We start from the raw sequence: 243,034 nt of genomic DNA, 5'->3' as shown, positions 1-243,034 counted from the left end.
TCCGGGAAATAAAGCCATGGTTTGACGTGGGTCTGCAGACCATTACTGCTTATTCCAGCATTATTTCCATAGAGGAAGTTACAGTGAGGACAGTTTCTCCAGCCTTCCTGCTTATAAAATGAGAAGCAGGCCTCTACTGCACCTTGGATGCTAGGTGCTAACTCCCTGGGGCCCTGGGTGCCTGAGCACCAACAAAATTCCCCACAAATTTCAGGGCTAGGGCCTTGCATGGTGCATGGCACCCACGACACTGAACACCCCCAGTCACAAGGCCAAGCCTGACACTCTTGACTGCATCTTATTCTGCATGCCCTGCACAGAGAGGACTCTGCCTGGCAGCTGAAACTCGGTGGTTTCCTATGAGTGTGTGGAATCTTGAACTTGGCTTAAGGCACAAAGCCACTGTTAGAACTAGGCGGTGTGCCAGCATTAACACACCCCACCCGCACCCCAGTGTCCAAAGTAGGTGAATAGACACCAAAGACAGACATTTCCATCCACCAACACACAATTAGAAATACAGTACAATGCCACTGATCATGACAGAAACCTTACCTGGGCAGGTGTTTTGCTTGATATTTCAGCCTCATTCAGGCCTAGGATGCTGGCCAGGAGGACAGAACCAAGTGGCCAAGAGCCATTAGCATTTTGCATTGACACCAGGCTCAAAAGTGGCGATTCCTGCTCTGCAAGGGTTAGTAAAAATAAAATGAATTAAGACAGCTCCCAGCTTCCACACTGCATTTAGAACCCATCCATCTAAATTATTAGCTAGCATTTTCTCTCTGGGCTTCCTTTTTTTTTCTTTGTTCTTAGCACAGTATCCTATTTGTCATTCTCTTTCCCAGTCGACTACTTCTTGTTCAATCTTTTCAAATCTCTCAATAGACAGGCATTGATCAGACTACAGCTCAGCAGTGGGCCCCACACCCTACCTGTCAGGTGATGACTGGTGCTCTGGGCCATTAAAGCTGGGAAGCAATAGTTACTAATTAAGTTGTGCAACTCATTGCAACATGGCATGGTGACCTTTGCTTTTTAGAAAACACAAATGAACTACAATTAACATTAGCTAAAAGGCTGCGTAGCTTAATGCATAAAGACAAATTGCCATGTATATACCCTTGTGTAACTTGGTTTTGCAATTCTGTCACTTGCTACAGTGAGTTCTTCCAAAGTATTACTCCTCCCCTCAATAAAACAGCTTTGTTTTTTTGTTTTTTTTGTTCTCTCTTTTTTATAATTTTATTCATTTTATAATGTATAACAAAAACAAACACACAACAACGAAAAAACATGACAAACTGTTTTATTGGATATTAAGCAATAAAACAGCTTTGAAAAAAGGAATCAAGAGATCAAAAAGAAACTAGCTAGCTATTTAATTGTGTCAGCTGAACGGAATAGCTGACGCAAGGAAACAAAGGAAAGGGGGAAAGTGATTGCAATTTAAACTCCGCTTGCCAGTTTTGCAGAAATATCCCTGCTGGAGGGAAAATGCTGGAACTTGGGTCTGATTCAGATGTGCAGTTCCTAAGGGCTTGATGGGCTGGAGTGCTTGCAGGAACCAGTGCAGTTGCAGTGTGTACTATTCTCATTATGTTTCTCAGCTCTGTACTAAGGCAGCGCCACAGTGTGCACAACAGACTTAAAGCTGGGTGGTGCTTCCCTCATTTCTCTAGTAGGACAAGCGTATCTGTCCATCAGTTTGCATAGGGCTATCATTCCCTGCATCTCTCTCCCTATTTGTTACCTTATTACCACCTGACAGACACCTTATTACCATCATGTGATTGGGTGCTCTTACACTGGGTGAGGCTGTGCCTCATTGGCTTGGACTGATGAAGCCTATACTGTATATTAATAGCTGCTTACCCATAGGCTTCCATGCAATCAGGACTCCCAGCTGCAGAAGAGCTCCAGTTACATGGGAGACCACACATAAACAGCTGCTGGATGTATGGGGAGAAAGATTGACACTGAGATTTGCTGCCCTTGGTGGACCCTGCCAACTGAGGTAGTTGCCTCCCTTGCCTCATGGGCGAGCTGACCCTGGTGTAGGGCATTTTATTTTTTTATTTGTTTTACAAAAAGAGATAAGTGACTGTCCTCTAGAAGCTTACAATCTGAAAGACAAGTCAGACAAGGCGAGTGGAGAAATGTTTTTTTAGAAGAAGGTAATAAAATTATATTTAGGGATTAGTTTCCTATTTAGGTAGGGGGTTTGGATGGCAGCTGTGGAACAGTGCCAATCTTATTTATTAATTTATTAATTATATTTATTTCCTTTCAAGAAGTTCTGGGTATTAAACATGGTTCTCTAACTCCCCGTTTTATCCTCCCAACAACCCTGTGAGGTAGGTTAGGCTGAGAGACAGTAACTGCCCCATAGTCACCCAGTGAGCTTCAGGGCTGAGTGGGAATTTGAACCCTGGCCTTCCTGGGTTGCAGTCCAACACCCTCACTGACACACCACAGTGGCTCTAAAAAAACGAAAAAAAGGAAATGTCAGAAGTGGGATTCGAACCCACGCCTCCATATGGAGACCAGAACACCCAATCCACTCACAGGAAGGCTTGTTCACTGCCTTGAGTCTGGCGCCTTAGACCACTCGGCCATCCTGACACTGCATTAATGCAAAACCACAAGCTTATCTCATGACTGCTAAGTCACACTTGCCTGGGGAGAACAGTTCCTGTAGTGAGAGAACAGTTTTATTCCTGCCACGCAAAAGTCGTACACTGTACACTTCTCTCCCAGGCAGGCAAGCAACGGGTATTATCACAGTTCAAGAGCACATTTCAGCCAGACAAAAGCACTGCTGGAGGGAGCCGTAGAGCAAGCCTGGTGAAGGATACAACCTGAGGACAGGGAGGAATCCCAACTGCTAGATAGAGAGGCCTGCATTCATCCCCAGGGCTCCCTGGCTGAGGGTGCTGGGGGCAGCAGGCAATTATTTATGGCTCCTATTTAGGGAAAAAAAATATTATTTCAATGATGCTCAGCAGCTACAGGGGGGGGGGGTTTGAGGAAGAAGGGAAGCCAAGCTTTGAGGTTGGGTAGAACTTGTGGGAATACAAGCTACCTGGCTCTCAGTAGCTAGGTGATCTCGCGCCCCACGCAGAACCTTTCAGATTGCGCCCCCTAGCCATGAATAAATTTTTCTTTTTTCCGTCTCTCCTCCACCCCCCCTTCAATTCACCCACTATTTAAAACCATTTCTTATGAGATAATAAGCAATATTTATGTTTATGGACATATTTTTTAGCTGAGTTTGCACCCACCAATTGCCTGAGTCCCTGGAGGGCCCCTGCCTCACAACCCTCTAGCTTAGTATAGCCAGGATGGGAGAGTTCTTCTAGGTCCAGAAGACTCTAATAATAATAATAATAATAATAATAATAATAATAATAATAATAATAATAATAATAATAATTTATTTGTACCCTGCCCATCTGGTTTGGTCTCCCCAGCCAGTCTGGGCGGCTTCCATCAAATATTAAAATTCATTTAAAATATCACGGATTAAAAACTTCCCTAAACGGGGCTGCCTTCAGGTATTTTCTGAATGTCAGATAGTTATTTATCTCCTTGACCTGTGATGGGAGGGCGTTCCACAGGGCGGGTGCCACTACCGAGAAGGCCCTCTGCCTGGTTCCCTGTAGCTTTGCTTCTCGCAGTGAGGGAACTGCCAGAAGGCCCTCAGCGCTGGATCTCAGTGTCTGGGCTGAATGATGGGGGTGGAGACGCTCCTTCAGGTATTTAGGTAGGGGGTTTGGATGGCAGTTGTGGAACAGTGCCAATCTTATTTATTAATTTATTAATTACATTTATTCCCCTTCAAGAAGCTCAGGGTATTAAACATGGTTCTCTAACTCCCCATTTTATCCTCCCAACAACCCTGTGAGGTAGGTTAGGCTGAGTGACAGTAACTACCCCATGGTCACCCAGTGAGCTTCCGGGCTGAGTGGGAAGTTGAACCCTGGTCTTCCTGGGTTGCAGTTCAACACCCTCACTGACACACCACAGTGGCTCTAAAAAAAAAAGAAAAAAAAGGAAGTGTCAGAAGTGGGATTCGAACCCACGCCTCCATATGGAGACCAGAACACCCAATCCACTCACAGGAAGGCTTGTTCACTGCCTTGAGTCTGGCGCCTTAGACCACTCGGCCATCCTGACACTGCATTAATGCAAAACCACAAGCTTATCTCATGACTGCTAAGTCACACTTGCCTGGGGAGAACAGTTCCTGTAGTGAGAGATCAGTTTTATTCCTGCCACGCAAAAGTCACTTCTCTCCCAGGCAGGGAAGCAACGGGTATTATCACAGTTCAAGAGCACATTTCAGCCCGACAAAACCACTGCTGGAGGGAGCAGTAGAGCAAGCCTGGTGAAGGATGCAACCTGAGGACAGGGAGGAATCCCAACTGCTAGATAGAGAGGCCTGCATTCATCCCCAGGGCTCCCTGGCTGAGAGTGCTGGGGGCAGCAGGCAATTATTTATGGCTCCTATTTATCAGTACAAGGCCATTGTGTATTGTTATCTGAGTGCAGCAGGGGTAAGCACTTCCCCTACAAGTCAAGGTGTGTTATTTTTTTTTTATAAGATTTTTTATTATTTTCCAATAGAACAAAGAAAAAACACTACATAAACATAAACACAATAAAACCACAATACATAATAAACATTAACAATATAAAAACAATAACAATAACAACAAACAAAGAAAATCAAATACAAACCTTGACCAACATCTATCTTTGTACTTTTCTTATTTCTAACTTCTCTACTAGGGGGACTTCCCCTGTTCCCTCCACTGCCTTCAGTATCATATAAACGTTTTAGGTAGCTTTATATCTTTTTCCATTAACATTTACTAATACTCTTTAGATTGCTTAATCCAATATATATCATATCTTATACTCACTATCTTAAAATACTCTTTTACAATTAAATTGTTTATCACAAAAATTTCTTCTAAACAATTTTAACTAACCTTAACCTGCTAAAGCCGATTCTTCTGATTAATTCTGCTCAAAAGTCAAGGTGTGTTATTAACCAAGGCCAGCCAAGGTATATTGTGGCACCCAAGGGAGAAAACTGCATAAGCAGAAATTGGTACAGCATCTCTCTGGCCATAAAAAACAAACACTGCAATAATAACTAAACCTATTGCCTTTCTCTAATGCACAATATCAGCTGTCTGCGGTGTTGGCCTCCCTCTGCCAAATGATGGGGCCACCACTTTTGTCTCCAGTCCACCAGTTATAAGGTTCAGTGATCTAGCCTGATTAGCTACCATAGGCAAAACAGCCCAAAGTTCAGAAGACTGCACTTCCGTCTTGATAAGTTCTTCATCTGATCTGACATAGTCCCTTATCATATTTTCCAGCAAGCAACTACGCAGAGCATCTGTAGCATGCCTGTCCCTCAACACCGAGCATCTGTGACCAGATTTTCCATACCCTAGGACTGGGATTACTCAGCTCTGGGGAGAGCTGTCCACTCCTCCATTTTTCAAAAATAAAACAAGTGAGGGGGGAAGCAGACCCACCAGATTGCAGGAAGATGGATTCATCTTTAATGGTGGGAAAGGGATTTTTTTTAAAATTCTTTAAAATTGCATTTATATCCCACCTATTTCTCCAAGGAGCTCAAGGTGTTGTGCATGGTTCTCCATCTCAGTGGCGGAGTAAGGCTCCGCGGTACCCGGGGCGGCAAAGGAAACGCCCCGGGGGCGGGGCGTCGTGACATCACATTGTGACGTCATGACGCTCTGCCCCCAGGGCGTTTCCGGGGGTGCCGGCGCCGCTTCTGCAGCCCTCTTTTAAGCCGAAGAGCTCGCTTTTAAGCTCTCCGGCTCAAAAGGAGGCTGTGGAAGCAGCGATCCGATGACAGAGTGCGCCTGCGCGTGCAGGCGCACTCTGTCGTCGGGCCGTGCGCTGCCGCTCCCAGGGTGACGGAGGGAGCGGCAGCGCGTGGGAATGGTGGGAGGGGCTGCCTCTTGTCCCCCCCACGTGCCGCCGTTCGCTCCGTTGCCCCAGGAGCAGCAGCACCGCACACACCGTGCGCTGCTGCTCCCGGGGGGACGGAGCCAGCGGCAGCACGTGGGGCTGACAAGCGCCGGCCCCTCCTGCCACTCCCCATGCTGCCGGTCACCCCGGGAGCAGCAGCGCTGCACAGACGGGGTGCTCCCTCGGCCGTGCGCTGTTGCTCCTGGGGTGACGGAGGGAGCGGCAGCGCTTGGGAATGGCGGGAGGGGCTGCCGCTTGTCACCCCCATGCGCCGCCGCTCGCTCCGGTCGCCCCAGGAGCAACAGCGCACGGCCGAGGGAGCACCCCATCCGTGCAGCGCTGCTGCTCCCGGGGTGACCGGCGTTGCCTGGGGAGTGGCAGGAGGGGCGCCGCTTGTCGCCCCCACCCGCCGCTTGTGGCCCCTGTCGCCCGGGGGCGTACCGCCCCCACCGCACCCCCTAGCGACGCCCCTGCTCCATCTTCTCATTTAATCTCCACAACAACCCTTTGAGGTAGGTTAGGCTTAGAGGCAGCAACAGGCCCAAGGTCACCCAGTGAGCTTCATGGCTGAGTGGGGAGTTGAACCCTGGTCTCCCGGTTCCTAGTCCCATGCTCCGACCATGATGCCACACTAATTTGGCCAAAAGGATCACAAAACAGTTAATATAGGATAGAATACAGATTGCAAAGGAGAAAAAATGGTGTGTGTGTAGGGGGGGGGGGCGGCAGCGGCAGGATTGGGCTGTTTTATCCAGAGGGGCCAAAGTTGCAGGAAGAAAGGCAAAGAGGGTGAAATATACTCGGAGTCGAGTGTGAATTTCATGCTCTTTATTTAGCTTGTAGTAGCAAAAGAAGAAGAAGAAGAAGGTCTGTTTCCCCAAAATGTCTGCTATATATACATTATTTACACAATGGTTTTTGCGTGATTGGCTACTTCTGGGCTGCTCCTGTAGGCCAATCAGGTTGCTGATCCACTTCTACCTGAAGCTGGATTGGGTGGCTCCTGCAGACCAATCAGACTGCTGCATTCTGGATCCTATTGTTCTAGGATTCAGCTCAGTACATAACAGAGGGATTTTGTCCCAAATGGACTGCATTTTTGTTTAAATGAAAGAGAGAGAGAGAGCGTGTGTGTGTTTAGATAAGCCCACTCAGAAAGCAAATGCATGAAATCATTTCCCAACCTCAAAGCTTGGCTTCCCTTCTTCCTCACCCCCCCCCCCCCGGTAGCTGCTGAGCATCATTGAAATAATATATTTTTTTCAATAAATAATTGCCTGCTGCCCCCAGCACCCTCAGCCAGGGAGCCCTGGGGATGAATGCAGGCCTCTCTATCTAGCAGTTGGGATTCCTCCCTGTCCTCAGGTTGTATCCTTCAACCAGGCTTGCTCTACGGCTCCCTCCAGCAGTGGTTTTGTCTGGCTGAAATGTGCTCTTGAACTGTGATAATACCTGTTGCTTGCCTGCCTGGGACAGAAGTGTACAGTGTACGACTTTTGTGTGGCAGGAATAAAACCCAATGCACAAAGGTAAAATTAACAGTTAACGTTTTGTATACTTTCCCCTCTAGCCTCCCACACCACGAATCTGTGGCCCACAGATGGCTGCCCATGAGGGGATGAGGCCCTGGGGTTGAGATAAGAGTCCTTGCCTCTGTTCTAAGCAATGCCTTATATCTGGAGAAAGGTGCAGTTTTTATTGAGAATGGAGTTATAAGAATTCTAAAGTCTGAAATATAGAACAAATATTCATAAATGCACACATATCTAAATATATAAGCCATGTGTCTGAAGCAGTACAGTGGTACCTCGGTTTTTTGAGCGTCTCAGAAGCTGAACATTTTGGTTTTTGAACGACGAAAACTCAGATGTAATTGCTTCCGTTTTTGAATGCGCCTCAGAAGTTGAACAGCTTCCGCTGTGTGTTTTTCAATTTTTCCAACTGTAACTTGCAGCCAGCCCTTTGTGCCTTGGTTTTTGAATGTTTCAGAAGTTGAACGGTCTTCTGGAATGGATTATGTTCGAGAACCGAGGTACCACTATACAGGAGCCATTTTGACCTCAAAGTATTCCTTTGCAGTAAGGGAGGCAAATGGGGAAAGCCATCCCAAATTCTTTTCACTTACAAATCCTGTTGTAAGGGCATATTTGTGTATGAATAGGGTGACCCTGTGACCTGGATTCAGGAAATAAAATAATGCCCAGGCTGCCCAGGTAATGCAATCAGCGACCATTATCAGGTATCCTGGCAGACAGGATTTCTGCTGTAGACTACATCCTGTGATGTATGTATTATGATTTTGGGGTGGTCTTTGGCTAAGGAGGTTGCACCATATCAAAAGCTTTTAAAGGTTCCTGCACACTTTTGTTCTAGGTCTCTCCCTCCTTGAAAGGAAGGAAGTGATCTCTGTTGCAACAGAAGAATAAATGTCTGCCTTGCTTTCCACTGGATCCTGCCTCCATCCATTCTTCTCTGACCGATCGTGGACTTAGGGGACTCAAGTGTCCCATGGAGAGTTGGGCGGCAAAAGTCAAACTTCAATTTTTACATCAATGGAAACAACGAGACTGATTGTTTAATGCTCCTCTCTTAGACAATGGTCACGTTTTTGCACAAATGTATGTCGAGAGTTTCCGGAAGCGTGCTAAGTGGTGACTCACATGCCTTACAGTGTGCGTGGCTGACAGCAGGGATACCGACATCTCAGTTACACTGCTGTTTACCAGAGGAATCCCAGGGAAACCGGCTTTTCCAGTGTTCGGGTTCTCGCTTGCTTCCGTGGGAGGCAAATGGGGGCTGGGGTGTGGACTAGAAGCCCAGAGGAAGCTGAGCTTTCACTGTAGGACAAACTGGAGGAACTGCAATCTTAAGAAGAAGAAAAAAAGAATTCTTGTGGAGCTAAAGAATTTAGCCGTCTGATTTTGACGCACAGTGACTGACCTTTTCTGGCCTAAATGAGAGGCAGACCAAGGCCTAGAACCTGTGACCCAGCAGCCAAGATTCAAATTCTAGAGCAGAGGTGGGCAGAAAATAGATTTGGAACTACAGTACAGGTAGATATCTGGGTAATATGCAGTAGATTAGCCTCCATTTACGGTACTCATTCCATTCATTTCGACAGGTCTGCTCTCAGTAGGGCTAGGCAATAACTGGTTTTCAGTATCACCAGCTAAACATGGTGATATGTCAATATATCACAATATTCTTGTTTGCCTCACAATTTTTTTTTTGGATTCAGGTCAGGGCTTGTGGCGGACAACAGAGCCAGACCAGAGGCTGGTGATGCAGTCCCTTAGAAACTCCAGTCAGAGTGATGGAGTCACCTCTCTCTGATTGTTTACAAAGTCAGCTAGCCACAGAGGGGGGGGGGAGCAACAGCACTTTGGGAGAGAGTATAAAAGGAGCAGTTTGTAAGGGTGTTGGTTAGATAGCGCTTGATTTAAGAGGAGAGATAGGGAGTAGGCTAGGATCTGACTGAGGGAGAACCGGTCCTGAGTTAAGCATCCATACTGAGAGGAGACTATCCTTAACAAGAGGACAGAGCCTCACAGCTTGGATAGGGAGACCGTCTTGAGCAGGCATCCCCAAACTTTGGCCCTCCAGATGTTTTGGACTACAATTCCCATCATCCCTGACCACTGGTCCTGTTAGCTAGGGGTCATGGGAGTTGTAGGCCAAAGCATCTGGAGGGCCACAGTTTGGGGATGCCTGGTCTTGAGGGTCTGTGAAAGATATATAGACAGGAGTGTTTTGGGAGGGCTGTGACTGAAGCTGGACAGTTAGAACTTGTGGGAATACAAGCTACCTGGCTCTCAGTAGCTAGATGATCTTGCGCCTTGGACAGAACTGTTCAGATTGCGCCCCCTAGCCACAAACAAATTAGCTCTTCTTTCCGCCTCTCCTCCACCCCCCCCATTCAATTCACCCACTATTTAAAACCATTTCTTATGAGATAATAAGCAATATTTATATTTATGGACATATTTTTTAGCTGATTTTGCACCCACCAATTGCCTGAGTCCCTGGAGGGGCTCCACCTCACAACCCTCTAGCTTAGTATAGCCAGGATGGGAGAGTTCTTCTAGGTCCAGAAGACTCTAATAATAATAATAATAATAATAATAATAATAATAATAATAATAATAATTTATTTGTACCCTGCCCATCTGGTTTGGTCTCCCCGGCCAATCTGGGCAGCTTCCAACAAATATTAAAATACATTAAAATATCACAGGTTAAAAACTTCCCTAAACAGGGCTGCCTTCAGGTATTTTCTGAATGTCAGATAGTTATTTATCTCTTTGACCTCTGCTGGGAGGGTGTTCCACAGGGCTGGCGCCACTACCGAGAAGGCCCTCTGCCTGGTTCCCTGTAGCTTTGCTTCTCGCAGTGAGGGAACCGTCAGAAGGCCCTCGGCGCTGAATCTCAGTGTCTGGGCTGAACAGTGGGGGTGGAGACGCTCCTTCAGGTATACAGGACCGAGGCCGTCCCATCCCAGTAACAAGGGGTGAGGTGATTCCCCTGAGTCTGTTATACAATTTGGGATTGCTTAGAGAGTGAGGAAGTGAGGAAAAGTGCCCCTCACTCATGAACCAAGGTATTAGTCTGTGAAGGAAGCTGTATGGTGTTAAAAGTATTTAACTGCCATAACTATGTAACAGAAACTGAAGTATCGCAACACTGTGTTTAAGCCTGAGACATCTTATAGCTAGTTAAAGTAAATATGTTAACTTCTACCTGAAAGAACGCATTTCCTGACCCACTTTGTTTCACAAACTTATTTTGTTTAATAAAACTTTGCTTGTTTGTTTGATCATTTTCTGCCTGAGACTCGAATCGCAAAGTTTCCTCTCACACAAATTTGTAAAAATGTGTACAGAGAATTGATGTGCATTATATTTAATAGGGGGCAGTTAGCGGGGTGAGTCTGCCATATTATTAATTGGTGATAAGTGGTTGGATCTGCTACAGGGCTATTCAACACAGCTTGCTGCATTATATTCAGCATTAAATTATCTTTCTAATGATGTATAATTTTATGTCATTATTCAAAAATAGACTGATGTTAAAAGCTATCAAACCTTAGAAATACAACTTTCCCTAAAAGTTTCTACAATTTTGGCCACCGTTGTAGGTTTATTTGATGTCTAATTTTGTATTATTATTATTTTTATTTTTATTTTTATTATTATTATTATTATTATTATTATTATTATTATTATTATTATTATTGTTATTATTATTAAAATATGTATACCACCCTTCATCCAAAGACCACAACATAAAAATATAAAATAAGAACAAAAAAATACATAGTAAAACAAAAATTATTTAGGCCCCCCATCACATTTAATAGGACATAGAATGTAAACTCAGGGGTTGCATAACTAGAATGGATTTTATCATATTAAAAGTAGTTTTCACTTACCGGTAACTATTGCAGCAGTTGTATAAGGGATTACTATTAAGATGGGAATGTAATGGAAATCAATAAGATTTGGGAACACAGGAACAAAATAAATAATCAAACCATCTATTCTTTTTTAAAAAAAATTTTTTATTACATTATATAACAAAACTTTACAGTATATACTTCGTAAGCCAATAAAGAAGAAATATAACATATACGTTCCATTTACAGATAAAAGTAAAAACTTTTGAACATAAAGTGAAAGAGAAACATCTGTTAATTTGGTTATTGTTGTTAACGCTTATCCATTAAGATCTATCATAATTTAAATTATCTACATCAAACACAGCATATTGTATCATTTGCGAACATATTTGTAAAGCTGAAGGAGAAATGGAAAGAAAGAAAAAAGAAAAAAAGAAAAAAAAAGAAAAGGGAGAAAGAAAGAAAAAAGGAAATAAAGAGAAAAAAAGAAAAAAGAAAAAAGAAAAAAAAATAGAACTCCCCTCCCCACCCACCCACCCCTTTTTGAAAACTGAAACCAACACAACTTCCACATTGAGTCGACTTCCTGTTGAACCCATCCATATGACTAACTCTTATTTACGAGTGTAACCATTGTGTTTACCTCTCTTTACAAGCATTTTATGTCACTACAATATCAACCAGTACCAAGTTTTAATTTCATAACCCTCTTCTTTTTTCCTTCCCCCCCCCCCCCAGGTTATTGAAAAGCTGACATTTGTATCTGCCCCCTACTGTACTTCTTAACATATATTATATATCTAGCCCAATTTTCTTGGAATTTCTGCTTTGATCCCCCTCTCAAGCTATTTGTTATCTGGGCCATTTCAGCAAATTCCTGCAATTTGCTTTGCCATTCTATAATTGAAGGTAGTTCTTGTTCCTTCCACCTCTTAGCAATTAGAATTCGGGCAGCCGCCGTAGCATACAGGAAGGCCTCTCTTAGTTTGTTTGGTATTTCTTTATCAATTATACTTAATAGCATAATTTCTGGGTTTTTTTGGAAATTAATTCCTAACATTTTTTTAAGCTCTTCATGAATGAGGCCCCAGAATGTTTTTATTTTCTGGCATGTCCACCACATATGGAACAGACCTCCATTACTCTCCCCACATCTCCAGCACGCACTAATAACTCCTTTATAGATTTTTGACAGTCTTAAAGGTGTTAAGTACCATCTATGTTGGACTTTCATCATGTTTTCTTTTATATTTGACGAAGCTGTAAAGTTCATATTAACTTTCCATAGATGTTCCCATTCGTTCATCATTATCGTTCGTCCGATATCTTGAGCCCATCTCACCATAGACGATTTTACTGTCTCCTCCATAAACTCCCACTCAAGTAGAAGCTGGTAACTTTTTGAAATTGTCTTATAATTGTTGTTTATAACCTCCACCTCTAACTTTGTTGGTTCCTTAGAAAATCCTACCTTTTTATCTTGCTGGAACACTCCGTACAATTGATGGTAATCCAGCCACCACCCCCATTTGATCTTTTATATCCTCATATTTCCTTAACCTGATCTCTCCCTTGTCCTCAATTAATAAAGTATTATATGTAAGCCAATTGGTTTTCATGTTTCTTCTTTTAACTGCTTTTGCCTCGAGGGGTGATATCCATTTTGGAGTTTTAGGTTCTAATAGCCTTTTATATTTCTCCCAGGTTTTAAATAGTGCATTCCTGAGTATGTGGGTTGTGAAATTTTTATGCACAGCATACTTTCCATACTGTAAGTATGCGTGCCATCCAAACCGGAGGTCATAGCCTTCTAGGTCCAACAATTCGTTATCACGGAGTAAGAACCACTCCTTTAGCCATATCATGCATACGGCCTCGTAATATAATTTTAGATCAGGGAGACCAAATCCACCCCGATCTTTCCTATCTGTAAGAACTTTATGTTTTATCCTTGGTCTCTTACCCGCCCATACGAATTTTGATAACTCCTTCTGCCACTCCTCTACACATGTTGTTTTCCCAATTATTGGGATAGTCTGGAATAGAAAGAGCAGCTTAGGTAAAATATTTAGTTTAATTGTGGCTATCCTTCCCAAAAATGAGAGCTTTAATTTATTCCATAGTAAAAGATCTTTTTTAATCCCTTCCCAGCAGCTCTTGTAGTTGTCTTCAAAGAGGTTGATATTTTTGTCCGTTAACCATATTCCCAGATACTTGATTCTAGGGTATATTTTAAGTCGCGTTACCTCTGCAATTTTATCCTTCTCCTTTGTTGGGATATTTTTAACTAATAATTTGGTTTTATTGTAATTCAGTTTAAAGCCAGAGACTCTGCCAAATTCCTGCATGATATCTAAGACTTTTGCCAAGCTCTCTATTGGCTCTTCAGTGGTTATTATCAGGTCATCCGCGAAAGCCTTTAATTTATAGCAGTTCTCCCCCAAACGAATTCCTTTGATATTCTTGTCTTTTCTTATTTGATTATTTAGTATTTCCATAGTCAAGATAAATATTAGCGGTGACAACGGGCATCCCTGCCTTGTCCCTTTGTTAATCTCGCACTCCTGGGAGATATCCCCATTTATAATAATTTTAGCTTTTTGCTTCTTATAAATTGCTTTGATGCCATTGCAGTATTTGTTCCCCATTTCCATTTGTTGGATCGTATACGTCATAAACCTCCATGACAGATTATCGAATGCTTTTTCCGCATCCACTTAATTGGTGATAAGTGGTTGGATCTGCTACAGGGCTATTCAACACAGCTTGCTGCATTATATTCAGCATTAAATTATCTTTCTAATGATGTATAATTTTATCTCATTATTCAAAAATAGACTGATGTTAAAAGCTATCAAACTTTAGAAATACAACTTTCCCTAAAAGTTTCTACAATTTTGGCCACCGTTGTAGGTTTATTTGATGTCTAATTTTGTATTATTATTATTATTATTATTATTATTATTATTATTATTATTATTATTATTATTATTATTATTATTATTAAAATTTGTATACCACCTTCATCCAAAGACCACAACATAAAAATATAAAATAAGAACAAAAAATACATAGTAAAACAAAAATTATTAAGCCCCCCATCACATTTAATAGGACATAGAATGTAAACTCAGGGGTTGCATAACTAGAATGGATTTTATCATATTAAAAGTAGTTTTCACTTACCAGTAACTATTGCAGCAGTTGTATAAGGGATTACTATTAAGATGGGAATGTAATGGAAATCAATAAGATTTGGGAACACAGGAACAAAATAAATAATCAAACCATCTATTCTAGCACACGGGGGTGCCCACCTAAATTATATAATTTGGTGGTATTTGAATGATTTGTATTAGGAATTGTATTATAATTTGCCATTGTTATAATGAGGCTATTATTGGATTATTGTAATTGAAAACTAATAAAAAATATTAACCAAAAAAAGTAGTTTTCACATAAGCATGAATGTTTCTTTATAATGAACAATACTATTGTTTGTTTTATTTTCCTGTAACATTTGATATCAACTTGGAAACAAATTAATAAAATGTGTTAAAATGACACAACATAACATAAACTCCCTCAGGTACCCGGTTCCCAAGCCATAGAAAGGCCTTTCAAGCTGAGTACTTAGAATTGTGTTTGGAAACAAATTAAGTCTGTGTATTTCTTGAAGGGGAAATTTCATGTGCAGATTTCTCTCTCTCTCACACACACACCCTTAATGACAAACTGTGCCAGTGGAAGTTTTCTGTCCCATGTGCAACTGTAAGCAGAGGTGAACCCCAGTTCTCCTTTGCTTCTTGCAGTTCTATATACATACCCTTTTCAGATTTCTCGAAATCCACCTGCCTCTTCTCCATTTCCAGAGAGATGGATATGGGGATTGCTGTGGTTAGGATAGCTTGTCTTCCTGCTGAGTAGGCAGCTGGGCTGGCCCTACTGAGTAGCTGTGGGTGGAGTGTGGAGGACAATACCTAACAGGTCAGATCCACCTCTTTGGCAGCTTCCCTGGTACCTGGGATGCCAAGAGGCTGCTCCTTTTCTCTCTCCTGTGTACCATTCCTGTCAAAGGGGCACGTGGCCTCAGCATCCCAGCACAGCACACTTTTTTCTGCTCTCCCTTCTCTGGTTGGCATCAGGGCAGCTGCTGCTGGACCATGCAGAGTCTTTGCTGCTCTCAGCTTCTGCTTCTGCTGCTTCTGCTGCTGAGAGGTGAGTGGTGGCCGGGAGGGATGTGTTTGTACATGTCACAGGTGGGAAGAGTCCTTGGTCTTTTGCCTGAAGAAGATTGCCTGCTTGCCTGGCCCTTCAGTTCCTGCCTTTGGGAGGAAAAAGCCTGGGTTCTATGGGAGGGGAATGTGTGTGTGTGTGTGTGTGTGTGTGTGTGTGTCTAATGGGGAGGTAGAGTGATTGGGGAGCAAGGATGATTTGAGAGGACAATGGGTCACAAGAAGGGACTTAGGAGATTGGACTCCTGGGTTCTGTCTGAAGATGGGGGTTAGATGAAGATCCCCCCAGTGGGTTAGACCAGGGCAGTCTGGGAGCTGGGAAGTCTAAATTATATTATCAGTTCTAAATATGGTTGTTGTTGTTATCATTAATATTATTAATTTGATTTATTACTTGCCTTTCACTATACGGTCCCAGGGAGGGTGGAAGCAATTTAAAATTCATTACGAAAAACAGTTTAAAACAAATTATCCTTTTGGGGCTACTGTGCCTTTTTATCTACTACACAGCTGGCAAAAGTTCAACAGGTGTAGCTTTTCTTCAGGTAAGGAGGCATCATGACGCAGAAGATTTCGTCTGTATGATTTCTGTCTGCCATGTAGTTTGCAAACCAGGAGCCCAGCCAGAATACAGGGAGCAATCCTAAATCTGGGAGGTGTGTGCGTGCGTCGTGCACACTCGGGTGTACCCTAGAGTTTGGAATCAGGAGGGATCTTGATTTTCTGCCTCATAGCCATTAAATGCTCAACATTTTGGATTTTCCTTCTATCGTATGATATTCTGGTAAAAAACATTCAGCTGGACAGAAACAGTTTGTACCTCTGCAGGTCCTGGGGGAGTTTTGAGTTACCTTTCTGCTCGCATTTCTGTAATGGAATGCTGTGGAGATTGAAGTTGCTGGTTATCTCACCTTAGAAACAGATCCATTGCATTGCTGAACAAGAAATCTCATTTAGGCACTCCTCTGTAGCTTTTCTTAGCCTGGACATGCTATGCTCCAGACACAGCCACATTTTCTCCACTGGCCAGGCTTGGCTTTCCCATGTGCTCATTATAGAAATGTGCTTGGTGAGTCAACGCAAAGCCTGACTGTTTGAGCACTCTGTCTTCTGAAGCCCATAGTCTCTTTCTCTGCTCTTCTGACTGCATATTTTCTTCTTCTTTTTACAGGTGCTGAAAACGCTGCAGCTCAAAAAGGTGAGAAAAGAATAGTCAGACCTAATAATAGGATGGTAACTCGCTTGGGTTGGGAGGGGATAGAAAAGTTAAGGGTCATGTAGAAAGTGATGTACAACTTAAAACAGTCACATGGTTTATCCCTATTGACCTTTGGTTCTAGTTCTTTTGCCTTCTTCTGTTTTCCCTCTGTTGAATTATATATTCTAAGCTCCTTGGGGCAAGGACTAGCCTTTCTGTAGTCTGTAAAACATTATGTGTACAGATCTCTTTCCCTCGACACACACTTCATTTAAGGTGGTGGGGCAGGTTACATCAAGAGAAGAACAAATTATAAATAAAATATAGCATATAAACATATTTATTATTATGTTTTATTCAGTGTTTCCCCCCCTAGAAAAATAGGTACTCACTATGAAGTTGTTACAGTAAGTGTCACACTTTTTAACAACAAAAAGAGGTGCCAGTACTGTGTACCGTTGAGTACCCCCTGGGGAAAAAGCACCTGTTTTCTTCTTCTCCCCCCCTAACCTCCTTCCCTGCTTTGTGTAATGACTCTTGCCTGATGAAGAGTTCTGGAAAACTTTATCTAGTATCAACAGGGATATTCCTAACTACCCGAATCTCCTCCTCATTTTTTTTCTCTCTCTCTACTTTTTAAAAGGGAAGACTATGGTGGATACAGTCAATGGCAACTAGCATCCCAGCTCCACCAGTTAGCATAGTTGCATGTACTTCATTCTAAACAATGGGAAGGAAACATATGCATAAGAAAACAGGTTGAAACTCTGCACTGGGTTCCTCACCATCCACATACAATTGGTTTTCCTCCATGGAGACCCATCTCTCTCTCTCTCTCTCTCTCTCTCTCTCTCTCTCTCTCTCTCTCTCACACACACACACACACACACACACACCCCTCCCATAAACAGAAGGGGAATCAGGAGGGGTTGTGTGTGGATGTTGTGTAGCTTATGGGTGCATTAGGTGAATATGTCTGAGAGCACATATAATACCCAATGGGAGAAGTAGAATATGTTTTCCCCATGAGCTCCTAATCACCCGTATTTTCCTATGAAATCCCCTTATTTACATACCTGACACTGTGTGTGATCTAATATTTACCGCACACCTCCATTAAATGATTCAGTCTACACCTATTCGCCCACGTACCTTCCACATCTCTCTCTCTCTCTCTCTGTCTTTTCCCACAACAGCCATGATTTTGTTTTGTGTTTTGCATAATTTGTTTTGCGTTAATTACTTGCAGTCAGAAACCACCCTGCCCTTTAGACTTTGGACAGGTGCCAACATGTGTAAAAATTTAAGACATGAAAGACTTGTACCAAACAACCAGACAAAATTGCCTTATTAAAACACCTTCTGTAAGATGCTCGGGTTCTGTTTACAGTGAGTCCCCAGCGGAAGAGGATTCCAAACAATCAGATAAAATTGCCTTATTAAAACATCTTCTGGAGGATGCTTGGGCTCTGGTTATGGTGAGTCCCCAGCGGAAGAGAATTCCATAGCTATGGAACAGTGACTAAAAACATCCGCCTACATTACTACTGTATGTGGTTCCCAACTGGTGCAGAGAGGCAACGTTTAAAATGTTTTTGTGTGCATTGTAAATATAATGATTGGACCCATGGTCATTTATTCCATCTCCAATCCATCCATCTGTCCATCACTCATAAACATGGGATGTGGGTGGCACTGTGGTCTAAACCACTGAGCCTCTTGGGCTTGCCGATCAGAAGGTTGGTGGTTCGAATCCCCGTGATGGGATAAGCTCCCGTTGCTCTGTCCCAGCTCCTGCCAACCTAGCAGTTCGAAAGCATGCCAGTGTAAGTACAGGGTACCTCGGGTTACAGACACTTCAGGTTACAGACGCTTCAGGTTACAGATTTTGCTAACCCAGAAATAGTACCTCGGGTTAAGAACTTTGCTTCAGGATGAGAACAGAAATCAAGTGCTGGCAGCGCGGTGGCAGCGGGAGGCCTCAATAGCTAAAGTGGTACCTCAGGTTAAGAACAGTTTCAGGTTAAGAACGGACCTCCAGAATGAATCAAGTACTTAACCCGAGGTACCACTGTAGATAAATAGGTACTGCTGTGGTGGGAAGGTAAACGGCGTTTCCATGTGGTATGGTTTCCATCACAGTCTTCTGTTGAGCCAGAAGCAGTTTAGTCATGTTGGCCACATGACCCGGAAAGCTGTCTGCGGACAAACATCAGCTCCCTCAGCCTGAAGCGAGATAAGCACACACCCTATAGTCGTCTTTGACTGGACTTAACCATCCTGGTGTCCTTTACCTTTACCTTTACCTCATACTCATACTTCTACAACATTTTTCATCTATATATAAAATTCTTCCTGTTCATTAATTCCCCCATTCTTTCCCATGCACACACATTCATTTTCCTCTATGTTTGTCTAGCTTTCTCTCTCCCTCTTCCTTGCACTCTTCCTTCATCTGTTCCTCTTTCCGCTCATCCAATATCTATCTAATTACAGATATCACTACTCATATCTAATTGCAGATATTACTACTCATATCTGTCTAATTGTTGTGCTATATACACATTATGATTGATTTGGCTTTGCCAACAGTGTTTCATTACCTGAAGTGAAAAAGAATTGCACGTCTGCAAGGTTATTCTGATTAAATTTTGGAAAAAATATATACAGTGGTACCTCGGGTTAAGTACGCTTCAGGTTAAGAACTCCGCTTAAGAACAGAAATCGTGCTCTGGCGGTGCAGCGGCAGCAGGAGGTCCCATTAGCTAAAGTGGTGCTTCAGGTTAAGTACATTTCAGGTGAAGAACGGACTTCCAGAACGAATTAAGTACTTAACCCGAGGTACCACTGTATGTGAAAAATGCATTCTATCTTATCATTCTCTCATCAATGGCACTGGTGCGGTAGCTAATTTTTAGACTGATGACTTAAAGGTCTTATGCGGGGCCCCCTCTTCAGATGATAATGTGTATGACCTCAGTTACATCAAAAATTGCTAAGCCAGCCCCACTGTGATCAGAGACCTCACCTGCTTAGGGCTGGGGCTGGGCTTCTGCTCCAAAGTCCAGGGGGTTAGTCTTGACATAGTGAAGTGGGACTGCGCTGCTCACCCAGACGTCCTGCCCTGATGCCATCACTGATTGGGGATTAAGAATTCTGTGCCAATTGGCAATGCCTCCCCTTTACTTTGGTTGGTTTGCAGTTCCCAAGAAACACCTGATCTTGTTGTGTGTATGTGTGAACATGGGTTTAATGCATCCAACAACATACCTACCCTTTAAAATACCTACCCTTTAAAATTTAAAGGCACCAACAGGGAGCCCCATTGACAAAGGAACAACCAGGAGCTCACTTAAAATTTCCAATTGCTCTTTGGTAGCAGCATGCTTACCTGTCCCACACTCAAGGTAAAGTATGACAGCAGGTGTGGGACAGGTGGGTGTGGTTGCGGGGAACGACCTGACAGGCCAAAGGGGGACCTGTGCTATTCCCATGTCCTGGAGGTTCCCCAATGCTGCTTGAAAAATGGCAATAATATTTCAGTTACAGGTAGGTAGCCATGTTGGTCTGCCGTAGTGAAAACAAAACAAAATAAAATAAAAAATCCTTCCAGTAGCACCTTAGAGACCAACTAAGTTTGTTCTTGGTATTAGCTTACATGTGCATGCACACTTCTTCAGATATTTGAAATAATATTTCAAGGCAACATTGTGTGGCTTGCATGTGATATGGAGTGGCAATGAACACATTTACGCGGTGGGGTTCACACCTCTGCTCTTCCATCTGTTTTTCCTGCAGCCTGTGGCCGACCCATAGTGCACTCCCCTCGGATCGTTGGGGGGCAGAAGGCCGAGGAAGGTGAATGGCCATGGCAGGTCAGCATACGAGAAAACAGGCTACATGTGTGTGGTGGAAGCCTCATCTCACCCCAGTGGGTGGTGACAGCTGCTCATTGTTTTGAAGGGTGAGTAGAAAATGTCTTTTGTCTTTTACAAAGGGATGGGTTCACAATTTGATTCAGTACTAGATGGAAGGAGAGACAGACAGAATCGGGGTCAGGGTCAGTGGCCCAACCGCATGTTGCCAAATACCAAAATGGCACAATAATTTGTAAGCTGGGATTTCCAAATTGAAACCAGTAGGACTTACTTTCTTATGTCCCGTTGATTTGAATGGCTTTACCCTAGGCAAGACCAAAGCTGGATCCAGCCTGCAATCTTTTGTGAACCAGAAATATTGTTTCTGATAAGAAACAGTTTCTGGGATTGGTTATGAGGATCTCTTTTAATCAGTGCTCAGTAAAAAAAGAATTGAGGTGCCAGTACTCGTATCTTGAAAAAAAATGCTGGTTTCTATGGGCAGCAAAAAAGAGGTGGCTGTGCAGCACTGATGTTAATTACTGAGTAAGTAAACAGTATCAAGTGCAAATTGTTGTTATATAGTACGTCAACAAAGTACAGAGTTATCTCTACCATGCTGCCAAACCGGATCAACTTTTCCTTGATTGTTTGGTGTTTAAATGGTTCTTAGGCTTATGCTTTATATGTTGTGGTGTAATGGTTCAAGCAGCTGCTAAGACAAGCAGTCCAAATATCAATTTAGCTAAGAACTTGATGGATAAGCCAGTGATTCCCTCAGCCTTGGCCTCTTGTCTACCTCAAAGGGTTGTTTTAAGCTTTACTGGGAGAATGTATGCAAAGCGCTTTTATAAAGCATTTTATGAATGCTAAGTACTCTTCAAGTTCTTCAAAAAAAAAAAAACATGCACTCATTGAATACACCTTTGACTGGTGAATTACCATACTCATAAAGACCATATATCATAAGGACCCACCTTATTTTTGTGATTGTAAGTTGTTTCAAACTGTTTATAATATTGTGTTTTAATGTTGCGACCCACCCTGGGACCATAGGGTGCAGGGTGGGCAATATATAAACAAACAAATAAGCAATTGTTTCATTTTCAGCCGAATCTCTACACATTTATTTGCAAGTAAATCTCACTGAAATCATTGGGACTTGGTTCTGAGTCAACTTGACTGGGATCAAGCAGGCATAAATGTTTTCCAGCATATAAAGTGTTTTACTATTATACAAAGGAATTTCAGAAATAGACTGGAAAGAGAAGTGGCTGAATTGCAACTAATCACCAAACTTAAAACCATGGAGAAACCTGGTCTGAACAAAGACATTGGATTCTTATCTCATTATACATGACAAAGCTATCTTTAGCCATCTTACCCCTTGCCTTTCCCTGTAAGACCCTGTAAAAATTGCAGTCGTTATCAGCTGATCACCCATTCCCACCACCCTTCTGAGTAATACCCCTCCCCACCCCCTCACTATATTTAAGGGTCTGGTGACTTCCATTTCAGTGTATCTGAAGAAGTGTGCATGCACACAAAAGCTCATACCAAGAACAAACTTAGTTGGTCTCTAAGGTGCTACTGGAAAGAATTTTTTTATTTTATTTTGTTTTGACTATGTTTTGTTTTGACAACACGGCTACCTACCTGTAACTGTTGTAGCCATGTTGGTCTGCCGTAGTTGAAACAAAATAATCCCCCCCTTCAAGTAGCACTTTAGAGACCAATTAAGTTTGTTATTGGTATGAGCTTTATTTTTGTTTTTTTGTTTTTGCTATTATTAATCCATCCTAGCCTCACAACCACATGTGAGATGGATTAGGCTGAACAGTAGTGTCTTTCCAAAGGCTTAACAAAGTAACCTCTTAACTGAGGAATGCATCAAGCTCAGGCCTTCTCCCTGCAGATGGCACTGATTTTTTCCTTGACTCCCACCACAGGTCGCTGAATCCATTCCGGTACCGAATTCACCTGGGAGAATATGAGCTCCCCAAACCAGCACACACCATGGTCCCAGCTGCTGTTAGCCAGATCATAGTGCACCCGTATTATGCTGGAGATGGGCTCAGTGCTGACATTGCACTGGTACGGCTGGAGGAGCCGGTGAATTTCTCTCGGACCATTTTGCCCATCTGCTTGCCCAATGCTTCAGACCCCGATTCCTTCCCTGTGGGGATGTCATGCTGGGTCACTGGCTGGGGTGACCTCTACCCAGAAGGTAAGCATGAATCTGCTCATTCCGGGGTGTATTTATAGGAGGTGGTGTTGCTTCGGAGGTTGGCTGCTGGTGGTGGAGGATTATTGGATGGAACAGAGCGGGGAGTGCAGGATGTGTTAGGAACTAGTTTTGAAACAGGAAACTGGATGAACAAAATGTAATAGTCTCAATTGTAAAATCATAACCAAGAAGGTGGAACTAGGGGCCAGGACACCTACTCTTTTTGGCAGTTGGATATTGACAAATTGCTTTTTGTAAGGGGGAGGGGCGATTTCACATATAGGGAACCTCAAGGTGACAAATGTTGTCCTCCAGGGTCGGATCTACACTCATGGTTTTTAACGTTAAGGAAGGGTTAAGGAATTGTTTTGATAATGTAGATGGACACATAATGTTGTACTTTTTACGTTCATAGTGCATTATTGCCTCATCTTTTTTATTGATTACTCTTTAATTGTTTTATGCTGCTATATCAGTGACAGATCTGCTGTATGTGCAGATAACAAAGGACACGGAGGGAGGATTAAAATGTGACACCAGAGGGTGGAGCAGAGCAACCAGCAGCAGGGAAAGAAACAGCGTTTGGGAAAATGGTGTGGCCGGGTATTACAGTCATACCTCGGGTTGCGTTCGCTGCTAGTTGCGTTCGCTACAGGTTATGAACGTGCCGAACCCAGAAGTACTGGAACAGGTTACTTCCAGATTTCGGTGCGCACACATGCGCAGAAGCACAAAATGACGTCACGAGCATGCACAGAAGCACACCACACACATGCGCAGACATGGCGCTTCAGGTTGTGGACCTTTCAGGTTGCGAACGGGGCTCCAGAACGGATCCTGTTCGCAACCAGAAGTACCACTGTACTTACATTTGACCAAAAAAGAGGGAAGAAACATTTTAATTACAGTAACAAGGATGCCCTGTGACGTTGTAGAATGACAAATCTAATATCGTTCTAATAGGGGGAAATAACATTAAACAGGTCAGTGTACATACAGCCCAGATATCTCTGTCTGGCTCTCAGGACCCACCCCAGCCACATGCCCTCTGGAGTCACAGCCTTCACCTTCCCTGCATTGCACTTTCCTTTAGTGTTATTGCCTGGCTGGAATATGTTCTCAGACTTTGTTAATGCTTCTTACTTGCCTGAGTGCAGGCTAGAGAGGGATGTTTCAGTTTGAAGAAACTAGCCTGCCATACAAAGGGAAAATTCAGCTTTGCACCCTCTGCCCACTTTTGCATGTGTTCCCTCTCGCCATCTTGGAGGTGGCCTCAAAGGGAATGTGGCCCTTGGGGGGAATAAGATTCCCCACCCTGGGGTTCAGGGAGTCCTTCTGGTCGAACTCTTATATGTACAGAATCATTTAAGAACTTCTTGGGGAAGTGATGTCTCACTTGGATTGTATCCAAAGGTGATCAGCTGGACAGAGCTGTGCTCTGAATCAGGCAAGGAAGGATGTCAGCAACAGAGCTAATCTGGAAGTGCTGTTGAATATATGCCCAACATCTCACTTTTCTTGTACCAGCCCCCTTCCTCACTCGGATCCTGCAGGAGCTGGAGGTACCAATCCTAGACGTTGACAAGTGTGACCAAATGTACCACAATGACTCCAGTTCTGACACTGACACTGTGCCAAAGGGCTACAAGCTGATCTATGATGACATGATCTGCGCTGGGTACCCGGAAGGAAAGAAGGACTCCTGCCAGGTAAGATTTGTCAACCAGCCAATGGATCAAGGGCAGAAGATCCCATATTTGTGTATTCCGATGGTGGGGGTGCGTGGGTTTGTGTGTAAAAGAATGCTGTTAGTATGTGTTATGTTTGCTCTCAGATCACCCCTCATTAAGCCAGTCCTTATTTATTTAAAGAATTGAGACCTCATCCTTTAGCCAAGTAGTAGGGCAGTCCCTGCTCTCAGGATTAGAATCCAAAAGACATAACACACAAGGAAAAAGGGATGGGGAGGGTGGAAGGGAAAGAGAGATCTGGGAAGAGAGCAAGAAGACAATGTTAGGGCCAAGAGGACAGGGCTGCTCAGGTCTTCTTTCAGATAGGCAACTTGATGGCAGTTGGAATACTCTATTTCTGGCTGACGCTGCATTTCTTTTTTTTCTTTTAAATCCCATTTATTACACGTGTAACTAATCCCTTCCTCCAGGAAGTTTATGTAGGCCTTGCCCCCTTTGTCAGTTTTATCTGCACAAGACACCTGTCAGTTCAGGGGAGGGAGGCGACTTGCCCAGGGGTCAGCCAGGTAGCTGCAATGCTGAGCAGATCTTTGAACTTGAGTTGCCCTAGATAAATCCCAGCACACTAGCTCCACTGCAACACATTGGCTTTTATGCTTCAAATGACACCATTATTAATAATTTCCACCCCTCCTTTTCATTTTTTTAGGATTAGTATGCACTCACCCATCTTTGTTGTGGTAGGTTTTCATTAGTAAGCTGCAAGACAGGATGGAGCTGCTCCCCTTACAGTAATTAAGAAGCAGTAGGTTTTCTGTGCTGCCCTTGCAGGCCCAAGCACAGTAAAGTAGGGAGGGGACAAGTAGCCAACAGCCAAAAGCCAGATGTTGAGATAAATTAATGCCACAACTTTTTATTGGTTACAGAGAAATAAGTTTGGCATAAACATGAGGCAAGGATCTGTTAACTGAGAAGCTCAAGTGCTGGTCAATGTGCCATCCATTGGACAGTGAGGGGTTGCGCTCAGGTGCTGTGGAGGATGATATCCTGTCACTAATGTTGGAGTAAGATTCAACTGCAAGTCCAGTTGGTTTCTGTACATGGAATGGGCACAAGGTGTCGTCTTGTCCTTCACCTCAGGTTAAACATGTAGTTAGAACTGTAGAGTTGGAAGAGACCTCAAGGGTCATCAAGTCCCACCTCCTGCAATGCAGAAATCTCAACTAAAGCATCCATGACAGATGCCCATCCAATCTCTACTGAGAAACCTCCAATGAAGGAGGGTTCACAACCTCTCTAGCAAATCTATTCCATTGTCAAACAGCTCTTACTGTCAGAAAGTTCTTTTCCTGGTGTCTAATCAGAATCTCCTTTCTTGTAACTTGTTGCCATTGGTTCGAGTCCCACCCTCCAGAACAAGAGAAAACAAGCTTGCTCCCTCTTCCATGTGACAGCCCTTTAGATATTTGAAAATGGCTATCATATCTCCTCTCAGTCTCCTCTTCCCTGGGCTAAACATACCCAGCTCCTTCAACCGTTCCTCATAAGGCTCCTCATATGTGCAGCCCTGGCTTAACATATTTGAATGCTCGATTTTCTTTGCTTGAGTGTCCCCATTTCCTAACGACTTTCTCCTTCCAGGGTGACTCTGGGGGGCCTCTGTCCTGCAAGCTGAACGACACTTGGTTCCTGGCTGGAGTGGTGAGCTTTGGGTTGGGTTGTTCGCAGCCCAACCGCCCTGGAGTCCACACCCGGGTCACCTCCTACGTGGACTGGATTCAACGCACCATGGCAAAGAACACCCCCTCCAGTGGTGGTGCCCGTCTCTCAAGTGCCAGCCCTGCTCTCCTCTTGACTCTCCTTCTCCTGGGCCCTTTTGCCCTGCTGAGGCACTGCTGTTCCGCTACCAGCTGGAAGTGCAATTAAAAATGGAGGTTCCACATGACACTTAATATCATATTATATTCTCCCACTTAAACACTGCATTTCCTGTGCCCAAAGACAAGCCCGTAAGGATGCTCACTCACCCCCATCCAGGACCTGTTCTTAAGAGGACACACTTAATATGGCAGCCTGGTGTTGCTTTATCTAAATAATTAAAACCATCTGCCCCACTCTTCTCCCATGCAAAACCTGCTCTTTTAATGATAGATCAGAACAAATGGCAATTTGGGTTAAACTCGAATTGCTGTTTGCTCCAATTAAGTACTAAAGAGTGGCTTTACCTAGGAGGAAGCAGTGGGACAAAAGGAAGTGTTGAGAAGCCCTGAGATAGGAAACATGTAAAAGCTACACAACACCTATTTTAACATAATTATACTCAGTGCAATTTTTCTAGAAAAAGAGGTGCTGGAACTTACCATGAACACCTTCCTTGTTCTCTTATAATGGCGCCCACCTGACAGGTGCCAAAACTGAGTTCCGTCTGAAAAAAAGAGCCCTGACTAAAACTGCTAGGAGAGTTCTACATATCTAGACTGAAGAGCTGGATATAAATTTTATAATAAAATAATTGTACCCCATTTCCCCCTTGCTACTATAGTCATGAAAATAGGAAAAAAGGGAAGGGTTTGCACCCTAAAATAGGCTTTCGGGCAGCACAAATGAACACAAAGCTTTGGTGTCTGTTTGTATGGGAATACATTATGTATTATTATTATTATTATTAGTCAATGATTATGATAATAGCAAGTGATACATTTCCACACAACAGACACCCCAGCATTGTGATTAACCCGGTGCTTCTTCTCCAGCTCCTCCAATGATGTCCCTTATATCAATCCATGCAGGCATAGCCACTAAACAGGTTCGCACATTTGTAAGAGGGCTTGAAAATACACTTGCCTACATGGGACCTGCAATGAAGCCAAAAAAAAGAACGAGGAGTGACGGAGCAGGGCTGACTCTTCACTTCTTGTTACACAACAGCAGCTGTGCCTGAGTCTATAAAAGGGCTCCTGAAAGTGTCATCTTCCTTTTAGAAAAAAATGTATGTTTATTAATTGTTGAGAATACAACTGTAAAAAGCCAATGAGATGTACAAATAAAACCCAATGATGTTGATAATAGCAAGTGATACATTCCCACACAACAGACACCCCAGCATTGTGATTAACCCTATGCTTCTCCAGCTCCGCCAATGATGTCCCTTATGTCAATCCATGCCAGCATAGCTATGAATGAATCAGAAGCGGGGAGATTTGAGCCCTGTTTATCCAGAAGGACCTGAGACACTGGCGGAGGAAGAGAAGTGCAGGGGGAGCGCACCGCCCCCGGCAGCGTGATCCCGGTGGGGTGCTATCGTGGTTCTCCCCCTGCCTGTGCTGGGTGCCACACCCCCACAGGCGGTGTGCCACACCCCTGCGGGCAGCGTGCCACACCCTCGGGATGCATGCCAGCGCCGCCCCCACCTGCTCTGTGGCCCCCCCGGTGCCAGAGTATGAAGCTCCGCCACTGACCTGAGATGCAGTGGAGTTTGTGTGCAAGGCAACATTCTGGCCCAGACAGGTTCAGGATGCAACAGAACAAGGCAAGTTAGACTGTCTATGACATTAGTGTCGTCTCACATCGAATATAACTGATCTGTGCAAAAGACTCTATGAACAGAATGCAGAGATGCTGTATGCACTTTTGGAACCCAAGGAAATCTTTAATAAAAACAATTAAACACAAAACAAGGCACTTTAGGAATCTGGAGGGAATGATGATACAACCCGGCTCAATTTTTGCTCAAGCGAGAAATAAAGGTGGTAGGTTTGAGAAGGCGAAATAGAGGAACTCAGCCAGGACGTTATCTTATGAAAGGATGTCCTTACTTGCAAGATAAGCTCCTTTCTCTTCTCTATGCTGAGCCAAGCTGAACTAATCGGAAAAAAATTATTTTCATTTTCATTAGTTCGGAGGAGACTCGGGGAATTCCACAATGCTGCCCAGTGCTCTAGATTAGTTGATGATCCAAGAATGGCTTCTTAATCAGATAAACTGGTTTACAGCACCCCCTTGTGCTCAAAATGATTTTGGCACATTTCGAAAGTTGCTACTTTAGGGCTTGTCCACACTTGCGTTTGCTCAGTATCTAGAAAGCACAAGTCCAAGAGGTTTTCCACTTGTCCCATGCTTTCATTTCTCCCACCACTGAGTCAGAAAAAGTGTTGGGGCTTAACCACACTTACCTTTTGCTCCACTCCGCAGATGGGGGCCGCCTCTTCCCCCTCTGCGAGGCCCACTGAGGTGCTTTGGTGCATTCCTTTGAGATCACCAGGGTGCCTTGTGGTCAAAGGGACACGCCTGTGTGAAGGCCCCATTAACAGATCTCCCCTTGGAGAGCTGATGAGGGGGAATGGATTTTGCTCTGTTGCAATATTAAAGCTTTCTGCCTCCACCCATTGTCACCCCTTGTATGTGTAAATAAATCCACACCTTTATTGCTTTATTTAATTATTGCATCTATAGTCTTACCTTGGAAGTCAAACCGAATCCATTCTGGAAGTCCGTTCGACTTCCAAAACATTTGGAAACCAAAGCGTGGCTTCTGACTGGCTGCAGCAAGCTCCTGCAGCCAATCGGAAGCCATGGAAGCCCTGTTGGATGTTCAGCTTCCAAAAGAATGTCCGAAAACCGGAACACTCACTTCCGAGTTTCAATCGTTCAGGAGCCGATTTGTTTGGGAGCCAAGGCGTTTGACTTCCAAGGTATATCTTATTTATACCTACTGGGGCAAGGCTGGGAAACCTCTTGCCCTGCAGATGCTGCTGCACTGAAAAAGTAAAAGAAGAAGGCTATAACTGAGAAGCTGAGATGAGTGCAAAATATTGTATTTAAGAGTTTCTACACACCTCCTGGGTGTGAAAACTCCAAAAATAACGAAGGGGCCATGACCGAAAAGATTATATAAAAAGTATCTATCAGTTTTAGACAGACTGCAAGATATTCAGCTGATTTCTCAGCCGATCTCCATGCCTACTTTGAACTGCCATTTGCTGTTAAAGATCCTTTGGAGGGCAGCCTTCACCTCCCTGTTCCTCAGAGTGTAGATGAGAGGGTTGCAAAGGGGAATGATGACCGTGTAGAAAAGAGAGAGGAACTTGTCGATCTTCACAGAGTCAGGGGTCTTGGGGAGGAAGTACACAAGCGTTGCAGAGCCATAGAAGAGACAGACCACGGTTACGTGAGATGAACAGGTGGAAAAGGCCTTCTGGCGTCCTGTGGCTGATGGCATGCGAAGTATAGCCCTGGTGATGTACACATAGGAAGCCAAGATGACTACAAATGGTCCCACAACAAAGACCACATCCTCAATATAGCTCGTCAGCTCATTGGCGTAGAGATCCGCACATGCCAGGCTGAGTACTGGTGGGATGTCGCAGAAGAAGTGGTCCATCTCATTGGAGCCACAGAAAGGTAGGGAGAAGATGAGTCCGATTTGCACCAGTTGCATTGGGAGACTGAGGGCAAATGAGCCAATCACCAGCCCTACCCGCACTTTATGGCTCATGATTGTCATGTAGCGGAGAGGCAGGCAAATGGCAAGATAGCGGTCATAGGCCATGGCCGCCAGTAGGAAGCACTCGGTCCCACCCAGAAAAAGCAGGAAAAACATCTGTGAGGCACAGGCTGGAATGGAAATGGAGCGCTGCCCAGTGGCCAGGTTGGCCATCATCTTGGGAAGAGTGACAGAGGTGTAACACAACTCTAGCCCCGATAAGCTTCTCAGAAAAAAGTACATTGGAGTTTGAAGGGCAGGGTCCCATGTTGTCACGGCCATGATCAGACCGTTGCCTAGTAGGATAGTCAGATAGACGGTCAGGAAGGTGAAGAAGAGGAGGGCAGGGTACTTATGGTATCCCAGCAACACAAACTCAGTCACAGCGCTCTGGTTCCCCCAGTGTCTGGCCAGGTCAACATCCATCTACAGAAGAACAGAGGCAAGATATGTATGCTGGGAGGCTGCCGCATCCTGAAATGTGATGAAGATCTCGCTCTGTCCAGGCTGTCTGTCATGCAAACACAGACAAACACATATGCTTGCCTAGAGTATGCTACTAGCTGAATCTGACATACCCTGGTGTCCTTCAGATCCCTCTCTTTACCCTGATGTGTCAAAAGCCAATATAAAATGGCTTTAAGATTGCCTGAGCCTTGCCACTTGGATGCAAACTCTATCCTAAAATATACCAACAACTTATAGCTGCTACCACATACTGAATTAATAGAGCAGTAGGATCTTAATATTTTTGATGTGGCAGGAAGACTATGGCCATGTACTGAGACCTCACTCTGCCCAATCTGTCTTTCATTTTTGAGGTGGTAAGAATATAGGAGGTTCAACCTTTCATAAACTCCAGTTTAATGGCTGGATGAAACTTCTGGCTTCAGGATGCTTTCTAGTAGCAAGTGCTTGTATTTTAGAAAGAAGAAGAAGAAAGGCACATCTACTCACACCTGTGCACTTCTTTGCTGACTCAATTTAAATGAAATAATTATGTCAGGGATGGGATGGAAAGAAACCACTCTCACATGAGTAATTACTTCAGCTGATCTCGATTCCCCTCATTCCAATGCACTTGGTTTTCTTCCATAAGAATAAACGATTCACAGGACAGTTGCATTTATCTCTGGATCTAGCTCTAGGTGTTCTTAATTTGGGATGATTGATGATGGATTGTGGGAAGAATCCTAAAATGGGGTGACTATAATTCTAACAAGAAAGTGGGTAAGTGAATGAATGAATGAATTTATTTTTACGGTCACAGACCAACTCACTAAATCAACAATACAAAAGTAATACATTAAAATTTGCACAACAATAACATACACGTATATACACATATACAGCAGCATTTAAAATATATAGATTAGAATCGGGGCATTTAAAATATTGCCTTAAAATTGCCATTTAGGGTTCTGTTCATAGCGATAACACCGCTTGTTCTCTGAGCCTCATGGCTGCTACACAGTATTTCGCTACTTTCAGGGTAATCTCAGGGTCCCTGTCTTCTACAAGGCATTTAAGGCATAGGAATTCATTTGAAGAATTTTGTAAGACTGGGGAAATAAAAACACGGCGTATGTCATTGTAAAAGCGGCAACGTAATAAAACATGAGTAACAGATTCTACCTCCGGCAGGCCACAGGGGCAGAGTCGTTCCGCGTATGGTTTACCTGCAAATCTTCCCTGCAGTAAGGCAGATGGTAATACATTAAATCTAGCAAGGGTAAACGCCCATCTATATTTGGGTATTTGTAATTTTGTCAAATACTTTGCTGGAGAAAATCCTCTCCCATTGTCCCTTATAGCTAGATGTTTGTTCATCTCACTCATATGACGTTGGAGTTCCATATCTCAGACTCGTTGGCGAATGGTTGCTCTTGCTTTCTTGTATCCTGTAGCCAACAAGACCTGAGGCGAGAATCCCAAGTCTCTTAGCTTTCCATACAGAGTGACTTTCCATTTGGATTGGAAAGCGTCCAAAAGGGTTAAGGGTGCCAATCCAACAGGAAAGAAAATAAGTTTCAGCCAGTAATGAATCTTCAGAATCCATATCCGGACACTGACAGGGATTTGCCCTACCTCCAAGTGAACCGCTATATTGGATACACAAGAAGGGATCCCTAGCAAACAGTGGTAGAACTTAGTTTGAAATGATTACAGGGGATCAGAGTTTGAAAAGCTGCAAATCTGTGAGCCAAAGGTCAGTTGTGCTAGTATTTTTGCAGCAAACACCTGAGAGGCTGCTGGAATATATTGTCCTCCTCTCCCATAGAAAAATCTTATGGTAGCTTTAGTAGATCTTTGGACATTTGCAATGATGTTTTTAACCTGATAAATCCATGACCCCCTTTCCTGGAACGTTATACCCAGGTATTTAAAAGTTGCTACTTGTTCAATAGGGTGATAAGTGGGTGAGTGATGCTCATACCAAATGTTTCAGCTGGCAATGAAACACAACCAGCCCTTTAAAAAACAAAACAAAAAAACTATCCTATTTTTTCATTATTGAAATCAGGAATGGGGACCCTGTGGCTAGAGATGGGTAAAAACTGACAAATTTTGTTTCTCACAGTTTCATTTTTCCAATCTTAAGCTCAGTTCTTATCTACCAGTCATCTATCTATCTCATGAAAATTCACCAGCATTTTAAGGGGAATTTTCACCAAACATGTACATTTTGTATTCAATTTTGCCTGATACACACTTCTTCAAAGCTATTAGGTGTAATGGAATACAGTTTCACTAATATATGGATTATATATGGATTATTATGTACACTTTACCCCAGTATATAGATTTTTGTAGATATTACTTTGGTAGAGGACTGCCATGCAAAATTTGGAAAGTGTGAATTTTGAAGGATAACTGTTTTGGCTCATGTATTGTTTGGGAAAGTGAGAAGCATGTAGGTTTGCCCATAAATACAAACTGAATTGAATTCTGTCTCCCACCCCCGCCACCCCCACCCCTTCCTGTGGCCCTTCAGATTTTGCTGGGCTCTAGCTCACATCAGCCCCAGCCAGCATGACCAATGGTCAGAAATGTTGGGAACTAGTGTCCAGCAACATCTGGAAAGCCACAGGAAAGCCCTCATCCCTAGGTTAGATTCCACAAGACAGGACTTCTCTGATAACATACAGAGTTGGTTCATCCAATGAAAGTGATTGGCAGTAGGTTCGTAAAGATAAGAGGCAGTTCTTCTTCACTCAAAATCAACTTATCTTGATGGCAAAGTTTTAACTGATGAAATTGAGTGACAGGCTGAAGTTGCCAGAATGCCTTGAATACCCACAAAAAAAGAGTCCTCAATTCCCAAACTCCCTAGAAGAAATCACCTCACCTTACCTCCTCACAATGCAAGGATAATTCAGATCCCGAAGAGCTGAATACATTCATGAGTGATCATATATCAATGAGCAACATAAATTGTTTCAGGTACTCATTCCTCCGTGCTCTGGCTGCTTCACCTTTCCTGCAAAGCTCTCCTCCGCATTTCAACATGTAACTCAAATAAAATTCTGGTCCACCACCTACTATCCTAGGCTACATTTTCTATTTCCACATTCATTATTCTTACCAACCTGATTTGGGTTCTCTTCCCTTGAGGTGTGTTCCCTAACTAACCCTACTGAATTGGCATAGGGAAGGAAGAACATTTACCGGCTTTGCAGCTGAGGTGCCGCTGTGCTAAGCGCTGGGTTAGTTTCTCCTGTAAGAACCAGGGCAGGAAGCCTCTACCTGTGTCCTTGCCTAGCAACCACACTTTCCCATGGTATATATAGAGTTGCCATTCACATGCATGATGGAAGAGGAAGGTGGCTGTGGGGACTCCCACAGGAGCAAATGTGCTAATCATGCTAAACATTGGAAATACAGTTTGTGTTGAGAACATGTAGGGATGTAAAAATCCTAGGTGTTTGGTCTCATTGTCACCGGCTCCTTTAGCAGAATCACTATTCTGCACCAACTTAGCATGGAACATAGTGTGATCATAGGGCTGGCTCTGTTGTTATGGAGAGTGGATGTCCCACCCAGGCCTCCAATGTGATGTTACGATATTGGAAATGTGAATATCCCCAGAGGGTTCCTGGCAGAATTGTTGGAAGACAGTGTGGCGTGTGCCATGTACTGGTCCCAGGTATGCAGTTCTCCAACAACAACAAAATATTAAAAAGTGCATTTTATGGGAGTGTGTGCATATAATATAGTGCATATAATTGTCAGCATTTCACTCCTCCATTGCTTGATATGTAATTGTTACATCACATGTCTGTGTTTACTTTCCAGGCTTGGAAAGTGTGAGAATGGAAGTCAGTCTTATCTCTTCCGCTCTATTGCACTTTTGTCTTTTTTCTCTCTCTCTCTTGGAGAAGAAAGGAGAGAGTCACCATGATTGCTTTGTCCTGTATATATTGCTTAATAAATACTTAGAATGCACACACCAAAGCTCCACTTCGTTTCTGCTATACTGTGCTGAGTGAGCATGCACATAGTCTTCTGATATGTGTTACTGGTGCGTGCCAGGACTGAAGATTTATGGACGTCCCGGGCTGTGCTGCATTAGGAAGATGCCCAGAGAGGTTTGTGAACAAAAATGGACATTAGAGGAAATTGCTTGAAATATGTGTGAATTAGACAAAACCTCTTACAAAAATACATATATTAGAAATAAGCTGAAAAATCTGTATGAATTTTCACTGGAATTTCTAAACAAAGACATTGCCAACGGATGTTGAAATTGAACTTGACTGGAAAAAGAAGAAACTGAGAGAAACTGAAATCGACAGATTTATACATCCACAAATAAAACCCAATGATGTTGATAATAGCAAGTGATACATTCCCACACAACAGACACCCCAGCATTGTGATTAACCCTATGCTTCTCCAGCTCCGCCAATGATGTCCCTTATGTCAATCCATGCCAGCATAGCTATGAATGAATCAGAAGAGGGGAGATCTGAGCCCTGTTTATCCAGAAGGACCTGAGACACTGGCGGAGGAAGAGAAGTGCAGGGGGAGGGCACCACCCCCGGCAGCGTGATCTCGGTGGGGTGCCATCGTGTTCTCTCCCCCTGCCTGTGCTGGGCGCCACGCCCCCACAGGCGGCATGCCACGCCCTCAGGGTGTGCGTCATATCCCTGTGGGCAGCGTGCCACACCCCCAGGATGCACGGCACACCCCCGGGATGCGTGCCAGCCCCACCCCCACCTGCTCTGTGCCCCCCCACCCCGGTGCCAGAGTATGAAGCACTGCCACTGATCTGAAATGCAGTGGAGGAGTGTGTGCAAGGCAACATTCTGCCCCAGACAGGTTCAGGATGCAACAGAACAAGGCAAGTTAGACTGTCTATGACATTAGTGTTGTCTCACATAGAATACAACTGATCTGCGCAAAGGACTCTATGAACGGAATGCAGAGATGCTGTATGCACTTTTGGAACCCAAGGAAATCTTTAATAAAAACAATTAAACACAAAACAAGGCACTTTAGGAATCTGGAGGGAATGATGATACAACCCGGCTCAATTTTTGCTCAAGCGAGAAATAAAGGTGGTAGGTTTGAGAATGCGAAATAGAGGAACTCAGCCAGGACGTTATCTTATGAAAGGATGTCCTTACTTGCAAGATAAGCCCCTTTCTCTTCTCTATGCTGAGCCAAGCTGAACTAATCGGAACAGATTATTTTCATTTTCATTAGTTCGGAGGAGACTCGGGGAATTCCACAATGCTGCCCAGTGCTCTAGATCAGTTGACGATCCAAGAATGGCTTCTTAATCAGATACCTGTAAACTGGTTTACAGCACCCCCTTGTGCTCAAAATGATTTCAGCACATTTCGAAAAGTTGCTACCAGTACTCTAGGGCTTGTCTACACTTGCGTTTGTTCAGTATCTAGAAAGCACGAGTCCAAAAGGTTTTCCACTTGTCCCATGCTTTCATTTCTCCCACCACTGAGTCAGAAAAAGTGTTAGGGCTTAACCACACTTACCTTTGCACCACTCCGCAGATGGTGGCCGCCTCTTCCCCCTCTGCGAGGCCCACTGAGGTGCTTTGGTGCATTCCTTTGAGATCACCAGGGTGCCTTCTTGTCAAAGGGACACGCCTGTGTGAAGGCCCCATTGGAGATCTGATGAGGGGGAATGGATTTTGCTGTGTTGCAATATTAAAGCTTCCTGCCTCCACCCATTGTCACCCCTTGTATGTGTAAATAAATCCACACCTTTATTGCTTTATTTAATTATTGCATCTATAGTCTTACCTTGGAAGTCAAACAGAATCCATTCTGGAAGTCCGTTCGACTTCCAAAACATTTGGAAACCAAAGCGTGGCTTCTGACTGGCTGCAGCAAGCTCCTGCAGCCAATCGGAAGCCGTGGAAGCCCTGCTGGATGTTCAGCTTCCAAAAGAATGTCTGAAAACCGGAACACTCACTTCCGAGTTTCAATCGTTCAGGAGACGATTTGTTTGGGAGCCAAGGCATTTGACTTCCAAGGTATATCTTATTTATACCTACTGGGGCAAGGCTGGGAAACCTGTTGCCCTGCAGATGCTGCTGCACTGAAAAAGTAAAAGAAGAAGGCTATAACTGAGAAGCTGAGATGAGTGCAAAATGTTGTATTTAAGAGTTTCTACACAGCTCCTGGGTGTGAAAACTCCAAAGATAATGAAGGGGCCATGACCAAAAAGATTATATAACAAGTATCTATCAGTTTTTTTTTTTTAAGTTTCAAATCTTTATTACTCATTTAAAATATACTTACATATATGCATAAGCATATACAAATACAAATTTAAAACATCACATATATCTACATAAAAAGAAAAGATAAACATTGTTGTTGAAAGTAAAAAGAAGGAAAAAAAGAAAAGAAATTAGAAAAGAAAAAGAAAAAAGATGGAAAAATAGAGAAGAAAAGAAAAAAAGAAAAAAGGGGGGGAAAGAGAAAGAACAAAGAAGAGAAAATCATCAGAGAGAAAAGTTAAGGCAAAAGAAAATCGTCAGTAAACATACACAATTAATCTTCTAAGTGTACTTCCACTGCTTTTACAACGGTTCATAATTTTAAATTAATACTTTATTGCATCTGTCATTTTTTATACTTTTACCAATTTATACACAAATCCTCAAATCTCTGCTTTACTAAACCATATTTCGTCTTGTTATTCTAAACACAGCCAGTACCTTTCATTCACTTCTTGTTTGCTCAAATAATCATGAAAATATTTCCACTGATTTTTTACCATATCTCTTGATTTCCCTCTAATAATATCTGTCAGCTTCGCGAGTTCCAGATATTCTGATATTTTGCTTTGCCACTCTCCTTTTGATGGTATTTGGTTCCCTTTCCAATATTTCTCTATGAGAGTTCTTGCAGCTGTTGTCACATAGAGAAAAATACTTATTCTATCTTTTGGAATTTCGTTGTTTAATATTCCTAATAGATATAGCTCCGCTTTTTTACTATATGATGTTTTAATCAACTTTTTAACCTCTTCATGTATCATATTCCAGATTTTTTTAATTTCGGGACAAGTCCACCACATGTGGAACAGCGTTCCAATCTGATCTTTACATCTCCAACATTTATTATTCCCAGATTTGTTTATCTTGGCTATTCTCTCTGGTGGCAAGTACCATCTATGATGCACCTTCATGAAGTTTTCTTTTATTTGGTAAGAAGCCGTGAAGTTAATATTTTTCGTCCAGAACTGCTTCCACTTTTCATATTCAATTTTGTGGCCTATATCCTGTTCCCATTTTATCATACCTCTGCTTTTAATTTCTGAATCCGGTTGTCCTCTACTTAATAATCTATACATTTTTGATAGCATTTTCTGTTTACATACTATAACTTCATCCAATTTTATTTCTTTATTTTCAAAGCCTCTACTCTTTAAATCTTTTTCAAATACTGCTCTTAACTGGAGATATTCCAGCCAGCTTATGCCTAAAGATCTTAAATCTTCATATTTTTTTAATTTTGGGTTTTCCTTCACTTCATCAACTAATTCTTTGTATATAGGCCATTACCTTCTTGTCATATTTTTAAATGTTGATGTGGCTTCCACAGGTGAGGTCCACCATGAGGTTTTTTGCATCATTTTTATTTTAGTTCTTTCCCATATTTCCATCAGGGCTTTCCTTACCAAATGGTTATTAAATCTTTTATGCATCTTTAATTTCTCATAGAATAAGTACCCATGCCATCCGTATAACTTGTCCCAACCTTCCAATTCTAGGATTTCTTTATTCTCTAATGTTATCTAGTCCTTAAGCCAGATCCAACCTGCTGCATCATAATATGTTATTAAATCTGGAACCCCAAAGCCGCCTACTTCTTTAGGACTAATCATAATTTCTTGCTTAATCCTCGCTTTCCCCCCCTGCCATATAAAATTTGCCAGATCTTTTTGGCAGTTCTTTAAGTACTTAGTTCCAATTATCACTGGTGCTGTCGGAAAAGAACAAAATTTTTGGGAGTATCACCATTTTTGTCATAGATACCCGTCCCAGCAAGGATAAATTTAATTTCTCCCATTTTTTCAATAATTCCTTAACTTCCTTCCATAATCTAACATAATTATCCTTAAATAAATTTGTATTTTTGTTTGATATCCACAATCCTAGGTATTTTGCTTTGGGTTCAATTTTTAGTCCGGTTAATTCCTCTAATCTTTTTTTTCTCCTTCTCCCCCATATTTTTTGTTAGTAATTTGGATTTTTCTTTATTTAATTTAAAGCCTGAACTCTTCCCAAATTCGTTAATTCTTTCCAAGCTTTCCTGTAAACTAACGGGGATTCTACCATAATGATCACGTCATCCGCGTATGCCTTCACTTTATGACTGTAATTTCCAACAGTTATCCCTTTAATTTCTCTGTCCTCTCTTAATGTGCTTAAAAGAATTTCCAAAGTTATAATAAATAACAATGGAGACAAGGGACAGCCTTGCCTGACTCCTCTTTCGATATCAAAACCTTCGGTGAGATCATTGTTTATAATTAACCTTGCGCTTTGTTTGTTGTATATAGCTTTAATTCCATTCATGATTTTCTCTCCTATTTTCCACTTCTCCAAATTTCTCAACATAAATTTCCAGGAAATGCTATCGAAAGCTTTCTCTGCATCCACTAATAACATCGCAATTTTTTTTACTAGGGTTTAGTTCGGCATATTCCCATAAGTTAATTATTGCTCTAGTGTTATCCTTAATTTGTCTTTCTGGAAGAAAGCCCGCTTGGTCCTTGCCTATAACTCTTTTTAATACTCTCTTTATCCTATTTGCCAACACTCCTGTGAAGATTTTATAGTCTATATTTAATAACGATATTGGTCTGTAGTTTCTTGTTAATTTCAGATCAGCACCTTGCTTTGGGAGCAGTGTTATCAAGGCCTCCTGCCACGATTTGGGGATTCTTCCTTTTTCCAAGATCTCATCCAAAACAACCTTTAATTTGGGTATCACTATCTCTTTAAAATTTTTATAATATATTACCGGTATCCCGTCCGGGCCTGGGGATTTTCCTGTTTTCAAATTGCTTATTACCTCCTCAATCTCTTCTATTTTAATTCTTGCATTTAGCATATTATATTCCTCCTCTTTAATTTCCAGTAGTTTCTTCCCATTTAAATAATTTTGCATTTCGCTCTCATCCTCTCCTTTATTATCATATAGGCTTTTGTAGTATCTCCAAAAACTCATCTTAATTTGTTCAGAATCCGTTAGTTCCTTCTCCCCTTCCACTATTTTATTTATCACTCTATCTACTTGTCTTTCTTTGGCTAACCATGCTAGCATTCTACCCGGCTTATTTGCCTGCTCAAAATACCTTTGTTTTGTCCAAAGAATCTTCTTTTCTACCTCTTTATTTATCATATTCGATAGATGTGATTGTAAATTTTTTATACTCAGTCTTAATTCTTCACTTTTTGGATTTTTGACCAATTCCTTTTCCTTATTTCTTATTTGTTTATTCATTTCCATAAAATTATTATTATTTTTTCTCCTGATTTCTCTCATTTGTTGAATCCCATGCCCCCTCATATAAGCTTTGCTAGTGTCCCAAATCACCATACTACCCGTTGTTTGGTTTTCATTTAGTACAAAAAATTCCTTTAATGCCTCTTTAGCTTTATTTGCTCTTTCCTCATCCCTCCATAATTCTTCATTCATCCTCCACCTCCCTCTTGTACATTTCCTGAATTTCATATATACTGTCACCGGGTTATGATCGGAAATAGATTTGTTTAGTATTTCTGTTTTATCTACATTTAACATTAATTGTTTTGAGTCCCAAATGGCATCAATCCTTCCTCCAGATTTATGCACTTCAGAATAATGGGTGATATCTCTAGTGTTTGGGTTTTTGGTTCTCCAAATATCATATAAATTTAAATTTGTAACCAAATTAAAAAAGGATAAAGGAGGTTTGCCAGAATTAGACACTTTCTCCCTATCAGTCCTGTCCAAATCATTAGAGATCACACCATTTTGATCTCCCATAAATATAATATCTTCCCCTATATAATCCCAGAGCTTATCCTCCAAATTTCTATAGAATTCATCTTTTCTATTATTAGGGGCATAGAAGCCTACCAAGACAATTTTCCCCACTTCTGTTTGTATTTCCACAACTAGTATTCTCCCATCCTCATCTTCGAATAACTGTTGGATGTTCAGCTTCCAAAAGAATGTCCGAAAACCGGAACACTCACTTCCGAGTTTTAATCATTCAGGAGCCGATTTGTTTGGGAGCCAAGGAGTTTGACTTCCAAGATATATCTTATTTATACCTACTGGGGCAAGGCTGGGAAACCTGTTGCCCTGCAGATGCTGCTGCACTGAAAAAGTAAAAGAAGAAGGCTATAACTGAGAAGCTGAGATGAGTGCAAAATGTTGTATTTAAGAGTTTCTACCCAGGTGGCGCTGTGGGTTAAACCACAGAGTCTAGGGCTTGCCGATCAGAAGGTTGGCGGTTCGAATCCCTGCGACGGGGTGAGCTCCTGTTGTTCGGTCCTAGCTCCTGCCCACCTAGCAGTTCGAAAGCACGTCAAAGTGCAAGTAGATAAATAGGGACCGCTCCAGCGGGAAGGTAAACGACGTTTCCGTGCGCTGCTCTGGTTAGCCAGAAGTGGCTTTGTCATGCTGGCCACATGACCCGGAAGCTGTCTGCGGACAAACGCCGGCTCCCTCGGCCTATAGAGCGAGATGAGCGCCGCAACCCCAGAGTCGGACACGACTGGACCTGACCGTCAGGGGTCCCTTTACCTTTACCTTACACACCTCCTGGGTGTGAAAACTCCAAAGATAATGAAGGGGCCATGACCGAAAATATTATATAACAAGTATCTATCAGTTTTAGACAGACTGCAAGATATTCAGCTGATTTCTCAGCCGATCTCCATGCCTACTTTGAACTGCCATTTGCTGTTAAAGATCCTTTGGAGGGCAGCCTTCACCTCCCTGTTCCTCAGAGTGTAGATGAGAGGGTTGCAAAGGGGAATGATGACCGTGTAGAAAAGAGAGAGGAACTTGTCGATCTTCACAGAGTCAGGGGTCTTGGGGAGGAAGTACACAAGCATTGCAGAGCCATAGAAGAGACAGACCACTGTTACGTGAGAGGAACAGGTGGAAAAGGCCTTCTGGCGTCCTGTGGCTGATGGCATGCGCAGTATAGCCCTGGTGATGTACACATAGGAAGCCAAGATGACTACAAATGGTCCCACAATAAAGACCACATCCTCAATATAGGTCGTCAACTCATTGGCGTAGAGATCCGCACATGCCAGGCTGAGTACTGGTGGGATGTCGCAGAAGAAGTGGTCCATCTCATTGGAGCCACAGAAAGGTAGGGAGAAGATGAGTCCGATTTGCACCAGTTGCATTGGGAGACTGAGGGCAAATGAGCCAATCACCAGCCCTACCCGCACTTTATGGCTCATGATTGTCATGTAGCGGAGAGGCAGGCAAATGGCAAGATAGCGGTCATAGGCCATGGCCGCCAGTAGGAAGCATTCGGTCCCACCCAGAAAAATCAGGAAAAACATCTGTGAGGCACAGGCTGGAATGGAAATGGAGCGCTGCCCAGTGGCCAGGTTGGCCATCATCTTGGGAAGAGTGACAGAGGTGTAACACAACTCTAGCCCCGATAAGCTTCTCAGAAAAAAGTACATTGGAGTTTGAAGGGCAGGGTCCCATGTTGTCACGGCCATGATCAGACCGTTGCCTAGTAGGATAGTCAGATAGACAGTCAGGAAGGTGAAGAAGAGGAGGGCAGGGTACTTATGGTATCCCAGCAAGACAAACTCAGTCACAGCGCTCTGGTTCCCCCAGTGTCTGGCCAGGTCAACATCCATCTACAGAAGAACAGAGGCAAGATATGTATGCTGGGAGGCTGCCGCATCCTGAAATGAGATGAAGATCTCGCTCTGTCCAGGCTGTCTGTCATGCAAACACAGACAAACACATATGCTTGCCTAGAGTATGCTACTAGATGAATCTGACATGCCCTGGTGTCCTTCAGATCCCTCTCTTTACCCTGATGTGTCAAAAGCCAATATAAAATGGCTTTAAGATTGCCTAAGCCTTACCACTTGGATGCAAACTCTATCCTAAAATATACCAAAAACATATAGCTGCTACCACATACTGAATTAATAAAGCAGTAGGATCTTAATATTTTTGATGTGGCAGGAAGACCATGGCCAAGTACTGAGACCTCACTCTGCCCAATCTGTCTTTCATTTTTGAGGTGGTAAGAATATAGGAGGTTCAACCTTCCATAAACTCCAGTGTCCACAATTTAATGGCCAGATGAAACTTTTGGCTTCAGAATGCTTTCTAGTAGCAAGTGCTTGTATTTTAGAAAGAAGAAGAAGAATGGCACATCTACTCACACCTGTGCACTTCTTTGCTGACTCAATTTAAATGAAATAATTATGTCAGGGATGGGATGGAAAGAAACCACTCTCACATGATTAATTACTTCAGCTGATCTCAGTTCCCTCCATTCCAATGCATTTGGTTTTCTCCCATAAGAATGAATGATTCACATTGCAGTTCTCACTGGCAAAGATGACCTCCAGATTCTGTGACCTAGATCTAGCTCTAGGTGTTCTTAATTTGGGATGATTGATGATGGATTGTGGGAAGAATCCTAAGATGGGGTGACTATAATTCTTACAAGAAAGGGGGTGAGTGATGCTCATACTGAATGTTTCAGCTGGCAATGCAACACAACCAGCCCTTTAAAAAACTATCCAATTTTTTTCTTTATTGAAATCAGGAATGGGGACCTTGTGGCTAGAGGTGGGTAAAGCTGTCAAATTTTGTTTCTCACAGTTTCATTTTCCCAATCTTAAGTTCAGTTCTTATCTATCTATCTATCTATCTACCTATCATCTACCTATCTATCTTATGAAAATTCATCAGCATTTTAAGGGGAATTTTCACCAAACATGTATATTTTGTATTCAATTTTGCCTGATACACACTTCTTCAAAGCTATTAGGTGCAATGGAATACAATTTTGTATGCTGGTTTCACTAATATATGGATTATTATGTACACTTTACCCCAGTATATAGATTTTTGTACATTTTACTTTGGTAGAGGACTGCCGTGCAAAATTTAGAAAAGTGTGAATTTTGAAGGATAACCGTTTTGGCTCATGTATTGTTTGGGAAAGTGAGAAGCATGTAGGTTTGCCCATAAATACAAACTGAATTGAATTCTGTCTCCCACCCCCGCCACCCCCACCCCTTCCTGTGGCCCTTCAGATTTTGCTGGGCTCTAGCTCACATCAGCCCCAGCCAGCATGACCAATGGTCAGAAATGTTGGGAACTAGTGTCCAGAAACATCTGGAGAACCACAGGTTCCCTATCCCTAGGTTAGATCCCACAAGACAGGACTTCTCTGATAACATACAGAGTTGGTTCATCCAATGGAAGTGATTGGCAGTAGGTTCGTAAAGATAAGAGGCAGCTCTTCTTCACTCAAAATCAACTTATTTTGCTGGCAAAGTTTTAACTGATGAAATTGAGTGACAGGCTGAAGTTGCCAGAATGCCTTGAATACCCACAAAAAGAGTCCTAAATTCCCAAACTCCCTAGAAGTAATCACCTCACCTTACCTCCTCACAATGCAAGGATAATTCAGATCCCGAAGAGCTGAATACATTCATAAGTGATCATATATCAATGAGCAACATAAATTGTTTCAGGTGCTCATTCCTCTGTGCTCTGGCTGCTTCACCTTTCCTGCAAAGCTCTCCTCCGCATTTCAACATGTAACTCAAATAAAATTCAGGTCCACCACCTTCTATCCTAGGCTACATTTTCTATTTCCACATTCATTATTCTTACCAACCTGATTTGGGTTCTCTTCCCTTGAGGTGTGTTCCCTAACTAACCCTACTGAATTGGCATAGGGAAGGAAGAACATTTACCTGCTTTGCAGCTGAGGTGCCGCTGTGCTAAGCGCTGGGTTAGTTTCTCCTGTAAGAACCAGGGCAGGAAGCCTCTACCTGTGTCCTTGCCTAGCAACCACACTTTCCCATGGTATATATAGAGTTGCCATTCACATGCATGATGGAAGAGGAAGGTGGCTGTGGGGACTCCCATAGGAGCAAATGTGCTAATCATGCTAAACATTGGAAATACAGTTTGTGTTGAGAACATGTAGGGATGTAAAAATCCTAGGTGTTTGGTCTCATTGTCCACAGGCTCCTTTAGCAGAATCACTATTCTGCACCAACTTAGCATGGAACATAGTGTGATCATAGGGCTGGCTCTGTTGTTATGGAGAGTGGATGTATCACCCAGGCCTCCAATGTGATGTTACGATATTGGAAATGTGAATATCCCCAGAGGGTTCCTGGCAGAATTGTTGGAAGACAGTGTGGCGTGTGCCATGTACTGGTCCCAGGTATGGTGGAGGTAGGGATCAGGGAGAAATTCATTTGAATGTACCCAGTTCACACTTCCTGAACCAATACATGAACAGCGGCACTGCTATCCTTCAAAATCTGCACTTCTCTGAATTTTGCAATGCAGTTCTCCAACAACAACAAAATATTTAAAAGTGCATTTTAGGGGAGTGTGTGCATATAATATAGTGCATATAATTGTCAGCATTTCACTCCTCCGTTGCTTGATATGCAATTGTTACATCACATGTCTGTGTTTACTTTCCAGGCTTGGAAAGTGTGAGAATGGAAGTCAGTCTTATCTCTTCCGCTCTATTGCACTTTTGTCTTTTTTCTCTCTCTCTCTTGGAGAAGAAAGGAGAGAGTCACCATGATTGCTTCGTCCTGTATATATTGCTTAATAAATACTTAAATGCGCAACCAAAGCTCCACTTCGTTTCTGCTATACTCTGCTGAGTGAGCATGCACATAGTCTCCTGATATGTGTCACTGGCGCGTGCCAGGACTGAAGATTTATGGACGTCCCGGGCTGTGCTGCATTAGGAAGATGCCCAGAGAGGTTTGTGAACAAAAATGCACATTAGAGGAAATTGCTTGAAATATATGTGAATTAGACAAAACCACTTACAAAAATACATATATTAGAAATAAGCTGAAAAATCTGTATGAATTTTCACTGGAATTTCTAAACAAAGACATTGCCAACTGATGTTGAAATTGAACTTGACTGGAAAAAGAAGAAACTGAGAGAAACTGAAATTGACAGATTTATACATCCACAGTGTGTGTGAGCATTCACAGCAAGCCCCTATTCTTCGTCTTTGATATGGGACCCCACAACAGTTTTCTAAACATGTAGTAGGCCAGATAGTTGGGTTCACACACTTTTATTGTGAAGGGAGTTTCCCAGTGCCCTCTACCTTTCCCAAAGCCCCGTCCCCAAATGTGCTATAGCTATAAAGGGTAGTTATATCAGCATGATGTAGGGAAGAACCTCTGAACATCCTAGTGCAAATCCAAAATTAGTTTAATCAAAAATCATTTATTCAGGGGAGCAGAGCAGAAGACAAAAGGAGCCAGGCATGTAAGTAAATAAGAGTTTCCTGAAACCTTAGTTATATGTTCTGGTTTTCTTCTTATAAAGAACAGCACCCTTTTTGGACGATTAGTTTGTGGCAAGGTTCAAGACAGGCGGCTGTAATAATTGTTAATCCTTCTCCGAGGAGACACAATGAAATTAATGGAAATGACTTACTTGGGTCTACTGACCTCAATGAGTCTACTCATAGTAGGACTTAGTTGGATACACCCAGGGGGACTTACAGGATCCCCTAAAAGGCAATTTGAGTTTTGGGAGATAGGGATTATTTTAAAGGTTTAAGAAATGAACGAAAGTTGCTTACCCTGTGCCCACCCCAAAAGCTCTTTTCCTGCACAACAGTTTAGTGAGGGCAACCTTCACCTCCCTGTTCCTGAGAGTGTAGATGAGGGGATTGCAAAGGGGAATGATGACCGTGTAGAAAAGAGAGAGGAACTTGTCAACTTTCAGAGAGTCCCCTGTCTGCGGGTGCAAGTACACAAGCATCCCCGAGCCATAGAAGAGACTGACCACAATCAGGTGGGACGAGCAAGTGGAGAAGGCCTTCTGGCGTCCAGTGCCTGATGGCATGCGCAGGATGGTTCTGGTTATGCGGGCATAGGAGGCCACTATGAGGAAAAAGGGGAGCACCACCACGAGGATGTTCTCTGCATACACAGCCAACTCGTTGGCATACAGGTCGGCACATGCCAGGCGAAGTATGGGTGGGATGTCGCAGAAGAAGTGGTCGATCTCATTGGGCCCACAAAAAGGCAAGGAGAAGACAAACCCAATTTGCAACAAGTGCACCACAAGGCTGATGGCAAAGGAACTGACCACCATCCCCATCCGCACCTTATGGCTCATGATGGTCATGTAGTGGAGAGGCAGGCAGATGGCAAGATAGCGGTCGTAGGCCATGGCCACTAGCAGGAGGCATTCTGTGACACCCAGGAAGAGCATAAAGAACATTTGTGCAGCGCAGGCTATCAGCGAGATAGAGAGGTCCCCTAAGATAAGATTGGCCATCATTTTAGGAAGGGTGACTGAAGTGTAGCAGATCTCTAACCCCGAGAGACTGCGCAAGAAGAAGTACATGGGAGTATGGAGAGCAGGGTCCAGCGTCGTCACCACCACAATAAGGCCATTGCCCAGTAATATGGCCAGGTAGATGACCAGGAAGGCAGAAAAAAGGAGGACAGGGTGTCCTTGGTATCCCAGCAAGATGAATTCCTTCACTGTGCTTTGGTTCTTCCAGCGTCTGGCCTGCTCAGCATCCATCTGTAGAGGCAAGTGAGGAATTTGTGAGTCTCAGGTCCAGTTTCTGGATCTGGATCAGGAGGACAGTGGTGGGTGACAAAGGGTAAAAGTGCCCATATCCTCCCACTAGAGACAGGATAGAGATCCTCTGTCCTTTGCAGTGACCATTTATTGAGAAGAGGAGAAATAATCCAACAACCAAGGGCAAAACAATTCATTTACCCAAGAGTAAATGGTAAAGTCGACCAGAGGCAGACTTTGGTCATCTTTCATAACATGGTGCCCTTTGCAAGGCCAAAATCTGGTGCCCAATAAATGGATCTTCTCAATTATGGATCTTCTCAATTTTGTGCCCTCTGAGTTCTGTGTCCTGTGTGGGGTGGGGGGTGGGAAGAACTGCCCAAATCACCCTAAATCTGACACTGTAGGTGTGATTGAACCCAATGGAGCTTACTCCTGAGTAGACATGTACGATTGCACTGTGAGTGTGCGGCAGGGGGAATAGAAGAAATACAAAAAAGGGGGAGAGAAGAACAAAAACAGAGAGGAAGAATGAAACAGAAAAGGAACATGTATATATGTGATTGAAGAAGGATCAACAGTAGCTCATGCAATTGTTGCAGATTAGGTTCAAGGTGATCCACAGGAGGGTGGTCAGGCGCAAAAGAGGACAGGGCTTTTGCACCTGCATATTTGACACTTATTTATTAATTATTTCAAATTCTAACTCACCCTTCCTCCCCAAAGAGCGCCCAGGGTAACTCACAACAATAAAAATGTTGTGTAACAGAATTCAAAGCAGCACTATAATCTATGGTCGGCTTCATAAAATTATTGGTCACAAACCTGGATAATTTTTAATTTTTTTTTACATGTTATGCAGGTTAAAAGGGGGAATGTCTGATTTCCTTGCATTCTTTCAAACGCCTTCTGGAAACTGTATTGTAGTGTATTCTTAGAAGACGGACTGGTTTGCTTGTTTTTAATCATGTTTAGCTGCCTGGACTCCGTAGCCTAAAATCCCCTGCTTTCTCTCCATTAATAGCAAATATTTTTGTATCTGACCTTTCATTCAAAATTCTTGCACATGAAATATGTGTTGATGCAATTGTGTGAATTTTGGGCTCCTGACTTAATGGCCCAGGGTTGTTGTGAGAATAAAATAAAATACAATTTTTTAAAATGAGAAACGTCTGCAGAGGGAACTATGTACCTTAAAGCTTGCCTCCCCCAATAAATCTTGAGTTCTATGATCAGTGGAGGAGGCCCTTTGATTACTTCAAAATTTATCCCACCTTGCTTTGTTGGGGGGGGGGGCTCCTCCTCATTCTGTTGGGTGCCTTGGCAGAAAGGCAATACATAAATACAGCAAGTAAGAAAATTAATAAAATAAAATAAACGTTGCCACCAAGTCTTGCCCTGAAGGCACTACTGAGGATGTTTGCATTCTAGTCCAACAACAAACCTGTGAGGTATAACCTAGTTTGAGCAATAAGGACTGGTCCAAAGCCACCCAAGAAATTTATGGATAAAAGGGAATTTCAACCCATGTCCTTTTGCTACCAACTGAACACTGTAGTCCTTATATTACACTGGCTTCGTGAACCTGCTTTCCTCTCCTGCCTGAACAAGGAAGTAATACTGTGGTACGAGGACTTCCATTGCTCTGCAAGTTTCTGTCAGGCAGTCTGTGGTGCACCCACATTAAAAATTTATATTTATTTTCCATTGTATTTTATTCTTTTATTTCTAATACTGTGTTTATTGGATTACAAATAAAATAAATAAAACGAACAACAAAAGTACAATTAAAGATCACACAAAGCACCTAGCACAAAGCACCACAAATGCCATAAGGGGCAGAAAAAAACGATTAAATGGCCCACCAAGACCCTCAGCAATTTTCAAGTGGTGCGGGGAGAGTTTGGGAACCACAGTAATAGGACAAACAAGAACAGTGAAAAGCAGCTGATTTTTTTTGGTGACAAGAGGCTGAAAGAGAGAGCAAACAGACAGAGATAATCTAGGTAAGTCAGACACCCAAGCGAACATTTCTACAGCTGAAGGATGTCCCTCCCCTAATTTATCATTATGGAGAACTTATTATAGAATTATGGTAGTCTTAAGCTAGCAGGAGGAGTGTTTACCTTCTTTGCAGCTGTGTTTCTGCTGTCCACATCTCTTGCCAGGCCACTGTATTTCCCTTGCCAGGGTCAGAGTAGGGGACTCTTAACACCCTTTAGCTTTAGCATGGGAAGCAGTGCTCTCCCAAATGCCTATTGCTGATGTAGGGAGTGTCAGAGAGCAGTTGGCTGCTAACTAACTTTGCCACCAAAGGTCGTTGTTAGCCAACCCAAGTTCAGCATCAACTGTATCAGTGGTAGGATTCCAGTGGGAACCATATGTTTACCCATTCCACTGGGTAAACAGCAAAGAAAGAAGTACCTTTTAAATCAAGAGCATCAGAAGAGCCCCACTGGATCAGTCCTAGGTCCAGCAGGATTTGAAGGCAATAATGGTTTCTCCCTCCAGCAACTGGCTCACAGTGACTAGGTAAAGGTAAAGGACACCTGGATGGCTAAGTCAAGTCAAAGGCGACTATGGGGTTGCAGCACTCATCTCGTTTTCAGGCCCAAGGGAGTCAACGTTTGTCCACAGACAGTTTTTCTGGCTCATGTGGCCTGCATGACTAAGCCGCTTCTGGTGCAACCAGAGCAGCATATGGAAATGCCATTTACCTTCCCGCCATAGTGGTACCTATTTATTTACTTGCACTGGCATGCTTTCGATCTGCTAGGTTGGCAGGAACTGGGACAGAGCAATGGGAGCTCACCCCGTCGCGGGGAGTCAAACCGCCAACCTTCTGATCGGCAAGCCCAAGGGGCATAGTGGTTAGACCACAGTGTTGCAGTGTTATATATTCAATAGCCACTGAAAACCCTACCATCCATGAACTGATATAACTGCTTGTTAGAGCCAGTTAAGCTAATAGCCACCTCTACATCCTGTGGCAGGGAGTTCTAGCGATACATTATGCAATGTGTGAAGGAGTACTTTCTTTTGCCTGCCTTGTATCTGCTGCCAAACAATTTCATTCTTAAACCATTTCATTGCTTTCCCCTAACAATCCATCACAAGGAATTTGCCATTCTTGTCTGTCACAAAACCCTGAATTGATGTTTCACTCCACCATGCCCTCTTTCTTGGTTAGTCACCACTAGTTCAGACCCCATTGCTGAATACGTAAAGTTGAATGTTCTGCCCCAAACGTGCATTATTTTATATTTATTTTGCCATTTCATGGCGCATTTGTTCAGTTTGCAGGGACTGTTTTGGATAGGGCTGTGTGCCAGATTTGACTGCAGCCCAAACTGAATCAGGCCAGTTTGGGAGGTTCTGGACTTTAGCCTCATTAGGTTGAGACAAACATCACCCCTGTTGGCCATGCTTCCTGAAGCTGATGGAAAACAGAGTTCAGCACCATCAGAAGGCCACAAATTAGGTATCCCTAGTTTCCGGGATCATCAATATCCATAAGATTGGCAACAATCACACACACACACACACACACACACACACACACACACACACACACACACTTCCCTAAGAGCAGGGCCCACTCTGAACCACATCAGGCAGGTACAGAGCTCAGCATACCCCAGAGGGCAGCCCCTTCTCCTTCCTCCCCATGGGTGAGAGGAGACCAGCAGTACCTCCTATTCACAAAGAGACCACTGTGGAGTTGGCATGGGGCAGAGCTATGGAGAAAGAGGCAGACCCACCCTCCATAGTTGCTGGCATGGTGGCTTCTGTGGCAGCAGCAGGCAATCCATTCCCTGGAGGCCAGATCTGCTGCCCCTGTAGATCCTGCTGCTTGAGGCAGTCACCTTACCTTGCCTCCTGGGTGTGTGTGGGCCGGCCCTGTGCAACTGACATATGTGATTGTTCCTAGCCTTCTCTTTTATGTGTGGATGTTCTCTAGGTTTCCAGCAGTCTATATTTTTAGCCTTCCAAAGACCTGTTAAACCTTATGAGTGATAAAGTGACTAATAACCCGCCCCCAGGTTTTACAGTTCCGAGGGCACATTTTTCATTTTTACAATAAAAAAATACACTGAAGAATAAGGACGCAGACATTACAAATGCACATTTTTTTTATCATAGATTTCCTTATTTCAGTTTCCATATCAGGAGCAGACAGGTAATTACATATCTCTTTTCAGTTCACAGAGGTCAAGGCTTATTACTCACCTGCCTTGTTCATTTCTTAAAACCAATATTTTAAAAAACAAAACAAATGAAAGAAACCCTTAAAAAAAATTAAATAAATATTTATCCACAAATATGTATCTAACATTGTTCTGCTGAAAATTCACAATGCTACCTCATCCAAATCTCATAATCTGTAATAATTTATTCATATTAACTTGCTTACAAAAATACGAACAAAAAATGGGTTTATCAGGATAAATTCACACTAACATGCTGATGAATTTTCACAAGGATTCCTTAACTTTTTTTTGGGGGGGGCAAATTGCTGCAGAAATTTAAGATAGGAAAAAATGAGAACCTGAGAGAACTGAAATCAACAGATGTATCAACCCCAACCTATGAACTTACCCTCTTTTGGGTGGTTTGAAACCGCAGCATGGTGGAAGTGTTGGATTCTGTTTCTCTGACATTGACCAAGGGGTGACTGCGGGGGTAGCTGAGTTTTTGGCAGCAGTGCTTCAAGGATTACTTTAACAGGAGGAAATTCTAGATTTTACATATATACACATACAATCAGCCTATGAGTTTAATTGTTGTTTCTTTGTGTATATATATTTTACAGTTCTTGTATGTGACTCTTTCTCTCGCGATTTTACTTGTAAAATGCCTAATAAAGGTTTGATAAGTGAACTTACCATTTGTCTCTCGCTCTCTCAGCTTCTACCCCTCCAACCCAATCTTTTATAAGGGGAAAATAATACTCAATTCCTTTGTAGGGTTGCTGTAGACTAATGCATATGAAATCCTTTGAACAAGTAAGGAAATGCCAAATATTAGTATGTGTGAGATTTTGATGGTGGATTCAGTGGACGCCTGTGCCAACCTATTTCCTTCCTAATAGCTTCCTAATGGCTGCCTTCACTTCCCTGTTCCTCAGGGTGTAAATAAGAGGGTTGCAGAGGGGAATGATGACTGTGTAGAGCAGGGAAAGCAACTTGTCCACTTTCAGGGAGTCGGGTGTCTTGGGCCTCAGGTACACAACTGTTGCAGAGCCATAAAAGAGAATGACCACAGTAAGGTGGGAGGAGCAAGTGGAGAAGGCCTTTTGGCGTCCTGTGGCTGATGGCAAGCTCAGGATGGTTCTGGTGATGTGTATATAGGAGGCCAAAATGAGGAAAAAGGGGATTATAACAAAGAGAAAGTTATTGGCATACACAGCCAACTCGCTGGCATACAGGTCAGCACATGCCAGGCTGAGTATTGGTGGTATGTCGCAGAAGAAGTGGTCAATCTCATTGGGCCCACAAAAAGGCAGGGAGAAGATGAGCCCAATCTGCAACATCTGCGCAGGGAGGCTGATGGCAAAGGAGCAGACCAGCATCCCCACCCGCATCTTCTGGCTCATGATGGTCATGTAGCGGAGAGGCAGGCAGATGGCAAGATAGCGGTCGTAGGCCATGGCTGCTAGCAAGAAGCACTCGGTTGCACCAAGGAAGAGCAGAAAGAACATCTGTGAGGCACAGGCTAGTAGAGAGATGGAGAGGTTCCCTGAGATTAGATTGGCCATCATTTTAGGAAGGGTGACTGAGGTGTAGCACATCTCCAGTCCTGAGAGACTGCGCAGGAAGAAGTACATGGGGGTACGTAAGGCAGGGTCCAGTGTTGTAACCATCACAATAAGACCGTTGCCCAGTAATATTGCCATGTATATGGCCAGGAAGGCAATAAAGAGGACAGCAGGATATTCTTGGTATCCCAACAAGATGAACTCATTCACTGTGCTCTGGTTCTCCCAGTGCTTGGCCTGTCCAGCATCCATCTGTGGAGGAACAGAGGTACAGGGATGAATCATGGAACTACAGATACAGTGGTACCTCGGGTTAAGAACTTAATGCGTTCTGGAGGTCCGTTCTTAACCTGAAACTTCTTAACCTGAGGTACCACTTTAGCTAATGTGGCCTCCCGCTGCTGCCGAGCTGCCGCCTGTCAATTTCTGTTCTCACCCTGAAGCAAAGTTCTTAACCTGAGGAACTATTTCTGGGTTAGCGGAGTCTGTAACCTGAAGCATCTGTAACCTGAGGTACTACTGTACTGATTTGGCAGCCACAGGATAAGGTGACTGTTTAATTCCTCCAAATGTTGGTCTCAATAATAAACTAAATGTAGTGAAAACTTCCTGCCTCCACCTAATATCATGCAGATCATAATTTATACATATTTTCTAAATCAGGTTGTTAATATTTCCTTGATTTGGGACTTAAATTAAAGAGCACTTTCTGCAAATGTGCTTTTTGTCAGCATGTCATTGCTTCATTGTATAAGATGCATTTTTATTATTATTATTTGTGCACTAATTTGAGTTGTGTTTTTTAAAATAAAGCAACACACACACACACACACACACACACACACACACACACAGTATATCTAGCACTGTGAAGAAAAATTGCCGTCCAAAAAGTTCCTGAAGTGCTTCTTAAGAGCCAGCAATTGACGCAACATTATTCCTCATTGATTAACATGTGCATGTATGATTTTGAGCAAGCCCACCTGGGTGAAACATGGTGCATCCCAAGATGGAGTTCAAAATCTGACCTGACCACTAGGACATTATATGGGAAAGATACAGCTAACTCTTAACTGGGGTACTTGCAAATTTCTCCTCCGTTTTAAGGTCACAGTAGTAACACTGTGGGTACATAGGTTGCTATAATTTCATTTGCACCTTTCTCCTCTTGCCCCCATTACCAACAGATATAATATTTTTAAAAAGCCATATTGACATGCTTACATGCTTGAAAGTATCAATAATCATTTTGTACTGTTTTGCATGTGTGCACTGATAAAACCAATAACAAAGACCAACCCAATATAATATTTTGTATGGGGCTTTAGTAATGTGCAGGGGCACATGTGCATGTATCAGCAGAATGGTGCACCAAGTAGCTCACAAAAAGAAAACAGAACATAAAAAATATTTCCCTAATGTGCAGTAAAAGAGCACACAAAAATAATCTTGATACAAATTTTAAAAAAAGAACCTTGATACGTTCACATCAAATTTGTTTGTTTTTGCTATATTTTATCAATTGCTATATGTACATTGGAAAAAGAGAGTGAGAGAGTTGCACATGAACTGAAGGAACTGAAATCAAACTGTACATGCTGTTAAGAATTGGGAGAAACCTGTTATACTAGCACACAAACTTCCCTTTGTATTGAGGTTTGCCTTGCCCCTGGAATTTTGATAATCCGCAATCACGGGATGATACTAGACTGAAGAAATCTCTAGGTATCTGACTATTTGGAACATGCTGCAACAACAGGGACACATCTCCCATTAAGGCCAGCTTTAGAAATAATAAATCAGTAGGAAGCTTTGGATCTACTTCCTCAGAACTCGAGAGGGCAACAAGTATGGACCCTTGGCTGCCCAAGAATGCCAGCTGCTGACTTGGGATGGGAGTGGAATTGGTTCCATTTGACATTTCAGTGCCAAAACTTCTTACTTTGTGAAACAATATGCAAACCAAAATGGAGTCCACCTTTGAATTTCATTGTTCTCTGAATTTTGTGAGGCCATTTCCCAACCGAAATATGTTTTGGACAATGCATATTCATGTGGAAAGTGTGCATGAATGGGAAAGCACACATACTAATGAAAATAACCTGGAAATCGGCATCATATTCCCAAAAATTGCTTGCAAGAATGTGAGTATTGGGAGAAATGTACACTCAAACTGTTTTGATGGCTGTCCAGGGTTTCAGACAGAAATCTTTCCTAGCCCTGGCTGGACTTTTTGCATGTAAAACGTATTATCTGTCAATCAAATATGATCTTTCTCCTAAACAAAAATCTTACTCATTCGTACTCAAAACCCCTGATGATTCTATCCAGGTAGAGCTGAGCCATTTGTTATCCTTTTTCCTTCCTGTATACAGGTTAATTTGGGACGCGGGTGGCGCTGTGGGTTAAACCACAGAGCCTAGGGCTTGTTGATCAGAAGGTCGGCAGTTTGAATTCCCGCGATGGGGTGAGCTCCCTCTGCTTGGTCCCTGCTCCTGCCAACCTAGCAGTTCAAAAGCATGTCAAAGTGCAAGTAGATAAATAGGTACCGCTCCAGTGGGAAGGTAAACAGCATTTCCGTGCGCTGCTCTGGTTTGCCAGAAGCGGCTTGGTCATGCTGGCCACATGACCTGGAAGCTGTATGCTGGCTCCTTCGGCCAATAAAGTGAGATGATTGCCGCAAGCCCAGAGTCATCCGTGACTGGACCTAATGGTCAGGGGTCCCTTTACCTTTATACAGGTTACGGTAATTTAGTTTGCTGGGGAAATCAAGAGTTGTGTCCAGCCTTAAAAGCAGACAATCAGTTTATTGAGAAATGGCACATTTTTATGATGTATTGGAATAAATATGTCGCTCATCTACATATCTTGCTGTGAGGTTCCATAGGAGAATACTAAATCTATAAAGCCCCTTAGCAGATATAGCAATTTATTGTTTATATGCATTCAGAGTTTCTGTGCCTTTAGGATGCTAATCTGAAATTTTAAAATTCAAACCCAAATAGAATGTGATTTCTCGCCTGCCAGATGGGGTCCCCTCCAAACGAAACCAAACTAACATGGGGATAAAGCGGGGGGGGGGGAGCTGAATCAGCTCTGAGTGGAGATTTGAACATGGCTCTCTTAGGTCCTAGCCCAACACTCTAACCACTACATTACCCTGGCTTTCATACTCTGAACCTGCAGATATGTGCAGTTCCTGAAAAAAAAAATGCCCCCCTAGCCTGGACTCTGACTCCCAGCATTCCTGAACATTGGCCATGCTGGCTGAGGCTGATGGGAGTTGGAGCCCAATAACATTTGGAGGAGGAGACCAAATTACGGAAGACTGCCCTAGCAGAATGCCATAGCCTTCTACCTTCTTTTCAGCTGAGCTGCTCCTTAGCACAACTCCATATGCGATGCTCTGCCTCTATGGCCAACGTTACAGTAGGAAATGCTATCATCTATCCCAGCAAGAGCTGTTTTTCCAAGCCCTCAGTGTAATATTTACCATAATTTACCAGCATGGAGAAGACAGCTTTCTAACATCTCCAAAGGGCATTGTTAGCCAGCTCAACATTTCCCAGTCAGCACCAGTTTTGGTCCCAGTGGAGAAAATGCACTCACTGAATATTTTTTCTTAATTAAGAAAGTTCAGTGAATTACCGGTAGTTTTCAAGGGAGCGGGGTGAGTTGTCAGCTCTTTTGCATTCTCTGTTAACATTTTGAATGCCAGAGCACATGAAATCCAGTACAAGTTACATATGAATTAATTGCTCATATGACTGAATACCCCTACATACACTAACCATTTCCCCATCCTCAGAGCGAATTAGAGGTTAGAGGTTAGTGTTCTAACCTGCTTTTCCACATAGACACCTAGTTTTCTATGTGCGGGAAATGTTTTGATATCTGGATTTTTAAAAAAGCAGGTTTTCCAACTGCACAAATTCCCCAGCACACACACCACACTAAAAAGTGTGTGTGTGGGGGGGAGACCCCCAAATGAACATAAATTTTGCCTTGCTCCTTGCTTACACTCTGTATCTTTGCTATCTTACACTCTTGATTAGTGATTTAAGGGGTGAAAATCAACCAATCACCCTCCTGCCCCCCCACAAAAGAGGAACAATACTGTACCATTTAACCACAGAAGGACTGAGCTCACTGTGTAAAAGGGCTTTGGGGGTGCTAAAGTTCGTTAGTTTACTTGTGCAAATGGTACCACAATGGAAAGTGTCTGGTTCTCTCTTCAGCACATCAAAACACTTCCTGCGGAGTAGGGTTGAAAGGGAAGGCCCAAAGCTAAACAGTAGCTTCAGGGTTGGGGGGTCCAGTAGACAATTCAGCTTCAAGCAGAGACAACAGCTGCCAAAAGGACATGGGCAGTAGGGCGTGCCCATTCCCACTTTACTAAGATATTTGGCCATGCATACTAAAGAAAAACACTGTTATTGTGGGGTGGGGTGGGGGAAGATGGCAGGCACATGCGCTTGTGTGGTCAGTTAGGAGCAGCAGGGAAGCACCACAGTGCCACTCTCGGCTCTCCCACCGCCTCCCATGCCGCCAGTAACTTGTGGATGGCCATGGTACATGCTGCCCAGGAGGCACTGGTGTTGGAGAGCTAGGATTGCAGCTCTGCAAACTGGCAAGCAGTTTCTGGTATGTGGTCACGTGAATCTATAGGATGCCTAGTTCACAAATAGTGTTCAGTGTCTAAAATGATATGTAGAAAGGCTGAATTGAAGCAGCTGGCCACAGCAGGAAACTGACTACAAACCCATGAACAACAAATTGTTATACTTAAACTGATAATTATTGTGCTTTTACATGCAGGGAAAGGTCCTTGTTGGGTTTCTATCAGAGGTGTCAAAAAACCTTGGTCAGCCTTGGGTTCTGGGCATCCTGACTTTGCGGGGGTGGGGGTGGGGTGGGGTACCATTTGCTGTTCTACCTTGAGCAACAAAACCTATTGGGATGGTCCTGACTACAGCACAAGTCAGTTTCATGCTCATATACTTTCTCAAATGCATGCAGTGTTTATTCTTGATGGATTTTCTTACTTTAGGGTTGCCACATGTCTGGAATTTCCCAAACATATCCGAAATACTGCAGTTGGCAGCAGTGTCCGGTCAGAAACCAGAAAAATGTCTGGGAAAATTCGGACGTATGGCAGCCCATGTTGGCAGTGCTGTTTTTCCCATAAAAATACCTCAAAACCAGCAATTTTATAAGCGATTTCCCCCCTAAAGCTCAAAAACATTGCCAAAAAAGCTCAACAACTTATCACTGTTTGAAATATGGCAACCCTGTTCTACTTCTTATCACTTCTTTGACCATGAAGGTTTTCCACAATGAACCACAGGATCTGCAGTCTTGGGAAATTGTTCCCCAAAACTATAAACAAATGGAGAATAGAGGCGCATACATATTCGTTGATTATTTTCTTCTTATTAGCTGTTCTCTGTTGTTCAGCTCTGGCCTCACCACAATGATGTAGCATTTTGGGGTAAAAATACAACCCAGTAACCCAGCACTGGAGCATAAGATGGAGAAGATCTCCACAGCCACCATGTATTTTCCTTTAGTGCTCAGATAGGTGGGAACAAAGGATAACCACACACTGCAAAACACCAACATGCTGAAAGTGATGAACTTGGCTTCATTGAAGCTGTCAGGTAACTTCCTGGCTAGGAAAGCCACAGTGAGGCTGACAACTGCAAGGAAGCCCATATAGCCCAGGACACAGTAAAACATGGAAGCTGATCCCTCATTACATTCTGCTAAGATTGTCCCACTCAGTGAATGCAGGTCTGTATCTGGAAATGGAGGAGAAGTACTTAACCAAATCATACAAATGCCAGCTTGAATAAAAGAGCCAGAAAAGACAACTGAGTTTGTCAGCCTTTTCCCTACCCATTTCCTCAAGCTGGCTCCTGGTTTAGTTGCCATGAATGCCAGAACCACAGTGATGGTCTTTGCCAACACTGAGGAAAGGGCCACAGAAAAGATTATCCCAAAAGCCATTTGCCGGAGAAGGCAGGTCATGTGTCCAGGCTGTCCAATGAAGAGCAAGGAGCAGAGGAAGCAAAGGAGGAGGGAGATGAGGAGGATATAGGTGAGGGTTCGGTTGTTGGCTTTGACTATGGGAGTGTCCCTGTGCTTAATAAAAGTTCCAAGCACTAAAGATGTGACCAAAGACAAAGAAGCAGCCAAGATAGCTAAAACGATCCCCAATGTTTCTTCATAAGACAGGTAGCTTAGAACTTTGGGAATGCATTGATTTTGGTCAACATTAGGATGCTGATCTTCTGGACAATTTTCACAGACATCTACATCTGAAAACAGGAAGAGAAATATTTCAAGACTTTAACATCATCAAAATGAATAACTGAAGAAGTAGCTGCTATATGATGTATAACCAACACAAACTAGATGTAAATGTAGATTGTATGTCTTTGACAGTGCTGTTGCCTTTGAAACGTTGTGTTATTTTATTAGGATTATAATAGAGTTAAATGTTGATTAAGGTTTATAATGATAAGAATGGTGAGAAAGAAGATTTTATAATGTTACAAAGTTACTAAAGAAGATTAGAAATGAACGCAGAAGAGAGGACATGAGGAGGTCCCAACACTATGTTATGATTATGATTAAGATAGTTAGAATTTTTGTATTTTTGTATTTTTTGTAGTTTTGTAGTTTTTCTTTTTCGTTTGTTGTTGTTGTTGTTGTTGTTTGTTTTATTGTATTTTGTATGGTTTGTTTTATTGGGAAATTTAATAAATTCTTTATAAAAAAAGAAATGTTGTGTTATTGGTTTTTTTAAAAATAATAATACACTTTACAGAAAAAATACATTATTAAAAATGAATGTTATAATTCGAAGCATCTTTCATTAGCATTCTGATTTATTTAGCACAGACGATCTGCCTGGCTCTTTACAGAGCCCTGAGAGAAAGAAGGGTTCCTGCATTGCCATGTTTCCAGTATAAAATTCAAGATGGGGGAGAGGGAATGTAGATGGTGGAGAGGGTAGGCATCAAAAAAATGTATAGCCAGCTGATTACACACATTTGGGGTTACTTTCACATTTAGTGTCAAAGGCACCAGATCCTGAAATAGATCACTTTCAGGATCCCAGGTGTTTCATGTACCCTTATGTTCAAGGTGTTGGTCCAGGACAAGGGTCTAGGTTTTCATTTGATGCTATCATCGTTATCACATTATGCAGCTACGGTCTCCACAGCAAACTAGTGGATTCCACTTATCATTAGTTCTGCATCCATCTTGAGTGTAAATTTCAGGCATAAGAGCCTGATCCAGATCAGGAAAGCAGCAGGAAGCAAAAGGTTAAAGCCCCAACAACCCCACACCAGGGTTGCAATTTGTACTCCATCCCCAGACACACACTGGCAATTTGTGGAACAAAAAAACTTGCACTCAAAGACAAGTTGTCTAATTAATAATAGCCTTGAGACCACTCTAACAACCAGAATATTAGGTTAGGCCATTTTTGTTTTTAACCAGCGTGCATTATTTCTCCTACCCTTCTGGCCAGAAACCATCCCTTCTGGACAATGAATACAATCATAGCAGCAAAATTTCTCTCCCTCCTTCTCTTTCCTACTGTAACCAGGATAGCAGTTGTCGTTGCACACAGAAAGTGGCAGTACCTGTCCATAAACAAAATAGTAATTAGCATCAAGAAAACAAATCTGAGGAGGTGTTTGTTTCATTGGGATCTAAGAACCTCACTGCTTTAATTAGTCCAATGCCAACATTATTGAGTTAATGCATCTCATGTTCTTTTACTTCTTTTACAAACAAGTGAAGGAACTATGGTTTCACAACTGATACTCAGCAGAAATCAAGCCTCAAGAAGAAGACTGAATTGGCTTAAACTGAACTCTCTGCAATTATTCGGTAGCTTCAAAACATTTGCCGCTGTGTCTTACGTGGTCAAAGTTCCCATGCCAGACAATCTGATCATTGTTAATGATTAGTTCTTTGCCTGCAGGAGCTTGAGGTTCCAGTTGTCCAACTTTTACTCTAACAAAAGAGCTATTTGGGAAAGTCACCCAGTTTGTAACATCAAAACCAGCAACTAATTCTCTATTTTCATCAAACTGTATAGTGTCTCCAGCACTGTTGTTGAACAGAATGCTTCTCAAAAAGCGATTAATCTAGGATGAACAAGAAAACAAAGGAAGAACTTGTTGAAATCTTTACAGTGATGTTTATATAAAGTGCTGGCTTAGTTAAACCTAAATTATTTTATTTTGCTAGAACACTGGCTTGAGATGGAAGTATGAACAACAGCATATATATATATATATATATATATATATATATATATATATATGCAAATTATCTTTATTGGTTTCTTTTAATTTACATTCATAGAATTACATTATAACATCTCTGTTCTCCTATGGCTAAACATGTATTTTTAAATAATAATAAAGAAAACTAAAACTAAAACTTGTGCTTAATTGCTTGATTCATTCGTATTCCTTTTATTCTTGACTTCCCTCCCCTTCTTACTTGGGTCCTCAGTTTTCCTTATTTAAATGGCTCTCTTAACACATCTATGATGTTTCTTACAGACATTATTCTAAACTAGTCAAAATTTCAATTTCCCCTTGACAATCTTTCAAATAATGTTTGAATATGTTCCAATCTTTTTAACTTTTTTGTTTTGGTTGATCTCTTATCTGCCCAGTCAACTTGTCCATCTCCATGTACTCCATTAATTTGATCAACCAATCTTTTTTGGTCGGTAAACATTCCCCTTTCCAGTTCTGTGCAATCACAACTCTTGCTGCAGTGGTGGCGTACACGAATACTTTCTTTAAATCTTTTGGAAAGTCATTTCCCACAATCCCCAATAGGATTGCTTCTGGTTTTTTTGGTAATGAGATTTTAAACATCCTTTTTAATTCGTTATAAATTAGATCCCAAAACTCCCTCATCTTTCTACATGTCCACCAAATGTGATATGTTGTACCCACTGCTTCATTGCATTTCCAACATTTATCCAAGGTATTTTTTTTAATACATTAAGGCAAGTCTGCTTGGTTTTAGATACAATCTATAGAAAACCTTCATATAGTTTTCCTTAATTGTATAACAAGAACAACAGCAATTTGATCATTAAACTGACATTAGTTAAACACATTCATTTGGAAAACGTGTTAGCATGATTTTGGAGGATTTATTTTGTGCAGAGTTTGAGATCAGAGTTCTGTCCTTGTCTAGATAATATTATACCCTACTTCTTTTTAAAGTACAAATGTGTGTTCAATTACCTCCCATGGCTGTACCTTCTGAAACATCAGCCTCTGTCCTTTTTTAAAGCTCCTGTTTTTTGATCTGGATACATATGTGGCATGCAATGCATGTGCCACAGCATAGACAGAATTGTAGACGTTGTAGCTATGACCAATCATGTTCATTTCAAACAAAATTGCAGGGATGCTCTCCAGCTTCTCTTCCTCAGTGCAGGCTTGACTGTACTCATCAGAATGTTTCAACCTGCAGCCAAATGCTTGCTCCCAGAAATCCTGGACGAATCCATCTTCTTTAGACCAGGAAGGTCTTACAGTTTGAAGAAATTTTTGGAATCCTGGTGGCTCAATGGAGTGAACTGTGAAGGATAAAGCACCATGGAAGGGGGTTGTATCCCAAATCCTTTGAGCGGATAAAGATGCAAATTCCCATTGAGATGTAACAACCCACACTTTACCCAGAGGTGGAAAGTCAGACACTTCTGCTGTAAACAACAGCATTCTCAAAACTTGCATAGCTGGAGGCTCCCCATATACGAGACAGGCATTGACTTTCCTGTCCATGAGGACTGGGTACTGATCTAGCAGAGTTACCAATGATTCTAACATTTCGTGCATGTAAGTTCGCTTTGGAGTTCTTAATATGAAAGCATAGCAGATGCCGTTCTGGGAAAGCATGGGCACTGCTGTCTGCAAAAAGCTTTCTCCATTGTCATCATCCACAGCAACGAGTCCAATCCAGGTCCATGCAAAATGCTTAAGTAAGTGGGCAATCCCTCTGTACTGGTAGGCTTCATTTGGGACCATCTGGTTCAAGAAAGGGAAAAGTGTTTTGTCACCTTGGGCTGGAGAAAATGATCCATAAGTTAGCTGAAAGAAATAGGTTAGAATCTTTCAGTTGGGTCACAAGAACATGTTTCCTTATTCGTTTTCAACTATCTATGCTCTGCTTTGCTACTTAAGAGATGATAAAAACTGGCCTCCTTTTTAAAATGATGATTTGTTTATTTAAAGTACTCATATGCTGCCTTTCAGGGAAAAGCTCTCGCAACACAATTTATGTAAGATAAAACTGCAAAAATCCAGTTTGTATCAGGAGCAAGCCAGCCGTAAATCACATGAAAGAAGTGGAGTTAACTCTTTATTAGGAGAAAAAACAGGATCTGCACAGCAGTGTCAGGCCTCATTGGTAGGTCTTGCCCCTGTGAGACCTTCACTCATGGAGAATGATGGTCCCCGCCTTCCCAATATAGCTACTTTTGCTTTTTATGTGTCTTGAAGAATACAAAATTCAGCCATTCAGGTCAGAATCTACAACTACAGATTGATAATTTTCTACTCCTTGAAGATCAACCTTGCATTTTGAGGGTTACATTCCCTTCAACCATGAGCTAGGACCTCTACTTTGGGAAGCCATTCCAGAGCTTTGATGCCATAAGAGAAAAAGAGCTTTGCCTCAGGTCCATCTGCTGCTCATCCTGCAATGAGGAGGCCTGAAACAGGGTCTCCAGTGTTGAATGCATTGTTCAAACAGGTTCATGGAAGAAGGTGGTCCTTAAGGCTTCATGTAAATTTGTAAAATCCCGGGAGACAAAACTGATCCTTGTAACACCCATAGGTCCATGGCCACAGGGTGGAAGAGCAGTTTCCCAGCACGACCTTCTGTGACTGCTGCACCAGAAAAAAAACAACAACTGAGAGATCCAGGAGATCAGATAAGGTCTCATCCCCTCTGTCGTAATTCTGGTGTAGAGAGACCAGGGTCATTTCAGTCACAATTCCAGGGAAATGGATAAACATCTTAATAATTAGTTTTATCATTGGATGACTGGATTATGTGCCACAGATGAGGAATATCCATAGCCTTTGCATAAGGCCTACCTGTGGAGTCTTGTAGGTGGTATAGATGGTGGCCATATTGGCAGTGGTTTCAGAAACGAGCCCTCCAATGACAGCAATTAAATGGTTCTGAGTATCACACTTGAAGTTGGGAACAAACCTATGTGGCGTGGAAAGCAGACTGAGGGCGGCTTTAAAGGTTGTCTTTGCAACGTAGTAGCTGTTTAGGACATGGAAGCCCAAAGTGACATTTGGTAGGAGGTTGGGATTCTCATTGATCTCTTTTATGGCAAATGCCAAGGCCAGGATGTGCTGGTATTTCTTTGGCACTGAACTGCAATGAGAATTACTAGTGGTTTAGCCAAACAATGTTTAAAAATGTGTTTGTAGGCTTTTGCAGAACAGTAGAATTGCCAGCTTTTGATGTGCCTGCTTTAACTGTGCTTTTTATAGCTTTTTGTTCTCAGGCAGCTAGCAGCTAACAGTGCCGTGGAAATAGTTACTTATTGATTTCTATCTGTTTGAGGGTATAACTTACTACAATAGCAGGCTACACACCCACACACCCACCCCCACCCCACCTAATTTCACAACTCCTTTTTAAATGTTCTGAAATTAATGAATAAATGGAGGAGACAGAGATAGAGGAAGGAGTTGAGAGAAGTATTGTAGAGGTGTAAAAGACCCTGGAAATAATTTAACTCAGCCTACTGCCCACTGCACATAAGATATTTGATTACAGTATCAGACAGCCTTTACCGTTAGGAGGCTTTGACTAGTATTCAGCCAAAATTTTGCTTCCCTACAAATTTGAGCCTGCCCTTTGAGCTACAGGGAATAAAGTTGTTTCATCTCCTGCATGAAAGCCTTTCAGATACTTGAAGTCAGCTGTCATGCTTCCCTATAATCTTCTCTTCTTCTGGCCAGAGGTTCCAACTTCAATAAAATATGAGTGGGGTGGGGGTGGGGGTGGGGGTGGGGGTGGGAGAGAGACAGGTAATTGATCACATGATGCAGTGCAGGCACACCATTTGAATTTCTTTCAATTATTTTCCCCCCCCCCCCAGCTATTTTTGTGTTGGTTCCTATGCTTCAGGCTAAAAATAACCAGCTCTTTCAAGTGCTCCCAGCAAAACAGATGCTGGTTAGGAAAGATCAAGGAGCCCTGTGTGGCTCAGAGTGGAGAGGAGGTGATGCAAGTGAGAGGGGTCCATGGGGGGGGGTCAGCGTTCCAGGGACAGCTGGGTGGTGGGGGAAGGAATGTGTGGAGAGGCAGGTCTCTAGTGGTGGTGCAGTGCTTTGTTTTACTATAAGGCCTATGCATAAACCTTTCACCATCCTGTTTGCCCTCCTAACGACATACTCCATTTCATCAATGTTCTTCTTAAAGTGCAAGAATGGTGCATCAAAGAGTAATTAAAGACAGACTCTTCTGCATCAGCCCCTCAAAAAATGCACAGGGTCTGGAGGAGAAGTTCTTCATAAAATGTGCCAGACGGTAAAGGAAGAAAGCAGGACAAATAAAATAAAATAAAATAAAATGACAGAACAAACTAAATGTCCCCTGGAACACTACTTTTCACCCTGAAGACTAGACCAAGTGTTTCTCAAGTACCATAGTGCTTATCATGAGCGGAACATTTTTACAGAAGGAAAACGAAGGGAGAAAGTATTTCCTTACATCGGCTTGTCAATCATAATCTGCCTTGGCTGTTCCTTGAAAGAGGGAGTCTCATAAAAGAAGAAGATGTGAGCAGCAATGTCACCAATTACAAGGTCTCCTGGATGATAAAATTCATGAGGAATAGGGATTGGGTCGGTATATATGCTGCAATTAATAGAATGTGCATTGTATATACTATGGCACAGCAGAAAAAGCAGCAACACAAGTAGCAGCGCCCTCTGGAAGGCAAAACATCCCCTCCATATATGAAGCCCCATGTTTCCATCTATGAAATATTATCTGTCCTGCATCAGTTTTGTCAGGTTATAGATGGAAAGACTGGCCAGTTAAGAGTCTCAGAGTCTCTTCTGTCTGCCATAGTGCCCTTGTTTCCATTTTGTTACCTCTTGTCTGTCAATGCCTCAACACAGCATATTCTCTTCACCTGGTCACATTTTCCACTCAGGATGACTGGGTGTTCAGGCCCAGTGTAGGTTCCCTTTGAAACAATTCTCACTGATAGCTTTGCACCTACAGATGTAATAAAATTTGCTTGAGTCACAGGTATGCATTTCTGTGTTATAGACCACGGGGGTATCAACTTGAAAAAACGAAGCCTAAAATATAAAGGACCACAAAAAATACTGTCTACAACTGGATTTGGTTCTAAACAACAGTTGCTTTTTTAAATAGCATCCTTCAGGTTTGGATAATGTTGGCCTTGCAAATAATTTACTGACATCAGGTGGTCAACACGAGAACAGTAATTTTGACAATGATAGGGTACATAATCAAATCTCCAGAGTTCTGGCCTTTGCTGTAGGATTCCTTCTCCACCTTCTGAAAAGTTCTTCATTCAAATAGCATTTGGCTTGTCAGGTACAGGCTGCCTCTGGTCAATTCAAGGGACAATATTGACCAGAGGAAGGCTGTACCTGACAGTCCAAGTGCTATTTGGGCATCCCAGGTTGACTGGGGCTGATGGGAATTGCAGTCACCTGGAGGGCCACAGGTAGGAGAGCCAACTTGGGGGGCCAGTGTGTGTGACATCACGCCCTCCCCCTGGCCTTGGAACCTGACTTCTGGTGTCACTGGAAGTCAGGTTCTGAGACCTTGTGAAACCTCTGAAGTTGTGGGGGGTCCCTGCAGTGTAGGTGCTGAGCATCCACAACAACAACAACAACAACAAAATATGTGGGTGAAGCCCCTATAGTTGGCACCCCTGGCAACAGGATCCCTCACCACTGCTTTAGAGCAACACTGGGAAATATAAAAATGTCAATAGACACAAACAACTTGGTGCTGCTTAGAACATTGCTGCCTGGGCTGAGGGAAAAAGACTAAAGCACCCCAAAGCAGTGGCAAGGTAAGGTGGTTGAAGAATGAGTGGAAAAGGTGGAGTCAGTGTCATTCCCCTTCCTTAGGTGCTCCCTTTGATAGATTTTCCCCATCCCCTGTTATACTCAAATGGGCCAGCAATTCTTTAATAAACAAGTGCATGTAGGCCCAACCCCCTGGCACTGACACCTGTTCCGGTATCTGAGTTTGAAAGCCACCATTTCAATGTCACACAATGCCCCTGAAATAGTGTCACTGCAGGTATTTGTGAGCACTTGGCTGATGGTCCCCTCAAAGCTGGAACTGGCCTTCTGTGCACATCTTGTTTGACCCCCTCCATTTACTCCACACCATTCAGCTCTTCCCTGATTGCTTCTATGGCTGCCGTCTGTTACCAGCTGTGGTGCTTGCCAGTGGATGTTATTAAACAAAAGTGTGTGAGAGGCAGCAGTTGTGCCCAAAGAACCAAAGAGTTGCTGGACTACCACTCTCTTCATTCCTGAACATGTTGGCTGGGGCTAATGCAAGTCATAGTCCAAGCAACATCTGGGCAGCCACAGTTTAGCTACTTCTGCTGTAAGTTTCGGGGGGGGGGGATGTAGATCTCTACCTTGCCCTCTAACCCCCCCCCCCCAAGAATAGAAATCAACAAAGGAAACAGAAGGAGGAGGAACGGGTAATGGCTTAAATGATAGTGGCAATCTGTCCATCTCAGTGACTGGTTTTTAATCACTACCCTCTATGCGCCCCATGAGCTGATGCGCTGATATGTTAACAGATTTGGAGGTGTTACCAGAGGCATGTGTGTGTGTGTGTGTGTGTGTGTGAGAGAGAGAGAGAGAGAGAGAGAGAGAGAGCATACAATACATGCAAACATAGCAATCCTGTGTTGTGTTGTGTTGTGTTGTGTTGTGTTGTGGGATAAGGTGGAGGGATCTTAAGTCAAGGACCCTGGAAAATCAGGGTTAAAATCACCACTCAAGTGAAATAACAAAGTCATGGACCAATAAACGACAAGAATAAATTTGTGATAAAGTACATGTAAAATGGAGGACTTAATATAATGCAGGCATCCCCAGCCTTTGGCCCTCCAGATGTTTTTGACTACAATTCCCATCATCCCTGACCACTGGTCCTGTTAGCTAGGGATCAGGCAGTTGTAGGCCAAAACATCTGGAGGGCCACAGGTTGGGGATGCCTGATATAATCCAATACAACTATATATGCCAACCAATGCATGATTTGTTTGTTTTTAAAAGTTCACTGACTGAGAAAGAAAACAAGCAGGCAATATTCTACATCAAAGTGTCACACAGCCTAAGGAGTTTAACTTGACCCGGTGGAGATGTGATTAAGAGTTACAAGCGTCAGAAATATATCCCATGAGCATGCACAGAGTGCACCTGCCTCCCCTATGTTTGTATTTAACAAGGTGATTCCACAACAGTAACTTCCGCCTGAAATGTAAACTTTTTTTAATCTCCAGTGAACCACATGATACATGGAAACACTGCAATTCTTTTACCAAAACGCCAAGGGAGAAAACCTATTAATTACTATTAAGGATACTACATTGCGTTCCCTTCGCTTCTATAAAAAATGGGGTATTCAGTGTGTCTGCAGTGCACCTAGATTGTGGAAATCTTTGCCTATTAATGTTAAGCAGGCACCATCAGGAGTTTGTTTCAAAAGCCTGTTTAAGACAATTCTGTTTATATAGCTCAACCAACAGTTATTGTGTATCACTGTCTACTAAGCATTCTGATGCTGCTTTATGGCTGTGATACTTACCGCCGAGATACTTTGTTTATTGTGCAGTGTATAAGCATATATAAATAAACAAATCAGCAGATTTTTGAATATTCCATTTTCAAATGGATTGTGCCCCTATAAGGTGGGAGTTCCTGAGATTATATACATGTCATATAACTTACCCTCTTCTGACTAGTTTGCCAGGGTGTCTGGATGAAAGACTGACAATGCATTGTTTATCAGATAAGGTCCAACAGATCACCAAACAGGTGACTTAACCTTTCCTAACTGGCATGCCCATATGAGGCTTGTTGTTGTTCAGTTGTTCAGTTGTGTCCGACTCTTCGTGACCCCATGGACCAGAGCATGCCAGGCACCCCTATCCTCCACTGCCTCCCGCAGTTTGGTCAGACTCATGTTGGTAGCTTTGAGAACACTGTCCAACCATCTCATCTTCTGTCGTCCCCTTCTCCTTGTGCCATCCATCTTTCCCAACATCAGGGTCTTTCCCAGGGAGTCTTCTCTTCTCATGAGGTGGCCAAAGTACTGGAGCCTCAACTTCAGGATCTGCCCTTCCAGTGAGCACTCAGGGCTGATTTCTTTAAGGATGGATAAGTTTGATCTTTTTGCAGTCCATGGGACTCTCAAGAGTCTCCTCCAGCACCATAATTCAAAAGCATCAATTCTTCGGCGATCAGTCTTCTTTATGGTCCAGCTCTCACTTCCATACATTACTACTGGGAAAACCATAGCTTTAACTATATGGATCTTTGTCGGCAGGGTGATGTCTCTGCTTTTTAAGATGCTGTCTAGGTTTGTCATTGCTTTCCTCCCAAGCAGCAGGCGTCTTTTAATTTCGTGATATCTTAGTTAAATTGGAGAAACTGCATATTTTATGTACTGCTATTTGCTTTATGTATTTTGACCTGAATGGGTCTTATGACCATAATAAAGGTATTGATTGATGGACTGGCTAATTGAAAGAAATGATTCGCTGCCTCATTACCATTTTGCTTGCATTAACTTGGAGTAGGCCTCAGCCATGATGGTGCAAAGAAGCCATTTTAGGGAGCAGCAGCAAGTACTTCTGAAAAAATGGAAAAGCACATGGTCAGAGACCACTGAGATAATAGAAAATGTCCCCATGTCATGAGGAAGTGGCTTTATCAGCACACATACTCTACCTATCTTGTAATCTTCCTAACGGCTCTAACTTGTGGTCATATGAGCTGTACTGTGGCTTTATAGCACCATGAAGCTACATTTGGAAGGCAAAGAGGGAAGATCCTCGTTTGTCACAATACTGTCCCTTCAGTTTGCGTCAGGATTTCCAGATAGGGGAAAGCCTCAAAGATATCCACTGCTTCAGTCAACTTACATTACCTGACACAGTTCTTGTACAACTGTGGACATACTGTGGGGCATCAGGATGGAGAATCCACAGCATGTTACATTTCTGCTAGTTGCTTTCATTGTGTCCTCTGCTCAAGCGACTGCAGAGGTAAGTCCTATGTCCTTCCCTGCTTTGTGTGGCTATCGATGAACAAAGAATGACTAAGTAGAGGAGGTGCATGGAACCTTTGCCCCTCCCCATATGTTGCTGAACTACAACTCCCATAATTCCTGGCTACAGGTCATGTTTGCTTGGACTGATGAGAGTTATAGTTCAGCAGCATCTGGAGGCCCAAAGTTTCCCCACTCCTGAATTACAGAAAGCTAGGCCAAGGGAACACTCAAGGGTTGCCCCAAGTTTGGAAGGAATCTACTGTGGTAAATCTTGGCAGTGCTAAGGAGATGGCTATGGGCACTTAGGCCTTGTGAGAAGGTCCATGGGTTCAGCAAAAGTTCCCGATATATTCCCATTGGATTAATATGTGATCAAATGCTTGCTCTTCGAGAGTCTTATTCTGTTTTACTCACAACTGATTCTTAAAGATGGTGAAACTGAGAGACAAACAGAATTTAGAAAGAGAATGGAGAATGCAATTGTGAGCTGTCTCAAGTTATATGTCCCACGCCTCTTTTTTTTTTTTGCATTATATGACTACTGACCAAACTAAGACAATAACCTTTTTTGTTGTGGTTTGAAGCTGTCTGGGTGGTGTGGTTAGGAATGAGCAGGCTGTCTGACAGGACTTTTTCTGAAGTCAAATACTCACCACCTTTGCTGCTGCCATGCCCCCCACTTTTTTCAGAGAAGGGAGATATAGGAGTTGATAGTGGAGGGTGGATGAGAAGACGAGAAGTCTAACCTCAGCTGTACCTGGTGCTTCACACATCATTTCCTAATGGAATGCACATCACAGTGCTGGATTACAAGCCCCTGATTCTTGGCAGGAAATTACATGCAGGGCACATAATTTGGAAAAACAGAGCAGCAGCAAGGTATCTCCTTGACTGCGCATTATTTATTTGTTTAAAGCATTTGTATCGCTCCTTTAACCTGAAGCTCTATCTGGATGAAGTACACAACTTCAGTAAATTAATCAAATCACATCAATAAAACCCATACAAATATATCGCCATATTATATCACAGGTGAACATCAACAGCAATCATAAAAAACCTTGCTCCAAGCTGGTGTTTAACTGAAGACAATGTAGACATCAGGTAGATTTCAAGTAGCAAGGAGTTCCAAAGCTGAGGCAACACCACAGAGACCCATCAATGTGTCTCCAAATACAGTCTACAGTTCCTAAACAAGATATGCATGCAAGACCTCTCCTTGGCTGTGTGTGATGTGTTATGTGCATTATTACCTTCCAGGGATCATGGGGCTTTTACTAATGCTCCATCCTGTTAAGTAATGATGTACAGAGCATGTAAATTACAAACAAGGAGAGGCTCAGTCTCCTGCTCTCCTCTGAATATTACCCATTTTGGGTTGGACCAGTCTCCTGCTCCTAATTCAAATGAGGCCAGCCTGTTTGAACATTTTAAGCTCATCTATTCTCTGCTTGAGGTGAGGCCATGTGGTGGAGGTGCTTCACCATTCAGCCAACAATGCATAGGATGCAGCCTCTTGTCTGCATAATGGATTGGGAGCCTTGTGTTGTGAACAGCAAACTGTCATACATGTTTTCTGAGAGGCCATAATGACTCACACGATGCAATTATCAATTTGCTCCAGGCTGGCTCCAGTGAAATGTCAACAAATAGATCCAACCCGATATTGAACATGGCACATTACTCCCTTGATGACAAGTACGAAGGCTGCCTGGCGAGCATGCAGAGCATCCTGAAGTCTCTCCTTCTAAGTGAGCTGAATATGTCTAGGATTTATAAGGAAGCATGGGAGGAAGCACTGTTTAATTGGCAGGAGAACCAGTCCTGGTTATACCCTAGGAATATGGAAGAGCTCTCTGAAGTGGCTATCTGGGCATACACTCTAGAATACCCTTCACTCTACAGGAAGTTCAATGCTGCCACCCGCACAGCAGGAAAAGGGCCTGAGGAATATGAGGCTTACCCTTTCAAGTCCCTGCATTTCCTCTTAACCCAGGCAACCCTGTCATTCAAACTAAAGGACCACAGGTGTGTTAAGGTCTACAGGGGCACTGATGTGATGTTTTCAATCAATGACCTCTTCAGGTTTGGGCAGTTCACTTCCACATCAGAGAACTCGAAGGTGGCTGAAGCGTTTGACACTGTAACCTTCTTCAAATTGTTCACCTGCGAGGGGATTGATATAAGTGAGATGTCATTTATGGATGAAGAGGAGGTGTTGGTCCCTCCCTATGAAATTTTCAAGGTCACCGCAGTTGAAGTCACCTTAGATGGCAAGACCGTAGATGCCAAGTCAGTGGGGACTTGCAGCTACCACAACTGTGCTTTTGAGGGAGAAGGTAACCAAATGGAAGTTACAGGGTTTTTCATTTTGTGGGACACCAGTTCTAATTCCCCATCCCTTCCTGTCTGGGTTGGGTTTGGCATAGTTGGGTGGGTGGGCAGAAATAAATCTCATGAAGAAATTGGATGTGTGAATTTTTCTTCATCCAATACCATCCTAAATGGATGAGGGGGAAACATGTTTTCTTTCATGTATAGGGTATATAATCAGTTCTAAAATCCTGCTCCCACTATGAACTAGACCAGAGGTTCCCACTTTTTTGGCCCACCACCCCCTTTTCAGAAATTGTTTTACTAGTGGCCTCTTGAAATCTACCTTCTTTAAGCGTTTAAAAGCCCATGGGGTGGGGCTCGTGCCACAGACCACCTACCATTGGCCCCAATAGGCAGGCAAGCTGTGATCTACTTCCTGGGCCTGGATAAGGTCAAAAGGGTTCACCCAAACCCCTCACCTCCAACTTGAAGAAGAAGAAGAAGAAGAATTGGCAGGTTCAGGGGAGGTGTTGTCACCATCCCACAACAGTGCCTGACCTGGTGGTAGGCATCACTAGACAACAGATGAAACATGTATGAACAGTTTTTTTTTTTAAAAAAAATTCTTATCTTCTTTCTTTATCCTACCACAGCTCCATTATTTTTATTCACCAACCTGAGGCTACTACCACCCCCACTGGATTGTTCTAGCACCCCTCAAGGGGTGGTATCACCCACTTTGGGAAACACTGAAATAGACAAATTGGAGAGAGGGAAATACAGAATATTGCCCCTTCTATGGTTCTCAGACTATAAGATGGGAATTGGGAGAATGGTTGTTTAAAGGAAAAAAAAAATACTTTTCTCTCTTATTCTATAGGTTGGGATAATAACCACGCCTGTCCTGGACATCAAGGTATGTGACAGCCTGAGATGGAATTAAAACTCGGAGGTGGTGGTGGAGGGGATGACTAAAATGGATCTCTGTGGAGTGGCTTTTGGAATCCCTAGATTCCTTTCTTAGCACAGGAAAGGTTACCCTGCAAAAGTAGGTAGTTAGAGGTGGGGGCCATGGGGCCACATTCCTCCTGGGGAACATTCTAGAGGCTGCATGCCAGTGATTGGAGGGTTCAAGAACATAAGTGGGCCGTGCTGCAATGGATGAGACTCTTACTTTTGTTCACCTGGCTGCATTCCAGTCATGCAAAAAACCTGAGGTTTCTACACCTATAACCACACTTCCCCATCCTCCATCAGGCAAGGAAGAGGTACCAGCAGCACAGTTCAAGTATACATTCCACAGACTGAAACCACATCAGGATGTGCCCTACTAACTTCTGAATGCATCTTCTGTCTTTTCCTCCACAGTGCTGTATTTGTGAGACCTCATCATCCCAGTGATGTCAGGTTGTGGCCTGCCAAGAATAACGCTTTGCAAGAATCTCTGTGGCCTTTCCACATTGTCTATGTCTATATTTGTAGATGTCGGGTCAAGAATCTGAAGGAATGCTGGCCCCATAGCAATTTTATTTCCCCTTTTACAGGTAGCAAAATTAGGGTGGGGAGAGATTTCAGCACTTTTTGAGAATGGCAAAAAGAGGGCAAAAGGAGTGAGGGATGTAGGCCTTACTTGTGGCCAGTGCTTTCCCCCCCCTAGAAAAATAGGTGCCAGTACTCACCATGAAGATGGGACGTGGGTGGCGCTGTGAGTTAAACTACAGATCCTAGGGCTTGCCGATCAGAAGGTCGGCGGTTGGAATCCCCATGACGGGGTGAGCTCCTGTTGCTCGGTCCCTGCTCCTGCCAACCCAGCAGTTTGAAAGCACATCAAAGTGCAAGTAGATAAATAGGTACCGCTCTGGCGGGAAGGTAAATGGTGTTTCCGTGTGCTGCTCTGGTTTGCCATGACCTGGAAGCTGTATGCCGGCTCCCTCGGCCAGTAAAGTGAGATGAGCTCCGCCACCCCAGAGTCGTCCGCGACTGGACTTAATGGTCAGGGGTCCCTTTACCTTTACCTTTACTCACCATGAAGTTGCTGCAGTAAGTGTTATACTTTTTAACAAAAAAAGAAAGAGAAAGAAAGAAAGAAAGAAAGAAAGAAAGAAAGAAAGAAAGAAAGAAAGAAAGAAAGAAAGAGAGAGAGAGAGAGGTGGCAGTACTGCACACACTAGAGTACCCCCTGAAAAAATGCACTGTTTGTTGCAATGCCCTTCTGTATGGCTGGCAGCCATAATTTTTCCCTCTTGCCCCCCCCCCCCAGATTATATTGGAATGGAAATACATGACAATGACTTATGTTTTCCCCTTGGGCCATGTGGCAAGTGGGGGAAATCTTTGGCTGGGGGCTGGTTTCAAGGCAACTTTTCTTTTCCCCCCAACCCCAGTTTCAACCCAGATATTTTTTGGCTGAGCCTTAATCTAAAGACATGTGCATAAATATTGAAGCAGAATCCTATATATACATATCCTATATATATAGTATATCTGTTTACAGAGGTAAATCCCATTAAGATAAATGGGGCTAAGTGGGTATGGAATTGTACACTGATTTTTTCTTCTTTTTTCTTTTGCTTTACATAATAATCTCCTGCACAGCTTGACTTTGGGGCTTCAATTTGTAAAACCACTTAATCTGATGTGTATAAAATAATTTTCTTAATCATCTGTCAGGTTTTTGATATATCCACATAATAAAAAGCACTTTTAAAGACAACTTAAACTGGTGTGATTTTTGGTCTCTGCAATCTGAAAATGTCTGTTGCTGCTATGCATCTTAAAGGGGTGAAAAGTGTGAGGAGGGTTTTCCTTTGGAGGGGGTGGGGGGCATAATTCACAACCCCTACTGTTATCTCACTGGGAGTTTAAGGAGGTAGATGTTTGCCTATTATACAATTGTGAAAAAAATACCCGGGCAATAAATAAATTAAAGCATTCAAAACTTCACAGTCAGAGGTATTTAACTCCATTTGGTGGTGGCAGTAGAAAACAAGCCTTTTGCCAGTACTGAGGGAACAGACAGGTATAGGCTACAGGGGACGAAGGGAGAATTTTCCTCAATGGGATGTAGTAACTTGAGCTGTCTCTCTGTTTGGAATTTTGCTCACTAAGAAGACCTACCTGGGTATACACAGCCTGTCCCCTCCCTGCTTTTTAATATATATATAATAAATATATTAATAATAATTATTATATAATAATTATATATATATATATATATATATATATATATATAACCACAAACAGTATCGAGAGGCTTCAAAAGAAAGAATATTAGATTGCATGTGGGTGAAACAGGGCTTCTTTTGGAATTGTCCCATGGTTATAGTTGGTCTTTCCAGAGGAAATGCAATGTAAGACCTTTATTTATTTTTTTAAAAAAAGTTTATTGTTATGCTCAATGCTATTATCTGAGTGCTGAGAAATTCCAGGGGCATGATGCTTACATTTGGTTCCTTTAGGAAAGGAGTCACTGGAAGCTTATTTGAATATTGTAATTCTTACGTTAATTTACAAATATAACAGCTTAGCAACTCCAATAGCCAAATTCTAATACTACCTCCCACATCAGACAGCCTCCCAAGTTTTGTCAGCTTAAAGGTAAAGGGACCCCTGACCATTAAGCCCAGTTGCGGACGACTCTGGGGTTTATGTGCAATAAATGTAGAATGTTTATCAAGGCAAGCACATCTCTTTTGTCTCTGGGCCTAACTGCCCTCACACAGAAGTAAAAAAAGAAGAAGAAGAAAAGATAATTCTTATGTACTGAGCTCCATGGGTGAAGAAGGGTGGAACACAAATATATTCATATAATAAATAGATACATGGAGAGACTGAGTCAAGATATGATTAATAAACTACTGTATATGGTGAAAGAGGATTGCGGGTGTATTATAGATGGGAGGGAAGTTTGGAGGCTGTGAGAAGGAAGCAATATATTTATTTATTTAGAAAAGTATTTATAATATCACCAGTTCATAAATATATCATGGTAGTGGGCAACAATATACCGGTATACAATAAAATGGAAAACATCATAAAATGGTAAAAAAGACCATTAAAATGAGTAGCTGATATGGAAAAATATGAGAGACATTACACACACTTTGTAAACCAAGAAAATCTTTTAATAAATAAAAAATAAAAAAATGAGTAGCTGATTTTTTAAATATAAAAAACCCACACATTAACAGTTACATAAACCTGTCTATATTAAAAGGTCTTGGAGAGATGCCTGAGAATAAAAAGTGAGGATGTTTGCTGAATCTCCACAGCACAGGACTGGTGACACTAGTGGAGATCTGTTCGGCCTCTGTAACATGGGAACAGCGACTGGCACTGAAAAGTAGGCTAGGTTGCAAGAAAGAGCGAGCGAGCGAGAGTGCATATGATTCCATACGAAATGTAGAATATTTGACAATTACGACCATAACTAGCTTTATGCAGTCTGCTGTGCTGTTGTAATAAGCAGAAGTGGCGGTGGGAAATCTTATTGCATAGTTCTAGAACTTACTCCCAGGTAAGTGTGTATAGGATGGCAGCTTTAGTATAATGGTGATGCCAAATCTGTAGCAACCTTCATAGCAGCAATAGCTCATAGCAGGTGGGCAGCACTAGTGGCCTCTTTGTGGCTGCGGTGCTATGCTCCTTAGTCCAAAAAGGGATGTAGAAGTGGTGAGGTTGGGAGAGCTTCAGGTTGGAGGTGGAAGCCCCACAGGAGCATGCGCGCCTGCAGAGCCACTGCCACCAATTTGGAGCTGCTGGACTGACCTTGCTGCCACCTCACCTCACCCAACCCCTATCCTGACAAGTATAGCACTACCACACAGAGGGTGCTATCCTGACAAGTATAGCACTACCACTCAGAGGATGCTACCGCTGCTATTTCACAGTGCACTCCTCTAAATTCCAAGCGAGGTCAATCTTGGCCCATGTACGCATTCGATTTGACATTTGCTAACCCTCTAGCTGGAGTGAGAGCTGCACTGAAGACTTCCCAATTCATGCTATAGCACAGAGCTTTCCAAACTGTGTGTCGTGACATATTTGTGTGTTGGCTGCAGTGAGTAGGTGTGTTGTATGAATGCTCCCCACACTACTTCTGGGGCTGGAAAGGGGTTAGTTTAACCTCCGGTTTGCTTGTAAAACTGAATTGCTGTGTTGCAAAATGATGCATGTCTAAAACGTGTGTCACCCACATGACACAAGTGGAAGCTGAGGGGTTTTATGTGTGTATGTGGATTAGACTTAAAGCACTTGCTGTTTCAATTGATTTGTAATGCCAAACAGGCCCAAACATTCATTCACACTATGAAGGCCTTTATTTAGTTTTGCTTTCTACAATTGCACCAGGTTAATGTGTAGCAGTATTTTTTTGTCTGCAGTTCTGAATACAGAGTATACCATGAGAAGTCACCCACACTAGAAAAAGTTTGAAACTCCCCCCTCCTCTGCCTTGAATGCTTCTGTGTTTCCCTTCTGACACCAGCTGTGTCATTTGCTTGTTGGTATTATTAAACGGAGATGGCTGAGAGGCAGCAGCTGTGTCTAAGGGACTGGAGAGTTGTCGTACCTGATAATCAGCTATTTGGCAAAGTTCATTCCAAACTTAGTTTGTGCACCTGACAACAGCTTTTAATTGAGCCTGTCGCCACTGCTGCCTCTGACAATTAAGCCTAATTGCAGGATCTTGGCTTGGTTTCTGCTTTGGGGAGGAGCCCCTTTGGGAACCGACACTAAATGGCAAGAATGGCATTCAGGTAAACACAAGTTACAGTAGACGCCACTCACAAAGTTAGACCAGAGTTTTGGGCTGCTTCTCAATACAGATTAGAAAGTTTTAATCAAAGCGTTTGAGCTTGGGTGTTTCACTCATTTTCCTTTATTTCACTTACATGGTGAGGGCAATGGATGAACTTAGTGCTCTCTGACTCCATGTGTTAAAAGCAATCTGAATTCTGTGGCTTGAATAAAGAAGGCAAATTCACACATCACTGCATCTGCCCTATCTAACCCCCTCTCCCCACAAATAACCATTTTGTTTGTCCCTTTTTCTACCTGACCATTATGAGCGTATGTGTGAAAGAGAAACAGTTTGATCATGGCAGTAAATATGATATGGACACACATGGAGTTCACTGTAACTTGTTTTCCACATGGCAGCATTGACCATTGTAATCACGTTCAAGCATTTGTTAACTCCAACACATGAGAGGGGGCAATGGGGACCAAACACATTAGATCTGCCCCTCGCCATTGGTGTTTCTGTCACTTTTCAACACATGGAAGGCAACAATCTGAAGCTGAGAGACTTCAGAATCTGCAGGGTGGGATTCTCTAGGAGAGAAGGAACTGCTGGAAACAGTCAAATTGGTTCTCTTTGTTAGATTAATTGCCTGAGCCAAGTCTGTTAAGCATCTCCTTGCATTACTGAAAAGACCTGGCCAAGCACAGGTGTGTTGTCATAGCAACTATGAGCTCGAGATGCTTCCCAAAGATGGGGGCAGGCCTCTGCCTAATCCCTGGCTGGAGGTGATGTCATCCTGAGTGGAAGGAGAACAGCAGGCCAGGGTCCAGCCTGGTCTTATCTGGGACTGGGAAGACATGGAAGCTTGACTTGCTCTTTATGCAAAGAGTCCGAGGCTTTGTGTTTCCCCCCTGCGTCAAAACCGAATGAGGGAGGGAGAGCTGTTTGGGTCTTAATGCTGCAAGCTCATCAAATGTATCCTTAATCTGGAAAGCAGGCAGCATTATTATTATTAAAATTTGTATACAGCCCTTCATCCAGAAATCACAACACAAAAATACAAAATGAGAACACAATGACCTATAATAAAACAAAAGCAAGAATAAAAAAACCAATAATCCCACTCTCACAAACATATTTTAAAGGCCATAGAATGTCAGTCAGCCAAATGCCTGGCTGAAGAGAAATGTCAGTCATCTGCCTGCCTCAGCCTTAACTTTCATATTCTTTTTTTAAAAAACATAATCAACTATTCAAAACAATGTTTGGCTGTTCAGAACTCTTGTTTGGAATGTTACACACCACTTCCAGACAGGAACTTTTTCTGGAATCAGTGCTGCTCACACAGGCAAGTTTTCCCCAACACCCAGACAGCACGGCCAATATCAGAGTGCTAGCCTGCATTTTAATCCTGATTGCCCCTACTCTCTCTCTCTCTCTCTCTCTCTCTCTCTCTCTCTCTCTCTCTCTCTCTCTCACACACACACACACACACACACACACACACACCCAGGAAGTAAAATAGGAGGCATTTGCTCTAAAATGCTGGTGAATTTTATTCCACAAGCTGATGTGGAACTTTTGGGGACTGAGTTTAAGATTAGAAAAATGGGAAACCTAGGAGACATAGAGATGTACTTCGCACTCTTTTCAAATGCTGCAAATGCAGCTCAGTCCTGCTAGACCCCTTCCTTTCTTTGCCCATCCAAACCTTCCTCTGCTCAGGGTGGGCTTTGTGGATTTTAGTTTTTGTGATGAGCTGCTGGTTTGCCAGGAGAGGGAGCAATTTCCCAGATGACATTGGAACATTGCCGCAGTCATTACTCCATTACACAGTCCTGGAAAGCAGACTGTGACCGAACTATATGCGTGCATTTGGCAGGCATTCCCAGACTGGGGTGGGGATGACAGGACTGGCTGCAGTGCTGATGCTAATGGCGTCACAGGGGGAAAAAAAGGAAGCACTGTAGCATCAAAGAGTGTGCAACATCCCTGGAGTCCAGTTGCAGGGAGAGCTTTGGAGCCTCAGGTGACTAGATTCTCTGCCTCGCTGTGAGTATAACCATTCCCCTGCATGGAGTCCCTTTGAATTCTGAGTCCTTCCCATTGATGTTGTACTAAACAATCTTCATGGCAGTCTAGAGTCTAGACCGTCTCATCCTCTGCATATGTAGCTCCACTGCCCCATTCTCTTCATCATGCAAAGCTTGTTCTCTTGAGAAACGCAACCCCCGACCTAGACTTGGTCTCCAAAACTATTGCATTCTGAGTTTCTCTGGAAGGGCCTCAGAAATGTGCCTTACCCTCCATTGCAGCAAGAACCTTCATCCTGTTACTGCTTTCTTGTGCCAGTGTGGAAACCTGCCTTATAAACTGAGTGAGGCCACTGATCCATCTAGCTCTGTATTGTCTACACTGGCTGTCAGCAGCTCTCCAGAGTTTCAGGCTAGGCGTCTTCTCCAGCCCTACATACAGAAGCTGGGGATTAAATCTGGGTCCTTCTGTGTATAAAGCAGATGCTCTGCCACTGAGGCAAAGCCCTTCTCCAGCCATTATTATAGGACTGATGGAAAGAAGCAGAAGTCCTTACCTCCTCCTATTGCCTGGGCATCCCTTAGAAATTCCTGAATGTTTAGTAAGAATCCCTTGAGCCATGGAGACTGGTGCTCAGTCAGACCATTTTAACTCTTCCTGTGATCGAGCTGCTCTCTCCCTCTCCCTCCTCTCTGGAAAGACTGGTGATTAAATGTGCAAAAGTATATGGCTCTAACTTATCCATTCAAAACAATACATTGAGGGCTTGACTTGAGGAGGGAGAGGGGGCCTGCTAGTCTCACCCCCCCCCCACATTGCTGCACATGATAGACCTTCCGCCCCTGTTTTCCAGAGACAGTCCCGGATTTACAGAAGCCTTCTCGGTTTCCGATTTGATCCCACTTTTCTTTAGGATGTTCTTATTTTCATTGGAAAAATGTTGGAAGCTATGGAGTTATTCGACCCCTGAGCCAAAAAGGTAAATAACAATACAACCTTTAGAAGACATCTGAAGACAGCCCTGTATAGTTTTATTATGTTTTGATATATGTTGGAATCCACCCAGAGTGGCTGGGGCAGCCTAGTCATATGGGCAGGGTATAAATATGTAATAAAATTGTTATTGTTGAATCGGATGTCCCTATTTTCATTGGAGAAATGTTGTAGGGTATGACATGACCATCCATGCTTGACTGATGACTCTTCCAATTCTACGATTCTATGATTTTATGATATCACAGGGAGGCTTGCTGTTTAATGGAAGCTGCCTTGCACACTCTCTATGAATTGTATGTGTTTTGTGTACATATTGAACATATTTTTGCTAGGCCTGCCCTAGGAAATTAATTAATTTGGGTGTTGTTCCTGTTCCTGTGTGGGAGAAACACTCTGCCATGTTTATAAGCAGAGAGAGGCCCCCATTTATGTCAATCAGCAAAGTAAGGTCAATCCATCTTGCAAAGCATGCTGCTTTATTTGGCTCTTCACAGGTGCGGTCTCTTCCCCAAACAGATGGATGAAGATGCATGGAGTGAAAGGCCTCCACCACCAAAAATGCCCAACAGAAGACTAGCATGTCCTCAAAAAGGTAGGTTGGGGCAGTGTTTCCGATGTGTGTGTGCATACATAAGTGTGTGGTTATTGGCTTATGTAATGCGGTATGACAGCTGAAAAAACTTCACATCTGGCAACCAATGCACGGCTTGGGCTTCAGATAGTACATGGGTAGACAAGTCTAAAAAACTCAGGACACAATTTTTTTTACAGCCCTCTAGTGTCTATAGTAGCTCATTTACCAGAAGTAATGTATTTATTGTTAACTCTGGAAGTGTATATTCGATTATGACCAAACTAAGTCTACTGATGTATATTGTGACTTAGGAGGCTTAGTTTTTCTTTTTAACCAGATGGTATCTACTATTGTCTTACTGATATTTTTAATTATGCTTTAGAGATTTCTATACACTGATTTTATAATTTTTTTGTGTAAGCTGGCTTGATGTATTTTATGAAAGTGTGGATTATAAATATTCAAATAAATAGCCTGCTCAGGACCAGGTTCCTTGAGAGACCTCATTATCTCATATTTTTCCAGTAGGTCACTGCAGTCTGTGGGAGAGCTTCTTCTTTAAGTTCCAAAGATCTCAGACTCCCACTTCACAGTAACTGGGAGAAGGGCTTTTGGTGTGGCTACTCCTATTATGTGTAATGGCATTCCTGTGCAGATGTGACATGCAGTGCCGGCAGTGGCAGAGGAAGCCTCTCTGCTGCCTGGGGCGGCAGAATGGAGGCACCCCCCTGGGGGCGGGGTGTCACGACGCATGTCGGCTGCACTACGCATGCCCAGAATTTCCGGGCATGCATAGTGCATCCGGGCCAGCGCTGCTGCTCCCGCCGCGAGCAGTCAAGCGAGCGGCGGCTCGTGGGGCTGCCCCGTCCGTCCATAAAGAATCACGGACGGAGTGCCAGGCGGCGGGTGTGTGTGTGGCTGGGGAGTGTCACCCCCCTCCCCTGGAACCCGGGGCGACCTGTGCCCCACCCTTCCTACGCCACTGAGTGCCAGATTTACGTATAAGCTAAACAAGCTATAGCTTAGGGCCCCACTCTCTTGGGGGCCCCCAAAAAAATTAAAGGGGAAAAAACCTGGATGTACATTTCCAAAATATAAGATAAAAAACAAATAAAATAAAACCTACATACAGCAAGATTTCAGTTCAACAAATACTTTGATAAAATCCATATTTTTTATGTGCAAATGGCTTTAGATACCTATCAGGTCCATAAATTATCATATAGCATATATTCAACACAAAAAACAGTGACAATTTGTTGTTGACAAAAGACAGCAGGAGATATAACGGGCCCCATTACCTTCAGTAGCTTAGGGCCTCATCAGACCTAAATCCGGCCCTGGTGACATGCACCCCCTAGCTGCACTTTTCAGAAACAATTAGAAACATTTGTCTTCTGACCAGTGCTTTTTCTTCTTCTTCTTCCTAAAATACAGGTAATGTTTAGGGGTACTCTCATTTTGACTCAAGAAAACCACCGTTTTATAGTTCAAATCGGGGGAAATAAATACAGTAAATGGAAAAAAGTACAAAGATTCACAAAATGTTTAGGGGTATGCGTACCCCTGGTTCCCCCCCCCCCCAGAAAAAACACTGGTTCTGACAACCTTTCCAGCAAGGATTTGTAGGTTTTTGCCATGGATGTCTGTCTGCTTTGTAATGTACTTAAATGTATACATCTTTCTAAGCTGTTTCCTGTTTCCGTGCCTCAGTGCCCTTGCAAAGAATCTCAGTAGCTGTGGTGACCAAAGGCTTCGTGGCGGATGTTGTGTCTGAACTTCATTACAAGAATGAGGAGAAGATCCCTGTGGAGGTTGAATTTGTCTTTGCCTTGGATGCTGATGCTGCTGTCTACGCCTTTGAGGGCCGAATGGGTGAGACAAAAATTGAGGCCCAGATCACGGAGAAGGAACAGGTGAGAGGGCTCAAGGTAGTGTGGGAGGTTGCGGGGGAGGGGGGGATGGAGGTTCTGGGATGCTGAAGGCCATGCATGGCATGTCTCCAACCCCTTTGAATTAAGAGTTTTAAACCATTGTTTAAAAATGTATTTACTGCACTTATAGGTCATTCAATAACAAAACATTCTCTAGGCCACTTGCTGCCACTTGCAAGAAGCAACAATTTATGCACTCACAGTCAACAAACAACTTCAGCACAGTGGAATTAACCATCAATCAATATATAAATTATTGAATAAATTTTTGATTGAATTTAAATCCTACCTCCCCCCCCCCCAAAAGCAGCTCAGGGTGGCAAACATACTCACAATTTAAAAACAAAATTCAGAAATGCTTACAATATTCTAAAAGCAACCACTGTTAAAAACCACATAAATATCACCTAATGCATAGCATGCAGCTCCCTCTCCCTTTTATTCAAAATGCATCTCTGGGTTATTTTTGGGGCCTGCCTGGTGTTTTTACATGAGTAGAAAGTGTGCTTTTATTCAAATGCATCTCTGGGTTTTTTGTGGGGCATAGGAATTCGTTCACCCCCCCAAAAAAATATAGTCCGTCCCCCCACAAGGTCTGAGGGACAGTGGACCAGCCCATGGCTGAAAAAGGTTGCTGACCCCTGCTCTCTTTGTCTTGTGCCTGGGATATGGTAGAAAACATCAACTTCAGTATTACTTGTGCTCTGTCTCTTTCTAGGCTCTATGTGGGCTGATGTGCTCCAAAGTGATCAATGCTGTTATGAATATAAGTGTGAACCTTCCAAATGTGAGAGTATTTTGCTGAGAGCTTGGCTAGCATGCCCAGACGTTGGGAGTTGGCAGTGGGGTAATTATTCTATTTGCAATCATGTGGTACTGAATCCCTCTTCTGCTAAGGGCCCAGCATTCAAGGCTTCCCAAAGGTTCCCACAACATGTATCATATGGTTCCAGGATGGTGTCGTAAACAATGCTGGACACTTTCATACATTATTTCCTGAGTTCCACAGATTGTGACCTTTCTTTGTTTTCGTGGACTTGCAAAACATTTTGGAGATAGAGGAAGAATAAACGAAATGATTGCAAGGTGTACAATGTTTTTCTTTATTTCCCCAACAGCAAATGAATCACTTCTCTTGAGGCTAGTCTCCCTGCAGAATGCTGATGGTTCCTGGTCCCTTGATGCCAACCTGCTCAGCATACTACCGTGTTTCTCCTAAAATAAGACACCGTCTTATATATTTTTTTCACCCAACAAAACACAGTATGGCTTATTTTCAGGGGATGTCTTATTTTAACCATGTCACATCGGTACGCTGCATAGCCACGCCTCTCCAGGCTGTTTTAATGGGAGGTACCACGTCACTATGGCTTATTTTCGGGGTATGGCTTATTTTTGGGGAACGGCTTATATTTCGCAAATGCATAGAAATCCTGCTATGGCTTATTTTATGGCTATGTCTTATTTTAGGAGAAACAGGGTAGGTCTGAGTGAAGCAGAGATTCTGGGGGAAATGCCTACTCAGGTAGGACATTTGGAAAGCTCAAATGCTCTTCTGTGTCTTCACCTGGATGGGCCCTTGAAGATGGAAATCATTCTTGGATCCATCCAAGGTGGGGGTCCCCATGGGGGCGGGCATTGGAGGTGTCCCTGACAGGATGAATGAGAATCACTTGCTGTTTCCCTCCCCCCTTCCCTGCACATAATCTCAGGTGGTCCAAACTGCATGGACAACCGTTCTTGTCGTTCTCTGGCTACATGTCCACTTTGCAGAACATAGTGATGCCTGGCAGCTATTAGAGGCAAAAGCCATGGGATGGCTCCATGAGAGCACAGGTGAGAGAGAGTGTTTGTGTGTGAGAGAGGCAAACGGCTTACAAGAATAAGGACAATAGTGATGGATATACAAAGGCAAAGGAGGACAAGGAAGAGTGGAGGAAGGAAATCAGTCTGTGCATTTTAATTTGTCATTTAGCTTGCAACATAAATTGTTTATTTATTTATTTTGTTCTTAGTGTGATTTTTACTGCCATTTTTACTGTGTTTGCTGTGTAGGCAGCTTAGACCTGTCAGGGAACTGCTTGCTGGTGCTACACTGAAATATCCATCTCGTATCCCTTTTTGTTGCAGGGCCTAAACTTGCTCAGTGTGTGAAGGCTGGCAATGCCTTCTTGGGATGTGACGTCAGAGCTGAGGTCTTTGGGCTCTGAACCGCCCCCTCTTGCCAGCAAAAGCCTTATATATTTCAATGGAGTTTCTGCACTTGCTTTTTCTTCCCTTCAAGAACATTTCATTGTTCCGTCTACATGCCTATTGTACTTTCATGAGCCTTCTGTCTTTTGGACTTACTTCAGATGTGTCTCTTTTCCTCAATAGGGTAGCAGCTCTTCAAAGATGCTTTAAAATGTTGCAGCAAAATCAGTGGTGTTCCCTATGCACTCCATTCATAAACATGTACTGAGAGAGTGGAAAGAGAACTGCAATAGGCAACTGGGTTGTGTGTGGGAAATGTTTTGGGAGAACATGTTCACAATTTGAGTTAGGGGTTGGGTGAGTTTCAATAAAGAAAAAAGGTGTGCAGGTATTTTATGCAAAGCCCAACAGTTGCTTGCCTCAATGTTGTTTGGTCATATGAAGTGTAGGCAAAAGACTTATCAATTGATATGTCATGGTGAACTACAAATCCCATGATGCTGAGTGGAAAAAAGACAATAGTGACACTACGCCGAACACTGTTTTTGCCTTACTAATTAGCCAAAGGTGAGGAGGACATCTTGCAGATGAGCTGAAGCCAAAAGTGTGTGTGAGGGAGAAGAATCAAGATACAGGGACCCCTTGAGAATTTGAGCAGCAACTTTTGCCTAGGCAAGCACTCACGCATAAATTCTCATAACATCCCTGCCCTCACTATTTCTAGGTAACACAGATAAAACCAGGTAATAGAATCATAGCATGGTAGAGTTGGAAGGGACTGTGAGGATCATCTAGTTCAACCACCTGCAATGCAGGAATATGTAGTTTTCCATATGGGGAATGAACTTGCAACCTTGGTCTAACCAACTGAGCTATCCAGTTGTATAAGCATTCTCATATTATTATTATTATTATTATTATTATTTTCTTCTTATTAGTATCTCCCTGTTATTCAGCTCTGGCCTCAGTACAATGATGTAGCATTTAGGGAAAAATATGAAACCAAGCAATCCAGCACTGGAGGACAGGATGGAGAAGATTTCCACAGCCACCATGTATTTTCCTTTAGTGCTCAAGTAGGTTGGAAGAAAGGTTATCCAAACACTGCAAAACACCAACATGCTGAAAGTGATAAATTTGGCCTCATTGAAGCTGTCTGGCAACCTCCGGGCTAGGAAAGCCACAACCAAACTGACAATGGCCAGGATGCCTATGTAGCCCAAGACACAGTAGAACATGATTGCTGAACCATCATTACATTCTAGTATTATCTTTCCATGCACTGTGTGCATGTCTCTATCGGGGAATGGAGGGGATGTAAATAACCAAAGAGCACAAATGCCTGCTTGAATAAAGGAGCAGGAAAGGACAATAGAATTTGCAAGTCCTTTCCCCACCCATTTCCTCATCTTGGTCCCTGGTTTGGTTGCCATGAATGCCAGAATCACAGTGATGGTTTTTGCCAACACAGATGAAAGAGCCACAGAAAAGATGATGCCAAAGGTAATTTGTCGAAAAAGGCAGATGATCTTCCCAGGTTGTCCAATGAAGAGTAAGGAGCAGAGGAAACAAAGGAGGAGAGAGATGAGGAGGATGCAGGTAAGGGTCTCATTGTTGGCTTTGACTATGGGAGTGTCTTTGTGCTTCATAAAAGTTCCAAGTACTAAACTTGTGATCAAGGAGAAAGAAATAGCTGTGATAGCTAAAATGGTCCCTAACGTTTCTTTATAAGAAAGGTGGACTAGAATCTTGGGAATGCATTCAATTTGGCTGCTGTTGGGGTACTGGTCTTCTGGACAACTGACACAGGCATCCATGTCTGAAAAAAGGAGTATATGTCTGAAAAAGGAGTATATTTAAGTATTTTAAAATGTTAACCAACACCTTCCAAACTTTTAAATGTTCTTGCATTTCTTTGACCAACACTAGGAGAAAGGATTCCCATAATTTCAAAGAGAAAGTGAGAGTGCTTGGTGATCATGCAGATCTGGTAATGGCTAAATGTTTTTGTGTGATGCAGACCTCTTCTCTAGTCATGAACATAGAAGAGGACCCTTGGAAATGCTGTTCTTTGTTAGTCTTAATTCTCATGTGTAATTTACAAGATTGTTATTGATGTTATTGGGATAGTGTATGTGGAGCACTTTAAAAATCCCCAAAGTACTTTTCACATGCCTTATTATTATTATTATTATTATTATTATTACTATAGTATTTTATTTTGGAGAGCCCTTTAATCCCAGAGCATGGTGTGAAGGCACATTGCACAGCTAGACTTCTGAAATTGTAATAGTTTGGTTCTGGTCAGTTCCTGGATGGTGGACCATCCATGAACTTTCTGAAGCACACTGACTTGATTCTGCTTGTGGAATGAGTGCAAATAATGGAATACATTGATTCATTTACAATGGATATGAACATTTAATCATGTATTGACTTAAGTGACATTTATCTCAGTAGAACACATGTGCAATAAGATCATGTCTCACAGATGAAGAAAATTTGCTGTCTCACCTTACTGGTGAGTTGCTGGGATGCACTGCATATACTTGGGATGACCAAGCAGAGTAATGGGGAAGTGAGAAGAGGATTGCACCAAATTTGTCTAGCAGGAGTAGAAATTTTATGCCAGTCCCTCAGTGTTGGGCTTCAAATCCCCATTAGCAGTAACAATATCAGAGCATCTTCCTTCCTTCCTGTATAAACAGCCCAAAAGGATGTGTTTTTTTGGCTGCTGCTGTAAGTGGCCATCAGCTGCATTGGCAACCTGTGCATTATTTTGTCTCTACCACTTGAATCATTCCAGAGCACTGAGTGGGGGAAATTGAAGCCACCACAACATATGGTGCAGAATGTTTGGAGAAAATTTTGCAAAGTGATCTGCTTTTTGTGGGTGGGAGAGAGAAACAGATGGAGAACGGTCAACTTTACATTCAAATGCAAATCTGCTTCTTAATAAAGAGAGTCTAGAAATCCTAACAGTCTAGTTCAGAATAAAAGCCTTTCTATTGACATTATTAAATAACGGATTCAAAAATTCCTGCTAATGTACCTAAAAATAATATAGTGATCTACTGCTAAATCACCATTTACCTACTTCCCATTATTGGGGAAGCCACAGAAGTGAAGGCTTTAGGTGAAAGTCTTCTATGAGGGTTACTAAATGTGAATAAACAAATCAAAATTAGTTTGGAATACTGGAGATAATAAAAATTTGCTATTCCCTTTCTGTCTCAATGATGGCATCAAGCCATACACACAGTTCTGAATATTATACATGAAAAAGGAAAACCCATGCAAGTTGGTTGTTCCCACTGTCTATGCAAATTGCACCAATCATCACACGCTTAGCTTTGCTAAATCTTACTTATAACTTTGTACTAGTTTTGATCTTTCACATCCAGGTGGACATTGTAGCCTGGGGTGTGGTATGTTTGTCCAGTTTGGGCTGGTACACCAACTGTGCTCATTCCTAAAGAAGGTTTATCTGGCTATGGCAATAGATGTGTTCATTACATTGAGGGTGCATTACTGCAATGCACTTCACCTGGGGTTTCCTTTGAAGATTTTGAAATTTCACTTGTTCCAAAATGTAGCAGCTCATGTCTTATTCAGAAGTAAATATTAGGAACATATTTCTCTTCTCTTGAAGCTTCTAATTCAATTCCAGACCCATTTCAAAAACTTACTGATAATCTTTAAAGTGTTACATTTCTTAGGGACACACACACACACACACACACACACACACACACAAAACACACACACACACACACACACGAAACCTCCCATTTCAATTGATGAGTCCATTAAGATCTGCTTGGAGGGTTGCGACTCTAGGTTATGTTGTTTTATGTTCTGTTCCCTGTGTATTTTATAAAATTTATTGATTACTCCTCCTACCCTTCTGGTGTGAGATCTTTCCTTCCGGACACCGAGCACAATCATAGCAGCAAAATCTCTCTCCCTCTTTCTTCTTCCTGCTATAGCCAGGATAGCAGTTATCATTGCATATAGAAACTGGCAGCACCTGTACAGAAACATGAAGGATTATTAGCAAGACCAGTCATCCATTCTACACAATGGGGTGTGTGAGTCAGAGCTGCTTTGGCAAACAGAAATAACATGACCTGATATTGGTCTCCAAGTACATTGTCTCCATGCACCAAAATTGTCGGTAATTACAGCAGCCAGAATTAAAAAGATCAGTGAAAGGCGGAAAACTGCACTTTCTTTTTCTCTCTCATTCAATTTGCTCTGCATCAAGCCATGGACCTACAAAAGGTAGTTAGTCTCAAGTGCTGGATGATTGAGGGGAGATTACAGTTTGCTTGTAAGCCATAGGTAGCCAAAATGCTGCTATAACTCCAATCAGTGGTCAGGAATGATGGAACTTGTGCATTGTAGAGGGCTTCATAAGGAGGTAAATGCAAAACTAATTCCTTACATTTAATTAATTGATTAGTTTGATTAATAAGAACAATGATTCAGTTCATCAGAAAGGCATTGCTGCCCTCATGAAATATCAATCAAGATGATGAAGTCTCTTTGAGATGAGGCCTTGCTCATGAAATAAAGAGATTCTGTGCGATTTTAAAAGAATTAAAGCTCGACTGCAATAATACGTTTTCAAAAGATACGTCTCACCTGATTAAAGCTTTGATGCCAGACAATTTGGTCATCATGAATTGTCAACTCTTTGCCTGGAGGAGCCTGAGGTTCTAGCCTTCCAACTTTTACTCTCATCACCGAGCCATTGGGAAACATCATCCAATTGGTAACATCAAAACTGGCCGCCATTTCTCCATTTCCATCAAAGTGCACAATTTCTCCAGCACTATTATTGAATATGATCCTACTTAGAAAGTGATGGACCTAATTTGGAAGAGTATATTGACAAAGGGATAAATAATGATTCTATGATTCTAGGCCCACCAAATATTCCAATGTTTAGCATTCTTAAAAATCTGTCTGGGTCTTCTTCTGTGTATGAGTTCACTTTCTATTGCTTACTGTTGTTCCTCTCTAAAGGTAAAGGTAAAGGTACCCGACTATTAGGTCCAGTTGCAGACGACTCTGGGGTTCCGGCGCTCATCTCGGTCTATAGGCCATGGGAGCTGGCATTTCTTCACAGACAGCTTCTGGGTCATGTGACCAGCATGACTAAGCCACTTCTGGCGAACCAGAGCAGCGCACAGAAATGCCATTTACCTTCCCGCCGGAGCAGTACCTATTTATCTACATGCACTTGACGTGCTTTTGAACTGCTAGGTGGGCACTCTATTAGGCTACAAATGCTTGGCCCATTATGGGAAAAAAGTCATTAGTGACACTACTTATCAAAATGATTACCCTCATCCCCAAACAGGCCCCTACTGCTGGAATTGTTTCATGCAGAGATAGAAGTACCTTTATTTCTGGATCATAAACTAATCTATTCTGTAGCCATTGTGTTTAATTGTCATTACCTTCCAGGGTTGTATATTCTGAACGGCTAATTTCCTTCCTTCTTCCATTGTTCTGTATTTGAAGCTGTGCATGTACATGGTGTGCAAAGCATGTGCAACAGCATAGACAGCATTATAGACATTGTAGCTGTGGCCAGTCATGTCCATTTCAAACAGAACTCCAGGAATATTCTCCATCTTCTCCTTTCCAGTGCAGATACTCTCCTTAGACTTTAATGAGCAGCTGAATGCCTGTTCCCAGAAGTCCTGGATAAAACCATCTCCTTTGGCCCAAGAAGGTCTTACTCCCTTAATGAACTTTTGAAATCCCAATGGCTGATTTGAATGAACACTGAAGGATATGGAACCATGAAAGGCTTGTATATCCCAGATCTTTTGTACGGACAGTGATTCAAAATCCCAGTGGGATGTAACAATCCACACTTTGCCCAGAGGTGGCAGTGACAGGAAAGGTGCTAGAAATAGCAACATTCTCATAACCTGAAAGGATGGAGGTTCTCCATATACAAAGAATACACTGACTTTTCTCTCTATGAGAATCTCATAGTTTTTCTGCTGCTGTATAAGCAATTCTACCAATTTATCCACATAATTACATTTTGGTATTCTTACTATGAAGGCATAACATATGCTGTTCTGGGAGAGCATTGGCACCATTGTCTGTAAAAACTGGTCCCCTTTGTCATCTGCCACAGCCAAGAGCCCAACCCACGTCCATCTAAAATGCTGAAGTAACCGCACGGCTCCCATGTATTGGTAGGCTTCGTTGGGAACCATCTGGTACAAAAATGGAAATAGCATTTTGCCATGTTGTACTGCCAGAAATGACCCATAAGTGAGCTGGAATAAAACATATAAGATTTTTTCACATAATAAAAAGTATGTCTTTGTATCCTAGAGTTGGAAATGGTCCTGTAGGCAATCAAGTGCAAAATCTAGTATGATGCAGGCAATTAAGCATTTGCCCACCCATCATCCCTCTGCTTGAAGAATTCCAGGAAGTACCCTTTGGTAATTAGTTCTACATCTGAACTAGACCGACATATGCAGACACTCTTTGAAGGTATCTGAATGTTTTATTTGAAGCTTGTGAATCCTTACAGCAACAGGAAAAGGAAGGGTGAGGACAAGGTGCTTTGTGCTTTCTTATGGTTTTCAAATGGTCTCCTTTTTCTTGTCCTTTCCTGCATAATGAAAGAGATGTGTGCAGGCACTGCTATGTTATTCTGTTTGTTACTTTGCAAAGAGAGGGGAGGCTTTTGATTTATGCTCAAAAAGGAATTTAACAAGGCTTTACTATGGCTCCCCCCTCAACTGAGGTTGAATGGACTTTATTTAAAATTATTCATGGACTGGACTAGGAGTGCTGTTGCAGGAATGGAGTGGGGGAAATAAACAGATGTGATAAAAAGGCTGAATTTGAGAAAAAAAACATTTTGCTTTTAATTGTGTGCCGAGGAAGAACTCCAGAGTAGAATTTTAATGGCGGAGTTTGGATATGCACTCTGTGAGTTATTAATGGCTACAGCTCATACGCTGGTCTGTTAACAGCGGAAAGAATGGAATGTGACCTTGTACCATCCAGATAAACACCGCAAATAACTGAACAATGGAATATAGTAATTAACTCTCCCAGCACACCAGGTCCAGAACAATGATGTATATGAAGGACTACACATGTGAAATGGATTCTTTATTTATAAGATGTAACAGAGGTGCTGTTTGTAATGTGACTAACGTGGCCAGCTGGAAGAATAGTTTAACAGCAAGTGAAGGGTGTCAACTGGACTCTAAATAAGAAATGATGCAGCTATGTAAGGAAATGATGATGATGATACGTTTGGAACAGGAATGGGAAACTGGATTTTAAGAAATTGTATTAAATTAAATTAAATTGGTTTGATTTGTAATGATTTGGAAAATTAATAAAAATAATTTTAAAAGAAAAAAGAAAACAAGAACGGTGAATACAGATAATATGTGCTTGCCTGATTTCCTTTCCTGACTGCGAATGAACATGTGGATTTCCATTTCCATGTGTGCTTGGAGTGGAATACTCCAGCATCCCTGATCAATATGGTGCAACACTTTTGTGGTATCTCTAGACCAAGAGCTTACCTGTGGAGTCTTGTGCATTGCTGAAATAATGGCCATATTGGCAGAGATTTCAGAGATAGATCCACCAATGAAAGCTATCAGCTTGTTCTGGTCATCACAACAGAAGTTTGGGACAAACCGTTGTTGTTTGGAAAGCAGGCTGAGGGTGGCTTTATAGGTCATTCTTGCACTGAAGTAGCTATTGAGGATATAGAACCCCAGAGAGATGTTTGATAAGATGCTGGGATTCTCATTGATTTCTTTGACAGCAAATGCTAAAGCCAGAATGTGCTGGTAATTCTTAGGCAGCGAACTGTAAAAAGAGGTACAACCTGTTTAATAAAACAACAGCCAATCAGCCACAGAACTACCTTTGTACACTTCATCATCATCATCCAACTGCAAACTTCTGCTATTGAGATGTAACTCAATACTACAGAAGTTCAAAAAGCCAAGGAGATTATAGAATGAAGTTAGCAGAAAGTAAGCTACTGTATATTCTGGCATATAAGACTACTTTTTAATCCAGGAAAATCTTCTCAAAAGATGGGGGTTGTCTTATACGCCGGGTGGAGAATCTGCAGTTGAGTATATCTCAAACTCTATATTGTAACTGGAAAAGTTGGGGGTTGTCTTATACGCCCAGTTGTCTTATATGCCAGAAAATATGGTATATGAAACATTTATTCTTCTGATAAATATTTAAATGATTAGAATGTTTTGGGGTCATTCAAGGGCTTAATATACTGTTCCTTTACTTTCTTTACAACAATAATGTTTTGTCAACAAAACATTATAGTGTAATGAAGGAGGATTTTATTCACGTTTGCTTGAACGTGAATAGAACCCCTCTCACAATCACGTACCATGTCACATTAATTAACAGAGGGATTGGGAAGGCATGATGTATGCAAGGAGATTGGGAGTGGGACCTGAATCTGTGCCTCTCCCTTGTTCACCCATTGAACCCTGAACATGCCTGAAAACCTCTATAACAACCATTTCCATCAATGAAGAAATATATTATACAATCAAGTCAGTTAGGCGCAAGCAACAAATAATGGATCCTTTAATTCCTGAAAGGCAGGGACACATTAATGTAACTTAAATGCATGTACCATTTTCAAAGAGGAGACTTTCAAACCTCCATAAACTAACCTGCATTTGAAAACCATACTTCAGTTATGTCAGGGTAGTGCAAAGTGCCTGAGAGACAACTAAGAAATTACTTTTCAGAAAACATAAACTCCCATGATTTTCTCTGTGCAGTTTTTAAAATATTAAGAACAAGTGGGGACAAGACTATTCTTGAAAACCTATTTATCATACACATCCTCTCATTTAGGAGTCAGATTTGATTGATGGCCCCAATCCATGGTGCTTTAATATCCAAACACAAAGCCTAGATTGTCCCAGTGTAAGGTAGTCTCGATGAGTTGCATCATGAAGGAGAAGAAATAATGTCTTAATGATATGCACTCAGATATTGAGATCTGAACTATTGTTGAATGAGATAGAAATTGAGGTTTGTGTGGGAAGGGAGGGGAGGGAGAGAGAAGGAAGGATGGAAATCTTACATGGATTCCTCAATCAAGGCCTGTGCTGGCTGTTCCAAGAAGGTGAGGTTGTTATAAAGGAAGTAGACTTGAGAAACAATCCCACCAATGACAAAATCTCCTGACTGGTAAAATTCATGAGGGATAGGATGAGGATCATTATATATGGAGCAATTAATAGAATGAGTCTTGCATACAGTATGACACAGCATCACAAGCAGCAATGTTACCACCAATATGATTTTGTTGAGAAAACGTCCCCTCCAAATGTACGTTTCCATCTACAGCACATATGAGGATATTACCAGTTTTGCTACAGCCTTCTTAGAATCGTAGTTGATTCTGCTGCTACACTTGGTTACCACGTGGTCTTCTAGGGAATTTGGGTGCCAGTCTTATATTTAAAAGTAGTTCCTTGTCAATCTGTGACCTTCAACAGCATATTCTTGTTATCTCCTCCCTGTATTCTTGAAGGGAGATGTTAAGAAGTATGCCCTTGCCCTTTCTTAAAAAATAGCCATGTGCTCCTTTTCATCTACAGGTATCTATTATCTTGGCCTAAAATGTAAGAAAATAAGTGTAACCCTGAGGATTTTCAATCAGCTTGTCCAAAAGAATATAAGGTACATGAGGGTAAGGCAGGAATGAATGCGTAAATCAATAACTAATCAACACGGGCCTGTTTTTTATAGTAAGAAATTGAGAAGTGGAAGATGAATAGAGCAATAAAAATGAGAACTGGGATACATATACAGTAGGGTTTTTGGGGAGGGGAGAAGGGGCTTAAAACCATTACATAAAAAGGTGATGGACGCAAGGGCAACATATAAAGAGCAAATTATCATAGAAAAAAATTGGCACAATCTTACCTGTGCCTAGATCATGTTCTTAACAACATGTGTGGTTTATAGCTGTCCTCAGATGCTGATTGTTCATCTTGCTAATGGACTTTGGATGTCAATTGTACGAGAAGATGAAAAACACTAATTATGATTATATCTTCCCCAGTGTGTTGTTGGTCTCTGCAGCTGCATCATGCGGAACTGCTAGGAGTTTTCCCCAAATTAGAGAACAATTAAATTTCTTCTTAGAAAGATAATAACTTGGTGGAGATTTGCTGGGTGACCGCAAGTTACCTTTGCCTGGAACTGTATTTAAATATGCTATCAGGTGTTTTTTTAGTATGCGCTTCTCCTGTTGTACAAATTTTTAAGTAATTTTCCATAATATACATGTTTCTGCAATTCTGTGTTCCTTAATATAATGCATTTTTAAAATCTTTTCACAATGCATTTCTGTGTTCCCTTTAGTCTAGTCCAGTACACTTTAGTCTATGCATTATTGCACAAATTACTTGGCTGCATTGAAAATTTCAGAAATGCAAAATGCAAATTTTGAAGAAACTTGAGTTTTGGCCATATATTGTTTCTGTAAATGTGAATTAGGTAGGCTGATCTTTAAATGCAAACTAAATTGAATTTCTTCATCATCCCTGGGTAAGACTTACACCAATTGTTCTACCCAGGCTCTACCCTGGCCCTCCACACTACTGTGCCCCTGGAAGGTTGCTCGTATGTGAATATGGCCCATGGAATGAAAATATCTGTTCCCCATGGAATTGTGGCAGGTTGGCAGCTGTGGCATGGAGTGGCCATGGTGGAGTGGGCGGATCCTCTCTCTAGCTTCAGCCTGACAGGAGGGGTTGTTTCCTGCCTCTCCCATCATGCTAGGTGCCAGGAAATGCTCACAAGGTTGCAGGAGCTAATCAGTTAGCAAAGGGATACAATTTCAGAGAGGGCTTGGGTGAAGATTTCTTTCCTCTGGACTAATCCCAGGCTATAAAAGCCAGCCATGGGGAGAGGGAGGCACTTCATGCACATTATACAGTGACCCCCGACAGTGATCAACCCCTACTATCCATTAGCTGAGTGATTGATTTTAGGATACACACTCAATGCCTATGCCAAAACCGGCTTACGTCTGTAATCAATATAAGTCATGGCCTGATTTGATCCCATTACTGGACACTTGAGTCTTCTTGCATGCATGCCCCCTTCCCATGGCTCCAGTGGAGCTGGGCCCACAAATGTTCTTCAGTCCTGCTATACTGACTTATCCAGGTACTCTACTCTCTGTAGTCATGCAAGGAGGAAACAGAGTGAACAAAAAGAGGAGGAAAATGGGCAAGGAAATAGCAGAGAAAGGACTATTGGGAGTAAAATTAATCTATAACAATATAATAATAATAATAATAATAATAATAATAATAATAATAATAAATACTGCTTTGTGTATATATGAGGACAATGAAATTATGCAGATACTTCGGAGAAAAGGTGCTTTTTCAGGAGGGATTTTCAATCAAAGAAGAAATAAAGTGAGACATCAACTTTGGGATAAACGAAGAATTCAAGTTGAGTAACTGTTTAACTGGTTCTACAACAACTAATAACCTTGCTGTCTAATCAGTGTGTATGTGTGGCAATTCCTTCTAGTTCCAACCTGGTTTCCAACAGAGATGCAGATATGTAGCTAACCTAACATATAGATTGGCCTTATGCCACTGCTCAGCTCATAATTGACACAGGTTTTGTGGTATGTTGAGAGAGAACATCCTTTCTGAACCATAGGGCCAACTGAGGGCATGTAGGAGTGGTTGGATGCAGAGATACTAAAGAATGATGTCAAAAACAACATAATGGCCACTTCTAGTGCTTTATTAAGAAGGTGTAGACTTGGATCAAAGCAGCCTGCCAATTCACCTAGGCTTGCAGACATGGGACGGACACCACAGTAAGGAGATTGCTTGTCCTTGCCCAAGCAAATATGCACATATTCTTTATACACAAAGCAGCATACCAGGCCCATTCTCTTTCCCCTGTCGTGCAACACCCATGATTCTAGGAAGGAAAAAGACACCATTTCAGTATAATAGCAGAATCTTTTTCCGCTTACATACCAACATGGAAGAAGGAGGGGGATCTGGTGGCCTTTTCCATTCTTAAAGGAGCCACAGTTGTCGCATGGTCCCCTGTCTGGTAACTTCCTGGCTAGGAAAGCCACAATCAAACTGGGAATGGAATGGGGCCCCATATATCCCAACACACCGTACAATATGGTAGGTGAACCCTCATTACATTCTAATATAATTTCCTCATTCAATGAGTGCATGTCCATATCTGGAAATGGAGTTGTATTTAAGTTCTGGAAAGTTGTGTAAGGCATTAAAAATCAAAGGGATCAAAGTTTTGGTTTGGCAGCATTCAAAATGTCTCTCGGTGCATCTGCCTTTCTGGCTCTAAGGCCTACCCACTCTGTGCACCGGTTCAATGTCAGGGAGAACAATGGGGGCAGGTCTATCTTCAAACTGCCAAAACAACTTAAAATAAAAGCAATAATCTCCCCTCTTTTTGCGAAATACAGCATAGTTTACCCCCCCCCCCTTATCTCTATCTGATTGATCTGTGATATGTTCAATTGTTGTTTTGAGTGCTTGCAGCTCCATTTGGATATTTGAGTTGGTGTTAATCGCTTTGTTAAAAAACAATTAAACATTGGTGGAATTAAAACTATATATATAGAAACAAGTGGAAACATAAAACACTTGTAATAAAAACAGCACGGCACCAGCCCTTTCATTACAAGCATTCAGTTTCCAAAAGCCTGTTGGAACAAGTAAATCTTCACTTCCCAGTGGCAGGACAACAAGGTGGGAGCCAGTCTAACTTCTGTAGGAGCAGGTTCCAAAGGGCCTCCCCTGGATATCTCAGAAACTGGGAAGCTTCATATGAGGGAATATGGCCTTAAAATAAACACATGAACATACAGTCTTTCATTTTCTCCCCCTTATTAGCTGGTCCCTGTTGTTCAGTTCTGGCCTCAGCACAATGATATAGCATTTTGGGGAAAAGATGCAAACCAGTAATCCAGCACTAGAGGACAGGATGGAGAAGATCTCCACAGCCACCATGTATTTTCCTTTGGTGCTCAGGTAAGTTGGAACAAAGGATAACCAAACAGTGCAAAATACCAACATGCTGAAAGTGATGAATTTGGCTTCATTGAAACTGTCAGGTAACTTCCTAGCCAGGAAAGCAACAATGAAGCTGACAATGGCCAGGAAACCCATATAGCCCAAGACACAGTAAAACATGGTAGGTGAACCCTCATTACATTCCAGGATGATTTCCCCATTCAATGACTGCATGTCCACATCTGGGAATGGAGGAGAAACAAATAGCCAAACTGTGCAAATACCAGCTTGAATAGAGGAGCAGGAAAGGACAATTGAATTTGCTAGTCCTTTCCCAATCCATTTTCTCATCCTGGATCCTGGTTTGGTTGCCATGAATGCCAGAACCACAGTGATGGTTTTTGCTAAAACGCTGGAAAGGGCCACAGAGAACACAATGCCAAAAATTGTCTGTCGGAGAAGGCAGGTCATCGTTCCAGGCTGTCCAATGAAAAGCAAAGAACAAAGGAAGCAAAGGAGGAGGGAGACGAGGAGGGTGTAAGTGAGGGTCTGATTGTTGGCTTTGACAATGGGAGTCTCGTTGTGCTTCCTAAAAGTTCCCAGTATTAAAATTGTGATCAAAGAGAAAGAAATAATCAAGATAGCTAAGATGATCCCTAAAGATTCTTTGTAAGTGAGATAGTTTGGGACCCTTGGAATGCACTCAGTTTGGTCCTTGTTGGGATACTGATCTTCAGGGCAATTGACACAGGTGTCCATGTCTGAAAAAAGGAAGCAATGATTTAAGTATGTCAAGATTTTGACCAACATTTATCAAAAAGAATTAACTTTTGCACATAGTGAAAATACCTTTTCATCCCATTTTGTAAATATTTGACAGACTCTAAGAGTCGCAAATTTCAATGTATGCATCATTTTGTTTAATCATGGTTCCACAAATGGTAATGTGGATTGCGGTGAAGTGGCACTGTACATAGCTAAGAGTCCCCTCATCCCATGCACCAGGAATTTGCTGTTTACTATATCATTTTACTATATAATTTTGAATTATGGTGCTGGAGGAGACTCTTGAGAGTCCCATGGAATGGAAAAAAAATCAAACTTATCCATCCTTAAAGAAATCAGCCCTGAGTGCTCACTGGAAGGGCAGATCCTGAAGTTGAGGCTCCAGTACTTTGGCCAGCTCATGAGAAGAGAAGACTCCCTGGAAAAGACCCTGATGTTGGAAAAGATGGAGGGCACAAGGAGAAGAGGACAACAGAGGATGAGATGGTTGGACAGTGTTCTCGAAGCGACTGGCATAAGTTTGGCCAAATTGCGGTAGGCAGTGGAAGATAGGGGTGCCTGGCGTGCTCTGGTCCATGGGGTCACGAAGAGTCAGACACGACTGAACGACTGAACAACAAATATCATTTTAAGCCATATCTTCAGAAGGCAGCCTTTCACAAATGCCATTCTTTGTAGTTTAAACTGCCTTCATACAGTATATGTTCAAGAGATACAAATAATCCAAAGAAATATCCAACAATCTCCGATGTTACTTTCTAGAAATTTGGCCATATCTTTGTTCTTTATGCCACCTACCCTTCTGGTCAGAGATCATCCCTTCTGAGCATGGAGTGCAATCATAGCAGCAGAATAACTCTCCTTCCCTCTTTTTTCGGCTGTTGCCAGGATAGCAATGATCATTGCACACAGAAACAGGCAGCACCTACATGGAAATATGCAGGTTAGATAGTCTCATCTTAAGAATAGTTGACTGTTAATAGGATGCAGGAGGAATCCACTGAAAATAAATTCGCCAGTAAATTTCCTTATGCTACCCATTCAACCCCCATGGGGTCACAGACTTTAAATATAAGCCTGGCTCTAAGAGATTAGATCTTCTTTTCTTCCAAACAACAACAGCTAAAACATTTCACAAAATAAAAAAGATGTTCTGTGGCATTTTATCAGAATTAAAGCTGGAAAGCAATAAGATATTTCAAAAAGAATAAAAATTTGCTTATATGATCAAACAACAATACAAGAAATGTATTATTGGGGAGGCAGGGTTTCCTAGTTCCTTGTTTTAAATATGAATTTAAAGATGAATCTGTGAGGTAAAAGATCTACTGCATGCTTCATCAGGCCTATGGTTCAATATTAATATAGTAGACAAGTTTAACTTTGTAAAGCTGCAGTTTGAAAAACTATGGAAAAGGAATTATGATTTTTTTAAAAAAAGTTTTTAAAATGATAATCACTATCATTCAGCAGCTGAAAATCATTGAGAAAGATGGGTTGCTAAAACTAAACTTACATAGTCAAACATGTGCAGCTATGTCTCACCTGGTTAAAGCTCTGATGCCAGACAATTTGGTCATCATGAATGGTTAACATGTTGCCTGGAGGAGCCTGAGGATCCAGTTTTCCAACTTTGTTTCTAGTCAATGAACCATTGGGGAAAACCACCCAGTTTGTAATATCAAAACCAGCAACTAATTCTCCATTGTCATTAAAGTGCACAGTATCTCCAACACTGTTGTTGAAGAAGATACTCCTTAGAAAGTGATGAACCTAGATTGAAAGGAAATATGAACAGAGAGTAATCTAAATCTTGAAATTATTTTCTGTTTCAGGGTGTATAGACACCATATGTGGTATCTATAATTTTACATTTCATTTCCATCCATTTGGCTTCATGGGCATTTGCAGAAATAAAGAAGAAAATGTTAAAATGTATTGAGTTGTAATTACCAGCCATGGTTGCATATTCTGAAATCCTTGTTCTTCTCCTTCAGACATTCTTCTGTGTTTAGAGCTGAATTTGTATATTGCATGTAAAGCATGTGCCACAGCATAGACAGCATTGTAGATATTGTAGCTGTGGCCAGTCATCTTCATTTCAAACAAAACCCCTGAAATGCTGTCCAGCTTTTCCTCCCCAGTGCAGGTTTCGTTCTCTTTTTCCTCCTGCCCCTTAGACATTTTTAATGAACAGCTGAATGCCTGTTCCCAGAAGTCCTGGATGAAACCATCTTCTCTGGCCCAGGCAGGTCTTATCATCTGAATGAACTTTTGGAATCCTAAAGGCTGTTTTGAATGAACTGTGAATGATATGGAACCATGGAAGGTTTGAATATCCCAGATCTTCTGAATAGAGAGAGATGCAAAATCCCAGTGGGATGTAATAATCCATACTTTTCCCAGAGGTGGCCATGCCAAGAAGGGTGCTAGAAACAGCAATATCCTCAGAACCTGGAAGGATGGAGGTTCTCCATATACAAAGATTACATTGGCTTCTTTCTCAATTACGGTTACATAAGTTTTCCATTGCTCTAAAATCAAGTTTATCAACTCTTCCACATAGCTCCATTTTGGCAGTCTTACTATGAAGGCATAACATATGTCATTTTGGGAAAGCATCGGCACCATGGTCTGTAAAAACTGGTCCCCTTTGTCATCATCCACAGCACCAACACCAACCCATGTCCATCCAAAATGTCGAAGTAATAGCACAACTCCAATGTGTTGGTGGGATTCATTTGGGACCATCTGATACAAAAATGGGAATAGCATTTTGGAACCTTGTAGTGGCAAGAATGACCCGTACGTAAGCTGAAATTAAACATATAAGCATTTTTCAGAGAATTTAGAGGAGAATGCAAAATCTTAGAAACACTGGATAGGTGGTGTGTTTGTGTGTGTGTCCTGTAGCCATGAATTACAATTACAATTATTATTAAATTTTTATTTATTAAATTTGTATACAGCCCTTCATCTGTAGATCCTAGGGCAGTTCACAACAGAAAAATACAAGATAAAAATCACAAAATACATAACAAAAACAAAAACAAACAAAGTACAACATGCATCATGATAAAGAAAATCCCATCTTATTTTATTAATTATTGTTAGGTATTTAATTCATTTAAAACAAGAAGTCATTACATAAAATAACACACTTAGAAGAAGAAATAACCAATAATCTGAAGAAAATGAAATGACTGTTGTTTCTATTAAGCATTTATCCTGACTTACTTGAACAACGCTACACAGTAGTTAGACTATGTCCATTATAGAATCATAGAATCATAGAGTTGGAAGAGACCACAAGGGCCATCCAGTCCAACCCCCTGCCAAGCAGGAAACACCATCAAAGCATTCCTGACAGATGGCTGTCAAGCCTCGGCTTAAAGACCTCCAAAGAAGGAGACTCCACCACACTCCTTGGCAGCAAATTCCATTATTTATTGACCATTTGTTCTGATTTGTTAGCAGGGAAGTTATAATAGAATGAGCATTCATTCCAATCTCATCCTGATTTGCTTAGGGGATGGTTTACATGTCATCCATGTAAATGATTTATATGTTCATCCCACACTTTTCAATGACTTTCCCATCACTTTACTAACTGCAAAAAGATCTGTTGTGGCAGTGCAATGGACTCCAATTCAATTGGGCAAATTTTGTCACAGAATGACTGCTGTGGCAGTGTGGCATAGCATAAGATGGAGCTATGGCATAACGGCTGCTACATTTAAAAAAAAGCATTAAAAGTGACAGAACTACAAAATGGTGCAGACACACAACGTTGGGTGATGTTGGAAGAACCAGCAGCACAATGACTCTTCTTAGTACATTCCCCCCTCCCCCATACACAGTCCCACACTTCATCCTCTTAGGAGACAGGTTTCAAGCTTTGGTTCATGGGATCTTGAAAGGACATGAGTCCTTCACCTCCAAATTTCTTTTCTTTTTTGCAGACCATTTGCAATTCCCACAGACCAAGAAGATTTCTATAAAGGTAAAGGCAAAGGCCCCTGACAGTTAAGTCCAGTTAAAGGCGACTATGGGGTTGTGGCGCTCATCTTGCTTTCAGGCCGAAGGAGCCGGCGTTTGTTCACAGACAGAATGACTAAACCACTTTTGGCGCAACAGAACACCGAGATGGAAACCAGAGCGCATGGAAATGCCGTTTACATTCCCGCCACAGTGGTACCTATTTATCTACTTGCACAGCTCTGCTTTTGAACTGCTAGGTGGGCAGGGCTGGGTCCAAGCAACGGGAGCTCACCCCGTCGCAGGGATTCAAACCACCGACCTTCTGATCGGCAAGCCCTAGGTTCTGTGGTTTAGACCACAGCAGCACCCACATCCCTATAGATTTCTTTACCCTTCCTCTTTCAGCCAGCCAATGGGAAGCCACATGTGGACACAATGAAGCAAAAAACTGTAGTAGGGTGCTATAAAAGCACTTGAGATATTAGGCAGGGAGTACAAAGTAGGTGGGAAGAAAAGTAAGCCGAACTCTCATGAAACAAGCCAAGGGTTGTTAGACTGTCTGTGCGTTGACTTGTGGTTTATTTAACAAACTATTACTTAACTTTGGCTTAGTGTGATATATGAACTAGGTCACTGCTTGAATCATCAGAGTACATTACACATCAAAAAAATCTATGTGTTTACTGCCATTTTGATCAGGGAGAAAAAGTTTGGCTATTATAAAATCTTTGTGTAACGCCACAACTCATTTGTTGAAGGTTGGGATATATGTTTTCAGGAAAATATAGGGAAGTATAAATTAGGTAAAAGTTGAAAAATCATGATAGCTGGATTATTTTATTCCCACAATGTATTATTTTGCATGACAATTACATTTTTTTTTGGGGGGGGGAGGATAGTCTTAAACTATACAGGGCCATGGACAGATTCCTGTGACACCCATTGTAAATCACATTCCAGGTTGATGAGGAGCCACTGATGCACACCCACTATAATTTTCCAATGACTTCTGAATCCACATGATGGCATTGGCATCGAGTCTTTATATAACCAGTTTGCTAGCCAAGATATCATGAGGAATGTCATCAAATTCTTTGCTGAAATCTAAACTGTGTGCTACCATTGCAAAATCTCCATACCCACATGCACATAACTTACCTGTGGAGTCTTGGAAATTGCTGAAATGATGGCAATGTTGGCAGAGATTTCAGAGATGCACCCTCCAATGAGAGCTATCAGATTGTTCTGCTTGTGACCCCTGAAGTTGGGGACAAACCTATGCTGGGTGGAATGCAGGCTCAGGGTAGCCTTATACGTCATCTTTGCAGTGTAGTAGCTATTGAGGATGCGGAATCCCAGAGAGATATTTGATAGGAGACTGGGATTCTCATTGATCTCCTTGGCAGCAAATGCTAAGGCCAGAATGTGCTGGTAGTTTTTAGGCACTGAACTGTAAAAAGAGTTACTGCTGTTTAATGAAGAAGAAGAAGAAGACGAAGAAGAAGAAGAAGAAGACCACCAAAAAGGAGCAGCAATAATGGATTTGTACTCATCATTATCATTCACCTGCCCACTTTTAAGATCAATATTTGGTTAAAACCATAGAATATAATAGAATGGAATAGAAGTTACTGAATTAGTCTTCACACTATATCACATCAAAGCAAATTAAGATGAATTTAGAACAACACATATTCATAAGATAAAATGTTATAGCAAGTGTTTTAAAAGAAAGCTAAAAGTTGATACCCTCCAAATTAAGAATCCCCACAGTGTTTGATTGGAACAGAGTACAAATATATTTTTCTAAGTCTGAAAACAATTACAAAAAGAGTGGCTAGCCTACAGATCAAGTCACACATTTGGGCACCTGTACTATAATGCATTTATTACTATAATTGGTTAAAGTTAAAGAAACTCATATGATTGCAACACACACACACACACACACACACATCCATATGCTATGTTATTAGTGCACATTTGCACATAAAATTATGGACAAGGGGAACCAGATAGTGTTTGCAAATGTGTGACTCATACACATAACCTTCTTATGACATAATATTTGGTTGTGGGACCCTTTCCAGTATGTTGTACGTTTCAGCACCATTCCCAATGTTGTCTGTGTGTAATATGGAAATAGAGTGGGCAAACTGCAGGGGTGAAAACTTGAGGGGAAAAAAATCTAAATCACCCCCCCCCCCCCAAAATCAATAAAAAAATTAAACTAAATATTTTTTAAAACCAAGCTCAAATATTCCTGAATGTCACTTTTCTCATGCCAGAAACTAAAAACAACTTAAGCACAGTGCTGCATATTGATGGGGTCCCCCCCCCAGTTTTAATGGACTGAGCATTTTACAGAACAAGAGAGAGTGCGAGAAAAGAAATAATGACTTACATGGGTTCATTAATTGCAACCTGTGTAGGCTGTTCCACGAAAGAGAGATTATTATAGAGGAAAAAGGCTTGAGAAACAATCTCCCCAATGAGAAGGTCTCCTGGCTGGTAAAATTCATGAAGTATAGGGAGAGGATCATCATATATGCTGCAATTAATTGAATTTGTCTTGCATACAGTATGACACAGCAGTACAAGCAGCAACACGACCACCAGCACGATCCTGTTGAGAAAACCTTTCCTACACATGTAGAAGTTCCCCATGTTTTCAACTACTGTACAGCATCATAAAATAGCTATTACCAGTTTTACTCCAGCCTTCCTTGAATGGTGGACAGTTCTGTTGCTACACTGATTCATAGCTTGGCCTTGCAGGAAATCTGCGTGCCAGTATCCTGGTCTTGTAGTTAATAATGGGTCCTTGTCCACCAGTGTCCATGAATAGTATCACCTCACTTTAAGGAGGAGTGAGAGTAGTAAGATTTTTTCTGTTCAAAATCCTTGTACAAACCATATTTATTTGAGTCCAATGGAATCATTTTGTCCAATGGAATATAAGCTATATTACAGTAAAGGAATGTGTGCGGTACGTGTGACTTAGGTAATTACTGCTTCCTTAATGAGGTTTATTTTTCACATTCAAAAACTTAACAGTGGAAGATTAAGCGAGCAAGGACAAAGGATGATAATCAGCAATACTCACGGTATATTATTTGGGCTAAAAACATGGGGAAATCAGCTGGTGGAATCATAGCCTGGCATATTATGGCAAAATGATTATGCAAAAGGATACAGAGCCCTGACTTTGCTTATGCCCAGCTCTGAACAATATGAGGATTTTATAACTCCCCTGCACTCCAATTGATGGTGATTGTTTGTCGTGTTAGTGGGCTCTTAATGCCCTTTGTGTAAGAGGCTGCAAACCAGTAATTTGGTAATGATAGGGATGATGATCACTTCCTTAGAGTGCCATTGCCCTTAAAAGTTGCATCATGTATTAGGAAGCTGCTAGGAATATTTTACACCTTTGAAACATACACCTTCTCTGAGCGATAAACAGAATAAAGTGGCTCAAAGCATGGGATATGACTTGGCTGCTTCTGTTCAGAAGTGAAGTTAAATTTAGCCACTCCCAACTAACACTGAGATCCAGCGCTGAGGGCCGTCTGGCAGTTCCCTCACTGCGAGAAGCAAAGCTACAGGGAACCAGGCAGAGGGCCTTCTCGGTAGTGGCGCCCGCCCTGTGGAACGCCCTCCTATCACAGGTCAAGGAAGTAAACAACTACCTGACATTCAGAAAATACCTGAAGGCAGCCCTTTTTAGGGAAGTTTTTAATGTGTGATATTTTTGTATTTGATTTCTGTTGGAAGCCGCCCAGAGTGGCTGGGGAAATCCAGCCAGATGGGCAGGGTACAAATTATTATTATTATTATTATTATTATTATTATTATTATTAACAGTGAGCATAACTTGAAGGCTCAGGTTCAAACACAGGGATATTTGGAGAGTTTGGAGCTCAGCCTTGTTTTGAAGCACATCTCCTTTTCCTTGGGGAGTGCTCTTCAGCCCCATGGAGACTTCAATATGGAGTTCCTCAGGATTCAATTTATCCCCCATGCTTTTTAACAATTGCATAAAGCCCCTGAGTGTAGTCATCTAGAGTTTGGGAGTACGTTGTCAGCAATATGCTGATGACACACAGCTCTAATTCTTTACATCTGTAGGTGGGGCAGTGGATGTGCTATACCATTGTCTTGCCTCTGTAACTGACTGGATGAGAGCCAATAAACTGCAGATCAGTTCAGATAAGACAGAGGCACTGTTAGTGGATGGTTCCCTAGACTGGGTGGATAGAAGATTGCCTGCTCTTGATGGAGTTACATTCCCTATGAAGGAGTGGGTATGCAGCTTGAAGGATCCATTGCTGTTGCTTAAGGCTCAGGTGGCCTTGGTGGCACAGAGTGCCTTCCAACAGCATTGGCTGGTGGCCCAGCTGCACTTCTATCCGGACAGGGATAGCTTAACCTCTGTCATCTATGTTCTGGTAACCTCTAGAACAGATTACTGCAGCACGCTATATGTTTGGCTGCCTCTGAAGATGGCTCAGAAACTCCAGCTGCAGCAAAATTCAGTGGCCAGGTTGCTCACTGGTGCAAGACAGTTTGAGTTTATTACACCAATCCTGGCCTGACTGTACTGGCTGCTAATTAGTTTCTGAGCCCGATTCAAAGTGCTGTTTTTGACCTAAAGACCCTTAAATAGTTCAGAACTGCAATACCTCAAGGACCACGTTGTGGGGCACCTGGGCACCGAATTCAGGGGGTGTGTGTGTGCCAAATGTATACCTACTGTATACTGGTCCCTCTCGATCGGCGGCAGTGAAAAGCAATGGAGCAAAAGTCCCTGCCTCCCTCCTCCATCACTCTGTTACTCTGTAGCATCAAATATTCCCAACAAGTCAGGAAACAAAAACAGTTTTTTTTCTGCTGTGTCATTGTTACAGGTGAGCGATCCCACCCCAAAGCCCGATAAAAGTTAATTTGGGGGCGCTGGGCGGATCTTTGCACCCTGGTGGTGCATATGCTAAAGATGGCCCTGGTAATCTAAGGCCCTTCTTCACGTGTCTCCTCCAAGAGAGGTCCAGAGGGTGGCAACATGAGAATGGGCCTTTTCTGTGGTGGCTGCTCACTTGTGGAATACTCTCTCTTGGAAGACTCGCCTGGCACCTTCATAACCTATCTTTAGGTTAAATGGCATAAGGCCTTTTATACTGTGTGTGGTTGTGGGGAGGGGGTTGTTGTTGTTTGTTCACTCTTATCTCCAGACTAAATTTCATAGTCAAGATTTATGACTTGGCTATCATGAATTGCCCTTTTTGCTTTGGGGGCAAAAAGAAAGAAGACCCTGGACAATATATCAGTGAACTGTAAAGGAGACACAGAGATCTAAATAGAGACCATTATTGTGGTGTGCAGTGGCGGAGGAAGTCTCCGCGCTGCCCAGGGCGGTGCACAGAGGCACCCCCTGGGGGCCGGGCGGCAGGGAGTGGCGGGAGGGGCCGCCGAGTGTCACCCCCCTGCCCTGGAACCTGGGGCACCCCACCCCCATCAACCCTCCCTTGCTACGCCACTGGTGGTATGACAAGCCTTTTTCTTGTATTTATTTTTTATTCAGGTTTATTCAGGTTTGTCATGGTCAATGACTAGTACAATAAAGTTATTTGGATTGGATTGGAATCACTATGTGATTAATTCCATTGGCAACCTGCAGAAAGAATACATTCAGTCCATCACGTTCCTCCCCACCCCCATATTTTACTTTCCATTATTTTTTATGTTCTTTGTGGTCAATAGACTGTTAAAATCACATATTATTTTATTCATTTACATAAATTGTTAACATGCCTCTTATAAAGGATAGCTATTTATTTATTGAAGAATAGCTTTATAAAGAATAGCTATTTAAAACTGAGCTGATGAAAAGTTCTTTAATAATCATTTTTTATGGTTTTATGGCGGCTGGATGCATGGTTGGTTTAAGAAGAGGAAGCCTGTGTAACAGAATGCAGGTCTGGCCTCTGTCACTGCCCTCATGATTTGAGATAGCTTTCATTCCCAATTTATTCCCATCATGAACTGAGCTACTAAAGATGAGGAAAAACATTACAAGAAGAATCAGCTGTGGGTCCTGTTTCAATCTCTCTGGAACTGCATATGTAGATAATTTGTGCACAGAATCTAGATGGGGTCACTATAGGTAACCTGAGCTCAATGATTTGAGCAGGGATGTCTGCATAGGCAAGTATTCCTGCTCTAATATTTCCAAATTAAAAAGTTCTACATGCAGAATGAAAAGCAGTGGCAAGAGAAAGGGGACAGACACAGTGGACCTGAGCCATTTTGAGATGCACTGATTGATTGATGCAAGCCTACCTTGGATCCCCATGGTGAGACATTTCTCACCTTCAGGATAGGTAAGCAGACAATGACAGCAGAATCAAGAAAGGCAACCTCTTAGGGTGGGCTGTGCCTGGTTCAAGCCTACCAACAAGAAGAGAGATTTTTGCCTAAGAAAGTACACATACTTAAATTCTCACAAGACCTGCAGCATCAGCATTTCCATATATGCACAATGAAGAGGTGGACATATTTTTTCATTTTGCTTTTCTTATTAGCTGCTCCCTGTTGTTCAGCTCTGGCCTCAGCATAATGATGTAGCATTTGGGGGTAAAAATACAACCCAGTAAACCAGCACTGGAGCATAAGATGGAGAAGGTCTCCACAGCTACCATGTATTTTCCTTTGGTACTTAGGTAAGTCGGAACAAATGATAACCAAACACTGCAAAAGACCAACATGCTGAAGGTGATGAACTTTGCTTCATTGAAACTATCTGGCAACCTCCTGGCTAGGAAAGCCACGAAGAAGCTGACAATGGCCAATGAGCTCAAGTAGCCCAAGACACAGTAAAACATGGTAACTGAACCCTCATTACATTCCCATACAATTTTGCCATTTATTGAGTGCATGTCCTTATCTGGGAACGGAGGGGAAGTACTTAACCAAAGAGTACAAATGCCTGTTTGAATGGAGGAGCAAGAAAGGACAATATAATTTGCCAGTCCTTTCCCCACCCATCTTCTCAACCTGGATCCTGGTTTCGTTGCCATGAATGCTAGAACCACTGTTATGGTTTTGGCCAAAATGCTGGAAAGGGCCACAGAGAAGATGATGCCAAAGGTTGATTGTCGGAGAAGGCAGATGACCTTTCCAGGTTGTCCAATGAAGAGGAAGGAGCAGAGGAAGCAAAGGAGTAGGGAGATGAGGAGGGTGTAGGTGAGGGTCCGGTTGTTGGCTTTGACTATGGGTGTGTCCTTGTGTTTCACAAAAATTCCAAATACTAAAGTAGTGATTAAAGAGAAAGAAATGGCAAAGATCACTAAAATGAACCCCAAAGTTTCTTTGTAAGAGAGGTAGCTTGGCACCCTGGGGAGGCACTGAGTTTTGTCCTTGTTTGCATACTTATCATCAGGACAATTCACACAAGCATCCATATCTGAAAAAGAGGAAGAACTATTTCAGTATTTCCATATATTGACAAACATCCATCAAATGGAATCCGTAGTAGCAGCCAATGAAAGAGTCCCCTTTCTGCATTCTTGACGTTTTTTAACTTGAGTTGGTGGACTGCAGTGATGGAGTGATTTTCTGTAGACTAGGAAATCTCTCATTAAATAATAGTTTATGGTTTCTAAGTAGTAATTTTATTATATGAAATGTGGTGGATATTATTATATTGCAAGCTGTTTCCGTTTGATTTTTGAAGAACTTCAGTTTGAATGTACATAAAGCAGCTCCAAGCATACTTGCATGACATGGATTATTTAGATAAATTACAGTCTTGGTTCAGGCCTGTCTTAAAACAGTTATTTTTGTTAAATAAAATAAATAAAAATAACACTGCCATCTTGCTGAAGCTGCAGAAGTCCATATCTCAATAGTTATTGGAATGTGGACCACTTGCAAGTCCCATTAGCCTTAAACACTCAAACAGAAAACTCTGGACTCTTATTGCTACATTCGCCTAGACTGAGATACAGCTCTTGCCTAATGCAAAATTCTCTTTGCAAAATGGAAATCATTACACTAGTTTTAAACTTCAATGCATACAAACATTACATTTCATGTATATTAACCTTATGTCTTCAACATTATGCCCCCTACCCTTCTTGTCAGATATCATCCGTTCTGGACACGGAGCACAATCATAGCAGCAAAATTTCTCTCCTTCCTTCTTTTTCCTGCTGTAGCCTGGATAACAGTTGTCACTGCACACAGAAAGAGGCTGCACCTGCATGAAATCATAAAAGAGAGACTAGCCATGAGAAAATAAGAGCATGTTTTGACAAGAAAGATGCTAGGAAGCTGCACCAAGGCAAAAATCTGCCAGGAAGAGGAGCATAGGAAGAATCAGATCTTGGGCTCAGATGGTGTAAGGCCCCAATCCCTGCTCAGCCACATATACAAGTAACTTTCTCAGCCAAGGGTCAGTGACCTGAAGCATGAGTGAGCCAATTCATATGTAAGTCCCTCCAAAGGAGCATTTTGGGAGGTGTAGTGGGGGGTGAGACCACATAGGCAGAACTTAGGCTGGATCTTAAATTCATTCATCTGGGTCATATGACCTGGCAATCAGCACAGAACACTATTTTAAAGTCTTCTTTCCCCTTTGCTGGGCTTAGAGCAGACCCTCCAAGTGTCCCTATTTTCCAGGGACATCCCTGATTTAGAGAAGCCATCCTGGTTTCTGATTTGATCCCAGAATATCCTGCTTTTCATTAGAATGTCCCTATTTTCATTGGAGAAATGTTGGAAGGTATGGCGTTATCTGACCCCACAAGCCGCCTGAAGGCAATCCTGTATAGGGAAGTTTTCTTAATGTTTAATGTTTTATTATTATTTTATATATGTTGAAAGCTGCTCAGAGTGGCTGGGGCAACCCAGTAAGATGTGTGGGGTATAAACAGTAAAATTATCATTATGGAATGGGAGGACGTCCCTATTTTCATCGGATAAATGTTGGAGGGTTATGCACAGAGCAGCAGCAGCAGCCCTGCTTTTATCACCATTGCGGTGATACAAGTAGGATGTTACCAGAACATGAACAAGTGTCGCAAGGCTATCTCTATCCAAACAGGGTAATAGTTAGTGCTGTGCCACTGTGTGCACCTATGCCTGAAGTGAAAAGGAGGGATCAAAGAACACACCCAAACTATGTGCTCTTCTAGGAGGCATGCAACCCTGTCCAAGAAAGTGTGAACCCCTCCTAAATGGGTAGACAAACTACATATACATTGTATTCCATCTTCCCAGGTTGAAGTTCCATTTTATTAGTCCTCATTAATTTGATGGGTCTTCCATGAATAGCACAGAATACATAACAAAACTAAGCTCAGGGGAACCCGCATAGGATTACTGCCATGGAACAACGCCCCTTTTGGCACCCACCCTTTGGAATCTCTTTTGCCTATTTAAGATCTCCCCCCCCCCAACATGCCTTGCAAGTGGAAATAGTTACCCCAGCCTATATATTTCTTTGTATTGAATTTGAACTTGGTTTTACATACAAAAGTGTTACTAATTGTTTGTACACATGAAAGTCTTTTTTCTTTAGACAATTTTTTAACAATCTTTTTAATATATGAAACTGTATAAACATTTTAATTGCTGATGTTCAGGTTATTCATTTTATTGCTTTGATTTAACCATTTTATTGCTTTGATTTAACAAATAATTAAGGCAAGGATCCACAATGATATCTTACCTGATTAAATATTTGATGCCAGACAATTTGGCCATCATTAATGGTTAACTGTTTGCCTGGAGGAGCCTGAGGTTCCAGCTTTCCAATTTTGACTCTAACTACCGAGCCATTGGGGAACATTACCCAGTTTGTAATATCAAATCCTGTAACCAATTCTCCATTTTTATTGAAGCTTACAGTATCCCCAGCACTGTTATTGAATGAAATACCTTTAAGAAACTGATGGAACTAGATAGGGAGAAAATGCAAACAGGCAGAAGACTCTGAATGAGATTCATGAAACCGTGTCTTAACAAACCACTAGATTATTTTTTTGAACAGTATATGTCGTAACTTCATATATCAGGATAAAATTTCCTTGTATTTCTCTACATGGCACATTGTGGGTCACTGATTATGTAGAGCAGCAGCAACAGTAATAATTATATTAAGACAACATTTTGTAATGTGGCTAGAACTGCTTATCCAAGTTGATTTCCAACCCCCCCCCCCGAATGTAGTTGAATTAGTTTAGGTAGCTGTAGAGTTCTACTTCTGCATCATAAGCTAGTCTCTTATTTTCTTTTTAAAAATACATTGCATTATAATTACCTGCCATGGTTGCACTTTCTGAAATGACAGTTTCTGTCCTTCCAAACTTCTGTGCTTGGATCTGAATTTATTTATGGCATGCAAAGTATGTGCCACAACATAAACAGCATTGTAGACATTGTAGCTATGGCCAGTCATTTTCATTTCAAACAAAACCCCTGAAATGCCGTCCAGCTTTTCCTCCCCAGTGCACGTTTTGTTCTCCTTTAATGAGCAGCCGAATGCCTGTTCCCAGAAGTCCTGAATAAAGCCATCTCCTTTGGCCCAGGCAGGTCTTACCATCTGAATGAACCTTTGGAATCCTAATGGCTGATTTGAATGAACTGTCAATGATATGGAGCCATGGAATGTCTGTATATCCCAAATCTTTTGAAAAGAAATAGATGCAAAATCCCAGTGGGATGTAACAATCCACACTTTACCCAGAGATGGAAAAGACAAGAAAGGTGCCAGAAACAGCAATATTCTCAACATCTGAAAGGATGGAGGTTCTCCATATACAAAAAACACATTGGCTTTTCTCTGAATGACTATTTCATAGTTTTTCCACTGTTGTATAAGCAAATCTACTAGCTCATCCACATAATTCCATTTTGGTATTCTTACTATAAAGGCGTAACAGATGCTATTATGGGAAAGGATTGGCACCATAGTCTGTAAAAACCTGTCTCCTTTGTCATCATCCACAGCAAAGAGTCCAATCCATGTCCATCTGAAATGCTGAAGTAACTGCACAACACCTATGTTTTGTTGGGCTTCATTTGGGACCATCTGGTACAAAAAAGGGAATAGCAGTTTTTCATCCTGGACTGGCAAGAATGAGCCATAAGTGAGCTAAAATAAAACATTCCAAGTTATAAGAGTGCTTTATCATTGATTCATAGAATTGCAGTAGTAAAATAATAATAGTCGTAAAATAATAAAATAAAATAAAATAAAATAAAATAACATAACATAACATAACATAACATAACATAACATAACATAACATAACATAACATAACATAATAAAATGGTATGTCAATGTTGTGAAATCTTCATATTCCTATGCACATCGCCTACCTGTGGAATCTTCAGGCTTCCTGAAACAATGGCTATATTGGCAGAGATTTCAGAGATACATCCTCCAATGACAGCTTTCAGATTATTCTGTTTATGACACTTGAAGTTGGGGGCAAAACTATGTTGTGAAGAAAGTAGGCTCAGGGTGGCCTTATAAGTCATTCTTGCAGTGTAGTAGCTATTGAGGATGTGGAATCCCAGAGAGACATTTGATAGTAAGTAAAATTTATTACGGCCATTGGCCCATATCAAGAACAAATCAGACAAGCGAACAAAACATAGAATTTAAAACAACTTGACGTAAGACAATTTAAAAAAACACGAGGCAGCAAGACTGCAATTTAAACAATATCAAATCTAGCAACCCATCAAGAACAACATTTTACCTCAATTTAGTTAATACATATACAGCATAGGGATTCAGCTAAAACTTAATTTAAGAGTTGATTAATAACTTAATTTCTTCTTAATGATACTTAGTATTAGTTAAAGTATCGAAACTATGCAGTGACCCATCTCTCTTTTTCTGGGATAGGACATTTATCAAAAATCTAGCGACTGTAAGAGATCTACTCGGTTCCTCATCATTCAATAAATGAATTAATTTAGCCTCCTGGGTTCTATCAGCCTGTCCTATCAGAAGTGGGGACAGAAATCTAGACCGGGCTGCCGAATAAGCTGGGCAGGAAAAAAGTATATGCTGTAATGTTTCTACGGAGCCACTATTACAGTTGCATAGCAATGAGATCTGGCCATTTGAGAGTCTGTTGTCCATGACATTAGAAGGAAAGGCATTAAATCTGGCCTTGATAAAGGCATACCTATGCGCCGCCACAGAAATAGAAGATAAGTAAGATGGTAATTTCGTTATTGGTGCTAACCCCAGGCTTGTTGGTGAACAGGTGCCACCTCCTGTCAGAATGTTAAGCTGGAGATCAACCTCCTTTAGCCTTATATTAACAGCTCTCTTGGCAGGGCCTAAACCCATTCCCAGTAGTTCAGATGGTGATAATCCAAGGGACACCAGTTTAGAGTGTAGAATTTTTGCCCAAGGGCTGGGAAAATTATCTCTCCAGAGACACTGCAGTAGATAATGGTTAGGGAGTCTATACCATAATGACAACCAATAACTAAACATGCGTTTCCATAGGGTGCTTTCAAGTGATGTTATATTCAATTCCAGACGTATCGCCGAGTTGCTTACACATCGGGGTAGTTTTAATAACCGTCTCAGGAACTGGTTTTGGATTATCTCCAAAGGGTTAAGATTTACAAAAGGCCCCCATAATGGGATCGCATAAGCCAATGTGGCGATCACCTTAGCGTTAAAGACTTTTAGTGCGGATGGGATGTGAAAGGCTCCATCTGAAAAGAAGAAGCGCAAAAGCGCAAATGAAAAAGCTTTCGCTCTGTTTACTGTATAGGTGAGGTGTGCCTTCCAGACCATGTTATATTGCAGATATACTCCCAAATACTGGAATTTAAAAACTTGCTCAATAGGTGTTCCATTTATTTTCCAGTTATAAGATCTCCGGCTTTTGGAGAAAATTAAAACTTTAGATTTGGCGTGATTTATCGTAAGAAGATTGGATTTGCAATATGAATCAAAAATATTTAATGCTCTCCTTAGGCCAACTCTAGAAAAGGATAGGACCACCGCATCGTCCGCATAAAGTAAAAGGGGACAACGATATTGGGCTAGACGTGGGGCATGAATAGTTTCCTGTGATTCTATCAATGGCGTCCTCATGTCACTGATAAAAAGATTAAAAAGAGATGGGGCAAGTATACATCCTTGGCGCACTCCTTTATTGATAGGAACTGAATTTGAAAGGTCGCCAGCAGGGGTAAGTCTCACCCTGGCAGCCGATCCGCTATGTAATTGGAAGAGACATTTGATAAAATTGTGGGAGTCTCATTGATCTCTTTGACAGCAAATGCTAAGGCCAGGATGTGCTGGTAGTTTTTAGGCACTGAGCTGCAGAAAGAGTTACAGTCGTTTCATCAGGCAAAAAACAAACACATTTGTGGCCTTCTTCTTTATCACTCATCTATGTTCCTTCAAGACCATAACAGAGTGAAATTGTTACAGGGTCTATTGGGAGGGGCACATATTAAGCATCTTGCTTCAATTGTTATTGCAGACACAAGTGCAACTAAACTTCACTCAGAGTATACCCATTGAAATTATTGGTCCTAAGTTAGTCATGTCTATTGATTTAAATGGCTCCTTTCTGAGGATGACTAACATTGCATACAACACTTGGTTAGCATGAGAGACGGAGACTTAATATATTGAGGATTGTTTGTTGCTCCAAAGGAAATGTCTTAATCTGAAAAAAGTTCTCAGTGGGCTCTCTTCAGTCTGTCCTAAATCTCTTCACAAACATTCTACTCTACATTTGGATATATAGCTCCCTTCTCAGGAGGCTGCACTTCTGCCTTTTCCTGGTTAGGATTCAGGAGTGTAGGAGTCAAGCAGAAAACCACTCAGACCCCAAGGGCATCATCCAACAAGTAGTTTTTCTATGCAAACTCTACTGCAATACACAGAACCCCCTATGAAAAGTGGGATTTACTACTGGTTTCTATGAAACAAAATAAGGAAGATGAAAATAAAGATTAATCAAATGTTGCTGGGATGCCATCTTTTTCTCACCTCTCCCCAGAATAAATAATTATGTAAGCCCCATGTTGCATAGTTGTGTGTTGTCAGTTACTTTAGCCTGAAAATATGAAAGAGGGAGAGAGAGAGAAATAATGCCTCACATAGGTTCATTAATCAAGACCTGTCCAGGTTGTTCACTGAAAGAGAGATTATTATAGAGATAAAGGACTTGAGAAACAATTCCACCGACGAGAAGGTCTCCTGGTTGATAGAAATTATGTGGTATAGGTTGGGGATCATCAAATATGCTGCAGTTAATATGTGTCTTGCACACAGTATGACACAGCAGCACCAACAGTATCACCAACAGCAGCATGGTCCGGCTGACAAATTTCATCCTCCATATATAAATCCCCATGTTTCACCTCAGCATTAGATGTGGCTATTATCTGTTTTGCTGACGGTAAATTATATCATTATACTTATTTACAGCCTGACAACTCGGGGAAGCTGTGTACCTGTGCCCTGATATTATATTTCATATTGCTCCTTGTCCATCAGCGCCCCTGAACAACATATTCTTTTTTATATTCTCAATTTATCCTCTAGAGTTAAGTGAGAACTAGAAATTTCCCCTTCATTTTAGAATACTCATATATGCCTTTTCAGGAACAAATATGAATAAATTTACTTAACTCTGGGTTAAGTAAATTGATGTAATTTTGTACTGGAAAAAATTAAAAGCAGTGATGATGAAAAACAATACAGCAATGACCTCTATGGAGAGTGGTACAAAATATTTCTCCAAATGAATGAAATATAAATTATGGTAAGGAAACATGCAGGGTGTTAATTAAAACTTTGTTAATGAGATCCAATTGTTACAGGGGGGAAAATGGGTAGTTGAAGACTAATTGCTGAAGGAGAAATGATGAGGAACAGAGATATTCATAATATTTGTGTTGAAAATCAGCGAAGAATCATCTGGTGGAAGAATATCCTTTGGAGGGGATGACCGTTCAAAAGAGTGATAGAACCCTGCATAAGCTAAGATCCAGTTCTGAACAACCTGAGTGTTCTGCAGCTTCTTAAAGATGCTGATTGTTGATCTTGCTAACAGGATCTGAATGCCCATTGTGTCTAAATATGGAAATCTGTGATTCTTATAATGATAGGGACAATTATCATTTCCCCAGTGTGCTGTTTGCCTTTGAAACTGCATAGTGTGGCAAAACTGCTAGCTTCTCCACTCCCCCATACCCCACCAGGATCTTAAAACTATTAACATCTTAAATCTATTATTTATTTTTTGAGGGATAATTAGAAGTCCAGTATCCTCCTATGTCCAGTATGCTTCTACTGAGACTTAAAGATCAGCCGCAAAACTCATACTTGACATAACTGGAAGGCCTGGGTTTAAATGCAGAGTCAAATGTCTGGAGGTTTTTGAGGTTCATCTTCATGCTGATGAGTAGACCTCCTTGAATCACTTCCAATTATTGTTTGCCCTGTTTATATTTAACATTATTCTTACACGTTATTTAAGCAGTAAAAACCATATGCATGGCATAAGAAATAAGCTTATATAGCTTAGTATAGTGACTGACAGCAGGGCTACTAAATTTTCAGGTCAAGGCCCTTCTGCTTAATTCTTCTGAAAGGATCTGGAAGGGCCTCAATGGGCAGGCAAAGGGCCCTGTAAGTGGCGGGGGCTGCAACCTACAATCCCTTTTCTGCAGTCTTTGGGAAGACTGATAAGGGAGTGCAGGGAAAGGAGGAGACAGGAGGAAAAAGCCAGAGGAGATTGAAATGAGTTTAAAATGCAATGATATATTGTTTGTTAATGAGGAGTTTAGCCCATCTGCCCTTTGGAGTGTGCCCCAAGCAACTCGAATCTAAATCTCCATTTTGTCCAGTATGGAACTGTGAGAACTCTGGACTCTAGTGGAGGAAAGTTGTATTCTTTACTAGCTCACCTCATTTTACATGGATCCATCAGAGTGATTCTTGCTCCATATACTGTATATAAAAAGTGAGAACTCAAGAACTTGTTTAGCAACCCTGTACCATGTGCTGAAGCATTGCCTGCTCCTACCAGTAGATACATTTGCATTCATTAGTTTACATTAAGACTAAGAAATAAAAGTATATGGGGGAACAGTGGGGCCAGCTTGTGAGGGTGAGGGGGGGGCAACATCGTGTGCACGACATCAAGACATCGGCAGGAGGAGGGGAAGAAGGAACTGGCCACTGGAGCTGCGCTACGCACTTTGCCTCTATGCTTTTTGGACATGGGGTGCTGGCCACAATCCCAAAAATATAGGGGGCACAAAACTGCTCAGCCTCCAGGAGCTGGCGCCCCTGCTGAGATACTTTATATTATACTGTGATTTATAGAGGTACTGCAGTGCAGAGGTTTTTAATGGTAAGACTGTTGAGCTAGGACTTGAGAGACCTGGATTCTTATTTTGTTGAATGATGCATTATTATTATTATTATATATACTGCAGTAGTGCAGAACCTGTGACAACAACAACAACAACAACAACAACAACAACAACAACAACAACAACGATGTACCTGTTGATTTATATCCTGCCCTTTCCCAAACTGGGATTCAAGGAGATTTACACAAATTAAAACAACACAGATAAGATACAGAAAGCTAAAAACATATAAAAGATGACCATTTAAAAAGTGCTTAAAATTTAATATGATAAAACTAAGGAAAAATAAATGTATTAAATGTACTAAAATATATAAAATAAATTAAAATAAATCTATTATTTTACAGATAACAGCAAAGCACTATTAAAAGCTCTTTCCATACAAAAACAATCCTCTATTTACTTATACGAGATCCTCCCTTAACTGAATAGGGAAATAAGCCACAGAAGGGTTGGCTTACTATTGCAACAAAATTACTCAAAAGGGAGGAGTCCCCTAACTTTCTGTCCACTTGACTTGTATCTACTGATACAAATCAGTTTCACATATGAGTTATACTAAATGGGGTCAACCTCAGAGACGTGTAGGTATCCATTTTCATTTTGAAAGTAACTCATCCAGCAAATAGACTTCAATTACTAATTCAGTACATGTGTAGGAAATGACTTTACTGTAACTGTGACTTTGTTTGTTTGTTTGTAATTGATGTTTGTGAAACCAAAGGTTTATGTCTTTAGGGTAAATTTGAAATGTTAATGGTTTTATGACAAGATACATGGTTGGTTTGAGATCAGAAAGTTTGTGGAACAGAATGCACATCTGGCCTCTGTCACTGTCCTCAGGATTTGAGATGGATTTGAGATACCTTTCAGGAGCTGCACCGTGATCACAGGAGGCTACTCGTGACCATGCAAAATGCGCACCCCGTTTGATGCAGGGAGTGGTCATTTCCAATTGATTCCTAACATGAATTGAGCTATACAGTCATACCTTGGCTCCTGAACGCCTTAGGAGTCAGTCGAACGTTCCGGCTCCCAAGAGACTGAAAACCGGAAGTGAGTGTTCCAGTTTTCGAATGTTCTTTTGGAAGCCAAACATCCGACGGGGCTTCCGTGGCTTCCAATTGGCTGCAGGAACTTCCTGCAGCCAACCAGAAACCGTGCTTTAGTTTTTGAACGTTTCAGAAGTCCAATGGACTTCCGGAATGGATTCTGTTTGACTTCCAAGGTACCACTGTATAAGGATGAGTAAAAAACATTAATAAATGAATAAGCTATGGGTCTCATTGAAATCTCTCTAGAACCAGCCAAAATAGGAGCAGGAACACATTGACTGTTTTGCCTCCTTCAAGGCTACATAGGGGAAAAAATGACTAATTACATTTGCCAAAGCATGCACAGAGAAAAGATGGACACACACATATTTTATTTAGTTTTCCTTATTAGTTGTTCCCTGCTGTTTAGCTCAGGCCTCAGCACAATGATGTAGCATTTAGGGAAAAAGATGCAACCCAGTAGTCCAGCACTAGAGGACAGGATGGAGAAGACCTCCACAGCTACCATGTATTTTCCTTTGGTGCTCATGTAACTTGGTACAAAGGACAGCCAAACACTGCAAAACACTAGCATGCTGAAAGTGATGAACTTGGCTTCATTGAAACTGTCCGGTAACTTCCTGGCTAGAAAAGCCACAATGAAACTGAGAGTGGCTAAGGAACCCATGTAGCCCAAGACACAGTAAAACATGGTAGTTGAATTCTCGTTACATTGAAGTATGATTTCCCCATCCAATGAGTGCATGTCTGTATCCGGAAATGGCGGGAAAGCACTTAACCACAAAATGCAAACACCAGCTTGGATCAAGGTACAGGAAACTACAATGTAACTTGCTGGTTTTTTGCCAACCCATTTTCTCATCCTGGCACCTGGTTTGGTTGCCATAAATACCAGAACCACAGTGACGGTCTTTGCCAATACAGAGGAAAGGGCCAAAGAGAAGATGGTGCCGAAACCTGTCTGCCGCAGAAGGCAGGTTGCTTTTCCAGGTAGTCCAATGAAGAGCAAGGATGAAAGGAAGCAAAGGAGGAGGGAGATGAGGAGGATGTAGGTGAGGGTCCGGTTGTTTGCTTTCACTATGGGGGTGTCCTTGTGCTTCAAAAAAATTCCAAGGACTAAAGTTGTGACAAAAAAGAAAGAAATAGCCATGATAACCAAGGTGGTTCCTAAACACTCTTTGTAAGAAAGGTAGCTTATAGCTCTTGGAATGCACTGGGTTTGGTCCCTGTTGGGATACTGGTCTTCTGGACATTTGACACAGGCATCCATGTCTTAAGAAAAAGAAGAAGAGAAGTTTAAACATTTCCAAATGTAGAACAACTCTCTAAAGAATCAGTTCTAAAAGCTCGTGAAACTGCATCCTTTGGAACTCTTGTAGGTTTTTTTTTTAATCTGTCTCTCAAAAGTTACCTAGCCTGCCTTTTAAATGGATTAAAAAAATTAGTTGTGGATATTCTTCGAAAAATATTCATAAGTTTGGAATTTGAACCACCACTATATCCTTAATAAGGATGCACATTCTCAGAATAAGCAAACAAACAGTATCAAACAATATGGTAATTGTGTGATATCGCTGTACATTATGCCTCCTACCCTTTTGGCAAGAGACCATCCCTTTTGGACACAGAGCACAATCATAGCAGCAAAATTTTTCTCCCTCTTTCTTTTTTCTGCTGTAGCCAGGATAACAGTTGTCATTGCACACAGAAACTGGCAGCACCTGCACAGAAACATAAAGCACAAACAGAAATAATTTTAGGCTTTATAGGTCAAAATCAGCACTTTGAGTTGGGCCTAGGAAGTAACTTCCAGCCAGTGCAGTCAAGCCAGGATTGACATTATATGCTCTCGTCCTGGTGAGCAACCCGGTCACTGAAATCTGAACTAGCTTAAATTTCTGAATCATGGGAATTACAATTGCAACATGATTTGAAGACTGAAGTGGAGATGCTCGATGGTGACGTATTATCTCTTCTGAAGAGTTTAGTAAAGATACTTTGGGACAATGTTTCGGCTTTTGGATATCAAGGAAAAGATGACATTCTGGACTATGATTTGGAAAAAGACTGGGGGGAAGTCTGGTGGCGGATTGTGGAGGGAGAAGAGAAAATGGCAAGAAAGGGGGTAGGGTGAAAGAATATATATGATCAATTAGGAAGGCTTACCACGGTACCCCGATGTCAGAGAGTAAAAATCGATTTGAAAGAGAAGAAATACTTGGACTGTTTTTATGATATTGTGTTGGTTTATTACTTTGAAGTTAGAATATTTAGAAGTTAAGAGCAGCAGTTTTACGGAAATAAGAGTTAGATAAGGTTATAAGAAGTTTAGATTTGTAATGTGATGTTGTATTGTTATATTAAGAAGTTAAAAGACATAAGATGATGAGATGAAGAGTATGAATATTGGTGAAAGAATTGTTAAAATAATTAGAAAAGTTACTAAAGTAAATTAGTATTGAACGCAGAAGAGAGAACGGGGGAAGTCCCCTAAGTTAGATTTGAAACAAGATTATAATTAATAATTGGAGTGTTGGTGTTCCTGTGTGTGAGGTATGTATTTGTTTCCTTTTTATTTTGTTGTTGTAGTTTCTAATATTTGTCTCCCCCCCTCTTTTTCTTAGGTTGATTGTTAGCATTTGTTGTTGTTGTATTTGTTGTTTTTTTGATGTGGAAAACCAATAAATTTTTGTAAATAAATAAATAAATAAATAAATTTCTGAATCTTCAGAGGCAGCCCCATGTATAACATGTTGCAGTAATCTAATCTAGAGGTTACCAGAGAATACATGGCAGAAGATAACATAGTCTCATAATACTGAAGGTGTTGGTATTGGTTTGTGTTTCAAAAGGAAAACCATAAATGGTGGTGGTGTGTGATCCTAGGTTTGAGCTGATTTCCCTCTCTGAAGAGAGGATTTACCAATGAAATAAAAGAAAGAAAGCTAAATCTTCACAGAGTGGCTCTCTCCATTGAACATGATTCATCAGTTTAACCAGTATGATTACAAAGAGTTATTCTCCAATAATGAGGATGACAATTGAAAATACATCACTTCCCTTATTTCCAGAACCTAGAAATAACTAGCAAGATGGCAAAAGCCATTGCAGAGAAGACATAATTTAGGAAGAGATTCTGTGACTTAGATTCTGTGACATCAGAAATATAAGAATATGCAGGTTAAGTTCAATTAGGTATCAGTATTTCTTCTTGATATCTTTAGAAAGGGAATGTGTATGTGTGTGTTTCTGTTTGTGTGTGTTTTAAAAGCAAAGAAGATTGTAAAAAAACCAAACTGCAGCTTCATCATTTTTTTAAAAAAAGAGAGAGAAGGAACTCTGATTTTCTTGTTAAAAAGTGCAAATCTTTCAATAGCTGGATAGACGGCAGGAGTGTGAACTGGCTAAAATAAACACTTCCTCTTATATAAAATATATTAAAGCAGCTACAGGTACATCTCACCTGGTTAAAGCTTTGATGCCACACAATTTGGTCATTATTAATGGTCAACTCTTTGCCTGGAAGAGCCTGAGGATCCAATATTCCAACTTTCACTCTAATCACAGAGCCATTGGGGAACATCATCCAGTTTGTAACATCAAAACCAGAAACTAATTCTCCGTTGTCATCAAAATGTATTGTTTCTCCACCACTATTATTAAATATAATGTTGCTTAGAAAGTGATGGACCTAGATTGAAAGGGAATATCAAAAAAGGATACCTAGGACTTAAAACTATTTCAGTGACCTTCACAAAGGTGTGCTATTGGAAAGCAAATGCAGTGGTTCTATATTACTAGTTGTAATTTTTCTTCATTTATCCCAGTATCAAAATTCCCTATTTTAAAATGACACTGACATTCATTATCCAAATGGATTCATGTAAAACAACAGCAACAACAGTGACAAGTAACCCAATCAATCTTGATGGGATTGCTCTATGAAGACATACAGTTCCTTTCGCCACTTGATCATATATTGAGTTTTAATTACCTGCCATGGTTGCACATTCTGAAATAAGAATCTCTTATCTCGCAACAACCTTCTATGCTTCAATTTCAACCTGTATATGTCATGCAAAGCATGTGCCACAGCATAGACAGCATTGTAGACACTGTAACTATGGCCAGTCATCTTCATTTCAAACAAAATACCAGGAATGCTCTCCAGCTTCTCCTTCCCAGTGCATGTTTCTGTTTCATCTTCCTCCTGCTTCTTTAATGAACAGCTGAATGCCTGTTCCCAGAAGTCCTGGATAAATCCATCTCCTTTCACCCCAAAAGGCGTTATCTCCTCAATAAACCTTTGGAAACCTGATGGCTGATTTGAGTGAGCAGTGAAGGATATGGAACCATGGAAGGTTTGCATATCCCAAGTCCTTTGAAAGGACACCGAGGTGAAATCCCAGTGGGATGTAACAACCCACACTTTTCCAAGAGGAGGCCATGACATACAGGATATTAGAAATAAAAATATCCTCACAATCTGAAAAGATGGAGGTTCTCCATATACAATGAATACATTTGCTTTTGTCTGAATAGCAACTTCATAGGTTTTCAAGTGTTGTAAAAGGATGTCAACCATATTCTCCACATAGCTCCATTTTGGTAGTCTTATTATGAAAGCATAACATATGTCATTGTGGGAAAGCATTGGCACCATTGCTTGTAGAAACCTGTGCCCTTTGTCATCATCCACAGCAGCAACTCCGACCCATTTCCACCCAAAATGCTGAAGTAACCGCACAACTCCCGTTTGCTGGTGGGATTCAGTTGGGACCATTTGATATAAAAATGGGAATAACATTTTGGAACTTTGTAGTGGCAAAAATGATCCATAAGTGATCTGAAATAGAATGTGTAAAAATCTGTTGGTTGAATTTTCTATCTTAGAGTCATCTTAAAGTGTGACAATCATGCTGAACCTGAAAAAAAGAGAGAAAAGAGGCTTTGAACTATTTTTAATGGAATTCGCCAAGTTTACATTTCTGACATGGAGTGCCAAAGGTCCAGATTTTTCCAGACACTTCAACGATTTCTGTATGTCAGCCCTATTCTATATTGTCTAGAATATTATGACACTGTTGTATGAGGTTAATAGTAAGGCCTTAGTACATGCTTATCTCTGACACCACATTTGTTTGTAGTCACAGGGACAAAAGCATCCACCAGTTCAGCGAATAGGAAGGAAGTGTGTTGGTGGACCAGTCCCACAAGTCAGTTGAGATCACAGCAGCCATGAAGGGCATGGTGTAGGTGTGGCTGACTAGGCACCAGCTCAAACACAGTTACAGAGGAATGACAAGACATCAATATCAACATGATGCATGAGAGTGGCTAAGTGGTGGACCTTGGGACCTCAAATTTCAGCAGTGCCCTGTGTGATGCCAAAATTCGGCATCCCCGCCTCTCACCTTCCATTCTATATTATAGTTGTGGTGCCTCCTGAAGCGCCCCCTAAATTTCCCTCTGATCACCATCCATGATCTTGAGAGCTGCAGAAGTGTTTCTGGGTATTTCTACCACAATATGCTGCTGTAGAAGAAGTAGGCAGAGTTGGGGCTCTTACAGCTCTGGCTGGTGTGTGACATGGGCACATTGTGGAATGCCACCTACCTCATGCTTGAGTGTATGGTGGAGCAAAAGATGTCCATGAATTCTCTATTTATGGAGAAATTATGGTGTAGGTCCCACTAGAAGGCAGAAGTGGGATGTCATTTCCTAGCTAGCGATGGTTCTCATCCCCTTCCTGGAGGCCACTGAGTCACTGAGCAGAAACAAGGATCTCCTCAGCCAGGTGAACTTCATGGTCAGGCATCTGAAGAACTTTGTCAAATAATATCCTAAAATCAAGATGCTATGTCACAATGGTGAAACCTCCATACTTTCATGCACACAGCTTACTTGTGGTGTCTTGTGAATTTCTGAAATGGCAGCCATATTGGCAGAGATCTCAGAGAAACATCCTCCAATGATGGCTATCAGATTGTTCTGGTCGTGACACCTGAAGTTGGGGGCAAACTTCTGTTGTGTGGAAAGCAGGCTCAGAGTGGCCTTGTAAGTCATTCTTGCAGTCAAGTAGCTATTGAGGATGTGGAAACCCAAAGAGATATTTGGCAAGATGTTGGGATTCTCATTGATCTCTGTGACAGCAAATGTTAAGGCCAGGATGTGCTGGTAGTTCTTAGGCACTGAACTGTAATAAGAGTGACAGCTGTTTAATAAAATGAACATGACAATAATAAAAAGGCATTTGTACTCTTCATCATCAAACATCTTATTGCTTTCTTGAAGAACTAAATGGTCTAAATATTTTGAGATTATTCTAGAGCCTAATAGATGGTTCCCTTAACATATTTTTATGAATTATTTTTATTTAACAAAATTTATACACCACTTTATTGTGTGTTTGGGGGGAAACCCCAGCCTTACAAAGAAAAGACCCATTGTAATTCAGGGACATGGCTAAATTGGGCATATTAATTTCTAGAAGTCTACTCTGAGTTTAACTGCGGATACAACTGATGATGTCTGCGTATTTGGGGTATGCATCAAATTTCAATGAGACGTAATCTAGGCCAAATCATCCTTGTTAGGAGAGTTTTAGGAGATATCCAATATGAATCAGGCCCCCTGTAAATCTAATATAGGTCCACCCAAACGTTTGTGTTCAATTTGAAGGTCAAGGGAGAGACAACAAAAGAAGAAAAACAAATATTTATTTCCATGCACCCCTTATAATGAAAACTCAATTTTAGGGGGGTGGGAGAACAAGAGAATTGAGGTGTAATGTTATAACTTACAACTCTAGTATCAAGCCAGGGAATAATTTCATCAGGGCTCTTCTTTTTACATCCAAGCACAATGCTTTGGGAAGGATTTAGACGAAACCTAGCAGAAGCTGATTCTATGTTTTCATTGCCTTTTTTTTTTTTGACCGTGTGATGGTTGCAGCACAGAGAACAGGGCTGTGAAGACTGGTTGAGTGTGAGGAGTTTCATCATTAGACAAGGCACTAGTCTTATCATGTGTTTGTGTGTCACAGCCAAACAACAACAGCCGCAGAAAACAGTCAGTAAAAGGGGAAAATCCCTTTTTTTAAAAAAAGAAATATGCCAGGTCCTTAAAGGCTCTAGATCCAGGTAGGTAGCTGTGTTGGTCTGACACAGTAGAAATATATATAAAAAATAAAAAATTGTCTAGTAGCCCCTTAGAGACCAACTAAATTTGTTCTTGGTATGAGCTTTCGTGTGCATGTACACTTCTTCAGATACCCTTAAAGGCTGTTATTCTACTATACACTTTTTGCACATGCTCTGCAGTGTAAATTTTAATATATTTTCTCGATCCATAATCCATCCACTGAAACTCGAATGAAACACTTGCAGTAGCTGTCAATTACTTTGGTGAAGTAAAAACAAAAAAACCCTAGTAAAACAATTTTTTATTTGTAGTACCTGTAGAATCCCTACAGTTATTCTTCTAGAGGTTGTTCAGGTTTCCACCCTTACAAGAAGCTACTGTCCCTGCAAATTTAATTCAGTTCTCTTCAATGAAAATATGTTGCAGTCTCTACAATGCAACTCAGTCCAGGGTTAGTGGAAACAAGAGAAAACTCTTGGATATGTCGATCTGACACCTTGACAGCACATTGCCTCTACTTGATATCTGCTCGATGACAACAGCCTTTGATTCACTTTGGAGCAGCTGAAATATTTTGCTAAAAGATACTAAAATATCAATTTAATTAGTCTATTAGTGAGTGTGTGTGTGTGTTTCTTTTTATTCATAGAATGAGAAAAAGAACAAAATCAATGCCTTACGTGGGTTCATTAATTAACATCTGTGTAGGCTGCTCTGTGAAATCAAGGTTATCATAGTTGAAGAAGACCTGGGAAACAATCTCTCCAATAATGAAGTCACCTGGCTGGTAAAATTCATGAGGAATATGGAGGGGATCATCATATATACTGCAGTTAATGGAACGTGTCTTGCACACAGTGTGGCACAGCAGTAGAAGCAGCAGCAGCACCACCACCACCAGCATGACCCTGTTGAAGAAAACTCACATCCACATGTAGATTTCCATGTTTCCTTCTACAGCACTATATATAGAGTAGATAATCATACATGAGGAACAGATCCAGTGCTCAACAACACAAAAGTTTTTTCTCTTCTTTCAGTTTATCTTGCTGATGACATCTGTATATCCATTTTGTAAGAGGATAGAAGCTAGTAATTTTGACAATGATAGGCGTGATTATAATTTCCCCTGTGTGCTGATGCGCCTTGAAGTTGCATCATGAATTACAAAAGTACTAGGGCATCCCTTCCTCCTAGACTCTAGCACTATTATTCAACAACAACATATCAGTTTATTGTGAGGACCATGCCTTTACACAAATATCTACACAACAATGTTTAAATTCATTGCATACTGTCTCTGCAAAACCCTCCTCCCCCAAAACAGAAAGAAAAGTACAACATGAACGAGTTAAGAAGACGATGAAGGGGTCTTTTCTTTGTCATCCAGAAATCTTTCCCTGGCTTTCATGGCCTTCATCACAAAGACTGCTACCACGTGGGAAATCTGTGGGTTAGCATCAGCTAACAAAAATTTTACTCAATCTTCAGGGTTCTTTATTGAATTGGGTATGATCTGCAAAATCGCACCTCTAAAGACCGAGTAAATAGGACAATGAAAAAGATAATGTACGAGATCCTCATTAGTTCTCATGGGGCAAGGGCACAAGCGGTGCTCTACTGGGATTCTTGTAAATCTGCCAGTCAGGTATGTAGTAGGTAATGCTTGAAACCGGACCATAGTAAAAGCTCTCGAAGGGTGGGATCACCTCGTTGATGTCTAAAGAGGTGTCTCTATCAAGGATCCATTCTCAGACTTTATCAGGGCTCCACAATGTAAGAATATTAAACTTGGGTAGAGTATATCTGGATAGGATATCTAAGAGGTTTTGACGCCAAGTAGGGTTATATTGAAGAAATGCATAGGCTTGTTTAACCAATAATGTGTTCGAGGCATTTGCGAGATTGATGAAGAAATGCAAAAATCTTAAGTGGGCCCTGGCAGACACAGAAGGTAATCCTACTTCCACTCTTAGGAAAACTGCTGGAGTTCCTTAAGGGAGGCCTAGGATTATTTTAAGATAAAGAATTAGTAAGATTTTGAGCCGTTCTAGCAGCTTCTGATTCCACCCCCGAGTTCTACCCCATATAACATCTGAGGAATCACTTTTCCAACAAAAGCTTTTAGTGCCGGGATCACCAGTTGTCCTCCCCTTGTATAAAAAAACTGAGCAAAGCACCAATGGTCCTACATGTTAGAAGGGTTACAGCCTTGAAGAAGGCAAGCCAGCTAGATGTAGCCTGGAAAGTGACACCAAGATATTTAAAAGAAGGACACTGTTCAGTTGTATGTTTGTCTAAGGACCATCTGAAAGTGTGACGAGCTCTAGTAGAAAACCACAATTTTTGTTTTGCCGTAGTTTATCTTTAATGAATTGTGGGAGCAGTAAGCTGTAAGCCCCTCCAGCATGCTGTGTAGACCCCTTCGGGTGAGTGCCATGATAGCCATGTCATCGGCATATAGCAATATATTCAGATGTTTGCTTTCAAAGGTGGGAGCAGATGACTTGCACTTCGCCATATGCTGGACAATGTCATTAATATAAAAATTAAATAGGAACGGCGCTAACAGGCAACTCTGTTTAACCCCTTTCCCCAATGGCAATGGATCAGTATGATTGCCTGACAGCCCAGTTCTGATTTTAACTGTGGTATCAGTATGTAACTCTCTAAGTATTTTAAAAAGTTGTCTATCAATATCTGTTTCGTGTAATTTTTGCCATAATTTATCTCTTCAAATTGAGTCAAAGGCAGATGTAAGATCTACAAAAGCCACAAAGAGCTTACTCTTATGTGCCTTTGCATACCTGTCTATCATTGCCTGTAATACCATACAATGACCTATTGTGCTGCGGCCCTTTCTAAACCCTGCCTGTTCCGGATTAAACAGGTTAGAGTGGTCAGCCCAGTCAACCAATTTGTTTAGCAGGTAGCGAGTACAGTGGTACCTTGGGTTAAGTACTTAATTCGTTCTGGAGGTCCGTTCTTAACCTGAAATGTACTTAACCTGAAGCACCACTTTAGCTAATGGGACCTCCTGCTGCCGCTGCACCGCCAGAGCACAATTTCTGTTCTGAAGCGGAGTTCTTAACCTGAAGCGTACTTAACCTGAGGTACCACTGAGGTACCACTGTATAGAGTTTATACACAATGTCCAGGAGACTTATAAGGCAATAGTTTGACGGGTCTTGGATGTCTCCCTTCTTATAAATAGGGGCTACCAGACTCAGTTTCCAATTTGCCGGGATTTTACATGTATCATTTATTACAGTAAAAAGTTGGGCCAGAATGGCGGCCCACCATTGGGCATTTAATTTAAACACCTCCGGAGGAATCATATCCTCACCAGGAGCTTTACCATTTTTAAGTGTTTTAATTAGCTGTAAACATTCTAATTCAGTAACAGGATCCCAACCGATTAATAGATCATTTTTAAAAGGAGGAATCGGGCTCGGATTAACAATATTTGGAGCTGCATAGAGCTGGGAAAAATGTTGATACCACAAATTGGATGAGATGCTATTAGTTACAATTTTCCCTTTGAGTGAGACTCCCTGGGTGATTATTTCCCAGAATTTTTTGTCATCCCGCAATTTAATCCCCTTGTCAAGTACTGCCCATTGCTCCTTCCTATAGAGGGATTTCTTAAGTTGTAGGGTATTTTTATAGTGAGAACGCCATCTGTGAAGGTTTACCACAGAGGACAAATTCCCTTCCTGTTTTACCTTATTTTGTAGTTTCCTAAGCAGGGATCTTAGGTTCCTGCAATCTTTGTCAAACCAGGCCCTTGATTTGTTATGTTGTTTGGGAGGATTGAGGTTTGTGAGTAGCGGGAAGAGTGACTCTGAGACCCGCTGGAAAGTTGAAAAAGGGTCAGAATTAAGTAAAATACACTGGTCTCTCAGGACCAGTAAATCTGACGAATGCAAGCGTTGTTTGATTTTAAATTCCGAATTGCTGTTCCATTTACGCCTACAGGGGGCCGGAATTAGAGGTAGGTCTGCCCGGTGATGGTGTTGCAGTTCCCCAAAGTCGAGGGGAGTTAATGAGATTGCTATAGGAAGATGGTCACTCTAAATTCTATTAAAAGTGCCAAAGCCCTGTGACCTCTCCAAAAGCTTTGGGGAGACCAGGATATGGTCAATAACGCTCACACCTCTAGGTCCAAGAAAGGAAAAGAAACCCCCTGACCTATCCATATAGGTACTGTGCAGACTATACAAATTACTGGTATGTTTGAAGACAGTCTCCAATAGTGTGATGCCTGCTTTGTTCAGGACCTTATCGTTGGAGATCCAGGGAATAAACCAACCAGCCTCTGACAGGAACTGGGAGTTGGAGCAGTACATTATTAATATCATTTCCTAGCCTGGCATTCAAATCACCTGCCAGCAGGATATCCAGGCCAGATAGTTCTATTTCAGACTTCTCCAAATATAGCTCTAAACCTTCTCAGGTTTGTGACGTCAGAGAGGGGGTACCCACGGGGGGAATATAGACATTAAAGCATACAAAAATCTCCTCCTACATTGCTAGAAATGAATAAGATTTGTAGATTGTTACTCTTCACCCACTGCTGCTGCCGAACCTTACACTTTAGCTCTGTGGAAACAAGGGTGGCTAAGCCACCACTAGGTCGGCCACAGGTATTTGGTTTTATCGCAGGGGTAACAAAGACTTCGTATCCCTGCAAAGAAGGGAGGTGAAATTTGAGGCTTGGTGATCATATCCTTTAACAGATCACTTCCAATTCTTGCTGGCCTGACAGCAAAATATCCCAACCTTTTCCTCACACAATTCCCCTGTCTGGAATTTGGCTATATCTCCCCCTGGCTGTAGTTTGCCTTGTGTTCATCAGCTGTGATGCTTAGCTAAAGTATTGCAAGTTGAATAATAGCCATAAAGGCTGTCACATGAAAGATGGCGCAAGCTTGTTTTCTTCAGGGCAGGATCTGGACAAATGGCTTCAAGTTAGAAGAAAGGAGTTTCTGACAAAACAACCAGAGGAACTTTTTGACAATTCTATGATTCACCTAAATATAGGAAGTAGGTATCAGTGTTTTGGAGTGGAGGTTAATTATTGTGCTGAACCTAGCACATTCCTGTTTCAATAAAGGAGTAGGAAAGACCAATGGACTCTCTTTTCTTCACTCATTTCCTCATCCTGAGCCTTCAGTTTATAATCCTGTCAACCATCTCACAGTTCACTCATCATTACTCAAACATCATAGTCCTAACTCTGAGCAGGAGCTGGACTTCTTAAATGCTACCTTTGAATACAGCATACCTGTAGGTAAAATTCTCTATTCAGTCCCCAATTCCAAAGGAAAAAGCTCACATTTGAAGCCAAGGCAGGATACTTGGCTGTAGCAAAAACTCTTCAAAGATAGAATAGGCTTGGTTGGCCTGTATTCCTTCTTCTGCAACTGTTGTTGGTGTGAAGGATATGTAAAGTATAATGATGTTTCTGTCAGGATCATGAAAAAACCAAACAAAAAACAAGCCAACAAAATATGTGGGTGGAGAGAGACATCAGAACAACTGTCCTGGCAGTGACTTCCTATTTACTAGCAACAGTAGAGCTTTCTTATTTTACAAAAGCTGATAGATGCAACCCTGCATTCATCTTTGGTATGGGAGAGTAGACAATACAGAAGAATGAAGGCATGAAACCTGTTTAAGGTGGGTTGTGCCTGGTTCAAGTCTACTCAGAAGATTTTTAGCAGATATGTTTCCTTGGATCCATTCCAGTCTCACTCGAGGCCTGGTCATGGCACAGAAACGTCCTTGCTCACCCTGGTTGATAACACTTACCAGGAGAGAGATGCAGGTAGTTCCATCCTGCTTGTTCTCCTTGACCTCCTAATGCATTTTGATGCTGTTGAAATTTCAATTGGTCCAAATCACAGCAGCAAGATTGCTGGCTGGGAATTCCTTCAGATGTCATATGACCTCTGTTTTAAAACAGCTAAACTGGTTGCCAGTTTGTTTCTTCACCCAATTCAAGGTGCTCACACCAGCGTTTAAAGTCAAAACTACCCAGGACCCATTCCCTACACATCCTCTCTGGTACTGAGATTGGTATATGATTCCCTCTTGTTATTTCCTCCACCCTTGTAAGTTTGGTGGCTGGCAGCCTGGCTGAGGGCATTCTGTTTTTTGTTTTTTGTTTTAAAAAATTAGGGTAGCTCTCTACTACCACAGAGAACCTGCTAGACAGATACAACAAGAGCAGAAACTGGTGAGGCCATTCTCTGTAGCAGCCCCTAAGTTGTGGAACTCCCTTTTCTCAGAGGGGTTTCTAGAACCTTCATTATACAGCTTTTGGTGAATGCTGGAGATGCACTCATTCACGCTGGCATTTGATACTTCAGATGTCTATTTTTAGGACCCACCTTATCTTTATAATTCTGCTGTTAAACTGTTTTTCATATTGCATACAACAACAACAACAACAACAACAACAACAACAACAATAATAATTTATTATTTATACCCCGCCCATCTGGCCGGGTCTCCCCAGCCACTCTGGGCGGCCTCCAACAAATACCAAAATACAATACAAAGTCACAAATTAAAAACTTCCCTAAACAGGGCTGCCTTCAGGTATTTTCTAAATGACAGGTAGTTGTTTATTTCTCTGACCCCTGATGGGAGGGCATTCCACAGGGCGGGCGCCACTACCAAGAAGGCCCTCTGTCTGGTTCCCTGTAGCTTTGCTTCTCACAGTGAGGGAACCGCCAGAAGGCCCTCGGTGCTGGATCTCAGTGTCCGGGCTGAATGATGGGGGTGGAGATGCTCCTTCAGGTATACAGGACCGAGGCCGTTTAGGGCTTTAAAGGTCAACACCAACACTTTGAATTGTGCTCTGAAACATACTGGGAGCCAATGCAGATCTCTCAGGACCGGTGTTATGTGGTCCCGGTGGCCACTCCCAGTCTAGCTGCCGCATTCTGGATTAACTGCAGTTTCCGGGTCACCTTCAAAGGTAGCCCCACATAGAGCGCATTGCAGTACTCCAAGCGGGAGATAACCAGAGCATGCACCACTCTGGCAAGACAGTCTGCGGGCAGGTAGGGTCTCAGCCTGCGTACCAGATGGAGCTGGTAGACAGCCGCCCTGGACACAGAATTAACCTGCACTTACATGGACAGGTGTGAGTCCAAAATGACTCCCAGGCTGCGCACCTGGTCCTTCAGGGGCTCAGTTACCCCATTCAGGACCAGGGAGTCCCCCACACCCGCCCGCCTCCTGTCCCCCAGAAACAGTACTTCTGTCTTGTCAGGATTCAACCTCAATCTGTTAGCCGCCATCCATCCTCCAACAGCCTCCAGGCAATCACACAGGACCTTCACCGCCTTCACTGGTTCTGATTTAAAAGAGAGGTAGAGCTGGGTGTCATCTGCATATTGAGATGTGTATACACATATTGATTGTGTATTAATATTACTGTAACCAACCCTGAGACCTTACGGTGAAAGCTGGGTAATGTAATAGTAGTAGTAGTATTATATCTCCACCCCCATTGTTCAGCCTGGACACTGAGGTCCTCCTCCAAGGGACTTCTGCTGGTTCCTTCACTCTGAGAAGCAAAGTTACAGGGAACCAGGGAGAGGGACTGCTCGGTAGTGGCGCCCTCCCTGTGGAATGCCCTCCCTTAAGATATCAAGGAGAACTATACAACTTTTAGCAGACATCCGAAGGCAGCCCTGTATTGGGAAGTTTTTAATGTTTGATGTTTCACTATGTTTTTTATAAATATGCTCGAAGCTTCACAGAGTGGCTGGGAAATAGATAAAAATTATTATTAGTAATAGTAGTAATAGAAGAAGAAATAGGAATAATGAAGCACCTATGCTTGAATTCACATGAGATCCTTAGCAACAGCATTTCCAATGACACATTTAAGTAGTATTACAATAAAGCAGGGGCCCGGGGGCCAAATGCAGCCCAATTGCCTTCTAAATCCGGCCCGCGGATGGTCCGGAAATCAGCATGTTTTTACATGAGTAGAATGTATCCTTTTATTTAAAATGCATCTCTGGTTTATTTGTGGGGCATAGGAATTCATTCATTTCTTTCCAAAATATAGTCCAACCCCCAACAAGGTCTGAGGGACAGTGGACCGGCCCCCTGCTGAAAATGTTTGCTGACCCCTGCAATAAAGAGATGGATATATGCTTTCATGTTTTTTCTTGTAACCTGCTCCCTACTGTTCAGATCAGGAGCAGAACTCAGAGAAATTAATAATGGTGTACTTCCAATAAAATGCATCTAAGAGAAAAATAAAAAGAGGAAGACAGAACTCTTTCATATTTTTCTTTGCATTATATGTTCTCTACTATTTAGGTCAGGCCTCAGCACAATGATGTAGCATTTAGGGAAAAAGATGCAACCCAGTAACCCAGCACTGGAGCATAAGATGGAGAAGATCTCCACAGCCACCATGTATTTTCCTTTGGTGCTCAGATAGGTAGGAACAAAGGATAACCACACACTACAAAACAGCAACATGCTGAAAGTGATGAACTTGGCTTCATTGAAACTGTCAGGTAACTTCCTGGCTAGAAAAGCCACAATGAAACTGATAATGGCTAGAGAGCCCATATAGCCCAAAACACAGTAAAACATGGTAGCTGAATTCTCATTACAAACTAATATGATTTCCCCATAGAATGAGTGTGGGTCTGTATCTGGGAATGGAGGAGCGGTACTTAACCAAAGAGTACAAACACCAGCTTGAATGAAAGTGGAGAGAAGGATAATAGAATTTGCTGTTCTTTTGCCAACCCATTTTCTCATTTTGGCACCTGGTTTGGTTGCCATAAATGCTAAAACCACAGTGATGGTCTTTGCCAATACAGAAGAGAGGGCCAAAGAGAAGATGATACCAAAAGCCGTTTGTCGGAGAGGGCAGGTTGCCTTTCCAGGCTGTCCGATGAAGAGCAGGGAACAGAGAAAACAAAGGAGGAGGGAAACAAGAAGGATGTAGGTGAGGTTCCGGTTGTTAGCTTTTACTATTGGACTCTCCTTGTGCTTTATAAAAAGTGCAAGAACTAAAGCTGCGACAAAAGAGAGAGAAATAGCCATAATAAATAAGATGATCCCCAAATTTTCGTTGTAAGTAAGGTAGCTTATAATCCTTGGAATGCACTGAGTTTGGTTTTCATTGGCATACTGGTCTTCTGGACAATTGATGCAGGAATCCATGTCTTCAAAAATAAAAATTAAAGAAGAGGAAGAGTGATTTTAATATTCCCAAATGCAGAACAACATCTGTCTAAGGAAGCCTTAAAACCTGATGAGAGGTTTTGTTCTTTTGCAGTTCTTTTAAAATGTTAAAAAGTTGTACTGTGTTGTTTTGGAAATATTTATTTAAAATTTAAACCACCATTATATCCATGCAGTTTACATTCTCCTAAGAAATAAATACTAGATATCTTTTGTTATGAAAATGGCTGGATATTTCTATATATGTTAATTTTTATTTTTGGGTGGTCTAGTGTTTTCTAAATTAGTTAATTTTATAAGTTAATTTGTTTTTAAGGGGAGGTTGGTAGGGCTGCTATGGGACTAAGTCCTAGTCAACAGAATGGCTTGGGCAGGTTCCAGTAGGGGAGTTCTATTGGGACATCTAATCTGAGTGATCACAAGCAGGAGGAGTTGTCTGAGGGCCAGATCATGCCATTACTAAGGAGGTAGGTTTAGTCATTGTCTGAAGGTTATCCCTGCTTTTGGGTCTGATCCTGACTAGAAGGATACATGTATTAAAAAAGGTGTCTCATATGAAACTTAAAGTGGCACTGTGCAATGCTAGGCCAATGATTCCCAAGACCACTGCCATCCAGGGCTGGGCAATGGGCCATTGCCAGAGTGGTACATACTCTAGTTATCTCCCTCTTGGATTATGGCAATGTGCTGTGTAGGGTTACCTTTGAAGGTGACTTGGAAACTACAACCAATCCAGAATGCAGCAGCTAGACTGGTGACTGGGAGTGGCTGCTAGGACCATATACCGGTAACATCAGCCCTAAAGGATCTACATTGGATACCAGTACATTTCCAAGCAAAAGTCAACGTCTAAATGGCCTTGGCCCTATATACCCGAAGGAGTGTTTCCACCCCCATTGTTCAGACTGGCTACTGAGGTCCAGTTTCAAGGGCTTTCTGGTAAGAAGTGAAGTTACAGGGAACCAGGCAGTGGGCCTTCTTGGTAGTGGCACCTGACATGTGGAATGCCTTCACATCAGACCTTAAGGACATAAACAAGTATTTGACTTTTAGAAGACACCTGCAGCCATGTATATTGAGGTTTGAAATGATATTTCATTGTATTTTTAATATTTTGAATGGAGCCACTAAGAGTGGCTGGGGCAACCCAGTCAGATGGGTTGCATTATAAGTAATAACCTTATTGTTATTGTTATTCTGTTTCCCACCTTTCTTATTAGAGATCATCCCTTCTGGACATGGCACACAATCATAGCAGCAAAATTTCGCTCCCTCCTTCTTTTTCCTGTTGTTGCCAGGATAGCAGTTGTCATTACACACAGAAACTGGTAGTACCTGCACAGAAACATGATGGATGATGAGAAATAATGGTGAGGGAGGGAGTTGTTTGTTTTCTAAGAATGGTAGGTTTGCAATTAGTGAAGAAAGCTTTAGATCATCCAGTCTTATATTACTGTCCATCCATTGAAGCTATTGGTATAGGACTGAGCTTTAGGGGGAAACCATAAGTGATGGTGGTATGTGATTACATGCCTGAGCTATTCTTCCCCTATATGTACCAATGATTTACTAATGAAATGAAATGAAATGAAATGACATTTATAAAGCCTAAACCTCTTCAGAGCTGCTTTCCCCACACCCAGTTAAACATGATTAACTAGAATAATGCTCCTGAGGAAGACCCTTTCAACTATATTGCTGCTCTTATGCCCAGAATTTAGACATAACTAGCAAGCAATAAAGGCCCCTTGTAATTGAAAATGAGTTTCGGAAGTATGAAGAGATTTCAGTGATATTTTTCAATAAGACGTAATAAAGACAATTTAATCTGCTTCATATGACATAATGTGGCAGCAATTCCAACAGCAATTTTCAGGGGTGTGTTTGTCAGGGTTTCCTGTGTTCTTTGAAAACTGATTCTCTGAAAATGCAGGTAAAGATCAAAGAGATATCATTACTCTGTCTATATGTCTTTAGAAAGAAAGGGAGGATCTTTAGAATATCAAGGAGATTATAATACCTAAAGAGTAGCCAGAAGAATTAACTGGTCTGATGAACATTTTGTCTCTTATATACTCAATAGTTTGTCATTATGTCTCACCTGATTAAAGCTTTGGTGCCATACAATTTGGTCATCATGAATGGTTAACTCTTTGCCTTGAGGAGCCTGAGGGTCTAGTGTTCCAACTTTTACTCTAACTACTGACGCATTAGGAAACATCATCCAATTTGTAACGTCAAACCCGGTTACTAATTCTCCATTGCTATCAAAATGTATTGTTTCTCCAACACTGTTATTGAACATGGTGAGCTTTAGAAAGTGATGGATCTATATTCAAAGAAAATCCAAAGACAGGAAAGACTAGGTCTTGAAATAATTTCAGTGAGCTTCACAAAGGCCTATCATACTACTTTTGCAGGGTGGTGGGGGGCGTATATGTTGTGATTCTATATTTCTAGTAGCCTTCATTTGTCACAATTTCAATCTTCACTATTTCATAATAAGCTAGCATTAACTAGCCAAATGGATTCATAAATAAGAACAGCATAAAACAGAGAGAACACCAAAATATTTTAAGTGAATGGCTTTTTAAAATTTTGGTTCATTAATTAGCTTGCATTAAAGAGAGAGAGAGAGAATGAGAGTTGTAATAACCAGAGAGAGAGAGAGAGAGAGAGAGAGAGAGAGAGAGAGAGAGAGAGAGATGTAATAACCTGCCATGGTTGCACCTTCTGAAACACCAATCTCCAATCTTCTAACAAACTTCTATGCTTCAATCTCAATCTGTATAGGTCATGCAAAGCATGTGCCACAGCATAGACAGCATTGTAGACACTGTAACTATGGCCAGTCATCTTCATTTCAAACAAAATACCAGGAATGTTCTCCAGCTTCTCCTCCCCAGTACATGTTTCCTTATAGGTTTCCTCCTGGTTATTTAATGAACAGCTGAATGCCTGTTCCCAGAAGTCCTGGATAAATCCATCTCCTTTCACCCCAAAAGGCGTTATCTCCTCAATAAACTTTTGGAAACCTGGTGGTGGATTTGAGTGAGCAGTGAAGGATATGGAACCATGGAAGGTTTGCATATCCCAATTCTTCTGAATGGACACTGATGTGAAATCCCAGTGTGATGTAACAATCCACACTTTACCAAGAGGAGGCCATTCCATATAGGTTGCTATAAAAAGAAATATTCTCACAATCTGAAAGGATGGAGTTTCTCCATATACAAAAAATATATTGACTTTTTCCTCAAAGAAAACTTCATAATTTTTAAACTGCTTTAAAATCAAGTCAATCATCTCATCCACATAATCCCATTTTGGCATTCTTACTATGAAGGCATAACAGATTCCATTTTGAGCAAGCATTGGCATCATTGTTTGTAAAAACCTGTCCCCTTTGTCATCATCCACAGCACCAACTCCAACCCATTTCCACCCAAAATGCTGAAGTAATCTCACAACTCCCATTTGCTGGTAGGATTCAGTTGGGACCATTTGGTACAGAAAAGGGAATAGCATTTTGGAACTTTTTAATGGCAAGAATGATCCATAAGGGAGCTGAAAGAAAATGTATAAGAATTTTTGGAATTAATCTTGTCCTTTAGAATTAGAGTTCTACTGGATTGCATTTATCCAATTGTCATTCATGTATGTCAGCAAACATGGTCATTTGGGTTTACAAATGCAAGCAAAAGGAATTTCTGAAGTTTTGTATTTTAGGATCACAAGCCAGGCACAATCTCAGGGAGGGTTCAACCTGATTCAGATAATTGAACTATTACTATCTAGAATAGGACTAGTAATTGAGTAAAGTTTTCAAAGGAGCTGTGAGTCCACCTGCAGCTTTCATAATCAAGACTCAATTTAAACAATCTGCTTACCAAAATATCACTAGGAGCATGGCCAAAACTATTTTCATAAGAGCAAGATAATATGCCATATGTGCACGCTTCATACCCTCATACACACAGCTTACCTGTGGAGTTTTGTGGGTTGCTGAAATGAAAGCTATATTGACAGAGATCTCAGAGAAACATCCTCCAATGATAGCTATCAATTGGTTCTGCTTGTCACAACTGAAGTTGGGAACAAACTTCTTTTGTGTGGAAAGCAGGCTCAGTGTGGCCTTATAAGTCATTCTTGCAGTCAAGTAGCTATTGAGGATGTGGATACCTAGAGAGACATTTGGCAAGATGTTGGGATTCTCATTTATCTCTTTCACAGCAAATGCCAAGGCCAGGATGTGCTGGTAGCTCTTGGGCACTGAACTGTAATAAAGGTGACAGCTGTTTAAAAAAAAAATCACCACCAGAACAACCAAAAATGCATTTGTACTCTTCAGCATATTTTATCTAAACGTTTTCAAGATTGTGGCAAACTTTAGAACCATAGAAAATAATAGACTTAAAAAGAATTGAGATCTAAAATAAGTTTTGTAGAGAGAATGGGAGAGAAAAGAGAATTTGTCTTACACAGGTTCGTCAATCAAGATCTGTGTAGGCTGTTCCTTGAAAATGAGGCTATTATAGTTTAAGAAGACTTGGGAAACCATCTCCCCAATGATGAGGTCACCTGGTTGGTAAAATTCATGTGGAATAGGGAGGGGATCATCATATATGCTGCAGTTAATGGAATACTTCTTGCATACAGCATGAGACAGAAGTACAAGCAGCAACACCACCATAAGCATGATCCTGTTGAAAAAGTTTCACCTCCAAATGAACATTCTTGTGTTTACATCTAAAATAGTATACATGGTTATTTTCCTTTTACCTACAGACTGACTTGAATGTATCTAATGGTGTCTGTAAACCATCTCCTCATTTTATACTCTATAATGATTCTCTTTAATCAATGTTTCCAAACAGCATACTCTATTTATCTCCTCACTTTCCCCTCTGTGAGAATTAAAATCTTCATATGTTCCTGTTCAACTAGAAATATCAAAAGCTTTTCATTGGAATACAAATAAAGGAAGTGTAATACTGAAAATTCTCCATGAGTTTGTCCAAAAGAATGTGAATTGCATTACAGGGAGGTGGTGTTATGGTTCAGAATAGCTAACCAAAGAGGTCAAGATTTCCCCAGTCAATTTTTGGCAAGGGGAAAGAATGAGGACAGGAATATTAACACTATACTTTTTGAAATTTAAAATTGTGACAGAATCAGTTGATGTATGCTCTAACATGTATAGGGAAATAATCAAAAGAAAATGACAGAGTCCTGCCTATGCCTATATCCAGTGCTCAAGAATACAAGGTATTTATATGTTATTTTCCAGATTCTGATTGTTGAAGAGGCTGGATGCTGGTAATTTTGACAATGATTGGTGTGATTAAAATCTCCCCTGTGTATTGATGTTCCTTAAAGTTGTGCCATGAATAACAAAAGTACTACATGTATTTTTCTACCTAAACTCTACAGACATTATTTTCTTTTCTGAGGGGTAACAAATGGCCAGGGTACTTAGTTGTACACTCCTTTCATCCTGGACTAGAGTTAAATTCACACAAATAGACACTCACTTAAGGGCCAGGAAATCTAAGGCTCAATGTTGTCATGATGGGACTATCTTTTTTTATCTGAACTTTTCAAATTCTTGCTTGTCCTGTTTATTGTTTTCGTTACTACATTTTAAAAATTATTAGCAGTATTAATTTATGCAATACTATATATGTTTGTTCATTTCTTTATTACATTTATATACCATCTTTATCTTCCAAGGATCTTGACATGGTGTACATAGTTTTCCTCCCCCCCTTATTTCATCCTCACAACAACCCTGTGAGGTAGGTTAGGCTAAGGTCCCCCAGTGAGCTTCATGGCTGTGTAGTGATTCAAACCCTGCTAGTTCCTAGTACAACACACTAACCATTACACCACACTGTGTGCCCATTGCATTACTTCAGGAAGAAAGGAAGAAAAATCTTTAGCCCTAAATTTTGATTGTGTGTATGTTTCAACAAAGTCAAGAAAATCTTTAATAATAAAAAAAGTTTCAATTCCTAGGGGTTTCCCGTAAACCATTCTATGCATTGACAAAATGCACACACATACTGTATGGTTGCACGGGCCCAATTCAAAGTGCTAGTTTTGACCTATATAGCCTTAGGACCACAATACCTCAATGACTACCTCTTCCCATGTAAACCTACCTGGATTCTGTGATCGTCATCTGAAGCCCTTGAAGGGCGGTATATGAATTTAATAAATAAATAATAAACCTTGACTATGGGCACCATCAATCAGGCTAGGCCACCTACCACCAGTGCCACACTCAACCACATCTTTTCCTCTAGCGGAACAAGCATTGGAACAAGTTCTATACACCTAAAACAGTTTGTGTGTAGAGATTACCCATGAAAGAAGGATTTCTTTGTAGAGAACTTCTAGCTGTCTAAAACTTTATATGCATAAAGCTTCTTCCAAGGTCATGATATCATAGAATTGTAGAGGTGGAAGGAATCTTGAGGGTCATCTAGTCCAACCTCCAACTTCCTGCAAAGCAGGTTCATTGACTATGCAGACCATGGGGGAGTATGGTAAAGGCAGGTGGGTACATCAGTGATTGGTAGTGGCAGATTGTTTGTCCCCATGATCCCACATATACAAAGGGATGGGGAAGGATTTAGGTTGCTCTTTGGTTTAGAGCAAACATGCTGGACTCGGACATCTGGGACATCTGTGTGCACCAGAATGTAGATATGCAGAATCTATGAACTAATCTGCAGACAGCTCTGACAAAAAAACTTGCAACATGTGGTCCCATTTTGAGAAATTCTACAAAGAAGAAGAAGGGGGTGGTGGTTTCTCCTACGTACTTGCCACCTTGTAAACACAGTACTTTATTATTACTTTGGTAAAAGTATGGTATTTTAAAATTGATTTCCTTGTTAAAAACAAACAAGCACATGCCTAAATGGAATTAAACAGGGGATGGTTACGTGAATGTGAAATGGACACTGGACAGACATAAGTAGGTTTGTCAATCAAAATCCCTGTGTTCCTTCAATGTGCGCAGGCGTTCATATGAACTTCATAATTCCTTTCACTACAGAGCTGCAGCTCAATGATCACTGTGTGGGATTAGAAGAATATTGTCTGAACCATGAGTGATGTACTGTAGTGATTGTCTGAACCGCGAGTGATGTACAAGAACTGTAACATCTACTCAGAGCAGAGGATAAGGTTTTGGCTCCATCTTAATTGAAATATGGCAAACCTAACAGAGGACACAATCTTGCTGCTCTTCTCTGACTGAGAGGAGGGGTCTCCTGTAGAACCATTTTCTTTCCAGTCAGCTGGAACCACTGGTGGCTGAGTACAGTGAGGGGCCTTCAAAAATCATCCAGATCCCCTGAAGAAGTGAGTCTTACTGCATTGCAATTAAGCCAACATCTGTAAGGCTTCACTTGGAGATAGGCCTCTGCAGATTTAATGGCTCACAAAGCTACCATATCAGAGCCTTAGGTAATCTTAGCGCCTTAAGCAGCTGACAGGACACTTTTGGGGCACTTCGTGAGCCTCATAGCAAAAGGCAGTTAGTTTTGCTGTCCTTTTTGGCTGGTTGCCCCCTCCTCCCCTTTCTGTTGCCGCCTCAGTCTCTGTCCTCTCATCAAATCAAAATCTCATCAAATGCCCCTTATGTCCCTAACAGCAGTGCCTAATAACCAAAAGCTACTCTGGTCATAAGCATTCCATGCAAGATATGTGTGTGTGTGTGTGTGTGTGTGTGTGTGTGTGAATTCTATGCCATTAGTATGTGGGCATAGGGCGGTATACAAATAAATAAAAAATAAATTTAATGTTTGCTGCCATGGCAACACACACACAATGGAGAGATGGAAATATATCATTTCATTTTCTTTTCCTTATTAGTTCCTCCCTACTGTTCAACTGAGGCCTTAGCAGAATAATGTAGCATTTTGGGGAAAAGATGCAACCCAATAATCCAGCACTGGATGATAAGATGGAGAAGATTTCCACAGCCACCATGTATTTTCCTTTGGTGCTCAGATAGGTCGGAACAAAGGACAGCCAAACACTGCAAAACACCAACATGCTGAAAGTGATGAACTTGGCTTCATTGAAACTGTCAGGCAACCTCCTGGCTAAAAAAGCCACAATGAAGCTGGTTATGGCTAGAAAACCCATGTAACCCAAGACACAATAAAACATGGTAACTGAACTTTCATTACATTCCAGTATGATTTTTCCATGCAATGCGCGCATATCTGTACTTGGGAATGGAGGGGAAGTACTTAACCAAAGAGTACAAACAGCAGCTTGAATAAAGGTGCAGGAAAGGACGATGAAATTTGCCAACCCTTTCCCTACCCATTTCCTAACTCTGGCACCTGGTTTAGTTGCCATAAATGCTAGAATTACAGTAACGGTCTTTGCCAACACTGAGGAAAGGGCCAAAGAGAAGATGACACCAAATGTAGTTTGTCGAAGAAGACAAGTTACTGTTCCAGGTTGTCCAATGAAGAGCAAAGAACAGAGGAAGCAAAGGAGGAGGGCGATGAGGAGGATGTAGGTGAGGGTTCGGTTGTTGGCTTTGACTATGGGAGTGTCCCTGTGCTTCATAAAAATCCCAAGTACTGAAGTTGTGACGAAGGAGAAAGAAATAGCCAAGATAGTTAAGATGATTCCTAAATCTTCTTTGTAAGAGAGGTAGCTTAGAACTCTTGGAATGCATTGAGTTTGGTCCTTGTTAGGATACTGATCCTCTGGACAACTGACACAGGAATCCATGTCTTTAAAAAATGTGAAAAGGAAAAGTAAGAGTATTATTTCGAAATGTATAAGAAAGTCACTTCTAAACATTAGTGAGTATACATCCTTTTGTGATCTTGCATTCATGCAATTCTTTCATCAGGCAGCCAAGATTGCCCAGCCTGCCTTTGGAATTGCTAAACAAATGTGTAGTTCTTTTGAAAGGTACCGGTATTTGTTATTTGAATTAACACTATATCCATTTAGTGGGTGCACACCTTCCGACCAAAACATAATAGATAATGTTTTACTTTATGGAAATTGATTGATATATCAGGAAATTATGTCTCTTACCCTTTTGGTGTGAGATCATCCCTTCTGGACATGGCACACAATCATAGCAGCAAAATTTCTCTCCCTCCTTCTTTTTCCTGCTGTAACCAGGATAGCAGTTGTCGTTGCATACAGAAACTGGCAATATCTGTGCAGAAATATTAAGGATGATTATAAATGAGAGCAGTTTGATTTGTTTGTTTGTTTGTTTTTTAAAAAGAATGGCAGTTCTGCAAATAGTGTGTCACTTCTGTGTAACAGATTACACAGTCTGATAGTACTGCTGTTATAGGCTTCAGCTTCAAAGGGAAAAAAATGTAAGTGGTGTTGGGTGTGCTCCCATATTTGAACCAAGTTTCTTCTTGACTAAGATAAATCCCCCTGCCCAAATAATAATAAATTTAAAGTCTAAACCTTTGCAGACCTGTTCTGTCCACATTGAGTTAGAATTAAACTTGATTAACCAGTTTAAAGGCTTGATTACAAAGGTTAGTGCTTCAACCATGAAGATAGCTGTTCTCGTGTCCAGAACTTAGGAAAAATCAGCAAATTGATAAAAGTCGCTTGTAGTAAGAACTAGTTTTTGTTTTTTTAAGAATGGCAGGCCTGTAAATAGTGTGCCAACTCCAGCGGGGCGAGGGATCTTCACTCCCCCCAATATTTCTTTGAAGGGGACCCAACAGAGATCCTGATTTTCTTTTCTCTATAAGACATTTAGAGATGGATCACGAGGTCAGAGTAAACTGAGATTTCCAGAACTATGAAAAGAAAGGAATGATCTATGTTGTTGTTGTTGTTGAAAAAGAATGCTTTCCATCATAGGTAGGTAGGTTTATTTCGGCCATGTGGGCCATGTCACATCGCAAAACACATTCATCATAATACACACGGAGTAAAACAATTTAACAAATTTAAACAATACAGTACGAAACCAATTTTAAAACAACCCATTTATACCCTTTTATCTAAGTCACACTGAGATCTGAGTAGTCCAACTGAACTAGTTTTTTTTAATTAAAATAAAAAATCTGTTAAAATTAATTTATCACCTATTTTATCTCCCCAATAATAGGTCTTAATTATTTTCTGCATTGTCATAAATGGGAAGAGAACCATTCCTCTTCTTTGTAAATAGCACATTAGTCAAAAACCTAGCAACCATATGGGTTCTATTCGGTTCCTCGTCATTTAATAAGTAAATTAATTTAGCATCCTGAGTTCCATCTTGGGTTTTCTTCAAAAGTGGAACCAAAAATTTGGACCGAGCTGCCGAATGAATTGGACAGCAAAAAAAATATATGCTGTAAGGATTCTATGGAACCACTATTACAGTCGCAAAGGAGGGAGATTTGACCATTGGAAAGTCTATTGCTCAAAACATTTGATGGGAAAACATTAAATCTGGCTTTTATGAAGGCACACCTATACCTCACAACGGAGAGATTGGTTAAGTAATGTGGTAGTTTATTTGGTGGTAATAGGCCTAAGTTAGATGGTGAGCAAGTTCTGTGACTTGTAAGAGAGGTAAGCTGAAAATCAGTCTCCTCTAACTTTTGAGAAAAAGCTCTTTTGGCTGAGACTAAGTCCAGTTCCAGGAGATTCGGATGGGGATAACCCAATGTCCACAAGTTTATTATGTATAGCTTTCAACCAAGGACTAGAGAAGCCATCTCTCCAAAGACATTGGCTCAGGTGGAGATTAGGAAGTCTATGCCACAATGACAGCCAGTAACTTAAGATACGTTTCCATAAAATGGTTCCTAGTGATGGTACATTTAATTCTAGTCATATAGCCGAATTGCTTACGCATCTGGGTAATTTTAACAACCTCCTCAAAAACTGATTTTGGATTGTCTCCAGAAGGGTTAGGTTAACAAAGGGTCCCCATAGAGGGATCGCGTATGCCAATGTTGCAATCACCTTAGCATTGAAAACCTTTAGCGCAGATGGAACGTGGAATGCACCATCTAAAAAGAAAAAGCGCAGAAGCGCAAAGGCAAAGGACTTGGCTCTGTTTGATGTATAAGTAAGATGTGGTTTCCAACCCATATTATACTGAAAATAAACACCCAAATACTGAAATTTAGAAACCTGCTCAATGGTTATCCCATCTATTTTCCAATTATATGTTCTTCGGCTATTTGAGAAAATTAAAACTTTAGATTTAACATGGTTTATTGTAAGGGAATTAGACTTACAATATAGACCAAAAATCTTTAGAGCTCTCCTTAGGCCAATTCTTGAAAAGGATAAAATCACCGCATCATTGGCATACAGTAAAAGGGGGCAACGATATTGAGCAAGATGAGGGGCATGAATATTTTCTTGAGATTCTATCAGGGGAATTCTCATATCACTGATAAAAAGGTTAAAAAGAAAAGGAGCAAGTATGCATCCCTGGCGCACTCCTCTATTAATGGGAACAGAGTTTGATAGGTCGCTAGCAGGATTAAGTCTAACCCTGGCAGCTGACCCGTTATGCAGTTGAGTTATTAGCCACAAGTTTCCATCATAGAATCATAGAGTTGGAAGAGACCACAAGGGCCATCCAGTCCAACCCCCTGCCAAACAGGAAACACCATCAAAGCATTCCTGACAGATGGCTGTCAACCCTCTGCTTAAAGACCTCCAAAGGAGACTCCACCACACTCCTTGGCAGCAAATTCCACTGTCAAACAGCTCTCACTGTCAGGAAGTTCTTCCTAATGTTTAGGTGGAATCTTCTTTCTTGTAGTTTGAATCCATTGTTCCATGTCCGCTTCTCTGGAGCAGCAGAAAACAACCTTTCTCCCTCCTCTATATGACATCCTTTTATATACAGAACATGGCTATCTTATCACCCCTTAACCTTTTATATACAGAACATGGCTATCTTATCACCCCTTAACCTTCTCTTCTCCAGGCTAAACATACCCAGCTCTTTAAGCCGTTCCTCATAAGGCATCGTTTCCAGGCCTTTGACCATTTTGGTTGCCCTCCTCTGGTCACCTTCCAGCTTGTCAGTATCCTTCTTGAACTGTGGTGCCCAGAACTGGACACAGTATTCCAGGTGAGGTCTGACCAGAGCGGAATACAGTGGTACTATTACTTCCCTTGATCTAGATGCTTTACTCCTATTAATGTGGCCCAGAATTGCATTGGCTTTTTTAGTTGCTGCATCACACTGTTAACTCATGTCAAGTTTATGGTCTACCAAGACTCCTAGATCCTTTTCACATGTACTGCTCTCAAGCCAGGTGTCACCCATCCTGTATTTGTGCCTTTCATATTTTTTTTGCCCAAGTGTAGTACTTTACATTTGGCCCAGTTCTCTAATCTGTTAAGATCATTTTGAAGTGTGATCCTGTCCTCTGGGGTATTAGCCACCCCTCCCAATTTGGTGTCATCTGCAAACTTGATCAGGATGCCCTCAAGCCCATCTTCCAAGTCATTGATAAAGATGTTGAATAAGTCTGGGCCCAAGACAGAACCCTGTGGCACCCCACTAGTCACTTCTCTCCAGAATGAAGAGGAGCCATTAATGAGCACCCTTTGGGTTTGGTCAGTCAGCCAGTTACAAATCCACTGAATGGTAGCATTGTTTAGCCCGCATTTTACCAGCTTCTTTACAAGACTATCATGGGGCACCTTGTCAAAGGCCTTGCTGAAATCAAGATAGGCTACATCCACAGCGTTCCCTTCATCTACCAGGCTTGTAATTTTGTCAAAAAATGAGACCAGATTGGTCTGACATGACTTATTTTTCATAAACCCATGCTGACTTTTAGTGATCACAGCGTTCCTTTCAAGGTACTCAGTACCTGAAAAGAACAGTGATGAACTGGCCTAATGAACATTTTCTTGCATTATAATCTTAATTATTACCCACTTTGTCTCACCTGATTAAAACTTTGGTGCCAGACAATTTGTTTATCATGAATCAATAACTCTTTTCCTGGAGGAGCCTGAGGATCCAATCTTCCAACATTGACTCTGACGACTGAGCCATTGAGGAACATCATCCAGTTTGTAATATCAAAACTTGCAACTAATTCTCCATTGTCATCAAAGCGTATTGCTTCTCCAACACTATTATTGAATATGATATGCCTTAGAAAGTCATGGACCTACATTGAAAATACAGAAAGAGATAATTAGGTATTGAAGCAATTCCAATGAGTTTCAGAAAGCTCTATCATTGTGTATTTTTGGTTTTATTTCTGGACAATATATGTGATTGCTCTTTATTTCTTGCTTGTAATATCATTAACTTGTCACAATATCAAAAATCACTATTTTATAATGAGGCTGGCATTTATTATCCAAACAGATTAATAGCACCTAAAGTTTATTTACTTCTGGGTCATACATTAAATTGTACTTACCTGCCATGGTTGCACATTTTGAAATACCAGTCTCTGATTTTCTGACAACCTTCTATGCTTCAATCTCAACCTATATATGCCATGCAAAGCATGTGCCACAGCATAGACAGCATTGTAGACACTGTAACTATGGCCAGTCATCTTCATTTCAAACAAAATACCAGGAATGCTCTCCAGCTTCTCCTCCCCAGTGCATGTTTCCTTATAGGCTTCCTCCTGCTTCTTTAATGAACAGCTGAATGCCTGTTCCCAGAAGTCTTGGATAAATCCATCTCCTTTCACCTTAAAAGGCATTATCCCCTCAATAAACTTTTGGAAGACTGGTGGCTGATTTGAGTGAGCAGTGAAGGATATGGAACCATGGAAGGTTTGCATATCCCAAGTCTTTTGAAAGGACACTGAGGTGAAATCCCAGTGGGATGTAACAATCCACACTTTACCAAGAGGAGGCCATTCCAAACTGGATGCTACAAAAAGAAATATCCTCACAACCTGAAAAGACGGAGGTTCACCATATATAAAGAATACATTGGATTTTGTCTCAGTTGCAACTTCATATGTATCCCAGCGCTCTAAAAACAAATCTATCATCTCATCCACATAGTTCCATTTTGGTAGCCTTATTATGAAGGCATAACAGATGCCATTTTGAGAAAGCATAGGCACCATTGTCTGCAAAAACCTGTCCCCTTTGTCATCATCCACAGCAGCAACTCCGACCCATTTCCACCCAAAATGCTGAAGTAACCGCACAACTCCTCTTTGCTGGTGGGATTCAGTTGGGACCATTTGATACAAGAATGGATATAGCATGTTGGAACCTTGCAGTGGCAGAAATGAGCCATAAGTGGCCTGAAAACAAAAACTAGAAATGATGCATGAATGCTATATCTTGAAATCACAGCATTGCACTGGGTTAGGTAGTTCATCTAGTCGAGATCCCTGTGTGATGCTGGAAATCCAGAATTTGAGTGATTCCAACAGATGTCTACCTAGCTTCTATTTACATAAGACCTTGAGTGACCAAAAGTGGACATATCGCATTGTAGTTCTATTGCTGAACTGTACTGAATAGGTCACCTAAAAATCAACCAAAGTCTAGGACTGTCCTGAGGGTTAGAACAAGTTTTTGTGATCTTCTGTGTGGCAGCCATTCTGGTATTTTAAAAATGCTATTGTGCCCTCTTTACTTTCCATTTTTTCAGGATGAAAATATTCCTTCAAACTTTCTACGTAGAATCTATAACCCTGACATTCTGCTCAACTATTAATTCATTCTTATGAATTTCCCATATGGGTTAACTCCTCTTTGCATTCAATTATACTGTAGTTATAGTGCTGTATAGTACTGTACTGTACTGTGGTGGTAGGGTCTATAACCTGTACCATTAGAGGAAAGGATGATAAGCAAGTCCTGCTTCTTGTTAACTTCATCACTATCACCAAGAACTCTCTAATGCAGAATTTCACCTGTGTAGTTTTAACATTTGAATGCTTGCTCCTCTTGTGTAGATGGCTTCTAAAACCTACAGCAGTTATTTTTAAACTCGGCTCTTAAAGCCTAAAACTCAACAGGTTGTAAAACAATGAATTTTGGGGTTGTTTTGCACAAAAATGACTCTTCATAGTCCTTTGCTTGAAAGAACAATGCATGGTTGCTTGCTGGTTAGATATTTTTCTTCTCAGGTTATCTTGTTTGCCACTAGTCCCAATGTATACCTTTGTTTATTTCATTCCATCCCTTTCTTTCCATCAGTCAGTGTAATCCAACTTATTTTTCACAACACCAACAATTTTTGTCTCTGTGTCTTCTTAATTATTAGGCAGGTGTGCTCTCTCTCTCTCTCTCTCTCTCTCTCTCTCTCTCTCTCTCTCTCACACACACACACACACACGTTTGGGCCTATTTCCGTAGCCATAACTGTCATGTAGTGTGTGTGTCTACGTGTGTGTGTGTATGTATAGTCTGTCAATCCTTACCCTACCAGCAACCTACCCAACCTAACCAGCATTGTATATTTTCTGATTCTTTCCTCCCTTTGAGTCAAAGTGCTTATAGTAAAATAAATAAATATCTGGTTTTTTTGGTGTTTTAAGCAGTGTTTTGTCCTATTGTTCTTATTGGTTTATAGTTTTGGTTCACAACTTTTCCCATCCTTCCTGAATACATTCTCATTCGAAAACCAAGGCGCGGCTTCCGATTGGCTACAGGAGCTTCCTGCACTCAATCAGAAGCCATGGAAGGCACGCCAGACATTTGGCTTCCGAAAATTGTTTGAAAACCGGAGCACTCACTTCCGGTTTTCGATCATTCAGGAGCAGAAACGTACAGGTTCCATGGTGTTCGGCAACCAAGGTATGACTGTACACAGGGCAGCAGCACAGAAAGATGGGAACAGATAATAAAATAATAAAATAAGGCATTTGCATAGAAGTGACCAAAAGCCAAGGTGACAGGTGCTGCTGGTGCCAACAGAAGCACCAGTAGCCAAACTGGTGAGCTCATAATCAGGCTAGCTTTTCCTGCTCTAACTACCAGTAAGCCATTACAAAGGATTCAGTAGGCACTTCCACAAGCAGGAGACAGTAAAGAGCAGCCCCTTTGTTGGGAGAGAGGAAGAGAGAGCCCAAACCATTGCTGGACATCATTAACCTCCCAGCATTTTAAGCTTACCTGTGGAGTCTTTTGGATTGCTGAAATGGCAGCCATATTGACAGAGATCTCAGAGAAACATCCTCCAATGATAGCAATCAGATTGTTCTGGTCGTTACACCTGAAGTTGGGGGAAAACCTCTGTTGTGTGGAAAGCAGGCTGAGAGTAGCCTTATAGGTCATTCTTGCACTCAAGTAGCTGTTGAGGATGTGGAAACCCAGAGATATATTTGGCAAGATTGTGGGATTTTCGTTGATCTCTTTGACAGCAAATGCTAAAGCCAGGATGTGCTGGTAGTTCTTAGGCACTGAACTGTAATAAGGATGACAACTGTTTAATAAAGTAACCACAATAACAAAAATGCATATGTACTCTTCATTCATTCATTCATTCATTCATGTGCTTCTAAGATTGAGGCAAATTTTACGACCCTAGATTACAATAGACTAAAGAAGAATTGACACCTGAAAGAGATATTTCTTGCATGGAAAACTAAGTAGTCTAACTGTTTTGAGATGATTCTAGAGCTTAACAAACCACCACAACAAAAATGCTCTTTATCAGCTTACATTCAAATGCTTGCAAGACTGAGGTGAACCTTCGGACCATAGGAGACAATACATTGAGAAAAATCTGAAATAAGTATATTCCTGCTGTGAAGTAGTAATAGTCACTTCCCCAGGAGGATTGGGTGGTGGCTTTGTTGCCCTGGTACAGTTGTGCTGTGGACCATGGGTGCTGGAGGTGGGGTTTTCATCATTTGCACAGCCAGAGGGGGAATGTTGGAGCTTCTCTTCCTGTGGCACAATTTTGATGTGTTGAGGCCCATGATGTGGGATGATTGCTTAAGGGGCAGAGAAGTCACCCTCCCATCCTATTGCTTTTTAGTCCTTCCCAAAGGTGGGTGGGCTGGGACATGCAAGGACCTTGCTATGGACAAGTTGGTTGCAATATTCTGGGCCAGGGAGGAATTTTCCCTGCAGACTAATTGGCCTGTCTGAAAGTTTTTGCCTGCCACATAGCAATTGTCACAACTCTTGTGGTTAAGGCATTGGGTCTTGATCTTTAATATCTGTGTATCCTGCTAAAGGGGTCTGTCCAGAAGCCCACATGGGAGCCAATGGGCCATAGAACCAATCCAAGAGACAGCCCTGGTAGCGGGCAAACTTAGTTGATATATTTTCTCCACAGACCCATAGGGAGGAAGCAAACTCACTTCTGAACAACTCCAGCATCAAATATAAGAACATCTAGCACAAAAAACACCCTCCCTGCACATATTCTCTGAAATTTAGCAGTGTTCTTACATAGAGGCATTTCTATGATATTTTCTATTTCATATAAACTGACATTAAAGTAATAGGGAAGATTGTGATTTGTAATAAATAAATAAATAAATAAATAAATAACCAAAACACCAAAGGCTGGCCTTGCAGCTATCCTTCTTAAATCAATGTCCTTTGAAGAGCTAACATATCTTCAGTTTCTGTTGATTCTGCTCATCTTAAACAATAATAGATATATATATATATATATTTTAAAGGAGCAAATGTTAAAGGTTCTCAGCACAATAATTCCGACACCTATTTTTCTGGTTGTTTTATCCTCCCCAAAGAAACAAATTAGTTGGCTTCTGACTTCTGCTGCTTGGATGAGAATGACAGAGTGTCATAGTCACCAGGGCTTTTCAGTCATGGCAACAGAAATGCCATCTCAGCCAGGAATAGTGGAAATAAGAGAAAATATTTCAATATATACACAAGGCACCTTAATAAAACATTGTCTAAATCTTGCATCATTCAGTCCAAGCAATTTGTGAGTATTCCATCTTTCAGTTCTAGAACTGCAGCACGCTTTGATCCACATCAGCGCTGCTGAAGATAGCAGAAGCTGAAATGTTTTGCTATGAAACATTCATATCTCTATTTTTTTTTAAAGTAACTCTATTTGTTATTATTTAATTTGATACACTCAGTCCAAGTCCAACATCTTCTGTTAAAGAAGAAATTTAGATTAACATGAAGTTAGTTCAAAAAACTGACAATTGAGCATCTATATTGTCTGACATCTAAGATACATTAGATGTACATTAATGTAACTGCAGGACACTTACAATAAGGGGAGGTATGTGAGATTATGTTGGATGCATAAAGGGGAGCCTTACAAATTTCTGGAAACTCACCTACATGTGAAAGAAATGTCCCATATAGTGCATGTTTCAGAAGGCCAATTCACAATGTACTTTCTAAAATCCACATGCCACTATAATTTTTGATTTGTGAACTTTTAGTATGAACACCAGTTGGAGACAAGAAGCCTCTCCAGTGTGAAAGAAATAGGTAGAGTTAAACATTCTGGTATTTTTCAAATATAATAGTATCTAATGCATCATTAAAAAGACCAGAAGTCTGGAAATGCAATGGAACAGGCAAAGAGAGGGGTAAAGTCTGAGAATAAGAGAAAAACTGAAATGGCAAAGCCCTGTGTTTTCATTAATTTGTTAAATTTTGGCCCCTCTCTCCCTTTAAAGACTTTTCAAATATTATTAAGCCATCTATGACATGAATGAATGAATGAATGAATGAATGCACAGGCATAATCCACCATGTGATTATTCAGAAGAAGCTCAATAGAAATGTACAGGATCACTGATTCAACGGAGCTTGTGGAGGGAAACTTATTAGTATTTTATGATCAACAATAAAATGTAAAGGTAAGACAAGGTGATTAACAAGCTGGAAGTGTGAAATTCATCAACTTCCACTTTCGTCACATTTTTCTTTAGTTTTATTATAGATAGACCATAAATTCATATCAGCGCACAGTCTTGAATTATGGTGTGTTTTCCATTTTAATGGTGTATTTTACAGAATGGGGGAGAAAGAGAAAGAGAAAGAGAACAAAATTAATTTCTTACATTGATTCATCAATCAACATTGGTGTAGGCTGTTTCATGAAATTGAAGTCATCATAGTTTAAGAAGACCTGGGAAACAATCTCCCCGATGATGATATCAGCTGGCTGGTAAAATTCATGAGGAATAGGGAGGGGATCATCATATATATGGCAGTTAATGGAATGTGTCTTGCACAGAGTTTGAGACAGCAGTACAAGCAACAAAAAGACCACAAGCATGATTTTGTTGATAATATTTTGCATGCAGGTGTACATTCCCAGGTTAGTATCTACAGCTCTATATAATTGGCTATTATATGATTTCTTACAGTCTTCCTTGAATGGTGGTGAACTGGTGCTACACTCATTTATAGCTTGATATCTTAGGGTATATGTGCACCATTTTTCTCCTGATCTTATTTATAAAAAATGGTTCTGTGTTCATCAGCACTCTCAACAGTGCATCTCTTCACTTCTCCCTCTGTGAGTGAGTTAAAATATTCATATACATCTGTTCAGCTACAGGTATGAATGATTTCCCCAAAAAAATGGTGTGCAAAGAAAGTGTAACCCAGAAAATTACCCATGGATTCTCCATGAAATGTGAATTTCATTAAAGTGAGGCAGTAAATATCTGTGAAGCAGATATAGACAAAGAGAGAGAATCAGGATAGGGATTCTTATGCAGCATTGTTCTTTGTCAGAGTCAGCTTTTGAGAAACATGTCCTAACATCTATAGAGTAATCAGAGAAGAAAATGACAGAGTCTTACCTATGCAGAGATCCATTGCTCAATAGTACTAGAGGTTTATATATTTTTGTCAGATTCTGATCATTGGTCTTGTTAACGAAACCTGTATAACCTCTGTTAAATACAAGGCGAACAAGTAATTCTGACAATGATAGGTGTGATTATAATTTCCCCTGTGTCTTGATGTTCCTTGAAGCTGCATGATAATTGGTAAAAGTATAATGAGACACACCCCTCCAACTCTGCGTTATTATTTTCTTCTTTGAGGGATAATATGTAGTCAGTTGCATAGTTCACAACTAGATCGCTCACATTTGTTATAACTTGAAGATCTCACACAAGTTCATACAAACAGATCCCTCATTTATAGGCTGTGAAATTTAAGGCTCCATGTTGCGTGTCAAAGCCCCAAGCCACCCCCATGAGAATAAAGACACAAGGACACAGAAATTTAGGTTAATTGTTAATGGGCAAAATTTAGGCCACAACTTTATTGGTTACAGAATGTGAGCGGTATTGACTTAGGCACTGGCATCAACCGACTATATCTGACTCCTGCCTGTCTTGCAGGGAGTCTGGTAAAGGTAAACCACCAGTAGGGGGAGCCCCGCCGATGTGGATCGACTCGAGCACCCCTTGGGTTCCCGCTGGCATGGCCCTAGCCCCTCCCCAGGCTTTGGATAAGATCCACACCCCCGGATTCCTTTAACGGAATACCCTTAAGCATGGAGGGGCAGGTGATGGCCGCACCTCCCCTCCCCCACACTTTGCTATTCCAATGCCTAACCGCCAAACCTTACAAAGTTGTGACAATTGCTACGAGGTAGGTGAAAACCAAGTGGCTGGTGCCAATTTGCCAAGTGGAAAAATTCCTACCAGGCCACTCAACGGCGACCAACCAAAGTCCATAGCAAGGCCAAAAGGGGCAATTCAGCATCACGCCATGGTTAAAATTGTACCCGACCATGCCCCAAGCCGCCTCATTGGCCGCTTGGCTACCTGGCATGGCCGGGCCTCCCCAGCCCAAGGTGGGACATAGTCCTGCCCCCCATGCTGAGGGGGGAGGCTTGGCAGCTTATGTGCAATGGGTCCCCACTAAGAGGTGGAGCCGATCCATCATGATAATGGAAATATATCCCTTAACAGATCACTTTGAATTCTTGTTTGCCTCACTTCTTCTTGTTATTACTGTTATTTTGATATTTTTAAAAGTATTTATTTTTGCAGTGCTATTGATCTTCATGGCATAACTTAAGGAATGAAGGAAGATATTCAGTTTAAGGAACTTGCAGTCTGAATTTAGATTGTGTGTATGTTTAAACAAGTCAATGAGAAAAGGATATCAAAGCATCAGAGAGACGAGTGATGGAAGAGAAAATGGTAACAAGCCACACATGGGGGAAATTTATCATTGCTACACTGACCTCTCTCTGTTTGTATATCACAATAACTAAAAGTGCAATATTACGAATATGCACTAAACCAGACGTCGGCAACCTCCAGCCCATGAGCTGGATGCGCCCATGGAGACAATTTTACCAGCCCATGAGCCACCCGCCAAATGAGCCGATAGCTCAGCAAGCCCCCCGCATGCTGTTCTAAACCAGTGCAGCACGGTGCAGGGACTTGCCAAGTGGCGCCGGAAATGGTCTCTGCGCACGCGCAGATACCAGAAACCACGTCTGCACATGTCCAGATGTTGAAAATCACTTCTGCGCAGGCGCAATTTTTGGCATCTGGGCATGAGCAGAAGCGATTTCCGGCGCCGTGGACATGTGCAGACACAATTTCTGGCATAGTGCTGCGCATGTCTGGCTCACAGATGATCTCTGTGGGCTTGATCCATCCCATGGCCGGATAACCTTGCTGACGCCTGCACTAAACCCATAAGTACAAACTGCTGAAACATCCATCGAAGTACAAAAATGCACTAAAGCACTGCAATGGGCAAAAAGTCAAGATCCAGCTTAATGATCATGGAAAGCCTGGTGAAAAGATATGTCTACAGTAGGTTTAACTGATGATGCTTCCCATATGAGAAGGAGATGATTATTCCAAAGGATGGGACCAGAGCAGAAAATGTTTTTTTTATGGATCACCAGTGTCATGAATAGCTCACAAGTGGGAAAATATACATTATGTTTTGGCAAAAAATGTATTCTAGACTAGATTTATTTATGTATTCTAGGAGAAAAAATAAGGGAGAAACAATGAAACAAAGCAAATAAATAAGTAAATAAATAAATAAATTTAGGGACATAAACATACTGCTCCCAATATTTTATTCAAGTTGACCAATGATACTAGAGTCTAGACAGTGTCTATTTAAAAAAATGGAGACCCAGAGACCATGTACTGTGTGAGTGACTCCCATTCAGAGGGCACAATCTTATTGCCCGTTGTTGATACAAAGGGGTCGTCTCCTACTGTACCCCTTTAATCCTCATCACTATCCAAAGGCTGCTTGGTAAGGTGAAGGCCCTTTAAAAACCACCCATCTAACTAATGTCTTTGAGAATTCACTTGGAGCTAGGAAAATTTCCCTAGGAAAATTTCCCTATTTTGATATGATGCTAACATTCATTATCCCATTCATTCACCTATAGTGAAGTTTACAAATATAAGAAACAGCTATGAACAAGTTCAAAGGAAAGGCCACTGTTTTCTGCATCCACCACCTCACCGTTCATTCATCATAATACAAAAACCAGAGTGCTATATTGGAGCCACAGCTAGACTTCTTGAGTGCTCCATTTGAAACGCAAAGAGTTCCAAATTGCTTTGCACCTCCCAATTCAAAGAAAACCTTACTTTGGAAGGCCAAGAGGGTAGCTGGTGGCAGAAATGGGTCTTTGAAAGATAGAAAACTGCTTTTAAAGTGAAGGAAATGTAAAGTATAGTGAACCTGGATGAATCTTCAGGGATCATGAAAAAATCCAAAACCTCTAGTGGGAAAACCCACAGAACCCCAATCCTAGCAGGGCTCTTTACTAAAAATTCAAGTGGACACCTCACATTTCAGAAGGAATTGATTGACGCAACCTTAAGAAGGCCACAAAATGTGAAATAGTTTCAACCTTTGGGAGACTGACACAAAATTCAAAAGATTCAAGGCATGCAGCTCATGCTGGGAAGGGTGGACCTGATTCAAGTCTATTCTGAAGAATTTGAGGAGATATAGTTTTCTAAGCTAGTACCCATCCTTGAAATCTCATGAGATCCCTAGCATTCACATTTTCAATGAAATATGTATAGGAGCACAATGAAGAGATGGACACAAGCATTCATTTTGCTTTCCGTATTAGTTGTTCCCTGTTGTTCAGCTCAGGCCTCAGCACAATGATGTAGCATTTTGGGAAAAAGATGCAGCCCAGTAATGCAGCACTGGAACATAAGATGGAGAAGATCTCCACAGCCACCATGTATTTTCCTTTGGTGCTCAGGTAGGTTGGAACAAAGGATAACCACACACTGCAAAACACCAACATGCTGAAAGTGATGAACTTAGCCTCATTGAAGCTGTCAGGTAATTTCCTGGCTAGGAAAGCCATAATGAAACTGAGAATGGCCAGCAAACCCATATAACCCAAGACACAGTAAAACATGGTAGTTGAACCCTCGTTACATTGAAGTATGATTTTCCCATCGAATGAGTGCATGTCTGTATCTGGGAATGGAGGGGAAATACTCAACCACAGACTACAAACACCTGCTTGCAGGAAAGTGCAGGAAAGAACAATAGAATTTGCCACTCTTTTGCCAACCCATTTTCTCATCCTGGCACCTGGTTTGGTTGCCAAGAATGCCAGAACCACAGTGATGGTCTTTGCCAATACAGAGGAAAGAGCCAAAGAGAAGATGATGCCAAAAGCCGCTTGTTGGAAAAGGCAAGTCACCTTTCCAGGCTGTCCAATGAAGAGAAAGGAGCAAAGAAAGCAAAGGATGAGGGAGATGAGAAGGATGTAGGTGAGGGTCTGGTTGTTGGCTTTCACTATTGCAGTGTTGTTGTGTTTCATGAAAGTTCCAAGGACTAAAGTGGTGATGAAAGAGAAAGAAATAGCCATGATAACTAAGATGATCCCCAAGTCTTCTACGTAAGAGAGGTAGCTTAGAACCCTTGGAATGCAGTGAGTTTGGTCCTCTTTGGGGTACTGGCTATCTGGACATTTGATGCAGGCATCCATGTCTTAAAGGAAAAAATATGAAGAGTGAATCTGTTGTAGAAATCAGTTCTAATCACTAAGCAGAATGTATACTATTGTGCTCTTTCAGTTCTCTTACAAGGCAGCCAAAGATTACTCAGCCTGCCTGCTAATAAAAGTGTTGCATATACTGTTCTAAAAATATTATATCCAAGCCATAAATACACATTGTATAAATTTTTAAATATGTTAGAAGATTTGAGCAATATCTCTGACGTTATGTCTCCTACCCTTCTGGTGAGAAATCATCCCTTCAGGACATGGAGCACAATCATAGCAGCAAAATTTCTCTCCCTCCTTCTTTTTTCTGCTGTAGCCAGGATAGCAATTGTCGTTGCACACAGAAACTGGGAGCACCTGCACAGAACCTTGAAGGATGATCAGCAGTAAAAATTGGGGTTTGGGCTATAGAATGGTGGGCCTCCAAAAAGTGAGGCGAGCTTTAGATACTTTATTTATGTTTCATCTTTTATTTATTACATGTTTAAACTGCCCTTCATCCAAAGATCACAGAGTGGCTTACAATAAAAACAAACATTGGCGTAGTGTGGTTTGCTACCACCTGGGGTGGTATGTGTGCGTGTATCAGACAGGCAGGGGGCACAGAGGGTGAACGGAACCTGCCATGCCAGCTCAGCCCTCACTGCTGATGTCGCTGGAGTGATGCCAGCCCTGAGTTGCTTTGTGAGACTGATCCAAGTGGTTTGGGGCTGGCAGAGCAGCCCTGGCGTGAAAAGGACGCAACACCCATGCATCCTTTGATCCCAGCCTCGGCTGCTGCATCCTTCTCATGCCACCCTGTCAGCCCCAAGCCACTTTGCAGTGAATCACTCAGATCAGATCCCAGCTTTGCAAAGTGACTTGGGGCTGACAGGATGGCATGAGGACCCAAATGCACCCCCAAGAAAAATGCACCCAGGGCAACACTCCGGCAGTCACCCCTTGCTACTCCCCTGATAAAAAACACAGAAATACATACCACAATAATAAACAAAAGCAGTAAACTGGGTTAAGGGGAATATTTTTGCCTGGTACCTAAATATACATAAGAAGGGCACCAGGTGAGCATCATAGAGGAGGCACATGAAGAAGGGCCTCAGATTATGATCACATGCTCTGGATTGGTTCATATGGGGAGAGGCAGTCCTTGACGTATTCTGGCCACGAGCCATTTAAGGCTTTATAGATCAAAAGACAAACACATGGATATCACGTTGCAGTAATCTAACCTAGAGGTTACCAGAACACTGAAGGTGTTGCTATAGCCTTGTGCTTCAAAAGGAAACCATAAGTAGTGGTGATTTGTGAACCTAGCTTTGAGCTGCATTCCCTCTCTAAGGAGGGGGTTTACCAAAGGCAAAAACCATTGCAGAGGAGGCCTAGTTTAGGAAGAGATTATGTGATTTAGATTCTGAAACATCAGAAATATGACATTATACAGGGAAAGTTCAAGTAGGTATCATCATTTATTATTCATTCTTGACAATGTCACAAAGCATACTTCAGCATGTACCTTGCCTAATGGGCAGTTTTTTTTAAATCTTATATTCCTAATCATTTATCTCTATGTCTCACCTGATTAAAGTTTTGATGCCAGACAATTTGATCATCATGAATCATCAACTCTTTGCCTGGAAGTGTCTGATGTTCTAGTCTGCCAACTTTCACTCTAATCACCGAGCCATTGGGGAACATCATCCAGTTTGTAACATCAAAACCTGAAACTAATTCCCCATTGTCATCAAAACGTATTGTTTCTCCAACACTATTATTGAATGTGATGCCCCTCAGAAAGTGATGGACCTAGATTGAAAGGGAATATCAAGGAAAGGATACCTAGGACTCCAAACTATTTCAATGACTATCACAAAAACCTGTCATACTTTATTAATTGGACATTATATGTGGTGACTCTATATTTTTGGCTGACATTTTCCTTCATTTATCCCAATATCAAAATTCCCTATTTTGATATGATGCTAACCTTCATTATCCAAATAGTTTTATCCAAATATAAAAAAACAACCAGAACAGTGAACAATTAACCAAACCAATGTTGATACGATTGCTCTATGAAGACCTACAGTTCCTTTCACCACTTGATCATATATTGAGTTTTAATTACCTGCCATGGTTGCACATTCTGAAATAAGAATCTCTCATCTCGCAGCAATCTTCTATGCTTCAATCTCAACCTGTAAATGTCATGCAAAGCATGTGCCACAGCATAGACAGCATTGTAGACACTGTAACTATGACCAGTCATCTTCATTTCAAACAAAATACCAGGAATGCTCTCCAGCTTCTCCTCCCCAGTACATGTTTCTGTTACATCTTCCTCCTGCTTCTTTAATGAACAGCTGAATGTCTGTTCCCAGAAGTCCTGGATAAATCCATCTCCTTTCACCCTAAATGGGGTAACCCCCTCAATAAACCTTTGGAAACCTGGTGGCTGATTTGGGTGAGCAGTGAATGTTATGGAACCATGGAAGGTTTGCATATCCCAAGTCCTTTGAAAGGACACCGAGGTGAAATCCCAGTGGAATGTAACAACCCACACTTTACCAAGAGGAGGCCATTCCATAATGGATGTTAGAAATAAAAACATCCTAATAACCTGAAAGGATGGATGTTCTCCATATACAAATATTACATTGGTTTTTTTCTCCCAAAGAACTTCATATTTTTCCCATGGTTGTAATGCCAAGTCTACCATTTTATCTACATAATTCCATTTCGGTAGCCTTAATATGAAGGCATAACAGATGCCATTTTGGGAAAGCATAGGCACCATTGTCTGCAAAAACCTGTCTCCCTTGTCATCTTCCACAGCAGCAACTCCAACCCATTTCCATCCAAAATACTGAAGTAATCTCAGAACTCCTATTTGCTGGTGGGATTCAGCTGGGACCATTTGGAACAAAAATGGGTGTACCATGTTGGAACCTTGTAGTGGCAAAAATGATCCATAAGTTATCTGAAATTAAATGTTTAAAAAAGGGATTAATATTTCTTAGAATCCCTGTGCTACACTAGGATTTTTACCTCATCTAGTCCAGATAATGCTGTGAATCCTGAATTAGGCCATTCTCAACAGATGACTCTCTACCTTATATTTCAGACCTCTAGTGAGGGAGAGGCCACACATCCCTTAGAAATGAGTTTTACTATTGAACTGAAAACAGCAACCCAATTCCAGTACTGCCCTGAGGACCTTGTGTGGTAGTCATTCTAATAATAATAATAATAATAATAATAATAATAATAATAATAATAATAAGTTATTGTGAGCCCATTTCTTTTCCAGGGTAAAAATTCTTTTTTTTTAACCTTCTTCCAATCCAGAACTAAACTCCAGGGTTTTGAGAGGCTGGTGGAGAAGAGTTGGGTTATAATGCTGCGCCTATTACTGACAAATCAATTGAATACCCCCCCCCTTGCTTCCATTCCAAGCCTAGAAAATCTTACCCAACATCTCTTCAATGACAGTGCTTTTGTGAAGGGATAGTGACATCTTTAAAAAATGTTTTCTTATTCTCTTGCTTAACTCCAATTAGTTATTTCCTTGAGAGAACAGTCAACTTAATTGCTGGGTTTTTTAGTGGTTAGATATTATTCTATCCAGCTTATTCCTTGCCTTGCCTTGCCATATCAATCATTCCCATCCAGTCTTTATTTAATAATAATAATAATAATAATAATAATAATAATAATAATAATAATTTGTGTGTGTGTTGTGGGTTGTCTTCTTTTCTTAGTTGCTAGACAGTGCCTGTTTCTCTCTCACACACCATTTGGGGTACCACTTTTCTAAACATAGCTGTATTTTTCTCATGTCATATTTCTCTCTACGCTGTAAGTTATAACTTGTAATAGGTGCTTTGTTTTTGTTTTTTGCATAGCTAGTAGATTTTTTTTTTTAAAAAAAAATCAATTCTTCCAGTTCTTCCCTTGCCATCAATACACTCCATCCACCTTTATAAATGTTCCAATGCCTGCTGCTGCTCTGCCTCTTCACCTCACTGCCTTTTATTTCATAACTGCATTAAGGAAACAGCTCTTAGTGACTACCTGCCTTTCTTTGACTTAGATGTCTGGAAAATAGTGTCCCAAAGATTCTTCAAATGATTCATTTTTTCAAAAAAAAAATCTTCATGAAACAGGAAGATGTTAACTGTAAAAAAATGTTTTTTTAACAAATGAAAAAGCTAAATTTAAGGACAGTCAGAATAAACAGAACAAAACCAGCGCTTGAGATACCTGTCTTAAATTTGCCCGGAATCAGATTTTGTTGTTGTTGGGGGCATTCAAAGTCCTAGTGAAAGAGCAATACTTCAGTAAAGTTTACAGTTAGGAATGATTAGCAATGATTCCATCTTCTCGTATTATTAAGCATGCATTTAACCACTTTGCCTTGCAAAACAGTATGAAGATTTTGGTCAAATGCTTTCTAAATTTCAAGATCTTACGCTACAATTCTGAAATATCCATTCCCTCATGCACCCAGCTTACCTGTGGAGTCTTCTGGATTGTTGAAATGGTGGCTACATTGACAGAGGTCTCAGAGAAACATCCTCCAATGATAGCAATCAGATTGTTCTGGTCGTGACACCTGAAGTTGGGGACAAGCTTCTGCTGTGTTGAAAGGAGGCTCAGAGTGGCCTTATAAGTCATTCTTGCTGACATGTAGCTATTGAGGATGTGGAAACCCAGAGAGATATTTGGCAAGATTGTGGGGTTCTCATTTATTTCTTTGACAGAAAATACCATGGCCAGGATGTGCTGGTAGTTCTTAGGCAGTGAACTGTAATAAGAATGACAACTATTTAATAAAGCAACCACAATAACAAAAAAGCATTTGTACTCTTCATTCATTCATTCATTCATTCATGTGCTTCCAAGATTGAGGCAAACCTTAGGACCATAAATTACAATAGACTGAAGAAGAACTGACACCTGAAAGAGATATTTCTTGCATGGAAAACTAAGGAGTCTAACTGTTTTGAGATCACTCTAGAGCTTAATAAAACATTTGCTATGAAACATTCATATTTCTCTATTGTTGGGCAAGCTAATATATTTGTGAGAATTTTTTTTTTAATCTCTCCCAAGTAACATTTCTAATGTTCAACTCAATATACTGATTGTCTCTTTAACAAGCCCGACAGCTTTGATGAAAGAAGCAATACAGAATATCATTTAGTCGCTTCAAGCAACCGATAAAGAATCATTTATATTATCTGAAATCTGAGATATATTGATGTAACTGAAGGGCACTTAGAATAAGGAGAGGAATTGGGAGATTATATTGGAATCAGAAAGTAAATTTTACACATTTCCACAAATTCACAATACACCAAATATCTTACTGAAGTGCATGGTTACTGAAGGTCAAGCCACAAGCTACTTTCTAAAACCCATATATCCCTATGATATTTTATTTGTGCAGCATAAATTTTAAAAGTTTGAAACCAATTGATTGTGAGATCCCTCTTTAGTATGCTGTCTGTTTGAACAATATGCTGGCATTTTTGCTGGGGAAAACTGTAGGGGTGACATTAATAGGAAGACTGTATGTCTCAAACAGAGTAATAGAAAATAAATGGTTAAATAAATCTGAAGTGTGGAAGTGCATAAGATAAGGCGGTGATAGAGGCAACTATGGGAACAAAGTGAGGGGAAAACAAAAGTGGCAAAACCCTCTTTTTCATTGATAAATATATCTTTTGAAACCCTCTTTTTTATAAATATTAAGTCATATATAAATATAAGACATAAAAAGGTAAGGAAAAGCATGAGCATAATCCACCATGTAGTTATTCAGCAAAAGCCCAATAGAAATGCACAGGATCCATTCATTCCTAGGGAGTTGTGAAAGAAAATAGTGATTTCTGATCAACAACTATATATATATATATATATATATATATATATATATATATATATATATATGTAAGGCAAAGAATGATTACCAAGAAGAAAGTTTGATCAAATTCCATTATTCTCATACTAGTATATAAATTATTATTGATGCACATTGTTATACTATGATATGCTTTCCATTTTAATGGCCCAAGCATTTTACAGAACGAAAGAGAGAGAGAGAGAGAACAAAACTAATGCCTTACAGAGGTTCATTGAACAGCATCTGGGCAGGCTGTTCTGTGAAATGGAGGTTATCGTAGTTGAAGAGGACCTGGGAAACCATCTCCCCGATGATGAGGTCACCTGGCTGGTAAAATTTATGAGGAATAGGGAGGGGATCATCATATATGCTACAGTTTATAGAATGTGTCTTGCACACAGTGTGACACAGCAGTACGAGGAGCACCACCACTATAAGCATTACCCTGCTGAAGAAACTTTTCATCCAAATGCTGATTCCCATGTTTACATCTTTAGCACAGTAGATAGCTATTATTGGTTTCCCTGCAGGTTTCCTTGAATTGTGGCAGATATTTCCTAAGATGCAAACACCACTATTTCCTCGACTTATATTCCTCTGGGTTCATCAGTGTTCCTGAAGAGTGTATTTTATTTACTGCCTCACACTTGCCTCTGTGGCTGAGTAATTTCAAATCTCCATATATACTTGTTCAACTAAACATATCAATGCTATTTTCTTAATGTGCAAAGGAAAAATTGTGGAAACCTTAAATTCCCAGTGCATTTGTCCACACAAATGTGAATTTATTACAGTGAGGCAGTGCTTTGATACAGGAGCTGTTCATAGGAATGTGTCTAATCCACACCAAATTCATGAGTTGTAAGCAGTAAATATCTCAGAAGTGAATGACGTAATGGTCAAACAAAGTGCTCACAGTATACTTTTTGTGGTTAAAATAATGTCAGAATAAGGTGGTGGGAAACATACCCTAACATGCACAGTATATAATCATAGAAGAAGATGACAGAGCCCTCCTCAGCCTATATCCAGTGCTCAGTAACACAAGGGTTTTATATCTCTTTCATATTCAGGTTGTATATCCATTACGTAAAAGGCCAGTAATTTTGACAATTATAGGTGTGATGAGAATCTCCCCAGAGGACTGGTGTCTTTTGAAATTGAATCACAGAAGGTGCAAAAATGCATACTATTATTAACCTTTCTGCAGATGACATAGTTCTCACATTATCAAAGCTGGAATAGGCAATACCTGAAGTTCTGAAATAATTGAATAATTTTGGCAGAGTGCCAGGCCTACATATCAACGAAACCAAATCAGAACTTATGTATATTGGGGTCTTTGTTACCACAGTCTCAAGCTTTCAAACAAAGCATTGCAGGTTTTTAAATCTGTCATCAAAAGATGAAATACACTGGTACCTCGGGTTACAAACGCTTCTGGTTATGAACGCTTCTGGTTACCAACTCTGCTAACCCGGAAGTAGCTGCTCCTGGTTGCAAACTTTGTCCCAGGATGCGAACGGAAATTGCGCGCCAGAGGCTCGCACACAGTGGAAGGCCCCATTGTCAAAAGCAGACCTCAGGATAAGAATGGTTTCAGCTTAAGAATGGACCTTTGGAACGAATAAAGTTTGTAACCAGAGGTACAACTGTGCTTGGGAATATTAATGACAATTAAACTTGCACCCTTTAAGGAAAGCTAATTTTGAGTGCTTGTTATCACAAGTCAGGCAGGAATTGATATCCTGGAAGGGTCTAAACATTTCTTGCTTGGACCGCTTGCAGCTGGGAAGATGTCACTCTTCCCCAAGTTCCTCATCTATTTCAGGTCCTGTCAATAACCATAATGCCTAAACAACTTAAAGTTTGGCAGAAATTATTATAAAATAAAAGATTATACAAAACAGCTATATGATGGTGCACTGCTTTGGGCTTGAACCTTGAAGCATGCTACTCCAGAGAATGGACAATAGTCCTGACTGACAAACTGATGTTCCAGATTTTGTGACCAAAGGGAATTCTTACCCCCATCTTTTCTACAATGTGTGTCAACTGTTTTGGGATTTTATGAGCTAAAAAGATTTTTGGAGTGAACTGTAAGAATTTGATTTGATACTTTTAAAGCAATGTAGTTGATACATTGTGAGTTATGTTGTTTTATGTGTGATGTGAATAAGAATAATACTAAAACACTTTTTTTTAAAAAATCAAAGTGATTCCAAGAAAGGCAAGGAGGCAAGGATAGCAAAGCACCAGAGAAGAGGGTGATGGAACTGAACATTGTAACAAGGGGCTAACATAAAAATTTTAGTACAGTGGTACGTTGGGTTACAGACGCTTCAGGTTACAGACTCCAATAACCTAGAAATAGTACCTCGGGTTAAGAACTTTGCTTCAGGATGAGAACAGAAACCACGCGGCGGTGGCAGCGGGAGGCCCCATTAGCTAAAGTGGTACCTCAGGTTAAGAACAGCTTCAGGTTAAGAACGGACCTCCAGAACGAATTAAGTTCCTAACCCGAGGTACCACTGTATTGATTTTTTTAAAGAACTACACTACAGTGCATAATATGCTGCTATTCAACTGATAGGCAGTGACTGCAAACTAGCACATCTCTACCTGTAGTGCAGATGCGCATGACTTGGTCAAAGTGTCCTTATACTTCACAGCAGTATTCTCTTTCCTTCAAACTGCCTTTGCATGTTCCGAATTGTCCTACATGTTTTGTCAGTGTTTGAAAAAAACAGGAAAATGTTCTGACCTCCTTTGCCTCTTTTGCCTGGTCCTCAGACCCTAGTCAGAGTCCTTGAGAAAGAGTACTTTGCAGAATGCTGCTTTTATTCTTAAAAAAATGTCTTCTCCAGCCAAGTCAGGCAGCTTTATACATATCAAACAAAACCAGCTTTCTACCACCCGACCAACCCACCACACACACAATCAATGACTACTCTATATATACAGGCATATGCAGGTGAAAGGTTTCATGAGACATCCAGGCTTTGCCGATTCATTGTTAGCTGCTGACTCATGCTGACTCACTTCCTTTTTTATTAAAGAAACAGCGGCTAATTTTAAGCCGCGACATGTTTATAAGAAGATATAAACTTTTTATGAGCCACTATAACACATTTAGTTTTAGAAGGTCCAGCTGCAAAAGTGAGCAATTAAATACTGTTTGTAGATATAGTTCCAACTTTGTAGGCATAACTGGGAGCAAATACCCGGCACAATTTTAAATGAATATGGCTCCCTTATCAACCACATCACTGCATTTCATGTCTGAGGTGGGTTTAAGTCTATTCACAGGAATTTAAGCAGAGATGTCTGCACCCTTGCTTGAATTCTGTTGGGATCTCTACCAACACATTATCCCCCCCTCCCAGCCTCAAAATAAATAAAAAAACCAAAGAGATGCACATATGTATTCTATTTTATTTTCCTCATGAGGTGTTCCCTGTTGTTCAGCTCAGGCCTCAGCAGAATAATGTAGCATTTTGGGGAAAAGATGCAACCCAGTAATCCAGCACTGGAGGCTAAGATGGAGAAGATCTCCACAGCCACCATGTATTTTCCTTTGGTGCTCAGATAGGTCGGAACAAAGGATAACCACACACTACAAAACAGCAACATGCTGAAAGTGATGAACTTGGCCTCATTGAAGCTGTCAGGTAACTTCCTGGCTAGAAAAGCCACAATGAAGCTGATTATGGCCAGGGAACCCATATAGCCCAAGACACAGTAAAGCATAGTAGCTGAACCTTCATTACATTGCAATATGATATTGCCATACAATGAGTGCATGTCTGTATCTGGGAACGGAGGGTAAGTACATAACCAAAGAGTACAAATGCCAGCCTGAGCAAAGGAGCAACAAAGGACAATAGAATTTGCTACTCCTTTCCCCACCCATTTCCTCATCTTGGCTCCTGGTTTGGTTGCCATGAATGCCAGAACCACAGTGATGGTCTTTGCCAGCACTGAAGAAAGGGCTAAAGAGAAGATGATGCCAAAAGCTGTTTGTCGGAGAATGCATGTCACTTTTCCAGGCTGTCCAATGAAGAGCAAGGAACAAAGGAAGCAAAGAAGAAGAGAGATGAGGAGCATGTAGGTGAGGGTTCGGTTGTTGGCTTTCACTATTGGGGTGTCCTTGTGTTTAATAAAAGTCACAAATACAAAAGCTGTGATCAGAGAGAAAGAAATAGCCAAGGTTGCTAAGATGATTCCTAGGTCCTCTTTGTAAGAGAGGTAGTTTACAACTCTTGGAATGCATTTAGTTTGGTCCTTGTTGGGATACTGATCTTCTGGACATTCAACACAGGAATCCATATCTGAAAAATGAGAGAGACATTTATATTAAAAAGCAGCAGTGGTTATATTTCCAGGTGTAGAAATGCTGATGGCGCCTTAATCAAGTTTAAATAATGCACCTGTGTGACGAAGGGACAGGATTTATTATTCCATATGGCTAGCAGTGCTGGTTGAGGTTTGTGAGTTCAGAATATTTAGCCTGTCATTTGGGATCCAAAACAGCATCTATTCTGTGTTGAAGCTCACTTCTTTCACTTTGCTTAATTTTGGCTTAGCTTGAAGTTTCTCACACACACGTGAGCATGAGTGAGCACGCAAACTTGTTCCAAAGCCTTTGGGGACCCATTTGCCTTTTTGGGGTTTAATACTTTGAACATGTCCATTTGGAAATTGTTTGGACTTATTCTTTTCTAAGCAAGTTCTTTGGGGTGGGTGCTTGGGCCTATAAACAATTTTGGATATATTTTCTTTTTGATTTTGGCTTGTTTTCAGGTGAGTAACTGAATCTATCCTTTGACAGGTAGATATCATGTTCTTTCCACTTTCCCTAATATTTTGCATACATTACTATATAGATAGAACATGCAAAGCTTTTAAGCAGTTTGGACAGGTGAAAATTTTAGGTGATAAGTAGAAGTGAAGCTGTATAATAGTATAATAATATTATTTTTGCATGCCAGAATTATTGTGTTTTTCCATGTAATCATTATTTGCATATATGGCTCAATATTTCTGCCTTCCTTAGTTTTAATCCATGTTTATTATTCTTTGTTATTATTATGCTTATATACTCATTGATCTTCCACTGATGTATTCAAAATATACATTTCAAAATGGATCTTAGCCTTTTGATTTCTGTGTCATCACCACCCTGTTTCCTCAATCAATCAATCAGTTCTTTATTATGGTCACCGACCAGCACAATAAATTGCATTACATCGTCAATATTTTTTTTTTTTTTGAAATAAACTAAAATTACTCATCTAAAAGGGATAAATCATCCTTTGATCCTTATTTTATATATTAATTATTTACAATATGCTATAAATTAAAACGGAGTCTGTCTGGCTCTGATCAGGAGTTGATTTGAGTGCCTCCTGTATAGGTGCACCGAATTCCGATAGCATTGGCGCAGAATCTTGCCACCATAGCGGTGACCTTCGGGTTGGAGTCTGAAAGGAGCCATTTCAAATATCTTTAGGGTAGATTCATTTTGCAGGTCTTTATAAAGGGAGCAATGAAAAAATACATGGACGATGGTCTCAATTTCTCCAGAATTACACGGGCAGAGTCTGTTTTCTAAGGGGACTTGTCTATACTTCCCATATGGAACCGCAGACGGCAGAATATGGAACCTGGCCAGAGTGAACGCCCTTCTGTGAGATGGTATCTCTAGATGGGTTAGGTAATCAGCTGGAAGCGACAAATATCTTCGTTCTTCTGGTATCGGAAAAGATGGAACTTTATTTAGATCATTTTGTCTCTCAATGTCAATTATCCTCTGTTTGACTATATTTTTGGCTGTATTGTAACCAGAGGAGATGAGGCAAGTTGGCTGAAGGCCTATAATTAATAACTTGTTTTCAATGGCTCTGGTCCAGGACGATTGATAGTTTTCTTTCAGTATCAGCGGGGCCAGGCCCTGAGAATTAAGGTGTAATTTCAGCCATAGATTGCACGCTTGTATCCAAATTTTGGCCTCCACCCGTATCTTTCCTGTTTCTAACTGAAGAGCGGCATTTGACAAACAGGGAGGTGTCTGGAGTGCTGCTCTGATGAACTTAGTCTGGACTGTTTCTAACTGGGTTAGATTTGGGGTAGGGGCACAAACTTGAGCCCCATAGAGTAGTTGAGCCTGTGCCTTCGCCTCATAGAGCTTTAGCGCCGCCAGAATGTAGTGGGCGCCTTTTCTTCTTAGAAATCTTAGAATTGCAAATGCGGTTTTATTAGCTTCTGTTACTACATAAGTTATGTGGGCTTTCCTTGTTCCTTTATCATGGAAAAAAACTCCTAAGTACTTAAAGATATGTACTTGTTCAATTCTTCATTTGAATTTGAATTTTGGGGCATTTTGCGAAGGGCATTATTTTGGTCTTTTGATAGTTAATAGTAAGGTGGTTCTCTTGGCAATATCCCGCCAGGGAGCAAAGTGCCCGTTGTAACCCAACAGGAGTCCTAGATAGTAACAGGGCACCATCCACATATTTTATTGTCTGCCAATTGGGGTGGATGGAACTCTAATTTTGATTGTTTTGATATGACATCGTTAATAAAGTAATTAAATAGTAAAGGGGCTAATACACAACCCTGTTTGACTCCCCGCTTGGTAGGCACCGGACTCATAAGATGGCCTTGCTGCGAGCAATGTACCATGAGTTTGGTTCCCTGTTTCCTATTTTCACTGTAATGAATAAATAAATATATTACTTTATGGAAATTGTTTGGTACATCTGTACATTATGGTTAGATCTACATAGCTATAAAAACACTCTGAAAATGCTCTGTAAAAAGTGGTTGATATTGAAAATATCACTGAGTTGTGATTTCAGCTGCACTGTTGCCACAGTGTTATAACACATTTATAATGCTGTATTTTGACTAATGTAGCTGAGTCCATATGTCTCCTACCTATTTTGCTGGAGATCATTCCTTCTGGACATGCAACGCAATCATAGCAGCAAAATTTCTCTCCCTCCTTCTTTTTTCTGCTGTAGCCAGGATAACAATTGTTGTTGCACACAGAGACTGGGAGCACCTGCACAGAACCGTGAAGGATGATCAGCAGTAAAAAGTAGGGTTTGGGCTATAGAATGGTGGGCCTCCGAATAGTGAGGTGAGCTTTAGATACTTTATTTATATTTCATCTTTTATTTAATACATGTTTATACTGCCCTTCATCCAAAGATCACAGAGTGGCTTACAATAGAAAAAACATTGGCGTAGTGTGGTTTGCTGCCACCCGGGGTGGTATCTGTGTGTGTATCAGACAGGCAGGGGGCACAGAGGGTGAATGGAACCTGCCATGCCAGCCCAGCCCTCACTGCTGATGTCGCTGGAGTGATGCCAGCCCTGAGTTGCTTTGTGAGACTGATCCCAGCCTCAGAAAGTGTTTTGGGGCTGGCAGAACAGCCCTGGCATGAAAAGGACGCAACACCCATGCACCCTTTGATCCCAGCCTTGGCTGTTGCATCCTTCTCATGCCACCCTGTCAGCCCCAAGCCACTTTGCAGTGAATCATTCAGATCAGATCCCAGCCTTGCAAAGCGACTCGAGGCTGACAGGGGGGCATGAGGACCCAAATGCACCCCCCAGAAAAATGCACCCAGGGCAACACCCCGGCAGTCACCCCCTGCTATTTTCATTGTACACAGAATGTGGTAGCACCTAGAAAAAACCCCAGTATGATTAGCATAGGAGTGTATTTTTTTCAGTATGGTGGATCCACAGATAGTGGGCTGATTACAGAGAGCCATTAGTAATGCTAGCAAATTACTCCCAATTTCAGTTTGGAAGGAAATGCCACAGACTTTTGAAAGACTCAACAATGGGGAAAGTTCAGATCACAGAGTCTGATAGAGCTGTTTTTCAAAGTGGAAAAAAGAGAGTAGATAAAGCCCAAACCTGTGCAGAGCTGCTCTCTCCACACCTAACCAGAATTACATCTGAGTAACAGGTTTTATTACTAAGAGTAATGCTCCAACTCTGAAGATTACCATTTAAAGTAACTGCTGCCCTGATGCCCAGGGTATAGAAATAACTAGGGAGGTGATAAAGGCTTTGCAGATGGGACTTAATTAATTATGTAAGGATAGATCCTTTGACTTTTTGAAGGATTATTGGAACATGATTTTTCAAATACCTTGATGTAACATAGCAGCAATTTTAAAGATGACATTTGGGGAGGCATTTCCTGGGTTACTTGTATATAAAAGGAAATGCAATCATGAGCTTAGGAAAAATAAATAAAGGAACTATCAGTTAATTTGGAAGAAGTAGAAAAGTTTGATATCATGACACTTTGATTATACATTGAGAAAGAAGACGAATATGATTATACATTCAGAAAGGAGAGGAATAAGGAGGGGAACCCTAAGAATAATTATGTACCTGAAGAGATGGTAAAATGATGAATTGGCATTTCCCCTCTTATACTTGAAGGACCGTCCCCACCCCCATCATTCAGCTCTGGACACTGAGGTCCAGCATCCATCAGATGTCAAAGAAATAAACAACTATCTGACTTTTAGAAGACATCTGAAGGCAGCCCTGTTGAAGGAACTTTTTATGTCTGATCTTTTATTGTATTTTTAATATTTTGTTGGAGGCTGCCCAGAGTGGCTAGGGAAACCCAGCCAGATGGGCGGGGTATGTATGTATGAATATGAATGAATAAATAAATAAATAAATATTGTGATTATCATATATCCAAGCATTTGCCATGGGAGACGCTTGCAGCGGATCAAAGTCATATAGAGACAATGCAGGGTGAGATCAAGACAGAAGCAAGGAACAGCTATACATTGTGATTTTTTAAATCAGTGTGTGTACAATATTCCTCAAGTGTAGTTGAACACAGGTGTGGTTTACTTGTATGTGAATGCACCTTATTTATTACCTGATTAAAGCCATGATGCCACATAATTTGGTCATAATTAATGGTCAGTTCATTGCCCGGAGGAGCCTGAGGTTCTAGCTTTCCAACTTTTACTCTGATCACTGAGCCATTGGAGAACATCATCCAGTTTGTAATATCAAAGCCTGCGACTAATTCTCTATTTTCATTAAAGTGGATAGTGTCTCCAACACTGTTATTGAATAAGATGCTTCTAAGAAAATGGTGAACCTCAAAATGAATATGAAGAATGGGGTAAATATGTTTTTAATGATTTCCATGAGATTCACAAAGTGCTTTTAAGCAAACAATATTGAGTTTTCATTCTTACCTAAGAATAGTTGCAGATCCAGAAATACCCAGCTCCCATATTTAAAACTGTGTTAATACACAACAACAACACCCATGAAACAACCTTAGTAGACTATTTCATGAAACTGCTCCTTTTACCTCTGCATTAAAAGCTAGCTTACCTTCCTGCCACCCTTTTAAAAAAGAGAATCATAATTACCTGCCATGGTTTCACGTTCTGTAATAACAATCTGTTCCTTTTATCCAAACTTCTCCGCTTTGAGCTGGATTTATAAATGGCTTGCAAAGCATGTGCCACAGCAAAGACAGCATTGTAGATACTGTAGCTGTGACCTGTCATTTTCATTTCAAATAAAATTCCAGGAATGCTCTCCAGCTTTTCCTCTCCAGTGCAGGCACTCTCCTCATCCTCCATATACATTTTTAATGAACAGCTGAAGGCCTGTTCCCAGAAGTCCTGGATAAAACCATCTCCTTTAGACCAGGAAGGATTTAAGGTTTGAATGAATTTTTGGAATCCTAGTGGCTGATCTGAGTGAACAGTGAAGGATAAGGATCCATGGAATGTTTGCATTTCCCAATTCTTTTGAAGGGACATTGATATGAAATCCCAGTGAGATGTAATAATCCATACTTTCTCCAGAGGAGGCCAGGTAGTGAAGGGCATTAGAAATAGCAATATTCTCAAAACTTGAAAAGATGGGTTTTCTCCATATATAAATAATACATTTGCTTTTCCCTGCATGATGGTTACATAGCTTTGCACATGCTCCAGAAACAACTCTATCAGTTGTTCCACAAAACTCCATTGTGGTAGTCTAATTACGAATGCAGAACAGATGCCATTCTCAGAAAGCAAAGGCAGCATTGTCTGTAAAAATCGGTCCCCTTTGTCATTGTCCACAGCTAAGAGCCCAACCCATGTCCATCCAAAATGCTGAAATAGCCGGACAGCTCCCACATACTGGTGGGCTTCATTTGGGACCATGCGGTACAATAAAGGGAAATACATTTTTTCATCCTGTGATGGTAAAAATGTTCCATAAGTGAGCTGAAAGAAAAATTAACACAATTTTTTCAGATGAAGATAATGTTATATCTTAGAATAATAGAGCATGTCCAGCAGATGTCGACCTAGCTTCTACCTGAAGACTTCTAATGCAGGAGAGCTTAATTTTTCTACCTATGATTGGTTCCACTTGTGAACTTCATTTACTATTAAAATGGTTCTACTAATGATGAAACAAAATCTAGTCATGTCACAGAGATAGTCTAGAATTACCTTTTGCCTGCTATATGACAGGTATTCTGGTTTTCACATGTACTGTAACATCCCCTCCTCAATTTCTATTTTTCATGCACAGAATCTCAAATGTAGGATGGGATCTGGTGTTTAAAAATCAGCTCCTGCGAGTAGCAAATTCCAATTTTATCCCTGCATTCTGAGGTGTTAATTTTTCTTCCCAGTTTTATGACATGGGAATCACTTCCACCTCTTTATCTAAGTCACTTAGAATCTTGGCGGGGTAGTTTTTTTTTGGGGGGAGATGTTTTGAGTTCAGTACAGAACCCCATACCACGCCCTTCATTTGAAGAGGACTAACTGATAAATCATTTGAAGAGGACTAACAGAGTATCCTGTTCTACCCTCATGCACTAAACATACCTGAGGAGTCTTCTTGCTTGCCAAAATCACTGCAATGTTAGCAGAGATCTCAGAGAAACATCCTCCAATGAGTGCTATCATATTGTTCTGGTTATGACAGCTGAAGTTGGGGACAAACCTTTGTTGTGTGGAAAGGAGGCTCAGAGTGGCTTTGTAGGTCATCTTTGCATTGAAGTAACTATTGAGGATGCGGAAGCCAAGAGAGATATTTGATAAGATTGTGGGATTCTCATTGATCTCTTTGACCGCAAATGCTAAAGCCAGAATATGCTGGTAGTTCTTAGGCACTGATCTGTAATAAGCAATGACAACAAGGACCTGTAATTTTCATCATCTGAATTCTTACAAGGTTGAGGCAAATCAAAGAACCATAGAAGACAATACATTTTTAAATGGTAGGTATTTCTCCCATGAAAAGCCACAGTCTCTAAATCTTTTGGGATCATTCTGGAGGTTGATAAACTGTCCCATGTACTTATCCCCCACATTTCATTTCATTTCATTTCATTTCATTTCATTTCATTTCATTTCATTTCATTACATGCCATCACTGGCAACAACAACAACAACCCAAAGTGTCTCTCTCTGTGCTTATCTTCATGCTGATTTTATACAAAATTAATCATAGTAGGCCATTTGAAATTAATGGACATGACTAACTCAAGCTTCATGAGTTCAGTGAATCTAACTTAGTGTATGTGTATTAGGGGATATGTGTTGCATTTGAATGAAACCTGTATATGAGGCCAAATCATTGATAGAGATTCAAGAGATATCCAAGATAAATCAGGCTCCCTCCACATTGTTCCAAACCAAATCTAGGTCCTGCAAAGTATCTTGCTAAATTTGGAGACAAAGAGGTTGATTTTCACTGCATCAGAATGAATTGCAACATTCTTTCTGAATTTCCAAACATATTGAAAACATGGGGGTCAGGACAGGGGATAAGAACAGATGAAGGATAAAAAAGAAATATAAAATACCATGAAGTTAGTTCAATCTACTGATAATGAATTATTTGAATGGTGCCTGTAGGCCACCTCACAAATTACTTTCTAAAACCACATCTCTCTTTGATATGCCCCGTTCCATGCCCAATAAGCATGAGGCACCTTTGCCTGGTGGCACTATGGCCCATAGATAGCAGCAAAATACTGGGCAAGGTATCTTCTCTGTGTGATGGACTCATGGTGAAAAGCTGCCCAGTGAACCCTTGCTGAATAAGGGAGGAGGAAACCTATATAAGGCTGCTTCCCCTGGAGCTCAAAGCTATTTTGCTTTAAGAGCTTCCTGTCCATCCTCCCTCTGCTTAGAGTCTTCACTGAGCAATTTGGGGTCGTTGGTTGACAGGGCTCGAAAGCATTTTTTCTTTTTGGGTACTTGGTTGGTTTTTTTCCTTCACCTTTCCCTCAGTGAAATTAGGGTTTTTCTTTGTTAGGAAGAAGAACATTGTATGAGGGCAGAAATGGCATTGGTCAGGATCAACATTGTATAGGGGGACCCCCATAAGGGACCTGAGGGGAGAATTGACCATGGAAAACCCAAGCGTGGGTTCGGTATTGGAATCTGCACCCTGGTCCCCCAGTGAGAACTTGCTTGCTTGACTTGCACCACGGCAAGGTTCAACACTGGACGATTCCCATCGTATGGGTTTGGAGCGATCCAAACCCAGCAGATCCATCAACATGGGGCTTGTGGAATGATGAACTGATCCTGGGACCTGATGCCATGCCAACCCTTGCCCTGCCTGCTGCTGTCAATAAAGATTTGGCCTGATTTTACCCCATCACGATTGTACAGTCTTGTTATTTTGCTGCTCCCATGGTTCACATAATGCACCTGCCTGGGCAAATTACTTGTGCAATTTTCATTGTAGAAGTATGAACAACAGTTGGGGCAAGACGTTGCCAATACATGCGGCATACTCTTCCTGTCATTGAATAATCAGATATGATTGTGGACCCCTTTTTCTAGTTTGCAATAAACTGGAGTCTGACTGGGCAAATGGCAAGGCTGAAAATAAGAGGAAGGATGAAACGTAGTGGTATTTCTCAAATTTAATAATAGGGAACAAAAAGACCAGAAGTCTGGAACTGTATGAGAGTAGGAAGAGATTGAGGCAAAGGATGAGAACAAATTGAGAGGAAAACAAAAGTAGCAAAACCCTCTGCTTTTGTATATTGCCTTTCTCATAATAGGGAACAAAAAGACCAGAAGTCCGGAACTGTATGAGAGAAGGAAGAGATTTAAGGAAAGGATAGGAACAAACTGAGAGGAAAGGAAAAGTAGCTAAATCATCTGCTTTTGTATATTGCATTTCTCATAGTTTTGTGGGCTTTTCTTTAATTGTACAGCTTTCATATTTGTCAAGGGCACCAACAAACCAAACAAGTAAATCTTAGAGATCTTTCTGTTATTAAGATGCATATAAATGTAGTTATTCACCAGTAGCCAAATAGAAATAAACGGGGGGGGGGAGGGAGGTATGGCACCCCACCCCAAATGATTTATAGTTGGAAGTTTGCTGGTTCCCCCTTTCTCATGGTATATAGTAAACAAATTCTTGAAGCACAATGTTGCATTATGGTATGTTCTCAGTTAGTGTGGCCTGAACATAGAATGAGAGAGAGTAAAGAAATTATGACTTACATAGGTTCATCGATCAATGTCTGCATAGGCTGTTCCGTGAAAGAGAGGTTATCGTAGTTTAAGAACACCTGGGAAACAATCTCCCCAATGATTATTTCACCTGGCTTATAAAAGTTATGAGTAATAGGGAGAGGATCATCATATATGCTGCAGTTAATGGAATGTGTCTTGGATGCAGTTTGACACAACAGTGCAAGCAGCAACACGACCACTAGCATGACCCTGGTGAGAAAACCTTGCCTCCCAACATAGGTTACCATGTTTCATATGTGACTATTTTCAGTTTTGTTAACAGCTTCCCTCGAATGGTGGTAGATAGTCATACTGCATTGATTTACAGCTTAGCATCTTAGGAAGTCTGTGCACTGTATCTTGGTCTTATATTTAATTATGGCTCTTTATTCATTAGTATCTCTGAGCAGTATATTCCTCTCACTTTTCGCTATAAGGCTGATTGAATTAAAGCCTTCATGAATGCCTGGTCCAATTTTCCACTTTAAAGTGGGATATTAACCAGGCAAGGAGGAAGAATAGTGACTAGGGAAACTCCCTGGGAACTATTTGGGGTTAAAAATCATGGCAGAATCTGTTGGTAGAAAACATAACTGAACATAAAAAGGGGAACGGGTCATACAGAGAATGACACAGTCCTGCCTATGCCTGGACCCACTTCTCAAAAACACAAGGTTTTATATCTTCTTTTTTCAGATGCTGGATGTTCAGATTGCTAATTACTTATCTCTGTCTGTTGTGTAAAAGGATTGAGACTAGTGATTCTGAGGAAGATAGCTGTGATTAGAATTTCCCCAGAGGGTTGATGTCCTTCGAGGTTGAATCATGCTTGACAAAAAATTACTAGGATTTCCCCTCCAGCACTGTGTACAGCCCTACTACCCGATCTAGGACTGTGGATCAGTCCTGACACAACCTCGTCCTACCTGGTGGGGACACAACCCAAATCCAAGCCTGACTTAATTTTGGGGGTGGGGCTAATAGTTAAATCAAAAATTTTAAGACCACATAAAAACAAAGCTGGGGGGTGGGTGGGGGAAAATTGCATTTCCTCCTGTCATATCTGACCACACTGAGGACAGGAGGGTTCTGTGCTATCTGTAAGCATCCTCTCTGAGTGGAAGTCATTTGCAAAGGAGCACACAGCAGCTCACAGTATTGATTCCTCTTTCCACCAGCTGGTGAGCAGAGGATTCAGTTCTTCTGGGGTCTGGGCTGCCTGCTCTATTCTTCCAACCTGTTGTTTCATCTGCTGACAGCCTTGGATAATTCCAGGTGGCTTGATCTGACCAGGGGGGGTCTTTAACCAACTTGGATGGAGAACCTGGTGCAAAGTCAGGAAGCTGGCAATAGCATTTCCCTTGGACCAGAGTTAAGTTCACATATACAGCTCACACATATTTGGCGTAACTTGAAGATCTGTCCTTAAATCAGGGGTTGCCAAAGCAGCACCTGGGAGCTCATGAAAAGCTGTAATAAATATCTCCTAAAATAATCCACAGAGGGATGTGGGTGGCACTGTGGTCTAAGCCATAGAGCCCAGGGCTTGCTGATCGAAAGGTCGGCGGTTTGAATCCCCATGATGGGGTGAGCTCCCGTTGCTCATTCTCTGCTCCTGCCAACCTAGCAGTTCGAAAGCATGTCAAAGTGCAAGTAAATAAATAGGTGCTGCTCCGGCAGGAAGGTAAACGGCGTTTCCGTGCACTGCTCTGGTTCGACAGAAGTGGCTTAGTCATGCTGGCCACATGACTCCCTCAGCCAGTAAAGAGAGATGAGCGCTGCAACCCCAGAGTTGTCCACAACTGGAACTAATGGTCAGGGGTCCCTTTACCTTTGCCTTTACCTAAGATAATCCACAATGCAAATATTATCTTAAAATCTACTGCTCAGTCCCTGGTTACACAGGTACAACCTCTTTTTCACTGGTTAGGCACCTTTCAATATATTCACAGTCCATTGGATGCCAGGGCTGGACACCCACCAACCCATCTGTTCTGAGCAGAGGAGAGACACAGGGTGCCATTCTCTGTAGGTATTGAAATGGTTACCACCCAGATTGATTGAGAGGAGGGATATATGTGCACTATTTTGTGGTCATCTCTCTCCTTCTTTCTTGTTCTTTCAGAGGAGGCAATTGATTGTTGTTGTTGTTGTTGTTGTTGTTGTTGTTGTTATTTTATACCCTTACAGTGGCCATTAAAAAAAAATCTCACATTATAGCAGCCATTTCTTTTAATTGCACAAACGTCTGCTATTTTGTAACTTGTAGCTTATTAGGCAAAGAAGACTCCAATGACAAAAAATGTATCAAAGAGGTACCTACTTACTCATTTAGAGGGAATGCAACCTGTCCTGATTGGGCAATCAGCATATCTTTCAAAAATAGAAAGAACCATGCTCCACATTTTTAAAGATTGCTCCCAATGGCTCCAGACAAATGTCAAATAACACAGAGGGAGGAGGGGGTGGTTTCCCAAAGAACCCCATAAATAAGTACCAAGGGGTTGGAGAACACTTTCCCAGTATTATTCTCTGAAGTCAGCCATAAAGCAGCACAGCTACTATACTCTAGCATCTCTGGTAGGAATCCCAACGAGCTAAATCTAGAACAGGCTTCCTCAACCTCGGACCTCCAGATATTTTTGAGACTACAATTCCCAGCATCCCATACCACTGGTACCCCTAGCTAGGGATCATGGGAGTTGTAGGCCAAAAACATCTAGAGGGCCGAGGTTGAGAAAGCCTGATCTAGGAGGATACCAATAACTCAATAGCTGCTGAGAGATTAGGTAAGAGTAACATGTTGACATTCCTTGTGTCCCTCTATTGATAGAAGTGACCTCTCTGGTCAATCAATTCTGATTCAGTCCTCAAACAAAGCCTAAATCCATATGGAAGTGGATTCAAATAATCAATGTAATTCAGGAACACATGAAGTTTCTCTCCCAGCACCCTCTCAATCACCTGCCCCTCTGCAAAAAAAGGGTATTTCTGGAACTGGCCAGTAGATGTTAAATGCCATTTGGTCCAAAGTGATCTTTTTACGGATGAGATACACCTAGCTACCCCACTCCAGTTTGTTTAATTAGTCAAGGAAGGTAAAATGTCCAGAAGGCATGTGTTCAGATGCATCACTGCACGTATCCTTTCCACATTAGGCTGCATCATCTGGAAAGGATCCCTTAACTCTAGGCCAGGCACAGCACTGGAAACTTCAATGAGATTTGCAGAGATGTTTGCACCCTTGCTTGTAATCTCATAGGAACCATGACAAGACTTTCTCCCCCCCCCCTCAATATAAATACGAAAATAGGGAGATGCATATATACATTTCATTTTATTTTCCTTGTGAGTTGTTCCCTGTTGTTCAGCTCAGGCCTCAGCACAATGATGTAACATTTTGGGGAAAAGATGCAACCCAGTAATCCAGCACTGGATGATAAGATGGAGAAGATCTCCACAGCCACCATGTATTTTCCTTTGGTGCTCAGGTAGGTTGGAATAAAGGATAACCACACACTGCAAAACACCAACATGCTGAAAGTGATGAACTTGGCCTCATTGAAGCTGTCAGGTAACTTCCTGGCAAGGAAAGCCACAACAAAGCTGATTATGGCCAGGGAACCCATATAGCTCAAGACACAATAAAGCATGGTAACAGAACCCTCCTTACATTCCAGTATGATTTCACCTTTCACTGAATGCATGTCTCTACCTGGGAATGGAGGAGCAGAACTTAACCAAAGAGTACAAATGGCAGCCTGAATAAAAGAGCAGGAGAGAACAATAGAATTAGACAGTCTTTTCCCCACCCATTTCCTCATCCTGGATCCTGGTTTTGTTCCCATAAATGCCACAACCACAGTGATGGTCTTTGCCAACACAGAAGAAAGGGCCACAGAGAAGACAATGCCAAAAGTGGTTTGACGTAGAAGGCAGGTTGCCTTTGCAGGTTGTCCAATGAAGAGCAAAGAACAGAGGAAGCAAAGGAGGAGGGAGATGAGGAGGATGTAGGTGAGGGTCCGGTTGTTGGCTTTGACAATGGGAGTGTCCTTGTGCTTCATAAAAATCCCAAGTACTAAACATGTGGTCAAAGAGAAAATAATAGCCAAGCTAGTTAAGGTGATCCCCAAGTCTTCTTTGTAAGAGAGGTATGTTACCAATTTTGGAATGCATTTAGTTTGGTTCTTGTTGGGATACCGGTCTTCTGGACATTTGACACAGGCATCCATATCTGAGAAATGGAAGAGGTCTTTCAATATTTGAAGCATTTAACACACAAAAATGCAACAAAAGTTATATAACCAGGTGTCTAATTAACTATAGATGTTAGTAACAATTCATACTTTCATCTTCTTGCACTTTTTATCTCTCTCTCTCATTCACTCTTTCCAATTATCTCTCTAAATACCTCCCTCTGTTTTCTTTTTAAAAATGTTTTTAGGAATCTTTAATACAAACCATCTTCATAGATATTCAATGCATCTGTGTTCTCTGTATTCCTGACCTCAACTTGCAGGGTGAATAATAAAGCATGAAAAAGTTAATCACTCCAGTCAATGTAGAATGGAACAGAACTATGATCAGTATAATCTTTTTCATGATTGAAGTAGCCCTGAATGTTTGTTTCGGGGGCAGATTCCCTTTGCCTAGATGGCTTATTATTTCTGCCTTACACCATATTAAAACATTTTCAATATAGTGTTGATTGTTGATTGTTATTATTAGACTGATATATTTCTTGAGCCAAATACATTGCTGGTATCCTGATTGTTTATTTAAAAGAAGTATTTTAAAAAGATTTTTAGACTCTCGTTGGGCACTATCCTTTTACCCACTGGAGCAAATGGAGAATTCATTTTCACTAGGAATATAGAAATAATAAATATCTAAGGTTATTAATATCACTTGGTATCTGTATACCCTTCTTGTTGGAGATCATCCCATCTGGACACAGAGCACAGTCATAGCAGCAAAATTTCTCTCCTTCCTTCTTTTTCCTGCTGGAGCCAGGATAGCAGCTGTCACTGCACACAGAACGAGGCAGAACCTATATAGAAACATGAAGGATAATCAGCAATAAGAGTGTTGTTGTCTTTGGAGTGGTGGATTTACAAAGAGTGGGTTGATGCAACCCAATCCAGCAAAGAACATGAGAGGACAGTCACCCCACGGCACCCTGTTTAAATTTCCCCACGGTTACACCATCTGTCGGTGCAGACTGGTTCCACTGGTATGGCCAAGTGGTGGTGAGGAGGGCATCAGCTTCCACCCCCAACTGGATCACCTGCTGGGCCTGGGGCCCGGCTGCTACAACACACACAAAATAAGGTGAGTGGACGTCCTGGCACTGAAGAAAGTCATTAGACATGCCAGCATATTTTCTCAATTTCAGTTTGAAAGGAAACTTCAGAGACTTTTGAAGGTCTCAACCTCAGCTATGAGGGAACATCAGATCACAGAATTTGATGGAGGTCCCTTATCTGTCTTTTGACATCACACCGCTTTGCTGAATAGTGAGGGTAGGCTTTATAATCAGAGAGGGGAAATTAGAAGATGGGTGGTTTTTAGAGTGGTGGATATGCAAAGAGTGGGTAGATCTGACCCAATGCAGTGAAGGGTGTGAGAGGACTCTCTCCCCGCTGCTCCATAGTTTAAATTCCCCACTGTCCCACCCTCTGTTGGTGCTGATTGGCCAGTATGGCCCGGCCTATGAGTGGGGCCCCATGCAGCTCCACCGGTGTGGGCTAGCAGTGGTGAGGAGGGTGCCAGTCTTCATCCCCGACCGGATCACCTGCTGGGCCTGGGGCCCGGCTGCACCACTGCCCACCAAATAAAGTGAATGGACTTCCTGACAGTGAAGAAAGTCTTTAGAAATGCCAGCAATTTTTCTCAGTTTTCAGTTTGGAAGGAAACTTCAGAGACTTTTGAAGGCCTGCCTCAACAGTGAGAGAACGTCAGATGACAGAATCTGATGGAGGTGCCCTATCTGTCTAGTCACATCACACCACTTTGCTGAATAGTGAGGGTAGGCTTTATAATCAGAGAGGGGAAATTAGAAGATGGGAAGGTGTGTGCTTCTCCATTTGAGCTGGTTTTCCCCTCGAAAGATATAATTTTCAACCAAAATAAAAAAGATGAATGGATAGGTGCACAGCTGCCATATCCACAACTAAACATAATTACAATAGATTATACAATTGGGTTTTATTACTAACAGTATGCAGGATATTTTTTTAGCAGTTTCCTGGTTCATTTATTTATTTAAAGATATGTAAGTGTGAAATCAGAAAAAAAATCATGAACTACTTCGAAAATATGGGTTAATTCTCACGAAGTAGAAAACTTTGAAATCCTCACTCTTTGATTACACCTTTAGAAAGAAATGGAGGAAGTATAGGAATTCAAAATAACAGCAGCAGCAGCAAAAAAAGAATGCTTCCAAACACAATTCAGTACCTTAAGACATGGCAGAATGCTGAATTGGCTCAATTGTCATTTTCTTTCTTATATATCCAAACATTCCCCACAAGAGAAACTTGCACAAGATCTTGGAGAGAATGACAGGACATATCAAGATGTAATCAGAATACCTCTTTCTTCAGGGAAGACATACATATGGTCATTGACAAATTCACTATATCTAGACTATTTCTAACCAGCAACTGGACAGAGGTACAGATTACTTCTTCCCAGGTTCAAGATAACTCTATTATTATTATTATTATTATTATTATTATTATTATTATTATTATTATTATTATTTTAGAGGGATGTTATTGTTTAGTTTTGCTTTTGGTTTTTTTTAAATGTATTTTGTCTTTTTGTCTTTTTATTCTGCGAACTGTCCTGAGTTCTATGGATGAGGGGAGCTATACAAATTTAATAAAAGATAAATGATAATTATATTATGTCTTACCTGATTAAAGCCATGATGCCACACAATCTGGTCATAATCCATGGTCAATTCATTGCGCAGAGGAGCCTGAGGTTCTAGCCTTCCAACTTTTACTCTCATCACTGAGCCATTGGGGAACATCATCCAGTTTGTAATGTCAAAGCCTGCAACTAATTCTCTATTTTCATTAAAGTGGATAGTGTCTCCAACACTGTTATTGAATATGATGCTTCTTAGTAAATGATGAACCTAGATTCAAAATTAATATGAAGAATGGGGTAACTATGTTTTAAAGGATTTCAATGAGATTCACAAAGAGCTATCTTACTACTACTATTTTTTACTGTAGGAAAGCAATTGAGAGAGAGATCTGCTTTTCCAATGGGACTTTCCTCCCTCTACTCTCAGCTGCACCTCCTATATCTTCTCTGTAGGGTTGGAGGAGTCCGTATAATAGGTTTACAGAAAATGCAGAGAGAGAAGTGGGGAAGTGGGGGGAGAACACTCCAATTTAGCACTGGGTTGAATTCCTCTCTACATGTAGAGACCTATCCACCAAGCTGTCACTTCCTTTCATTTGCTGTGATGTGAGTTTTTTTTAAAAAAATTGCGAATAATTTTGAAATGGACTACATCATAATGACACCAACACTATTTATCAATAGGTGTTCATAAAATGCACAAAAGAATCTGAGTGTTTTTTTGTTTAATTGAGACATATAGAGCCTTTAATCTCTGCTTCTTTCCCTTCTCTTTAATAAGTAAATAAGTAAATATTGGGTTTTCATTCTTACCTAAGAACAGTTGCAAATCTAGAAATACCCCCTCCCACTTTCCAATAACGTTCTATAATTGGAGCGGGAATAACACAAAGTACAACAACAACCTGAAAATCACTTTAGTAGACTGTTTGGTGCAACAGTTTCTTTTAACTTCTATATTAAAAGCTAGCTTCCTTTTTAAAAAAAAGAGAATTATCATTACCTGCCATGGTTGCACGTTCTGAAATAGCAATCTTTTCCTTTTATCCAAACTTCTCCACTTTGAGGTGGATTTGTAAATGGCTTGCAAAGCATGTGCAACAGCATAGACAGCATTGTAGATACTGTAGCTGTGACCTGTCATTTTCATTTCAAATAAAATTCCAGGAATGCTCTCCAGCTTTTCCTCTCCAGTACAGGCATTCTCCACATCCTCCATGAGCATTTTTAATGAACAGCTGAAGGCCTGTTGCCAGAAGTCCTGGATAAAACCATCTCCTTTAGACCAGGAAGGATTTAAGGTTTGAATGAATTTTTGGAATCCTAGTGGCTGATGTGAGTGAACAGTGAAGGATAAGGATCCATGGAATGTTTCCATTTCCCAATTCTTTTGAAGAGACATTGATGTGAAATCCCAGTGAGATGTAATAATCCATACTTTCTCCAGAGGAGGCAACTCAGTGAAGCGTGCTAGAAATAGCAACAATCTCAAAACTTGAAAGGATGGATTTTCTCCATATACAAATAATGCACTGGCTTTCCCCTGAATGATAGTTACATAGCTTTGTGCATGCTCCAGAAACAACTCTATCAGTTGGTCCACAAAACTCCATTGTGGTAGTCTAATTACGAATGCAGAACAGATGCCATTCTCAGAAAGCAAAGGCAGCATTGTCTGTAAAAATCGGTCCCCTTTGTCATTGTCCACAGCCAAGAGCCCAACCCATGTCCATCCAAAATGCTGAAATAACCGGACAGCTCCCATGTACTGGTGGGCTTCATTTGGAACCATATGGTACAAAAAAGGGAACATTATTCTCTCATCCCATGATGGCAAAAATGTTCCATAAGTGAGCTGGAAAAAAAGGAATTATTTTCAGATAAGGAAAACAACTATATTGTAGAATCATAGCACAGGCACTGGTCACCTCGTCTTATTGTAATGAAACACCCCTTCCTTCGGCATATTAGAATGCCTGGCATACACCTGCAGCCTGGTTGTTGTTGTTTTGTTGTTGTTGTTAATTTCATTTCTATACTGCCTTATATTTTTAAGAAAAATCTCAAAGCGGTTTACAGCATATTATATGTTTCTCCATAGCTATATGGCTGTTTTAATAGCTGGACCACAAACCAAAGATGTTGAATGGGACCCTTCTGTATCTATGCCTATGAGCCTTTAGTAACAACAATAGAACAAGGATGACCACCAAACTATGGACCCACTCTTTCAGAGGGAGAGTGGTCTCTTTCTAGTGCAGGCTGCTTATTAATCTGCCATACAGCATAACCACCCAGTAGAAGAAACACATTCTTGTCTGAATTAATGTTTTCTATTTTGGCCCTTATCCAGTTTCTTACTGCAACCAGACCACAATTCAGCACATCCACTACCTCACCTGCAAAATTTCAATCTTATTCTTACCTACTGAGGACTTCACCATTCTAACCAAGTGGATGACATTGGAATTCCTTCCAGCTCATCATGTAAGTAATTGAAGAAAATGGTGAAGTCTTCTTGGTGAAAGACAGAACCCCATACCACAAGACTCAAAACCTCATTTCATTTAAAGAGGAGAAATTGATAATTACTCTTTTAGTATCCTGTTATAATAAAGTGTTAATCCACCTGCTGGTACCACCATCAAGCATTTAACCAGTTTTCTCACCAAATCATCAAAAAGAACTTTATGTAACGTGTTCCTGAAATCAGGAGGGTATATCACAATTGTGAAATCTCCATACATTCATGCACTAAACATACCTGTGGAATCTTCTTGCTTGTCAAAATCACTGCAATGTTAGCAGAGAACTCAGAGAAACCTTCTCCAATGAGTGCTATCATATTGTTCGGGTTATGACAGCTGAAGTTGGGGACAAACATTTGTTGTGTGGAAAGGAGGCTCAGAGTGGCCTTGTAGGTCATCCTTGCATTGAAGTAACTATTGAGGATGTGGAAGCCAAGAGAGATATTTGACAAGATTGTGGGGTTCTCATTGATCTCTTTGACTGCAAATGCTAAAGCCAGAATATGCTGGTAGTTCTTAGGCACTGAACTGTAATAAGGATTACAGCTGTTTAATAAAATGACCACAGCAATGACAACAATGGTCTGTAATCTTCTTCATCATCTGAATCCTTGCAAGATTGAGGCAAAACATGGGACGACAGAAGACAATAGAATTTTTTTCCAAAAAAATGACATCTGAAGTAGATATTTCCCCCCTGAATAGCCACGTTCTCTAAATGTATTGGGATCATTCTGGAGGTTGGCAAATTGTTCCACAACCCTATTCTACACATTCAATCACATGCCATCACTGGCAACCACAACAATCAAAAGTGTCACTCTCTGTGCTTATCTTCATGCTGAATCAATACAAAATCAGTCATAGTAGGTCGTTTGAAATTAATGGACATGGCTAACTGGGGCTTAATGAGTTCAGTGAATCTAACTTAGTCCATGTATATTTGAGGTATGTGTTGCATTTGAATGAAGCATGGATATGAGGCCAAACAGAGATTAATAGAGATTCAAGAGATACCCAAGATAAATCAGGCTCCCTCCACATTGTTTCAAACCAAATCTAGATCCTGCAGAGCATTCTGCTAAATTTGGGGACCAAGACCACTGCCTCTGAATAATTTGCAACATTTCTTCCCAAGTGCTGATAAATGATTATTTGTATGGTGGCTGTAGGCCAAATTCTCAAATTACTTTCTACCCCCCCAAGCTGTCAACTCCCCCCCCCTTTTTAAGGGAAATTCCCTTATTCCAAATAGGATTCCTCACAAGAAAAGGGAAAAGTTGACAGCTATGCCCCCACCTCACCCCATGATTTACAGTTGGAAGTTTACAGGTTCCTCTTTTCTCATGGTATAAAGTTAAAAAATGTTTACAGCACAGCATTGCATTATTGATATGTTCTCAGTTAGTGTGGCCTGAACATAGAATGAGAGAGAGTTAAGAAATTATGACTTACATAGGTTCATCAATCAATGTCTGCATAGGCTGTTCTGTGAAAGAGAGGTTATTGTAGTTTAAGAACACCTGGGAAACAATCTCCCCAATGATTATTTCACCTGGCTTATAAAAGGTATGAGGAGTAGGGAGGGGATCGTCATATATGCTGCAAATAATGGAATGTGTCTTGGATGCAGTTTGACACAACAGTGCAAGCAGCAACACGACCACTAGCATGATCCTGGTGAGAAAATTTTGCCTCCCAACATAGGTTACCATGTTTTAGAATCAGCTGGTGGAAAACATACCTGAACATAAAAAGGGGAACAGACCATACAGAGAATGACACACTCCTGCCTATGCCTGGATCCAATTCTCAAAAACACAAGGTTTTATATCTTTTTTATATTTTGGTTATGGAGCTTCCTCATGACGTCTCTCTGTCTATTGTGTTAAGAGAATTGAGACCAGTGATTTTGAGAAAGATAGCTGTAATAATACATTCCCCAGAGAGATGATGTCATTTGAAGTTGAATCATGCTTGACAAAAACTACTAGGAATTTTGTAAGTATTGTGTATAGTCCCACTACCCAATCTGCGGCTGTGGATCAGTACTGACATGACCTGGACCAATCTGGGGAACAAAGAACCCAAATATAACCCTGAATCAATTTCGGGGATGAAGCTACTAGTAAATTTGAATTTTTAAAGCCTGCATAAACCCACAGAGGTGTGGCAGGGGGAAAGGCAACATGACATTTCCTCCCAGATCTGACCAGACTAAAAGCAGGAGGGTTCTGAACTATCTGTAAGCATACTATGAGCGGATGTCATTTGCAAAGAACATCCAGCAGCTCATAGGATCGACTCTTTTTTTCACTAGCTGGTGAGCAGCGAAGTCAATTGTTCTGGGGTTTGGGCAGTTTGCTCTACTATTCCGGCCTCACTCACATTTTGCATAACTTTATGGTTTGACCTTAAATTAGGGTTTGCCAAAGGCGTACCTGTGAGCTCATGAAAAGTTATAATAAATAGCTCCTAAAATAATCCACAATGCTAATTTTCTCAAAAAAGAAATGTACTGATCAATCCCTGTTTAAACAGGTATGACCTCTATTTGACTTACAATGCAACTTTAAAATGTCCACAGTGGGCAACAAGTATGTCTTTCAAAAATAGAAAGCACCATGCTCCAAAATTCTTAAAGATTGCTCCCAATGAATCCAGACAAATGTAGTGTAACACAGGGCGAGGGGAAAGTTTCCCACAGAACCCCATCACATAAGTACCAGGGCATTGGAGAACACTTTCCTAGTATTATTCTCTGAAGTCAGGCATACAGGAGCACAGCTACTATAGTCTAGCATCTCTGGTAGGAATCCCAAAGAGCTAAATCTAGGAGAATACCAATAAATCAAAAGCTGCTGAGAAATTAAGACTAACATTTTGACATTCCTAGTGTCCTTCTATTGATACAAGTGACCCACCTAGTCAATCAATTCTGATTCAGTCCCCAAACAAAGCCTAAATCCAGATAGAAGTGGATTCAAATAATTAATGTAATTCAGAAAAACATGAAGTTTCTCTCCCAGCACCTTCTCAATCACCTCCCCCTCTGAAAAAAGGTATTTCTGGAACTGGCCAGTAGATGTTAAACAACATTTGGTCCAGAGTGATCTTTTTAGGGATGAGATACACCTAGCTACCCCACTCCAACTGGTTTAACAACAACAACAACAACAACAACAACAACAACAACAACAACAACAACAACAACTTTTTATTTATAACCCGCCTATCTGGTTGGGTTTCCCCAGCCACTCTGGGCGGCTTCCAACAGAATGTTAAAATACAATAGCTAGTCAGGAGGTAAAATGTACAGAAGGCATGTGTCCAGATGCATCACTGCATGTATCATTTCCACATTAGGCTGCACCATCCGGAAAGGATCCCTTAACTCTAGGCCAGGCACAGCACTGGAAACTTCAATGAGATTTGCAGAGATGTTTGCACCCTTGCTTGTAATCTCATAGGAACCATGACAAGACTTTCTCCCCCCCCCCTTCAATATAAATACAAATATAGAGAGATGCACATATACATTTCATTTCATTTTCCTTGTGAGTTGTTCCCTGTTGTTCAGCTCAGGCCTCAGCACAATGATGTAACATTTTGGGGAAAAGATGCAACCCAGTAATCCAGCACTGGATGATAAGATGGAGAAGATCTCCACAGCCACCATGTATTTTCCTTTGGTGCTCAGGTAGGTTGGAATAAAGGATAACCACACACTGCAAAACACCAACATGCTGAAAGTGATGAACTTGGCCTCATTGAAGCTGTCAGGTAACTTCCTGGCAAGGAAAGCCACAACAAAGCTGATTATGGCCAGGGAACCCATATAGCTCAAGACACAATAAAGCATGGCAACAGAACCCTCCTTACATTCCAGTATGATTTCACCTTTCACTGAATGCATGTCTCTACCTGGGAATGGAGGAGCAGAACTTAACCAAAGAGTACAAATGGCAGCCTGAATAAAAGAGCAGGAGAGAACAATAGAATTAGACAGTCTTTTCCCCACCCATTTCCTCATCCTGGATCCTGGTTTTGTTCCCATAAATGCCACAACCACAGTGATGGTCTTTGCCAACACAGAAGAAAGGGCCACAGAGAAGACAATGCCAAAAGTGGTTTGACGTAGAAGGCAGGTTGCCTTTGCAGGTTGTCCAATGAAGAGCAAAGAACAGAGGAAGCAAAGGAGGAGGGAGATGAGGAGGATGTAGGTGAGGGTCCGGTTGTTGGCTTTGACAATGGGAGTGTCCTTGTGCTTCATAAAAATCCCAAGTACTAAACATGTGGTCAAAGAGAAAATAATAGCCAAGCTAGTTAAGGTGATCCCCAAGTCTTCTTTGTAAGAGAGGTATGTTACCAATTTTGGAATGCATTTAGTTTGGTTCTTGTTGGGATACCGGTCTTCTGGACATTTGACACAGGCATCCATATCTGAGAAATGGAAGAGGTCTTTCAATATTTGAAGCATTTAACACACAAAAATGCAACAAAAGTTATATAACCAGGTGTCTAATTAACTATAGATGTTAGTAACAATTCATACTTTCATCTTCTTGCACTTTTTATCTCTCTCTCTCATTCACTCTTTCCAATTATCTCTCTAAATACCTCCCTCTGTTTTCTTTTTAAAAATGTTTTTAGGAATCTTTAATACAAACCATCTTCATAGATATTCAATGCATCTATGTTCTCTGTATTCCTGACCTCAACTTGCAGGGTGAATAATAAAGCATGAAAAAGCTAATCACTCCATTCAATGTACAATGGAAGAGAACTATGATCAGTATATTCTTTTTCATGATTGAAGTAGCCCTGAATGTTTGTTTTGGGGCAGATTCCCTTTGCCCAGATGGCTTATTATTTCTGCCTTACACCATATTAAAACATTTTTTTAATATAGTGTTCATAGAATCATAGAATCATAGAGTTGGAAGAGACCACAAGGGCCATCCAGTCCAACCCCCTGCCAAGTGTTGATTGTTGATTGTTATTATTAGGCTGATATATTTCTTGAGCCAAATACATCGCTGGTATCCTGATTGTTTATTTAAAAGAAGTATTTTTAAAAGAATTTTAGACTCTCGTTGGGCACTATCCTTTTACCCACTGGAGCAAATGAAGACTTCATTTTCACTAGGAATATAGAAATAATAAATATCTAAGGTTATTAATATCACTTGGTATCTGTATACCCTTCTTGTTGGAGATCATCCCATCTGGACACAGAGCACAGTCATAGCAGCAAAATTTCTCTCCTTCCTTCTTTTTCCTGCTGGAGCCAGGATAGCAGCTGTCACTGCACACAGAACGAGGCAGAACCTATATAGAAACATGAAGGATAATCAGCAATAAGAGTGTTGTTGTCTTTAGAGTGGTGGATTTGCAAAGAGTGGGTTGATGCAACCCAATCCAGCAAAGAGCATGAGAAGACAGTCACCCCACGGCACCCTGGTTTAAATTTTCCCACGGTTACACCATCTGTCGGTGCAGACTGGTTCCACTGGTATGGCCAAGTGGTGGTGAGGAGGGCATCAGCTTCCACCCCCAACTGGATCACCTGCTGGGCCTGGGGCCCGGCTGCTACAACACACACAAAATAAGGTGAGTGGACGTCCTGGCACTGAAGAAAGTCATTAGACATGCCAGCATATTTTCTCAATTTCAGTTTGAAAGGAAACTTCAGAGACTTTTGAAGGTCTCAACCTCAGCTATGAGGGAACATCAGATCACAGAATTTGATGGAGGTCCCTTATCTGTCTTTTGACATCACACCGCTTTGCTGAATAGTGAGGGTAGGCTTTATAATCAGAGAGGGGAAATTAGAAGATGGGTGGTTTTTAGAGTGGTGGATATGCAAAGAGTGGGTAGATCTGACCCAATGCAGTGAAGGGTGTGAGAGGACTCTCTCCCCGCTGCTCCATAGTTTAAATTCCCCACTGTCCCACCCTCTGTTGGTGCTGATTGGCCAGTATGGCCTGGCCTATGAGTGGGGCCCCATGCAGCTCCTCTGGTGTGGGCTAGCAGTGGTGAGGAGGGTGCCAGTCTTCATCCCCGACCGGATCACCTGCTGGGCCTGGGGCCCGGCTGCACCACTGCCCACCAAATAAAGTGAATGGACTTCCCGACAGTGAAGAAAGTCTTTAGAAATGCCAGCAATTTTTCTCAGTTTTCAGTTTGGAAGGAAACTTCAGAGACTTTTGAAGGCCTGCCTCAACAGTGAGAGAACGTCAGATGACAGAATCTGATGGAGGTGCCCTATCTGTCTAGTCACATCACACCACTTTGCTGAATAGTGAGGGTAGGCTTTATATTCGGGGGGGGGGAATAAGAAGTTAGGAAGGTGTGTGCTTCTCCATTAGAGCTGGTTTACTCCTCTAAAGATATAATTTTTCAACCAAAATAAAAAAAACAGATGAATGGATAGGTGCACAGCTGCCATATCCACAACTAAACATAATTACATTAGAGTATACATTTCAGTTTTATTATAGCAGTATGCAGGATAATTTTTGAGCAGTTTCCTTGTTCGTTTATTTATTTAAAGATATGTAAGTGTGAAATCAGAAAAAAAATCATGAACTACTTCGAAAATATGGGTTAATTCTCACGAAGTAGAAAACTTTGAAATCCTCACTCTTTGATTACACCTTTGGAAAGAAATGGAGGAAGTATAGGAATTCAAAATAACAGCAGCAGCAGCAAAAAAAGAATGCTTCCAAACACAATTCAGTACCTTAAGAGATGACAGAATGCTGAATTGGCTGAATTGTCATTTTCTTTCTTATATATCCAAACATTCCCCACAAGAGAAACTTGCACAAGATCTTGGAGAGAATGAGAGGACATATCAAGATGTAATCAGAATACCTCTTTCTTCAGGGAAGAGATACATATGGTCATTTACAAATTCACTATATGTAGACTGTTTCTAACCAGCAACTGGACAGAGGTACAGATTACTTCTTCCCAGGTTCAAGATAACTATTATTATTATTATTATTATTATTATTATTATTATTATTATTATTATTACTAAATAGAGGGATGTTATTGTTTAGTTTAGTTTTTGTTTTTTTAAAATGTATTTTGTCTTTTTGTCTTTTTATTCTGCGAACTCTCCTGAGTTCTATGGGTGAGGGGAGCTATACAAATTTAATAAAAGATAAATGATAATTATATTATGTCTTACCTGATTAAAGCCATGATGCCACATAATTTGGTCATAATTAATGGTCAGTTCATTGCCCGGAGGAGCCTGAGGTTCTAGCCTTCCAACTTTTACTCTCATCACTGAGCCATTGGGGAACATCATCCAGTTTGTAATATCAAAGCCTGCAACTAATTCTCTATTTTCATTAAAGTGGATAGTGTCCCCAACACTGTTATTGAATATGATGCTTCTTAGTAAATGATGAACCTAGATTCAAAATTAATATGAAGAATGGGGTAACTATGTTTTAAAGGATTTCAATGAGATTCACAAAGAGCTATCTTACTACTATATTTTTTACCGTAGGAAAGCAGTTGAGAGAGAGATCTGCTTTTTCAATGGGACTCTCCTCCCTCTACTCTCAGCTGCACCTCCTAAATTTTCTGTGGAGGGTTGGAGGAGTCCATGTAATAGGTTTACAGAAAATGCAGAAAGAGAAGTGGGGAAGTGGGGGGAGAAGACATGATGCACACTCCAATTTAGCACTTGGTTGAATTCCTCTCTACATGTGGGGACCTATCCACCAAGCTGTCATTTCCTTTCATTTGCTTTGATGTGAGTTTTTTATTGTGAATAATTTTGAAATGGACTGCATCATAATGAGACCAATACTATTTATCAATATGGGTTCATAAAATACAACAAAAGAATTTGAGTGATTTTTTGTTGAATGGAGACAAATAGAGCCTTTAATCTCCGCTTGTTTGCCTGCTTTCTAATAAATAAAAAAGTAAATCTTGGATTTTTATTCCTGCCTAAGGACTGTTTCAAAACGTGAAATACCTCCTCCCCCCTTCCCAATAATGTTCTGTATTTGGAACTGGGTCAACACACAGAACAACAACCACCTGAAAAACTTTAGTAGACTGTTTCATGAAACAGTTCCTTTTACCTCTGTATTAAAACAACCTACTTTATCTAAAATAGAATTATTCTTACCTGCCATGGTTGCACATTCTGTAATAACAATCTTTTCCTTTTATCCAAACTTCTACGCTTTGAGGTGGATTTGTAAATGGCTTGCAAAGCATGTGCCACAGCATAGACAGCATTGTAGATACTGTAGCTGTGACCTGTCATTTTCATTTCAAATAAAATTCCAGGAATGCTCTCCAGCTTTTCCTCTCCAGTACAGGCACTCTCCTCATCCTCCATGAACATTTTTAATGAACAGCTGAAGGCCTGTTCCCAGAAGTCCTGGATAAAACCATCTCCTTTTGACCAGGAAGGATTTAAGGTTTGAATGAATTTTTGGAATCCTAATGGCTGATGTGAGTGAACAGTGAAGGATAAGGAGCCATGGAAAGTTTCCATTTCCCAATTCTTTTGAAGGGACATTGATGTGAAATCCCAGTGAGATGTAATAATCCATACTTTCTCCAGAGGAGGCAACTCAGTGAAGTGTGCTAGAAATAGCAACAATCTCAAAACTTGAAAGGATGGGTTTTCTCCATATACAAATAATGCATTGGCTTTCCCCTGAATGATGGTTACAGAGCTTTTCACATGCTGCAGAAGCAACTGTATCATTTGGTCCACATAACTCCATTGTGGCAATCTAATTATGAATGCAGAACAGATGCCATTCTCAGAAAGCAAAGGCAGCATTGTCTGCAAAAATCGGTCCCCTTTGTCATTGTCCACAGCCAAGAGCCCAACCCATGTCCATCCAAAATGCTGAAATAACCGGACAGCTCCCATGTTCTGGTGGGCTTCATTTGGGACCATATGGTACAAAAAAGGGAACATTATTCTCTCATCCTGTGATGGCAAAAATGTTCCATAAGTCATCTGAAATAAAAATTAAAGATACTATTTTTAGACGAGAAGAGCTATATTGTAGAATCAAAGCACAGGCGCTGGTCACCTAGTATTATTGCAATGCAACACTCCTTTCTTAGGCATATTAGTGTGCCTGGCATACATCTGCAGCCAGGTTCTTATTCTTATTCTTACTCATTTCATTTCCATACCCCTTACATTTTTAAGAAAAATCTCAAAGTGGTTTACAGCATATTATATGGTTCTCCTTAGCCATATGGGTTTTTTTTTATAGCTGGACCACCAACCAAAGCTGTTGAATGGCACCCTTCAGTATCTATGCCACTGAGCCTTTAGTAACAACAATGAATCAAGGATTACCACCAAACTATGGACCCATTCTTTCAGAGAGAGAGAGAGTTGTCTCTCTCTAGTGCAGTCTGCATATCAATCAACCATACCGCATGCCCACCTAGTAGCAGAAACCCATTATTATCTGAATTAATCTTTTCTTTTTTGGCCCTTATCCAGTCTATTATTGCAACCAGACAACAATTCAGCACACCCAGCACCCCACCAGCAAAATTTTAATTTTATTCTTGCCTATGGATATCTTAGCTATTCTTCCCAAGTGGATGACATTGGAATTCCTTCCAGCTCTTCATGTAAGTATATGAAGAAAATGTTGAAGTCTTGTTGGTGAAAGACCACACAACTCAAAACCTCACTTAATTTAAAGAGGAGAAATGGATAAGCACTCATTTAGTATCCTGTATCACCTTCTATCACCATCAAGCATTTTACCATTTTTCTCACCAAATCATCAAAAGGAACTTTATGTAATGTGTTCCTGAAATCAGGAGGGTATATCACAGGTTTCATCGACCTTGGCCCTCCGGATGTTTTGAGACTACAATTCCCAGCATCCCTGACCACTGGTCCTGCTAGCTAGGGATCATAGGAGTTGTAGGCCAAAAACATATGGAGGGTTGAGTTTGAGAAAGCCTGGTACATCACAATTGTGAAGTCTCCATACCTTTATGCACTAAACGTACCTGTGGGATCTTCCTGCTTGCCAAAATCACTGCAATGTTAGCAGAGATCTCAGAGAAACATTCTCCAATGAGTGCTATCATATTGTTTTGGTTGTCACAGCTGAAGTTGGGGACAAATCTTTGTTGTGTGGAAAGGAGGCTCAGAGTGGCTTTGTAGGTCATCCTTGCATTGAAGTAACTATTGAGGATGCGGAAGCCAAGAGAGATATTTGACAAGATTGTGGGGTTCTCATTGATTTCTTTGGCAGCAAATGCTAAAGCCAGAATATGCTGGTAGTTCTTAGGCACTGAACTGTAATATGGGTTATAGTTGTTTAATAAAATGACCAAAGCAATGACAACAAAAATCTGTACTTTCATCATAATCTGAAACCTTGCAAGGTTGAGGCAAAAAAAGGGACCATAGAAGGCAATAGATTTTTTTAAAATGACATCTGAAGTAGATATTTCCCCCCTGAATAGCCACGTTCTCTACCTGTAAATGTGTTGGGATCATTCTGGAAGTTGACAAATTGTTCCACAAACCTATTCTCCACATTCCATTACATGGCAACAACAACAATCCACATTCCCTCACTGGCAACAACAACAATCCAAAGTGTCTCTGTCTCTGTGTTTGCTTATCTTTATGCTGCTTCCATACAAAATCAGTCATAGTAGGTCATTTGAAATTAATGGACAAGACTATCTGGAACTTAATGAGTTCAGTGAATCTAACTTAATGAATGTGTATTAGGGGTACTTGCTGCATTTGAATGAAACCTGCATATGAGGCCAAATCATTAACAGAGATTCAAGAGATAATCCAGATCAGTCAGGCTCCCTCCACATTGTTTCAAACCAAATCTCAGTCCTGCAAAGCATCCTTCTAAATTTGTAGACAAGGGGTGATTGCCGCTGCCCCTGAATAATCTGCAACATTTCTTTTCAAGTGTTTATAATTGATTATTTGTATGGTGACTGTAGGCCCAATTCTCAAATTACTTTCTACCTCCCACCTCACCCCATGCTTTACAGTTGGAAGTTTGCAGGTTCCCCTTTTCTCATGGTATAAAGTTAACAATTCTTACAGCACAGCATTGCATTATTGATATGTTCTCAGTGTGGCCTGAACATAGAATGAGAGAGAGTTAAGAAATTATGACTTACATAGGTTCATCAATCAATGTCTGCATAGGCTGTTCTGTGAAAGAGAGGTTATCGTAGTTTAAGAACACTTGGGAAACAATCTCCCCAATGATTATTTCACCTGGCTTATAAAAGTTATGAGGAGTAGGGAGGGGATCGTCATATATGCTGCAGATAATGGAATGTGCCTTGGATGCAGTTTGACACAACAGTGCAAGCAGCAACATAACCACTAGCATGGTCCTGTTGAGAAAATTTTGCTTCCAAACATAGGTTACCATGTTTTAGAATCAGCTGGTGGAAAACATACCTGAACATAAAAAGGGGAACAGACCATACAGAGAATGACACACTCCTGCCTATGCCTGGATCCAATTCTCAAAAACACACGGTTTTATATCTTTTTTTATAATTTGATTGCGGAGCTTGCTAATTAGGTCTGTATGTCTATTGTGTTAAAAGTATTGAGACCAGTGATTTTGAGAAAGATAGCTGTGATTAGAGTTTCCCGAGGGGGATGATGTCGTTTGAAGTTGAATCATGCTTGACAAGAACTATTAGGAATTTTGTAAGTATTGTGTATAGTCCCACTACCCAATCTGGGGCTGTGGATCAGTACTGACATAACCTGGACCAACCTAGGGAACACACAACCCAAATACATCCCTGAATCAATTCTAGGAGTGAAGCTAATAGTTAATTAGAATTTTTTAAGCCCACATAAACACACAGAGAGGAGTGGCAAGGCAAAATGTCATTTCTTCCTCCCAGATCTGACCACACTGAGGACAGGAGGGTTCTGAGCTTTCTATAAGCATACTATCTGAGTGGATGTCATTTGCAAAGAACATCCAGCAGCTCATAAGATCGACTCTTTTTCTCACCAGCTGGTGAGCAGAGAAGTCAATTGTTCTGGGGTTTGGGCAGCTTGCTTTATTCTTCCAGCCTCACTCACATTTTGCATAATTTGAAGTTCTGACTTTAAATCAGGGGTTGCTGAAGACTGTGAGCTCATGAAAAGCTGTAATAAATAGCTCCTAAAATTACCCAGAATTCAAATATTCTCTAAAAAGAAACCTACTGCTCAGTCCCTGTTTAAACAGGGAGAACCTCTACTTCACTTATAATGCAAATTTTAAAATGTCCACATTTCATAGGATGACAGAGCTGGACACCCACCATCCCATCTGTTCCGAACAGAGGAGAGATGCAGGGAGCTATTCTCTGTAGGTATTGAAATGATTCCTACCCACATTGATTGAGAGGAGGGGTATATGTGCACTATTTTGTTGTCACCTCTCTCCATTTTTGTTGCTTTTTCAGAGGAGACAATTGATTTTTGAAATTATGTTATACCCTCACTGTGGCCATTTTTTCCAAGCCCCACACTATGGCAGCCATTTCTTTAATGTCACACACGTCAGCCATTTTGTAACTTCTAGCTTATTAGGGAAAGCAGGTACTCCTAGCCAAAGAAAACTAATGACCAAAAAATGTATCAAAGAGCTACCTACTTACTACTTCAGAGGGAGTGTTTAAGTGTTCTGAATGGGCAAACAACATATCTTTCAAAAACAGAAAGCACAATGCTCCAAAAACTTTAAAGATTGCTCCCAATGGCTCAAGGTAAATGTCAAATGACAAAGGGGGCAAAATGGTTTCCAACAGAACCCCATCACATAAGTACCAGGGGGTTGGATAACACTTAACCAGTATTACTCAATGAAGTCAGCCGCACAGGAAAAGAGCCACTTATTTGACAATGCAGGTACCTACTCCACAAGCCATTCTTAAACCCAGATTTAAGTGTATTCAAATAATCAATGTAATCCAGAAAAACATTAAGTTCTTCTCCCAGCACCCTCTCAATCACCGCCCATCCCAAAAGGAATAATGGGAAGTGGCAAGCAGATGTTAAACACCATTTGGTCCAGAGTGAGCTTTTTAAGGATGAGTTGCATCACCACTTCTTCAATTGCAGGTGGCACCAACCTGTCATGCAGTGCTGTGTTCCCAACACCTTGGATACACCCAGCCACCCCACTCCAGTTTGTTTAATTAGTCAAGGAAGGTAAAATGTCCAGAAGGCATGTGTTCAGATGCATCACTGCACGTATCCTTTCCACATTAGGCTGCATCATCTGGAAAGGATCCCTTAACTCTAGGCCAGGCACAGCACTGGAAACTTCAATGAGATTTGCATAGATGTTTGCACCCTTGCTTGTAATTTCACAGGAACAATGACAAGACTTTCTCCCCCCCCCCCTTCAATATAAATACAAATATAGAGAGATGCACATATACATTTCATTTTATTTTCCTTGTGAGTTGTTCCCTGTTGTTCAGCTCAGGCCTCAGCACAATGATGTAACATTTTGGGGAAAAGATGCAACCCAGTAATCCAGCACTGGATGATAAGATGGAGAAGATCTCCACAGCCACCATGTATTTTCCTTTGGTGCTCAGGTAGGTTGGAATAAAGGATAACCACACACTGCAAAACACCAACATGCTGAAAGTGATGAACTTGGCCTCATTGAAGCTGTCAGGTAACTTCCTGGCAAGAAAAGCCACAATGAAGCTGATTATGGCCAGGGAACCCATATAGCTCAAGACACAATAAAGCATGGCAACAGAACCCTCATTACATTCTAGTATGATTTCACCCTTCACTGAATGCATGTCTCTACCTGGGAATGGAGGAGCAGAACTTAACCAAAGAGTACAAATGGCAGCCTAAATAAAAGAGCAGGAGAGAACAATAGAATTAGACAGTCTTTTCCCCACCCATTTCCTCATCCTGGATCCTGGTTTTGTTCCCATAAATGCCACAACCACAGTGATGGTCTTTGCTAACACAGAAGAAAGGGCCACAGAGAAGACAATGCCAAAAGAGGTTTGACTTAAAAGGCAGGTTGCCTTTGCAGGTTGTCCAATGAAGAGCAAAGAACAGAGGAAACAAAGGAGGAGGGAGAAGATGAGGGGGATGTAGGTGAGGGTCCAGTTATTGGCTTTGGCTATGGGAGTGTCCTTGTACTTCATAAAAATACCAAGTACTGAAATAGCCAAGGTAGCTAAGGTGACCCCCAAGTCTTCTTTGTACGAGAGGTATGTTACCAATTTTGGAATGTATTTAGTTTGGTCCTTGCTGAGATACTGGTGTTCTGGACATTTGACACTGGCATCCATATCTGAGAAATGGAAGAGGTCTTTCAGTATTTCAAGCATTTGGCACACAAAATGCAAGGATAATTATATTTCCAGATGTCTAATTAACTATAGAAGTTAGTAGCAATTCATTCTTTCATTTTCTTGCATTTTTTACCACCCTCTCTCATCCACTCTTTCCCATTCTCTCTGTACAAGCCTCTCGGTGTTTTCTTTTTAAAAATATTTTTAAGAATCTTTAATACAAACCATCTTCATAGACATTCAATGAATCTATGTTCTCTGTATTCCTGACCTCAACTTGCAGGGTGAATAATAAAGCATGAAAAAGTTAATCACTCCAGTCAGTGTAGAATGGAAGAGAACTATGATCAGTATATTCTTCTTCAATAGGCCTGAATGTCTGTTTCAGGGGCAGATTCCATTAGCCCAGATGGCTTACGATTTCTGCCTTGCACCATATTAATTCTTATTTAATATAGTGTAGACTGCTGTTTCTTATTATTATGCTGATATATTTCTTGAGTCAAAATGCATTCACTGGTGTCCTGGTGGTGTATTTTTTAAAGAAGATTTTAGTCTCTCTCTTTGGGCACTATCCTCTTACCCACTGGAGCAAATGAAGAATCTCATTTTCACTGTGAATATATTAATAATAAATATCCAAGTTTATTAATATCACTTGGTATCAGTACACCCTTCTTGTTGGAGATAATCCCAACTGGACAAAAAAGCAGTAATAAGTTTGCACTTCCTCTGTCCTGCTCTCTGCAAAGACCATCCATCAGAGTGACCAAGGCAACCATGGCCAGGCCTGAACCCAGATTGGAATGGATTTAAATAATCTGCATCCTCCAAACATGCCTGTAGCTGTCCACACAGTCCTCACCACCACTCTCCTCCCTCAAGGAGGTATTGGCAACTGGCTGATATCTTTTGCAATCCAAAGGGATTTGAATTCCAATGTAGTCCAAACTTCTTTGCAGTCACCAACTGTGATGGTAAAAACTCACGTTGTTGGCTAAGAGGGAGAAGCCTGTAGTAGCCCAGGCTCTTTTAAAGATAAAATATGCTTGCTTGGCCTCTCTTTCTGTTGAGTCTATGCAGCAGGGAAGCTCAGTCAAGTGGTTTAATTCACTACAGAAAACAACTATTTAGCAGAGTTGTCTTTACAAGACCAACATACACCACTATGCACACACACACTGTTTACAGATTGTCCAAATAGTTTGCTCTCCCTGAGGCCATAGATGATTCTATGCTTCAAAGTCTTTGCTGTGTTAAAATCCACAGCCTAGTCCTAAATTCAAAGTCCTGCAATTGATGGAGCTTGCTGAAGGCAACCCTGTTTAGGGAACTTTTTAATGTTTGATGTTTTATCATGCTTTTAATATTCTGCTGGGAGCTGTCCAGAGTGGATGGGGAAACCGAGTCAGATGGGCAGAGTATAAATAATAAATTATTGTATTATTATTTCCATACTTTTTCCTTATTTGAATCCACAGTTTCCACAGATAGCCATCAGCAATTCATACGACCACCTACCACAACACACACAGTATTCTTTAACTAAGTCATTTTATACACAAAATTGCTTTCCAAAACCTCATAGGAACATAGGTCAGAGAGTCACAATATTCCTGCATGTGCATTGTGGAGAAAGAGTAATCTCTGCTGATTCATGGATAATTAACCCATTTACTGTATTCCTTAACACTTCATTTCCCTATGTTTCTAAAATAAAGGAGATACAAAGTATAATAAAGCTGGCCAATCTCTTCTGTCAGAGATGATAGGAAGTCAATGATACATGGTGAGGAAAGACTCCACTATTCTAGTATTGCCTCCATGTTTACTAATAGCCACAGAGGAAGGTAGGCAGGTGTATTGGACCTCTCTTATCTTGGAAGGAGCTGTTAGATTCAACCATATGCAGGCTTACCTTCATGATAGCACATAATGCAGGTAGAAGCAAGGTGAATCAAATAGAAAACCACATAAGACTGTGCTAGGTTCTACTCACAAAAATATTTTCCTTTGCTCTTGCACACTCTCTCTAAATATAAATATACAATAAAGGCATGGCTTTCACTTGGTTTTCCTTATAATGTGCTGTCTGCTGTTCAACTCTGGCCTCAGCACAATGATGTAACATTTAGGGAAAAAGATACCAACCAGTAATCCTGCACTGGATGATAAGATGGAGAAAATCTCCACAGCTACCATGTATTTTCCTTTGGTGCTCTGGTAGGTTGGGACAAAAGATAACCACACACTGCAAAACACCAACATGCTGAAAGTGATGAACTTGGCCTCATTGAAACTGTCAGGTAACTTCCTGGCAAGAAAAGCCACAATGAAGCTGATTATGGCCAGGGAACCCATATAGCCCAAGACACAGTAAAACATGGTAGCTGAACCCTCATTACATTGCAGTATGATGTTTCCATGCAATGACTGCATGTCTGTATCAGGGAATGGAGGGAAAGTACTTAACCAAAGAGTGCAAATAGCAGCCTGAGCGAATGAACAACAAAGGACAATAGAATTTGCTACACCTTTCCCTACCCATTTCCTCATATTGGCCTCTGGTTTGGTTGCCATGAATGCCAGAACTACAGTGATTGTCTTTGCCAACACAGAGGAAAGAGCCATGGAGAAAACAATGCCAAAAGCAGTTTGTTGTAGAAGGCAGGTCACTCTTCCAGGATTCCCAATGAACAGAAAAGAGCAGAGGAAGCAAAGGAGGAGAGAGATGAGGAGGATGTAGGTGAGAGTCCTATTGTTGGCCTTGACTATGGGGGTTTCCCTGTGCTTAATAAAAATTAAGAGCACTGAAATTGTGATGAAAGAGAAAGAAATAGCCAAGCTAGCTAAGGCAATCCCTAAATCTTCTTTGTAAGAGAGGTAGCTTAGAAACTTGGGAATACAGTCAGTTTGGTCCTTGTTGGGATACTTGTCTTCTGGACATTTGACACAGCCATCCATGTCTGAAACAAGAGAATATTTCAATACACTATGGTGGAGAAAAGAAACAAAAAGCTAGAGTAGTTGTAAGTATTTCCATTTATTTACCAACATATAGAGTGGAACCTTCGTTCCTGAATGGCTTAGGTGCTGTATAAATAGGCTCCTGAATGCCGCAACCCCAGAAGTAAGTGTTCTGGTTTGCGAATGTTTTTAGGAAGCCGAGCATCTGTCGTGGCTTCTGCTTGAGTGCAGGAAGCTCCTGCAGCCAACCGGAAGCCCCGCCTTCAGTTTTGAACAGTTTCAGGACTCGAACGGAATCCCGGAATGGATTAAATTTGAGAACCAAGGTATCACTGTATTTAAGAAGTCACTTCTATAATCTAGTGAGAATAGACCCTTTTGTGCTGTTACAGTCTTTTTGCCAACTGGCCTTTTTAATACTGTTTCCAAAGTCTAATTCATTTTAAAAAATTATTTTAAAAACCACTTTCAAAACATATTCTCCAAATAAACAAACCTATATTTTTAGCAGGCTTTTTTGCTGTGTATTTTAAGATATCACAACCACATTTAACATCATGGTTCCTGAGATCAAGAAAATGTGTTTTGTCTCTGCTTGAATGCCATTTTGAAGTAAGATGTTGGACTGAAACTATCAAAACTGCATTGATTTTAACCACTGATTTCAAAACTACATGTTTTTGTTGTTGTTGTTACTTAGAATTCCTGAGCAAAATCAGGTATTAGGCTTCTAGAAATAATATTATCTTATGGAAATTATGTCTCTTACCCTTTTGGTTAGAGAACATCCCTTCTGGACACGGAACACAATCATAGCAGCAAAATTTCGCTCCCTCCTTCTTTCTCCTATTGAAGCCAGGATAGCAGTTCTTATTACATATAGAAAAGGGTAGCACCTACATAGAAACATAATAGATGTTAGCAAGAAAAGAGTGTTGTTTTTTATAGAATGGCAGAACTTCAAATAGTGGGTATTGACATTAAATTATGACATTACAGATGATAGCAAAATTCTCCCAACTTCAGATTGGAAGGAAATTTCATCTGAAAGATGAGGCAAGCTTTAGATTGCAGAAACTGATATAGTTTCTTTTCTACACAAATGATTTGATACAAAATAAAGTAAATTCATCTAGTCTAAACCTACACAAAGCTGTTCTTTCCACAGAGAACCATAATTAAATTTCATTAAGCACATTGGTTATGAAGAGTAGTGCTCCAACTCTGAGGGTGACTATTGAAAAAGAGTTGCTGCCCTCATACCCAGAACACAGAAAAGTCTAGCAAGATAAAGGTCCAGGGAGTAAGAAAATATTCTGTGAAGTTTTATTTGGAATAAAGGTGGATTGCAATGCAATGTTTTAAAAAGCATAGCAATTAACTTGCAGCAGGTTTTAAAGCAGTGATTAAGTGTCATGACTTTGTGCCATTTCTTCCCCTTTAATAAAAGAGGGGGGAAATGAGATCAGAAATAAACTGTGAGCTCCCTCAGAACCACAGACTAATGCATATGAATTAGACAGATGCAGTATCACTACTACTTCTTTAGAAAGATGGGAAAGAATTATAGGGTGTTTGTTTGTTTGTCTGTTTGCTTTTTTTAAAAGGTATCTGAAGAAGTGTGCATGCACACGAAAGCTCATACCAGGAACAAACTCAGTTGGTCTCTAAGGTGCTACTAGAAAGAATTTTCGATTTTGTTTTAAAAAAAAGGTTGGCAAGGATACTACCAAGCATAATTCAGAATGCAATGATCAGGTGGAAAGAATAAACAGAGCTAATGGACATTTTCTGTCATGGGCCAGGAGTTGGCTTCACCTGCTGAGCAGCAACCTGAAGGAGCAGACGGCAAAGTGACTCCACCTGCTGATGATCAGCCTTCTTGCTCCTGATGAGAACCAGATGGTGCCAGGTTTCTTAAGCAGGGTTTACAACCCCAGTCACTTTATGGAAACAACATTCATTGTTCTTGACCAGATCTTACTGCTTCTTGCTTCTTGTGACTTTGGACCTTCAGCTTTCTTGACCTCCGAATCGTCTGACTACATGAACTGAGATATTCCTGTCCTTAGGACTGGACTGGACCTTGTATATGGACTCTGCCTCCAGGCAAGTACCCCCCAAGACTTGGCTAGTTGACTGGCTTCTCCTTCCACACTGAGCTCTGCTGTGGCTGGCACCACAGGTCTACGAGATTTTCCCTCTGTTATACTCAAATAATTGCCACTATGTCTCACCTGATTAAAGTGTTGATGCCATACAATTTGGTCATCATCAATGGTTAACTCTTTGCCGGGAGCAGCCTGAGGTTCCAGTTTTCCAACTTTTGCTCTAACCACTGAACCATTGTGGAACATTATCCAATTTGTAACATCAAAAACAGTATCTAGTTCCCCATTTTCATCAAAGCACACAGTTTCTCCAACACTGTTATTGAATATGGTATGCCTTAAAAATTGATGGATCTAGAAACAAATAGAATTTGAAGAAAAGGCCAGCTAGGTCTTAAATTTATTTCAATGAGCTTCACAAAGGATTCCCATACACTTTTCCCCCTTTGAAAGTATAGGTGGAGACATCATAAATCTAGATGTCATTTCTTTCCATTATTTTATATGTGGGTTTCACTATTTTGTACAGTAATGAGTTTGATACTGCTTATCCAAAATGTATGTATAAACACCAGTGAAAACAACAAAAAGCAAAACAAAGCAACTTTGGTGTAATAGTTTTATTTCATCAGCATTCATTTTATCTTTGAGTGAAAACCTAGCCTGATGTGGGTGGTGCTAGTTGGGATTACCTGCCATAGTTGCACATCCTGAAATAACATTCTCCTGGTGTCTACTTTTCTTCTGTGTTTGGAGATAGATTCAAATATGGCATTCAAAGCATGTGCCACAACATAGACAGCATTGTAGACACTATAGCTGTGGCCTGTCATGTTCATTTCAAACAAAATTCCAGAAATGCTGTCCAGTTTCTCTTCTCCAGTACAGATCTCCTCCTCTCCTGGCCCCTTATACATTCTTAATGTACAGCTGAATGCCTGTTCCCAGAAGTCCTGGATAAAACCATCTCCTTTTGCCCAGGAAGGTCCTATCTTCTGAATGAAATTTTGGAAACCTGGTGGCTGATTGGAGTGAGCAGTGAAGGATATGGAACCATGGAAAGTTTGCATGTCCCATGTCTTTTGAACTGACAGTGATGTGAAATCCCAGTGGGATGTAATAATCCATACTTTCCCCAGAGGAGGGGATTCCATAATTGGTCGTAGAAACAGCAATATTCTCAAAACTTGAAAGGATGGATTTTCTCCATATACAAATAATACATTAGTGTTTTCCTGAGTAGTAATTCCATAAGTTTCCCAGCGCTGTACAAGCAATTGCATCAACTCATCCACATAATTCCATTTGGGCAATCTTATGATGAAGGCATAACAGATGCCATTCTGAGAAAGCATGGGCACTATTGTCTGTAAGAATCGTTCCCCTTTGTCAGTATCTATAACCAAGAGCCCAACCCATGTCCATCCAAAATGCTGAAATAACCGGACAGCTCCCATGTACTGGTGGGCTTCATTTGGGACCATATGGGACAAAAAAGGTAAAATTATTCTCTCATCCCATGATGGCAAAAGTGTTCCATAAGTGAGCTGAAATAAAAATTAAAGGGATTGTTTTCAGATAAGGAAAATAGCTATATTGTTGAATCATAGCACTGGTCAGCTGGTCTTATTGTAATGCAACACTCCCTTAGGCATATTAGTATGCCTGGACTACAACTGCAGCCAGTTCTCCATAGCCATATTGGGTTTTTTTTTAAAAAAAATAGCTGGACCACCAACCAAAGCTGTTGAATGGCACCCTTCAGTGAGGGTGGCAACTGAGCCTTTAGTAACAACAATGGATCAAGGACGACCACCAAACTATGGACCCATTCTTTCAGAGGAAGTGTGGTCTCTCCCTAGAATGGGCTGCATATCAATCAGTCATACATCATAACCATCCAGAAGCAGAAACACATTACTGTAAGCTGAAATAAAAATTAAAATGATTTTTCAGCTAAAGATAATGTTGTACATTTTAAACAATATATATATATTTATTAAAGCTTGGGGAGGGGAAAGCAATATATAGAAATAAACATGAAATATCCAACATTTTTAAACATAAAAACTGAAAGAAAGAAGAGAAAAGAAAAAGACTTCCAATTCTCTGTCTGCTAGATTTAAAAACTAATGCAAAACCTTTACTCTTTAATAACATCCAACACTTCAACTTTCCATAAACCAACCTTTGTTTGATCTACTTTTTCCAGAATGGATATGATCTCATCTAGACCAGGCAGCACACCACACAGCCAGACAGAATAACCACCGAGTAGCGTCATCTCAGTCTTGTCTGGATTAAGCTTCAGTTTACTGGCCCTCATCTAGTCCATTACTGCAACATCTCAATACATATACCACCTTTACATATAGAGTTCAATTTTATTTCTGTCTTCTGATATGTTAGTAATCTCTCTGTTTTACAGCATCTGAAATCCGAATCTTCAAGTGTACTGGACCAAACACCGAGCCCTACAACATATACTATTCAACACCAGCCTCCATTTGAAGGGAAATAAATGATGAGCACTCCTTGAGTACTGTTTTGTAATGAATTGTAAATCCATCAATGGTATCATTATCAAGTTTGCATCTAACCAACTGGTTACCCAAAACAGGAGTAACTTTGCAAAGTGCTTTCCTGCATTCCACATGCTTTGTCACAATTGTGAAATCACTGTACCCCCCCATGAATACAGCTTACCTGTGGAGTCTTTCTGCTTGCTGAAATGACAGCTATATTAGTAGAGATCTCAGAGAAACATGCTCCAATGACGGCTATCAGATTATTCTGGTTGTGACACCTGAAGTTGGGGACAAACTTACGTTGTGTAGAAAAGAGGCTAAGAGTGGCTTTGTAGGTCATCCTTGCAGTGAAGTAGCTATTGAGGATGTGGAACCCCAGAGATATATTTGATAAGATGTTGGGATTCTCATTTATCTCTTTGACAGCAAATGCTAAGGCCAGAATGTGCTGGTAGTTCTTAGGCACTGAACTGTAAGCAGAGTTACAGTCTGTTTAATAAAACAAACAGCAGCAATAACAAAATGTTTTAGTACACTTTACTGACATTCATCTGAATACTTTCAAAATCAAGGTGCAGCCTAAAAGATAATAGACTGAAGAAAAAATAGAACCTGAATAGATAGCCCTTTCATGAAAAATGGGGGGGGGGAGTTTTCAGATTAATTCTGGGGCTTAAAAAACTGTTTTCTGGACTTGTTTTTGTAAATTTCCCTATATACCAATGTAGAGCAACAACAGTCAGCCCAAATTGCAAATATTTGTTGGCTTGCAGTCAACATTAGTCACGCTCAGTGCAGACCCACTGAAATTAATTAGCATGACTAACTATAAATCATAAGTGCTATAAACCATTTTGTATTTTATTAGTCTCTGAATGATGTATATGGGACTTTTTCCTAATCTTTTCAGTAGGGATGGTTGAATAAGCTTCTTATTTTTCCAATCTTAAATTCCTTTGTCTACTTTTCCATAGTTTGTAATTTTAACCTACAAAATGTCTCATGAAAGTTGATCCTCATTTTAGTGCAAATTTATCATATATTAAGTATGCAATTTTGCTACATGTTTGCAAATGAATGTTCCCTAACATAATACATTTTTATGTTATTTTCTCTAATATATGCATTTTTATGCACTCTTTACCCCTTTATATGAACTTTTGTACATATTATTTCACTGGAGAACTGCACTGCAAAATTCAGGTAAATAGGAATTTTGAAGGCTATGTTTCAGTTCACATATTGTTTTTAATTTGGAAAGTGCAAATTAGTTAGGTTCCTCTTTAAATGTGAACTGAATTAAATTTCTCTCCCATTCCTACCCTTCAATGACAGCCATAAGGATATGAAATGAGATATGATACTGAAGTGGGAAGTACAAAGTGGAGACTTAGGATTCTCCCACAAACTTAGCACAATGCATGGTGCCTAAAGGCCAATTCCCAAAAATTCTTTTTAAAACCACGTATCTCTATAATATTTAACTTCTGCACTTTTGAGTTTAAAAGCATGAAAACCAGTGCTATTTTTTCTAGCAAAAGAGGTGCCAGAACTCCTCTTATAATGGTAATGGCACCCAGCAGAGAGATACTGGAACTGAGTTCCAGTGAGCTCTGGCCAGAAAAAAAAGCCCTGGTGAAAACCAATTGGGGACAATAGTGTTTTCAAATGCCCACATCATACACATCCTCTAACATTCACAATATGTGAAAGCTAGATTTGATTGAGGATCCCCCTTCAGTGAGCTTTAAGTTTCAACAATAAATCAGAACTTGACTATGCAAACTTCAGGCTTGGGGGGTGAGTGGGAAGAAGGAAAAACAGTGGAGTTTCTAAAACATACTGAAAGCTTGATTAAAAATGCCAAAATTCTGAAAGTGCATGAGAAGGGAAAGACATGGAGTGAAAAGATGAGAGCAAAGTGAGGGAAGAACAGAAGTGGCAAAAACTAACCCCAACACACACACACACACACACACACACACACACACACACACACTGTGGTTAATCAGCACACACAATGGAAATCCATTCATTTTAGTCGGGCTTGTGGAGAAATCCTTCTAGTGGTTTCATAGAATCATAGAACTGTAGAAGTGGAAGGGACCCCAATTGTCATCTAGTCCAACTCCCTGCAATGCAGGAATCCCAGCTAAAGCATAAGTGACAGATGACCATCCAAGCTCTGCTTAAAAACCTCTAAGGAAGGAGAGCCCACAACCTTCCGACTAAATGTAAGGCAAAAAATGATTTAAGGAAGGAACAGGAAATTGGCTCAACTGGCATTTTTATCATGCTAGAGATTAAATCAATTCTTAATGGAACACAGTGTAGCATTACAGTGTATTCTGTTATTATGAGCTGAATGTATTACACAATGAGAGAAAGAAATAATGGCTTACATTGCTTCATCAATCAAGATCTGTCTCGGCTCTTCCTTAAACGACTGATTATTGTAGTTGAAGAAGACCTGGGAAACAATACCCCCAATGATGAGGTCACCCGGCTGGTAAAAGTTATGAGGAATGGGGAGAGGATCATCAAAAATGCTGCAGTTAATAGAATGTGTTTTACATACAATATGAGACAGCAGCACCAGCTGCAGCAGCAGCACCAACATGATCTTATTGGAAAATAACAGCCATCCAGGATAGATTCCCATGTTTGAACCACAGCATTCTGTGTGGCTATTATCTGTTTTGGTACAGCGTCTGGTGACAGAATGTGATGTTACACATCTTACGGAATATGTGCCCCATATCCTGTCCTTATAGTCAGTAATGGCTCTGGACTCATCAATATTTCTGAACACTGTGTTCTATTTATTTATTTATTTGTTTTTCTTTCTAAGGATGAGAAAATTAAAATTTGTTCATCCACAAGTATCAGTAATACTTCCCTGGTGTGCAAAGAAAGCAAAAATATAACTCTGCAAATTATCTATGATTTTGTGCAAATGAATTTATTTATTCATTTAACAAAATTTACATACTGCTCGATTATATAAAAACCTCTAAGAAGTTGACAAGAAATATGTAAAACTATCTATGAATTATTATTATTTTTTAAAAAAGGAATGTGTGGTTTGTTACAGTGAGGCAGAGTAATGGTGCAGCAGTGTGGATAGCTGTGTGTGTGTGTGTGTGTGTGTGTGTGTGTGTGCGTGCAAAGAGGTCTGCCCAGTAAGTATCTGGGAAGAGGAAATTAAATGGGTATGCACATAGGATGAAGAGAAAGGGTAGTCACATTATACTTTTTGTGGGAAAATAATTGCAAAATCAACTGGTGGGTGACATACTCTAAGATGGAAAAGGGAAATGATCATACAAGAAAAATGACAGAGCTCTGCCTATGCCTAGACCAGTTCTGGACAACACCAGGGTTTTATGTCTTTTTTCAAATGCTAATTTTGCTGCCATCTGCAAACCCATTGTGTAAAGGGATAGAAGCCAGCATTTTTGACAATTACAGGTATGTGTGCAATTATGATTTCCCAAGTGTGTTGATGTCCTTTGGAGTTGCATCATGGATGGCAAATCAACTAGGAGTGACAATATTTTCTTTAAGGGATAATAAGTGATACTTAGCCAGAAAGTTGAAGGCTGTTTTTGTCCTGAACCAGATTTAAGTTACACATGGATCACTCACATTTAGATTAATTGGAAGGCCTGTCCTTAAAAGCTGGGAAATTTGAGGCTCAGTTTTATAAAGATGATAGGTATACCGGTATATCCTTTAACAGCTAACTTCTAACTGTTGCTTGTCCCATTTATTATTGTCATTATTATTTGTTATTAAAAGTATGCATTCATACTTTTGACTAGTCTAAATTTTGACTATACAGAGATTGGCTTTGATTCTATTAGATTTCCAAACAGTATCCTTTCCCAACCAGGCTGCCTAAAATGTTTATGATGGGGTGATTGTAGAGTGTCTCCCAAGAGTGCTGGAGCCAACAATGAATTCTTTGTGCAATCCCATAGATAGATAGATAGATAGATAGATAGATAGATAGATGATAGATAGATAGATATAGATACTTTATTGTCATTGTACATAGTACAACAAAATTGAATGCCATCCCACATTTACAGCCACATATACACATTTATACATTTACAGCCACACATGCACATACATACCATCCATCACAACTCCCCAAGATCATATCATTTGGTTACAGCATTTAAAATAGTTATAGCTCTTGGATAAAAACTGTTTTTTAGTCTATTCATTCTTGATTTAAGTGTTCTGTATCTCTTGCCCGAAAGCAACTGTGCAATCAGACTATATCCAGGATGAAATGAATCCTGTAAAATGTTGTTTGATTTTTTGAGACGAGAGCTATATAGTTCATCCAAAGATGGGAGAGGATGACCAATAATCTTTCGGGCTGTGGTTATGATCTTCTGGAGCATTTTCCTATCGGTGACTGTGCAACTGGCAAACCAAGCACAGATACAGTATGTAAGAATGCTCTCTATGCTGCCTCGATAGAAGGACACCAGCAGTCTCTTACTCAGATTGTTCTTCTTTAAAAGTTTGAGGAAATAAAGTCTCTGCTGGGCCTTCTTTACCAGAGCATTGGTATTAGTGCTCTAGGTCATACCCTGCTCTATAGTAACACCCAGAAACTTGAATACAGCCACCCTCTCCACCCAGTTCCCACCAATATACAAGGGCTGAATGACAGCCTTTCCCCCCTGTAGTCCACTACCAGTTCCTTGGTCTTAGCGATATTAAGGACCAGCTTATTTTCTCTGCACCAACCACAGAGCTGCTCCACCTCGTCTTGATAGGTGGACTCATCCCCCCTTGGAAATGAGCCCCACCACAGTGGTGTCATCAGCAAACTTGAAACAGTACTGAAAGCTGTTTCTGAACTTGATCATTTGTGAAGCTGAGCTCAGGTATAGACAGGTCTGTGCAGCTAGTTACACCTGTCCCAGGCCTTGAGGGCTAATCCAGCCAGTGAGTCCCTCTGGGGCCTGCCGGACTTACACTATCATGCCAAGAGCAAGATTCCTACCCTGGGCCTCAAACAAGCTCTGTACTGGCCTGGGTATAACCACCATGTTTCAATTGTTTGTGTTAAATTATACACTTCCTACAAAAAGGAAACAGCTGTAAAACAGTTTAAACAAGTTTCAAGGAAAGGTAATTCTTTTCTGTGTCCACATGGAGTCTTAGGAATTATAGGCTATTTAAAGTTATAATTGTTTGTATCATCCGACTACTTTGTTCCAGAAACCTAACACTGCCAGCTCTGAGGAGGAACTGTGCTCATTGAGTGCTCCATTTGCAAATGAAAGAGGCCCAAATCATGATGCTGTCTGTATCTTCAAAGGAAAACTCTGGCAGCAACATATCCTTGAAAGCTAGAATAGGCTTGCTTTGATTCTTCTACATTATTTCTTTCCAAACATTTTGTAAAATTGAAGGAAATGTAATGTTTAATGCAGTGTTTTTCAACCTTTTTTGGGCAAAGGCACACTTGTTTCATGAAAAAAAATCACGAGGCACACCACCATTAGAAAATGTTAAAAAAATTAACTCTGTGCCTATATTGACTATATATAAAGTAATTTCCCACGGCACACCAGGCAACATCTCGCGGCACACTAGTGTGCCGCGGAACAGTGGTTGAAAAACACTGGTTTAATGAAGCTGGCAGGGAATCTTAAGATTCCTGGTGGCAAAAGACACAAACACGACCATGTTAGTAGTGTCTACTTTTTTTATGAGTATGAGTTACATAGGAAGGAGGTCAGGTGAAGTGGAATTCTCTCATTAGGAATGTACTAATAGATGCAACCTCATTCTGGACCCAGAAGGGCATTTGGAGAAACAGACAATATAGAAGACAGAAGAAGGAGATAGAAGATAGAAGAAGACAGAAACAAGGTAGACAAGCCTCTTGAGATAGTATATGCCTGGTTGAAGTCCACTCATGGGAATGTGAAGTGAAATATTTTCCTAAGAACCGATGCTCAAATTTTTCTGAGATCCCTTCAACACCATAATTTCTATTAATATAGGAACAGATTAATGAGATGGATATATTATTTCATCTTCTTTTTCTGATGAGTTGCTCTCTGCTGTTGAGCTCGGGCCTGAGTACAATGACATAGCATTTAGGGGAAAAGATACAACCCAATAATCCAGCACTGGATGACAAGATGGAGAAGATCTCCACAGCCACCATGTATTTTCCTTTGGTGCTCAGGTAGGTTGGAACAAATGATAACCAAACACTACAAAACACTAACATGCTGAAAGTGATAAATTTGGTTTCATTGAAACTGTCAGGTAATTTCCTAGCAAGGAAAGCCACAATGAGGCTGACCATGGCTAGGAAACCCATATAGCCCAGGACACAGTAAAACATGGCAACAGAACCCTCATTACATTCCAGTATGATTTCACCCTTCACTGAATGCATGTCTCTACCTGGGAATGGAGGAGCAGAACTTAGCCAAAGAGTACAAATGGCAGCCTGAATAAAAGAGCAGGTGAGAACAATAGAATTTGCCATTCTCTTCCCCATCCATTTCCTCATCCTGGATCCTGGTTTTGTTCCCATAAATGCCACAACCACCGTGATGGTCTTTGCTAACACAGAAGAAAGGGCCACAGAGAAGACAATGCCAAAAGTGGTTTGACGTAGAAGGCAGGTTGCCTTTGCAGGTTGTCCAATGAAGAGCAAAGAACAAAGGAAGCAAAGGAGGAGGGAGATGAGGAGGATGTAGGTGAGGGTCCGGTTGTTGGCTTTGACAATGGGAGTGTCCTTGTGTATCATAAAAATTCCAAGTACTACAATTGTGGCAAAAGAGAAAATAATAGCCAAGCTAGTTAAGGTGATTGCTAAATCTTCTCTGTAAGAGAGGTAGCTTATAATTTTGAGAATGCACTGAGTTTGGTCTTTGTTGGGATACTGATCTCCGGGACAATTGACACAAGCATCCATGTCTGAAAAAACGAAGAACAGTTTAAGGATTTCTAAGGGTTGCCCAACATCTATACCTTTACACACACTCTTTAAATGTTTGCAGATGTTGACAAATGTTTTACACATGTGTGTTGGGAACCTTCATGTGTGCACCTGCCATCAGCATTCCCATTTACAGGCCTCCTAGACAGGAGGGGGATCTTTTATGAGAGATGTGATGGAACAGTGTCTGATAAATGGTTGTAGCTCCCGACTAGGCTAAAGTAATACATTCATTTGTTGTAAGAAAACTCAGAAATTACAGACATAAATCACAACACATTTATTGGGTACATGGCAGCATTATACCCTAGCATATTCTGACTTCTGAACTAAGGAGATATGATCCCCATTTATGAGGGGAGAATGAAAAGGAGTGAAATAACTCTTTTCTCCAAAGTAAATACTTATCCTGGGCTCAGGATTGGGCATGTGGTGGTTTGAATATTATGGGCAAGCTCTGACTAAAACAGGGATGCACAAAGGAAACAGATCTTCCTTCTAGGCTAGTGGTCTGAAATCCAGCCTAAAATCCTTTGGAACCTAGATATGCATTGGAGCTGATACCACCATTTTTTATCTTAAAACATGCACTTCCCTCTTCAGAAAATGGACATATGAGGAAAAAAGAGGTGATATTGACCCATGGCCTTGTCCCTGAAATGTGTTTAAACAATTCTGAAGCTCTTCTACTAAGTTGGTTTGATCCGTGCTGCATCTTGGGCACATAAAATCATATTGACTAATTGCTGCTCTTCTCCTATTGCTGAGTCGATGTTGCATTAAGAGAAGAGTGTGCAGAGCAGGTTAAAAAGGGGAGCAGGTAATATAGTCCTTCACAGTTTGCCAAGACTTCTACTACAAATGAATGAACCAGGTGCTAATCTGTCATGGACATGACCTCACACTAACTTCTGTTTAAATAATTTATTTATAAAAAATAGTAAGAATGGACCCTTTGTTTCCTTGAACTTCTTTCATATATTATCCAATCAATTTCACTATCAAACTGTTACACACACACACACAAACACACACACATGTGTTAAAATGATTTTTGAAGTTCTTAATGTGAACCAAAGTCATAGATATTCAATGGGTGCACATTCAATAATAATAGTAATCATCACCAGCACCATTACCATCTTTATGGAAATTCCATGATATCTTTGTACATATGTCTCCTACCCTTCTGGTGAGAGATCATTCCTTCTGGGCATGGAGCACAATCATAGCAGCAAAATTTCTCCCCCTCCTTCTTTTTTCTGCTATAGCCTGGGTAGCAATTCTCGTTGCAAACAGAAAGCGGCAGCACCTATTCATATGCATGAAATACTATTAGTGATGTGTTTTGAGAACATCCTGAGGATGTGGACAACATGTTTGGATCAGTCAGGAAAACCACTTACACTGTAACCCGTTGCTCCTCATGACTTATACTAGCAGCTGGCTGGGCTAGGGAGGTAATTAATGCCTCCTTCTGAGAGGCGATGGTTCCATGTTAAGAAGCCCTCCCTGAATTAGGGTGTTGTTGTTTTTTTGGTTTTGCACTGTGGCGTGAATCAGTTGGCTCTTACTTGTAACCATGCACTTATAGATGTTTCTCACCTGGTTAAAGCTTTGATGCCACACAATTTGATCATCATTAATAGCTAACTGTTTGCCTTGAGGTGCCTGAGGTTCCAGCCTTCCAACTTTCACTCGAACCACAGATCCATTGGTGAACATCAGCCAATTTGTAATATCAAAACCTGTAACTAATTCGCCATTTCCATCAAAAGACACAGTATCTCCTTCACTGTTGTTGAATGAAATCCTCCTTAGAATGTGATGGACCTAAAATGAAAAGAATGTGGACAAAGAGGCAGCAAAAATTGGAAATCATTTCCAAAGACTTTTCAAACTCAGTTTTGAATATTCTATTTGATGACATATTTCTATCTGTCTATCACCACCACCACAACCTTTCGCCTTTTCCCCTGACAGGGCTCCATACACAAGAGTAGCAATGAATTAAAACAGTGAATAAATCACTGCTTCACAATGGAGTTGGAAGGAACTATCCAAATAGATTGACAAAAAGAAAAATGAAGAGAATTTAGCTTTACTTCTGGATCATAATCTTAACTGTGTTGTTCTTTAAGCTGCAATTACCTGCCATGGTTGCACATCCTGAAGCTTCAGACACCCTCTGAAGCTTTGATGTTTGGAATAGATTTTATTTAAAGCATGTGCCACAGCATAGACAGCATTGTAAACATTGTAGCTGTGACCAGTCATCTTCCCTTCAAACAAAATTCCAGAAAGGCTCTCCAGTTTCTCTTCTCCAGTGCATACTTTCTTTCTCTCTCTAGTCCGTTGTATACTTTTAATGAACAGCTGAATGCCTGCTCCCAGAAGTCCTGGACAAAACCATCTCCTTTAACCCAGGAAGGTCTAATCGCCTGAATAAACTTTTGGAATCCTTGGGGCTGTTTTGAGTGAACTGTGAATGATATGGCACCATGGAAGGTTTGTATATCCCAGATCTTCTGAACAGACAGTGATGCAAAATCCCAGTGGGATGTAATAATCCATACTTTACACAGAGGTGGAAGTGACAAGAAAGGTGCTAGAAACAGCAATACTCTCAAAATCTGAAAAGATGGTGGTTCTCCATATACAAATAATACACTGGCTTTTCTGTCACTGACAATAACATAACTTTTCCAGTGCTTTATCATCAAGTCAATCAACTCATCAAAATATGCCCGTTTTGGTATTCTATCTATGAAAGCAGAACAGATGCCATTCTGAGAAAGTATTGGCACCATGGTCTGTAAAAACTGGTCCCCTTTGTCATCAGCCACAGCCAAGAGCCCAACCCATGTCCATCTGAAGTGCTGAAGTAACAGAACAACTCCCATGTGCTGATGAGCTTCATTTGGAACCATCTGGTATAAAAATGGGAAATGCATTCTGATACCTTTTACAGGCAAAAACGATCCATAAGTGAGCTGAAATAAAATAAAATATATAATGCCTTTTCAGGATAGATTTCAAAAGAATGGTAACTCATTGAATCAAAGCGTTTCATGTGGCTCTGCTTATAGTCTGTGTGATGCAGGAAATTTAGAATTAAAGCATCCACAGCAGGCGGCTGTCCTGCCTTTACCTGAAGATAAGAACTTTAATAATGGTCTCATTTGGGGTATTATATTCTGTGAGTTTTGCAATATCATAACAATACTAACTTTATAATGCTTTAGTTTTATCACACCTCCAAAATGTGGAACCTAGCTGGTATGAGATTTTCCATGTAACTGTTACATTGAAATAAACTATAGAAAAATTTGAGTTCATGTGGTGTAAAATAACAGACACATTGTTTTATGGCCCCCTTCTCAATTTGTTGCATCTAGTACTTTGTCCACATGCAAACAACACCATGTTTTCTTGTCTAACCAACACCTAGCTAGAAGGAAACATGTGTTCCATCCAACACCCCTCTTCCAGCATGGCAAATTGGGGGTTTAAATTGCTCTGGCCACTATCCCTCCCTGTTTTCTGTCACCTGCCTATTAGTGCTTCCCTGTTTCATCTAAGTTACTGTTGAGAATGTGATAAAATAATTGCTAAATAAAATACCACAAGATGTTTTCTCATATGTTTTATAGAAATCAAGACAATGTGAATAGTTATGGAATCTCCATACTCTCATACATACAACTTACCTGTGGAATTTTGTGGATTGCCGAAATAATGGCTATGTTGGCAGAGATTTCAGATATACATCCTCCAATGAGAGCTATCAGCTTGCTCTGGTTGTGACACTTGAAGTTGGTGACAAACCTCTGTTGTGTGGAAAGCAGGTTCAGGGCAGCCTTATAAGTCATTCCTGCAGTGTAGTAGCTATTGAGGAGGTGGAACCCCAGGGAAACATTTGATAAAATGTTGAGATTCTTATTTATCTCTTTTACAGCAAATGCGAAAGCCATGATATGCTGGTAGTTCTTAGGCACTGAACTGCAATTAGAGTTACAGGCTCTTTAATCAAACAACAACAACAACAACAGTAATTTGTTGAATTTATAATAATCGTGTATCAGCATCATTTCAAAAGTTAGATGTAGCATAGAAATTCCAAGTAGGAACCAAAATTAGTCAGAATAAACCCATTGAATTAATGGGCACAACTAATATAGGACTTTTCATTTTAATGAGTCTACTTTGAGTAAAACTCAGTAAGTACTAACTACTTGGGAGAAGTGGTAGTCTAATAATGGAATGAAGAAGGGCAAAATTTGGGGATAATCTCAGTGTTGATCAAACTGCTCCCTCCACTTCTTTTTAGGAGCAGAATAGGAGAATATTTTGCCTTCTCTGTACACATTCATTTCATTTAGTACATTTATTATTGAAAAACTGTTTAGCAGCAGGTTAAATCAAACATTAAATATACATAATAATAAGTGAGTCAACCAACCAACCAACCAACCAACCAACCAACTGATTTGGATCATTTATGATATCAGGGGTCAGATATATTTTAATTCAGTTGAAGTGCATATACCCAAAGAAAGTGAAATGAGAAAATATATTGTAAGTGGAAAGTACAAAGGAGAGCCTACAAGCTTCCATGAACTCACCTATATTTTAAATATCACCTGTACCAGGCTTCCTCAACCTCATCCCTCCAGATGTTTTGAGACTACAATTCCCATTATCCCTGACCACTGGTCCTGTTAGCTAGGGATCGTGGGAGTTGTAGGCCAAAAACATCTGGAGGGCCGAGGTTGAGGAAGCCTGACCTATATTGACCCAGTGTGTGGTGACTGAGGGCCAATTCCAAAATAATATTTTAAAAACCATGTACCTGTATAATAATTTGTGTGCACACTTTTAAATTCAAAAAGTATGTGGGAATAGAGTGGGCAAGCTACACTCATACCAAAAACTACCAGTAAATAATTTTACTTAAGCACAGCTTAACCTAATGATGCATTCTGAGTTACTATGGGCTAAACATATTACAGGACGAGAGAGAGAGAGAGAGAGAGAGAAAGGGAGAGAGAAAGAAGATGATGCTTTACATGGGTTCATTAATCAAGATCTTTGCAGGCTGTTCCACGAAAGAAAGGTTATTATAGAGGAATAAGACCTGAGAAACAATCCCTCCAATGAGGAGGTCTCCTGGTTGATAAAATCCATGAGGAATCAGGAGACGATCATCAAACATGGTGCAATTAATCAAATTTGTCATGCATACACCATAGCACAGGAGTACAAGTAGCAACATCACCATCACCCAGATCCTGTTGAAAATGTTTTCCATCCCAGCATAGATCTCTGTGCTTCCAACGACTGAATTTCTATCAACACTATTTATTGTGCAGTGCAATGTGTTGGTGTTGTAAATTTTGTTACAGCCTCCCTTGAATTGTAGATGATTCTCTTGGTACACACAGTTTTATAGCTGCAATTCTTAGATTATCTCTGCACCAGTAACCTCGTAGCAAAGTTAATAATTGCTCCCTTTTCACATGCCTAATTAATGAGGTCTACTTTTCCACAGGAAGAAATGGACAAGTGGAAAATCATCTGCCGACAAAAAAGGGATGAGAAACAAGAGATATTCTAGAATACATTTTTTGAATTTTATTCTAAGAAAGCATATTAGAATCAGCTGCTGAGAATATAGGTTGACATATGAAGTGGAAACAGTCACACAAAAGATTAGCAAAGCTCTTCCTTTGCTAGGATTCAGTTCTGAACCATATGAAGATTAAATAGCCTTTTAAGATGCTGATTGTTGATCTTGTTATTGGCCTCTGAAAATCTATTCTGTCAGAGGATGCAAAACAGTAATTTGAACAACGATGATCACTTCCCCAGAGTGCTGTTGGCATTTGAAGTTACATCATATACCACAAAACTGCAAGGAATCGCCTCCTCCTAATCCTACAACTATTTTTTCCTTATATTTTAGGGAGATTTAGAAATACATGGCAAATGGCCTTATTGGTGCAGGTTGATTCTGCCCAGAACTAAGTTCACACACTAGTCACTCAGATTTGGTATGTATGTTTAATGCAGAGTTATAGCCTGGCAAATCTGAGGGTGAGTGTTTTCACCCTTCATACGTAGATCTCAAGATGGTTCACAACATAAAATTTAAGATCAAAAACACAAAATACATAATAAAAACAAGAAAAAGAACAAAAAAAATCAATAACCTCCTTCAGTTCCTTTAGCAGAACAATTGCAATTATTGTCTGTCACAGTTATTGATATTGATATTATTTTGTCATTGTTAAAAAAATTATTCATGCAGTAATAGCAGTGTGCAAGATACAGCAGACCAAATCTCAGCCCCATGGAGTTTACAGCATATAAATTGACTGAGTATATAGGAGCAAGGAACAGAATTGGCAAGTGGAGTTCTGGGCCCATAGCAAACTTGTTTTCAAGGTCTATGTAACTACATGGTGTGAATGACAGTGGCCCTACTAGGTTTTCGGGTAAAGTTCATTTCCAGCTACATTAGTAGCTGATGTGGGAGACCCACCAACTTTGCTAGTTATCAGAGGAATTACAAATACACCTAGCATAAGCATTTCCAAGAGAATACATATATGAACAAAAAGTAATGTATTTCTTCCTTTTATTTTCTTCTTTTTAATTGAACCCGGTTGTTCAGCTCAGGCCTGAGCAGAATGATGTAGCATTTAGGGAAAAAGATGCAGCCCAGTAACCCAGCACTCGAGGACAAGATGGAAAAGACCTCTACAGCCACCATATATTTCCCTTTGGTGCTTAGATAGGTTGGAACAAATGATAACCAAACAGTGCAAAACACTAACATGCTGAAAGTGATGAACTTGGCTTCATTGAAACTGTCTGGCAACTTTCTGGCTAGGAAAGCCACAGCAAAGCTGACAGTGGCCAGTGAGCCCATGTAGCCCAATACACAGTAAAACATGGAAGCAGAACCGTCATTACATTCCACAATGATTTCCCTATCCAATGAGTACATGTCCATATTGGGGAAAGGCGGGGAGGTACTTAACCAAAGAGTACAAATGCCAGCTTGAATCAAGGAAGAGGAAAGGACAATAGAATCTGCCATTCTTCTCCCCACCCATGTCCTCATTCCAGATCCTGGTTTGGTTGCCATGAAAGCCAGAACCACAGTGATGGTCTTTGCCAACACAGAAGAAATGGCCACAGAGAATATGATTCCAAAGGTTGTTTGTCGGAGAAGGCAGATGAGCTTTCCAGGATGTCCAATGAAGAGCAAGGAGCAGAGGAAGCAAAGGAGGAGGGAGACGAGGAGGATGTAGGTGAGGGTCCGGTTGTTGGCTTTGACTATGGGAGTGTCCTTATACTTCATAAAAATACACTAAATACACTAAACTTGTGATCAAAGAGAAAGAAATTGTGCTGGCCCCAAGGGTTTGTCCATGAAGCGAGGTCCAAGTCCAGTCCTGGGTCTAGGGGTCCAAAGGAGGTCAATCCGGCGGGGAGCAAGGCAGGGAGCAGGTCAAGGTCCAAGGCAGGTTCAGGCACAAGGTTGCAGGTTGAGCACACGCTTGCAACTAAGTTGCTCACGCAACTTGGGCTGGGTCTGGCTGGCTTTTATCTGGCCCTATGCTTAGGGCGGTCCCGATCCTCCGGAGACTCGCCTCTCCTCCGGGCCTGGAGGCGAGCACTCCTCCTGCAGACACTTAACTCCCTTCGCCTCTCTGCCCTGAGCCTCTGTAGCTCAGGAGAGGCTGGTGGGTTACTGGACCCAGGGGATGCCTCAGCTTCCTCTGCAGAGGCTGGGAGTGGAGCACCTGCAGGCAATGGGTCCTCCCTCCCATCAGGAGCCAGAGCAGACTCTGCTGATGCCTGCACCTGGGGATCCAGCACAGGTGGGGATCCTTCAGGCTCAAGCCCTGGCCCCGGCTCAGCTGGTTCTGGAGGCGGGGAATCCTGTGCAGGCTGGGATCCCTCAGGTTCAGCATCAGAGTCTGACTCCCAGGCCATCACACCATCCCCCCTCCCAGGCCTCCCCCTCAACCGAGGGGCCGGACCAGGCTTGCTGGGGTAAGTTGCATGGAAATCACGGAGGCAGGCAGGTGCGTGGACGTTTCCCGCTGGTTCCCATGAACGATCCTCAGGCCCATACCCCTTCCAGTCAATGAGGTATTGGAGCTTCCCCCTGCGGTATCGTGAGTCGAGAATGCGCTCCACCTCGTACTCAGGCTCCCCCTCAACCAAAACTGGCTGCGGTCGTGGATTGTCCGGGTGGAACTCGTCGGGCGGGGCGACTGGACTAAGTAGGGACCGGTGGAATACTGGGTGAACCTTGAGCGATGGAGGTAACTGGAGGCGAAACGCCACCGGCGACACCTGCGCAGTGATGGTGAATGGGCCGGCAAACCGTGCATCCAGCTTTCGTGAGGGCCGAGAAGGATGCAGGTGACGGGTAGAGAGCCACACCCGATCGCCAACATGGAGTTCTGGCCCCTCCTGACGATGTCGGTCAGCCTGGGCCTTGTATGCGTCCTTGGCCTGGCGCAGTTGCTCCATCAATAATTGTTGCTGGGACTGAAGCTCCTGAAGCCAGTCTGTCACTGCGGGGACCGCGGAAGCTGGCAGCACGTCCGGGAACAAACGAGGATGGTAGCCGTAGGAGGCCTGGAACGGGGTCTGCTGGGTGGAGGCGTTCACTGCATTGTTGTAGGCGAACTCCGCCAATGGCAAGTGATCGACCCAGTCATCCTGCTGGAAACTGCAGTAACACCGGAGGTACTGCTCCAGCACCGCATTTGCCCTTTCCGTCTGGCCATCGGTCTGCGGGTGGTGGGCCGAAGATAGACAGACCTCCGTCCCAAGGGTCTGGTGCAGGGCTCGCCAGAAGTGGGATGTGAACTGGACGCCGCGGTCAGAAACCACACGCTCGGGCAGGCCATGCAGGCGGAAGATGTGCTGCAAGTACAGCTGAGCCGTTTCCTTAGCTGTGGGTATGGACGGGCAGGGGGCACAGTGCACCATCTTAGTGAAATGGTCCGTGAAAACCAGGAGGCAGGTACAGTGACGAGATGGGGGCAAGTCCACCACAAAGTCCAGCGAGACCGTGTGCCAGGGACGCGGTGGGACTGGTAATGGCTGGAGCAGACCGGGGGGTCGCCCGGTAGGACCCTTGGCCCGCCGGCAGACGTCGCAACCAGCAACATAGCGTGCCACATCAGCCTTCAGGCGGGGCCACCAGAACTCCCGGCTTACCAGATGGGTGGTCCGGTACCGCCCAAAGTGCCCTGCTGCTGGGGCATCGTGGGACACCTGGAGAACCTCAGCCCGCAATGGTCCTGGTGGGATGTATAGACGACCCTGGTGCAGCAGTAGGCCCTGGTGCAGGGCCAGCCCAGGATATCGAGGGCATGACCCGTCAGACAGTTCCCGGAGCCGTTCCTGTGCCCAAGCGTCGACCCGTTGCTGTTCTCGCACCCGAGCCTGCAGCGGCTTGGCCTCCTGAGTGGCCAGGAATGCGGCTGGTGGTAAGATAGTCGTCGGTACTGCCTGCTGTACAGTGTCTGCGACGTCCTCGGGTTTCCGGGACAGGGCATCCGCTTTCCGGTTTTGGGAGCTAGGGATGTAGCGGATCCGGAACTGGAACCGGGAGAAAAACAGCGCCCACCGGATCTGCCTTTGGTTCAACTTGCGGGTGGTCTGGAGGTACTCCAGATTCCGGTGGTCCGTTCTCACTTCCACCGGGTGTCGTGCCCCCTCCAGATGATGGCGCCAGACCTCAAAGGCCACCTTGATGGCCAGTAGTTCCCGCTCCCACACGGTATAGTTACGCTCCGCCGGAAGGAGCTGCCGGGAGTAGTAAGCGCAGGGTAACAGTGGCGCATCGGGTCCGTGTTGCTGAGACAGGATGGCACCGAGAGCCGTACTGGAGGCATCAGTCTCCACCACGAAGGGACGAGAGGGATCAGGGTGCTGTAAAATCGGCGCCCTCTGGAAACAGGCTTTCAACCCCTGAAATGCCACTTCAGCCTCCTCATCCCAGGAGAAGGGCGTCTTGGGGCGCAGCAGTCGGGTTAATGGGGTGGTGCGATGAGCATAATCTGCAATGAAGGTCCGGTAATAGTTGGCGAACCCTAGGAACCGCTGTAAGTCCTTGCGGTTCCGGGGCGCTGCCCACTCTCGAACCGCAGCCACCTTCCCAGGGTCCATCTGCACCCCGTCAGGGGAGAGTCGGTGTCCAAGGAAGTCCACTGACCGCTGGTGGAACTCGCACTTGCTGAGCTTGGCGTACAGGCGGTGCTCCCGCAAGCGCTGCAACACGGACCGAACATGACTCTCGTGACGGGCTGGGTCACGGGAATAAATCAGAATATCATCTAGGTACACCACCACGTATTTGTCTAGCAAGTCCTGGAACACGTGGTTGATGTACCGTTGAAACACGGCGGGCGCGTTGCATAATCCGAACGGCATAACCAGGTATTCAAACTGCCCATACCGGGTCCCGAATGCAGTCTTCCACTCGTCCCCAGCACGGATCCGAATCAAGTTGTAGGCCCCTCGGAGGTCCAGTTTGGTGAACATCTGCGCCCCCTGCACCCGCTCCAGCAATTCTGCAATAAGGGGCAAGGGGTACCGGTCTGGGATGGTGATCTTATTCAGGGCCCGGTAGTCATGGCAGAGGCGAAGCTCCCCACACTTCTTCTTAACGAAGAGTACAGGAGCGGCAGTGGGTGAGGTAGAGGGTCTAATGAACCCACGTTCCAGGTTCTTGCGAAGGAAGTCCTGCAAGGCTTCACGCTCTGGCTCCGAAAGAGAATATAGGCGGCTCACAGGCAGGGGCGCCCCAGGCTGTAGGTCTATGCCGCAGTCGAAGGACCGATGAGGCGGCAGCTTGTCTGCTCCCTGTTCCTCGAACACGTCTAAATAGTCCTGGTACACGGCAGGGAGCGTTGACACAGCCTGCCCCATGGGGGCAGCTGCTACTAACTCGGACTGAGCACGGGAACCCGGGTCTGGGAAGCGTACAGTCCGATTGACCCAGTCGATCTGAACATTGTGTGACTCCAGCCAGTCCATCCCAAGCACCAGGGGAAACCGGGGCATGGTGGCAATGTCCAGGGTTCGCACCTCCCGGTGCTGCTGGTAGCACAGGACCAAGGGCTGGGTCTCCCGAGTAACAGCGCCTGAGCGTAGGAGCCGTCCGTCAATTGCCTCCACCTGTACTGGTTCCGGCTTGTTCTGAAGCGGCACCTGATGCTGAGTGGCGAAGGCAGAGTCCATATAGGAGCGGGTTGCCCCCGAATCCACCAGAGCGTGGGTGAGAATCCAGGGCCCACCGGGGGGGTATAGACGCACCGGTATCATGAGGTGTTGCAATTCCACTGGTGAGGGCCCATCATGCGATGCTTGGGTCCCCAGGTAGCCTGGGCCATCGGCTACTGGGGTTGGCAGTTTTCCCTGCGGCTGGCGTTTCTCAGGGCAGGTTCGGGCGTAGTGTCCACTCCCACCGCAGTAGAGACACAGGTTCCCCTCCCGACGCCGAGTCTTTTCCGAGGGGGAGAGGCGAGGCCGCGCTGCCCCGAGCTGCATCGGCTCCTCCAATGACTCAGCTCTGGCCACGGAACTGCAGGGAAGCACCGGCGCCGGGAGCCCGGAGTGCCGGCGGCCCCGGGCCTGGCGACGGTCCTCCAACCGATCGTCTATCTGCAGACTCCGTTGGATGAGGGCATCCAGTGTGGCAGGGCGATCCAACGTGGCCAGCTGATCCAGTATCTCGTCTGAAAGTCCCTCGAGATACTGGTCCCGCAGGGCAGAGTCGTTCCAGGTCAAGTCCTGCGCCAGCAGCCGAAATTCCGTGGCGTAGGTGGCCACTGTGGACTTGCCCTGTTTCAACCGCCGAATTGCCCGATTGGCTTGACTCCCCTTCTGAGGGTTGGCGAACGTGGTTTCCAGATGATTGCAAAACCCCGTATAGTCTGTCAGCAAGGGGGAGTCTTGCCGGAGCAGCGGCAACGCCCACTTGGCCGCCTGGTCCTTCAGCAAGCTGATCAGGAAGTGCACCTTGGTGCGGTCGTCAGGGAAATCCCGAGCTCGCCCCTGAATATACAGCTTGGCCTGGGCGAGAAACATGGGAAAGCTGGCTGGGGACCCATCAAATTTCTCTGGCAGGGCCACTGGGTACTTGCCAGGAGCTGGGGCGGCGGCCCCAGGAGCCGGTAGGGCATCCAAACGCTGCTGAAGCGCCGTAACCGCATTGCTTAGCTGCTGCACGGTGTGGGTCAAGGCCTGGTTCTCCTGGGCCAATGCCACTAGCGCAGCCGCCTGGTCAGCCATGGCTACTAGTTCCTCCCGAACGCACCCCAGCGAAGGGGGAGTGCGGGTGTGGCGTGAGCAAACTGTGCTGGCCCCAAGGGTTTGTCCATGAAGCGAGGTCCAAGTCCAGTCCTGGGTCTAGGGGTCCAAAGGAGGTCAATCCGGCGGGGAGCAAGGCAGGGAGCAGGTCAAGGTCCAAGGCAGGTTCAGGCACAAGGTTGCAGGTTGAGCACACGCTTGCAACTAAGTTGCTCACGCAACTTGGGCTGGGTCTGGCTGGCTTTTATCTGGCCCTATGCTTAGGGCGGTCCCGATCCTCCGGAGACTCGCCTCTCCTCCGGGCCTGGAGGCGAGCACTCCTCCTGCAGACACTTAACTCCCTTCGCCTCTCTGCCCTGAGCCTCTGTAGCTCAGGAGAGGCTGGTGGGTTACTGGACCCAGGGGATGCCTCAGCTTCCTCTGCAGAGGCTGGGAGTGGAGCACCTGCAGGCAATGGGTCCTCCCTCCCATCAGGAGCCAGAGCAGACTCTGCTGATGCCTGCACCTGGGGATCCAGCACAGGTGGGGATCCTTCAGGCTCAAGCCCTGGCCCCGGCTCAGCTGGTTCTGGAGGCGGGGAATCCTGTGCAGGCTGGGATCCCTCAGGTTCAGCATCAGAGTCTGACTCCCAGGCCATCACAGAAATAGCCAATATAGTTAAGATGATCCCTAAATCTTCTTTGTAAGAGAGGTAGTTCACATCCTTTGGAATGCATTTAGTTTGTTCCTTGTTAGGACACTGTTCTTCTGGACAACTGACACAGGCATCGGCATCTTTAAAAAAGGAAGATACATTTATCATCTGTGAGGCACTTTCTATTTCTACATTTATATGGCTGCTGAAAACTTGACTGCTCTGCCAGGCTTATGCAGGCAAATAAAAATATGTATTTCCACAATAGTTAGCTCAAGCTACTTCAACTAGCCAACTAGCCAACAGGATGAGGTGGCAGCATAGCTGGAGACAAACAGTAGAAATCCACCTTGCTGCCAGGAGCCAGACACCAACCTTTTTTGTTGAGATCAGAAGGAATCCACCCCCTGACACACACCTAATGGAACACACATTCAGCAGAACTGATGACAAGGGATTTCCATGAGTGAGCTTGCTCTGTCTCATCTTTAAAAGCTCTGTACAAGGGGCATTTCAACGCTTGGGGGGATCTTCATAGCTTCTATTTGGTTATGAACAACTTTCCTTGCTCATTCATCTTAAAAACTTGATTTATTTAACTTTTGCGGGCTGCTGAACCTGCACTGCTATTTGGTTGAATAAATATAGCTTTGTTAATTTCAAGTAAGACTAGCTGTCATTGCATTTTGGGGTAATGTAGGTTGGCAGTTCTTAACTGGGCATGTTCAAGATGGGCACATTTTCTTCTGCTTTCAATGATGGGGTGGCTGGCAAACCAGCTAAAATCTTTTTTTTTTTTTATAATTTCAAGGAACATATAATCTAAATAAGTAAATAAAAAGATGATGCATTACAGAACTTCCTTGATATTTTTGTTCATTATGTCTCCTACCCTTCTCATGAGAGATCATCCCTTCTGGACACGGAGCACAATCATAGCAGCAAAATTTCTCTCCCTCCTTCTTTTTCTTGCTGTAGCCAGGATTGCAGTTGTCATTGCACACAGAAACAGGCAGCACCTTTATAGAATTGTGAAGGATGATTTGCACTAAGAGAGTGGGTCTTGAAAATAGCTCATCTCTTGGCATGAAAGTATGACTGAGAGAAGACAGTGATTTTTGCCTTCACCAAGCTCAGATTGGAACATGAAACCTTGCCATAAAGATCAGGCAAAGTTTATCACCCCCATAATCATTTTCAAAATTATTGAACATGGCTTAAATGGAAGCATTTATTCACAAAACAGGAAGTTACATTGTTGAGGAGGCAGGGTCCTTTACTATATAAAAAATAATTTATGAGGTCAAAAATCTACTGGGACTCATTCAGAGTGATGTGACATTTAAGGGGTATGTGATTTATTTTATAATAATTTTTAATCAGCATTGTTCAGAGCCTGAAAACCAGATAGAAATATGAATTGGCCAAAAATAAAATTTTCCTCATTTGATTATTTAAATATTTTTTGCTATGTCTCACCTGATTAAAACTTTTATGCCAGACAATTTGCTCATCATTAATGGTTAATTCTTTGCCTGAAGGAGCCTGAGGTTGGAGTCTTCCAACTTTCACTCTAACCAGTGAGCCATTGGGGAATGTCAGCCAGTTTGTAACATCAAAACCTGTAACTAATTCACCATTGTCATCAAAGCGTACAGTGTCTCCAGCACTGTTGTTGAATGTGATCCACCTTAGAAAGTGATGCACCTAAATTGAAAGGGAATATGAACAACTAGGTATCGAGATTATTAGAATGAGACCAATGTTAGATTAAATAACTTTTTGAGATCCTGCCCATCCAAATGTTACTTTGGATGTAAGTAAAGGACTGCTAAATTGGTCCAATTGTCTGGGCAAAGTTAACCCTGCAGATTCCTATTTGTTGGAAAAATGGATCTTTGCATAATCAAAGAGGTGGTCAAATATAGGTGATATGCTGCCACAAAAATAAATAGTTGGAGTTGATGTCATCAATGTGTTGCAGTCTTGAAATTGGACCTGACTTGCTATCTGTAAGAAAGGTAAAAACCTAAGGCACAAACATGCCCTATGGCTCCTGAAATATCTTACTTCTGACCGCATGTAACATTTATTCCATGAGCTTCAGAAAAGTCTGTTCTAACAAAGTTCTATTTCTGACAAAGAATTATCCAACAAAGAATTATATCTCTTCCTTCTCCTCCACTTTTGGGACTTTATACTTCCAGCTATCTCTCCCATTCATTTAGCTCAATGTGCATGACCCATTATAAATAATAAATCACTATTTCATAATCAGGGAGCTATTGCTTATGTAAATCAGTGTGGAAATTTGGTGAAATTGTTTAATGTAGCAATGCCTTTACCTCTGAATCATAAACTTTACTTCTTTTCTATTTTAAGTGTTGACTTGAAATTACCTGCCATGGCTGTACACTCTGAAATGCCAGTCTGTCTGTTTCCTCCAACCTTTTACGTCTGACACGGGATTTGTATATAGCAGTCAAAGCATGTGCCATGGCATAGACAGCATTGTAGACATTGTAGCTGTGTCCAGTCATATTCATTTCAAACAGAACTCCAGAAAGGTTTTCCAGATTCTCTTCCCCAGTGCAGGTTTTCTTCCCCCCTTTCTCTTGCTGCTTAGACATCATTAGTGAACAGCTGAATACTTGTTCCCAGAAGTCCTGGATGAAACCATCTCGTTTGGCCCAGGAAGGTTGTATCATGTCTGTGAACTTTTGGAATCCTAATGGCTGATTTGAGTGAACTGTGAAAGATACAGTGCCATGGAATGCCTGTATATCCCATACCTTTTGTACAGAGTGTGATGCAAAATCCCAGTGGGAAGTAACAACCCAAACTTTTCCTAGAGGTGGCAATGCCAAGAAGGGTGCTAGAAACAACAACATTCTCAAAATCTGAAAGGATGGAGGTTCTCCATATACAAAAAACACATTGGCTTTTCTCTGAATGACCATTTCATAGTTTTTCCACTGCTGTAGAAGCAAATCTACTAGCTCATCCACATAATTCCATTTTGGTATTCTTACTATAAAGGCATAACAGATGCTATTCTGGGAAAGGACTGGAACCATAGTCTGTAAAAACCTGTCCCCTTTGTCATCATCTACAGCTAAGAGTCCAACCCATGTCCATTTGAAATGTTGAAGTAGCCGGACAACTCCTATGTGCTGATGAGCCTCATTTGGGACCATCTGGTACAAAAATGGGAATAGCATTTTGTCGTCCTGTAAAGCCAAAAATGATCCATAAGTGAGCTGAAATAAAAAAGTAAGCATTTTTCATTTTAAATAAAAGATAATATTGTATCTTAGAATTATGTGTCATCAAATCATACAATTGTAGAGTTGGAAGAAACCATCTAGTCATGGGGTGGGGGTAGGGGTTCTACTGATTAGTCCAAGAATAAGCACCATCAGCTCCTGAAGCTGAAAACAGCCTCCATGGCTCTGTATACAAACTTCTCAGTAGCTCATGTTCCTCCCAGAATAAATATTCTTGTTCAAAAACAAATTTTCATCATCAAGTTTGTGTAAGACAACTGCTTACAATGTGCCATGAAATCTATCTAAAATAAAGTGAACTTGCAATATCAGATTTTACTAAGTTCTTACAACTTCTTGACTCAATTTTTGTTTTTTAAGTAAGTTCAAGAAGAAGGTAGGTAAGTTCAATGATGTTCCCAGTAGCTGTGAAGTGCAGATACAAGACAGGGTGGCAGCGTTCTATCCCCGTTTCGCCCTAGCCAGCTAAGCTATTCAGTTCTTTATGCTTAAGCCAAGAAATTGTTTCTATAACTACATTCAGCATTAATAGATACATTAATGGCTCAAGACTACTGAGGAAGACCAGAAAACTGTGCTCAGGGAGTAGGCTATCTACCAACCCCAACAAATTGGCCCTGTTTGGGGGGGGGTGTGAAATAGCAGCTCTTCAATTTTATGGACTGCTAGGGCGAAATGGATCTAGGGGTCTTGGTGTACCAGGAGCTTAAAATGAGTCAACGGTGTGATGCAGCACCAACAGAAGTATAGTGTCCAGATCAAGGGAAGTAATAATACCAGTCTATTCTGCCTTAGTCAGACCACACTTGGAATACTGTGTCCAATTCTGGGCACCACGATTTAAGAAGTATGTTGACAAGCTGGAATGTGTGTGGAGGAGGGCAACCAAGATGATGAAGGGTCTGGAAACTAAGCCTTAGGAGGAGTGCTTGAAGGAGCTGGGTATGTTTATCCTGGAAAAGAGGAGAGTGAGAGGAGATATGATAGCCATCTTCAAATATCTTAACATGGAGGAGGGAGCATGCTTGTTTTCTCCTGCTCTGGAGGGTAGGACTTGAACCAATGGCTTCAAGTTGCAAGAAATGAGATTCCGACTAAAATTTTGGAAACAAGTTTCTGATAGTAAGAACTGTTCAGCAGTGAACAGACTCCCACAAGAGTGGTGGACTCTCCTTCCTTGGAGATTTTTAAACAGAGGTTGGATGGCCTTCTGCCATGGATGCTATAGCTGAGATTCCTGCATTACAGGGGGTTGGACTAGATTATCCTTGGGTCCATTCCCACTCTAAGAGTCTAAGATACTTTGTTTCTATGCCAGGGGTCAGCAAACTTTTTCAGCAGGGGGCCAGTCCACTGTCCCTCAGACCTTGTGGGGGGATGGTCTATATTTTTTTTGGGGGGGGATGAACAAATTCCTATGCCCCACAAATAACCCAGAGATGCATTTTAAATAGAAGGACACATACTACTCATGTAATTTACACTGTTTACACTGATTCCTGGACCGTCCACGGGCCGGATTGAGAAGGCGATTGGGCCACATCCAGCCCCTGGGCCTTAGGTTGCCTACCCATGTTCTATGCTGTAAGACCATCAGCAAAGCAAAGCTAACCCACTCCTTTTTATTTGGTTCAATTGCTGAATTGCACTTGCAGTTAATATGATTGCCCTAATTTTCAATGGAAAATAGTCTGGATCACTGGAAACAAAGTATTTGCCCTTGTGTATGTGATAATCACCCACATGCACCATTTCCCACTTCTCCAGCCTAACCAAACTCACTTCCTTCAGCCTTTCCTAATAGGATTTATTTCCTAACTCATGACTATCTTAGTTGCCATATTTTGAACTTACTCCAACATACCTGCATGCTTACTTAAATGTCACATCAAGCTCTGACTAGTGAAACCCAGACCCTGGTTGGAAGCTGTGAGAACAGAATGCTAGACTAGATGAATGTTTTGTCTAATAAAGTAAGGCTCTTTTTCTGTTCCTATTACTTTGCATGAAACGATGGCCCTGATATATATATTCAAAGTGTTTGCAGTCACATGTGGAGCAATGCTCTAGGGCAGTGTTCCCCAACCTTGGGCCTCCAGCTGTTTTTGGCCTACAACTCCCATCATCCCTGACCATTAGCCATGCTAGCTAGGGATGATGGGAGCTGTAGTCCAAAAACAGCTGGAGGCCCAAGGCTGGGGAACACTGCTCCAGGGCATCCCACTCATAATAACTCTGCTGAGGAGGAAAATCCTCCCTCCCTTTTTGCTGCTGACAATTCTACAGTTTAAATGATACATTAATTAACTTTGTATAACACATTTGTGCTACAATAGTTAGTGTTCAGATTTTATCCTTCCACATTTACCTCTGTAATGTTAATTTGTACTATGTATCTGAAAAATGAACCCCAAACAACAAGAACAAAAAACCCCGTTTATTTTTGTCTTTCAGTGTGCTGTGAGTCTTCCGGATTGTTTTGTCATTTTATTGGTATAACACCATAATATCATTTATCAAAGGATTTGCTGAATTCACAATGGTGTGCCACAGTTGTGAATTTCTGTACCACCATATTTACCTGTGGAGTCTTGTGAATTGCTGAGATGATGGCCACATTGGCAGAGATTTCAGAGATGCATCCACCAATGACAGTGATCAGATTATTCTGATGGTGACACTTGAAGTTGGGGACAAACCTCTGTTGTGTGGAATGCAGGCTGAGGGCAGCCTTGTATGTCATCTTTGCAGTGTAGTAACTATTGAGGATGTGAAACCCCAGGGAGACATTTGACAATATGTTGGGATTCTCATTGATCTCTTTGACAGCAAATGCTAAGGCCAGAACATGTTGGTAGTTCTTGGGCACTGAACTGTAAAAAAGAGTTGCAGCTATTTAACAAAACATCAACAACGAAAGCAGATTTATAGTATTCATCAACACACTTTCAAGAATGAGCTGTAACTTAATACTCAAGAAGGTGATATATTGAAGTAAAAATTAAGATACCTGATTGGTTCTGTTCCTTCCTGCAGGGTGACTGCCAGAAAGCAGAACAGGCAAACCCCAATTAACATGGGGGTTACATTCCAAGGCACTGCGTATTAAAGTGAGATTTTGTATAATTGCAACACTATTGAAAAAGCCTGAAAAACTTGTGGCTGCTAGGCTTCCAATGGACGTGGGCTGTCAGTGAGCTACTACACCAAATTCAATGTGTTCATAATTATCATATGAAACCCTAAATAGCTTGAAACCCAAATACCCAAAAAGACTTCCTTCAACCATCTCAGAGTCTATGTCTTTGTTGGTGCTGAAACTAAGTGCAACGCATTTGGAAGTGATCCTGACCAAGGGTTTTCAATGGTGGTTCCCCATCTGTGGAATGCCTTCGTAGTGAGGTCTATCTCTCTCTCCCCCATCACTGACTTCCACCAACAATTTAAAAACATTTCATTAAACATTAAAAGCATTTCATGACTTAAAAAAAAAACCTGATCCTGGGCATACTGAGGTCACTGGCTGAGAATGATTTTAATTGTTTTTAGAGTGTTTTAAACAGTTTTTAAAAATAATGTTTTGGAGCTGATTTTAGTTCTAGTTTAGAGGATAGGACCTGGAGGAGAGTTAAACTCTTATTTCCAGAGATATTCTTGTTATCTTATGCAGTACAGTGAAGCAAGAAATAAACAATAATATGAACCTTGTTGAAGCAACTGACAACAGTGCATTTTCATTATCTGTGATGCATAAATACAACAGAAGAACATCTGTCATAAACAGATGAAAACAGAGAAGATATTACAAGCGAAAAGTACAAAAGGGAGCTTTACAGGCTTCAAAAACTAATGTATATTTGAAAGCAATTCACTATATATCTCAGACTTACTATTGCTCGGTGCTTGACAGCCAATTCACAAATAACTTTTTTTAAAATGTAGACCCCTCTAATGTTGTGCCTATGTGTTTTTGAATTGAAAAGTATGATAAATATTAACTATGTTTACAAATGCAGGTATCACATGCAGGTTTCTTTTTAGAGTCAGGTTGTGGTTCCCTGTCCAGCCTGCTTTACTTTTCAAATGAAAGTGTTAAAACGATAGGAAGAGTGAAACATGCTGATATTTCTAAAATATAATAATCTGAAACAAATGATTTTTAAAACAGATGACTGGAAGGGCATAAGAGAGTGCATCATTTGAGATTAAGGATGAGAGGGAACAAAATATGGAAAGAAGAGAAATGGAGCAGTAACTAAATAATAGATATAATATACAGTGTGGTTATCCTGCACAAACACTATAGAAATGGATTGTAGGCATTCAACTCATTTTGCTTTTACTGTTTCTGGCTTCTGATTTGATTTCACTTTGATGTAAGCTCTTACTCACCATTCCATATTTATCCCTTAATATTGAAGATGAATATGATGTAAGCAACCTCTGTACTTCACACAGTCACAGTTTTGGGGTTTTTTTGTATTCTTTTGATTGATTTGTACATCTTATTGACTTTTTATAGTTATAGTCTCAAAATCAATAAAGATATGTTAAAAGAAAAGAAAATACACAGTAGTCATTCATTTCAATGGTGATGGTGGAGGAAAACATACTAGTGGTTTCTGCCCAACAATTTAATATAGAAAGCATGACAAAATGATTAACAAGACCTGGAAAGCTGTCTGTGGACAAATGCCAGCTTCCTCAGCCTGAAAAGCAAGATGAGCATCACATGCCATAGTCACCTTTGACTGGACTTAACCACCCAGGGGTCCTTCACACACACACACACACACACACACACACAATAAAATGCAAGATTGCATAAGAAATTAAATGATGCCTTACACTGGTTCATCAATCAAGATCTGTGTTGGCGGTTCTGTGAAAGAGAGGTTATTGTAGAGGAAGAAGACCTGGGAAACAATTTCACCAATGAGAAGTTCACCTGGCTGGTAAAATGCATGAGGTATAGGGAAGGGATCATCATAGATGCTGCAATTAATAGAACGTGCCTGGCATACAGTAGGGCACAGCAGTACAAGCAGCAAAAGCATCACCATCATGAGCTTGTGGGCATAACATTCCTTCCAAACATAGATTCCCGTGTTTCCATTTACAACATTATATATAGCTGTCATCTGTTTTGCTACAGCTTCCCTTGAATGATGGATGATTTTGTCTCTATGCTGATTAGCAGAAGGACTTCTTTGAGAATCTGTGAAGCAGCACCTTGTTCTCAGAACTAATAACGGTGCCTTGTCCATCAGTGTCCCTGATCAAGGTATTCTCTTTATCTACTCAGTTTATCCTCCAAGACTGACTGAGAAGTATGTTTATTTCTAAACCCACATCTGTTCAGGTACATATACCAATAAGTTTGCTTTGGTCTGCAAAGAAGAAGAAAAAGTATTCTCTTAAGGTTTTCCAATCCACTTATCCAAAGCAGCATAAGATATTAAATAATATAGGCTATATTATGATGCAACAGCTTGTTTGTGGATGCCTACATATGTATGTTTTTATATCTAGCCAAGGAGGTTTGATTTTTCACAGTAAGAAACTTAGAAGTGGAAAGTTAATTGGACAAGGATACTCATGGGATTTATTTATTATTATTATTTTAAAAAACTAGGGCTTAATCAGCTGCTGAAAACATATCCTAACATGTAAAGAGGAAATGAACACCCAAAAGAATGACAGAGTCCTGCCTATGCCTAATATCCAGCTTTGTTGATGGTTTCTTATGCCTCTCTTCATATGCAGGTTGGGCTCTGGATGTCTGCTGTGTCAGAGGATAGAAACCAGTAATTCTGACAATTATAGGGATTATTATCATTTCCCTTGTGTGCTGTTGCCATTTCAAGCTGCCTTGTGCATTCTGAAACTGCTAGGAGTCCCACTGCCTTGGATATTACAATTATTCTTTTCTCCCTTGACATATGATAAACAGTTAGTGGTGCACAAAATAACAGAATCGTAGAATTGTAGAGTTGGAAGGGATCACAAGGGTCATCTAGTCCAACTCCCTGCAATGCAGGAATCTCTTGGTGAATTTTAGCACCAATCGCTATGTTCCCTGGATGAAGGAAGTGGGATTAATATAAAATCATATTGGTATGATATTGGTATGATTCAAAGCTTGCAGTCATGGGTAATTGGTTTACTCTGAATGAGGAAAGTCAGGTAGAACCAAATTATTGTTGAATCATAGAATTGTAGAAGAGACTCCAAGGGTTCAACCCCCTTCAATGCAGGAATCACAGTTGAATAAACCCTCACAGATGGCTATCCAATTTCTGTTTATTATCATCTTGGTTCCTGTCCTCTGCACACCTTTCAACTTGACAATATCCTTCTTAAAATGTTGTGCCCAGAATTGGACTCAGTACTGCAGATGATAGTGATGTTATTACACTGGACACTATAAAGTGGTACCTCAGGTTAAGAACTTAATTTGTTCTGGAGGTCCGTTCTTAACCTGAAACTGTTCTTAACCTGAGGTACCACTTTAGCTAATGGGTCCTTCCACTGCCGCCTTGCCGCCGCCGCCCGATTTCTGTTCTCATCCTGAAGCAAAGTTCTTAACCCGAGGTACTATTTCTGGGTTAGCGGAGTCTGTAACCTGAAGTGTCTGTAACCTGAAGCGTCTGTAACCCGAGGTCCCACTGTATTTCTGCTTTTGAATTATAATGTTGACTCATGTTAAGATTATGGTCTAGTAAGCCTGCTTGATCCTCATAAAGCAGTAGATTCATTTATGTTAATTTCAAGAGAGAAGTAGGAAAGTTGAAACACAGCACAATTAATTAATATTTTAGCAGTTTGGCCCAGAGTAGAAGGCAGGGGCGTAGCAAGGGGGTGGGGCGGAGAGCCCTCGGTAGCACCCGGGGGGTGACACTCGGGGCAGGGCTCCACCCCCCGCAATCCCCGCCTCCAGCCAGCGGCGAAAAAAGCCGCTGAAAGAGGG

The 243,034-nt window shown here is 41.4% G+C and overlaps 19 protein-coding genes, 2 non-coding genes and 1 pseudogene across 21 annotated transcripts; 2 read left to right on the top strand and 20 right to left on the bottom strand.

Moving 5' to 3' along the window:
• Positions 1 to 2,506: 2,506 nt before the first annotated feature.
• On the bottom strand, positions 2,507 to 2,625 carry TRNAL-CAA. The gene is made up of 2 exons: positions 2,588 to 2,625; positions 2,507 to 2,552 (listed from the first exon to the last, which is right to left on the bottom strand). It is a non-coding gene; the product is annotated as a tRNA-Leu (tRNA).
• Positions 2,626 to 4,060: 1,435 nt separating this feature from the next.
• Positions 4,061 to 4,179, bottom strand: TRNAL-CAA. The gene is made up of 2 exons: positions 4,142 to 4,179; positions 4,061 to 4,106 (listed from the first exon to the last, which is right to left on the bottom strand). It is a non-coding gene; the product is annotated as a tRNA-Leu (tRNA).
• Positions 4,180 to 15,573: 11,394 nt separating this feature from the next.
• LOC117057633 (serine protease 27-like) lies at positions 15,574 to 26,983 on the top strand. The gene is made up of 6 exons (XM_033168474.1): positions 15,574 to 15,628; positions 16,817 to 16,843; positions 20,642 to 20,807; positions 22,650 to 22,927; positions 24,455 to 24,636; positions 26,260 to 26,983. The coding sequence occupies exons 1-6, from the start codon at positions 15,574 to 15,576 to the stop codon at positions 26,542 to 26,544; spliced, it is 993 nt and encodes a 330-aa protein (XP_033024365.1). The 3' UTR covers positions 26,545 to 26,983.
• A 2,577-nt stretch (positions 26,984 to 29,560) lies between these two features.
• On the bottom strand, positions 29,561 to 36,170 carry LOC117057632 (annotated as a pseudogene).
• Positions 36,171 to 41,501: 5,331 nt separating this feature from the next.
• On the bottom strand, positions 41,502 to 44,610 carry LOC117057631 (olfactory receptor 10AG1-like). The gene is made up of 2 exons (XM_033168472.1): positions 44,559 to 44,610; positions 41,502 to 42,467 (listed from the first exon to the last, which is right to left on the bottom strand). The coding sequence occupies exon 2, from the start codon at positions 42,465 to 42,467 to the stop codon at positions 41,502 to 41,504; it is 966 nt and encodes a 321-aa protein (XP_033024363.1). The 5' UTR covers positions 44,559 to 44,610.
• Positions 44,611 to 46,437: 1,827 nt separating this feature from the next.
• On the bottom strand, positions 46,438 to 47,397 carry LOC117057630 (olfactory receptor 10AG1-like). The gene has a single exon (XM_033168471.1). The coding sequence runs from the start codon at positions 47,395 to 47,397 to the stop codon at positions 46,438 to 46,440; it is 960 nt and encodes a 319-aa protein (XP_033024362.1).
• Positions 47,398 to 52,471: 5,074 nt separating this feature from the next.
• Positions 52,472 to 53,407, bottom strand: LOC117058694 (olfactory receptor 10A7-like). The gene has a single exon (XM_033170027.1). It carries the CDS (start codon positions 53,405 to 53,407, stop codon positions 52,472 to 52,474), a length of 936 nt encoding a protein of 311 aa, XP_033025918.1.
• Positions 53,408 to 58,576: 5,169 nt separating this feature from the next.
• On the bottom strand, positions 58,577 to 60,922 carry LOC117059030 (vomeronasal type-2 receptor 26-like). Its single transcript, XM_033170492.1, has 2 exons — positions 60,687 to 60,922; positions 58,577 to 59,475 (listed from the first exon to the last, which is right to left on the bottom strand). The coding sequence occupies exons 1-2, from the start codon at positions 60,874 to 60,876 to the stop codon at positions 58,577 to 58,579; spliced, it is 1,089 nt and encodes a 362-aa protein (XP_033026383.1). The 5' UTR covers positions 60,877 to 60,922.
• A 9,386-nt stretch (positions 60,923 to 70,308) lies between these two features.
• Positions 70,309 to 74,470, top strand: LOC117059094 (erythroblast NAD(P)(+)--arginine ADP-ribosyltransferase-like). The gene is made up of 4 exons (XM_033170604.1): positions 70,309 to 70,520; positions 72,150 to 72,864; positions 73,722 to 73,757; positions 74,210 to 74,470. The coding sequence occupies exons 1-4, from the start codon at positions 70,449 to 70,451 to the stop codon at positions 74,221 to 74,223; spliced, it is 837 nt and encodes a 278-aa protein (XP_033026495.1). The 5' UTR covers positions 70,309 to 70,448; the 3' UTR covers positions 74,224 to 74,470.
• Positions 74,471 to 87,235: 12,765 nt separating this feature from the next.
• Positions 87,236 to 88,137, bottom strand: LOC117059369 (vomeronasal type-2 receptor 26-like). Its single transcript, XM_033171043.1, has one exon. The coding sequence runs from the start codon at positions 88,130 to 88,132 to the stop codon at positions 87,236 to 87,238; it is 897 nt and encodes a 298-aa protein (XP_033026934.1). The 5' UTR covers positions 88,133 to 88,137.
• Positions 88,138 to 99,268: 11,131 nt separating this feature from the next.
• Positions 99,269 to 101,112, bottom strand: LOC117057628 (vomeronasal type-2 receptor 26-like). Its single transcript, XM_033168470.1, has 2 exons — positions 100,994 to 101,112; positions 99,269 to 100,170 (listed from the first exon to the last, which is right to left on the bottom strand). Exons 1-2 carry the CDS (start codon positions 101,010 to 101,012, stop codon positions 99,269 to 99,271), a joined length of 921 nt encoding a protein of 306 aa, XP_033024361.1. The 5' UTR covers positions 101,013 to 101,112.
• Positions 101,113 to 110,733: 9,621 nt separating this feature from the next.
• On the bottom strand, positions 110,734 to 119,299 carry LOC117057627 (vomeronasal type-2 receptor 26-like). Its single transcript, XM_033168469.1, has 7 exons — positions 119,083 to 119,299; positions 116,761 to 116,921; positions 115,557 to 115,655; positions 114,495 to 115,328; positions 113,904 to 114,131; positions 112,304 to 112,430; positions 110,734 to 111,635 (listed from the first exon to the last, which is right to left on the bottom strand). Exons 1-7 carry the CDS (start codon positions 119,297 to 119,299, stop codon positions 110,734 to 110,736), a joined length of 2,568 nt encoding a protein of 855 aa, XP_033024360.1.
• A 2,737-nt stretch (positions 119,300 to 122,036) lies between these two features.
• On the bottom strand, positions 122,037 to 126,251 carry LOC117057626 (vomeronasal type-2 receptor 26-like). The gene is made up of 4 exons (XM_033168468.1): positions 125,661 to 126,251; positions 125,130 to 125,357; positions 123,261 to 123,387; positions 122,037 to 122,938 (listed from the first exon to the last, which is right to left on the bottom strand). The coding sequence occupies exons 1-4, from the start codon at positions 126,249 to 126,251 to the stop codon at positions 122,037 to 122,039; spliced, it is 1,848 nt and encodes a 615-aa protein (XP_033024359.1).
• Positions 126,252 to 127,528: 1,277 nt separating this feature from the next.
• LOC117057625 (vomeronasal type-2 receptor 26-like) lies at positions 127,529 to 144,224 on the bottom strand. The gene is made up of 9 exons (XM_033168467.1): positions 144,205 to 144,224; positions 142,026 to 142,317; positions 140,771 to 141,607; positions 140,142 to 140,369; positions 139,249 to 139,375; positions 137,137 to 138,021; positions 132,535 to 132,773; positions 129,490 to 129,593; positions 127,529 to 127,862 (listed from the first exon to the last, which is right to left on the bottom strand). The coding sequence occupies exons 1-9, from the start codon at positions 144,222 to 144,224 to the stop codon at positions 127,529 to 127,531; spliced, it is 3,066 nt and encodes a 1,021-aa protein (XP_033024358.1).
• Positions 144,225 to 145,906: 1,682 nt separating this feature from the next.
• On the bottom strand, positions 145,907 to 159,677 carry LOC117057624 (vomeronasal type-2 receptor 26-like). Its single transcript, XM_033168466.1, has 7 exons — positions 159,585 to 159,677; positions 157,036 to 157,139; positions 154,139 to 154,430; positions 151,465 to 152,316; positions 150,979 to 151,206; positions 147,122 to 147,248; positions 145,907 to 146,808 (listed from the first exon to the last, which is right to left on the bottom strand). The coding sequence occupies exons 1-7, from the start codon at positions 159,675 to 159,677 to the stop codon at positions 145,907 to 145,909; spliced, it is 2,598 nt and encodes an 865-aa protein (XP_033024357.1).
• A 1,371-nt stretch (positions 159,678 to 161,048) lies between these two features.
• LOC117057623 (vomeronasal type-2 receptor 26-like) lies at positions 161,049 to 168,174 on the bottom strand. Its single transcript, XM_033168465.1, has 6 exons — positions 168,095 to 168,174; positions 166,479 to 166,770; positions 164,092 to 164,943; positions 163,542 to 163,769; positions 162,197 to 162,323; positions 161,049 to 161,950 (listed from the first exon to the last, which is right to left on the bottom strand). Exons 1-6 carry the CDS (start codon positions 168,172 to 168,174, stop codon positions 161,049 to 161,051), a joined length of 2,481 nt encoding a protein of 826 aa, XP_033024356.1.
• Positions 168,175 to 171,300: 3,126 nt separating this feature from the next.
• Positions 171,301 to 174,928, bottom strand: LOC117057622 (vomeronasal type-2 receptor 26-like). The gene is made up of 2 exons (XM_033168464.1): positions 174,811 to 174,928; positions 171,301 to 172,202 (listed from the first exon to the last, which is right to left on the bottom strand). The coding sequence occupies exons 1-2, from the start codon at positions 174,827 to 174,829 to the stop codon at positions 171,301 to 171,303; spliced, it is 921 nt and encodes a 306-aa protein (XP_033024355.1). The 5' UTR covers positions 174,830 to 174,928.
• A 9,837-nt stretch (positions 174,929 to 184,765) lies between these two features.
• LOC117057621 (vomeronasal type-2 receptor 26-like) lies at positions 184,766 to 191,238 on the bottom strand. Its single transcript, XM_033168462.1, has 6 exons — positions 191,077 to 191,238; positions 189,943 to 190,167; positions 188,372 to 188,580; positions 187,350 to 187,368; positions 186,357 to 186,483; positions 184,766 to 185,667 (listed from the first exon to the last, which is right to left on the bottom strand). The coding sequence occupies exons 1-6, from the start codon at positions 191,236 to 191,238 to the stop codon at positions 184,766 to 184,768; spliced, it is 1,644 nt and encodes a 547-aa protein (XP_033024353.1).
• A 3,143-nt stretch (positions 191,239 to 194,381) lies between these two features.
• LOC117057620 (vomeronasal type-2 receptor 26-like) lies at positions 194,382 to 202,245 on the bottom strand. Its single transcript, XM_033168461.1, has 6 exons — positions 202,028 to 202,245; positions 200,879 to 201,170; positions 198,061 to 198,269; positions 197,039 to 197,057; positions 196,045 to 196,171; positions 194,382 to 195,283 (listed from the first exon to the last, which is right to left on the bottom strand). Exons 1-6 carry the CDS (start codon positions 202,243 to 202,245, stop codon positions 194,382 to 194,384), a joined length of 1,767 nt encoding a protein of 588 aa, XP_033024352.1.
• Positions 202,246 to 207,262: 5,017 nt separating this feature from the next.
• Positions 207,263 to 217,879, bottom strand: LOC117057619 (vomeronasal type-2 receptor 26-like). Its single transcript, XM_033168460.1, has 7 exons — positions 217,806 to 217,879; positions 215,207 to 215,353; positions 212,983 to 213,082; positions 210,969 to 211,823; positions 210,403 to 210,630; positions 208,935 to 209,061; positions 207,263 to 208,164 (listed from the first exon to the last, which is right to left on the bottom strand). Exons 1-7 carry the CDS (start codon positions 217,877 to 217,879, stop codon positions 207,263 to 207,265), a joined length of 2,433 nt encoding a protein of 810 aa, XP_033024351.1.
• Positions 217,880 to 218,871: 992 nt separating this feature from the next.
• Positions 218,872 to 225,010, bottom strand: LOC117057617 (vomeronasal type-2 receptor 26-like). The gene is made up of 5 exons (XM_033168459.1): positions 224,865 to 225,010; positions 223,506 to 223,683; positions 221,401 to 221,628; positions 220,981 to 221,107; positions 218,872 to 219,773 (listed from the first exon to the last, which is right to left on the bottom strand). The coding sequence occupies exons 1-5, from the start codon at positions 225,008 to 225,010 to the stop codon at positions 218,872 to 218,874; spliced, it is 1,581 nt and encodes a 526-aa protein (XP_033024350.1).
• A 1,425-nt stretch (positions 225,011 to 226,435) lies between these two features.
• LOC117057616 (vomeronasal type-2 receptor 26-like) lies at positions 226,436 to 241,127 on the bottom strand. Its single transcript, XM_033168458.1, has 7 exons — positions 240,913 to 241,127; positions 238,646 to 238,937; positions 235,177 to 236,037; positions 234,257 to 234,484; positions 233,670 to 233,796; positions 232,757 to 232,917; positions 226,436 to 227,173 (listed from the first exon to the last, which is right to left on the bottom strand). The coding sequence occupies exons 1-7, from the start codon at positions 241,125 to 241,127 to the stop codon at positions 226,436 to 226,438; spliced, it is 2,622 nt and encodes an 873-aa protein (XP_033024349.1).
• Between the last annotated feature and the right edge of the window lie 1,907 nt (positions 241,128 to 243,034).

The sequence above is a fragment of the Lacerta agilis genome, chromosome 14 (assembly GCF_009819535.1).
Source record: "Lacerta agilis isolate rLacAgi1 chromosome 14, rLacAgi1.pri, whole genome shotgun sequence".
In the NCBI taxonomy this organism is placed as follows: domain Eukaryota; kingdom Metazoa; phylum Chordata; class Lepidosauria; order Squamata; family Lacertidae; genus Lacerta; species Lacerta agilis.
Note: the sequence above shows the minus strand (reverse complement) of the source record. Positions and strands in the feature narration are given on the sequence as shown.

Bases quoted from the DNA above. Each gene is read 5' to 3' on its own strand.
- LOC117057616 (XM_033168458.1), bottom strand. From the start codon at position 241,127: ATGGTGATGCTTTTGCTGCTTGTACTGCTGTGCCCTACTGTATGCCAG. The intron at 236,038-238,645 runs GTAAATATGGTG...TTTTTATTTCAG, and splicing joins CAATTCACAAGACTCCACAG to CTCACTTATGGATCATTTTT. The intron at 233,797-234,256 runs GTGAGACATAGC...AATTCTATAAAG, and splicing joins GGCATAAAAGTTTTAATCAG to GTGCTGCCTGTTTCTGTGTG.
- LOC117057623 (XM_033168465.1), bottom strand. From the start codon at position 168,174: ATGGTTTCCCAGGTCCTCTTCAACTACGATAACCTCCATTTCACAGAA. The intron at 163,770-164,091 runs GTAATTAAAACT...CTTTCAATCTAG, and splicing joins AGAATGTGCAACCATGGCAG to GTCCATCACTTTCTGAGGGG. The intron at 162,324-163,541 runs GTGAGACATAGA...GGTTCTGTGCAG, and splicing joins GGCATCAAAACTTTAATCAG to GTGCTCCCAGTTTCTGTGTG.
- LOC117057620 (XM_033168461.1), bottom strand. From the start codon at position 202,245: ATGCTAGTGGTTATGTTGCTGCTTGCACTGTTGTGTCAAACTGCATCC. The intron at 201,171-202,027 runs GTAAGTCATAAT...CCCATATTACAG, and splicing joins ACATTGATTGATGAACCTAT to TTCAGTGCCTAAGAACTACC. The intron at 195,284-196,044 runs GTATACAGATAC...TCCATTTCTCAG, and splicing joins GATGATCTCCAACAAGAAGG to ATATGGATGCCTGTGTCAAA.
- LOC117057633 (XM_033168474.1), top strand. From the start codon at position 15,574: ATGCAGAGTCTTTGCTGCTCTCAGCTTCTGCTTCTGCTGCTTCTGCTG. The intron at 16,844-20,641 runs GTGAGAAAAGAA...TTTTTCCTGCAG, and splicing joins AAACGCTGCAGCTCAAAAAG to CCTGTGGCCGACCCATAGTG. The intron at 22,928-24,454 runs GTAAGCATGAAT...TTCTTGTACCAG, and splicing joins GGGTGACCTCTACCCAGAAG to CCCCCTTCCTCACTCGGATC.
- LOC117057617 (XM_033168459.1), bottom strand. From the start codon at position 225,010: ATGTTTGATGATCGTCTCCTGATTCCTCATGGATTTTATCAACCAGGA. The intron at 223,684-224,864 runs GTAAAGCATCAT...CCTCCTCAATAG, and splicing joins ATCTTGATTAATGAACCCAT to CTACTACACTGCAGGAATGA. The intron at 221,629-223,505 runs GTAAGTTGTATG...TTTTCATTTTAG, and splicing joins CAATCCACAAAATTCCACAG to GTCCATCACATTCTAAGGAG.
- LOC117057627 (XM_033168469.1), bottom strand. From the start codon at position 119,299: ATGGGCATTCAGATCCTGTTAGCAAGATCAACAATCAGCATCTTTAAG. The intron at 116,922-119,082 runs GCAATTAGTCTT...TCTTCTTTTCAG, and splicing joins TCCTCATCATTTCTCCTTCA to ATGGAGCCTTTCACATCCCA. The intron at 115,329-115,556 runs GTAGGCGATGTG...GTTTTATTTTAG, and splicing joins GAAGCCTGAAGATTCCACAG to CTCACTTATGGCTCATTCTT.
- LOC117059369 (XM_033171043.1), bottom strand. From the start codon at position 88,132: ATGGATGCCTGTGTCAGTTGTCCAGAAGACCAGTACCCCAACAGCAGC.
- LOC117057624 (XM_033168466.1), bottom strand. From the start codon at position 159,677: ATGGATGTTTCAGCAGTTTGTACTTATGGGTTTAGTGCAGGCGTCAGC. The intron at 157,140-159,584 runs GTGAGCCAGACA...GAATTTTACCAG, and splicing joins CAAGCCCACAGAGATCATCT to CCAGCTGATATCATCATCGG. The intron at 147,249-150,978 runs GTGAGACAAAGT...ATTTCTGCACAG, and splicing joins GGCACCAAAGTTTTAATCAG to ATATTGCCAGTTTCTGTATG.
- LOC117059030 (XM_033170492.1), bottom strand. From the start codon at position 60,876: ATGAAACAAACACCTCCTCAGATTTGTTTTCTTGATGCTAATTACTAT. The intron at 59,476-60,686 runs GTAGGAGAAATA...TCCTGTTTTCAG, and splicing joins GATGGTTTCTGGCCAGAAGG to ATGTAGATGTCTGTGAAAAT.
- LOC117059094 (XM_033170604.1), top strand. From the start codon at position 70,449: ATGGAGAATCCACAGCATGTTACATTTCTGCTAGTTGCTTTCATTGTG. The intron at 70,521-72,149 runs GTAAGTCCTATG...AATTTGCTCCAG, and splicing joins CTGCTCAAGCGACTGCAGAG to GCTGGCTCCAGTGAAATGTC. The intron at 72,865-73,721 runs GTAACCAAATGG...CTTATTCTATAG, and splicing joins CTGTGCTTTTGAGGGAGAAG to GTTGGGATAATAACCACGCC.
- LOC117057619 (XM_033168460.1), bottom strand. From the start codon at position 217,879: ATGGTGGTTATACCCAGGCCAGTACAGAGCTTGTTTGAGGCCCAGGGT. The intron at 210,631-210,968 runs GTAATCCCAACT...ATTTGTTTCTAG, and splicing joins AGGATGTGCAACTATGGCAG to ATCCATCAATTTTTAAGGCA. The intron at 209,062-210,402 runs GTGAGACATAGT...GTTTCTATGTAG, and splicing joins GGCATCAACACTTTAATCAG to GTGCTACCCTTTTCTATATG.
- LOC117057630 (XM_033168471.1), bottom strand. From the start codon at position 47,397: ATGGATGCTGAGCAGGCCAGACGCTGGAAGAACCAAAGCACAGTGAAG.
- LOC117057625 (XM_033168467.1), bottom strand. From the start codon at position 144,224: ATGACGATCACAGAATCCAG. The intron at 132,774-137,136 runs TGCAAAGAAAAA...GTAGGCGTAAAT, and splicing joins AAATAGTAGAGAACATATAA to GGAACAGCAATTCGGAATTT. The intron at 129,594-132,534 runs GTAAAACAGGAA...GAATTTTACCAG, and splicing joins TTAGGAAACTACAAAATAAG to CCAGGTGACTTCATTATTGG.
- LOC117057626 (XM_033168468.1), bottom strand. From the start codon at position 126,251: ATGGTTGACATCCTTTTACAACACTTGAAAACCTATGAAGTTGCTATT. The intron at 125,358-125,660 runs GTAATTAAAACT...CTTTCAATCTAG, and splicing joins AGAATGTGCAACCATGGCAG to GTCCATCACTTTCTAAGCAA. The intron at 123,388-125,129 runs GTGAGATGTACC...GTTTCTGTGCAG, and splicing joins GGCATCAAAGCTTTAACCAG to GTGCTGCCAGTTTCTGTGTG.
- LOC117057631 (XM_033168472.1), bottom strand. From the start codon at position 42,467: ATGGATGTTGACCTGGCCAGACACTGGGGGAACCAGAGCGCTGTGACT.
- LOC117057621 (XM_033168462.1), bottom strand. From the start codon at position 191,238: ATGACCTACAAGGCCACTCTGAGCCTCCTTTCCACACAACAAATGTTT. The intron at 188,581-189,942 runs GTAATTAGACTA...TTTTGAATCTAG, and splicing joins ATGGCATCTGTTCTGCATTC to GTTCATCATTTACTAAGAAG. The intron at 185,668-186,356 runs GTATACAGATAC...TCCATTTCTCAG, and splicing joins GATGATCTCCAACAAGAAGG to ATATGGATGCCTGTGTCAAA.
- LOC117058694 (XM_033170027.1), bottom strand. From the start codon at position 53,407: ATGGATGCTGGACAGGCCAAGCACTGGGAGAACCAGAGCACAGTGAAT.